The 247,867-nt window shown below is 36.9% G+C and overlaps 5 protein-coding genes and 1 long non-coding RNA gene across 32 annotated transcripts in view; 4 read left to right on the top strand and 2 right to left on the bottom strand.

Annotated features, from left to right (window-relative positions):
• The first annotated feature begins 5,726 nt into the window (after positions 1 to 5,726).
• On the top strand, positions 5,727 to 68,357 carry HEATR5A (HEAT repeat containing 5A). 10 transcript variants are annotated; one of them, XM_082761841.1, is made up of 38 exons: positions 5,727 to 5,778; positions 14,656 to 14,721; positions 15,927 to 16,180; positions 17,191 to 17,402; positions 20,982 to 21,090; positions 21,634 to 21,783; positions 22,068 to 22,239; positions 24,102 to 24,262; positions 26,782 to 27,037; positions 28,133 to 28,288; positions 29,155 to 29,405; positions 32,242 to 32,353; positions 33,269 to 33,421; positions 34,701 to 34,800; positions 35,577 to 35,686; positions 39,670 to 39,833; positions 39,932 to 40,107; positions 41,559 to 41,664; positions 42,608 to 42,798; positions 43,257 to 43,416; positions 44,462 to 44,651; positions 45,219 to 45,388; positions 48,336 to 48,362; positions 50,280 to 50,418; positions 51,508 to 51,687; positions 52,433 to 52,672; positions 53,379 to 53,560; positions 55,209 to 55,277; positions 55,702 to 55,881; positions 57,127 to 57,361; positions 57,797 to 58,045; positions 58,837 to 58,964; positions 60,718 to 60,865; positions 61,555 to 61,827; positions 63,409 to 63,633; positions 64,540 to 64,691; positions 66,225 to 66,438; positions 66,718 to 68,357. In XM_082761841.1, the coding sequence occupies exons 3-38, from the start codon at positions 16,055 to 16,057 to the stop codon at positions 67,017 to 67,019; spliced, it is 6,168 nt and encodes a 2,055-aa protein (XP_082617967.1). In that variant the 5' UTR covers positions 5,727 to 5,778; positions 14,656 to 14,721; positions 15,927 to 16,054; the 3' UTR covers positions 67,020 to 68,357. The 10 variants fall into 10 exon arrangements, with proteins under 10 accessions (XP_082617967.1, XP_082617965.1, XP_082617966.1 ...); XM_082761839.1 differs by having other exon boundaries at positions 64,537 to 64,691; XM_082761840.1 differs by having other exon boundaries at positions 51,505 to 51,687.
• Positions 68,358 to 86,720: 18,363 nt separating this feature from the next.
• HECTD1 (HECT domain E3 ubiquitin protein ligase 1) lies at positions 86,721 to 151,976 on the top strand. Of its 12 annotated transcripts, none has more exons than XM_082761323.1 (43): positions 86,721 to 86,840; positions 89,397 to 89,688; positions 107,808 to 108,042; positions 108,943 to 109,170; positions 111,449 to 111,730; positions 111,977 to 112,265; positions 112,601 to 112,677; positions 112,765 to 112,863; positions 113,200 to 113,314; positions 113,902 to 114,076; positions 115,449 to 115,587; positions 115,803 to 115,973; positions 116,924 to 117,146; positions 117,235 to 117,279; positions 120,248 to 120,511; positions 120,641 to 120,717; positions 121,951 to 122,085; positions 122,314 to 122,475; positions 122,823 to 122,917; positions 123,095 to 123,200; positions 123,773 to 123,907; positions 123,987 to 124,126; positions 124,577 to 124,900; positions 125,368 to 125,534; positions 125,724 to 125,900; positions 128,608 to 129,444; positions 132,577 to 132,798; positions 134,488 to 134,621; positions 136,779 to 136,935; positions 137,777 to 137,999; positions 140,657 to 140,711; positions 140,947 to 141,129; positions 141,519 to 141,729; positions 141,809 to 141,894; positions 144,090 to 144,217; positions 145,138 to 145,339; positions 145,479 to 145,616; positions 145,885 to 146,492; positions 147,594 to 147,672; positions 147,757 to 147,850; positions 148,165 to 148,315; positions 149,566 to 149,710; positions 150,066 to 151,974. In XM_082761323.1, the coding sequence occupies exons 2-43, from the start codon at positions 89,549 to 89,551 to the stop codon at positions 150,201 to 150,203; spliced, it is 7,791 nt and encodes a 2,596-aa protein (XP_082617449.1). In that variant the 5' UTR covers positions 86,721 to 86,840; positions 89,397 to 89,548; the 3' UTR covers positions 150,204 to 151,974. The 12 variants fall into 12 exon arrangements, with proteins under 12 accessions (XP_082617449.1, XP_082617456.1, XP_082617445.1 ...); XM_082761330.1 differs by lacking the exon at positions 86,721 to 86,840 and adding an exon at positions 87,218 to 87,371 and having other exon boundaries at positions 128,749 to 129,444; XM_082761319.1 differs by lacking the exon at positions 86,721 to 86,840 and adding an exon at positions 87,218 to 87,371.
• A 743-nt stretch (positions 151,977 to 152,719) lies between these two features.
• On the bottom strand, positions 152,720 to 175,649 carry AP4S1 (adaptor related protein complex 4 subunit sigma 1). 4 transcript variants are annotated; one of them, XM_082761580.1, is made up of 7 exons: positions 175,326 to 175,648; positions 169,179 to 169,331; positions 166,635 to 166,832; positions 165,099 to 165,185; positions 163,972 to 164,040; positions 160,611 to 160,622; positions 152,720 to 153,609 (listed from the first exon to the last, which is right to left on the bottom strand). In XM_082761580.1, exons 3-7 carry the CDS (start codon positions 166,770 to 166,772, stop codon positions 153,481 to 153,483), a joined length of 435 nt encoding a protein of 144 aa, XP_082617706.1. In that variant the 5' UTR covers positions 166,773 to 166,832; positions 169,179 to 169,331; positions 175,326 to 175,648; the 3' UTR covers positions 152,720 to 153,480. The 4 variants fall into 4 exon arrangements, with proteins under 4 accessions (XP_082617706.1, XP_082617707.1, XP_082617708.1 ...); XM_082761581.1 differs by lacking the exon at positions 175,326 to 175,648 and adding an exon at positions 174,454 to 174,483; XM_082761582.1 differs by lacking the exon at positions 169,179 to 169,331 and having other exon boundaries at positions 175,326 to 175,649.
• On the top strand, positions 156,785 to 171,364 carry LOC309878716. 2 transcript variants are annotated; one of them, XR_014317612.1, is made up of 4 exons: positions 156,785 to 156,954; positions 157,138 to 157,244; positions 158,009 to 158,148; positions 171,311 to 171,364. It is a non-coding gene; the product is annotated as an uncharacterized lncRNA (long non-coding RNA). The 2 variants fall into 2 exon arrangements; XR_014317613.1 differs by lacking the exon at positions 171,311 to 171,364 and adding an exon at positions 168,382 to 168,432.
• STRN3 (striatin 3) lies at positions 174,581 to 234,563 on the top strand. Of its 3 annotated transcripts, XM_082761577.1 has the most exons (18): positions 174,581 to 175,177; positions 194,549 to 194,652; positions 199,653 to 199,726; positions 201,030 to 201,111; positions 201,409 to 201,588; positions 202,020 to 202,152; positions 203,201 to 203,342; positions 208,806 to 208,916; positions 215,571 to 215,711; positions 220,971 to 221,104; positions 227,135 to 227,310; positions 227,443 to 227,490; positions 228,637 to 228,758; positions 230,175 to 230,342; positions 230,621 to 230,761; positions 232,179 to 232,286; positions 232,615 to 232,701; positions 232,839 to 234,563. In XM_082761577.1, exons 1-18 carry the CDS (start codon positions 174,812 to 174,814, stop codon positions 233,006 to 233,008), a joined length of 2,487 nt encoding a protein of 828 aa, XP_082617703.1. In that variant the 5' UTR covers positions 174,581 to 174,811; the 3' UTR covers positions 233,009 to 234,563. The 3 variants fall into 3 exon arrangements, with proteins under 3 accessions (XP_082617703.1, XP_082617704.1, XP_082617705.1); XM_082761578.1 differs by lacking the exon at positions 208,806 to 208,916; XM_082761579.1 differs by lacking the exons at positions 208,806 to 208,916; positions 215,571 to 215,711 and having other exon boundaries at positions 174,582 to 175,177.
• Positions 234,564 to 241,393: 6,830 nt separating this feature from the next.
• Positions 241,394 to 247,867, bottom strand: part of COCH (cochlin) — a 19,530-nt gene continuing 13,056 nt past the window's right edge. The window contains exons 6-11 of the mRNA XM_082762463.1: positions 247,620 to 247,664; positions 247,384 to 247,531; positions 246,735 to 246,838; positions 245,758 to 245,984; positions 243,818 to 244,334; positions 241,394 to 243,094 (exon numbers count right to left, since the gene is read on the bottom strand). Coding sequence (XP_082618589.1) covers positions 242,919 to 243,094; positions 243,818 to 244,334; positions 245,758 to 245,984; positions 246,735 to 246,838; positions 247,384 to 247,531; positions 247,620 to 247,664 — 1,217 coding nt within the window. The 3' untranslated portion in view covers positions 241,394 to 242,918. The remainder of the gene's footprint in view (positions 243,095 to 243,817; positions 244,335 to 245,757; positions 245,985 to 246,734; positions 246,839 to 247,383; positions 247,532 to 247,619; positions 247,665 to 247,867) is intronic.

Below are 247,867 nucleotides of genomic sequence, written 5' to 3'. Positions count from 1 at the left end.
GTAGAGTAATAAAGGCCTGTTAGGATAGCAGCGACCTTGAGAAGTGAAAACATCATTTGCAGTGTGGGGATGTACATGCATGGATGCTAAGATGGATGTGGCAAAGACTGGCACCAGAGATGCTAAGGCTATAAACAACTTGCCAAATGGCAATTAAAAAAATGCAGACCTGGAGCTGGACAAAACTAATTTAGGGGTACAGACAAGATCAGAACACGTATCTAACATAAATAAATGCACTATATGTAGTTGCAAGCCAGTGAAGAAAAAGGAAGGTGTAAAACTGTGACAGGTACCCCCTGCTCTAGACACCTGGTAATAGGATTTGCATAACCAACGCCATTTCATAAGGCAAATAGCCATTATATGTAAGCAGACTGGTCACCTAATACCCCTGCTTCCTCCCCTTCTATTTTGGCATTGTGATAAGAGCAGTTGCCCACCAGTGTTGTCACCAGGATGTGATGACACCCGTTACAGAACAGAGAAGCATTACAGCACATGAGATGCTGCCTATAAAACCAAGAAGCTGCAAGTCTCAAGCGGGACTTGGACTGGAACTGCTGTGGGACTGCAAAACCTGTGATCCCCTGGTGGTCAGGGATGTCTCCAGCATCATCTGCTTCTTCTGAGAACTGAGTAAATGACTCGTGTTATTTTAGCTGAATTCTGAGTCTAGATTATGACTACTGCATCGCGAGTTTATTAAGAATTTAACCCAATCTGCAGAGGGTCCATGTGATTAAAAAGTCAGGGTGGCTAAAAATTCTAGATAAGAAAGTTAAACTAATTACTAGAAATTCTTTGTAACAATAAGCTATGCTAATCGATAACAAATGTAAGTAACAATAAGCTATGCTGATTGCTACTTTTGTAATTATAAATTATAATTATAACCTCAACCCTGTGGCCAGGCTTCACTCTACTAAGGATCCCTAAAAGAACCTGACTGACCCATAATGTTGGATGGCAAAAACCTAATTTGAAAGCTTATAAAAACAAACCCAGGTTAATCCAAAAGAGGAAAAAGGAGAGAAAGAAGAAACCATAAACACCAAGTTCTCAGTCCTGTGGCACAACGCTCTGGATGCTCATGGTTCACTGCACACTCATCTCCTCCTGGAAGCCATCAGTCTTGAGAACCACACGAGTGGTGAAAGCATATGTGTAACACCAGGTAGATCCTAGGTAGCACGTGTATAACAATTTTAAGTGCATTGTTATTACTGAGACTATGTGACTGTATTGTGCATTTTCTTCTTAAACCAGAGCTGTCCACTGGTTCAATTATTGCCAGTGTGTGGCTTTGGGCAAAGCAATTTTCTGCTCCACTTTTTCCATCTATAAGACAGAGTGAAAACAAGGAAAAAATGTTTAAAAACACTGCTTTTTGCCTCTTACACTAAATGCAAAAAATCACCTCAGTTCCTGTTGTTGCACTGGAATGCAGCATGCACTCACATCTCTTCATTTTTGTTGGAGCTACACAAATTGGCCTTAGCCTCTGCCTTATAAATGTGTCCTGAGCTAACATCCACAGGAGTACCTCAGTGAACTGTGTGGTATCACTACAAACAACTCTATACTGTTTCTAAAATAGAAACGACCTACCGAGCATGGAAATGCAAAAAAATGGTTTTCCTATCACACTGATCTAACTTATATATATGTATATGTTGTTCATATATATATGAAACATATATGTTTCTGTATGTCTTGTTATTGTGAATTTAAGATTGCTTTCTATTCACTTTAATTGTATTTATTTGTGTAAGTGCTGCAGTATGTGCCCTATTACGTCAATATGTATTAAAATGCGAGTGCAGAACTCAGGCTGTTTAGATGTACTCCATTAGAAGAGAGGTTGCAACATGGTTTCTAGATTAACAGTGAAAGCAAAAGGTCTTTGGGAGGTCTTAATAATCAGTTGGCAAACCGTGTTTGGATCTTATTAATGTGCAACTAATTCTTGTCAGAACACTTTATCCAGCATTCTTCAGTATTTAAAATTTACATAAATAAATAAATATATTATTCATTTTTACCAATGAAGACTGATCTTTTATTCATGTGTTGAACTATTTGAGATTTATGTGCCATGGTTTTGATAGGACACATCTCCCTTCCTTATTTCACACTTCCATTTTGGTAGCAGTATCTTATATTTTCTAGGCCTGCATATTACTTTTATTTACATTCTAGGATTAAGAATAACACCAGGATTGTGTAATTGCTTGACAGGAATTCAGACCTTGTATTTTGTGATAGTACAAACAGTGACTATGCTGGGAACAAAAAGAAGTCTGGAAGTATTTAAGCATTAAATAAAACCATATATTATTTTAAATATTCAATCTTTAAAAATACAAGGATTCATAAGTAAGGCTTTGTGAAAAAAAAATCCAATACAGTTTGACTATGTACCTTCAGAAGACCTCTACTTTAGGGAAGTAAGTGTTTCAATATGGGGATTTAAAGCACTTAAGTAGTTACTGTCTCAACTAAGAGAGCAATAACAGACAATTGTGGATACTAATGGCTACAGCAGTTCTAGAACTGTGCATGTTACAATGCTCAGAGGCACATTAGTATTTTTATTCAGATTAAAGCCAAATGTTAATTGCCTGTTGCAGATGGTGTAACTGTTTGCAGGATCAAACCTTAATAGTCTGCTTCTGTACTTAAATAGGTACATTGTATAATTTCTTATTTCAAAAATAAAGTAAAAATATATGTATTATCTTATAATTACATTCTTTCTTGCAGACTTTAAAATGTAATGTAACTTGGTTTTGTTTGCTATGTAATTACATGGCAATGTTTCATCTGCTTTAAATTAGGCTCCTGGTCCAGTGATTGTTACTCACGCTTGCACAGTCCCACTGAATTCGAAGGAATACATTCTTTTCTTCGCTGTAGTCACCCAGGATTATAAAGCTATAAGAAATAAAATATTTTGCTTAGAGGCATGTGTGACTGCATAGATTTTCTACTATGACTGAAATTTGTCTGGCAGAACTGATTCATGCTCTAAATCTTTCAACCCACTTTACCAAAATAGATTAACTAATGAGAAAACTAATCAGTTTTGTGCATTGCAATTATTTGCCAGTTGCTTATTTTATTAACTAATTTGCTATTGAAGCTCAGTCAGGACTAACGGAGAAAGGGAGAATTGAATTAATACATGGTGAATACATTTAATTATCCTATTTTTGCCTGTTTTAGAACAGAATATTACAAACGCATAACAATATATTATTTATTTATTTATTTTAATTTCAGGTTGAAAAGGGTAAAGATAAAAACAACATGCATTACTGCTGATGGAGATGCTAATTTGAATCAGTGCATGGTTAACACTGTTGTTGACCAATTTAGGGAGGAAAAATCATATTAAATAATCAAGGTTAGCTACAAAACCAATACATGGAGATTGTTATCCTCATAAAGTACTGCTGGCACAAAGCAATCTTAAAGCTGCTGTATCCAGAGCTGATCTGGAAGGAGAACCCTGCATCACTGTTCCTCATTATTCCAACTGATTTGTGTCAGTTTGGCATTATAACAGCATTCCTTAGAGCTGATATCACACATATTGGGGTCTGGAAGAGATGATTCTTGGGAAGAACTGAGCAACATTATTTCTCACTGAGTGATGCCTTTTCTTGTCCTATGCTTATGTAACATTTAGCATTATGAGATGCTAGTCTTGAGCGAGTCTCTGCTTGTCACCGCAACAGAATAAATAATAGCAGAAATAGTAACAGCAATAATCTTCTAAAAATTATTCTAGATGGGTTCTTTTTTGTTTATGATCTACACATAATCAGCCCTTCACAAGCACTCCCAGATCCTTCTGTTACCTCAGGAACATCAGAGAGTACCTTTTGTTTTTCTGGAGTTTTCTGAATATGTCATACCACCAACGGTCTTTGAATAGAAATTGTTTACTTGACCTTTCTCACAAGTGAAATGGCAGATCGCTTTATGTTGAGCAGCAGCAACTCATCTTCTCATCAAAATGAGGTTAACTGAGCAAATAACTCTTTTCTGGGGGTATATATTATTTCCAATACTAGAGGTGAACACCTTTACACCAGCAGGAGTTTGTAGAGTTGATATCTGTGAAATATACTATGGAAATAGTTTCCTACTTGAGGTATGAGACATTCGCATACTCTTCATTACCACATACATTGGCAGAAATTTATTGCAAAAGGTCGCTGCATCAGTGCTCCTGTTTCTTCACCACAGGCAATTCGGCAAAAATGAAACCAGTGTCCAAATACGGAAATGCAGGCTGGTGGCTGCAGCAGAATATAACCAGGAAGTTCTGTGAGAACACGTTTTGAAATACTCCTTAGTGGTACAATGTGCATGATTGGACGCACATGTTCATATAGGATTACACTGTATGGAAACTCTACTCCCTGAATCTATTTGAAGATGAACTTTTGAGCTTACGTAAGGGCTAGACACAATTTTGACTCCTACACTCATGTATCCCAGGCATTATGCCCTCCCCACAGTGGTTTGCACCACTTCAAAGAAGATAGCCCCAGAGAACCTAGTTTGTTGAAAGGAATCTTAGCTTTCCCTTCCTCAGTTTAACTAATGCTGTAGTGGGAGAATAATATGATAAAAGATCATCGCTAAGATTTGTTATCCAGCTGAAAAGTCTTTCATTACAGAAGGCATTATTTTCTTCATCAGCTTTGTAACAGCAGCTGAAGTTGTGGAATTAAAACCAGAAAATCTTATTACCACCAAACTAACTTGTTGGCAGCAGAAACTAGACCTCAGGTCTGTCTGCTGGTTTGCTCTACAAGGTCGCTAGTGGAATGCAATATATATATATATATATGTATATATATATAATGTATATATAGAAATAAATATCTTGACACTGCTGGGCATCAACTACAAAAAAAACATAATAAAATTATTATTTAACTAAAAATGGTTGAGATATGCCTTCCTTTTAGTATGACAGACTTCCAACTTCGAAGACAGAGTTCAGAAAAGAACATTCCCTAAACAGAAAAGTTCAGGTCACCAGTGAACTCACTTATGAAAATTTTCAAGGGTGAAGGTAATTCCCTATGATATAGCAACGTTCTTCAGTTGGCATAGCTGCTCAGAAGAGCACAACAGGGGAGAAACCCACAAGTCTGTCTCACCTCCTCATTAAGATGCAGAATGACTTGGTGACGGGATCTGCTCTTGATCTGGGTTCAAATGTATATTGGTGAAACCCGAGTGTAATTGTGACTTTCGCATGTGTTAGGCCTGATAAATGATCAAATCTATAAACTGCATGTCATTACTGTGCTGGTGTAGTGCGAAGGGGCCCCAGCCCTCGCCATGAAGCCAGCATCAGCAGCGCGACAGATGCTGACCAGAACCAGCTGTAAATCTCAATAGGACCAACAGATCCCCACAGCTCTATGAGGCAGCTATCCTCAATCAATAAACACGGCAATAAAATCGCCATTGCCTGTTCAGGGGTGAGGACGGTGCTATCTTTATCCCCTCCACATCGCCTCGGTCGGGGTCCGACCGCTTTACCTGAGGGACCCGGGCTCCTCCCGCCCTCTCGGCCGGGCCCCGGAGCTCGATGGCTCCGGCCCCGATTGCGCCGCCCTGCGAGGCGGCGGCGACGGCGCCTCCCTCCCGCCGGCCCCGGCCGCCCCCCTCCGCCCTCCCTCGGCGGGCGGAGCCGAGCCGAGCCCCGCGGGCAGCCCGCGGGAGGCAGGCGGCGGGCCCTGCGCCCAGGTACCGGCAGCGGGGCCGCGGGGCGAGCCTTCACCGCCGGGGGCTGCGGGAGGGAGAAGCGGGGCGGTGGCGGGGCGGGCCTGGCACAAACGCCGAGGGGGCGGCGGGGGCTGGGGCTGGCCGAGGCCTGCCGGTGGGAAGCTCCCCTGCAGCCTGCCGCCGGTGGGAGGCCGCCCCCGGCTGCGAGGGAGGAAGAGGAGGAGGAGGAGGAGGAAGGCTGTCAGCCTCTGGGGTCTGGGCTGGGGGGGCCGCCGCGTCGCTGCAGCTCCGGCCGGGGTTGTGAGGAGGGGCCGAGGAGGTGAGGCTGCGGGTGCGCGGGGCGGCCCTGAGGGGCTGGGCGCTGCCCCGCGGAGAGCTGCAGGGCTCGAGGGGCTGCCTCGCTCTGCTAAAAATGAGTTTAATCGAGAGCGGGTTGGGAGTAGGGCAGCGGGGTTGGAAGCTGGGCGGAATGCGGTTGCTGGCGTTTTGGGGTCTTTGGCTGTCCAGGTGGGACAACCAGCGTGTCTGCACAGCATAGCCGGCAGATAAACGCGTGTGGAGAAGTGAAACCTGTACAGGTGCACGAGTGTGGCAGTGAGGAACGAGGGAAAGAGAAACCGGCACCTTACCTTTATTTAAAGCATTGGTAAGGCTTACTGACAGAGCTGCGTGGGGAATGAGAGAGGAGGGGGCAAAAAGATGAGTTCAGCTCGGTGCTTCTAGACACGAGCTTTGATGTTTTTAGGAGTTCTAAGTCACTGTTTGTAATGTGTATTTATATAATTATATATAAGTTTGGGTTAATATTTATGAGGTTCAATGCTTGTAGCTGTCACTGTAAATTCCATCGAGCTTTTATTTTAATCTTACGTGCCAGCGATATTGTTTCCATCCTCAGTAGTAGTCGGGCTGCCTCGTGTGTGTTGGTGTCGTGCTGCATGGTGTGATTTGGGGGGGCAGAGAGTATTCTGAACTCAGGTGTGAAATAACAGTTGAGACGCGGATGACAGTATTTCTGCTTGTGTACTGAAGGAAGCTTTTTGCTTTTTTTCTTCTTTCCTTTTCCTGATGGTTTGACACAATGAAGGGAGGGGGGGAGGAGGGCAGTTTAATGTTACAATGAGTCTAGTGAGAAACTGAAAACTGTCCTTGATTCTTGAACACACGGTTGGTGATATTGCCAGTATAATACCGGAGTTATTGATTGGCTTTGTATCCCAGACTGTAAAAAACTTCATTGGTCAATGCAGGATATCATCTCTTATAAAATGAGGAACTTCCTGATGAAGCAGCAGGTTAGAAACACCTTCATACAATGATACTTTTCAGGCATGTTTGTGCTATTTAGTTCTTACCATTGCAGTTCTGGCTGTTCTTAAGGAAGCAGGACTTTAAAAAGGACATGAACTGTGTCAACGCTGCAAACTGAAAAAGCACAAAATCTCTATGCAGTTACACTTTTTTCTGAGCTGATTTGGGAGTTTTCCTTGAGGAGCGGTCATTTAAAGTATCTGGGGAATGAGCTATCGCAGTGCTGCCTGTCCGTGACTTGTGCCCTGATGGCAGCCCCTGCTCTGTCCAACACGGCTCCTGCAGAGCCTGCACCTGTGAGGGCTTCTGCTGCTCAATTTGTATGTCAGTGTATCTCCGTGCAGTGAAGGGCTAGTCATGGCACTAAATAACCTAGTACTGTGATGGCCATAATGATCTTCAGAAAAAATAATTATACTTTTCCAGGGTTTCAGGACATGTTTAGCAAAAATTTCCCGTGGTTTAATTTAGTGCCAAGCTAGACTGGATTCAGCATTAACCTGAGTGGAAAACTGGTAGCTAAAATCAACCTTTACCTACTGTAAGTCAATATAAAGGCTTAACAAAGAATTTAATATTACAAAACTTCCCTCAATGTGAGAGAAAAACATGTCAGTATATTCAGGTTGATGTATTTTAGCTGTATTCGATAAACAACATCATCTACAACATTGTCAAGAATAAAGCCATGTTCAGACGTACTGAAGTTATTTATAGGATTTGCGTCACTGTTTATGCTTTTCTGGTTTTTATGCACTTGTCTTGCTGTCGCACCGGTTTTCTAACCTGTCACTAAAGAAAACCAACACATTGTATGCGTTGTTATACTGACTGAAGTTAGTTACTGCTTTTTGGAGGTTAAGCAGTTTTGGGTGAAAATAAATCTTTTGAACTCACTCTGTCAGAGTCAACTTTGCCAGATATGATACAGGGTTTTATTTCAAACTATTAGAAGCATTTATTAATTATTTAGATGCAGTTTGCAAGGTTGCATGAAAAGTAAGTAATGTTAATGTCCTTGTAGTGGAGCAAGTTTAGCTTTTGACTTAAACTTTCAGCAATGAACCCAACTGGTGTGGGTGTAGGTGTGGGTGCTGGGGAAAGAGTGGGTCACAGAGCCTGCAGAGCTCAGGAAATGGCAGGTTTCCATTTCTCAATAAGTGAACGGAGCTCTCCTATCTTGTTTCCTGGACTGGTTCTTGTCAGGTGGAGATAGAGATTGAAGTGATTATAATAAACATGGAAGCAAATGCTAAGTACATTTTAACATGGTGAATGAGTGTTTGCCTTGTCTTCAAAATGTCTTGAATACTTTGCATTGCTAAAAGGGTGATTGTATTTCCAGGCACATTTTCCAGGGTATTTTTTTTTTCCACTCATTGTATCAAGCTTTGTCCTCAAAACTTCACAGAAATTATTCAGCATTCCCAGAAGACATTGTCTTGTCCTTTCTTTCACACTTCAGCAAATGCATATTGTGTTGTGATTCTTATCGATGTCACTGGTATGTATGAGGGTTGTGGGTGGTCACATTCCTTGTGTGAATATTTTTTGAAACAGCAAGCCCAAAACAAGGATTCTGATAAATTTCAGTTATTTTTTTACTGCATGTAAGCTTTACTGCTTATTGAGGTAGTGGGTGAGGCCTCTGAAATTTGGAAATCAAGAGCATTTGATAAGAATTTTGCTAGAGAGCCACTAGTTTGGATCTGTGCCTATGGGAGTAAACAAGTACTTTGTGTGAGCATCTTCGTTCACAAAACATCAAAACACAGCCTTTTTCTTTTGCAACATGGTTGAAAGTAGTTAAGAATCACCAAAGGTGCCGTTTGGGCTGTGTAGTATTTGTTCTTTAGCACAGTATCAAATGTGCTGTGAAAACAGGAAAATCTGCATGGAATGTGCAATGTAGGAAGATGTACTTGAATTATGACTTTAAGTACCTATGTAAATGCTGCCAAATATTCACTGATAGGATAGATACATAGTTTTCCTGGGGCAAATCGCTTCTTCCAGAAGTTACCCGGTGAGCCTGAAAGAGAGACATCTTGTTTCAGCATCTCTGATGTCGGCATCATGTTTCTAAGCTGAATAATTGCTTACAACATGACTGGCGGTTGTTCCAGTCTGAAATTTTCAGCAGTAATTAGAGGAAAAAACGGATGGTTGTGTAATGATCTGCTATATCTTTTTGCTGTTTGCCCAACTCATTGGTAAGATTCTTCATTGTTTTATTATTATTATTATTGCTATTTTGGATAATCATGTGATGCAAGGACATACATATTTTTATTTTAGAAGGAAGAAAACTTGATTTGTGAGTGGAATTGAATCCCTTCATAACACTGAGTGTGCGTTATGAGTACTCAGCTGTGAGATTTAATTTCTGGCACGCATCTTTCATGTGGTAGTGCACTTAAAATCTGATGATAATATTTACAGTTCTGCTTGATTTAAAAATCCTAAAATCTTGGGCCTCCTTTGTGGCCTAGTATTCTTTTTCTGTGTGCTCTGGGGTGTGCTTTTGAAATGTCTTTTAGCCTTTTCTTGTGAACTGCTGTTGAACGTCTCTGTTAGTCATAACTTCTGTATGCTTGGCTTCACAGTTCCTACTGCTGACCAATATAACAGGGCATTCTAAAATATCCTTGCAGAATACCTTTGCAAAATATCTTTGTCTGACATTGCAAAATATTTTGCAACGAGTGCAAGAATCCTGCTTTCTCATGGCAGGATATTAATTTTGAATGAAAAGCTATCAAGTCTGATGCCATCCACACTGATGAGACTGATGACTGCTTAATTCAAGCATGTGTGTGTGCTACAAACTAGGCTCTTGTTTCATAACCACTTTGTAGTTCTCCTGTTACAGGTATAATCGGTTGGGAGTACCAGTGCTTTTGGGGCTGAAATGCCCTCAGCTTGTTTCTGTGTTTTCTTTGAAGTTATATGAAAGCAAGCAGTGAGAGGGTGCCTGAAATTCTTAACTTTTCTTCTGTTGAGTGAGAGGACAAGAATGATTAGCCCTGCTGAACATAAAATGTGTATGGAGAGGTGAATGTGTGCTGGGGCACAGCAGGCACCTGCCATCTCTTCACGGTGGAGTGAAAACTGTAGGGCTTGTGGGCCTGGAGAAAGGCACAAAATGATGCTGAGGATGATGCTACGCAAAGGAGATTGGGTACTAACAGATCTATCTTGATACTTTAGCTTTTCTTTCTGAAGATTTGTGAGGCAGCTTCTGGGTGTTTGTCAGTAATAGTCTGTAAGTCAGTAAGTAAACTACGACAGCTCTCTCTTTCAAGTAATCATAAATATCTTTATGTAGCAGTTGGATATTCCCACTTGGGTAGTATTTTCAGCATTTAAAGCCTAACATGATATGGGCTGGGATTTTAGTTTCTGGCCCCGAAAGGATTGGGTTTATTCTTATCAAGCTATTACAATTCTATCACTGTTGGTTGTTTTGGTTAGACGATTTCTGTGTGGTGTGACTCCTAGCTAAGTTAGAGCTGAAAATAACTGCATCGCTCGTTCCCTGGGCAATCAGACCACCTTTGGAGTTACTGTGAGGTTGGTCCTGCACTCTTTGCCTTCATCACACCTCAGTGCCTGCTTATTGGCATAAAAAGTCCACTGTAACTACTGGACTTTCTCTTTGGGCCATTTTTCATTCATTAATAGCTGAATTTGGCTGGTGCATCAAGGTGGGTTTTGGCCCAGGCAGCAAAAAGAAACATCCTCTGAGGTTCGCTTGTCGGAAATAAACCTGGGGGAGTTGGGTAGAAGTTGTGTTTGTTTTGAAGACAGCCTAAACAGCTGTGTGCAAGTACTCCCGATAAGCTTAAGCATCGATTGTCTTGTCATACGGTCAGCTCGGCTGCACGGGTAACGATCATCCCATTAAACTTTTAAAACAGTGCTGCAGGAGTAAAATTGATCTGAACTGTTAATGACCATAACTAAATGTGTCAGGCTGGAAGACTCTGTTAAATACATTGGTTTGCTTGTTAGACAGATGATAATACAGTTCCCCTTCGAAGGGGGGCAAAAAACCCCAAACCATGAAGTCAGTTCAAATACCACTTGCATCGCAGTGAGGACAACTTGAAGCTCATGAGTGTGCTTCATCTGTTTTTCCAGTAGTGTGATGAATATGACACTGATAGCATAGTTGGCGCAGTGGCAGCTGGTTCTGAAAATACTGGTAATTATTACTGGTTATTTTTTACTCTTGCTCATACCATTACTCACTTGTTACTATTAGTCATTGCTGATGATAAGTAGCGGTGCGCATTTCTTAGTAGGATTGCGTCCTTCTTCTCTGCAAGATGAGTGTTAGAGACAAAAGTGAATGCATGGGTTCATGATCTTGGTTTTGTATTGGATGTAGTGCAGAATTATTATAATACCTGTGAAACAGAAAAATTTAAATTAGTAAGATGAGTTACACAGTACTTAGTTTTCTTCACTACATAATATGGGACACTAGGTCCCTATCCAAGTATTGTGCACGGATAGGTCAGGTTAGTCTGATTTCTGGTAGAGGAGAACTTGTTCTTGGCGAAGAGAGACAAGCATCTTTAACAATTTTAGGACAAATGTAAGAAATTTTAAGAAAAATTTGAACATACATGCTCAATCTGTGTGGTAGGTTCCATTACTGTTGCTGGTCTTCCTTGAAATGATGGTTTATAATTAAAAATTTATTTTTTGGGGGGAGAGGTTGGTTAGGAGTCTGTTTTATTCCAGACTCTTTTTTGTTTGTTTGTTTGTTTTTACACAGAAACAAAATATACTATGGGTTGGAAGGAAGGGGAAAAGTTCATTACGTTGTCATTACTGTTCATAATTTTTCATTTGCAGTTCATTCGTCTTAGACTTGCATGTGGAAGGAGTACTGTTGTCTGTGGACTGCTTCCCTCAGCCTTTAAAACATGAGGTCAGCTATCTCAGAACAAGCTTGATACACATAATAAATCAAGTTTGAATTTCAGATCGGTGTCTTTGTTATAACTTTGTAATGGGTGGTGACCTGTTGGCTCTCATATTTTAAAGCCAGTTGCTAAAGGGAGCTGTTCAGATGGGTCTTACACTTGTTTGGTCATCTTTTTTTTTTTCCTCCTTTTTTGAGGACTGAAAGTCCCTTTTTTCTCTTTGATGTAGTTCATTAGGATCTTTTGAAACTCGGTTGCTTTACCCTTTAATGCTTGATTTGCCCTATATTCCTTTAAATTTACAGGAAACATTCCATGTAGAGCATCTTCAAAGCTCTTGCAAGCTGTCTTCTGTCAGTCTTAAACAAAATCCTGCTTGCCAAATTGCTAGTTAGCAAATGAAAAAAAATAAATCAGTACTGAGTAGGAGCAACTTCTGCTTTGTCCAGTTCATCTTTGTGACAGTTTTGTAGCATAGTTAATGCATGAAATAAAATGAACCTAGTTCATGGCGGGGGAAATTGGGATGTTTATTTGATTTGCTCTTGTAGCACTGGTGGGAAAGTGAATCTTACTACTTTTTTTTTTTTTTAATCTAAATAAAAAAAGTATTGCATATCATACCAGCTGGGAAATGGAGATCCATGTTTTTGTTTTATCATCCATTTAGGTCTCTTTTAATTTTTGTTGATGGCATGGCATTTTATTCAATGAAACTTCACATTTATTTTTTCCAGATTTCTGTTTCAGATTGAGAAAGATCAAAATCATAACGTCAGGGGGAAAGAAGAATGCCAAGGGACTATCAAATAACTCAGCATTTTAAAACAGGTTTCGTGTGACTGTGGCTGCATCTTCACATTCATAAATTGTATTTGCCTCAGTTCACTGGTGTGTGAGGATGTTCAAGGAAGGAGCGCCAGCCCTGGCTGGTGCAGCACTCAGTCGTTCCTCGTTGTGGCCTGGCCCACCCCACGGCTTCACCTTTCTTCTAGTCAGAGCAGAGTTGCACCCGTGTTGGGTGTACGCATTGAGGTGTGAGGTTTCCTTCTGCACTTAGGTATCGCCTAGTAACATCTTGTGTGCATAACAAGGTTATATTTAGTGTGAATTAATCCCAGCTTTTCTCCACATTCTGTGCTTATTTTCTGTTTTGCATAGTCCCGTAAGAACCATGCTTTCTGCACTGTCCTCCAGTGTGATTGCAAAACCGCTGTTTTGTGGGAGAAATGTGATTGCCTACCTTCTCACCTGTGTTCTCAGAAGGCTGTATGGCTGTTTCCTTTTGGTGGTGGTGTTGCTATTCCTTTTGAGGCTGGTGTGCAGGCTTACCATTCTCTAATGGGTGTTTCAGTAGGTTTAAGATGGGCTTTTTTGAAGGGAGTGGGGAGTACACAGTTTTGTGCCTAGCTTTGTGGAAGCCAAGTTTGCTTGTTGGCCACAATGGGAGAAGTCAGGTCTGTGATCATCTGCTGCACTGGCAGAGCTCAGCTTCTGCAAAACCAAGTCTTGCATAATGAACAATCAGCCTCTGTAATTCAGAAGTGATAACAGTCTTTCCTTTGAGAAATGAGAGCATTTCTAGCTATGTTAGCAGGCATTCATTACAAGGATCGGCAACTACACTACAACATTTTTCCATAATTTAGATTATGCAAATCCTAACAAAAAAAAAAATAAAATTCAGAGTAAGTTCAGCAGAACAATACAAACTTCTATCTTTGACTGCTATTAACAGAATACTTCCTGTAAGTTGACAGCATGAGTTGTGAGCGGGAGAGTTGACAGAATATAGGCTTGTCCCAGGTGAAAGGTGCCTTAAGAGGTCTTTCTGTAACAAGACCCTAGTCCTTTGGTCTGCTGCCTGCCCTCCTGATGTTACAGCCTGGTGTGGTCTGGCCTTGCCACACTGGATGGGTGGTTAGGACAGCTCTGAGCAGTGCTGCAAACCTGCAGCTACTTTCCTTTGTGGGCTTGTTTAGCTGTTAACTTCGCTGTGCAATATCTAACGAGGGTAAACTGTTGTACGGAGAAAGAAGTAAACACTGATAATGTTAGCGATCATTGAATTTGTGCTTTAGCCATACAGCACCAGCTGTTCCCTAACTACCACTGAAGATGGAAATAATGAATGGGAAATCTTTGGCCTTTATAAATACTAGAAATAAAGACTTATAGGAATGAAGTTTAAGTCACATGTGAATTTCCAAGTAATTTGAAATTGTTTTCAATTTTCAAGACTGATTGATAAGTAATTACTTTTAAAATAGCATGCAACCTCTGTTTTGTGTCCTGCCAGACTAAATTCAAGTTAGATAAGGTTTAAAAAGAAATGTTATCTTTGAGCATGACACCACAAATATTTTCTACTATGAACTTACTTTTTTGTGTGTTTTCAAATTAGTTAGCAAAACAGAAATAGGTGGTTTCAGTAGTGAACTTAATCAAATTCTATGGTGATATAGTAGGTCTGCCAACTTCAGATGTAAAATATGATGAGTTAATATTTGTGGAGCTCCATTTCGGTGTCTTTTGGTGAGCCATTAAATAAAAATTGTCAGTATGCAAGTCTTGGAATTGTTGTTTCCTGTAGAACAGACGCTTATATCTCATGTGCTTTTCAAAGCTGATCTTTTGTTTCCTTTTCTAGGAAGGAGTTCTTGACATCCTTTAACGGAGAACCTTTTTTTTACAATGAGAAGGAATTATCTGCTAGGTAAGTCAAGGGCCAGTGTCTGACAACGATCCATGATCTTTTCAGCTGGGGGAAGAAAGCTGAATTGTAGTTTTCATTTCTGCACGCATGTTGAAACAGTTATTGGTGTAGTAGTTTGATTTAGAGGTGTACTAGGTAGTGGATGAGGAAAGAGGATGCTGTGTGACCTGCACTTGTGATTCCTGTGCTGAGCAGTCAGGAAACTCTGCTCAAATGTTCAGTGAATACATAATCCTACAGATTATGTACATTTATCTGTACTTGTTTTATAGCATGTTGCCTGTTATTTCAGGCAAATTAAAAATCGAAGTTCATTGCAGGAAAATAGATGTGCTAGTTTCCTTTGTGAGTGAATTTTGTATACAAATGTGTAGAAGGTAGTAAAGATAACCTTCTGCAGTGTCTGTGATGTAAACCTGGGTACTGAATTATTTAGCGCTGCTTTGTATTGCCCACTGACTGTTTGATAGATCATTTTACACTATAATATTGTTAATGTATAGGGAAAAATGTGTGTTCAGCAGTCTCAGTGACCTCTGGAAAGGATAATTTGTTTGGGATTTTACAATATGGTTAACATTTTAACAGAATCTCCTTGGCTATTTTTGTTTACAAAGCCTACAGAATACTGTATTTTGTAGTTTGAGGCTACGTGGCATTTAGATGGGGGAGAGGAGAAAGGTATCATTAAAGTATTTTTCATCTTGATTTGCTTCTAGCTGTTACTACCCGCAATGCAGGAATTACTAAAATAGTCTGAGATAAGTAAAAAATCTAGCAACTTCAATGGGATTTGTTCTTGAAATATCAATTTTTCACTTTCTTAAAAAGAAAAGGGGGGGAGTACTACAGTGGTTTTTTTTCTTTATACCTTGCTTGGCATTGCGAATAGATAAAGTCTTTGAATATGATGCTAACATTGGTATTTGTGGACATAATTAACATGTTCTTAGGTGTGGGTTGCTCCCACTGCTGCACTTATTTGAGATAATAAAATTCTTTGTGTTTGGGGCCAGCTGATCATTATTTTCAAGTATATGCTTGAGCATATGCTAGAAAACCTCACTTAATCCAAAGCACAGTGAATTAAAAATAGTAGTTCAGTAAGAACCCCTCTGATGTGTTATTTGAAATATTAATTTTTCCTTTCAAAAATAGTTTTTGATTATATAATTGCTGATATCTAAAAACATTTTCCTGTTTAGGTGTTCAAACTTCTGACATCAGCTATTAATGGAGAAGAAAACCTGAGTGATTAAGCCAGTTCTGGTAGTTTATTGTTGTGTTTTTATTCTGTGATTTTTGAGGAGAGATTTGAGGAAAATTTCAAGGAATGGAGTTAGCTCACAGCTTACTACTCAATGAAGAAGAGTATAACCAGCTTGGTGAATATCAAAAATCGGAGTTCATTTTTGAATGGTTACGGTTTTTGGAAAAACTTTTACCAGTGACTAGCAGAGTAAGTATAATGACACTTGAGAAGAAGAGCGTGTTATAGAGCTATTTTTCTCTGCTTGTTCCTTATTTTCTTTCAAAAAACAAACAGAAGTATTCCATTTCCTTTGCTTGATATCTTTTACTTACACATAATGAAAGTACATTCAGTGATAGCAGCAGCTTCCTCAAGCCTTCAAGTGAGAGATTTGTGCAACAAAACAAATTTGGGAAATAAGTGTTCTTTTTAAAATAAAAACCAACCATACAAAAAACTTGGGTTATTAATGCAAGGTTTTGCAACACTGTGATGAGTAAGAACAGTCATACTTCCATCTACAGTGGCACAATTATTTGATATCTCTCTAGCAAGCAGGAATTTAACATCTTTCCCTTTGTTTTTCTTTTCCTAATCAAATCATATGAGGTCAAGCCAGCTCTTCAATTGTTTGTTTCATTGTGTTGTGTATATTAAGTAGGGTATGTGAGTAGGTAAGAGTAAAACAATATAGATAATGTTATTTAAGAGCTAGATATTTTAACACAAATAATTTAAATAGAATACATTGTCAGCCTCCATCTATTTTTAAGGGGAATTTGGAAAAAAAAGTTGAGCTAAGACTAAAGTACTTGATTATTTTAAGAAATAATGCTCAACTTCTTGAAACTCTGGTAAAGTTCTTTATTACTTTAATTACCTTGAATTACCTTGTGTTGTTTTCCTTTAAAAGAAAACATAAAAGAAGCAAAAAATGGCAATTTAATTTTAGCAAAATTTAGCAATGATTCCAATTGCCATAGGGAAAATGCCCTTGAAATGCTACTAGAAAATTGTGTTCCGACAAATATTCTTATTTTTGAGATAGCTTTTCTAAGAAAAGCTATGTAGAAAGGTGCAAAGAAATGTTAATTTTTAACCAAGAATGTCATAGTATTAGAATAGTAATAATCGAAAAGTAAAGAGAATTTGCATTAATTAATCTCTTAACCTTTACATTTAACTTAAAGTTAACTGGTTGCTGATTTTATTTCCAGGCTGATATTAGGGAAAACCAGAAGAAGCTGGTTGAACAATTGACTTCTTTATTAAACAATGCACCAGGACCTCCTACTAGGCGACTAGTTGCCAAAAATTTAGCTGTACTTTATAGCACTGGAGACACTTTCTCTGTTTACCAAACAATTGAAAAATGCAATGAACTCATTCGGAGTAAAGATGATTCACCAAGTTATCTGCCTACAAAACTGTAAGTATTTTTCTTTTAACCCCAAACAATAACAACGGAGACAGATGTACATGATGAGAGAGGAGTGTTAGGGGAGTGTGTGCTCCCTCATTTCTTCCAGTTGGTCGCTACAGGCATTTTACTGTATGACACACAGAATTTGGGAGGCTCCCTGATTAAAAATCATTATTGTGGGTGTACCCAGGTAAATTTTTTTTCCTCTAGAAGTCTCTGAACTTAAGGCTGAGTACTACAAAGAGGAACTGACTTCATCTGAAACGTGAAAGCAAATTAAAATTACTAAGCATTGTAATAATTGGTCATTTAATATACACTGTCTTCAGGACAAAGTTGTGAATGGTTAAGTATTTGTGTAGCGTTTTATTTATCCCTGTATGTGTCTTCACTGGAAAGTTCTGGTTAAGTGCAACTGCGTGTTATGAATAAACTCAGGTCAGTACTTTATAACATAAATCACCTGTGAGTTCATAAACTCATAAGAGTTTAATGAAAAATGGATTTTTCATCCTTATTTAAAAGTTTATTTTCATGATTTGCATAAATACAGTGTAAAAATCAATCACATCAAAACTCATTCAAATCACATTACTTTTGAAGCATTGAACAAAATGGTAATTTGGTGGCTGATAGGACTCAGCATAGACTGAATATGTTAGAGCAAAATTTGACCTACCGAGATGTTCAGTATTTACTGCATCCACTGGAAGGAAACACCTTGAGTGATTTGAAAGCTAAGCTGAATTAATTGATTTAGGAATGTAGACATGCTAAATCTGTATACATGTGCTGTTATTTAAAACTATAAATGACCACAGCATGCTTTAAGGTAATAAGGTAAAGTAAGGATGGTTTATGGTTTTGTTGAGTGAGGAGACAGACAGCTTGCAATACATGTTGCTATATGGAGGAAACCATGCTTTACAGCAAGTCAGATAAACGCTGCTTTTTACAAAAGAGATGAAGAAAGCTTTTAATACATAGCTTATTTTAACATTAATAAAAGAAAAGAATTTACCTGACATGATAAATCTGAGTTCACTGCCACAGGATAGATAACGAAAGAAAAGATGTGGTAGTATTAAATGTTGTATATGTGCAGCAGGAACGAAAAGGATAGAAGACAGTTGGTGATCTCCATCCAGACAATTGAAAATCAGGCCAGAGAGAATAGCAGCAATGGATAACAGAGTGTGAGTGGGCAGGTGTTCTAAAAACAAGAAGAAGGCTGAGAAGAGCAATAAAGCAGATGAATACAACTCCAGGTACAAAATACAGTTATTGAGCAAATTTCTTAATCAAAGTTAAACTGGATGTAGTTAGCTATTTACAAACATTTCAGGTGTTTCTAAATGTATAAAGTTAAGCCAACAGAACAGAGGCAACATGAACTGCTCTTGCAGGATGTGAAAGCAAACCTTAAGGTACAGAAATATTATGATTAGCCTTCATGTGTGAAATACTATGTATCTTTGATTGTAGTCAAGTAAATTTAAGTTAAAGGTGGCAGCAAGGCAGAAATGACAAAGACAGAAACAAGGGAGAACCAGAGACAGAACGTAGAAAAGTAGCTAGGAGAGAAAGAGAGAAGAGGCAGTGTTCAGAATCCTGATGGACATGATTGGTGAGGAGAGTGAATGTGGAGAAAACAGCACTGGTAAAACATGACTTACTTTAAAATGGGCATGAAAAAGATTTCTTATAGTAGTAGCAGTGAGACAAAAAGCTACAGAAAAATAATTGAAACTGCAGAACTCTATTGAATAAAAGCTTTCATCTTGTGCTGTAAGTAAAGGGACTACTTGGAGTTCAGTGAGGGAAGACTTTTATTTTTTATTTTATTTTATTTTATTATTTTTTAATCTTGATTAAAGTTGTGTCTTTGCTTGCCATCTGTCCTTGTCATTTAGCATACATTCCCATGTTGTCTGGTAGCAGTCTTTGTTAGTGTATGTTGATTCACCTGGAGATTCCTTTAAGTAGATTTTCTAGTGATTTTCTTTTCCTCTCATAATTTATCATTTTTCTTCTTTAATATGGGTGGAAGATAGAAGTATTTTAGGCAGGCATGTTTAAAAGAATGTGGTGCTCATGTAAAGCAGAGTGTGATGTCAGTTCTGCATCAGGTCAGACAAATAGGTCATTTAATGTGACTACAGCTTACTATTTTACTTTAAATTACAAAGTTTTAAAAATATCCACTAGGGTTTCTTTAAATTGTCAGTATTTTAAAAGCATTTGGTTGGTTAGAAAACTTTCATAGTTGCTAGAAACATTTGTGGAAAAAAAAAAAATCAGACAACTAGAGTTACGATTCTACGAGGCAGTCAGAAGAGCTTTCTAAATTCCATGCTTCCAGCTTTCATAGCAAGTTAAATATTGATGTACAGAAATAGGTTGATTCTCATCTTTAGTTGACTAGATGATACTTGTCAACAAACATTGCCAAGTTGTTGCCAAACATTACTATTTAACGCAGATGGATCCTACCATCAGTAAATGGTGGTACTACCAACCACATGAGAGTGTTTCCAGGTCATTCCATGATGTAGTCAGGTAGTCCTGGGGATATTTCTTTTTATCTGTGTTTATTAAATATTCTATTTTTCTTACTGTGTTTTGTTGTTTTAAGGAGTTACAGTTAATATTCAATTCATTTTCCTAATTAAGAATGTGTTCAGTATGGGATTTTAAAACTGCTTATGTAACACTCGAATTCAATTGGGGCATCAGGAGAATACAGTTTTCCTGAAGGTGATCCTCTGCACTGTCACTGCATATTTAGGAAGTCTGACCAAAGAGCAGAAAGCTGAGTAAAGATACCATTTATTTTTTCCTTGTATTCATCGTAAAATTGTTTAGTTATAAATACATCAATACAAAACCAAACTGTGTGCCTTAATCATTTAAAGGAAAGCATTCTTTAATTAAGCAACTCTTTCTATTTCCTTTTTTTCCTCAAAATTTAGCACTTTTTGCTTCTGCTAAAGGAAACTCCAATAAGCACACAGAGCACGCAGACTCCAGTTGTCAAGTATTTCACCTGGAAACTAAGCTCAGCACCCGTATATAGTGAAAAGAACATGGGCTTAGACTTCTGTTTCCTCATTATGTGTTGTTATACACATATGCCAGAATTTTAAGTATTAGACCGTTTGCAGTCTACTCCTGACCATCATGTTGTAAATAAACCAATCCATGTCTACTTCTGTCAGTATCTGTTGTAGCGCAGTGACATAGACTGCAGGATGCAGGGCATTCTTTGTTAGAAATTCACTTGTAAGGCTTAAAGGCGTATATGAAAAATGTATGTCAATTGTAAAATTTATTGGAGGTTTGTATTACCATAATTTGTTATTCAAGTTATCTTCTTAGCCCCTGTATGTTCAGTTCTCCTGGAGTGTGAATGTGCGCCCCACTCAGACCACTTCTTTTTTTTTCCTTTTGATAATCTGCTTACACTTTTGGAACATTGTATTTAGTTATTTTGTTATTTGCCCATTGATTACGTTAGTCTTCTTAATCCCGTTCATCTGTTGTTGCATCCATTTTCACGCATTTTTGGATTTGCTTTTGTTTTAGTGCTGCGGTGGTATGCTTGGGCTATTTATACAAAAAATTGGGAAGAATTTTGGGAAACAGTTTTACTGACACCGTTGGGAATGTGCTTAAAGCAATGAAGAATGCAGAGGTATTGGAATGGCATGTTTAAAAATGAATGGAAAAATAATGGGATGTTTGCTGTTGGTAGATGGACCAATGAGTATGAGAAATTGCATGATACCAATGTATGAAATGGAAAGAAATGTGGAAAGTTATAGTATAAAAATGAAAGTCTAAATTCTGAAGAGTTACTAACGGATTATGACCATAAAATGATAGTGTGTAGTTATTCTCATTCTGTTTTCATGAAAGAACTTGATAATCTAGAAAATTTAGTTGCCTTTACTAATGAGAATGTTTTTGCTCCAGCTTGTACTTCATATTTCAAGTATTAAACTGCCTGTATTTTTCCACAGAATGTAGAACTTTTATGTTCACTTGGTTATAGTGCTATAGAACAAGTTTGCTCTTTAACTCATCTCAGCCTGAACAGATCTCTAACAGTAAGAAATAAATAAATAAATACAAAGGACTCAGACCATTGTTTACCTATATCAGTGATGACCATTTTTTAATTTCCAAGAAGCACAGGATTACAGAAATCTAACATTTCTTCTTTTTAATTTTTCAGTCTCAAGGTCGTTATGAAATAATGCTTAGTTTACAAAATATATTGAAGGGTTTAGGAGCTGCTGCCATCCCCTGTCATAGAGATATTTACAAAGCTGCCCGATCATGTTTGACAGATCGATCTATGGCAGTCCGCTGTGCTGCTGCAAAGGTAAAGTGTGCTAATAACTCCCTATTTAGTATGCTCCCTAAATAAAATTATGTTTTAGTGGATGACAAACAGAGCAGTAAATGCTTCGTTTGTATGTCTATATTTCTTTGACATTGTCTTGGCAGAAAAAAAAAATCAAGTATTTGTTAATGTGAAGTACCGTGCTTATTTTAGGGAGAACTCTTGTCTTGCAAGCTAAAATCTGTACTGAGTGCTTTTCCACATCAAAATGTTGACATTAAGCATTTTTATTTCCTTTTTTTTTTTTTTTTTTTTTTGTCTAGTGTCTTCTTGAACTTCAGAATGAAGCAGTATTTATGTGGAGTACAGATCTGGATAGTGTTGTGACCTTGTGTTTTAAATCCTTTGAAGGTTCCAATTATGATGTACGGTTAGCAGTTTCAAAACTTTTAGGCACAATTTTGGCTAGAGCTTTAACATCTAAGCAGACACCAGGTGAAGTATGTACTTTGTTTGCTGATTCCTCATCTGTAAACAAAATAAAATAAATAAAAAATTGATCAGAAACTCTGAAGTTCTGAAACCTAAAGTGAAATCACAATGTAAACTTCATCTGGCTCTTCATATTTGTACTTTGGTCTTTTTTTTTTTTGTAATGTTTCTTCTCATGTAGTGTTATGCTTTTATAGTTTTTTTACTTTTTATATATATATGTACACACACTCAATAGCAGTTCATGAAGTGGACAACAAGGAAAAATATTTGGTAAAACTAGTTTCCTCTGTTACAAGATTATTATTGTATGTGGAGAATTCAGTAACCTCAGGAATTTAAAGGAAAGATTAATTTTAGCACTGTAAAAGCCACTAAGATGTGAGGGAGTATCTGCCTGTCAAACAAAGGAGTTGAGGATATCTTTTCAAGCTGTTTTTCCAAAATCGTCAATGCTATATCTGGATTGTATAGTACTACAAACATGATCTGAAGCAGAAATGACCATGCAGTTCTGTTAATAGAGCTTGTAACAGTTTTGGCTGACAGACTGAAACATCCTGGCACAAAGTGAAAAGATCTCAAATATTTGTCATTCAAACTGGAAGTTTTTAGTCCAGTCTTAGGAGCCCAAAACTAAATACAGAACTGTAATCTAAGTGAAACATAACGTGATGCAGAGTTCATGTGAGTGTGATTCTGCTTTTAAAGGCATCAATACAGTAAGCACCAAATGACAAAATTTTGTCATTAAGTCCTATTTGGGGCTTAAAGGCTGTGTACAACCATTAGAGACTCTAAAGTCTTGATTTCTAAAGGTGTTTTTCTAAAAATCTTTTGGGAGAGAATTATGATGTTACAGAGAACAATTATCTCTTGTATTTTACCATTAGAAATAGAAAAAAATCTCTGACCTCTATATAGACTTTTTTTCTTTACTCTCTGTAAGCGATGTAGTTACATAACAGTAATGTAGCACTTCAGTAATACAAGAAGCTCGCCCAACTGTTTAATTGGTTATTTTTAGTATGGAAGCACTAGGTTAAAACAAGTTAGAGCTAAGTGAGGCTGAAGCTGGGTTGGAGCTCAAGTGAGCTGGGAGAGAAGAGGAGGGAGCAAGACATGAGGAAGTGCTTAGTTATGAAATTTCTGGTTTTGTATCTGATAACCTATTGGTGCTGGTTTTTGTTGTTGTTTTTGAGATATTAGCTTAAGTCCTCTCATTCTTTTTCTCATCCAAATACTTGAAAAACAATGAAAAATGTAGTGAAAAATTTAGGTCACTTAGTTTGTATACTGTGAGGTAATTGTGTGAAGTTGGCATGCGCAAGTCTCAGGATAGGTTTTATATAAACTTTCAGGAAATAACATAATAGGAAATAAATACTTTTCTAGAACATTGTAAAAGTACTTCATTAATCTCATTATTTTGGAGAGTTTGTTTTATACTAAGGTGAGAAGGTTTTTGTTTCTAAAAGAACCAGTTGCTATATCCATATCTGGCTAAGCACAGCAGAAAGGTAATCTGCCCTGTCTGAGGTCTGGAATTGAGTCATCTTCAGTAGTAAGGTATCCAAAAGTTCGAGCTTTCATGGAGCTTAGGGTGGTAGGCATTGGCTGTGCAGACAGGGGAGGCTTAGATCTAATGGTAGATACTGAGGGAGGTACATCTGTGTGTGTGTGTGTGTATATATAAATATATAATTATTATATATGCATGTATTGTGTTTCAATAATATTTGACTTTGGTTGTGGAAACTGGTGCTTTTATTTTTTCCTAAAATGATTGGAGCTGAAGTTTTCCTTCTGAAATATATGTAAACTTTACAGAACTGTTCCTCTAAACATTTACATCTCTCTTTTAGCATCCACCAAGCATAACTTCCGCAGGATCTCTTTGGAAGAAGTGATGGAGCTTTTAGGAACTGGATTTCTGCGTGGAAGTAGTGGCTTCCTACGAGCCAGTGGTGATATGTTGAAAGGGACCAGCTCAGTCAGCAGAGATGTTAGAGTTGGAGTCACTCAGGTTTGTATTACATTATTTATAATGTGATGAGATTGCCAAATGTTCCTCTAACAACTGTTTTACTTTCATATATTTCTTATGTCATCTGGTTTGTTTCTGTGACAAAATGTATATAATTTACAATTAGGATTTACATCTTCAGTTAGGTCTGAAAGAAAAAGAAATCTGGTGTTGCTTATTGTTTATCTAATGGTTTGAAAATTTCAAAATGAAGTATGTAACACTAATTAAATCTTAAAGAGATAAAAATTCCAATTAAGTGATATAAATAAGTATTTTAAATATTTATTTATTTTTTTTTAGATTTAAACTGTTAAACCTTATGCCTAAAAATTAGAGGAGGAAGTTAAGAGAATTCCAAGTTATTTCAACTTGGAATGATTTCCTTCTCTATGCAAACATTCTTAGTCCCCTTCTGAAAGAATGTGTTTGCTTTGAATAATAAGTGCTTGAAAAGTAGGGGAAGCAGAATGTAGTGACAAAAAGCAAGTATCTGCTGATTGGTTTGTTGTGTTCCGGGGATAGAATCTTATTAACTGAGAAAGGCTGAAGTTTTTACCAGTGCGTGCTGGTAAAAACAATGTAATTTTTTTTTTTTTTTTCAGATAAAATGTGCTTGGCCTCTTGCAGTAAATGTATGCTTAATGTGTGTTTAAACAGCATATATATGTGAAAACCTAGATATTCAAATGTTAAACCTGTGAATCAAGACTAAAGGTCATGCTGAACATAAACGTATCGAACAGTAGTGATTGTTTTAATGCTACAGTCCCCACAGGCATATGATATGTGTGCCCTTTGCCAGTAAGGGGATTTTTAATTGCCTTTTTACTTCTGCAGTGCAAAAATCATTTGTAAATTAGCTTGAATTAGTGATATAAGTTGCCAGACTTAGCATTGAGGCAGCTAGAAGGTGCTTGCAAATTGTCTTCTACGTGCAGCTCATACTGGGTGGGAACATTAACTTCTGGCAGAATGACAGAAATGCTGGGGAAAAAAATAATATATTGTCAGCTATTTGCCTAGAAAATGCATGCCAGACTCCTAGGGTATTCTACGTACACAGTGGTTTATTAGTTTTCCAGGAATAGGTGTTTGATTTCAGTGTTTTGACTACTTGCAGTGGTGGTTTTTTTTGAAAAAGATTATCTTCTTTTTTCATGCACTTCTGTTAGTACAATAGTATTGGTGCTACACTGTAACTTTACCATCACAGTTTGATCAGCGTGATGTTTCTATCAGAAAAATTTGAAATTGTGTGTATACCAATGCCTGTAAGTAGAAAATGCTTGCATTTATAAAATGTATTAATTGTTATGTGAATTACAGCTTGTTATAAATTAAAAAAAAATAAGAAAAATACTGAAGATGACTTTTTACATATGTAAGAAGACTTTGTATTGTTCAAATATGCAGGCAGGTTCAAGATGTAGTTCAAGATGTAGCCATGGCAGAATGACTCTTCACAAGTCTATTGTGTTAAATTCTTCAGTTTTCAAATCTGTAAAACAGGGGTAATGTACTGGTGCATTATTAAGCCTAAGTAGTATTTGTCAAGAGCTATTAGATGCTAGATGCGAACAGGATCATCTAGTACAGTTTCTCCATCTATAGTGCTTCACTTTATTTTACATGAATCATGTAGTTGTTAGTGTTAGGCATGAGACAAAGTATGTATGAGGTAAACACAGAAGTTTGTTGATGGGGTAGTATTTGTGAACTGTGTTATAAGGACTTCTGTATGTTCATTTGCATATTCTCATTTTATGTTACTTGCTTTTCTTGGTGGTAGCACATTAATTCATTAAAAAATTCCAACACATGCCCATGGCAGAGAATTGTAAAGGAGTGTATTATGTGGCAAAAGAAATGGTCTTGTGGTGATTAGATTTGTGAAGTGACTCTGCATTCTTTCCCTTTGTTGTGACATCCATACTCTTTTTATGGTACCTTCATTGCAAGGCAAACAATTAAAATTCATTGAGATGAAGAGCAGTACTTGGGGGCTGCGAATAGTCCCTAATTCCAAGTCTGTAATAACAAAATTCTCTCAGGGTTATGGGTTATAGTATTGTAACATAGTAGTTCTTAAAATGCATTCATACATTAAATTTGTGTTCCACGTGCAGAATGTTAAATAGCTGGAAGCTGTTGTTCAGTGAGACCAAACACAATGTTTTACATAACAAGTGCCTGTGCAGAGTAAACTGCCATTTCTCACACCCTGGAATTAAATAAAATGGGCAAGCACTGTGAATTAACTTACAGTCAAACTAAGCTGCAATATTGCTAGCACAGTTTTGAGAGTAATTTAAATTATATAAACAGATAAAAAATGTGCAGCTACATGCAGGTGAGAACGTGCATGATTTATGGACATGTATAAGTCATCTCAGTTCAGTGACGTTATACTTCTGGCAATGTGCAGAGATAAAAATGATGATGTATGTGGGATAGCTGACAGAAGTTTTCCAGATGACAATGCTCTGAAATATGGCTTCTTTTCAAATCTTTTCCAGGCATATGTGGTATTTGCCTCTGCATTAGGAGGACAATGGCTTGAAAGGAACTTCTCTGCCTTCCTTTCCCATATTTTAGATCTTGTTTCTCAGTCTCACCCTAAGGCTATTCAGAGTCAGATGGATGCTATCGGCTGTCGCCGCTGCGTTTCGTTTATCCTTCGAGCTACAGTAGGAGGCCTTCTTGGGGAAAAAGCTCAAATTGCAGCTGCCAAGGAGATTTGTCAGGCCATCTGGAAACTGAAGAAAGTTGTGGGTATGGGTCTAACAAGATTATCCATTTGGGCTCCTGTTTTTTTTTTTTTTTTTTTTTTTAATTTAAATGATTGTCCAATTTCCTAATCCAGACGGCAGAAACAAACTATATAGTGCTGGCTTATTACCACACTAATGTAGAGGGCTTTTGATGGGGTACTTTTTTATTGGTTCGTGTGTGTTTGTGCATGCGTGTAAATGAAAGCGTAAACATTAAAAAAAAATACTTTTTCCCTGGCAAAATCACTTGACTCAATTACAAACGTAATAATATAATAAAAAACGTATTGTAAAATAAGTGAAACTAGCAGTTACAATATATCTAGCAAGATTCTGCTTTCCTGTTCAGTAAAGGTGGCACTACTGATGGTTTGTTATGACAAAATAAGCATTTCTCCTGGAGAAAACAGATTTTTTGCACGTTAAGGTCTTGTACAAGGCTTCCAAACTGCTGATCTCCCACCATCATCCACCTTGGGGTGGGGAGAGAAAAAGAATGCTATACAGTTGCATATTGTATCCTAGATAAATATCTAAATGTTAAGTGTCTAAACTGACATCATTTATATCTCAGATGAACATATAAAAATAATAAACACCAGAAAACAATTTTTTAAATTTAATTTTTCTCTATTTTTCCCTTTATTATTCTCTCTCTCTCCCCTCCGTTGTACGTCTTTACATGTTCACTCGTGCTCTTTCTGTCTTTTCTTCCTGTTACTTTTTCATACTATATAGTAAAATCTATCAGGTTATATCCATTCCTTTTCAAACCATGACCTTTTCAAGTTATCTTCAGGAAGGCTGAGAATAGTGTGCTGTTGCAAATCATGTTCAAATCAGCAATTTTTTTTGTTTCCATTTTGTCTACCCCGCTGCCCTCACAGATGTGTTACACTACCCATTTGAGTAATAGAAATGTATTGGTCTCAGTGAAAGTAAACCTGTATAAAACCAGGTTGGTCAGTGATAAAAATGCTAATGATAGAAGCTCAATTAGTAATACAGACAAATTACCATATCAAATTCCGTTATCCTATCTCTTTGTTTCATTTGTGGTAGCAATTTCATGGGGTTCTTCATGTATTGTTATCAGATGCTGCAATAAGTGACAGTAACTTGGAGACACGAATTACGAACGCAGATGTAACAGCAAGTCAGCACGTACTTGTGTGCGCACTTCAGGAACTTGGAAGTCTCATCCATGGTTTAGGAACTACAGCAGCACCGTTACTACAAGATTCCAGTACAGGTATATGCCCTGAATTATTCATGTACCAGAGTACAAAATATATTCCCTTGTTCGCTGATCTTCTCTGATTGCTTATGGCTAGACTGTTAATTCTTAACAATCTGTTGGGATCCTTCTTGTGGCATTGGCTATATCAACCTTTCTTCTGGCATGCAGACTCCTTAATGGGACCTCCTTAATTCTGTCCTTTTCTGCTTTCTTCTACTAAGCGAAAAAGAAAGGGCAAGTTGACTTACTGCATGCCATATGAAATCTTCAGGCATTACCTTAAGAGAATTATATCATCTTCTGCCTGTACTAGTACACTAAATAAAATTAAAAAAAAAAAGAAAAAAGAAAAAAGAAAAAAAAAAAAGATCAGTATCAAAATAAACTTCATTAAGGGTTGTATTTACACTGCACTATTTAGATCAAGCTGAGTGTCTTCATCTACCTTAATTGTTTTATTTTAGCTGCACTGAGAGTGTTTTTTTGTTTTATTTTGTTTGTTTTATTTTCTGGGTAGGTTCGTGTGGACATCTGTTTTCACTGCTTGGATATCTGATTGCTTGAGAATACTTACAGACATTTTATATTCATGTTGATGAACAATGACATCATATTTTAGGTTTTGGTGTTTTTCTTCATCCTATTTTCATTTGGGGTAACTTGTCATCAAATTTAAATGCTACAATACTTAAAAAAAAAAAAAAAAAAAAAAAAAGTAGTTCATAATAAAAATTGATAGTACTTTTAAAAGAAAAGTACAGAAATTAGATGCTAGCTTGTTCACCAGTTTCCTGTATGTGTTTTTTGCTGGTTAACATCATCTTAGGCACCACCTGCTTGCCAACTTCTTAAAGGTGTTTATGCATTGTATTTTTCAGGAGTTCTGGAAGCAGTAATTTCTGTCATCCTTCATCCCAGCATTTCAGTTAGACTAACAGCAGCATGGTGTTTACGCTGTATTGCAGTAGCATTGCCCTCCTATGTGTCCCTACTCTTGGATCGTTGCATTGAACGTCTGAGTGCATTGAAGTCTTCCCCGGAAGCAGTAACTGGCTACAGTTTTGCTGTTGCTGCTTTGTTGGGTGCAGTAAAACACTGTCCTTTAGGAATTCCACATGGAAAAGGGAAGGTATGGTCTGAATACTTTACTTCTAGACAGTTATTTGATGTCTTTTGTCGCAGTATTTGCATGTATTCTTTATCACATGACCATAAAAAACGAGATAATGTTGTGACATCTTCTTTCCTCGAGAAGGGGATTTCAAATAAACAAGTGCTTTTCTCAAATGTGTCAGGATTTAGAATTTTTTGGGAAACATCATTAGTGACTTTATTAACCATTCAGACTCATTTTTTTTTTCTAATGGGGAAGTTTTTTATGTACCACTACCTGTTTTGGGATAGAGTTTGTGAGGACTTAAATTTAACATCCTAAAGAAAGGTTTACTTAGCGAAACCATTTTCGAGTAGAGTTAAGTTTTTCAGAATTTCAAACTATACTATTCCCAGCAACATTACAGCTTCTGTAATGCTGGGCCAGTTTGGCTTAAATTAGAAAGCTGACATTTTGTCGCTTTCCCACAAGCTTCACAGCAGTGTTAATGGTGAGAAAATGCTAGACTGGTGAACTGCTGAAATATGTCAAGCTTTGCCAAATGAAGAGATTTTTCTTTTCATAAAAATGATAAATAAAGAAGTATAGATAAAAATCTACTGCACGCTGTGATGTTAGAAATAAATGTCCTGAGAAGAAATCCACTCAACCACAGATTGTGCCAAAGCAGTAGGATATACTGTGCTTTGAAGTTTTCTGGGTATCTTGGTAGAGAAATGCCGGTTGGAAGAAGCTGTTACCATCTCAATGAGCACTTCATCTATAGGGTTATTCCAAGTTGGAAAAAACATAGTGCAAAACGAATAGCAGTACATTCTCTGCAAAATGTAGAAACTTACCTTCTCCCTTACGTCCATTGGCTGTGAAAAGGATTTTTTCAGAAGAGGCGCGCCTTGTCAAAAGGATTGTGGGTTTTGATGTTATCACATCACTGTAAAATGAAAGGAGTGCTTTAGGATATTAGCAAAAATCACCCTTACCAGTGATTCAGGGCCACCTTTTCACTGTTACTGAGCACTAGCAGTTCGACTTCACTCCTCAACAGACATTACTAGGTTCAGTTCTCATTCAATTTACCAAATGCTGATGGAATAATTCATGTTGTTAAGGGGAAAAAAAGTTCTTAGCTTTTAAAAACTGTTTCTGATGATTGTCTCTAAGACCACGGGGAGAGAACAAAATGACTGTTGTTTGGCTAGTTGTATAGAAAAGGGCCATTCAAATACTATACACCTAAACAGAGCTAAAATATCTATTTGACTGAGAAACTTAATTCTTTACAAAGATTTCTTTTAGAGTAATAGAATAGGATGAAATAGGGCCAGGAGGAGGTATGGGAGGGCAAAGAAAAGTGTGGGAGAAACACTGTATTCTGTACTAAGCTGGCAGGGGGGAGAACAGAAGAGTTGACAAAAGCCCTTTTCCATTCTTTCCTAGGAACACTGCCAGTTTCCCAACTAACTCCTCTTCTGAGGAACTGAAAGAGACCAGTGTTAAACAGAGCAGTTCTGAAAAGGAAATATCAAGTGTAGACAGTATTGACCTGGACAGAAGCTGTTTTATATTAATACTTTTTCCTTTGAGAGTGTGGTTAGAGTTGCAGGTGGAACCTATTCAAAGCAAGACAATAAGTAGTGGTTTTATATGTAACATTCCATACTAGTGTGTGTACTTCAAAAAATCTTTTGAAAATAAAACATTTCTACTAGTACATGGATAGAAAAATTGTCAGAAATGATTCAGTGAAATCCTTTCTAGGATGTTTATCAGGTACTTAGAATATACCAAGTAGTTTTTAAATTTTAGAATCAAATACTTTAAACCTTAATCAGAAATCTATCGAAATGAATTTATTCATTTGCAAACAACTGATAGTATTATGGAATTCTGAAAATACTTTACAGTCTATTAATGTTTAATGAAGTTTTCTAAGGTCACAAACTTGAAATTTTCTTGAAGCTAACTCTCGTGCAAACTTTCATGGTTTTGGAAGTGTGCAAAGAAATTATGTAAGGATGTTGTCTTCACTAAGGCTTGTCATGATATTGTTGATAATGGCACTTACTTGTAATGGTAATTTGCAAGCAATTTGTTGTTGCAATCAATTGTAATATGATACGAAAAAAAATACTTTTGAACAGTTAAGAAATCTGTATGTGAAACACAATGTCAAGCCAGCGATTTGGAGAATGCTCTTAAAAGTTTTATTCATCTGTGGCCATTGTCCAATTTGCACCCTCTATGTTCTTCCCTGTAAATTCTAGGTAGTTTGTGCTTTGGTAGCAAGTGAAGATCGTCACTTCGCATGTAGCACATCAGTAGACACATGCAATTATTGTGGAGAAGATCAGACAGGATTGAATTATGCCTTAGCATACACTTTGAACTTGCTTATTTAATCATACTATTTGTTGATTTCTCAACTGTCAATGAGAATTGTAGGATTTATGCTAAAAAAAGGATAAAAAGATCTTTTACTCCTCTTGAGACTTCTGAGCTGTAATTGATAGGTCTTATGGTATCCTTTTTCTATATAATGGTATAAATAGAGTATCAGAACTCACAGTAATATGTACAGTAAGGATTAAAGAGAATTATCAGCTCTCCTTTTACTATTGGTAAAAGGAGAAGAAGCTAAGTAACTTAGCTGGTACCCCACAGCAACTATTGAAGCCATACTAGACTAGTACTGAAGTCTGTCATTGCGCATTTATAAGCCTCAGTTTTTTGCCATAGCCTGAGAGAAAGATGACATTGTATTTGGGGACAATGAAATAGCAAATACAGTTAAATAAGCATTTCAATTAGTTACTAAGATGCTGATGCTCTGTTTTTCTCTTTAATTTTGAAGGTAATCATGACTGTAGCAGAAGAGTTGTTGTGTTCTGCTTCTCAGAACAGTCGCATTTCAGTGCAGCGAACACAGGCTGGATGGCTGTTGATAGCTGCCCTCATGACGTTAGGTAAATGGCTTAGTACGTTTTACTTAAGCTAAATTAACCTGTTCAGTGTTCTGTCTCTGAGTTTATTTCTTCCAATGTTTAATTTCGCTTACCACTGCAAAATAATTCTAAAGTAACAATGTAAATATGTAGGAAAATTTTCTAAAATAAAAATGCCATTACTTTAAAATTCACTATTAGATCATTGGAAATCATGTCTAAAAAATATTGACTGGTTGGGACCGCTATTAATTAAATATGGGAAGTAAAATTTCCATGTCAGTCTAACCAAATGTCCTTGTGGTTACGAAAATTTACAGTGATTATTTATTGATTTAAGTATTTATTTCAAGATTTGTCCCAGCACAAAATGAATAAGAAGAGCATATTTCCCTCTTGTCAGATACTTGAAATACTAATGAACTTTCTGATATGTATTACTGGTCGGATTATTGACTCTAATATTAAACTACTAATGAAGAATGTGTGTTGACAGCTTTGTTCATATATTAAACTTTTTATGTTTTCAGCTATTAATTCAGCCCAGTGGCTCTCAGTTTTCTCTTGTACTACAAGTACATTACTACAGTACATTAAACTATAACTATAAATGTTTGCTTTTCTGCATGTTGCTATTGCATTGTATCTCTTCTGTGCTGGTGATCTCCAGGGTCTGTGCTTAGTAAGGCAGAGGCTGTAGCTGACTTGGTGGCTTACTAGTAAATGTATCAGTGGATATGTAGTCATGTATGAAAATGGAATACCAAGGGAACATTTGACCGAAGATATGTGAGTAGGCTAGGAAAGTAGCATAAAGATCTTTTTGCGGCTGTGATTTGGTGAACATACAAAAGGGGAATATGAGACTTTATGGGTCTTCACATAATAAGACTTTATGGGTCTTCACATTGGTATGAAAGCTGTCAATACCTACAGGTCCTGCAGTTGTCCAGCACCATCTGCCACGAATGCTATTACTGTGGAAGTGCGTCTTTCCATCATCCCCCAAAGACCTAGAAACAGAGAAGACACGAGGAGATTCTTTTACATGGCAAGTAACACTGGAAGGCCGTGCTGGTGCTCTCTGTGGTAAGTGGGATGTGCTGCCTTTATAGTTGGGCTGGTAGTTTGGTTTTCCATCTGAAAGAACAAAGATACTTCATATTGATTTTTTTCACTGGGTGGTAGAGATTGTATTCATTCTCCAACATTACAAGCTTGTGGGTGTGTATATATACATTTACCTATGTGATTTACCTATGTGAATCTATATACATGTGTTTCATTATTGCAAAATAAAAAATAAATAAATTAATTAAAACAATATGTTATGGAAGAGGATTTTTCCACTTGTTCTTAAAATTGGTTATTTCCAAGCAGTAGGTGGTATCAGGAAGGATTCTCTTGTTGAAGCTGCTTAACATGCATATCACAGTAGCATCTGAGGACACAAACCAGGATATTTTCTGTTGCTTGTATAGTCTACTGTGTTCAGTAAATAACAGTTCTGTTACCTAACATTTGAGTTACTGTAAGCAAAATAGGCTTGGTGAATCAGTCAAACAAATTTGTGAGAGCATTTCATTGTGAAATGTTGGGAATTCCTGTTTTCAAAAGACCACTTCACTGCTCTTCAGATACTTAAAGTGTTGCAGTCATGTACTCTGAAGTATTAAAGAGACCTTTGCATAGGAGAGATGTGAGCTGCAGAGATCACCATTCTCTCACTATTAAAATATGTCAGAAAGCGTGGAATTCAACAGTAATTTCATTTTAGAAGTAACCTGAAAAAATAACCTTTAAATATTTGTTTATTTTGGAAGTATGCCTTTTATGCTGTATATTTTCAAGAATATTTTAAGCTTTTATGCAGTATATTGTCTTGAATATTAATTCAAGTTTAATTTTCTGTAAACAGTGAAAAATAATTAAGTTTACATATAAGTTGCTTCTTAAACTCCAGTAATAAAGCTAAACTTAGAGCAAAAACTAACAATATAAGCAGTAGATAGTCTGATCATCATCCTTTTCCCATTTTTTTTTTCTTTCTGTTTTATTATAATTGTCATGGAGTTATCATGAAGTTGAGTTGTATTCAATAACTCAATTCATAGCAGAAAAATGCTTGCATTCATGTATGCAACTATACATCGAAGTACAAATATTCAAGCTGAGACACCAAAACAATGCATCTGTGAATGTAATTTTTTCACTTATGATTTTATCAGTTTCTTAAATTATTCGTCAAAACGCTTTTTTTTTTTTTCTCATTCTTTCTTCCATTTTTAAATTTTAAGTGAGGTAATTATGTGATTTTTTTTCTATATATCTCACTTTAATTAAGTTGAATTCCAATTCCTTTTTTTAGCTATCAAAAGCTTTGTTTCCCACTGTGCTGGTCTTCTTACGGATGAAGTCGTTCAGAGACTTCTTCCTCCTCTCCCAAGTGCTGTTGATTTATTGACACAGTAAGTGTATCAAACTGTTAAATGAGATTCTGATTCTGAAAAGCTACAGAGCAATTCACTTGTAATTGATTTAGTGCACGTTAAGAACTTTCTTTTCAAAAGAACAGAAGGTAGAGTATAGGATTTAGCTGTATAGCTGAAGGCTTTAGCTGGCATAATAACATCTTAAGTATTGAAGTATTACATAAAGAAACTAAGGGAAGAAATTATTGTATGCTTTTGTTAATTTAATGCCTTTATTCTGCTCTTTTTTTTATTGAACATAAACATTTGTGTGTATCTGTGGTCATTCTTAATAAAAAAAAAAAAAAAAGCTAAGTTCAAGAAAACCCGGGGACAAAATTTTAATAAATTGACAAAAAAGCTGTAAAGGGTTTTGTAATTTTTGAACTTTTGCAGACTAAGTAGTATTTTGAACTACTTCAGACTAAGTAGTGATTTAATGAGTTTGGGCTCTAAATTCTAACTCACAGAACATATATGCACAAAAAAAAAGTTAATGGTAATAAATATAGGTAAAACCAAAGGCAATAGAAAACCTAATTTATTTCTCGAGTATTAAATAAAAGGAATGACTGGGAATGGACCACCAAGAGGTTCTGCCAGAGGATATGAAATAAATAGTTTGCCTTCTGCTATTGCTAGTGCAAATCAAAACTGTACCTACAAGATATATAGATTTTAGAAGTATTCAGTAGAGTCTAATACAAATGAAACCAGTAATGCATAATCCTTAAACTCTTTAAAATGTCTTAATATGCTTTTTGTATTTTAAGGCTTTCTTCAATATGTAAGTCATACGGAAATTCCTTAAAAACATCATCAACAGTTTACAGACATAAACTTTATGAATTACTGGCAGTATTGCCTCCAAAAACATATGAAGGTAAGTACTTTTCTTACAAAAAAATCTGTTTAAAAATGTCATGGTCTTATTTTTAAATTTTTAGTCAACATATTTTCAGCTAGCAAAATTTAGTCTCAACTTTTCTAACAAATTTAGTCCATCTGTTTGTATTTGATGAAATTGTAGTGAAGTCACAGTGATTTTCAAAAGCTGGTGTTCACTTTCTTCCTTTTTTCCATCTTCTACTAGAAATACAGACTTGTGTGATACTTTTAGTTGAAACTTGAAGATAGACAGCCTTGCTATTTTTAATGGGTAAGGCTGGCAGGGACCAGTAGAGGTTATCTGATCCAACCCCCCTGCTCAAGCAGGGACACCCAGAGCAGCTTGCACAGGACCATGTGCAGATGGCTTTTGAAGATCTCTAAAGATGGAGAGAGTAATTGCCTCAAGAAGACTTATGTATAACAGATACATTAATCTTATCCTTATTGCTTATTTTAAAAATGTATTTAAAGAAATATGTAAACAGAATCTGGGAACAGACTCACTGTTCTTTAGCAGAATATAACTTGCCATATTTAAAATCTAATCTAATACCATAACTACTACCAGATCAACTAAAACGTTATTTTTGTAGTTTTTCAATTGTCATGTGAGTAGCTTGCCACACAATACTTTATAGACTGAAATAAATACAACCCAGCCCATATGGGGCCAGGCCATATTTATTATGGGCCCATATGGGCCGGCAAGCCATTGAGTTAGTTGTATCCTCTGTGTCATGGAGGAAATGCTTACTCAAATAATCTGCTCCATCTAGTGGTAACTGCTAAAGGAATCCTCGTAAGGATAAATCACTGATTTCTCTGTCTTAGTCATTGTCGTGTCTCAGGTCTGAATATAACACTCGCTATACATCACATGTAATACTAATGGGTGAATTGAAGCTTAAAAGCTTGAAATATCACCTCCATCCCTCAAAGCAAGTTCTTTCTTTTCTTCTTTCATTACAGGGGACAAAATTTTATAGAATGCAGGTGTTTGAGGTTGGGCAGGTTTGACAGTTTCTTGGTTTGCTTGGGACTTTTGCATAGTCTAACTATTGAAAAGTAGTATTTTATGGTCTGATGCATAACATCTGAGTCTTGGGAGAAAGCAGCGTCCTAGTTGAGGGTGTTGCAATCTAGAACCAATAAGAAAAAGAAAGTTTAAAAGATTGGTTATAAGTAAGTTGGCACGCTGCTGAAAGCTTTGTAAATAGCATCTAGAATCAAAACGCTAGTTTGACACATACAGTGTCTGAGTTGTTCACCCATTTGTAATACAGCTGTGTGGGACTGAGGAAAGAATGGAAAAAGATAGATTGCAAGAGCTTATTTTCAAGCTATATTTTATTTTAATTATGTAAGGAAAAGATTATAAGAAATACCTCTTTTCCATAGTATTTCTAGTATGACAGTTTCATGGAGAAACAGCAAATTAAAAAAATATATATTTTAAAAAATATGATTGGGAAAACAATATGATTATGGAACTCTGGATGCTTTCTTCTATGTCTAATGTTAGTTATTATCACAAGGACAAATAGTAGTGTTGCACAACCTGGCATGTTTTGCATGGCTCAGAGTGATGCACTGAACAAGAAGCATTCACCTGTTTTATTTCTTTAATTTTCACGTTCTTAGATCCAGGCAGTTAGCCAGAGGCTAGAAACCTGAAAGTGTTTCTTTTTGTTGAGGAGGGCCGCATATAACTTGAGTTTTAAGTCCAGTTATTTGCGAACAGTGTGGATCTAAAAACAAATAAACAAAAATGTGGAACAAAATGAAATATCCAACCAAAGAAATGTTTGGAAACAGTTTGTAATCATAGATCTAAGCCTATTTCTGAACTCAAACCTTCAGATTTCTGAGGTCTGTTATACTAGGGCTGGTTTAGGTTTTTCTTGGTTCTTTCCTGCTCTTTCCTCATCAATGATGTTTTTCTGTTGATGCTTCCAGTCACCAGTAAGATCAAACAGTGGAGTTTTGAAGGCTTACTGTGAGTGTGCAAGAGTAGAACCTGATTATTTACATTATTTTAACAATTGACAGACATGAGAATATATTAGGGTAATTTGAACAGCAATGAAAAACACTTAATGTTTTAGTTGCTTTCTTTGGTCATGTGCAAAGGGTTAAAACATTGCAATGTAGAAGATAGAAAATACGCATTTGTCAGGATGGAAAAAGGTGTTCTTGTTTCGAAGGTGATGATTCTCATTCTAGATCACTTTCATGTGTTGTTAGTTTTGGATGATAATGTGCTTATGTTTTTAAGGCTAAAACATTGGTTTCTTGTGAATTAATATTCAGTTTTTAATTATTATGTTCAATATGAGTTTCACACAGGTAGTTTGAAATTTGTTTATTAGTTTTGCTTCTGTTTTCTGTGATCTGAAATTAATGCCTTTTTATCATATGGCTCATAAGGGTTCTTTACATTCTTCAGCTTTTCGTGCTTGTTATGTTCTCCTGTCTAAACCATAAAATGGAATGCAAGCATTCATTTCTCTTCCTTAATAGGATGAGATGAATGGTTACAATGCTAGAACAGCATTCTGGCTCAAAATTTGGATCCATTTTATGCTGGGATAGTATTATTTGGCACAATGAGAATGGTTAAGTGGCTGGAACTAAAATAGATGTTTACTTCGTTAGAATAACTCTGTTAAAAAATGCGGAGTATCACCATTAAATTTGATTTGGAAAACTGTTTTCTTAGAAAAGAGATTTTTCACTTTTGCTTTACTCTATTGTGATACATAACTCATGAAAGAGCAGTTTCTGGTTGTTCTTAATTTGGTGGGGTTTTTTGTTGTTGTTTTTTAAGGCTGATTTTCTGTCCCTTTGACACACAGTTATCTGCGTCTTGGAATATATTTGACAGTGCTATCATTTAAAAATTGAGATTTGAGTTGAGCATTTTGGAAAAAAATGACATACTTGCTTTTTAGTCAGAGGCTAATCAGAAGCAGGATAGAGAGAAGTGGTGGCAACTGTGGTGTTGTGCTTTTTGGAGCTTCTGTGTGTTGACAAAGTATAAGCAACTTTAGTGCTACAGAGTAATGGTGTGAACATCTAACAAGAAAACTGAATGCCAAGGGCTGGATGTGTGGACTTAAGCCTCTTATAGTGATGACATTTACTAAATTGCTACACCTTGATTTTGCAATCTTAAAAGTCATATGTAACACTTGTATGAAGAGTATGTATACACTTTTAAGATCAATTCTGCAGTGGTTTTCAGTACTATTTATCAAATACGTGAGGCCTTTCTCAGCAGATATGGTTTAGCAGCAGAAAAGGTTCTTTCAGTGTGGGGATGGTTTAAAAAAATCTGAAGTAGTCTGACTCTGAATGCCTGATGTTGTTTTTTTTAAAGTATAATAATGTACAGTCTTGGCTGAATTTTTAGACACAAAAATATATGAAAGTTTTAATTACTAGTCTAAACTATCGTAATGTAATGCAGAGTAAATTCCACACGGTTTGCTTTGTAGGAGTGCAAACTCCTGGAATAGTGGAGTACAGTCTGTAGCTTTTGGTTAGTTACCAACCTTATGCATGTTTTAAATGGCTTCTGCTTGCCAAGTCCAAGTATTCCTGCCTGGTTATGTAACACATTCCACAGCACTAATTTTCAGCATATTTGTGGTAGAAATATGTCTGTCTTTCTAAGTGCCTTTTAGCCTCTATTTTAACTGTAAATGTACCTAACTAGTGGCATTATGCCTTCTGTAAAGATAAAGGTTTCTGTTTTTCATCTTCTAGATCACTGTATGTAGGGTTTGTTTACCTTAAGTAGTGCTCTGTTGTTTTCTCTGTAGCGAGAAGAGTGTTCTCCAGTTAACTACTTGGGAACTTCAGAAAAATGTGAGATGGATATTGCTATTTCAGTATAAATATGTTCTTGCTCATAAAGTTGCACATGGCAAGTAATTAACTGAATTTTTTGAATATTTTTTCTTTCATTTGAAGGAAGCTTCTGTGCTGTCCTGAAAGAGTTGGTTGCAGACTTAACTATACCAGATAGCCAGATCGATGCCTCCACATTCTTGCTTCCATCCCTTTGTCATGAAGATGATCTCCTTTTACTTGGTCCCTTACTGCAAGAGACTGACCACCGATTTATTGAAGAGCAGGTATTTCTTGTCCTAATATACAGGTGGCACTGTGTTTTCATTCAGTTCGAATTATTTAGGTCAGTGCTGGTTATGACTTGGTTACTTGTATCTTGCAGCTCGTTTTAGGTAACAGCGTAGCTGGAGGCAGCCTGGAGTATGACCCTTACTCAATATATGAGAAAGTTGTAAAGCGTGATTCAATACCTAAACCACTACCTCCTGTATTGTCTGTTGTCAGTGCAGCAACTCGTCTTTTTGGAGTTATTTTTTCCCATATAGCAGAAACTCACAGGTAAAGTAGTAATTTCAACTGTTGAGGAATTGGGGAGATGCTAAAAGATGGTCAGTGTGCTTGAGATTGAATACCAAAGAAGTATCTGAAAAAATTAGTAAATTTTCAATGAGTGAATTTTGTCAACTATTTGACTAACATTAATCAGACTAGAAAATGGTTAGACTTTCTGTTTAAAGTTGCTTACAATACAAAGGCACATCCAGTAAGAGTTTACTGTCGTCATAATAAATTCTGTTGACCGAGAAAAATACTGCTTTTGTTTTCAAAGCCCGAACAATAAAAAAAAAAAAAAATTACACAATTATTATAGTACAATACCCAATTACTGAACATTTTGAAACAAAATAGGGGAAAAGGTAATAAGTCACAGCAAAAATTAACCCTTTCACTGCCTCATTCTGCATAAAAAACAAATGGAGAGAAACAAGTTTGTGTCTTCATACAGTTCTGTAAAGGTACAAGAAGGCTGAAAGGAATGAGATAATTCTCTTGGGTTTTGTGTGTCTGTATATGTCTTCCCACTGCCCACATGGCATTTTGATTGCCACATAAGCATACCAATTGCAGAGGCATGAAATTCATCAACATTTTTGCATGCTGGTACTTATTCATCATGCTGTTGGTAATTTTCTTGAATGTAGCATCACAGCAAATAAATTATTTTTTAATTAAACATACCTTGGTGTTTTTAAAGCCAGTTGTAGTTAATCCTCAAATCACAATCCCTGTACATGAAGATGGTTTTGTAATTTCCTGTAAAGGATGAGTGTTCAGCATGCGAGTTCTGAGTCTTGATATCTTCACTGCTTAGATTGGCTACTCTGTCACTGTATGGAGTTTTGTTTAGTGTAATCCCAAGGCAGTTGTTTTTATACATGCATACCTGCCAGGAAAATTGCCCCATGCTTAATATTATGTGCTTCATATTATGTTTTTCTTATTTCCATCTTCATTCTCTCATGCGTAACTACTTTCCCCCTCCCCTCAGTTTGTCTGGGCTTTTTACCCTCTCCTGTCATCAGGTTGCTGGTTGTTCTTCACCCATTTCTCAATACCTGTATTATTTGCTGCATATAACTAGACTTTTTTTTTTTTTTTTTTTGACTCATCCTTTCTCAATTATAAGGCAAAATATACCAATCCCATATACAGTACCTTTTAATAGTATGTGTTGTGTTACTTAAATATCAGCAATTATATGCAAATATATAAGCTATAAGGGAACAAAAGTAAAAAGCTCATGATCTTAGAGTATGATCATGTGATAGGGAATATTTAAAAAAAAAAAAAGTAATAGGATGCCAGTTGAAGGAAAAGTCTTGAGACTTAAAATATTTGTTCTAACTCTTTCTCTATACAATATAGGCTTTGATATGTGTTATAAAGTAAAAAGACAGATTGATTTTCCTTCACTTCTTACTGTGAGTTTTTTTCTCATTTTGTTTAAGGCTCCAGGTGTTAGAACAGTTGTTGAATTCCATAAAACAAACAAAAGGATCACGGCAACAAACAGTACAATTAAACGTTGTGTCAGCCTTTTCTACTTCCTTGAAGGTAAATCTTTGTTTCTCTCCATTGTTTCTTTCACTTTCCCAACCCAAAATGTTGCCTTGGTTCAAATGGGTCTTTGTAGAAGTTATTTTGACTAATCATATAGGTAAAAATTACCCCCTACTGTTTTCTGTGGCAATATTTGTAGTGTCATATTCCTGAAGTACTGAATAGTCACAGTTATTTTTTTCCGTTTTTGACATTAAAGGGTGATAAAACAAACTTTTTTAGTACACTATAGCATATTACAATCCATACTAGTGTAATTCCAGTAGGAAATAGATGGAAAAATTCTGTTAGCATCATTTCTGTTTTTATCACTGTTTTTCATATTTCATACTGTAGGGATAAAGACAAGTAAAGAGGAGTAAACATCATCTCATTGCTATCAGCTGTTTTTTGCTTTTCCCTGTTGCTTTATATGTGTTTTCCTCTATTCATGTGCAGTTGTCATTATTTCCTTAGATTTTCTTCAAAATAAGACAAAATGTTTTCATAATAGGCAAGACCTCTCATTATATAGTGTTAGTATTTCTGGCACATTTAGTATGCAATTCAACTGGTTTAGTTTTTGCTCATATTCTTTTTTTTTATTATTATTTTGGACTGGGATTTTTTGATTCCCTTTGTCATTATTCTGTTGTCACTATTTTTCTTCTTGATGTTTCTTGAATTTTTTGCTGGGGTGTTGGTTTATTGTGTTCTTCTACAGTTTATCTGTTATTTTTAAAAATCAGAATGTTGATAGTATGGTATGATGCTTGCTTATGTGGAGTTAGACTTCTAACTCTCAAACAACAAATAAAAATTAAGGAACTCCTCAGATGAGAGGGGAATAAAATCCAACTCCTTCTGCAGATTTTGAATTTTTTTTCATGACTGACAGAAAAACACATTTGATTACTGTACTGCGTTGAAGTTTAATATATTTACTGTCTATTTTTAGCACTTGGCCAACTGCAAGGGAAGTTTAGGTCCAGAAGAAGTTAAAAGGTCTGCTCTTACATTGGTAATGGGTGCCTTGGAAAGCAATAATCCCCTTCTAAGGTGTGCTGCTGCAGAGTGTTGGGCCAGGTTGGCACAGGTGGTTTCTGATAGTGCCTTCGCTGCAGGATTAGCACAAGTTAGTTTTGACAAGTAAGTTCAAAATAAATACAGTAAATTACTCGTTAAGTTTTTAAAAACACTTGAAATATATCCGGTCCCAGTATTATGATAATTAAAAGAATACGCACAAAATCTGTATGTCTTCTTAAATTTGATGTTACTTGAGAAATTAACAGGAAAAAGCATTGCCTTGTTTCTACATACAGCTCTTAAATAGTTTTACTATTTAAGATGATGGTCTAAGTAAGCACGTAGACTGTCAAATGAATTAGATGGGCTGCTGTTCTAATGACATTCTTTAAGTATATCTAGAAATATTTTTGCTACTTCCAGGTGATAGATGGTAAACTTAAAATTTCTGCAATATAACAATGTCTAATAAAAGACTGGGCTGATTATGTTTTACACTTTCCATTTGTAGATGTGCATATTGCATAACATCAGTCTTAGAGATCAAACTAACAGCTTTCTTTTCTTATAATTACTAGGCTAAAATCTGCTAGAGATGTGATATCAAGAACAGGCCATTCTTTGGCTCTGGGATGTCTGTATAGGTACTTAGGAGGAATAGGTTCTACTCAGCACCTGAATGCATGCGTTGGAATCCTTTATACCTTATCTCAGGATAGTACTTCTCCTGATGTACAGGTACACTTATCTAAAAACGTTCTGTTACAAATTAATTTATTTATATTTTAAAGTGTAAGTTTTTTTCATGTAAGAATAACACTTCACAATCTGTTAGATATAACTCGCAGGTGATGGCTGGAGCAGCAATGAAAACTGTTAGCCCATGCTCAAAATCTACCTTCCAAGAAAGAGCTATGATGAGATACAAGAGGTTCTTTTTGAATGATCAGTGAGGATCATAAGGCTAAAATATGCTGGCTTCAAAAACAGGATGAAGTGTTTTAGGAATTGATTAATTTCATCTTTACTTCTATCTTGACCTTGAGATGGTACCTGTTTTTTCTGTTCTTGTCAGTTTTGGTCTCTGCTATGATGTATGCTTCATAGCATTTTTCCATAAAGGATTACATAGTAAATGATGGATTTGTAGCTTGAATATTATAGAACTTGGTCAAGATAGTTCCTTGAATAAAGCAAGATGTTTAGAAGATTATTCCTGTCTAAAACTATCTAATAAAATAGCTTTAAGAAACATTGATTGTATTGCATGTGATCATCTAAATCCCAGTTAAAGAATTATTTTAAGCCTTATCTACATTATCTTTACTTAGAGAAGCACTGTATGCTGGCATGAAACAGATGTGGCTATTGGTGCAAAATAATCAAGATAAAAACAAACCATGTTTTAGTCACTCTTGTAATATTTTTGGTAGTTCTGTTGTTCTTGCACATGGGACTATAAGACATTTTGCAAACAATGTGTGTGAGGAATAATAACATTAATTTAACCTGCCATTAATTTATTTTTTAGAAATGAAGAATGATATTTTTTAAAACAATTCTTTAATTGCAGAACAAAGTTCCTCATGAAATATTCAAAGTGGCTTACTAAGCACCTGGTTCTCAAAAGTGCTTTCTAAAACACTTCCGTTTCTCCCTTGGGAGCCTAGAAGGACAACTTCATTATCACACAAATTGAATTTCTTTGCACTATCAATTTTTAAAAGATGTTAAGTTTATTCTGTCCTATAGGCATAACATGGTTGCTTCTTTTATTTTACAGGCATGGGCACTACACTCTTTGTCATTGATAGTAGATTTAGCTGGCCCCTTGTATCATGTGCACGTGGAACCTACCTTATCTCTCATTCTGATGTTGTTGTTGACTGTGCCTCCTACCTACACTGAGGTTCACCAAAGCCTTGGTCGCTGTTTAAATGCACTGATTACCACACTGGGCCCTGAGTTGCAAGGTATGGATTATACAATATTGCCAGTCTTTCTTGGTTTAAGCATCAAAATTATGAAACACTGTTTCAATGTGCAATTAAAATTTAATAAGCAAATAAGCATCTGTGAAGTTTTTTCATTGTTGTAATTCAGCAGCATTTCATGGACCATGAGTTTATGCCATCAAGTTGACATGGCTGCTGGTTTTCCAAAAACAGTGTTTCTTTTTGACATCTTTTCTTTAGTTTGAAATGGTTCTCCAAGCCTTGCATTGGGCTGATAATTCTTACATGTAGCATGAAAACATAAGGTATTACATCATAAAAACTTTGGTGCCAGTCTGTCTTAGCTGTGATGCAGGCACATAAAATTCGGCTACCTAAAATGATACATCGAATTTTACTTACCTGAACACTGAAATTTCCACAGAGCAATAAGATTCATTGTTATCAGAGTATAACAGATACACACAGTATTCTTCAAGAGGATGAGAGTTATGGGTAGCTTGGGGAAAAGATGGGTTATCTTTTGAAAGAAAAGTTGGTGTTTTCAAAGAACAAACAAGCTACCGTATTTTCTTCTGAATATAGGCAGCAGTGCGACAGTTTCAGCCTTAAGAACTTCCTGTCTCCTGGGCTGTGCAGTGATGCAAGATAATCCTGACTGCCTTGTTCAGGCTCAAGCCATCTCTTGTCTTCAGCAGCTTCACATGTTTGCTCCACGTCATGTCAACTTGTCTAGCCTTGTAAGCTGCCTATGTGTGAGTATATGTTTACTAGTCTATATCAATACAATACTAGTTGTATTTTAAAATATCATGTTCAGAGATGCTTAAAAAATTCAGATGGTTCTTTAACCAGTGTAAGTGATCATTATGTGGTGGTAGGGTGTTCTTTTAGGCAAGTATTCTCTGTTTCTGGTTATTTTCTCTGTTTCTGCTTCCCCTTTATAAGAGAGCACACTGTAAAAAAAATCTTGTCCTTATGAACTGCTTGAAAGTGTGTTCTGCTGCTCTTAATCAGGCCAGTTGTCTGTTAGAATGTACTATCCATTACAATCTTTTGCTGGATTTTACCAGCTATTTTAACTGGCCAAAATTTTTCATCAGTTGTATTTCAGTCTTAGGTAAAGGAATAAAAATGGAAAAAAAAAAAAAAAGGAGGGGGGGGGAGGGGGAAGGGAGAAGAAACAAAAACCAGTGTGTATACTAACTGTTGAGGATGGGTTTTGTTTGTTGTTGTTTGTTTTTTTTTTTCCATGACGGTGAAAAATTGTAGATTTCTATGTTTTGTAATGTCTTCAGTAGTAATGATTTAGAGTACTAACATCTTGGTAGCCAGTATAAAATTTTCTGACACTTACGTAAGTAATAGTCTGAAATGAGGTCTTAAGAAAAAAACATTTTTCAACCCTGTTTGACAAAGAGGTGGGTTCTTTTGCTTGCTGCTTTTTGTTTGTTTTTCCAGTGTACCTCTGTCTTTGAGTAGCTCCCAGATACTTAGTTCTATCAAGAAAATAACAAGAATTTTCTGGTAGTTACTAGCCTTTGTGTCTTTTTAGGGGTTAGGGTTTTGTTGTTTGTTTTTAAGTAAAACTCTGTCTAGTCTCCCCATAAATCAGAGTAGAACAAAATAAAGACAAAGTGTGTGTGTGTGTTTATTTTAAGTCTGTGTTGTCTATCTTAACACAGCTCTTATTTACATCTTCCCCTGGGTAATGCTTGTATATCAATTCTGACCATATATTGGCTTTGTATCAAGTTTAGATACCTTCCATTTATCTTCATTCCATTTGTCTACAAAGATGCCTGTGGGAGCCAGGAAAAAATTGAAGGACAAACTCTTTCAGATTCATATTGTCATAGGCATATATATACTAGTTGCAGAGCTGGAAGTAATCTGAAGTGCTCTTTCTTCTAGCATGCATCAGCTACAATTTTCTGTTCTCTGGGCAAAGCACTATTTTTCTTACACTGATAGAGTTGAAACAAGTCAAGTGAGTCACTCTTGCACAGAGGATGTGTTTAGGATTTGGGATCATTTGAAAGTCCATGGAGTTTACAGTCTGCTTTCATGTGCAGTATGATACATGTATGTCTAACTAATACCAAGTAGCTATGAATAAATAGGTTGTTACGATGAAATCTTTGTCTGTATGATGTTATAAAATTTCTATTATTTCTAGGAATTATCTCAAGTATTTCACAAAGTACCTTATAAACTTTAAAGTAATAATTACTAAATTAAGATGTGTACTTGATGGCTTTGGTGTATGTGGTTGTGCATCTGTACACACATTGTCTTCACCCTCAGAAATTCTAATGAGCTTCACAGAAGTGGAATCCACCAAAGTCAGGGGCCTTACAACTTTACTCATGGTAAAGAAGTTCTTAAAGAATTAAGGCTGGTGTTGCTGGTATTCAGGACATGTCAATATGTCACTCGTGAGTGTCATAAACGGGGATGATTTGAATGTGTGCTTTGCAGTTCAGTGAGAAGATAGTTGCACAAGCAGACGTACATGTATTTATAAAATTCACCATGCATCCACATAGTTTCCAACGTCTACCTCACCATCTCAGCAGGGAAGCAGAGGAAGCCATTGGTTGGCCCTAAGATCTGCCCTTGACTGTACTTGGCATGCAGGATGACTTTCAGCAAGTCATTGTCCATCAGTTTAACTTTTTATATGTGGTAACCAAAGTGTGACACTCCTCCTTTGCAAGGCATTTTGAAGTCTTAAGCAGAAGTAAAGTATAAAAGTTGAGCATCAGATACTGTGGATGTTCATCACTGCACTCGTTATTTAAGGCAGAAAAACAGAGAGGCAAAGAATCTGTTGTCAGATAAGCGATCTTTGAACTTTCCTTTCTACCCTGCTCCTCCAAGGTTTGCAGAAAATTTGTCTTCAAACTTATTAAGTTCTGAATTAGACATTCTCTTTGTATTTATTTATTTATTTATAAATGTAGCATTAGTCACGTTAACACAATTGCAGCTGCAAAGTACCTCCTCCATCCACTAGAGGATAACATGGGCTCAGGTCCCCACAGAATTTAGACCATTATGCTAGAACTAACAAAACATGACTTGGGCAACAGGTTCATGAGTTCGGTTCTTTATTCATTTATTTCATTAGTTAGTTATTTTACTGTGTACACATGCATGTCTTCATCTAGCTTTCCTTCTCCAGCTTCTTGAAGGCTTCTTGTTTGTCAGCTGGATCTTTTGCACTGGTTTTGGCATCTAACAGGTGCATATCTTGTCAGTTAAATTTTTGGCTCCGGCAGAATATAAATCATATCTTTGAATCATGTCTAACATTAGCTCTAAGGTTAACTTCTGTAAGTACAGCCTTCTAGGGAGTTTGTCTGTGGAAGCATATGATGCAGTGAACACTCCAGTTTTCAGCTGCAAGACATTGAAGACACTTTGCAACAAAATGAGCATACAATGTCAACAAATATTCTATGATGCTGTCTTGGTACTATTTAAGTACTAATTTTAAGGGCAGCTGGCTTGTGATTTAACTTTGTTCATAAAATATAAGATAAACTAAAATATATTTTCTGGTACGTTTGAGATAACATTCTGAACTTTAATATATACTGAATTTTCATGTAGTGGTCTCCTTGTATGGTTGGTATCACTGTGATTATTTATATTTTTGGTTTTGTCTTGACTGGTTTGTCATTTGTTTTTGTGCAGGAAATCTTGTTGGATAATTCTGTGTTGGTAGGTCCCTGTGCCTTGTTAATCCTGAACTTTAGCAGTTTGCAGTGTTGTTTTTATTTCATGTTTTGTCTCTTCCTCTTAACCATTTTAATGTAATTTCTTTTAGCATGTCAAGTGACATTTGATTGCCATCCTAACCAGACCCTTCCTAACCTGCAGAAGGCGCACACATTTCATTTATGTGCTTAGTTAGGTATCATTTTAACCTTACCATGTCCAGTACAGAAAGGGAAATATTTGTTCATTTGTTTGTCTGTGGTGCTTGCATTTTTGTGTCTCTTGTTTAGTTTTGTCCCCAACTGAGAACACGGGAAAATGAGAGAGATGAGAAATGTGCATCTTGCCTCGTCCCGTAGCTTGAATCAGATCCTTTCTTTTTTTTCCCCTATTAAAAATGAGCATGCAGTTTATGCACGTCCAACTTGCAACAGAATGTGTAGCTTGCTTGCATAAATGTTGCATTAAAAGCCTCATTTTTTGTTTGTGAAGTTTCAATTGAAGTATGTTGCAGAAATACTAAGTCAGGTTGCTTTTCTTTTAGAAGAATAATGTAGAGAGTATATCCATGTGTGCATTGAATATATGATTCCACATATCATAGATTCATGTGCATGTACAAAAATTCAGAAGATGCTGCTTAGTTTTACTAACATAACAAAGCTGAGAATTTTTATCACTTATTCTTTGTGTTCTTAAGTTGTTATTTTTAACTACATTAATTAACTGATAAAAGATTAGTTATTTTGATAAACATACATTCACCTCTTGCCGACAAATAAGGAGCATGACCTTACCGCGAGGTTTCCCTGCAGCAGACACTAGCTCTGTCTATTTTAGTTAAAGGATCAGCTCCTTTGTGCACCAAAGGGTACACAATTGCTTACTTGCAACGGATAACTGTTTTGATGATAACGTAACCTTAAATTAGAATTTCCATAAATATTGGTGTAGCTGTCCTGCCTGACCATGCATGTGGTTCATTTTTCTTTGGGATCCCCTTCAGAATGTTCTTAAAACTGAAGTCAAGCAAATTAAAAATCAAAATGCTCTGACAAAGAAACTGGAGGCAATTGGTTTGGTGGGGGTTTCTTTGTTTGTTTGCTTTTGTTTTGTGGTGTTGTGTTTTTTTCCCCTTTTCGAGGGGTTTTGCTTGTTCCTGTGGTAGTGAATCTATCATATGTTTTTCAGTATTTAAAAAAAAAAAAAAATACACTGTCTTGGTGATGCTAAAATATGATGACACCATAAAGTTTTTGCTGGAAACTGCTCGGCAGAGCTGATTTTTCTTAGTGTGATACGTTTACCAGTAACTCTCTCCCTTCCTCTCACCTTCTCCAAAACAGTACGATGTAATCTGACAGTATAATAATTTTTTGGAAAGAAATTGTAGCAGTGTTGCTTGACCTTTCTTATAAACTTCCTTTTATGCATGGAATTGATTTACTAAAGCCTGGTTGACTGTCTCACCCTTTTGATTACATTGGTATCTCCCTGTTTACATGTAACAACGATGATTTGAGTATGTTTCTCTTGCACTGAGTTTTCAAGTCCATTACATATACTCTGTAGGCAAAGAATAGCCTTATGCATTGAGACCACAATTCAGCTGTCATTGAAGTTAATGGGGCCTTTCTACTGACACTGGTGAGAATTGGATCTGGCCCAAAACCAGTCTCGTAAATTACTTTTAGTGAGAAAATATTAAAAGCATGGATATGCTAAAACTGATTATAGGAGTTGCAAAACTTTTTTATTTGTAGTTAAAAATAAAGAAAAAAAAAGCTGAGAAAAATTACCATTAATTTCATGCTTACTGACTTCACAGATTTTCATAACTGCAATTATGGAATAATTCAGAAATTAGCAACCTTATAAAGGCTTGTTAGCCATCTTACTGTTTCTTTTCGCACGTTTCAGGTGAATCTCTGTAGCTCATACTTGTTACTGAGACGTGCAGTAGTAGCTTGCCTACGTCAGCTTGTACAAAGAGAAGCTGCTGAAGTATCAGAATATGCTGTTGCACTAGTTAAAGAGAGCAGAGAAGATTTCACTCCAGGTAAGCATTGAAGTTCTGAGATCAAAGAATGAATTCTAAACACACTCCACTATGAGTATGAAAACGTTGCTATGTTCTTGTTGAAGTCTTTAACCTTCCAAAATTTTCTACTTCAGTTTTCTATATAGTATAAAATTTTGGAAGCATCAAACCTTTCTTAGTGGTAAAATACTAATATTTTACAAAGATATTATTGCTTTTCATATACTCTAGATAGTAAAGGTCACTAAACTAAAAAAATGCAGATGCACTTCTAGAGAAACCCAAGTCTATAGCTTCATAGTCCTGCATCTTACATGTATTTTCATACTTACTTCTACTTTCCCATATAAATCTCCTCTTAAATTAAGTCAGTCATTGAAGGAAGGTAAGTAAAATATGCTGAAGAAAGTTCCTGTTGACCTCTTCAGAGAATTAGCTAAGTAATGATTAGCTAGGATCCCTAGAATTTTCATGTCCTGAGTGTATGGAGCCCTCTTTCCTTCTAAAAGGTCTGAAAATGATCGCTAGCTCATCCTTATATACCCTTCTGTACAGGTATGGTGGTAATAAATTATGTCACTTTGGATTTTAATTCAAACTCATCTGAAATTTTTCAGAAGATGGATTATAGCCATTCTGTAAAAATGCTGATTTTTGAAAAAAATTCTGTGTTTGTCTTTTTGAGTTGTGCTGGTGAATTATTTCAACTTCTGTTTTCAATTTAAAAGATTATTTTAGAGTTACCTTATGTTTCAGTGTGAGGAATCAGATAGCCAAAGACAAATTTTTTTTCAGAGCTCAGATGCTATGGTGATAGTAGTGTTGTGAAATTCCGAGTGGGATTATTTTATTTCCCTGCAGTAACTCTTTTCCTATCGGTAGTATTATCTGTAAAAGTTCCAAGTGTATTTTTTGTTGTTGTTGGTTTTTTTTAACCCAGATATCTTAAACATGGCATTAAAGCAATATGTATTATTATTTCAAAAGTATTTGAGTACTAGATACTTGTTGTCTACATGCTACTCAGTGTGCAACCTTCAGTGGTGTTTCTGTGGCAATTAGTTTTATGATATATAGCATTCATCTCACAGACTTTGTTCTTAGTAGATATTAACATCAGAGAAATAGGCCTGGAGGGGGCATTGCTGGGCTTGCTGGACAAAGAATTGGATCAAAGATTGTGCCAAGATATCAAAGAAACTCTGAGTCATATGCTTACTTCAATGGCAGTTGAAAAGCTCTCTTTTTGGCTGAAGCTTTGTAAAGATGTTCTTGCTGCCTCTGCTGGTAAGTACTATGAGACTCTAGTAGAGAACACAATGAAAATAAGGTCCGTAACATTACATTCTGTTACTGAAGAATTGTTACTGCTTCTTGAATGTTTGATGTTCATGAAGTGTACCTCATCTTCCATACTGAAACAGTGAACCCTTTAACTTACTTTTTTCACAACAAATAAGACTTTTTCTGATTGCGCTTTGGCTACTGAAGAGGTTTCTGTAAGCATATAGTACATATTGGCTGTTCATATTCTGGCTGTTTTACTACCTTAATGTTAAGTTACTGGCATACCAGGAAGGGAAGTACGGAGTACATTTGAGCTTGTGGATCCAGTGTAAATACCTACAAGAAAAATATTCGGACTATCTTTTCTATGGATGATAGGAATGATGCAGACCTATTATATCATTAATGAATCTCCTAGGCTAATAGAATTTATTACTAGGTTGAGTATTGCAAAAGGATTTCTCTTTCCCCTTCTCTCTCTCTTACAGTCTCATCTTATGATGCAAAAAGAAAACTGGTTTGATTTTGGATTTTTGGATTTGGAAAGGCAGTGACTTGTGATGTGTCACTGCAAACAGTTTTGTTGCACTTTGTTTCTAGATCTAGCATTGACTTTAATACACTGAGGTTGAATGGGAGTCACAGCAAGTTGAAGGATAGAGATGAACTTTTGAAGAGATTTTCTTATAAGTCCTCCAAAAAAAAAAAAAGTACGTTTCACTTTGTTTCCCCTGTGTCCTAACAGATTTCAATACAGTAGCTTCAATAGATACCACTCAAGAAGAAGAAACTGCTAAAGTGGATGATGCATCTATATTAACGTCTGAAAGTGATGAGAGGTTTCATCCCTTCAGTAATCCACGATGGTCTACCAGAGTTTTTGCTGCAGAGTGTGTTTGTAAAATTATAAACCAGTGTGAAAATGCAGGCAGTGCACACTTTGACATAACCTTGGCTCAGGAAAGAAAACAACGTGATTCAAGAGGTACGTCTTAAGCACTGAAAGAATTTTACAGAAAGCTAACACTAAAATAAGTGTTAGCTTTTTGCATCTTAATGAAATCTATCATAAATATGTTGTTTGTAATCACTGAAACATCTAATTACTCTGATTTGAAGCCTATATTGATTAAGGTGTAGAGCAACTTTAATTAGTCAAAATATTGGCATATCACTGCAACATCTACACATATTTTCCTGCTTGTAGGATGGTGATGTGTATGGAACCATTGTTTCTGCCTTAGAATTGGCAATCAGAAGTGATAGCTGGCACCAGCCTACAACAACACAGTTAGGTTATCTGGGAGTATTACCAAAAGAAATATCCACATTTTTTTTTCTTTAATTTGCCAGTTTCTTTCCTTAATTTTACTAATAAAAATGCAGTGTCAGTTTTCAGTACCTGCCTGTGTTTATTTAGAGGTTTGTTTTGCTTCTTTTTTTAGAAAATGGGCATCATACATGAAGATATTTATGCTTTATTCTAAGTACATTTTTACATTCAAATGGAAAGTTGGCTAGATCAGCTAGCATAAGATGTCCAAGTAAGATTGTTGTATATGTTAACTGCCTTGAGTGAATCCTTGATGTGTTGTAGAATGTGAAATACGCATTTTGAAAATGTTGGGAGCAATGTTATAAAATATGTCTATATCTAAATTCAATAAAACTATTTTTTTTTCTGTTCTTAGATGACTTTTTGGTACTGCATTTAGCTGACTTGATCCGTATGGCTTTTATGGCTGCCACAGATCACAGTGATCAGCTTCGTCTTTCTGGGCTTCAAACGTTGCTAATTGTTGTTCGGAAGTTTGCAGCTGTTCCAGAACCAGAGTTTCCAGGTCATGTCATTCTGGAACAATATCAAGCCAATGTAAGCACCACTGTTAATAAGTTAGAAAAGTGTAGAGTTAAAGGAATTTGCTTTTGGTGGTAGGTAGTGCTGTAGCCGGGTTTCAGTTTGTTAACAAAACTATTACTCATATATTTTTATCTTAATTTATCTAGAAGGCATCTTTTCAGTCAGTGTATGATGTTTTAGGGCTAACATTTTTTAAGTTTCAGCTTTTTCCTTCTACCCTATTCGATAACAATAAACAGAAAACAACCTAACAATATTCTTCTGTTGGCACTCTGTGGAAAGGAGGATTGCCTAGAGTTAGTCAGGAGCTACCATTGGGAAAAATAATTTCTTTGCAATCCAAAATCATCAAGCAAGTTACAAGTAGATCTAATAATTGTCCTTTTAAGCTTCATTACCCTTAAAGTGTTTCTGCTGATACTATGCTTAGAGCTTCTAATCAACTGTTTCACAGAAGTTGAAGAGATGTGAAGCCATTAAAATTTATTTTGTCAAATGTTTTCCATAATAATAACCAGAAATAGAGAAGTAGAGAAGAATGCGTTTTTCCAGATTTAAGTTGCGGTTTCCTGAAGTCTTGTCTGTGAGTTCATTAAACGAAGTCTAAGTTTTAGGGGGTCTTAACAAATGGTCGTTATCTGTCACTAAAACCAACTACTTTTCACTTATTTTCATGAACTTAAGATGGACAGTCATAATTCCTGTACCTTTATTGTGCTGAGATGCATCATCAGTGAAGTGTATTTATCTTCAGCAGACCTGTTGTAAAAATTGCTTTTGATCGGTCATTTGGCATATAACAAAATCACATGGTGATACTTGGATCTTCAGCGTCAATTCAAAACAGAACCCTTTCAGTATGTCCTTAAAATGATGTAAACCATCATCACTGTAATCTTTCTGTAGGGGCTTCATTCACCTGATCCAAAAAGATCCTAAAAATGACAGGTAGATATTTCATTACTGTAGAGGCTGACAGTCTCAGTGAGGATGGTGCCATTGCACTGGATATGATATATATCCTCTACTACATGTTGCAGTTTCACCCCAAATTGTATCTGGCTAAGTTTGAATTTAAAGATATCACCTAAATCAACAAGTGAAATTTTCGTTAGCCTTTAGGGAAAAATAGCTTTCAACAATGACAGTAGGTGAAATCTCTGTAGCCTTCTAAGTATGTATTGGTGTATTCCTTTTTAGGTAAATGGGGTTTGTGTTCTCCCCTTCTTTCACTTACCAAAGTTGCCCAACTTCAGCTGTTTGTTTCCTTAGAATTGTATTCTTTCTGAGTAACAAAATGTCACTTATTAGGTATTCTTGTAAGTCTTCCACAGTTTGGAACATAGCTTTTCCTTTTGAAAGCTACTCATCACATCCAGAGGTTGGGAAGGTAGAAGTTTCTATTTCAATTTTAGACTGCAAAGAACAGAAACCTCTTTGAAGACCTGTTTCAAAGAGAACCATGTCTTCTGTGTAAGCAAAACAAACAAAAAAGTATGGCTGCTGTGGTCTCCCTCTGCTTGAACCCCACCACAGAATTCTGAAAAATGAAAAGGAAACTACGCTTTATAAGGGAAAACTACAACAAAGCCTAGTTATAGAAAGTAATTATTTACTTAATTGCTAACTGTGTACTCTATGTTGTATAACTCTTCTTTAGGTTGGAGCAGCCCTTAGGCCTGCCTTTGCTCCTGAAACTCCTCCGGATGTCACAGCAAAAGCATGTCAGGCAAGTGTCGAATGTCAGAAGTCCTTGATAATAGACCCTGTGAATATCTTTTTTTGCTTGGTACATCACACAAGAAAAAGGAAATAATACATCATCTAGTCTCAAATTCTCAATGCACACAAAATAATGTCACCTGTGTTACCCCTGTGTAACATGACATAAAATCCCACAGATTTTATGCACTTGAAAATCTTTTGAGAAACTTTGTAGCAGTTGAAACTTTGGTTGTTTATGACATCCTTCTTAATGTTTTTGGCTTTTGTTACTTATGTATACTGAACTGTAATACCATTTAACATTGATTATTATCTGAGAGTAATTATGTCTTAATAGAAATTAAATCTCTTTTACATCATTTTACAGATGGAAAAATAGAGTATGTAGTGGTGTTTGGCTCTTGTCTCTAACTGTTTTACAACTCTAGGTATGCAGTGCCTGGATAGCAAGTGGTGTAGTAAGTGATCCTAATGACCTTCGACGAGTTCACCAGTTGCTTGTATCCTCTTTGGTCAAAGTGCAAGCTGGGAAAGAAGCACAAGGTCAACAATATAATGAAAGTACCTCAACGATGGAGATACTGGCTGTGCTTAAGGCTTGGGCAGAGGTTAGTGTAACAGCTCCATGACAATAGTCTTGATTTCTGGTAGATGAATTGGAACCTTTCACAGAGTGGTTTCAGAAATTTCTTACATGTTTCATTAAACAGAAGTTTTTCATTCTTTACTATGATTTGTTACCTCTAAATAGTACATGAACACCAGCCCTACCCACATTGAAAATACATGTGATCAATGATATGCTTGGTAAACTTGGACAATAGCACTGATTGTTAAATTGCTGCAGTATATTATTCATATTTCATAGAGTCAGAATTCTTACTTTCTGATGTTTCACTATTCAGTTTAAATGAGCAAGGTATAAATGGTTATGCGGATGGCCCACTGAACATAGCCATTTTAAACAGCTATCGTTTTTCTCATTGCTTATTGGCATTTAATTTCGTACAGGTAGTTCTTTCAACAGTGTAAGTTCAGTACTGCCTTGGCTAACTGCCTTTAATTCAGCTCACATGATTGCATGTTTTAATATGTGTATATGCAAAATTAGATATTTAGAAAACGTGAGCAATGTAGCTAACCTATAGAAGACGTCTTAGAAAGCACTGACAATGAACTTGGTGCTGTGAATAGATAACCAGCCAAATACGATCACATCATGCAGTAATTCTGTATGGTATTTCTGTATATAAGCAGGCAGGTGTGTTGAAGAAAGCAGACGAGATGACATTTACATGACCATTTGTAGAAACACGTACCAACTTCTGGTGTCTATACTGGAGAAATAATACTGGCAAAATAGGAAAGCCATCAGAGAAAAGCCAACAAGTAGGAATAAAGAAAATGAAAATAAGCCTACACTGAGAGACTTAAGTAGATCAACCTATTCAATCTATTCAGGAAAAGATAAGGCGTGCCATGATCAATTTAAAATGATTATGCGGATAAAAGTTTTTTAATGGCATACATCAATAATCCTTTCACTGGTCAGAAACAGACGAAATTCAGATGAAATGTGAAGTACAGATTTTAGAACTGAAATTTGTAGATTGTTCCAGTCACTAGAAGTCTCCAAAGTAAACTGTTAATAATTTCTGCTAGATCTTGGATATGAAAAACTACTACAAAATAAAGTGGGGATAAATTTTTGTAATCAAGTCATCCAAGTCTACTGGACTTGAAGCAGGAAAAGATTGTAGTAAACCTTATGCTTGCTCAATAGGCTGTGGTGATTACAGTAGTTTTTTTTCCAAGTGTTAATATTTGTAAATGTCTTTTCAAATATATAACAGGTTTACATAGTTGCAGTTGAAAAGCAAAAAAATGCAAGTGATGCACAAAATCACTCTTTAAAAAATACAAAGTCTGTGGAAGAAAGCTACAGAGATACGTCATCTTCAGCCAGTGGGCTTCTGGACTTAGTACAGGCAGATCTTGGAACTCTAAGCAAACTCTGGCTTGCTGCACTTCAGGATTTTGCTCTCTTAATTTTGCCTTCAGAATATGCATCACAACTACCTGCTGAAGGTAAGAAGGCAAATAAATTGTATTTTTATAGCTCACTTGTAAGTACATGTCATTTATGTCCTAGGTGACTTGTGTTAGATTTCAGTGAGATGAAATTCTATAGAGAATATGCATACTTGTGTACCTATCTAAACATAGATTGCTTTTTAGAAGGTTCAGTGATGTGAAAAGCAGTTTGTTCAGTATTGTTAGTTGGATATTTTTATGGTTGAAAGAAGGAAAATGTAATTGTATTGGATTCTATCAAAATAAATCAAAATGAATTGTCGTCGTTAACCTAAATTTTAATATTCCACACTAAAAAAAATAATAATAAATCATATAAAATATGGTAAATATCATTTCAATAAGAAGAATGCCAGTTTCCTATGAAAGAGGAATTATTATAGATGAAAATAAATGATATCCTTGAAACTGTAACTTCTCTTTTTGTAGGTGGTGCATTTTATACAGCGGAGACAATTGAAAACGCCAGACCTCATTACTACAACTCCTGGGCACTAATACTTTATGCTACAGCATTGTGGCTTACTACCACAGGTTTCATTGTTGTTGATCCAGATGAAGGAGTTACTAATCTCTCTAGACCTGTCACCCCAACTACAATGTGTCAAGATTCTTCTACCAGGCCATCAGTGAAATCTCCTGAGGATGTGAATACTGACAGATTTCATCTTATTTTGGGTTAGTGCGTGTTCCGTCTTGATTCTGTAACACCGAAAGTATTTTTTTAATAGATAAAACTTGAAACATAAACATTTTCTGTATCACAGCTGTTCTTATACATACATTGATCAGTTTCCCAAGTCATCACGTGTTTTGGAATTACAGCTGTACAACTGGGTTGAGAATATGGATCACAGTTTGTGTGTATTTCATCTCCATTTTCACAATATGTCCTCTGAAAAGTCCTGAAACCTCAGAAAAAAAGTTACTTGATTTTATCTGGTCTAGGAGTTGCAAGCTTAGGCCTAGTGTAATCTACTTGTAGGTGATGATCCAGTTATGGTAGCTGTAATCTTTAGCATTTCTGTAAAATAAGAAGAAAAACTATCAGCCTTGGAGTTTGTGAACTATTATTAATCTGTCTGTTATTTTCCTCTGTTACATAAATCAATTTAATTAAGCAAATACTCTTCTGTGTATTCGTTATGACTCATAGAATTGTCTGCCTGTTCATCAGACCTCAGTGTTTTACTTGGAAATTGCTCTAATTTATTTATTGTTATTTGTTACAGGACAGTTATAATCACATCTTAAATTGCCTAGGACTTCAAGAACTTTTATTGTTTTTGGGGAAGTAGAGTTCTTTCACTAAAACATAAACAATAGGAGATCAATTCACTTAATAAAAAATACAAATATCTGTCTGCTCAGCAAACTATTAGATTACTTTTTATTTGACAAAATCACTTTTTAAAAAGCACTTATTACATTTCTTAAGAATATTTATATATTACTTCTTATCTGTACAGGAATTAGTGTGGAATTTCTCTGCTCTCCTCGATCGGATGCAGCAATGGAGAACATTATTGCCTGCTTACATGCCCTACAGGCACTCTTTGATGTCCCATGGCCAAGGTCTAAAATAGGAGGTGATCAGGTAACGTCTTAATGATCAGAGCCCCAAGCTAATTTCCAGGAAAAAAAAAAATCAGGGATTCAGTAAAAAGCTTCTTATCATGTAGACAACTCTATTCCGTAGGGACTTGATGGATTTGTAAACTAGTCATGACTGTATTTCTTAAGACTGAAGGAAAAAAGCTGCTGGATCAATAGTGGTATGAGATGTTAGATACGGAGACTGAAGTTTTATTTCTGAAGATTGCAAAAGTAACATCTTAGTAGATTATTTCTGCATATCATCTGTAAGACAAAACACCATGTATAAGGGCCTAAGTGTAAATTAGAGTCAAAGATTACATCCAGATTGTAAGACTGACAGACAGACCAGGAGCAGGTGCCATCCCAAAAATTAAGGAAGTTTTCACAAGGAGTTAAGCAGCAAGAGTTCTTTTTCTCATTTTGAGCTTGACATTTTTACAGAAAAGCCAGATATAATGCATAATTTTAGTTAAAACAGTATCTCTGCTCTGTATTGTATATCCAAGAATCTTCAACACAAAAGCAGTAAGTAAATTATAGGCTTTATCAAGGTCCTTCTTTGTAGAGGGAGGGAGGAGAGAAAAAGCAGAACATTGAGCCTGTAGAAGCTGGGGAGGGGCAGAAAACTTGAGCAGATTTTATCAGGAAGGAATAATCAGCTAAGTAGGATGAGAGCCAGGTAAAGACAGAATTCCAGAAAATTAAGAAGATAATTTCAAGGAACATCACTGATTGTGGTGGAAAGACTAGCAATTCAGAGAGCAATGACATTGTGTCTCTAGAAACAATGTGGTGAAAACAAGGTCACGAGGGATTTCAGCAAGAATGGTTTCCTTGGCATACAAGGAAGACGGGTTAGGGAGAGAGTCTGGGCTAGAACTGGTGTTCCAAATAGTGCCTGTAAAGAACAGAGGATAGCAAATGTCATCTTGTTAACGCTCCTGATCTTGGTTTATGGGAAAGGATGGGAATCATACAGAAAAACCTCTATTACAGGATTTCTCAACAACGGGGAGGAAGAGAAAAACATGTTCTAGATATTCTTTACTTTTTCCTTTAGAAGAGATACCCCATTTTTGTTGTTTGGATTCTCTATTTAGTTTTTCCTTCATTTCCTGCTCTCAGAATGAATACTCGCAGGACAACACATTATCTTACTCTGTCAAGGAACAGTGCAATTAATGCTGTTTTGAATATTGAAGTTGATAAAAGGAAACTGGACAAAATAAGTGGTATTGGAAAAAAAAAATCTTTAAATTAAGCTTATACTATCCTGTGTACCACACAGTTGTCTAACACAGCTAAAGTGATAATGCCTGTGAACATGCCTAACTTCTGTTGACTATTGTTGCTTTCTCCAGAGGAATGTGCATACTGTAGCAGGGATAGCAAAAGGCCCAATTCACTGTAGTATTCCTATATTCAAGAGTTAAAAAGCAAGAAGATTACTTTTTTTTTTTTTTTTTTTTTTTTTTTTTCAATAGTTTTAAGTGCTTTATCTCTAAATTATTGTGATTACTGGTTTTGGGGGGAGAATTGAGCAGGGTCCCTCCTGCTGGGAGCTAGGAGGTAGGTCTTTTAATATAAATCCAAGTCCTGTGATTGTATCAATAGTACTGCTGTGTTCCTTAGTGAGATTACTAAGAGTAATACTGTTGGCTTTAACCAGTATTAACCATTTGTTTGGGAGACACTATTTCTAAGATTTCTGCATCAAAATGTGAGTATATTGCACATTTTTCTTACCGTAGGAGCTGGGTGTAGAGCTGCTCAATGTTTTGCATCGCCTAATACTGACCAGAGAATCACCTGATATTCAGCTTGCTGCCCTTGAAGTTGTTCGGCTGATTCTTTTTGCAGCTCAGGAACATGTGAAGGAAAAGCGGAGAAGTGCAGAAGGTACAGTAATGCACAAGATGCTGAATACATATTGACAGAGTTAAGGCAGTTCTTTTTGCAAGATGGAATTCTTGAAGGTGATGCATCCAACATGCGTCTTTTAATTAAAGCTTTTCAGTTAATGACTAATCCTGGTTCACATAAGTCAGTTCAGGTGCCTGACTTAAGAAATTGGGGTGGTATGATAGACAGTAGGTGACTTTGGAGGTGACTAGAGAGCATGAAGTGAGGAGGAAAACTGCAGTTTGGATACCCTTGTGTGGTGACAGGGAGGGAGAAATCTTACTGGAAAGGTGGGATCAATTGCAGTAGAACAACAGAGAAACTTGGCACACACAGCTGTTAAAAGCCAGACAGCACTAGCTTCTTTGATTGTAACTCCCTAAAGTTCTTTTCCTAATAGGGGAAAAAAAAAAAAAAAGAGAAAAACAACAAAATGACATTGTATTGGCATGGTACCTCTGCATGTTTGAAGTCTAAATACTGCGCATGCTTTTGCCTTTTCACAATCAGTGCACAGATTGCTTTTTCAGAGGGATGGATGTTTGCCAGTAGAAGCTGGAATACATATGCACATACATGTAGGTGTTGAGATGGTCATTTGGTGATGAAACAGTCTTAAGAGGTAAACTTCTTGGAAACAAGGTACAGTCTGCAGATTTCTGCTATATTTCTTCTTTTTGTTGTAGTTGATGATGGTGCTGCAGAAAAGGAAACGTTACCAGAATTTGGAGAAGGCAAAGATACAGGAGGACTGGTGCCTGGGAAATCATTAGTCTTCGCAACACTAGAGCTATGTGTTTGTATTCTTGTCAGACAGCTTCCCCAGCTCAACCCTAAATTAACTTGTAGCCCTGCAGTTCAATCAGGAAAACATCTGTTATTGTCAGAAGATGGAAGTAGACTGGTATCAGCAGCATTAGTTATTCTCTCTGATGTTCCTGCCATCTGCTCTCCTGAAGGTATGCTATTTCATCACAAGGAAAAATTAAATGAAAGAGTATTGGGTTCTTCTGAGCACCCTTGTTACTACCTAATTTTCTCAGCTGGATAAATCTGGCAGCACGCTCTGTGATTTGCCTGTGACAATTTCCTGTCCTCTTTTTTTTTTTTTTTGACAGTCAGATAACAAAAGTTACTGAAGCAACTGAAAGAGCAGTTTTTCTTTTCCTCCCACATGTAGCAGTGCAATTAATAGGTTCATTTTGTGAGAGAAGTATACAATAGCTACATGCTTCTATCCTACTTCAATCTTCTATTCCAGAACTTATAATGCAAACATAAATTAATTTTAAAAGGGAAATGTGTCGTGTTAGCTTTCACTTAAAGCCATCATTTAAACATTAGCAACCTGCTGTTAAGGATTTATGACAGATTCCTCAGATGAGCTGACTTTCACCCCATGATTCATCTTGGATGCACACCACACTTTAAGAGGTGAAGATTGTTTCCCCAACAATACCATGCTCATGTGTATGATATTTCAGTGCTGTTTCAGCCACCCTGATAAGACATTTCTGCCCTACTCCTCTTTTCATACCTTACGTATTTATTACTCCTTTGCAAATTTTTGCTTTTACTACTTCTGGAAACTCCTTTTCTTACCTTTGTGCTCTTTGACAGGTTTCTTCTTTGGGAATATTGTACAACTGTTAACTATTGCATAATAGTTCTTGCTATTTGTTTTAGGGTGATGATATGATTTCTTTCTGTAGCCCGTTATTAGTCAGTTCAAAGCAAAAAGAAACTGACATAGCATCATTTACTTCTGAGGGCAGCTATATTTTAAGAAAAATAGTTGTGAATTTTCTTTGGGCTCTGTAGTACTTTTTGTCTTTAACCATTTAAGTTACTCCACAAGCAAACAGCTTGCAGGATTGGAGCAGATGGGATGTTTACACCAAGAAACTTAGCATTTAAGTCAGGTGACTAAAAAACTTAAGCTTGATTATACAGTCAGTTGGATAAGATTGGAAAAGGAAGCATGTCCAAAGGTCAATTCATATAATTAAAGGTTTTAAAAATTATTTTTAAGTTATTTTAACAGGTCCTTATTCCAGAATGTCAACTGCCAGATTGTCAGTGAGAGGTGATTGTTCAGTAGGCTGTGGGACACCTTACTTCTCTTCTTAAAGAGGAGGAGAGGTCTCCTCTCTTCCAAAATTATTGTTAGACTTTGCTATTTTAATTCTAGGAATTCCTGTTACCTGTTTTTAACCTGAGAACCTCTTTCTATTCATCTTGGTAGATTCTTGATTTTCAGTGACTTCTTAGAGCAATGAGATCCTTGACTAATTACACATCATTTGAGAGAAATTTTACCTCCTACCAGTTTTGGAATTACCACTTGTTAATCACAGAATGGTTAACGATAGCAGGGATCTCTGGAGATCATCTGGTCCAAATCCCCTGCCAAGCAGGTTCAGGTAGTGACCTAGTTGACCCTAGATAGATAAGAGAATCCAAGAAAAGTTCTTCATATTTTTAAATACCAAAGGTCCCTTTTTTTAACTTCTGTAAAATTAATTTGCCTTGTTCTACAGGAAGTGTTTCAGTTCTGCCTACTATATTGTACCTAATTATTGGAGTGCTTAAAGAAACTGCAGTGAAACCGCAAGATGGCCAGTTACCTTTGACAGTTACTGCATCTCTGCAAGCTCTTAAAGGACTTTTGTCTTCTCCAATGGCTCGAGCAGAGAAGAGTCGGACTGCATGGACTGATCTTCTGCGCAGCGCTTTGGTCACAGTGCTTGACTGTTGGGATCAAGGTGAGCACGCTTTAGTTTGTGTTTTTTATAAAGTAAAAAAAATTTTGGAAGGTTGGTTGGTTCTGTTAGACTAAATTTCTGCATGTCTTAAATAAATAAACACTAAGAACTTGGTAACCAACTAATTCAACAACAACTAAGTACTGCTGAGACTATAGTGCAATGCTGTGTCTACAGTTCATATGAGAAGTCAAAATCTGTAAAGGATAAGCATGGGATTGCAGCCTTACTCCTGTATTACGTAATGCCACAATGGTACACAGCGTGGTGAAATGAACAGGAGCTGTAACTTCAGTGTAAATGAGCATAAAAACAGTTCTGCACATAATTTCTTTATGAAGAGCTAGTGTCTGTATTGACAGCAAAGGGAATAAAATAATAGTTCAAGAAAAATAACTTCTTAATGTTAGTGTTCTGTGTACTGTTTCTTCAGCTTCCCAATTTTGTATGACTTTTGTCATTCCTTCCATTTAATCTCAACGCTGTAGTTTGTTACTGGAACTTTCATCTGTTTTTTTTATTTATTTGTGGAAACAATGGTCTCAATCATGCCAGAAGGATGTAAGTTCTTAATGCAGATTTTATATAATTGCCAAAAAAAAGATTGTTGTACCCTAACATATCATACCAGCTTTGCAAAGATAATTATTGCACCTTATACAAAGAAAAAAATGAAATAAAGTATGCTGGTATACCTAAATATGCATATGACCACTCCTGAATTCCCATTTTGGCCTTGGCTTTTATTACAGTAAAAGCCCTTATCAGTGCATCAGTTTGTCATGCATATGTAAAAAGACTCCTAGAGACACGTAGACATTTCTCTTCCATCTCTTTGTAACATTTGAATTCACAGAATTACTATATAATGCAAATCTAACAGTGTGTTTGCTTTATTGATAGTAGATGGTCTTCAACAACAACGTGACGAAGTTAGCCTGCTTACTGCTATTACAGTATTTATTTTGTCCAGCAGTCCAGAAGTTACTACCATAGAGTGCCTTCAAAAGCGTTGTATTGAGAAGTTCAAAATAACACTTGACTCAAAAGATCCTTTTGTAAGTACTGGTGAATTTGTGAGAATATCAATAGCATATTAAATATGTTTTTGTTTATTTTCTCTTCAGTTACTTCTTGTGTCGACTCCAATTAAATCTGCTCTGCAGGATATCTGTTGTATTTTAAAATAGTTTGAACGAGTTAGCGAAAACTTGTCCAGCAGTGCATTTTATCACTTATTTATTCTGAATACAGTTCTGCATTCCTATGCATTCCTATGATTTTCATTTTTTGTTTCAGACTCAGAGCTTTACACACTGATAAGTACATGATACAATTGCATAGTTCTTTAGGCACCTGTTTCATTTTATTAGTCATTTTGTTGTAAATGCGTAGATACTACCCCTTTTGGTCAGGAAATACTGCAGCTGTAGGTCTTTAGAAGCTGGAGGAGTATGTTGAGGAAGTATCACTACATAATTTATACCGTATCATAAGCATCATCTCTAGGTCACTGCTGGAGGCAGGGTATTGAACTAGATTAATGCTTTGTTCTGACCTCGTTATAAATGTTTGTATACACATACTTTAGAATGTAGCGCTACAGTTCATTTGTTACTTTTCTTCATCTAAAAGAGCATAGCAAGAAAATAAAATCACAAATTTTATTTATTATTAGTGCAAATACAAATGGCTTTTCTAAAGGCTGGGGACACACTCACTCTGAAAGTCCAGCTCTGAAAATGCATTAAATTTTATGTTCTACTAATATGAGAATTCACTGTTAACTGTTCTCTTGCTCCTTCTCTGGACATCCTCATGTAGTAACTACAGATTAAACTAAGTTACCTTTAACTGGACAGCTAACTCAGCTGTTAGAAAACTACTTTTTTTATATATTGACACTTTTTTAGTATTGTCAACATGGTTTTCCCCAATAGTAAACTTGGGAATCACAGAATTGTAGGGGTTGGAAGGGACCTTGAGATCTTCGGGTCCAACCTCCCTGCCAAAGCAGGAAAAGTTGAATATGACAAATCATATTCAGGAATGCTGAATGGGACTTCAGGAAAATAATGGTAGTATGCATTTGCAAGTTGTAAGTGTTTTAGGTATCTGAGACTTTCAGAAGTTCTGTAGGCACTTCACAGTTTCAGTCCTACTGACCTCCAGTGACACACACAGTAAGCTATTTGCACCTTTTGACACCTGCTAAGTTTGTACCTACAGTTTCACAGAAGTAATACTTACATTTGAAGCATGTATTCTTGGTCAGCAAAATACAGATTATTTTCAAAACAATAGTAACACACTGTCTTAACACATAAATGATATTTTTTCCTTTACCCAAAAATCTAGGAAGATGTAGGACTCTGGAAATAGGAAGCATGATCTAGTTTCTGTTAATAATTTGGTTAGAAGTTATAATGCTCCTATCAATTATTATGCATTAGCGTCCTGCAACTTGATGAATTTTTGAGCTGTGAGGCAGATTTTTCACCCTCCCTGAAATTTTATCTGACAAGCTTTGAGTTTTAAAACAGTCTGACTTGTATAACACTTTGTAACTGCAACTTTGATTTTCCCTTCAGGTACAGTGTAAATGCTACCAGCTGCTGCACTCCATCTTTCAGCATCCAAACAAAACCGTGTCATATCCTTATATTCATTCTTTAGCACCATCCATTGTGAGGAAATTGCAGGAAACAGAAAAAGCAAAACCTGAAAATGCTGCTGAACTTCAAGTTATTCAGGAGGGAATCAAGGTGTTAACAGCTCTTATAGCTACTGCTGAGGAAGAACACCGTAAGTTACTTCCATTACTAGTATCCAAAGCATTGCACAGGCTTAAAGTTGCCACAGGTAATAAATTAAAACAAAATGATGACTGTAGAACTGGTCCTGAACAATAATTGCCACCAAAATTGTTACAATGGTGGTTTGTTTTTCTGTATGGTTTAAATAACGCTTGCTGTTTTATGAGTTGTGTTAGATGTTGACTTGAATCATGAGAAATTCTTTTAACTAAAATGTTAAGCTGTTTATAAAAAGTGTATGTGTAAGTACTGTTTTCTGTGTTTATAGGTGCTCATTTGGTGGCCTGCCTTCTTCCCATTCTTATTTCATTTCTTTTGGATGAAAATGCCCTGGGTTCTGCTACAAATGCAACAAAAAATCTACATGAGTTTGCCTTGCAAAATCTGATGCAGATCGGTCCACAGTACTCTTCAGTTTTTAAAAAATTAATGTCGTCTTCTCCAACTATGAAAGCGAGGCTTGAATCTGCTGTAAAAGGCAATCAAGAAAGCATCAAAGTGAAGACTGCTAAACATGCAAAAAATCCTGGGAAAAGTTCAAGCATTCAGCTAAAGACCAATTTTCTTTAAAGTCTAATATTTGCACTTTGATATTAACAGCAAAAAATATCCCCTTTAATTTCTTTCAGAGGAGGTCTGTGAGTTGATCACATCATTTGGTTTGCATTGAAAAATTATAGCAAGTTTTTAAGAGAGAACAAATCTCTAGATAACTTCCTGTTAAACAGACTTCTTAAACATCTCCAAGCGCTATGAATAGATCAATCAGAGGTCATTTAATTTGTATTTTTTGATTATTTTGGACTAAAATATCAGAAATGCACATGCCTATATTAAAAAAGTATAGTAAACTTCACCATAGGTATATTTAGGAGCAGCCCACACTTAGCCATAAAGTAAAATTAACTTTGTTTTAAGTCAATGTTTGTCGAAAATAAGTCACCCTAATTGTTTTTTGGATTTAGCTGGGATATAAATTTACTTGCAGGTGGTAATCCATCTTAATTACTAATTTAACATACTGCATTAAGTAAACAGATTAAATATCCTTGTAGGCCTTACAATAAATTATTGTTGATCTCAAAAAACTCAACTCAGTAAAGGTAATACTGAAAGCTTTAATCCTAATAACTTGTTGAGCTGGCCAAGATTTAACAAATGCTGTTAAATACAGCTTTACAGTGCTTCTTCACTGAGGGCTCAATAGTGCTTTACATAGTGGGACTGTTACGCATATGTATGTAAGTATTTGCAGGCTTGGTGCCTTGCTGCTTGACATAGTCTCACTTTTCAGGATGTATACTTGTGTTAATTTTGTATTATGCTAGCCAGGCAACTGAAGCTTACATATCTTGTCCATAATAGGACAGCAAATTTAATACACTGTGCCTCAATTCAGACATCTGTTCTATCTGGATGTCTGTCTCCTGATCTTTAGATGATCAGTTACACACATGCAACTCACCTAAGTCTATATATCTCTGCACTGAGGGATGGGCGTATCTGAAGTCAGCTTGTCTTGTGTCAAATAAAGTACAACAAACTCACAATAAGGAATATTTAATTAACATTTTTATTAAGGAACATATTTTAATATAGAAAAATAACTATTAAAATTGCAATGGCTATAAAGTATTTTCTATATATAGTATTGACTTTTCTTAATACCAGTATTGTCTAAACCAAACACTCAAACTGAGGATAGTGTTTCCTTCTAGATTCTAATTACTTTAAGAAAAAAAAAGAGAGAACTGAGAAACACACTGTGACTCAGGAAAAGCGTGATGTACTGTATTTTATTAAAAGTTTTGTATATAAATATAATTGTAAATTGTACATAATTAACCATTTGACCAAAGTTCTAACAATTCATTTTTCTAATTTACATAAATAAAGCTAATTTTCTTCACTTAAGATTTGTCTTACTTATTTCACCCAGTAGCAGAGGAACTCAAAGGACTTCAGTAACAGAAAGAAATGTTTATATGCTGCTGCGAGGAAACTAGTGAGAAATGTCCGAGCCAGATGCACCAAGGTCTATGACTTGACATGGCAGGTCGTCTTCTATTCTGCATAGTACAACGGTAAATAAGTAGGATCAGGGAGATACACTTTATATATATGTACATACCAGTTTTGTGTCAAATGCTGAGATGTATGAACTATGAGAAGATGGTTTAGATACCTTCCGTCTTTCCCTGGAGAGCCAGACATTTTGTTCCACTCCTTCACTGCAGTCAAATCTGCAGTTATTGCTGGATGTGCCACAAGGGAGTAATGTTAAATTTGGCAGTTACTGATCTTGATTTCTTCAGTCAGTTCTTGATCTTCCTATTTTTCCTTTCAAAGCTGACTGAGTACATTTGTTTGTTTGATTCTTCTGTTCCTAGGCCACTTCTGGAAAATCATAGGTTCTGATTAAACTTGAAGACTTGAAACTTTTAAATGACTCTAGTGTCCTGTTTACTAACAAAGTGGCCAAATGCATTGCTGGGAAAATTAGCTGCTACAAGAGGAATATGTGGTTATTTTTTTTATTTGAGTAATATGTAAAAACAGCAGTCATCTCTTTCTTTTTTACTATTTTTTTTATATTGTTAATGTAATCTGATGAAATCTTATTTGCTTTTAAGAAATAAAGTCAAGTTGCAAGAGCACCAAGCAAAGCTGTTAGAAGGCCATTGATGAAAGTTCAGAAGAGCTTAGTCCTGAATTTTTTAAGGTACCTCATGACAGTAGCTGATATCGAACTTAGACTGAAAAGCACCATAACTATGTGCTTTGATGTTTCTTGGTCAAGTCTTGTGGCCATGTGTGGAAAAGTTCCAGGTTCAACATATCTGTGTTCGAAATGCAGAAAAAATAAAACAAGATTGAGTGGAGAGAACCGTTGCTAATTCCTAACATCTTCTGTAAATTAGGATATATGCATGAGCTTCATCCATCCAGATAATTTATCCACATAGACAGTAAAAATACATCTGCCCTGAGTTGTGCTTTATTATGTGCGTTTAAAACAAGTTGCATGTTCACATGAATAAATCTACTCATTTAAGATTCTATAAATGGATCATAGAAGAATCTTGTTTCAATTACCCAAAATACAAAATATTTTTATATTAGATATCTTTGATGCGGTCTTGTCTATTTACAAGGAACTTGAATTTTTTTTTTTCCTGAAAAAATAAGCAAGAATAGTTTTGGCTTGTAATTCTACTTTTTACTCTTCTTTTTTAGGCATTGCTTGGCATTCAAGCTCATACGTTTAGCCATAAATAAAGAGCCAAGCATATGTTTAGCCATAAAACAAAATCTAACTTGTACCAGTACAGCTTTGTGTGCCCCATGCCTCCTTGCTGATTGTTTTCCTTGCCATAGTTCTGTAAGCACCAGTAAACTTCCAGTAAATTTTCTGTGCAATGAAGCATGTGGCCAGCATGCATGTTTACTTTGTATGTTTTTACTCATTGTTTTAAACATTGTTTAAAACATTGTTCAAATGTTTTTGTGAAACAAAAGTTCCTGCTTATGTCCAATGTTAAGAATATATATAAATAGGGGTACATCATAGAATACAATATATGTGCTATGCAGTAATTACTTGCAGACAACTTCCTGTTCACTGCAACAAAACAGAATTAGCCAAAAGCATCCACAAGTTTGGCCCAGTTGGGATGTGGTTGTTTTCAGTTTGATACATGTCTGTGATGTTGCAGCTGAATAGGCAACACTTCTAATGGCCTTGTTTAGATGAGAACTGCCCGGACTCTGATCTGGTATGTTCCCCAGGGCAGCAGTCACCTTCAGGCTGAGAGGAGCATCAGTGAAGTGATACATGCATCACCATAAAATTGGATTACCAAATGCACAGGAAGCATAATCATTTCTTGTTAATAAAAGTCAGTTAATGAGCAGAATTTCCAAATGAAATTATTTTTCCAGAACTGGTACAACAGTAACAATGCAAGTTGGTCCACTCGGTGTGGAGTGACTTAGGGTAGTTTGCCAATTTATCAGTAGTAATACTACTTAGCAGGGATCAGGAGATCTATGGCATTTCAATTTAAAGTTGAGTGAAGTGAAGTTGAAAACATAGCAGTGGCAGGCATTACATGTGATGACACTGTCCTCTCAAGCTTCATCCCTAAGCTCACTGATAGGTATAAACCTTTTTTTTCAGCTTCCTGAAATGTAGCTATTTTATCAGTATATGGTAAGTCAGAAACTTTCTCCTAAAACTACATATTTTCCTAACCAATAGCGATTGAAATCAGTCAATGCCTTTTCGATTTACTAATGAACTTCCTATATTTTCTTTCATTGGAAAATTTGGCCAATAATACTCCAAGCAAGGCAAGTGAGGAAGGGAAAAAATCCTTAGAACATCAACACTGTTTGTTCAGTTTTTAAATAAAACAACATACAGCAAGGTAGACAAATTTCCTATTTCTCTGCACTGTGGTGTCAAAGGACCAAGGAAGAGTCACACCCTTACGTCCTGAAAGCAGTGCTGCTTGGCTACTGCACAAATGCCCTGATGCTGTAGGGATTGCTAGAAACTGCTTTTTGCACAGGTAACCCATGTGCCTTATCTGACGTTTTGCCTGATAAAGTTGCTCTTAAAATTAGGCCATAAGGAAATTGTTCTTGGGTTGTAACCGCTCATGCTTAAAAACAGCCAGTAAAATCAAGCTAAACTGTATTTTAACTGAGACTTGTACACACCTCTGCAGCAGCTCAGGATGGTGCTGAGAGAAGACGGCATTTCACACAGCACTCCAATTAGCTCAAGTATGTAACACCCAGTTCATTTGCATGTATACTGCTCAAGCTGCTTAATGACAGTGGCGTATAGCCACACATAAAAAGCATGTCTGACCAGCTTTTACACGCTTGATCTGTCCCTTAAATGTTTTAGACATTTAACACTGAAAGCGAATTATATAGAATTGAAGTAAAAAGATGCATTATGTTGTCTATGCAAGGAGACCCTAAAAATGCCAGTGCTGTGCTACTGGTCACTCCAAAATGTTTTGTGGTGGTTCTTTTGGTTTTTGATGTACAGTTGTAATTTTTTTTTTTTTCCCTGAGACATTCTCTGGAGAATAAATGGTTTATTGCATGTAACAATGAAAGGGGAAGTGAAATCTAAATATAGCAAAAGGAGGCCTAAAGATTTTTTCTGAGGAACAGTCCAAAACAAAAGCAGACTTCCAACCCCCTCACCTTAAGTAATCTGTGGTAGATTAACTCAAATTCACTTGTGCTGTAGCTGAACGTGAACTTTGCTCAATGGTCTTATTCCCACTGCTATAGTCCTAGTGATCTGAAGTACTGAATCAGTGTATCTGAAGTACACTGAATCAGTGTAGAGAGCACGATGTGGCATCCGATCTCCTTCCTCTGTGCCTGCACTCTAGCTGCTTAGCGAGTGGCAGCACTCACATGAAAAAACAACTTGAGATGATGACTACCAGACAGCAGAGCATGCTCTCCATATGCATATTATTATATGTGCTGATTTGTCCACTTATAACAGAAAAGCCCATTGTTTATATACTTAAAGAAGTTTGCAGATGAGAAGAGTGTATTTCTGAAACTTGGTAAAAAGTTAAATTTAGTAATGGAAAAGATTACAAAAAAATCCTATTTTAAGCTGGCACATTTAATGAATTGTCTAGCCTAAAACTGGATTTTTTCAAACCAATGTTAATATTCAAGTATTAAAATTCATGTAAATTATCTCACTGCCAATGAAATGCAATGTACTTGCTGAGATGCCCAGTTGCTACATTTGGGAAATATTTCTTATGTTATAGCTTTCTCTTGATAATATTTTGATTATGATATTTTTATACATATTTTTACTCAGTTCTCAGTATTCTGAATTTTTTTTTAAAAAAAAAAAAAAGGTTTTGTATGAGACATGTTTTCTGTGGCAGTACAGGCCTCAGAGATTCTGGAAACAATTTTGTCTAATACCTAAAAATAGAAATATTGTATAGTTTAAAAATACTTCCTATCATTATGAAGGCAAATGCTCTTAGTCTTCTCTCATGTAAGGTTTGTTGTAAACACCAAGGAAAAAATATTGTAACAGCTGTACTCATGTTTTACAGGAAACAAAGACACAAGGATAATGAGCTGAAGCTTTTGCCACCAAATTTACATGAAATGCAGTTAGAGAAATAAAAAATAAAAAAAAAATCCTGTAGGAGAAGTCAGGCTTTCTTTTATGATACTTCATCATCAAGTATATTTATCAAGTGAGCAAGGATGGCACTGGAAGATGAAGAGAAGTAATAGCAAAAATGCAAGTAAATGTTTTTTTTTTTTCACATTGAATCTGAGACAAAATATGATCTAGTTACAGCTTGCTACTTCCTTGCAGCAGCAAACAAATGTGCTTATCTACTTTGTTTACCACTGCAGCCATGATTTTAAAATGGCCATCTTGCTCAAGCTGTATCTATTTTGGTTCTGTTACTGTGAACAGCTCTGCCTGATGTATAACTGGCTAAACAATGCTATTGTTTAACATTTATGTTTTCCTTGAATGCAACTAGAGGAACATGGAAAAAAACTCACTCCGTTGGCTTAGTTTAAGCCTGCGTTGGTCTGCAGAAAAGCCAGATGTGACTTGTCAAGTGGTGAAGTGTTTAATTGTCGGGGAGTCAAATGACATGATCATGGTTGGAGGGAGGGTACACTGGCTGTTCATTCCATATTCCTCCTAGTTCCACTCCGAGGCCAACAAATCTGGGAACACTTCATTTTTGTAAAACAAGAACTTTCAAGCTGATTGGAAAGAAACTCAAGAATGTGTAATTTTTGGTTTGAGCCGCAAGTAATCTTTAGTTTTAGGCTCCCTCTAAAACATACAGTAGGTATAGATACATACAGACCCTCAGGGCTTCAAAGATTTGCAGTCCTGATTTTCCCACGTAAATCTGGAGCCATGGCATAAAGGCCATGCATGCACCCTGTAGGTGCAAAGAAGAAAGATAATCAGTAAGCTTGGTATGAACTACCAAAGTCATCCTCTGCATCTGAAGGCAACTGAACCTGGGCAAGCTGAGTGAATACCCTTTTACCCAGGTGGGTAATTGCCTACCTTTCTGGTAGGTTTCTTTATGAACCTACTCACAAAGCTCTCTTTGCCATAATGCAGGTATGGCTCTGTCTCTCCTTTCTGCCCCTCAGAGCAGTAGTTTAAACCTGTTGCTGCATGCACACTTATCCACTCAGGGTCCTGCTCAGTTTTGTGCATTTCCAACAACATGCCAAACCACGAACTGAAATGATTTAGGATAAACAGTAATTTGTAACAACTCCTGAAGCTTTGCTACCCAAAACAGAAGTGGAAATGATGTTGGATTTGCTGACTATAGAGCAGAGCGACTTTTGAAGCAGGCAGGGAAGACTAATCTGAGAGCAGAAAACTGAAAAGGAAACAGGAACTTGTTTGTCAAGAGTGAAATGAACGGTATGGCTACAACACTTCTGTGTATAACAGACCACCTTTGTGTACTTATGTGAGAATTTTTTCCATTCTATAAGTTGGCCAGAAAGTCTTTGATCCATAAGTGAGAGGAGACACACCAGCTCTTAAAGTGCCTGCTGCTGCCTTTGGGAAGGGGTTTCCTAGGCTGTAGGATGGCTTGGCTGAGTGAACTTCACAGCCAATGGTCAGGTTTCAAAACCGTATTGTTCACTGGCTTGTTCCAGACATTAACTTGAAGAATGGTTTCTGGTGCCATGTTTTTCTCCTTCAGGAGATAATGAGTATGTCAACTGTAAGGGACTGTGTATCAGCTGTAGGGGATTCTCTCTGACTCTAGGTTTGTAAAGCTGTACCTAAACTACAAATAATGCCCCCAAACAAGTGAATCTTGTTTACCTTTTCTGTATCTAATGTACTTATAATAAGTGCAAGAACTGAGCAAACAAGTAAGCATTTCAGAAAGTTTTTTGTTCATGCTAGTATCCCAGAACCACATAAAATTCAGATCTTCTTTGGCGATGTTCCTTACCTTCAGTTAGCCAACACCCAGCTGTGGTTTGCAGAGCGACTTCTGCTCAGTACAAGTGCTGGAGTGCAACATGCTCCGGACAAGTGAGGCAAGAGAGATTTCTGTGAAGACGAAGCAGGCCATTGGGAAAAGCAGCAGGGAAGGAGCAACTACAAAGGCTGCAGAGGAAGCAACAATGTTGTTGAGGGACTATTTTTCAAATCAAATGAATGCTAAAGGATAGGACAGAGGAAGAAAGCGGGAATCAGAACAAAAGATAACAATACATGCTACTATGGCATGTATAGTGAGAGAAAGAAGAAATTGTAGTTGAATCAGTTGCCTAGTAGATTCATTCCTTCAAAATGGCTTATGCAAGATAAACTGTCACGTCACCCAATTGCCAATGCAGCAGTATGTCAGAAACTCTCCTGCCAATTCTTAGAAAAAGACACTTACTTAAATTCTCAGCAATGACTGTCACACGGGCATTCACTTGCATTCTGACAATCAGTCCCACGTATCCTAGTTTCACCCACTATGCCAGAACAGGAGAGCATTCTTAGGGCTAGGCTAGGGGATTCTTTATGGCAAGAGCTAGTTTACCCGCCAGGTTTGTTTAAGTTGCCACAAAGATATTTGTGCTCTCACACTAATATGATTGTATGACTTCACCTGTTCTTTTTTTTTTTTTTTTTTTTCTGGTGACTCACATTACTGATGAGAGCGCTCACCAGAGTGTGTGATGTGATGAACCAGACTAAATCCCAGAATCTCAATGCTTACTAGTCTCGGCTCTTTCATAGCTTAATAGTTGACTGGAATCCTATAAATATTTTACATGTGAACCTACTCAGATTTGTAACATTCCCATAATTTTCTGATTTATTAGCTCTGTTTATTCTGTTTTGTAGTGTCCATTATTAATAATCAGGAAACAAAGAGACTTCCAACCAGCCACGAAAATCAAAACAGAATACTTCATAATGTGCAGCACAGGATGATGTAAGTCAGTTACTTTATTGTAAGAAGTAATGTAAAGTTACTTGCATGTAATACCAGGGATCTATACTTGTTAACCAAATATGCAAAGCAGACTCAAATCAATCATATTCTCTCTGGTCTCAAAGCAAACCATGACAACCACCAGAGCAATGACAGAAACTTCACTGGAAAGCAGTGCCTGTTCCACAAAAAAAAAAATATATATATATGTATATATATAAATATATAATAGTATGCGAAGTATGAAGACAAGTTTGAAAAGCATGTAACTAATCAACTGCAACAGCAGACGCTAACTCTAGTTTTCATTGTCTTCTGTTTTGAGTATTGGTTACAACATCCATGCACACACACTTGATGTTTTCATTAAAAGATTTTGAAATTACTTATGGAGGAGTTGCATGTTGCAAAATTTTTGCCACTCTTCTTAAATGAGGACTTTAGCCTAAGAAATTCTTTGAAAAATTAAGGCCTTTTCAGATGGTTTTAAAAGACTAGAAAGAATTCAAAGAGTGTTGTGAAGTGCTTGTCATTGTTCAGTGGCAAATAAGCTTTTCTAGGGCAGGTAGATGAGAACTGAGTGCACTTACTAGTTCCTGCTTACTGTAATCCCTGGGGAACTGCCAGCTGTCTAATTGCTGGCAGCAGCTCAGTTCCTTCAGGGCAGGGAAGAGAGGGTAAATACCTTTAGTCTTTAATTATAGCTTCTTCTTACTCCCCTGTTCTGAAGAAATTTAAGCTGCTGATAACACAGTCTGCACAAACTAGGGCCTAAGAGGGGAAGTGATTTTCAAAAGCACAAATAAATGTGCATGTTCCCCTTTTTTGGGAGAGAGAGGAAATAGAAACAAATCACAGAGGTATAAGAAAACACATTTTGTGAAGACTGAGCATTGCTGTGCTCTTGCATGCTTCCCCTCCATCTGAAAGGGTCTAAATTATTGGGAAAGTGACAGCTGTATCACTTCTTATAGAAATATATCAAGGCCATAGGGACTGTTGTAATGCAAAGAAAATAGTTGTTGCACAAGTTATCTGGTTAAGAAGTGCTCCAGTTGCTTAGTAGCAAATGCTCTCTAGAAATCAAAGCCTCTGGATTCATTGATAGTCACACCAACATCAGCAAATTGACCCTGATAACAAAACCTTTCCAAAGTAGAATGGCTGAGCTTTTACATTTGTTTTCTTATTTATAAATCCAAGATTATTCTGTTAGCTGAGCTAAGATTCAGTGATGTTGACTCCCACTGACCAGACCACTAGAATGGTAAATAAGTATTCTGAGAACAAAAACATAATTTCCAAAAAACTAATAGCAATTTGATAAGATTACTTGTAAAACAGGGAAATAATAGAAGCAGTAAAACAAGGAACAATACTGCAAAATTAGCCAGGTACAAAAACCTATTACATGTACAGCCCACAAAATCAGCAATGAAAGGAGAACGTGAAAAGAAAGCAGAGGACATACCTACTGTACAGAAGGGCACTCTGATGCTTTGTGACTTTATCTGGCTTTCTCTCTAAGTAAAGTCACAGCTGGATCTGTTCTCACCAGTCACTCAGTGAGTGATGGCAGCTATTTCAGGTGGGTGTCTCTTTTGTAAAAGGAAACGCTGGTAAAATAAATTGTATTAAGGTGCTACACATGACACTCAATTGCCACATTTCTGATATAATATATACTATATAATATATAATATATCACTAATATAATATATCACTATATACTGATACGTGAAGTGCTCACGCACACTAAGTGCACACTAAGAGCATTTTTTCCTGGGTTGCTTCAGGTCTAAAATCACTCTACTCCATTTCATGTTCCAAATAGAATCAAAAAGACTGATGTGCAGAAGATGAGATACTTTCGTGAAATGGAAGTTATAATAACTCATATTTTAAACATTTTCTCAGGTATTTGTTGTACCAGATTAGTCACTGATATTGCTTGGTTTCCAAGCTGAAAGGGGCTGATCTGAACTTTGCCATGAGGCAGAGCATTAGATTATCCTACAAAGAGCATTTTGATCTAGTGGTCTTGAAAGCTGAAAATGACAGCCTGAGGAACACTTCAGCATGATTTAAATGAAATTCAAACATTTTGGTAGCTAAACCTTAAATTAAAATATGGGAATTTTCTGGAACTTCAAGTTACTTTGCATGTAAACACTAGTTTGGAATGAAAAAGGGAGGAAGGGAGGAAAGAAGATTGGACAGACTGCAAAGGCAAATGTTGAACGTACAGCAGATTGGATTTAGACATGCAGAGTTCCTGAAAGAAATAGCAGAGGGTGATAATTTCCAGAAATGTTATATCATCGGTATTGAAGTGGTTTAGATTTTTGGAGACGCATTTGCAACAACCTATCAGGTAAATACAGCCTGCACTGCTACTCCCAGGCCTGAAGGTACTGTATGGAATAACTGAGTGATTATCCTGCCCCTAGACGAGAGGGAGCAGAAGCCCGTGGGTTTGGTGGCAGATGAAACTTGTACTTAAGTGTGCCTTTGAGACAGAGGAAGTACTTTGATGGTCCTGCCTTCTTCCTATCAGTTCTGCCCGATCTTAACGAAAGAAGTTTATGTGTAGGATGTGTCTGTCATTTGAAGGATGATGAGGGAAAGGTTTGTTTCAAGGATGGAAAATCCAAGGAATTATTTTCTCCATATAGTTTATCACTTTGGAGAACTCCTTAAGGCATTGCAGATGTGTTTACTTAAAAAAATCTTTTAAACTTCTGTGGAAACTCTACTCCAAAAAGAGAGTTGGATTTCTTGGTGTGGGGTATTTGCAAAGCTCTTTCAAGGGTGTGGTGCAGTAGGTGTTGCTACAATCCCAGAAATGCTCCACATCTGAGGTAGATGGGCCTGGGAGAAAATATGTTTTATCAGTCAGGATTGCTCTTAAGAGCGACTGTGCCAAATAGGTCTACCAACAGAGATTGCCTGAAAGGAAACCCAGTAACACCACTGTGGAACAATACTAAAAGTATCGTTTTGATTTACATAATTTCTACCAATACAATTTGTCCAAATATTTAATCCCATTTGCCAGTATTACCTATAACTGTCTTTAAGGCCATCAGATAAAGAAAATCCTCAATGCCCACTTGTTCAACACAAAGCTACATATTTCACAGTCAGTAGTCCACAATATATCAGTGTTGGGTCCAAAGTTTTTATAGTCTGCCATTTTATGTGTTGTTTTTTTTTTTTTTAATTTATTTATTTATAAATAACAACTTGTATAGACAGAACTGCTTTTACTATTAATTAATAGGTTTGCTTTCAGTTCCCATTTGTGATTTGACCATACTATAATAGAGTAACACGGCAGGCATCACTGAGCTAAGAGGAAGTGTCAGCACATAGGAGCGCTGCGTTGGCTTCTGCTCGTGGAAGAAAGCTGTTAAATCTGCTATAGAAGGGGGTGGGGAATTAACCAACTCCAAATTAGCAGAGTCAGCACCACCTTATATAGAATTCAGGCATTTCAGGAGTTAACAACCACATACTAACCTAGTATGTCCAATATTTTGAAGATAAACATGCAATGTACTTCACTGTACAGTCCTAATGAACTACTTTGAGACATCCTGCATGTAGGATGTGTTGTAACAGTGCCAGCATTTTCCAATCCTCTGGTTTTGGAATGTCCCCAAAAGTGGTCAAGTGTCATTTGCAGATTGTAGTTGATAAATGTACAAACTGTTTTCCATATTTTGTTGCATAACTGAAGCAGGCATTCAAGGTGTTTATAACTGCTGTGTTAGAGCAAATAATCGCATGATAGGTATGGAGTACTACTGGAAGAAGATAGTAAAGAGTCAGACATCCTGCTTAAAGGATAGAGAACGTTGGGTATCACTTTACAGTTATGGATGTTTTGATGCTTGAAAATTCTAAACGTTTGAGGAGGGTTCAGTTCCAGGATCCTGTTTCTTACTGTCATTGTTAATTGAGATGAAGACGAAAAGAAGATGGGGCTACAATGTTGAAGTCTGTCATTATCTTTATTATTTAAAACAGGATATCCTGTTGCTACAGCATAGTTCTTGCTGAAGTATACATGAATTGCCTGACTCTGAATACAGAAGTCTCATCTTCCTCGCCTATCACCATGAGAAGAAAACTCTGACTTTCAAATGTGCTTATGGGCTAACTTCTGCCCACAGTTACATGTACAAACACCTACAGAATTATTCTTGAATTTCACATATCAGTGGGATACTACACTGTGATGGAAGGTGCAATTTACCTCTAAATATCTGTCTTAAGGCTGCTTTCTGAGTCTACCTGCTTGAGATAACCTGCAAGTATATTTGTATATCACTTCCATGTCCAGTAATCAGGTCTTTTTTCAGAACATTGCTTATTGCTTTCCCATAGAATTACTAATAATATTAAACGTTGAGCAACCTTACTAAGCAGAGGCACCAGCCCTGCCTGTGAGACTGGATTGGAATCTGGCTTTGATTTTTTATCTATGTTTCCCAATAGGGAAAGAAGCTCTGACTTGGTGTAAAGCTGGAAAGGCTAGCTCCTTCCTAGCTGTGCTCCCCTTCTTCCCAGTGCAGGGACCAAATCTTTCCCTCTGGGTATATCCTCATTGTCTTGGTGAATCATGCCTGGGCTGGGAGATGCAGGCTGGCTTACATCCATCCATGCTCTGTATGGAATGCAGATGCAGATTAGCTTCTTGTTTCCTCTTGGCTTCCTTTGCACAAGGTGAAGAGTTAGTTCAATGTAGTCGGGAGACCACTAACATGTAGAAGTCGGGGTTTGGGACTTCAGAATTAAACTACTGAATGGCTTATCAGTGTGGACAATAATGCCCCATGATCCCTTTTGTATCCTTTCACTAAATTTTCTATCTGGGGTGGAAACTTCTTTTGTCTCACATGTGCAGGAAGGCTTAAATCTTAGTTGAGGCCTATTGATCATTATGATATTAAACATTTCCACCAGTGACACTGATTCTCCACTAGCAAATACCCAGGAATCAGTAGCATAAGACTGAGCAGCTCCAGGCTATTCCTTCTGCCATCAGGGTCAGAACCGGGACTAGGACATAGACCAGTCATTGTAGTCAAGCAGCTGTAATTACATACATGAAAAACTAGTGCAAAAATGAGGTAGACAAATGCTTCTAACAACAGTAACCGCTGACATCATAAACGAGACACAGTATGAAGACACCTTGTAAGCAGGTAACATTTCTCTGTCAGAATAACTCTGCTTCATGCTCCCTAAAACTAGATTGCAAGGGGCAATCTAAATGTTTTTCTTCTTGAAATACAAGCAGAAATTCTACAAAATTACTTTCAACTCTTTGTACTCTTTAAATTTGTAATTTGCTGTTCCTCAAATGATCGATGAAAAGCCATATTCTTGATTAAAGAGCTATCATATAACACAACCTTTGGTGAACAAATCTTTTGTTGGAGATAGGCTAGAACCAAAATGTTGAGTTTAAGTGCTCCAGAGAGTTTCATCTTAAAACATCAAGCCAGATAAGAATCTTTTTAAAAACTTGATATTTCTGGAAACTAGGTTCAGCTAAACTTTTTTAATAGGTGCTAGTCTTTGAGCCAAATTGTGGGCTGGGTCAAACTGGGAAGGTCTTACTGACTTCAGTAGAACAGCATTTCTTTACAAAATAATTTGGCCTGCTGCTTTTAAGGCTGGCACTCTGTGTAGAAGCTGGGTAGAGTACATTCTTGCTTTGATGCAGGCTCAGACACACAATACACAGTCATTTTAATAAGTTACCTGTGTCCACTGAGATCAGTGTTTACAGAGAAATTTATATGAACAACAAGATCCCAATGAGCTAATGTTTTACAGATTAAAAATATAATTAATTACATAGAAACAACAGTAAAAGCATGCACAAAATGCTTGCCTAATGAAACAATGCTGGTGTCTGACCATAAATAGCTAAGAATTAGTGAAAAAAGGACACTGACAGAAAAAGCTTAGTCACAGAAACTTGGGGCAGACATCGGATCAGAACCACTTTATATTTAGCTTCCTTTTTGGGGTATTGGTGCTGAGTACACAAGAACTGAAATGCAAAATTCTGTGCAGTAGCTGGAATAACTTTGTGTCCTGCTCACTGAAATCCCATCTTTCTGGTGTGAGTCAATTGGTTGCCAAAAGGTAGGGTACAAAAAGAAAAATGGGTATGAATCATTTACCGTGTGCGACTCACTCACTCATCATGTGGGTCTTTGAATTCCTAAGGAGGTAAAACATGGGTGATGAAACTTGTAAGCGGTAGATCAGTAACCATGCATTATATGTCTTAACAAGTAAGTATACTTTCCATCTTCATTATGCTTAAGTTGTGCTAGATAAGTAAGTGAAAGCTCTTAGGAGAATAATTTGATATCAACACTAATTTTCTCTTATGACTGCTTATGTATGAATTTTCCTACAGACCTGCAGCTCCGCCACAAATCTCTCTAGTATCACATCAAAAATGTTCTCTTTAATTGGCTGAGATGTAAAAGCTTTCTCATTCAAAATATGCTCCTTCTTTTTTTTTTTCTTTTTTTTTTTTCTCTATACAGGAACATACTATGTCTTGAGAAGGGTTGTGTTTTTTAATCCTTTTCCTTATATTCTAGTTCGCCATTCCACATAATAGAATGAATTTCAGGTCTCTGAGTTTGTTTGTTGTTGTTGTTTGTTTCTTTCTCTCTTTTTAAAAATCTTTGCATTAAGGAAGTTCAGAAAAAATGAGAGACCAGCAAAGGAAGTCCAAAGTAAAGAAAATAGGAGAGAGACCCCCAGCATCATTTGCTGCATTCACTCACAGCTGGCAAAGAAGAAAACCTGGCCCTGTCAAAGTTCATAAAACCATAGAACAGTTTGGGTTGCAAGGGACCCTTAAGGACCACCCAGTTCCCACCCCCCTTGTTTAATCTTTCTAACACAATTCTGAATAAGGTCATTTCATCACTTCTGACAAGAATTCAAGTTGCATGAATGGCAGCTTTCCTATAAACCAAACAGTCCAAAGTTTAATTGAACTTGTAGAGTACACAGATTATCTTTCCAAAAGAATACACCATTACCAACCTACAGAACTTTCTCATTTTTCCCTAGGGCCCACCAATAGGGCAAGCAAGTTTTAGTATTTCATTAGTAAGCAGTAATTTTTTTTTTTCATTCTGTCTCAAGTGCCATAGGCCAGTGCTAACATTGAACATTGACATGTTCCAACATAATATTGAGTTAATTTTTCCCAGTCTGAATGAAGAATGTAGCACTTACCAGTTAGCAACTAATCCAGTAATTCAGGTTTTAGAAGTTTCAGATTTTTTTTTTCCTTTTTGCGTGCTAAGACATTTTACAGTGGTGGTGAATAGGGCATCATTTCATTACAAGAACAGTAAAAGGCATTAATAAGCTTTTAAGTCAGTAAAAATTACACTTTCCAATACAACTGTAAGTAACCACGGGCTATTAATCCACAGATATGAAACATTTGTTTGATGATTAAAATACCTTATTCTTATTGTACATCGCCTCATCAGCAAAGAACATTGAAATTGATTTATAATACTTCATTTGTACTTTGGGAGCCACATCAAATTCTTGGTTGGGATTACTTGTATGTTTTACTCACACAGCAGGGGAGTAAAACTAGGAGAAACAAAACTCAACTCTCAGTTTTCTGGTTCCGAATCACAGAATCATGAGTCATAGAAATGATATAATCACAGAATGTGATAATCAGAGAATCAGAGAATGTTATAACCTGGTGTGTGCCACTAGGAACCTTGAGAAATACTCTGATCTGAGGTGCTGAGCTTCCCTTGCACTTGTCTTGGATTTAGACTAATGGCCATTGCGTATGTTACTGGTGGACTGGGTACAGTTACCGCCTATGATAGATAACCAATGTCTAATTTCTGCCTCACTTTCCCTTTGGCAATCAGAGGTATGAGGGACATGAGTGAGGCAGGCTGTGATAAGGGGTTCCTTCCAATTGTATGTCCACATAAGTAATATAGCTGAGGGTAAACTGAGGCAAAAGGTGATATAAAAAAGTGATATAAAGATTATCCACTTCTTACTCCCTAGATTTGAACACCAAAAAAGTGAATCTATAGAAAAAAAAACAGACAAAGCAACAAAAAATCCATATAGGTGAGTTAATTTAGGAAACAGCACTATAATTTATATGTTTTTGAACTACTATTTCATAAAGAAAGAAAAGGTAATACTGGAATATCTGCAACTTTTTGAAAGCCACGTTCTTCTGTACGTACACATATTTGTTCCCTTGGTTCTGAGGATAAGAAACCTTCCAGGAAGTCGAAGCTTTACTGAGGAAGAGTCTAACAAAACGAGCAATGACTCAGCTGGGTGCCTCCATAAACACCCGCATGTCACTCATACATTTATCACGTCAACATTAGTAATATGCTCACCACATCAACATGTGTAATTGCAACACTTGAACGACCAACCAGGCAACCTCTCACATGGTGCTCGTTGCAGCAGATTGCATAAGACTGCACAAAGTAAACACACCGCGCTCTACAGCTGGCAGATAATTGTTCTGTGATTGCCATGCTTTCAGAAGTTGGCACTGAGGTTTGGAAAGTCAAGATGCTGACACTGTGTTTGTGCTCGCTGGACTTGTGCAACAGTGAAGTGGCTGAGAACATGGCAATATAGTAAGATTAAAACAAAAAGCCATCGCCAATTCCATTTTACTCATGGGGGGGAGGGAGGCAAATAATCTTGGGAACAATCTTTTTCACAACATGATTAAGAAGTGAAGTTTAAATAACAAAATTATGTAAAACTAAACCTTGCTTGACACAACAAAGAAGTTTCTGTCCTTTGTAACATCTGAACTCGGTGCTTTGAAATGTGTAGTCAACATTTATTAACTTTTTCTTTAAAAGTATAACATTTGTCAAGAACATAAAGTGTGTATGGAAATCACATTTTATTTCTGGAGGAGTAGGACCTTTCAGTGTTTCCTACTACATCATTGTGTGGGTGGCTGAGGAAAAAAAAAACTTAAAGCAGAAGGATAAATAATCTGTGAATAACCTAACTGTTTTGTTTGGCAGGGCACAAAGCTGGCCTTTAGCATAAACTACTCAATTAAATTTGTGGAGGTGTTCAGGGTCTGTTTATGTCACACTCTGATCTATTTACTCCAGAAGAGCGATATTTTTGGAACCATCAGCTTGGCATATGCACACAGTTGGGCAGTAAGGCTAACAGAACCAGAAATAACACTAGGTCCTAGCTTCCATATCAATTAAAAATATGTAAAGGAACCCAAGATATCTTGTTTTGTTTAAATTGTAGGTGTACTTCAGTTTGATTTTGGCAAGAATTTTGTATTTTCTATAACAAAAGACCAATCAGTTCTAACTCTAACTGAAGTTTACAATCCTTACTATCACACCATTACGTCAACTTTATTTCTTACTTTACTTTTCCTTCTGCCATCAGCTAAATCTATGTAGACAACACCAGCCAAAAAAGTAGTAATAAATGTTATTTTTCTTCAAGCTTTAAGTATGTGGAGGAAAAAAAAAAAAAATCTCTCCTGAGAATGTTGGAGCAAATCCTAGCCAAACATGACTTCTTTTCACATGGAATCAAAACCTTTTGAGAACAGCCACTATGTCTTCTTGCAGAGTATCTGTCAAAGCGTGAGCTGAGCTCTGTCACATTTCTCAGAAGCTTTCTGCATCTGAAACTCTCCAGTTCCCAATCCTCACTACCCTTCCATGACATACTTCTCTGTGGTTCATGTGTTCATAATATAATATTATGACAGTAATTGTACTGACAGTCTTTTTGATGAATTTTTAATTTTCAGGTAAGTTCACAGCAAAAATGCTGGTCATTAGCCACCGTCTTGCTCTACAAAGGTCAATATATGTTGACCCTCTGTGACCTAGTTACCATTTCACGAAAGTATCCTCAGTCATTTATATGTGGTCTGCTCAAGTGTAGTCATAATAAGGAATTTTCTTTTGTAGTATTATTTAAGACTTAATATAGTAACATGCCTAAGCAACTCAGTGTTCCATAAATGTTAAGACCTTTCTGACTCCAGCATTACTATCTTGTGGGTGGTTGGATTTTTTATTTGTATTTATTTTTTTTATAAATGAGGAAACAGACATGCAGTGATTAAGGGATTTGGCCAAGGTCGTACATGTGTGTGTCAGCTGGTATTAGAATTTAGGTCATTTTTTAACTGATGAGTAATACATATATTGTACATGTGTGGTGAACTGTAGTTGGTTTTGCAAGTTTCACACAATTTTCAGTGCAAGAGTGAAGCATGTGTTTACTGTTAAAGTTTTCAGTGTTTACAATTAAAAAGTAATGCTTGATTGTGGTCTTCAGTAGAAATTTACAACTTTGCTTTAATTGAAACCTATCTTCTTTACAATAAAAAGCAAATTATCATGTGACAGGAGTAGTAAGGTCACACAAAAGATGCGGTTCTCATAAGTTTGGCCTAATTCTGCTGCTGTTTCTGTACCAGTGAAAGTGAAAGAAGATCAAGCTTCTAAATTTAAAGACTGCAGACTCAGTCTTCCCAGTGCCTCACGTCCTTAACTTTAAGCATTTAAGTCCTGTTCACCTCTGAAGGACAAACATATATAAAGGATATAGTTGTAAATCTCAGCAGGACTGGTGCAAGTGCCAGTTAAGAGAGGCATAATGCAGTAAGACACAAAGGCTAAGCTGTCTTAGAAATCAGAGACGGAGACAAAGGAACTATTGTTTCTTGTACTGAGAAAAAATGATAGCATGGAAGATAAAACTTTCTAAAGGTGTTATTACAACACCAAACAATAAAAATGTCTGTGTTTGGCAAGTTTTAAACAAGCATGACTGCTATTGCCTTTTTGTTCAATGTGTAGTTTTAGTCTAATTACAGGAAATGTCTATGATGTAGGTAGGAGTGACATTCGAATGTACAATAATCTTATTTACTGTACTTATATTAATAGGCTTAAATTCCTCAGGAAAAACATGTGAGCCTACAGTGAAGGAAATTATTTTATAGATCCTTCACAGTTTCACTCCTTCATTTCAGGTACATGGCAGTTTGCTTCGTTTCCTGAAAATATGCAAAATAGCCGTGTACCTCTTCGCAGCACGTGTCGCGGGGGATCTTCCACCTCAAGAAGAGCCACAACCCAACAGCGTAGCTGAAATTCACTACAAGACAAGGGCAAGTCGCAACTTGTGCTCTGAAGGACCATTACTGCCACGTTTAACCCCACTCCTCGTTGCCACTTGTAATGGAGGCGCTGGATGTGGACCCGAGTGTTTTGGAGAGCCGGCCCTGCGCGGCAGCAGCCTAACAGTAAGTTTTTATGGAGTTAACGAAATTAACGAAAAAAAAAACGGCACGGATGAAAATGTTCTGCAACTGGGAAACAGAAAAGAGGTGGTGGGGGGAACCAAACAATCCCTGTGCGGCAGGGAAAGGCCAGGCGGGCCTGCTGGCCTTGGCCGAGCGCGGGCACGCCGCTGGCAGCCCCGCGGGGCCCCGGCTCCCGCTCCTGGCGGCGGGGGGCGGCCGTGCCCGGGAGCAGCCCGGCGGGGGGCGGCCCAGCCAGGAGGCCTCGGCGGGGCCGGGCCCGCTCCCGCAGCGCCCCCAGCGGCGCGGCCGGCCCCGGCCCCGGCCCCGGCTCCGGCTCCGGCTCCAGCTCCAGCTCCTCCCCCGGGGCCGCGGCGCGGCCGCCTTCGCCCTCCTCCCCCGCTGCCGAGCCGGGCGGAGCGCCATGGATGCCGCTGCCTGCCGCCTGCGCCGGGGCTCGGGCTGCCGCCGCCTCGCCTGTCCCCCCGCCTCCCCGCGGCGCTGAGGAGGGCGAAGGGGCTCCGGGAGGCCGAGGTGAGCGGCGGGGCCGGGAGGTGGGGGGGGCGTCGGGCCGGGTCACCCCGCCAGGCCCGCGGCTCGACGGCAACTCGAGCCCGGCGGCGGGGCCGGGAGGGAGCGGGGCGGGAGGCCCCGGGCCGGGGGGGGGGCGGCGGGGCCCGGAGTGAGCCCGGCTGCGAGGGGCGGCGGGAGGGCTGCGGGCCGCGCCGGGCAGGCCGCGGGAAGCCCCCCCTCGTCCGGCCCCGGCCCCGGCCCGCCTGGCCCAGCGCAGGCCCCGCCGCGGCCTGGCCCCGCTTCTGGGGCGGGCACCCGGGGCCTCTCTCCCGGCCCGGCCCGGCTCCCTGTCGGCTGCTCGTTCCCCTCCGCCCCGGGCGCCTCAGGGGCGGCGGGGGGAACAGCAGGTGCCCCTGCCGAACTTGGCCCGCTTCCCGCCGCCTCGGTGGGTAGTGTTCCCCCTGTCTCCTGCCCCCTTTCTTCGCTGCTCTCCCCCCCCCGCCTTGGAGTTAATCGTTTAATCGCGTCAGGGAGACGTGCGGCAGCCACCGCGCGGGCTGCTCCTGCGGCCTGAAGTGAGGCTGGGCCGGGAGCGTGGCCTGCCAGCAGCCCGCGGGGCCGGGGGCATTGTTCCAGGCACGGAGAGCGCCCCTCGGAACGCCAGCTTGCGAGCTGCCGGGACCGCGGCGGTAACAAAGTGAAGGTGGTGGCAGGCAGGCAGGCGGCGGGGGATCTGTAATGTCTTCTGCTGGCGAATTGTACCAAGTCCTGTTTGTCATACTTTTATTTTCTCGTGTCTTGGGGTTTTAACGTATGACGAAACAGCGCTGCTAACTCAGGGAGCATTTTCCATGTCATACCAATTTCTGATTCACTTTTGTAAATCCTCATGTGCCCTTGATGGAGTTATTTTTTAACTATTAACTCATTAGCAGCAAGTAAACAAGGCGGCAGACTTTGTCCGGACCGAGATCCTTCCCCCTTGTTCTCCCCTTCCTCCCAAATTTGTGAGGATCCTATCCAGCATTTTGTATTTAGCCAGTGACTTTGGTAAACTAATTCTCTCTCTCTCTTTTTTTTTTTTTTTTTATAAGCTGTGTTAGTTTTGTTTTGCTTTTTCCTCATGTGTTTAATTTGGATAGGTTGATTTGTAACCTTTGTTCTAATTTTTATACGAAAGTGGCCATGTTTGCTGTGTTCTTAGGCATGGGAGGCAAACATGACTGTTTGTTAGTGAAACACGAAGTGAAAAGTAACCACGTAGATCAAAAATGTCTGCTAGCATTTTTAAGGGACATTTTTGGTCTTTAGCTTGCATGTACAACTGTGGCACTGGGCCAACAAATAATGTTGTTTCCCTTATATGTACATGAATTATTTTAATTATTCACTGCATTTTTAAAAAAGTTACAAATTACAACATATTTTTCTTTAAAAGTTTGGAAAATAGAAGTGATCCTGAAATTGGCCTTTTTTCTTCTTTGACTTAAAAAGTTTCTTCTCCTTGTGTTGTAATGCAATTTAAAAGGATTAAAGGATTCATAAAAGTTTCGCAAAGATTCTTTGTCTTTAGTTGTGCATCTAATTTTTTTTTTGTATTGTGGATTTTTATTTTAAATGAGACTTTTGACATCCTTCTATGTTTACTTGAATGAACAGATAGTTCATCTTTCAGAAAGTTGAGCACATTTTATTATGACGTGATATTAAGAGGAAGGGGATAGGCGTGTCAACACCACTTGTCTTTATATTAGCTATGAGAACATACAGAAGGGTTAGGCACAATTTTTCTACTTACATTTTAAATTTTGAGTTATCCTATAAATAAAGTAGGATTTAAGTCTTGCTTAATTGTCAACTGGAACTTGAAATTTATTTCTAATAAAGTAGAACAAACTTATTGTTGATTACTCATGTATAAAGCTTGAAAAAAATAATTGCTGGTCAAATACATAGAATTTTTCTTAATGGCAGCCTGGAAATATGCTATACATTTTAGAGGGGAGCAAATCTAAGACTGAAGATTTTTTATTTTATTTTTTCCAGGTGAAAACTGCGAAGGCCTGAGGCTGGCTGAAGAGAGACATTAATTGTACTCGAGTTTGTCTGGCTTGAACAATTAAAGGATATTTTTGGTACTTTTAAATTTAAGCAGAGGCGGCTTTTTTCCTTTTTTTTTTTAAACAAAACAAAACACCATGGCAGATGTGGACCCAGACACGTTGCTGGAATGGCTGCAGATGGGGCAGGGAGATGAAAGGGATATGCAGCTAATAGCGCTGGAACAGCTCTGCATGCTACTTCTGATGTCAGACAACGTGGATCGCTGTTTTGAGACGTAAGTTATTTTGTCTTTCTGTATGGAATGTTATTTTCCTCTCTGGGTAGGTGTATATAAAACTAAGCATTCTTAACATTCAATATTCATAAAAATTTGATGTTCTTAACATGAGAAGCTTTCAGGTTCGAAAACGTTTTTGAGGACCAAATTTGAGTATGTATCACTGAAATGTGCTGATGTGGTGTGAAGTGCTGCTTTCTAGTTAAAAATGTAGTGTCATGAGAGGGATTTGCTGTGCCTCTTCTGATGCATGATTTGGCCGTTGAATTTAAAGACATGTATTCAGAATTGCGATCCGGAAGGTGTTCTTTTTTTTTTCTTTCTGGTAGAGAAAAAGCTTTTTTTTTTTTTAATGTTAAGACAATAACGATTGCTTATACAAATTTAAGCATCCATACTCTGGCAACACTTTACCTCAAGATATGGTAGTTTCCTGAGCTCTGCAAATCTGAAAATGTCACAGATATCTTTCACTCTTCATGAAAGTAGTTTGCCCATTCTTTGAAGAACATTGCTCTTTGTGCCACCCTCTTTTTCAGCTCACTTGCACACCTCCTATCCGTCCTTGCTCTCAGTTGCATTTCTCACAGCAGAAAATGCTGATGTAACCACTTCTGTTACTTAATGGTGTTGCTGTGCGTTTGTTACACTACTTCCTGTGAGGCCCAAGAGTAGTAGGGAAGGGAGGTAGTAACACTGTAAACAGTCAAGGTTTTAAAACTTAGCAGCAGCTAAGGGAATGTTTGTTTGTTTGTTGGTTTTTTAATGCTTTCCATTCTCTTCCTTTATCTGAGCCTCAATCTAATAACTCTTAAACTGTGATTATTTTTTTCCTCCTCCCCATTTCATATTTGGATCCTCTTGCATCTCTCTTCCATCTTTTCTCCATTAGTCTCACTTTCCTTTCTTTTGCATCTTGTGATACGGCTAGTGCCTTTTTGATCTATCCTGCTTCATAGGAGTGTGGGTTTAGGAGCACTTAGGAAGGTAACTGTTGGAGAGCTTAGCCCTGAAGAAGACAACACTTCACAGGCTTCTCTCCTAAAAGTCATTTATTGTTCGTGACTGCCTTTATTTCAAGAAGTGTAAAATTAATACATCTCTAAAGCTAGGATTTCTAACAGTTGCTTAACAGCGATCAAAGTTTTGTACACTGCTTTAGAATATGAAATTGGTTGACCTTGGCCTTGAAGAGTTTACGAGTAAAATTTTGGAATTGAAAGAGACAAAAGGCTTCTAGCGTTTGACTTCTCTATCTGTCCCTTGTAGCACTGATACTGATAAAGCACTCTGTTTCCAGCCTTGGGAAAGCTAATTTAGTGACAAATTAATTTGCCTCTATAAAAAAGTCTGGTAGTTAAGAATGATTTTCTTCTGATCTTTTGAAGTGAACTTTCTACTTGTGTATGTTCCATGGTGAACAGAAGTAGAAGTTTGGGAATAAGCATTTGTAAGGATATCTTTTGTGTATTTGGAAATCAAGAACAAAATGTCAACTTTTAAAATATAAAACAGTTGTGGGGTTTGTGCATTTTATTTGGAACAGACTTTAATCTCAAAATAAATGAATTCAATAGTCCAAGTGCTTTTTTTCAAAGGATATATAATGAATGCTCCATTATTGCAGTGTTGTGGTTTAAAATTAGTTTTGATGTCTGAAAGAAGAAACATTTAAAATGCCATTTGGCATTTTTAGTTTTGAATCTTAGTATAATTTAATTTTACTGGCCCTCTAAGTTGTTGATCTTTTTTGCTGATATAAGTTTCCCTCGAACAAAAAAAGGAAGAGAATAAAATGTAAATTGGGAAAAAGTTAGTAAGGTTTCATGCCTGTTAGTGTCATTTTCATAGTAAAGTTCAAACTGCTACTTTTAATCGGCACTGTTAAGACCCTGGATATATGGTTCCATGGTATTTGGTGAGCTAACACGGTAGCTCATCGCTTCCAAAGGAAGAGCTACAGCTTTCCATTTACCATCACTCACCATTTTAATTCCTCTCAGCAACATACTTGCTTCATGCCAGTGTCAGGGCTTACTAGATGCCTCTAACTTGCTAAAAGAGCAAGCTACGCTTTAAATGTACCGAAGAAGGTGGGTAGTTCTCTGCTGTTACATTGCATTAAAGCGGAGTGTAGAGGTGACTGATAAGCACTGGAGATGGAAATGGAAATAAGGGAGAAGTGGAGCAAGCTATCCACTTTTCAGTGGAGAACTTTCCAGTGGATTGTGTCACAGCCTACATTTCAAGGTGAATTTATTTTGAAGCTCGTTGTAAGAAATAAAAACTCTTTTCAAGACATCATCTCGATCTTTTCCAAATGAGTTCAAGAACCCAACATTGTCATGTGTTGAGAGAGTGTAACTAAAATAAGCCCATATAAGATTTTAAAGTTGCTTTTCAGTAATGTTTTTTAAAGGAGTTATGGCTTGTCTAAATAGGAGACTTAGCATTTGACAGCAGTGGTGCCAAACACATTTTTTCAGGAACTAATTTTGAAAATGCTTTCACTGGATGTAAGATTTATAACGCAGACGTATTTTTCTGGTGATAAGAAAAGCAGTCTTTAAAAAGGCGTTACAATGTTTTTTGTTCTGTGAAGCAGAGAGAGCATTCCCAGAGTTTTGTATGCCATGCAGATGTTTTTTTAAGATCTTTGAACTGTTTAGTGCTATTAATGATTTTGATTAAGAAAACTTTAAGAAAACCTCTAATCTGTGGAATTCAGCAACTCAGAGATGGAAGGTGGAATTTTGAAATAGTTAATTTGTTGGAGAATAAAAAGTCATGTTTCTTCAGGGATCAATGGGAGTGACTTACTAATTATTAGTCATCTTTTACATATGAAATGCTTTGCTCTTATGACATTAGCAAAGAAAAAGCTCATAATTTTACTCAGGTACATCTGGTGATTAAAAGCTGCATATGGTGAGGACTGGCAAAGCTATGAAACAGACACATGAAAAATATTGCCATGAATGTTACGCCTTTTCATTGGAAGCACAGCACTGTTTCTAGATGATTTCACCAGTGTCTTTTATGTAGCATTATACACAGTCTTGCTTACCAAGGAACAATCACAAACTTACATAAATAAAATATAAAGAAGAGAAAAGATGGATTTGCAATCTAATACTGCGTTATTGCAGTGAAGTAATGGGGTTTCTTTGCAATTGTCATTGTCAATGAAGCATTGTCAATGAAATGGGATATTCTAAAACTTGATTTCTCTGTACAAAAGTAATGGATATTGAATGTCTTTTCTGACCAAGTTAGAAAAAAGGAATTAGCCCTGGATGCGTGATGCTGTGGTTTGTTCAGTGTTCGAGCACTATCACAACAGATTGGAGGGTGTGCAGCCAGTAACAGATAATGGTGCCAAATAATTGACGTTTCTTTACTTTTCCCCACATTTACAAATTACATCTGATTAACTTATTTTTAGTGTTACTCATGTATTAGCATTAAAAAAATTGGTGGCATATTCATCTTCTGGTGATAATGAGTCACAGCCACTGTTAGTCACTTAGCATGAAGAATGGCTAACATTTTAACAGCAGCACCAGCCAGTAGTGTGAACTGCAGAAACTTCATGAGTGAATGGAAACGGCTCTGCTAAGCAATTGAGAAACTCACCATGGTTATAAGTGTTAGTCCCAAACTGTAGTTAAACCATATGCTATTAAGTCAACTTTAACAGGAGTTTTAAATATTCATTTTTTATAAGAATTACTGAAAGGGCGTTTTAATGTTTGAATTGTTAAAGGTAATTTCCAAGACCTGTAGAGACTGTTAGCTGCAGTCTCACACTGTTAATAGAGGCCTTCTCCACGTGTGTGAACTTGTCTTTTTCTCTCTCTGTTTTTTTCACTTTATTTGGGCAAAATAAAATGGGATCTCTTCAGATCTGGGCTTTGTGCTGCTACTATCTTTGTATGCAAGAGTAAAAGTATTCATCAAGAAAGATGTTATTTAATTTTTTTCTATAATTTTGATGAAAGCTTGTAAAACAAGGCAGTGATATAACAAACAGTGAAACCTGAGTAAAACCTTTTCTACACTGAACAGATGAAATTTCTGTTTTGGCACTGCCCGAAGACATCTCCGTATATTTAGCATTAACAGATGGGGGCATCAATGAAGTATCAAGAGTTGTCAGCCTATTTTACAAACATAAACAAAAATTACACAAAGGATTAAAATTGAGGGTTCTAACGTATAAAGTAGAAATCCTTTCTGTTTAGTTTTTAAGGTGAAATATATTTATTTTAACTTAGCTTACATTAAACTCTGTTCTTCACTGAGGTATATATTCACTAGAGAAAAGGTGTCTCTCAGCCATGTCATGCTAACACGTCTTAAGTGTAAGACGAAGTTCTAGTGAACCAGATTATTTTGATATGCGCTAGTGAGACTGTAGTAAAATACTGTGGAAAAGTTCATCTTTACCTCAGCCTCATCGCCTAAAACTACAGGCTTCTTCATTATGATTTCACTTTAGCTTGCTTGAAACATAACCCCCCAAAAAGAAACAAAACAAATTTGGTTGGTATTTCATAGTGGGGAGAGAATTCCAAAATGGGAGAAGAGCTGAGTATTCTTTGTGCTAGTTTTGTTTAGTAAGCAGATGTATAGCTCCAGTAAATCAGAACTGCATGCAGACAGAAAAGCAATGTCCTTGTAGAGACAGGAATAGGAATCTGAAGTGCTGGTTTTCAGGCCTATTTTAATGTTTGTGTTGGCTTTACAAGCATTTTTGCAATTCAGAAAGCGGTGACGTGCCCTTTAACAGATTTAGCAGTCATGATAAAAGTAACAGGCTGAGAGGGCAGCTCATACCAATCAGCCGTATTAAGGTGGATTGAAAAATCACTCATGATGTGTGTCCGCTACAGGTTTGCCTGGTTTTGTTTGTTTTCAGTCAGCCCATTCTCATGTGTGTGTTTTGTTTTTCTTCCTCTCCTGGAGTGCAACCATCAGTGCATGGAGACAAGCATTGCTGTCAACTATAGAGTGCCAGTGTCCATTGCTTAAACCTTGTGAAGTTTATGTTAGTGAATTACTAGTTTGGGCTGATGCGGCTGTATCTCGCAATAAATGTAATTTTGTGAGCTTCACAATGGCAAGAATTGTGTGGTTCCTGGTAACTTTTTGCCTTCCTCAGAGGATGTGGCAGCAGCGAAATGCTGGTGCTGGAGTTATTCGCTCTGCGGGTGGATGTGAATGTGGTGGAATCTCTAGCACCCCGCAGATTGCCCTTCTGAGATGGAAAGCACAGGCACAGCAGGGGATGTGCAGTATTTTGCAGGGAGTTAGTGTGTTACAGCTTAATGTTTAGAATTATTTCTGACTTCTAAGTCTGTCTGGGTTTTGCTGTTGGTTGGTTTGGGTTTTTCTCTTCTGTTTTTGCAATGGTAAAGGGTTTTAACGCCCAAACCTCTTTCTGTTTTCTTTTTGTAAAATGGGAATTATGGCCTCATAGTCACAGGTATTATGGAGATTAATTGGCCTTGTCTAGTCATTTTGAGAATCTTAATGGTTACAGATGCAAGAAGAGAAGATTAGGTCATCCAAATAGACATCCTCTGTCATGTCACAGGCCCCTGTATTTTACCTGGTTGTTCCTGAATCGAGCGTTTCGTTTGACAGAGGCATACCACGTACTTAACACTCTTCGAAAGGCATCCTACCTCATTTTAAATGCATCGGGTCAAAGAGCTTACCCCCCTGTTTCACTGTCTCATCTACTGGCCACTTGCCTTTGTTGCTGAACTTTGCTTGTCCTTTTCTATGTGAATTGGCCGGGCTTCTGCGATCTGTGAGGGGTTGCTGGTGCTTCTCTTCCTCTGGGGTTACCAGTCGGAACCATTGCTACAGGGAATGTACTAGCACACACGGGTCTAGTCAGCTCTTGATCTTACTCCCCCTCTCCAGCTCTTCAATTTTCAAAACTTTTTAGAAATATTTTCTGGTCTTGGCTTCATCTGTGCTGTCTATGTTAGTACCTGTTTCTTACCATTAGCAGTTATCCAGCATTTAGTTAGATGTTTCCAAAAAGTTGTGGAAGCCTGGTCTTGGTTACTTACCTTCAGAACTGCTTTCAGGATATGGTTGCTCACTTTTTAGGTATGGCTTGATGTGTTACCCACATTAAGGTCAGAAATGTGGCATTTGAATGTGATGTAAAGACATTTTGTTGAAGTGAGCCTGTGCCCCTGAGTAGTCCTGACAATTCTGTATAACTCATCACAGTGTCTTTGCTGTTATTTATTAGTCTGCCAGTTTTTCTGTTTTTCCCCCTTAAAGTATCATTACTGTCATATTTGAGTGTATCATCTTCATCATAAGGACATGAAACTGTTGGAAGGACATGAAACTGTTGGAGAGTGTCCAGAGGAGGGCTACGAAGATGGTGAAAGGCCTTGAGGGGAAGACGTACGAGGAACGGCTGAGGTCACTGGGCCTGTTCAGCCTGGAGAAGAGGAGGCTGAGGGGGGACCTCATCACAGTCTACAACTTCCTCGCAAGGGGTTGTCAAGAGGCAGGAGACCTTTTCTCCATTAACACTAGTGACAGGACCCGCGGGAACGGGGTTAAGCTGAGGCAGGGGAAATTTAGGCTGGATGTCAGGAGGGGGTTCTTCACAGAGAGGGTGGTTGCACACTGGAACAGGCTGCCCAGGGAAGTGGTCACTGCACCGAGCCTGTCTGAATTTAAGAAGAGATTGGACTGTGAACTTAGGCACATGGTCTGAACTTTTGGGTAGACCTGTGCGGTGTCAAGAGTTGGACTTGATGATCCTTAAGGGTCCCTTCCAACTCAGGATATTCTATGATTCTATGATCTTTTTGTTCTGCTTTTTTGTGTGAGAGGTAAAATTAAAGTGATCTGTTCTTGCAGCCACTGCACAGGAGATGGGTGCAGAATTTTAAAAAATTCAATAACTTACTGTCTTAAAGGTTTCCATGTCCTAATAGATTGGATGAGACCACTTTGAAATAGATGACATCCTTTCTTGGATGACTGTACTAGTAAATTATTTTCAATATTGGCCTCTTCTGAAGAGGGTACTTACGAGGCATGGCCTACATGGGTTTTCAGAAGGTTGATAATGGGGAAATGGAAGATTTCTTGTGTAAGACTGGCTGTATGCAAATATCATCTGGATCCGATACTCAAGGACTAAAATCTGCCTGTGAGTTGGTAACTTTCACAAGGCTACTTGGAGAGCGCTTAATGGGAAAGGTTTCTAATGGATACAACGCAAAATCACCCCGGTTAGCTCTGACTAGCTATTTCAGTTCTCTGTGGCACTGTGAAGTTCATTACTTTTTCTTTTGATTTCAATTAAAATAGTTTATATTAATGGCGTTACTTCAGGCTTAGTGTGCTTTGCTTTTGAGTTTTGTGTGAATACAGCATCTGTTTAAAAACTGTAGGAAAACGAGGAACTTTGTGCTTTTTTTTTTTTTTTTTTTGTGATAGATGCACACTTCAAAATTATTTGAGTGCAGTTTTAGTTTAAGGCAGTTCTCCTTTTGAGTACCTGGAAATCCATCAGAAGCCAGCAGGGAGATGTCCATATTTAGGCACATTCAGAAAATCATACTTTATGCTTTAATTGCTCATTTCATTTTGAAATATTTACAAATGAAATGTGTACTTGAGCTGTTATCTGTTTGCGCAGTTGAGATTGCTCCCAGTGAAAACCACGTAGAAGTATCTGTAAATTCTTGAATTTATTCAGCCAGGGTGGACCACGTTTCAGCAAAATATTTACAGAACGGATTACTACCCTGAGGCATGGCATGTCTTTCACGAGATACTGAAAAATGCAAAATATAACCCAACACATTCTAGAGCAAAGCTATTCCTTGAGAATTTACCTTGTGGAAGCTGTCTTCTTGTAGCTTTTTTTTCACCTTACCCAGTTGATATTGATTGAATGTGTAGTAGAGTATTTAAATGCGTTCCCCCTAACAGCAAGCTCTCAAAACAGGGTACAGCTGTCTGTCATACCACTGCTGAAGTACGCACAGAGGTGTACTTGTTTAACTACGGTGGTGGTGGTGGCTGTCTTTTTTTGTAATGGTACACTGCAAGGTACTCGCTACTTTGTGTTGTGAGAGAGCATCTTCTGCTGCCTGTGCAACTCATAAAAGCTAGTCCTTACCATGAAGGTAAGATCTGACTGACAGCATGTTGTCTCTTCGAAAGCTGGCATCACCTCGGCCTCGCTGATTTGTGTGTTTGCTTATTAAATAAAATTGTTCCACTTGGCTTTACTGAAGAAAGTCAGAAGGTTGGAAATGCAATGTCCAGTTGATGCTTTCTCATAATTTTCTACATAATATTTCTACATGATATTTCTTTTTTTTTTTTTTTTTTTTGTCTTCCTGTTCTTGTGTTCACACCCCTTCTATATGGGAGAACCAGGAGGCCAAAACGATACATTGAGTTTGTGGGAATACCTGCGTGTTTGCCAACACCTGCACAAAATTAGCAAAAAGCATGCCAGAATACAGGAGGCTTGAGAGATGCTGCAGCTGAGCTGTTCTTTATTTAGCCATAAAAGGAAGTTTGAAAGTGTTTCTAAATGTCAGATTTGAATCCTAAATTAATTTAATTTATATTAATATGGAGTTTCTGCAGGAATAGATACTGGATGGAGCTGTTAACTCTAGCTTTACTGGCCTGATTGCAGTTAAGAGTAGAGAAAAAGTATTTTATAATTATAAATTCTAATCATAGCTTGGTGTTTCTAAAGTCTGAAATGTGAAAGTTTTCTGGGATTTATTGCTTCTGTGACAGCGCTATAAGAAAACAATGCCAAGTATGTATCAGAAATGGGCCCAGAGGACTACGTGCGGGCAGTGAAGGTGTGCAGGCAGTTCTCTTACGGGTGATCTTGATTACTCTTCTGTGGGTTTTGGTTGATACGTGGAAACAAAACGAAGTTTCAGTAAAAGAAACAGTGGGGGAAAGCCAGAGATCTGAGATTTCCGCCCATAGGAAGAGCCGCAGAAAGGAAAAGAGTCATTAAACAAAAATAGGTCAGAATTACCACTGCTTGAAGAACAAACCAACGTGCAAGATGTATGTTCTTTGCAACTGAAGTTGTGCGACACGTTGTCAAACAAGTGGTATATTTAACTGGTGTGTTTTTTAAAAGGAAGTTACTAATGAGGTTTGCATGCAGTGTTTTCATTTATCAAACACTTAAATACAGCAAAGGATTATTAAAACTGTGTAGCCATATACAATACCTTATTTTTGCACTTGTAGCGGGTCTGAGCAGATGGTATGCAGGGAGCACTGGCAGGCAGCTGAGGTTGGTTTTGTGCCACAAGTCACAAGGCTGGGCCCTGGCGCCCGCAGCCAAAGGTTCTGCCACATGACAGGGAGTGCTGGGAGGAGCGGAGTTAACCATTTGGGGCATGAAGTGCCTTGGTTTCTTCCTTATTTTTTTCTTTTTTTGGTAGCTTGAAGACTACTGCTGGGTTTAAACAATGTTGTTGCTGTTTTAGGCAAGGCTTTTGAGTACATATAAAACACGAAAAGTAATTACAGAGATGAGTTTACGGTGCCTATTTTTACTTCCGTGGTATCTTTGTACACAGGCATGCTGCAAAATCAGCTGAGTCACTTCGTTCGCGTTGAAGGGCTTAGCGCCGGCAGGAGCCTACTGCTCTGGTGGTGTGAGAAGTCTGCATCCCTGGAGGTGCTCCTGTTCCTGAAAGAGGACGTGGAGATTCAGACATATGTGTGTCGACATACGGGGTTATGCTGCAGCATAATAATTACATAGCTAAATTTCCCTAGCCTTGTGAAGTTTAGAAAATGTTTTAGATCAACTGCATTTGCTGTAGAGGAAGAATGTGTATTGAAGAATTTGTATATTTTGGTCTTCAAGCTCATTTTGGTACTGAAAGTGAAATTTCTTTATATATACTAAATTACATAGAATCAGCACTTCAAGATATGGTTTAGATCTCTTCATGATATACAGGGAACAGAGAATGCTCTAATACTGTAATCTTAATGGAATAGGATATAAAGGGAAAATATTGATACTGAATAGTACTTTTAACTTATTTTTTATTAATTTATCTCTTATTAAAGAGTCTTCCTGTAAAGTTCTTTGAAACCTGGTGGGTGGGAGACTTGTAAGTTAGTAGCAGAAGCTCTTATCCTGGGAGCAGAGGAATAAAGTTGGGTGGACAACCAGAAAGGAGACTGGGGGTACCTGGTAAGAGCTGTAGTAGTGGTCACAGAGCATAACTCATTACGTAATGACTGGTCCTCGTTTCTAATCACTCCTAAAGAAACTTCCCTCTTTGAAGGAAGCGTCCAGTGTGGCACTCCTGGAAATGAAAACCTAGGGTTCTAAAGATTCTTCCTCAGTTTTCATATTTGTTTAGAAGAAGTGCATAGATAATCTGAACTTTAAAGCTACCTATTGGCTCAAATTAGGCATTATTTTCTAGTTTGAAAGAATAAAAACTATTACAAAATAGATTTTTTTCTATATTGAAACCAACTCACTGCTATGGTTTCGTTTGTTCCATTGCAAATAGCCCATTGTGAACAGAGTGGTTTTTTTTCAACTTCGAGTATTCAGTAACAATTTATTTTTATTTCTTCTCATATATATATATATATATTTATTTATTTATTTGTTTGTTTATTTATTTATTTATTTTCCTGAGATACCTTTTGCTAGTTATTATACAGCTTAGATAGAAGCAACATGGTGAAACCAGTTGTGATACTGGGATGCCTTAAGATTAGAAATGATGAGCTTGTTTTGTTTGTTTTTTTCTCCTCACTAGGAATTTAGGCCTACAGTGATGAAAGGAGTTTTTGTGTTCTTTTCTCTTAGATACCGAAAGTATTGTAGATGGAAGGGTAGTGTAAGTTGGATGCTGGGTGCTGTCCTGTCCCATCAGTTCATCTAGTGCAGCAGTTAAGCCCTCAGCCTCTCTTCTGTTGAGCATTTGAGCAGCCCTGTTACTTTTCCTGTGCTTTTTGAAGGTGAATCCAGCCTGTGGCCACTGTGGCACAGACACCCCTGGATGCGTTGCTCCACTACCTCTCAAAGGACACTTGAGTTCTGAGCATCGTCTTGGTTGGAACAGCACTAGGGGCTGAGTTGTTGATGGCTCATAATCTTTGGAGCAGCTATTTGGTACGGTGTTACATCCCTTTCATCTGCAGCAGCCTGCCTAAGGAGGCCACCAGGGGTTTGTCCTGGACTTTAGGCCTGATGTACATCATGGCTTGTCTGACTCACTGTTTGGTTCCTACTGGTGTTAAGTGTATTTATGTACCTGGTGCTTCATTTTAATTATTTAAAACAAACAAAAAATGGCTGTTTGTTAGAAAATCCTGTCAGGAGCTGGTTGCTAGAAATGTTGCCAGGTGTGCAGTGGATTTCTCCTCCCTGTGCTGCTTCCACTTACACTTCAGTAGCAAGGTGTCTTTACTCAAGACTGGATCAAGTGAAAACTGAAGGACTCAGAGGCCGACAGACCATCTGCTAGGAAGGACAGGACTTCCCCTTCCTTCCAGGAGTCCAGTGGCAGTGCACAGAACCTCCCAGTGGCGCAGCATGGAGGTGCACACTTGTGTGCCCCTGGTATGGACGGGCCAGTGTTGCAGGTCTCCCATCGAGTGCTGGTGCTCCCTTTTCCGCCTTCCAGTCCTTCCTCTGGCACCATCACGCAGACACATTCTCATCCCTTAGACACGCAGGGCAGATACTCGTAGCTGCAACCAGGAGGAACGCTTGAGGTAGCTTAGTGCAGATTTGGGGATTAGTGGGTGAGGACTGTAATGCTGAGCTGCGTACTTCTGTTTGTAACACGGTTCTCCACACCAAACCTACAATGAGCAAACTTCTTTAAAATGTGACAGCTGTGTAATTTTAAGATGTAATTGTTCTACCCACCTGTTGGAGAAGTCACACAGCACTGGGGATGTGTCGGTACGCCCTTCTGTGCTGTTAGGGACCAAAACCACCTAGGTGCTGGGTGCGTGTCACAACCAGTACTTCCAGCTCCTTGGCCAGCAGTAGCTGGAGCGGCTGCGAAGGCCCAGTGGACTTCAGCAGGCAAAAAGAGTCTGAAATAAGCTGCATGGGGTGTGCCTGGGTAAGTAGCTATTCTTATCTAGTGGGGCACTTGCATGTGGCTTTCCCCAGGAAACAACCACAGCAGCGTTAATTCTACAGAACATTGAAGTTTGCTTGGTGTCCCCTCCAGGAGGACGTTTCACAGGTGTGTTAATCCCTTTTTAAATCTCTGCAGCAGTCAGCCTGGTTTGTCTAGTTGAGTAATAAATTTACTCGCCTTTTATAGAGCAGTTGCTCTTGATGCTACCTGATCTTCCAAGCCTGAGCGAAATACTTTGGCAGCAGGTGTATCTTTGTTTCAGAACCAAGCTCAAAGCTGGCTGAGCTCTTTTGCAACCGTCCATAAGAGGAGTAGCACCTGGCTGTGGGTTGTGGGTCTTGGTGGGAGTGTTAGTGCTCGCTGTAGAGCCAAGCAGGGCGGTTTCCTGTCTGCTCGTTCTGCGTGCTTGTACAGAATTATGATTTAGGTAGCAACTGTGGGCTGAATGACAGCAGCACAACTCACTCTTTTGGTATCTTTTGGAGAAACTGGAATAAAGACAAGCCTCCTTGGAGCCTCTCTATTGGAATAGCAGAAATGCTGCTGGTGACAATAAACTGGTGGTAATGCTTTAAGAAGATGTAAGGAAATGAAATAAGGAAATCCAATGCCAAGATATGATATGCTGATCAGTGAATCACAGCTCTCAAAACTGCTGAGATATCTGTCTGTATCTGTCCTATTGTACAGCTAGGTTTTAGTTTTACAAGGCTGGAGTCTGTTGTTTGCACTGTGCTTAGTACAATAACATCCTGATCTGGGACAAGAAGGCTCGGATGCTGTAACACAGCAAATATTATGGCTTGTGTGTCACAGGCAACAGATTATGAGAAGACTGGGCAGTGAGGAGAGAAGTTCAGAGCTTCTGAACTTGAATGGGTGAGGCTCAGTTGATCTGAAGTGTCTGAAGATCACAAGACTGTAGGGGGAAGAAAGCAGCATTCAAAACATGCAGAGTATGAGTGCATGTGTACACATTCCTTCCAGCTTGCTTATGTGATGGTGGTAACAAAAGGCAGTCAATTAATTACATCTGTGCACAGCAAGCTCCTCCTACTTGCTTGTCTGGCTTAGTTCAACACGGAAACTTCCTTTCTTATTCATCGTGTTCTGCACAGTCAGAATATTGTTTAAATCCTAGGAAATAGTTCACATACTAATGGACCTTTTGTCTTGTCTCAAACTCTTAAGACCCTAGAGTGAAAGGCTATTTGACAAGGCTTGGACAAGGCTTCTTGAAGACATATCTCAAAACTGAACACCTAACCTGATGATTATGTTTTGACAGAATTATAAAAAGCTTGTAGCAGATCAGAGGAGCTGTTGTAAGCAAGTAGTGAAGAACCTTGCACACTCTGCTTGATAATAAATGTATTTAGTTCCATTTATTCCATTCCATCCATTGGTACATTGTAGACTGCTTTGTATTTGGTATCTGAGAATATGGTTGATGACTTGAATTTATTTTCAAAGTCATTGTTATTGTTGCCATCATGTTTTGGGCTTGAAAAAATATGCTTGATCTCTTGCCAGCTATGACCTCCTTTAAAAAAAAAAAAAAACAGTAGCTGTATAAAACAGATTCCTAGGGCTGTGTTTATGTAACGGCAATAAAACTACTCACAACAGCTTCACTGGCAGAGGCTCGGGACTGATAAAGCCTGATTCTGTTATGCCTTCCTCTGAAATAGTTCGGACTGCCACGTGCATTTTATTGCCTGGTGTGACTTCAGGAATAGCTTCATTTGTCTTACTGTGCTGTGTAGAGCTTAACCAAAATTGTTTAAGTTGAGAGAGAGAGAAGGGGAAAGATAATGGTAACTACGTTTTCTGTGCCAAAGGAGGGAGAAAAAATGTGGATTTGTTGTGTTGCAGACTGAGACAAAACTTCTGGCTTCATTTTTGCCATGTTCCAGATAATGTCTGAGTACAATGAAGTTTGTACTTTGTTTACTTTGAAGATTGTGTGAGCTGTAACAAGGACAGAGCTTTCTTTTCTCTTTATTTTCATCCTTTGTATGACTGACTGCGTTGACATGAACCATCCTGGATTTAGCTTTCTGAGAACAGATGTTTGTGTTGCACACAGATTGTGATTTGGTACCTTAGTTTGCAGTTTTGTCCAGAGAGTTCGGTTAGAATGCTGGGCTCTGCACTGTTAGGCACCCGATGTTTAAAACTACTTAATGAGGTCTGCATTGGAATGAATTAGTTTAAAAAAAAGGGGGGGGGGGAGGAAATCATTTAAAGGTAATATGCATTACAAATGATTGTTTTGCACTACGTTGACATGTACTGGAATAGATAGTGTGTAAAATTTCATGCAACAAAGCCAGCATGTTTCGTTCTGTTTTAGTTTCAAGTTTGATTTTGTGTGAATTGCTTCTTGATGTGCTGCAGGAAAAGGGAGGGAAAAGAAGATGATTTCCTAGTGTCGTGGTTTAACCCGACCGGCAGCTAAACACCACGCAGCCGTTCGCTCACCCTCCCCCCTCCCTCTCTGGGACGGGGGAGAGAAATGGAAAGTGAAGCCCGTGAGTTGAGATAAAGACAGTTTAATAAGACAGGAAAAAAAAATAACAAAATAATAATAACAATAATAATAATGATGATACAATGGTGATAATACGAAAGTAATAATAGTATGTACAAACAAGTGATGCACAATGCAATTGCTCACCACCCGCTGACCGATGCCCAGCCTAACCCCGAGCAGTCCGGCCCCCTCCCCCCGGCTAGCCACCCCTATATATTGTTTAGCATGACGTCAGATGGTATGGAATACCCCTTTGGCTAGTTTGGGTCACCTGTCCTGGGTCTGTCCCCTCCCAGCTCTTACTGCACCCCCCAGCCTGCCCGTTGGCAGGACAGAGCAAAGGCTGAGATGTCCTTGGCTTGGTATAAGCACTGCTCTGCAACAATTAAAGCATCGGGGTGTTATCAGCACTCTTCTCATTCTAAGCCAAAACACAGCATTCCACCAGCTACTAGGAAGAAAATTAATTCTGTGCTAACTGAAACCAGGACACTTAGCAGTTAAATGAAAACTTCAGCATTGCTTTTATTTTTGCTTCTTTTTTATTTTCATCTTTCATTGTTGTCTTTTTCTAAAATGTTTCTGCTGCCTCTTCTACGTGATGTAGCCTAGTTCGCAACTTCCACTTGCTAGCAGTATCCAACAAACAAAACTAAAAAATGATATGGACCTGGTAAAAGGAAGGCCAGGTACACAGAGCTCAGAGCTTGAAGTCGCTTGGAGGTCTTCTCTGTGAAAGCTCTTGTTAAAATTAGATCAGTTGCTGTTTTTAGAAGGGATATCTATCTATCTATCTATCCCTTTTATATATATATATAAGAACTTTATGTTCTTAGCATTATTGCTGCTCTTACAGGAATTCAACATGTATAAGTGTAGTCAACAAATTTTAAGTCTGAGCAGCTTTTTCTTTTATGAACCAAGTAATTTCTACAGGCTAAGTATTGAACAAAGCTACAGTTTTTTCCTGAAAGCTCCTGATACAACTTGGTTGCCTTATTGGAGGACTGGAAATGTCAGAAAACAAATGCACTAACAGCAAGATGAGGTTGTTAGTTATTTGCCTCCCAATCTAAAAAACATGGTTCCTGACTAATTTGGCTAGCTGTTCTGGCAAAAAGTCATTAAAAAAACCCAACAAAATAAAACAAAAACAAACAAACAAAAAAGCATATGTTTTTGCCAGTGAGCTGTGCTCTTACAAGAAAAACATTGCTGATACAATCACAATGCACTGCCCTTTCAGTAGAATCATAGATCATAGAACTGGCAAAGTTCTATGTACTGGCAAAGAATTGGATATAAATGGTAGGCACTGAGTAACTTGGTCAGTGTTGTGCAATATGTGCCGGTTCTCAAGAACAGCTGCTTTAGAGACAGGACTGGAGTTCTTCCAGACTTTTAGATTTTCATTTTAAAATAAAAACTAAGTTGCATTTGTGCTGTCTTTTTATAAACTGTTGTATCATAAATACATAAAATGCTTAAAGATTTTTTATTTGTTACTTTTAATTCTTTGTGAAAAACCAGAGGCGCTTTTTCTGCTGCTATCTTTGGAAATCCAAGAACAATGGTTTACTGCTACTTGCTATCATTATAGTGGACTGTGGAGCTCCTTATCTTCAACTTGTCATGTTTTTTGTTTGTTTTGTAAGATTTGTTTGTTGGTAGATATTTTCTCACACCATACTGTTTGAAGAATACTGCTTATAGCAATGTTTTAGCGATAAGTTGCTGCGTAAAATGTAAAGGGTAAGAGACCCAGTAGAAAAGATGAGAACAGGTAGCACTGTCTTGATTCAAATTTTACATTCTGACATGATGCTTCTTATCTGACTGTATGGCAGGTACCTAATAAATTTCAGATATTTTTTTTTTAAGTGTCTAATGTCTTGAAAATGCATTTACAAGGCTAACTTTTCTACAGTGTGGAGTTGAGTAGCAAGTAATCTTAGAACAACTGGGATTATATGCTGTACAGACTAATAAAAGTAGATTTACCTTTATCAAAGCTTCGCTTATTCATATCAGGAAGGATCATTGGGCACTGCATTTATTTGTCAGGCAGGATTATTTGATTACTTTATATAGCATGGCCAGATTTTCAAGGGAAGTCTTAGCATGTTGCTCTCCCAGGATTTTGTGCCCTTGTGTGTGAATCACCGCACATACCGGGCAGAATATGGGGTGACCTCTGGGTTGGTCTACTGAATGATTAATCAGTGAGTACGTCACCTGTCCTCCAGACCAAAAAGCATACTACTGTTTTTGTTCTCTCTCTTTGGTTTTATAAAAGTTTGGGCCTCCTTTTCCAGACCAAGATCTTAATTTAAGGAAAAGTTGCAATATTTGCCTCAAGATTTATTTTCGGTCTTTTTCTACATCTAGGAATGAACGAGGTACTGAGTTATTTTAAATGCTGTCATGGCATGTATCTCCTTCACTTAATTCCTCACCTCTACCTTGGAAGTCTTCTACCACTGTAGTGAACAATCATTACATAAGGTTTTTCATTGCTAAATGGTTGTGTGCTGTTTCAAAATAAATTGTCTTAAAGTATACCTCTTCTGTCTTAAAGTATATCACAGAACTTTTGGTCCTGATCAGTCTTAACCACAGCTGTGATAAGCATTACGGTGACTATCCACTATGGTTTGCATCCTATTGTGTCAAAGGGATGGAAGGAGGACTGTTGCAGCTTGCTTAGGTTGTTATGGAGCTACAGGGATGATCTTGGCCATCCTTTCTGTATATGGAAATGAGGCTAACAGTAAGGAAAGGAGGAGAGCCAGAGGCTAACAAGGCATGGATATGAAGAGAAAATGTAGTACAGCAAGCTAAATTGACGATGTTCTCCATGAGGTTGGGGAAAAGAGAGAAAATGAAATAGGATAAGAAGGGAAGTGAGCATGTTTAAAACAGTGGGAAGAAGGGCCCCTCGGAGTTAAATTACGTAGCAAAACCAAGATCTTTAGTCTCTGTTATTGAACATAATATTTCATGGATAAGTAGCTATCTATCGTTACGAACATTGAAGCTCTGTTTAGAAGAAAATACATTCTGATGGGTGAAGTGAGAAGGAAGCCCTAAAATGACTTTTCAAGAGGATATTTTTTTCCCAACGTGATTGCAAAATTTCAAGAATATTTTTATTCTGTTTGGTTTCTCCCCTAATACAGCATCTTGGGGTTGGACCCGATGATCTCTTGGGGTCCCTTCCAACCCCTACAATTCTGTGATTCTGTGACCTTTTTAGATTACTTATTTGAATTTTGCGGTGCGTATGAGATGCCTGCTTTCTAATTAAATGCTCCAGACCAACTATAAATCTGTTAATGTGAATGAGTATGAAATATTTTAACGTAGAGGAACTTGTACAGTGTGGTAATGATTTTTGTTTTTTGCAGATGCCCTCCTCGAACTTTTTTACCAGCGCTGTGCAAAATTTTTCTTGATGAAAGTGCTCCCGACAATGTATTAGAAGTAACAGCTCGTGCCATAACGTATTATCTGGACGTATCAGCAGAATGCACCCGTAGGATTGTGGGAGTTGATGGAGCTATCAAGGCACTTTGTAATCGTTTAGTAGTTGTTGAACTTAACAACAGAACCAGCAGAGATTTGGCTGAGCAGTGCGTTAAGGTATGTGTTCTGCAGAATCTTCTCTTTTATAAGAAGGAGCTGGAAAACTTGCAATTCCAGAAGAACTTACTCATATTCTAATCCTATATATTATAAAAATGTGAAGCAAAACCATGCCCAGTATGTTAAAATTTATGTGTCTACTATGTTTTCAATCTTTACGTTCAGTCTCGTGCTTTTCAAAGCTGAAATTCCTTTAAAAATACAACTAGCTAGATATTGCTCTCTATATAGAAACTAAAAGTACTAGAAGAAAGTTTTCCTGTTTGTCTCCATGACTAGAATTCTGAGGGCTAATTTCATGCTAAAAAGGGAACGAGGCATCAATCCAGATACAGATAATTTACCTTATTTAAGAAATTATTTGCTGGTCATAGCTCCAATGCAGCCTTTTGAAGTATTCAGAAGAATTTCCAAGACCCTCAAAATCTTTTACGTATAGTATAACTCGTGCCTGTGTGGTAGCACGTAGTTTTATTCCCTGATTACTATTGCCTCAGAATTTACACCTAAGTTTCCTATTTATACTGTTCTTTCAAGTACCTCACTGGAGTAATAGGATTCATGGAAGTTTCAAAGCTCTCAGTTATTTTTGATCTGAAGACTTCATTCTCCCAGGAAAAGGCGCTAGTTATTATCTAGCTGTTTGCCATGACTGACTGTTAAAACCATGCTATTGAGGGATTTTCTTGTATTTCCTCCTGTATTTAAGAAGAAAACTGTTAGTCTACCAGAGATTTCATCCCCTTAGGGGTGTTGAGGAAGAGAGGTGTTTTGTGGTGGTTTTTTTTTGTTGTTGTTGTTACTGTTTTGTTATTTAACTAGTTCTGTAGATGGATATAAACAAATAACTTAATTTTTATGTGTACTTTGTTATAATTAAATTTCATTTCATTTTAGGTGTTAGAATTAATCTGTACCCGTGAGTCAGGAGCTGTGTTTGAAGCTGGGGGGTTGAATTGTGTTCTGACATTCATCCGTGACAGCGGACACCTTGTTCATAAAGATACTTTGCATTCTGCTATGGCTGTAGTCTCCAGGCTCTGTGGCAAAATGGAGCCTCAGGATTCTTCATTGGAGATCTGTGTGGAATCGCTGTCTAGTTTATTAAAACATGAAGACCATCAGGTAATAAAATAGTTGGCTCAAACTATGAATTTAACATCCATAACATTTAATAAATGAATGGCTAGGTAGTTTTGTACAGTCTCCACAACTATGTTCACAAAACAGTTGTTATATTTGAATATTGTGGTAGTCTTTTTGTACAGTTGTGATGACAAGAGAATAAAAATGCTGCTTAGTGTTTGACTGCAAGTGCTGTTGTGTGAATGTGATCTTATTCAGCCTCTGAAAAGTTCATTGAAAAATGTCCTGCAAATTTTTCAGTGTTTTTTGAAATACTTCCAGAATTAATTATTGTTTTATGTCTGCACCTCAGTCACTACTAAATTGAGCATAAGTAAAAGACAAAACTCAACTTTTTTTGTTGCCTAAGAGAAACAATAAAAACAGTCATAGTTGATGCTAAAATATTACACTGACAGACAGTACTACTGTAACACCACTTCTTTACTGCAGTTTTATAAACCAAAGGTTATGTATACCTTTTAAAGTCTAGGAACTTAAAGTAATTAACTTCCTATTAGCAGAATCCCTTTGTGCTTGTCGTACTAATGCTTTGCAAATAGCTATTTAGCCAAATCCTTGCTGCATCCTCTCCAGGCTTCTTGTCAATGCCATTCTCTGTCCAAATTTTTCCCCCACCTCTGTCCCCATTCCTGACTCCATGCCACCCATACTCCTTAGTTTGGTTTATTAAGCGTGTCATATTTGCCAGTGAGCTATGTTTTTGATGTGTTTTCAGATCTTTTTGAAAGAACCACTTGGCAGGGGGCTATCACACCAGCCATCTGAGAACAAGTCACCTTGGTTTTTATCCATTATATTACTTCATTAATGCACTTATCATCTGAGGCAAGCTAACCCTGAAATTTAGACCATAAGTCTGTAGTCTCTATCTGTTTCCCAATTTAAGATGCTTTAACAAAGCTATTACTGGGACTGTTGGAGATCTGAACAGGAATTCGAACTTTCAATAAGGTAGTCTTTCAGCAGTTAGGCTTCAAGAGAAGTTTGCTTAAGGTTGGAGTAACCCAGATCATAGTAAATGAATCTGTAGCTGTATCCTTGAGAAACGTATGTTGTGTGTGAAGGATGCCTCAGGATTTTTGACAAATGTTGATGGTTATTTTGGATTTGACCAGTATTTCTTTTTTTTTTTTTTTTTCTTGTTTTACACTCCTGGATTTGGTCCCTTTCTGAGGGTAGCCAGCTAGTAATATCACTTGAGGGAAGAGTTCAAAACAGATGAACGTGGCCCTGAGAACAGCTTATCTGCATTTGTTGTGTTTTGTTTTGTTTTGTTTTTTTAACATTTCTACTTAGCTCATGGTTTGTGAGAAGAAAAGTAAATACCTTCCACAGTACTATTTAGCTTTGTTAACCTATGTAGTGTGCTAAATAAGCTGAAACATTCTTATGTATTTCTGACAGAGCAGTTCTGGTAACAATTAGTAAAGTATCTATGGTTTACATAAAGACTGATAGAACTGCTCATACCTCATCTTGTCAAAGAATGGGAGCAAAATGTCAGAGGACACAAATAGTCACCACTGTAAGTTAAAGAAAAAATCTCTTTTACAAGAGTACTGATAAATCAGAATGTTTGGCATGCAGGGACTGTGCCAGAAGTTTACCATGTAGTGCTTTTATTCAAGAGAATCTTTTTTTTTTTTTTTTCCAAGTCCTTGCAAACAAAGGTTTATGCCTTTTAACTTAACAAAGTCTGTCTGAGTAGCTAATAATACTCAAATCTTGGTATGTGTATTGATAAGTAACAGTTTTCAGGTATGTGACAGCTGACAATCATTTTGAAAATTGGCTGCACTGGAAGTAGATGACATTCTAGGGATAAGAACCGTAGTAATTCAGACCTTGGTAAGAAATAGGTATTTGTAGTTTTCATTACATCTTTTCTTGGGGTTAGTCTGGTTTGCTACCTCATGTTTAGGAAGGTAGATTGCCAGCTCACCTTGATGTACATGTGCAACCCTCCTGATACTATGAGGAGACACTTCTAGTGTAACGCGTGGTATGGATGAGAGAAACGTTAAAAACAGCAATACAGTCCTTCACTGAGTTTTTCAGAATGCTGTTGGGTTCTGACTTTGAGCTGTTAGGTTTTTTTTTGTTTGTTTGTTTAAGCTGTCTCTGTTCATTTACTTTGAAGGAAACCTGGAGAAATGAGTTCCTTCTGTGTCTTGTAGTTTTGTGAATATCCTGTTAGCATCTTCTCACCTTAAGTAACAGATGTTTCATCTTTTCACTTGCACTTCTTCTGTAGGTTTCAGATGGAGCTCTGAGATGTTTTGCTTCATTAGCTGACAGATTCACACGTCGTGGAGTTGACCCAGCCCCCTTAGCTAAGCATGGGTTAACTGAGGAGTTGTTATCTCGCATGGCAGCTGCTGGTGGGACAGTATCAGGACCATCTTCAGCTTGCAAACCTGGCCGGAGTAGCACTGGAGCACCATCTACAGCTGCAGACTCTAAATTAAGTAATCAGGTGTCAACTATTGTAAGCCTGTTGTCAACCCTGTGTAGAGGCTCTCCAGTAGTAACACATGTAAGAAATCATTTTATGCTACAGTTTTTTATTCTTTTTAATTTTTTTTTCTTCATGTATTTTAATATATACAAGATTTTGTTGTTATTTTATATATAGATATATAGATCTATTGATTATGAAAAAATATATATACATATAGGTTATTTATTTATTAAGAGGGGAAAAAAAGGAAACATTTCATATGGAAATGAAACCCAGTTCTGATAGTGTTTTCTAAAGCCCTGTATATTTTTTATTGTTCAGACTTTTAATTATTTCCAGGATCTCCTAAGATCTGAACTTCCAGATTCTATAGAAAGTGCGTTGCAGGGTGATGAGAGATGTGTACTGGATACCATGCGGTTAGTAGATCTTCTTTTGGTGCTACTATTCGAAGGGAGAAAAGCCCTGCCAAAATCCAGTGCTGGATCTACAGGCAGAATACCAGGATTGCGAAGGCTGGATAGTTCTGGGGAACGTTCGCATCGGCAGCTGATAGACTGCATTCGCAGTAAGGACACTGATGCACTAATAGATGCTATTGACACAGGAGGTAAGGGAGAATTCTCTGAAAAAGAAAAAGCTAAATAAGGTATCTATGGTGTCATAACTTAAATTTTATTTTTTTAAATTAAATTATTTTTTTTAATTTTTTAAGGTGCTACCTTAAAATTCTTTCTATACAAGTTACCTGGTTGAACAGTGTTTGTTAGTAATAACTTTTTTTTTGGATTGTAGTTAAAGGTATAAATGCTTTTATTGAAGGTGGTTAATTCCTTTTTTTTTTTTTTTTTTTTTTTTTTAAGACCTGCAATTTGCTTAACACTGCTGAAGCTTAATGTTTAATTCTGGGAACTTTAATTATTTTTATTTAATTGTATCTTTCAGCTTTTGAAGTAAATTTTATGGATGATGTAGGACAAACTCTTTTAAACTGGGCCTCAGCTTTTGGAACTCAGGAAATGGTAAATTAATTTTACACAATTTTATGAGTTTAGGATGTTTATATAAAGACATATGGAAAAACTAGTTTCCTTTTTCTTGTTTAACAGGTAGAATTTCTCTGTGAAAGAGGTGCTGATGTTAACAGAGGACAGAGGTCATCCTCATTACATTATGCAGCATGTTTTGGAAGACCTCAGGTAGCAAAGGTATGATTTAAATTGACATTGTAACATACTAAATTAATAGCCTTACATACTGAATTTCTGCCTTGTTCTGGCAGAAAAGTCTTTGTGCTCTGTCCAATATTTACATGTTCTTTACAGTGGTTATTGCAATACAAAATATTGGCTATGATAGGTCAGTAATGTGAATTAAAGTTTACTATTAACTTCACAGATATAAAAAGCATATTGTGTTCCAACTTTCTACACGTAATGTTTTACCTTTGCATGCTAGTGTAGGAAGGACATAGGGAAAAACATGTACTTCTTTGGAAGAAGGAATCCTAATGTTGTTTAATTTTTGAAAATATTTGTTCTCAGACTCTCTTGCGACATGGTGCAAACCCTGATTTGAGAGATGAAGATGGGAAAACTCCTTTAGACAAAGCTCGTGAAAGGGGTCACAGTGAAGTAGTAGCTATTCTTCAGTCTCCAGGTGAGAGCAGTTTTTAATTCTGAGAAATGCAAATATAAAGCAATTCAATTATTAGAATTTTACTCTATTAAGAATCATGAAAAAAATACAGTATTTTATGACCAGCCTTCCTTAGCCTTCAGATTACATATAAAAACTTTAATATTTTACATGTTCTTAAGGGCTGGGGGATTACAGAAGAAACTGCTGAGTGGACATGAGCAGTGCCAGTGGTCCTGGTCTTCAGCTGTGGAATGGGGCTAGACTGGGATTTTGCTGTGGGTTCGGAGGATGTCAGCCTTGGTAGCTTCTCTGGCATCCTTCCTTTCTACATGGAAGCTGCTCTTTACCTGTTCGTGAGGCTCTTGTAGCACTGGAGCCACAGGTAGCTAGCTGTCTGTTCATATTCAATTTTTGTTAAGGAATTTGAGCTTTTCTATGAGTGGTCTTTGGTGGTACTTTGTTTAAAAAAGTTGTTCAGTAACCAAGTTGTGCACATGTAGATTTCACATCTTAGGAATGTGTATTTATGTTCAGTTGCCTAGATGTTAGTAAGGAAACCTTCTTTCTTTTGTTTGAATGGTGTTTCTTTTTTGTTTGTTTTCTAGGGGACTGGATGTGTCCTGTTAACAAAGGAGATGAGAAGAAGAAGAAAGATGCAAACAAGGATGAGGAGGAATGTAATGAACCCAAAGGAGATCCAGAAATGGCACCCATATACTTGAAAAGATTATTGCCTGTGTTTGCACAAACATTTCAACAAACTATGTTGCCTTCAATAAGGTAATAGGCGTGACTGTCAATTTCCCTGCATATTTTTCAGTTCGTAATGTTCTGATAAAAAAAACTAATGTCGATTTTTTTCCAGTAAAAAAAAAAAAGTGTAAAGCATTTAAAAGTAATGCAAGTGACTTGTAAACATATATCAGTTTGAGTAGAAGTGGTGGTTTGAAAAATGTTGAGTCTTATTTTTGCTTAATATTTTAAGTAGTTTTTGTTGCTGTTTTTTTTTTTTTGTTATCACCTTTCTGGGGAAAGAGTGTCTTGGAAGAAATATGGTTAGCTGAAGTGGGAGAGAGAAGCATGCTCTTGACTGCTGAAGCATGATGGAAAAATACTATGTTCTTGTAGCACTTGGCACTGTGGATCATGTGTATTTGGTCACAGCTGTTCGTAGCTGCTATCATGGAGAGGAAAGCTAATGAAATAGTATCAAGATATATTAATGGGAAAATGAGAGAGACTGGGAAAAGCTATTTCAGAAGGTTTTGGAAGACTTCTTGTCAGCTTAAATGTTTATCAACTGAAGAAGATGCCCCTTATTGAGAGAATTAGAAATGTGATCTAATTTGTTACTTAAAAGGAATACTGTGGGTGGCATAAGATTTCTGATAAACTGTCTGACCAGAACCTCTCAGCCTTTTACATTATACAAACATAACATTTGCTTAATCTCTTGTATTCTCAGTGTATGGGTGTAGTACTTTTGGGCAGCTTAAACTTGGCCATTTTAACTAAAAGAAAAAAGAAATGCTGTTAACCGTTTCTGTAAGACTAACTTCTGTTGAAGATGTGAAAAGTAGTAGCTGTCAGTATTTTAGAGTTTTCTTTTTTAATCTGGTAAATCATGTATTTAAAATTCACTCAAAAATAAATTCTGTTTTCATCATACACAAGTAGCCAGATTCCATACTAATTTTACTTTTTAATATAGAAAATTGTATGGTTTTATAGACTTTAAAAAAGACTTTTTTTAGACTTCAAAACTCAAGAGATCTAACCAAAATGCTGGAAGTATGCGACAGATGTAAGGCTGAGATGGTACCTGGGAGGCAGATGAAGTGTGCAGAAGTGAATTGCCATCACTAAGTATGGATAAAGAGAGAATGTGGAATTGGTTTGACTGGGGAAGGGTGAAGGAGACAAAAATACAATAGACTGTCATGTAGAATCTAACAAATCTGTAGGTGGATTCTTGGAATTAATCTGAGATTTACTATCTGGCAACCAGAACTGGAATTCATTTCAAAAAATTATTTCTGTAAGCGTGCATAAATGTAGTGCAAAAGCTATTTTTATCTTGAACTTCTTTGTTGCTTTGATTACCGTTTGCTTACTACTTGGTAAGAACCTTTTCTTGTGGTCTGTTTTAAAGGAAAGCAAGTCTTGCTCTCATTAGAAAAATGATACATTTTTGTTCTGAGGCGTTACTGAAGGAGGTTTGTGACTCTGATGCTGGCCACAATCTGCCCACAATACTGGTTGAAATAACAGCTACAGTTCTTGATCAAGAGGTAGGAAGAAATAACTTTTTCATTTTATTTATTTATTTTTTTGGTCCTAGTGAAACCACTGTAAAAATGGGATTATACTTATTGACTCCACATGCTTATTAATAGCTAACCTTAAAGTGTTGTTTATGGCATCCATCTATAACCGGCTATGATGTTCAGATATTTTTAAGTAGAGATCTCACTCACTGTTTCCTTTCTATCCCAATTTATGACAGGACGATGATGATGGCCATTTGCTAGCCTTGCAGATCATAAGGGATTTGGTGGATAAAGGTGGTGATCTTTTTCTAGACCAACTGGCTAGACTTGGTGTAATTAGTAAAGTGTCAACTTTGGCGGGGCCTTCATCTGATGATGAGAATGAAGAGGAATCTAAACCTGAGAAAGTAAGTGCAGAATTGCTAACTTTATTTGTTCTTGTAAAACCAGCACTTGTAATATAATTGTTTATATTATGAAAATGTACAGGGGAAGGTAGCTAGATAGGTTATTAATTTAATGCTTATTGTATGCACTTGTTTAATTGTTTTTATTGTTGTCATTATTGTTTTGTAACTTATTATCCCATTAGCACCTTATCTGTTGAGTTTTCGTATTTGTATTTACTTGGTGTCAAAACCTCTTGACTGCTGTCTTTGTCTTGTAGTTTGAACATGAGTACTAAACGAAATTAATCCTTTCTGAATGCAGTGCATCTCTTTCAATGTGCATGTATCAAGTAATTGCAGGTGGTTTTAAGCCTTGTTATGGATTGTAATGAAAACATAAAAACAAAAATAATTTTCTATGTGATGAAAAGCTTAAGGGCGCATTGAAGTTATTTGCTTATTTCCAACAGTAAGTTATGGACAGCTCAGATAATTTTCTTATCCATTTAATTAAGATTTGTAGTTATGCCCTAAGTTTTTGGTTTGCTTTGTGTTTTTTTTTTTAGTGTTTGATTAGGTATTTAAGAGCTGTCTGGACATGGTTTTGGACAACTGGTCCTAGGTGGCAAGGGAGTTGAACAAGATGACTTTTAGAGGGCTCTTCCAGCCTTAACCATTTTGTTCTCACAATATGAGTTTTGAAGAGAGGTGGGATATATATCTCTGTCAGTAGGCTGTTGTTATGGAGTAAATTTACTTGAAAAGAAATCTTTTCAAAGTATCTTATTCTGTTAATGAAAACTTTTAAAGATGGATTTTACAGACAGAAAAGCTTAGTTCCTATACCTTTTTGGCTTGAGTAATTTATTTTCTGCTTCAATTCTTTTCAAGATTTGTGTGTTCTGTTTTGGTTTTACGTGTTGTTTTTGTGTGTGTGTGTTTTGTGATTAAATATAATTTTATTACAGGAGGATGAACCACAGGAGGATGCTAAAGAACTTCAACAGGGTAAACCATATCACTGGAGAGACTGGTCAATCATTAGGGGCAGGGACTGCCTGTATATCTGGAGTGATGCTGCAGCCCTGGAGCTATCTAATGGTAGTAATGGATGGTTCAGATTTATCTTGGATGGGAAACTGGCCACAATGTATTCCAGCGGAAGCCCCGAAGGAGGATCCGATAGTTCAGGTAGTATTTCTTCTCAGTTAAAATCCAAGTTAATTTTTGAGACTACTGTTTGTTTATATAATTTGATTGGAGCTATTTTGTTTTGCAGGAATTGGCTTACTAAATAGTAAAGGATGTAAACAGGTGGAAGGTGGTCAGTTAATTGTGATGCTTTTCATCAGATAGCATGTGACTATAACTTGACTTGGGTGAATTGTGTTAAGTAAACATCTTGCCAGTGAAAGTGTATTAACTTTGTTTTGTTTTGAATCTTCTCCATGCATACCTAATTTTTTCACCCCTGTCATTAAAAGCACTTTGTAGTGGCCGTCCCAAGAAAAGCAGGTTGAAATGGCGATTTGTTGTTTGCTTCTAGCTAGCAGAATGAAGTTGCATGTGTTTGAAGACAAAGTAATGGAAAGTTTCTCATCAAGACTGGGAAACAGATTACAGTGTCTTAATTGTTTGTTGGAGGGAGGATAAGGGAACGGACCTCATGCACTGGCAGCGTACAGTTTTTGTGTTTGTTTTTTAAATTTCTGTGCAGAATACACAACTTGTTCTGGGTGCAGAAACAACCCTCCTTTATCGTTTTACCTTTTTTGCAACAGTTCATACATTTATGAACCAGCAGGCATAAAACGCTTTGCAATATTTTTGTTTTCAACAAGCCATTGAGTGAAATAACAGAACATATTATGATTCAGGATAGAAATGAAGTGCTAATGACATTATTTGTGAATTTTGAAGCATGAAGACGAATTGTGTTATGGTGTGTTTTTGGACTGTAACACAATTGGAAGCCACTTTGAAATTTTTATTTCTTTTTTTCCCCAAAAGTGTATTCTTGCATTCTTTAAGCAAGCCAAACAGTTTCTGTGTTGATATACTTGTTTATCATACAATGTAATTTTAAGGAAATCCATGTGGTTAGTTTCTTAAATCATCATGGCCCTTGAAAGCCAATTCTGCTTGCTTCCTCCCATATGATGGGATGGGTTCTTCCTGTTTTTGTAGAAGATGCGTTGAATGGGACTACTCAGATGAATTTGGTGTGAAGATTAGTCAGATTATCGATTTAAGTTAATGTTTTTCTTCCTATGTATTTTTTGTATATATGACCAAATAGATACCTTGCCAAAAAACTTGGGATCTACCATGGATATTATGGAAGGGAGGGTGCTAAACTGGATTAAATCAGGCTTTTAAATTTTTTTTGTCAAACAGACATCTACTAAGAATGCTGACATTGCAATGTAGTTTGCCTGAAGTTTAACCATTAGCTAGCTCTTAAGCATGTGCAGCAGCCTCTCTTTCACTTGAGATATGAAACTAGTATTTGTTAATATTTAACTAAAAATACTACACAGATAGATTCAGAATAGTATCTTTGTTTTTAAGTCCTGAACTATACTATATGTTCTGCTGTCTTAAATCATTGCTGATTAATCTCATGGTATACTTTTTAGTAACTTCATGACTGGCAAGAATATAGAGGGTTGACTAATGGAATTTGTTGGTGTGTATTGCATGATGAAGGCTGGAGGGGATGTGGGGACATATATATACCCTGAACATTGAAGGTCTGTCCTCACCCATCTCCTCATTAGCTTAATACTTGTTTGTTTGAAATCTTAGGGATAAAAAAATTCAATGCAAAAATTGAAATTCAATGGTAATTCTTTACATGAGTTTCAAAATTCTATCTAAGGGAGCCTGAAATTGTTTCCAACCATGTTAAATTGTTGCACTTTCGGTGCAATGTGTTGCATAATAAATAGGTAAAAAATGTAATTATGGAAATTTGGAAGTGATTCATTAACAGAATTTTCATTTCTCATACAAATTTTCAAGATTGTTTTTACAAACCTCCCTGGCTTCTGTGATTTTTTTAAACAATAAAGAATGTTATGCCTCAGCAGAGCATATTTATTTTGCATATGGAAAATGTTGTTTATTTTTTTTAAAGTATTGTATAGTAGTTAAGCTGACAGACTTAAAAAAAACCTAGAATGTAAGACATTGCAGCAAAAAGAAAACAGCAATTTTGCATGTGCACAGACTACAAATGTTATATTAATAAAATTGGTATCAATTTTTATCCTTAAAGTTGAGACAAAATTAAAAAATCAATAACCTATAAAGATTTTTCTAAAATACAAACTCATTAAATATTCTGGAGTAATCTTAAATAGTAGCTTGAATGTAGCATGTAGTCTTGTAATCACTACAGTATTTAAAAAATAATTTAATTGAAATTGAGTTGTTTAGAATAGTTTAAAGGTAGATTACCTACATATCCAAAATGTAGGATGTGAGCCTGTTTATCATCAATTAAGTGATATCTCCATATAAATATTTTGTGGTGCCATTAGATTTATTTCATGTTTCTCTCAGATATATCTGTCTTGAAAATTTTTGTAATTACTAAAAAAGGAATACAAGCATCTATATTATAGCCTGATTTAGCATAATGTAACTGGTAAGTTACATAAATGTGGCTTTCTAACTTTCTCTGAGGTGAATGCAAAAGTTCTGCAAAAAAGACGAATGAAAGTTTTAATATAACTTAAAATATTATTTTCTGTTGCCTTAGTGACAGTTAATCTGAACAAATTCCTTTTACCACATACTGATCATGATACTCTAAAGTTCTGTGATTTTTTTTCCCCATTTTGTAATATGGCTTAATCATCTTTTCCTCACCTGCTGTAAACTACGAATTTGATTGCTGTTTTCCTGTTGGAGAATTCATTTAATTTACTATTTCTAAAACACAAGTAGTTCATGCTGGCAATAATGAGAACTTGTTTTTACAAATGTGAAGTTTTGTCATTGATTTCTTTGATCTATTATAACTGTGAAAATGAATTAACACATCTGTCAGTAGCATCATTTAGGAAGAGTTCCGTAGTCCATATTGATGAGATTGTGGAATATATCACTGTTGAAGTACATAGACTGGGAAGAAGTTCAGGGTACTTAAAAACCCTTAATTTCAAACTTAATTTTGCATTGAATGTACTCAGTTGTTTTGCTCATGCAAAAAAATATAATTGCTTGAGATATGTGATGGTGGAATCAATTGTTAGAAAAAAATATGTATGTTTGTTTTTAAATAGAAAGTAGGAGTGAATTCCTTGAGAAGTTGCAAAGAGCGAGAAGCCAAGTAAAACCATCTACCACAAGTCAGCCAATTTTGTCAGCACCAGGGCCAACTAAACTTACTGTGGGAAACTGGTCACTCACCTGTCTGAAAGAAGGAGAAATTGCTATCCATAATTCTGATGGTCAGCAAGCTACAATACTGAAAGAAGATCTCCCAGGCTTTGTGTTTGAGTCTAACAGAGGAACAAAGCATTCATTTACAGCTGAAACCTCTTTGGGTAAGTATGTAGGTATGTGTAATGAACAGGTAGGAGCAAGTGTAGATAAGGTAGGTTTTGGTTGGTTGGTTTTCATACTTGTGGGAAATTCTGACTTCTCTAAAAAAAAAAATAAAAAATACATTGCAGGGTCAGAATTTGTGACTGGCTGGACTGGTAAGAGAGGAAGAAAGCTAAAATCTAAACTGGAGAAGACAAAGCAGAAGGTTGGTGAGCATGTGTGAATTTTATACTTAGAGTTTAATATAGCTTGTTTTATTTTTCAACTTGCATATGTTATATGTGATATAATTTCCTTTTAGAGGATTAAGATCTTCTCTAATTTCAGCTGCACGCAATTTAACGCCAAGTTTAAAGGGGAAAACCTGACTTAAAGCACTTCTAAGGCGGATGGTTTTGTCCTGAAGTCTTAGACTCCATGCTCTTTTAAATGAAAACAGATTTTCTTTTAAAAACAGAAGAAAATCCAATCCTTTTTACTGGCATATGTTTGTGTAATCCAGTAGATACCTGGTTGTTTTTTTTGTGTGTGTGTTTTGTTGTTTTTTTTAATGCAAAGAAAGAAAAGGCATAATGATCAACATACCTGTCTTTGGTGAACCCTGTCCTAAGTTACCGGCATACATGATTCATAATTCATTCATTACCTGTTCTAGTTATCATTTTGAATTGATGGAAGCTTTGTAGTTGGTTTGAATGTTTCTAATGCTTTGGTAATCGTTGTTAGAAATGTCATGAGTAGGTCACTAATAACCCATGTAAATAACATCTGTGTTTTAGTCGTACATTATGAATATTAAACTTGCTGCCCTAGGAATAAATAAAATATCTTGGTTGTTGCTATTGTAACAGTAACATTCAGGTCTCGTGAATTTTAGCATCTGAAAAGAATGCATTTTTATTCTTCTGTCTTTCATGTACAGACCTTACCTTGCTTTGGTCCACGTGCAACAGCATAATAAAAAAGTTTTTAGAATAAGGTCACTTAAAGACGACTTAATGGGATTTGGTTTAGGGAATGTAAATCGCTTTCATAAACCATATTTTTAAAAAATGATTACTCTTACCTCTAAAATATTACCAGAACACTTATACAGTGCTGAAGATTTGTAGACTGAGAACTCTCTTTTCTGCTACCTTTGCACTATAACTTAATGTATGATGATCAGCTTAGTTTCTGTAAATTTGTGTAAGACTGTTTATTTCCTTTTATTTTCCTCTCTGCTTTTAACCTTTCATCTTTGCTTCTTATTTAGCCTTTGCGCATCTTATGATGTACGTTGTATGATAGATTTCTGTTCTTACCTATTTTTGTCTACCCTGGACTTTTAAAAACACAAGCAAAAAAGAAAACCAAGTGTCTAGAGTCTTAAATAGTAGCAATAGTGATCTCATATTACAGTAACATATGACTTGTGATTATGAAAATCCTTTTGTAGGTACGCACTATGGCAAGAGATTTATACGATGATCATTTTAAAGCTGTTGAAAGCATGCCTCGAGGAGTAGTTGTAACACTGAGGAACATAGCAACACAGTTAGAGTCTGCATGGGAACTTCATACAAACAGACAGGTATGTGTACCTACTGTAATTTTTAGCATATGATGTTAGTGGAAATCATGTAGCAATATTCAGACTGTGCTACGTCATGTAAAATAGTCACAATATATCTATCTGAACTGTGAGGTTTTTTTATGCATACAGTTCCTAGTTACATGCTTCACTGGGACACTTTTTTCACATGTTCATTTGAAAGATACTATTAGTTTGTTTCATCATAATTGTCTTTTTGTCTTTCAGTGTATTGAAGGAGAAAACACTTGGAGAGATTTAATGAAGACTGCTTTGGAAAATTTAATTGTGCTTTTGAAGGATGAGAATACTATTTCTCCGTATGAAATGTGCAGTAGTGGCTTAGTTCAATCATTGCTTACAGTTTTAAATAATGTGAGTTTACAGAATGTAAGTCTCCTAAAGAAAAACTTTTGAAAGAAAATGTAGGCATAAGTCTTAATTAAAAATAAATAAATCTATTACAGATATGGCTTTTTTCTGTCTTGAAAACTAGACAGACTTGCAACACTAAGTGATCTGACCCATTGAATATATACTATCACAATAAATTATTTTAATTCAAATATGATATTAAAAGTCTAGTCAGTTATAACGGCTGATATAATGTAGCTTTTGATATAAAGACTTTAAATAGCAAATTCAGTGAGCCCAAACAGATATTTTTGCCAATGTAAAGAATGAATATGCTGTGCTGTATCAGAAGTAATATATATATATTTTTTTTTTCTTCTTAGAACATCGATTTAGATGTGAAACAAGACTGTAGTCAACTAGTAGAGAGAATAAATGTTTTCAAAACAGCATTCAGTGAAAATGAAGATGATGAGAGGTAGGTTAAAAAACACCTATGTTTGTGATGTGGTAATGTATGTTTTAAAAAAAAAAGACAAAGGAACATGCTTAACATGTTAGGCTTTTTACTATAGCTGGGTAGTATTCTCTGAGATACTGTAGATTTTGTTTATTCCTCCTTGTGTGGTAACATAGTGACTGTTCACTTTCACAGTCGTCCAGCAGTTGCATTAATTCGGAAATTGATAGCAGTGTTAGAATCTATTGAACGTCTACCTCTCCACTTGTATGATACACCAGGATCTACATATAATCTTCAGGTACAGTGATAACAGTATATAATACTCTGTGATAAAAAAAACAAATGTTTTGTATGAATTTCAGGAAAAGTTACGTGTGTTAAATCTGTATGAAATGCATTCTTGTAAATTGGATAGAATTAGCTAAAGAACAAACTTCTTGGCATTTATTTCTTCTAATACCTAACCTGAATGTTTGTGTTTTTTATTTTGATGTTAAATATCAGAAGATGGTTGCAGGAAGTTGCAAAAACACTGCTGCCATTGGATATTGAGCCCCTATGTTATTATTATAGGTCTTAGTAAAAAAAAAAAAAAAAAAAAAAAAAAAAGCTATAAAAACATGAAATATGGAAGTATTCACTTGAATGTGTAACTGGTTTATGTTGATTGTCACCGAAGAATTGTTGAGTTAGCTGAAAAAACGGAGCAATAAGGGAACAGTTTAAAAGCCTTAAATTAGAATAGAGTGCTTGTTTAAATTGCACACAAAAATTGATGAGGAGCTGAAACTGTTTTAGTGAAGCATTGCTTTTCTTAATCTACAAAATGTAAACAGAAAAGCCTATATTAACATTTAGGTACTCTTTCAGATACTGACAAGACGGTTGAGGTTTCGTTTGGAACGTGCTTCAGGGGAGACATCATTAATAGATCGAACTGGCAGAATGCTAAAGATGGAGCCGTTGGCAACTGTTGAATCTCTGGAACAGTATCTTCTGAAAATGGTGAGCAACATACCATGTGCGGTTCACGAGGAAAGGTTGCATTCTGTATCACTAATTTTTTTTCTTCATTCATGTGTAGGTAGCAAAGCAATGGTACGACTTTGATAGGGCTTCATTTGTTTTTGTACGAAAACTACGTGAAGGCCAAACATTTGTATTCAGGCATCAACACGATTTTGATGAAAATGGAATCATTTACTGGATTGGGACAAATGCCAAGTGAGTTTTTTTCAAAGCTAAATATTTTGAATTAAAATTTAGTAAACTATATGCAGAGGGGAAAAAAATGAGAATTGATAATCAATTCTGTTGTTTTTTTTTTTAAGAATGGGAGTTTGCTTTTACTGGTTATCAATAGAATTATATTTTTTTTGCTCTGCTTAACTAATACAAAAATACGTTTCTCTGAAGTTGGATTGAGAATTTGTTTGTATTCTTGCTGAAGAAATGAAGGGGTGGGAAGGGTTGGGTCTTTTGTTAACTGCTGTAGTGAAGTAACATTTTTGGAATGTCTCTAAAGTTATCTAATTATCTCAGATGATATTAATTGCTTCAGTTTGTAATAAACTCAGCTGTAATCAATAACTTGCAGTAAATTGTCAAATGTTACTGATACCTGTTTATTAATGTAAGCAATAATTGAACAGTACATTTCTCTTTTTAATATAGAACTGCATATGAGTGGGTAAATCCAGCAGCCTATGGGTTAGTAGTGGTTACATCCTCAGAAGGAAGAAATCTGCCTTATGGCCGTTTAGAAGACATCCTAAGCCGTGACAGTTCAGCTCTCAATTGTCATACTAATGATGATAAGAATGCTTGGTTTGCCATAGATCTTGGCCTTTGGGTTATACCATCAGCTTACACATTACGCCATGCTCGAGGTTATGGACGATCTGCTCTCAGAAATTGGGTTTTCCAGGTATCTAAGGATGGACAGAACTGGACTACTTTGTATACTCATGTTGATGACTGTAGTCTCAACGAACCAGGGTATGTCAGTGTATTTTACCAGCTTTTATAAAATTGAGCTAAGTTGAATATATACTTGGCTGTAGACTAAATTAACGTATGCCATAGCTATAATAAATAATTATGTAAAAAGGGGGTAGGTGGCACAGATGATTAAGGGTGGACTGGAAAATAAGTGATTCATAAGTTCTCTTCTTGGTTCACATAATAATATTTGTGATTTTCTATCATCTTAAATTTGCATTTTATTTTTATTTTTTTTGGAGAAAATAGTAACACCAGCACTCATCCAGAATTTGTCTGTAATGTTGCTAGGTTTTGTATTTCTCATGTTCTTGGCAGTTTTCTGATTTTAACCATAAATGATTGCTGTCATGGTTTGTTTTTGGTACTAAAGTGTTCTGGTTTTGTGTGTTTTGTTTGTGTGTTTTTTTTTTTTTTCTCTCTCCTCTTCTCCCCAACAATACCTCTTTGAAACAAATTTGAAGGTCTACAGCAACATGGCCTTTAGATCCTCCAAAGGATGAGAAACAAGGTTGGAGACATGTTCGAATAAAACAGATGGGAAAGAATGCCAGTGGGCAAACACACTACCTCTCCCTGTCTGGATTTGAACTTTATGGCACTGTGAATGGAGTATGTGAAGATCAGTTGGGTAAGAAAAAGAACGTGTATGTCCTGCTTGTTCTCTTAAAATCCTAACAAACGTGACCTATAAAAATGAGTGTGGAAAAAACACGTTGACTTTTGCCTTGGAGCATGCTTAAAAACAAGCTCAGATTTATTCCCTAATCAATATTGCTGCATTTTTCAGTCTTCCAATTTCAATTTACGTTTCTTGTAGGAAAAGCTGCTAAAGAAGCTGAAGCCAATCTGCGAAGACAGCGACGTCTGGTCCGTTCTCAGGTTTTGAAATACATGGTTCCAGGAGCTCGTGTAATCAGAGGAATTGATTGGAAATGGAGAGACCAGGATGGAAGCCCACAGGGTGAAGGCACTGTTACAGGAGAATTGCATAATGGTGAGCACAAATTGCTTGAATTTGAAAAACTCTATAGTATGAGTATTTTATGTTTTATTTCAATCTAAATGTGAAATTGGTCATATTACACTATTCCTTCTGTAGTTTCTTGAAGAAGCTGATAGAAATTTCAGTACCCTGGAGAGAAGGAACTCAAAATCTGTAATCATTGTGGTCCATTTGTGAAATTCCATTTCAATGCATGGAAAAAAAATCTTGTTGTAAATAAAACATTTTCCGAGCTTTGCTTAATTAAAATACCAAATTGTTATTTTGACATTCATTATGAAGAATTAAAAATATTCCAGGTTGGTTGATGCAAACTGATTAATTAAGCTTTGGGCCTGCAACATCTATAATTACATTCTTCATTTCTTCTAGCTTAGCATTTGCAATATTTTTCTTGACTTTTGTTGTGTCCTGTACCTTTCCTACCTCGCTAGCTTCATTGGGATCAAGTTGCTATTTTAAAAACAGTGAAAAGTAATATGACTTAGGGAGCAAAATCAAAACCAGCAGCAGCCACGGAATTCAGTGCTCAGGAGGCTGAGGTATTAAAGAGGCTCCAGAAGAGCTGATAATCTTATTAGCTGAACATGCTTTCTCAGTTCCCTCTGCTGCCCACCCCTATTTAGGTGTACATAAGACTGGCTTTGTTTCTGAAGCATCTTCAGTCACTCCTAGCCAGATTATTAGTTCTTGGCTCTTAAAAAGGGAGAAGTGTCCAAAGTATGATGATCTAAAATGTTTTGCAACTTTTCATCTTTTTTAAGCCATTCAGAATAGCTTGTAGGGAATTGTCCCATCATCTCCATGTATTGTTCTTACCAGATGCAAGAGTATCCATAGATACACTCTCACTTTTAAGATGTTAAGTATTATTGGTGAGTAGTCTATTAAATCAGTGTTTTTGTTCCTATATTCCAGTAAATCTTTCCTATTAAGTAAAGGTGAAATTGAGGTTCATGTGTCAAGTGATGACTACAAAGTGTGATAAGTGATCAGTAGACGCTTACTCCTGCCACAGTTGTCTTGAAAATAGAAAATGGCATCCCATTGGCTTTTCTGTGGCTATTCAAAGCTCAAACACATCTTGTGTTGTTTCGGGGCCACAACAATGCAGCATCAAGACTCCAAGTACATAATGTATATTTACAAAATTGTGCAAGCTTTGAACTGTTTGTAATTAATATTGTAGTTGAAAAAACTACACAAAACAAGAACAGTAATTTAATTCTGCTTTTTCAAAACACCCTGTCCAGATACTCAAAGGGTAAAAATCATACTGTTTCTGTATGGAGTTTACCTCTTTTTTTTTTTGTGTCCATTCAGAAAGTCAAATAAAATGTAGAAAGGTAAAAAATTCAGACTTGCATCACTTTTCAGAGATTTAGTGGCACGAAGCTATTCAGATAAAACTCATGAAGATGAAGTAAAATCATACCATAATAATATGATATAAGCCCGCTCATGTGGGGATGAGATGTCTACTGAAAACTTTATGAGTTTTAAAATGCTCTTCCTCCAGAGTGATACTTCTAAACAGAAAATTGCCTGTGATCTTCTGTTTCAGTCTAAAGTGATGACTTTTGGATAGTTATAAGGTAAAAGTGCACCTGACAGTGCTAAAAACATATCTATTTTACTTCAAATGAGCTCCATTCTGTTTTGTTAAAGAAAAACGTGTATGTGCCTCTGGACCTGACATCTTGTTTTGAATTGTTGTCAGAGGTTTCAGGAGCTGACTGAGCTTTAGGGATTTTGTTTTTAAAGAAAGTGTGTATCGATTGAAATAGTGACACAAAATTTGGTACAGTTAACATGCAATAAGAAAAACTAGAAAGAAGCTTTTAAGATGACTCTGTGGTATATCAGACTAGTAAAATATCAGACAAGCATTAAATTTTTTTGTCCCCGTTTCTGTCCTAGTTTGCTAAATTTTGCATGTTATCCTCATCATTGCAGGTTTACTACATTTAACTTACAAAATATTGGAACATAATTTAATAAAGAAATTAAAGATGAGTAGCATCTTTTTTTTCAGTGCTGCTCTGATCCTAGTATAACACTTCAAATTTCCATGCAACATATTCTTCTTTTGACCCTGAAATCTTACATGAAGTAGTCCTTACTTGTAAGAATTTTCCTGCGAATAAGTAACATTTGAGTCTGTGTAAATTATTGAAACAAAAAGCTGGCTATGAGTACACTCATTCTTGCACTATATAGGACAAAAATAATCCCAAACTGAAATTCATAAAATGCGTTCTGTAGTGTAGTTATGCCCGTTTACAAGCATTGAACAGATTAAAACATAAAATGTCCGTAGAGGAATTGTAGTTTCTTGTCAGGTATTAATGAAGTTACGATGATATGTTGTAATATACATTTCGGATGTTTAGAGAATCATCATAACTTTTGGAGAGATCCTAGTAGGTCAGGTTCGTTCTGAAGCAAACTTGGCTTTTGGCTGGGTTTGGGGACTCTGAAGGTAGAAGCTGACTGTACTTGCTGCCATAATTTTAACAGCACTTCTACATTACCAAATTGTTTAAACACTCCTTAATTTGCATTAGGAGTTACTTAGTGATTTTATTAATTCGGACACGCAGCCCTTATGAGAAGCTGATCCCACATTGTGGAGCTACTGTCTGACACGCTCCTGTCTGCTTTCTGCTGGATCTCACAAACTCCTGTCCCTTTCCAGGCTGGATTGATGTCACCTGGGATGCTGGTGGCTCTAACTCTTACCGTATGGGCGCAGAAGGAAAGTTTGACCTCAAGCTTGCACCAGGGTACGACCCTGATTCAGCGGCATCACCCAAACCTGTTTCATCCACTGTTTCAGGCACAACGCAGTCATGGAGCAGCTTGGTGAAAAACAACTGTCCAGACAAGACGACTGCTGCTGCAGGCTCCTCAAGTAGAAAAGGAAGCAGCAGTTCTGTGTGTAGCGTGGCCAGTAGCAGCGACATCAGCTTGGGTTCGACCAAAATGGAGCGGAGATCAGAAAGTGTAATGGAGCAGAATATAGTTTCAGGCACTGACGTCCATGAACCAATTGTTGTTCTGTCTTCCGCTGATAACGTGCCTCAGGCTGAAGTAGGGTCATCTTCCAGTGCAAGCACCAGTACCTTAACAGCGGACATGGGAAATGAAAATGCAGAAAGGAAGTTAGGTCCTGATAATTCAATACGTACTCCTGGGGAGTCCAGTGCTATATCCATGGGAATTGTTAGTGTCAGCTCTCCTGATGTTAGTTCCGTTTCCGAACTGACTAATAAAGAAGCAGCTTCCCAACGACCTCTAAGCTCTTCAGCGAGTAACAGACTTTCAGTCAGTTCCTTGTTGGCTGCCGGGGCACCGATGAGCTCCAGCGCAAGTGTTCCTAACTTATCATCTCGAGAAACTTCAAGTCTGGAGTCTTTTGTACGAAGAGTGGCAACCATAGCACGTACCAATGCCACCAACAACATGAATTTAAGCCGAAGTAGCAGTGATAACAATACTAACACTTTGGGAAGAAATGTCATGAGTACTGCAAGTAAGTAAAAGCTGTATTTATTTTTAGTTGAAACTTTTGTTATTTCTTTGGTTTTCTTTAGACTTAAAGAAGTTTGGCTTTTGCTGGCCTAACAGAGCAATGCTCTTAGAGCAGCCTTGCTTTTATGGGCACTTACAGAACTGGTGAACAGCTCACAGAGTTCATGGAAACTATGAAGCGTTACGTGCCCCTTTGATGTCAGATTACACTGTGGTACCCATCAAATGGAAATGATGTAGATTTGATGTTTATTATGTGTTTAGGAAGAAAGAGAGTATAGTTTAATTTGAGAGGATTGAAGACTAGCAGCGGCAGCTAAGGTGGGATACTCTTGCTCTCTGATCTGTTCTGTGCAGAATTCGCACACTTTCTGTCTGCCTGCTTCTGATATGTTCTTGTTTTGCTTGGGAAATGCATATTGTTCATACTGCAAATTCTCTGTCTGAGCTTTAGGAGGTAAGAGCAGAGTAGAAAGAAAAAGTAAACTGCAGTATGGTGACATTTTAACATTTCCCTGTATTCTAGCAGGCTGAGTAACCCAGTTCTGTGTATGTTTTCCAATGACGTTGTCATTAAGCTTTAGGTTTAGCAAGTCATTTAGGCATGCTAATTTTATGGAAGTTTGTAGCTAACATTGTTTTAAGTGGGATTATGTACATGCTTCAACCTTTGTGTATTCTTGGATTATATGTGGGATCAAGGTGTTAGCAGGTAAGCTATAAACCTGCTTGTTGTGAGTTTGCTCTTCCAAATTTTCACAACACTCCCATCTGAGATGTTGCTCAACCACCTTTGTGTTAGGCGTGTAGTTCAGTGCTTGGAGCTCAGTACTTCATGACAAGTTAGAAAAAGTAAAATTGTAAAATTACCCTAATATACCAGAAGGAAACAGTCAGTTTTTCTGTTAAGCTTTTATATTTTTCTAAGACTTCTGTGCTTTTTACTTGAAGGTGTGTTGTTTGCTTTTTGCAGTTTTTAAAATGATCCTAGTGGGCATTTTCTTTTTTTTTTTTTTCTTTTTTTTTGATGGGGGTATATTTTTATTAATGTAAATAAAATACCAAACAGAAGATTTCCAGTAATTGATCCCTTTAGACAGATACTCAGTGCCTCTAGTTCTGAAGTAGCTTTGTGTTGGGGAGAGGGAGAGTCTTTGAAGAATATGGGATACTTTACCAACGTATTTGCCATATTTCAAGCATGTTTGAAATCATACAGCATTAAAATAGGAAATAAATTAAAAATTTGTATTTGTTGTGTTTAAATTTATCCCGTATGTGGGAATTCTAATTTTACACAAAAAGAAACTGTGAGGATTTGTGTCCCAAAAAGAGATTAGATTCTAAATTTGAGCGATCTCACCAAAATTAGAGCAGTACATTGTAAAAACCTTCGGTTAAAACAACAACAAAAAATAAGCGAAAAGCAAACAAACAAAAAACAACCTGTCTGAAATCATGAGTAGTAATTTAAGTCTCTTTGGACTTGCTCTAGTGGTTGCATTGAAAACATCAGTATTTGGCAGGATTTATATGGTGTCTAAGGTAGCCAGCTTCTGTTTGTTCTTGAGATCTGAGCAAATGAAATACTTACACCTGATGGCTTTTCCTGTGTCTCTTTAGTATAAGAGCAAAGAGTTTACTGTTATTAAAGTGGGTGGAAGATATGTATATTGAGTAAGTGATTACTAAATTCTTAAACAACAAAGAAAGTCCCTTTGGATTGGAAATATTCCACACTTTCTTTGTTTATAGAGATGGGCATATGGCATACTAACTAATTAAATTTCACTCTCTTCTCCCCTGCACAGAAAAAAAAACCAAAACAAAAAAACAAGTATTATACCTGACTAGAACTCTTTCGTGGATTTGAGTCTGCATTTTTGTATTTCTATTTATATATTTAAGTTCCTAGCGGGGGTGGGGGAAAAATATCAAAATGACAACAACACTATCTGACACACAAATGCAAAACCAGAACAGTGGCATCTCTTTTTTCTCAAAAAGTTACCAAATGCACTCAGGGGAACGGTTCTGTTTTGTGCTGTGTCCTCCTGCAAGGGTAGTAATTCTTGCAGACATCAATAGTATGACATTCAGACTTCTATTTTATTTTTATATTATTTTTAAAAAAACAATACATCAGGTTATATAAGCTGTAATAATGAAAATGTTTACTTTTAAAACTGTAAAACTCTCATTTGATAAATTTTAGAAAAAGTAGATTGAAAAATATGATTACATTTAAGTATAGATGACCCCTCAAATTTTCATATGCAAATATGTGATTAACAGTCTGTGTTTGAAGATAAGTTTGTGACAAAATGTTTGTAACATTGGGGTGTAAATATGTAATTAATCGTATATAGGCTTAATTTGTACAGTTTCAGATAGGTACAGGACCTGAAATTCTTTCCATTGAGTTTACAGGGAATTCAGTTTTGTTTCAGTTGTTGACGAGAATGCATTTTCTGTGTTCTATTTGAATGTTCAGTAAGGTAACCTCGCAGTTGTCACTAGCTTATTCTGAAAATTACTTCGTATAAGTCATCCAATTTAGGTTCTTAAATTTTGGTTTTCACAGTACTGCCAGTACATCATGAATATGTACATTACTAGTTATGTGAAAGATAGCAAGTAGGAGTTGCTTTAAGAACTTTAAGGAAAATGCAGACAAGGTTTCAAAATTGTCTTATGTTCTGTTTTTAATTTGTTTATATATGGTTATGTTGTTTTCCTTGTTTAATTTTAATTATATTTATGTTAGAGGTTAAACTAAATTTTAAGCTTAAAGACAGCCACAGTATTGAAGTAACAGATATCAGAAATACTTTTCAGATATTGAAATGAAGTAATTTCAAATTTACAGTGGGGGGTTGGGGATTTATTTAATGCTTTTATTTGTTTTAAATGTACACAAGGGAATATGCTCAGGTGTGGGCGTCTGCATTGTAGTGTGCAATTTCGCACTGGGAATCCCTTCCCCTTTAGTTTGTAAATCTTTATTGTAAAATAACCCTTCAGATAATTTTTCAACACGAAATATATTTTTCAACACAGGACTCGTGCATGTAAATTGTGCTCTTCAAGTCATCAAATCATTTATTTTATCTTACCATATCTTTATCTATAGCTTCTCCTCTTATGGGTGCCCAAAGTTTTCCTAATCTGACTACAACTGGTACCACATCAACAGTGACCATGTCTACATCCAGTGTTACTAGCAGCAGCAATGTAGCTACAGCAACTACAGTTTTATCTGTTGGTCAGTCGCTTAGTAATACTCTAACTACTAGCCTAACATCAACATCTAGTGAGAGCGATACAGGTCAGGAGGCAGAATATTCTTTATATGGTAAGTTTCATTTTAAATGAACATAAGCAGACTTCCCGTTAATGATTTTTCATTTTTTCCTTTTTGTTGTTGTTGTTTGTTTTTTTTTCATGTAGTAGTTCATTTACTGATAAGTATTTGAAAATTGAACTATTTATATGTTCCTAGTTCTGTGAAGTAGTACTCAAGTAAAATAATGTTAACAAAGTAATTTTTCCTTATGTTTTTATGTCCTTGTAGTTCAGCAATTTCTATCCCACATGATGATTATTTATGGCATAGTTTATTTGGGCGCTTGATCTTTTCCTTAATCAAATCATTTTATTTTTAATGTAGTTTACATACGAGCCTCTAAAAGTAGAGTTTTCTCACTGAGCATACTACATGCTCAGTCTGAGGTACCTTGTAGTACTCTTTGATTGAAAATCACCAACCATTAGATACACTATACACTTAAAATTGTATGTGAGTTTCCAGGTATCTCAAGACCATAGTAGCTGCAACAAGTTGCAAAGAACACAAAGTAAATTGACATGAAGAAGAGAATTTTGGGAACAAAATGCAAAGTTATGTGGGCACTATATGCTAGATACAGACATAAAGATGGAAGTTATTTGGGAGTTACGAATGCTGTGAAAGATTGTAGTTAACTAGGCTGAGTGATAATATCTAGGAATTAAGTTGATGAAATGAAGTCAAGAAAAAACAGGACTAGATATAGGAAAATATTTCCTAATGTGAGGCAAACTGGATTGAGAGATAGTCTTGAAAGAAGAAATACTTAATTGTTTTTTTTTTTTTTAAAAATGATTGGATGTGCTATAATTTGTTGTTTATAAAGTCTTTCAAAATTGTTATCTGGGCATTGGAATTGAGCCACTTGTACATATCTTAATCAGCCAACTCCATGTGCCATGTCCATTTATTTTTTTTTTAAGTGCCACTTGATATTTTGATTGGGTGACAAGTCTTAAAATATAAACAACTGAACAAATAGTTTTGTGAGTTACTCTAGAGTTTCTATTGGGGTCTTGACAACAATTCAAAGGGTGCTTAAACAGTTTCTGTGTGTATAGAAAAATGTAAAATTTCAAAAATTCATTTCTATCATAGTCCATCTTGGATTAATGTGAACTTCTCTGTTTTTTTTTTTTTTTTGTTTTTGTTTTTTGGGGGGTGAGGGGTGGGGATTAAGTCTTAGTACTATGTGGGTGAAATTGAACTTCATAACTGGCTTCACCTTTTTGTTACAGAAATTCATTTGCAACTAAATCTTTACAGATGTTGCTCTTACATACATATTTTAAATGTCCCTTATGTTGCAATTTGAAGTCTAAGCTGCACACTTGTAGCAAAAATTTGATCACTAACCTTCTTTTAAAACAGTTAAATATAGAATCAGACAATATTAATTTGTGTACCAGTTTTTGCGTTCTTTCAAAACTTAACATAAATGTAATCATAACATGTTTGACAAATGAAGAACTGATCACTTGCTGATCAATCTTAATTACGCAATATTATGTGCTACTTTCATTAGATATACTATATCAGTACTATTTTTAGTTCTCTTTCTTGTTTGTGAGAGTGGTTTTCTCACTATTCTCAGTGCTTCTGTTTTTTAATTTTCAAAAATTGGCTTTAAAAGAGATCCATGTCTTTTTTTTCCATATGTAAATATATAAATGTGTGTGTATATATGTATTATAGATTTTCTTGATAGCTGCCGAGCTAGTACTCTGTTGGCAGAGTTGGATGATGATGAGGATCTACCTGAACCAGATGAAGAAGACGATGAAAATGAAGATGATAACCAAGAAGATCAAGAATATGAGGAAGTTATGGTACAGTATAGCTATTTAACTTAATTATCTGTGCTAACGGATGCATTAAAACTCTTTTTTTTTTTTTTTTTTTTGGCACTACGGATTCTGAACTAGATGACCTTTAAGGTCCCTTCCAACCCAGACCATTTTATGATTCTAATTAAAACAGAAATGCATTTTAGATTTAGGACTACTGGTTTGGAGAAGTGCTTCAGGAGGCACTTCTTTACTGTAGAGGTGACGGATCACTGGAATAGGTTGTGCAGAGAGGTGTAAAGTCTCTCTCCCTCCTTCAAGTTTTTCGAAAGCGTGTAGATGAACATGGACCTGGGAAACTTGCTTTAGGTGTCCCTGCTTGAGCAGGAGGTAGGACCCCGTGACCTCTAGAGGTGTCTTCCAGCCTTAGCCAATCTGTGACTGTAATTCTGAGTATCTGTCAATTAAGACTTCAAACAATATGCCAAAGTTAAAATCCTGTTACACTTCTCTGGAACTGCAAGAAGAACGCATCTTTTAGAAGATTATCATTCATTTTGTCTTTTCCCAATTCTAACATATATTTTGAGTATTAACAAAGCTATTTTCTTATCTGTTCAAATTGGTGCTACAAAATTGCAAGGTTTCACCAGATAAGGCTCTGCCCAGTTAGCTCTCCTTTCTTGTCCAAATGTGACTAATTGTGCCACTTTCAACATTTCTACCAGAGAAAAAGGTTTTTGAACATCAGCATGCCCTGAGACTTTATAGGCCAGAACTAACATCTTAAAAGCAACCTGGAAAAAACTTGACAGACAAAAATGATGGCTCCCCATGTCACCAGCTGATGAATTGGTGTGACTTTGTGGGCAGGCTGCTAAGTTTTTTAGTGATGCAGTGCTGGGATGTGTTTAACTGTAGGCCGGTAATAAATTATGTATGCCAGTAGAATATCTGGAAGGGAAAGACAGAGAAAAACAGCGAGTTAGTCCCATGGGTCTTGCATATGCTATCGTGAATTCTGGCTCTTCACTTGGTTCTTCTGTGGTACGATGAATACGTGCCATAATGAATGGTTGGACTTCTACCACCACTGAAGTGATCCAAATGTATGTTGCAAGGCCTAAGAGGAAAAATAGAAGACTGCACAAATGTCAGTTTAATATTTATTACATAAGTGTAAACATTAATTTATGGAATTGTAGAGACTATCTCTTGCTGTTATATGCTCAGATTTTAGGCATGTTAACCAAAACATTAAACATTTGAACCTACTGTGAATATGCTTTCAATAGAAACTCAAGTGCACCACTAAGTATTTCACTTTCTGCACAAAGATACAAAGTTAGAAATACACAGAATTATTTATTTATACTATTTTGCTGCAATGTAATTAATAACCACAGTTTGCAGGTTGCTGATCACTTTTCAGAAACGGTTAAATGAACCTCCTGTTGTTTTTCATGGGAAGAAGTAGATTACACAACAAGAATCAGATCTGCAAAAGCACATTTTCCTTTCTTGGGTTCCAGTACTGTTCCCTCTCATACACTATGCAATTCTACCTCAGTAAGGAGCTGAACAGATTCAAGGCCTGTTTTGGAAAAGTCATAAGCAATTAATACTTGCAAAGGCTTGTTAATTACTTCCCAAAATAATAATTCCAGTACTTTGGTATTTAATTTCATCTCTGGATTAAATAAATGTATGTACGTTATATATCAATATAGGTATATACTTTTTAAAAAAAAGTTAATTGGTTTCAGAAACGTTACTGCATTTATTTTAACTCCACTGATTTGTTTGAATCTTTGATATTCCAAATTTTGTAGAATGCACCAAGTATCTACACCAAGTCTGCTCGTCTGTACTACTATGCATTTCCCTATGCCATTTTGGTGCTTCAAGGAAATTTTCCTTCTTTCCAGAAGTTGTAAAGATGCCTATTCTAATTTTAGCCCGCTAATGCTGGTTTCTCTTCATTGGCAGTTTTGCTTAATTCTTTTGATTCCTGCTTGACCAACTAAATGGAACTAACACTTGTTAAGTACCAGCTTTGATATCTTTTGTGTCAGCTTTTGTTTGTTACTGCTGTATCTGCTGTATTCCACGATGCACATGTAAATTTTGGATGAAATGATTCTTTGTTAAAGAACCTAAAATAAAAATACATCCCTCTCCCCCGCTTTTTTTATTAAGGAAGAAGAGGAGTATGAAACCAAAGGAGGACGTAGAAGAACATGGGATGATGATTATGTATTGAAACGACAGTTTTCTGCTTTGGTTCCTGCTTTTGACCCAAGACCTGGTCGTACTAATGTTCAACAAACAACTGATCTAGAAATCCCTCCACCAGGTATGCTGCCAAGACATATTTATGACATCTGATCCAGAGACTTACTGTTAAGGTCCTGTTAGGCTTCAGGGATCCTATCACTGTTAACCAATACAACATGCTTTTGTGTTTGTGTGACTTTTCTTTGTTTCAATGAGAGTTTCATTTGCCTTTGCATGTCCAAGCACTATTGAGGGAGAAGTAAACTAAGTGCTGTATAAAACATCCGTACTCATGAATTTAACTCAGATTGGCGATTAGATCTCTTGCTATGTCTGGTTCTACCTACAGGGAATAATTTGTGCGTTGAGCTGCCCAGAATAGCTTTGATCAGAAAGGATTTGTTGAAGCAATCCAAAAATATGGTGAGGGAAAAAGTAATAGAGTAACTGAGCAGTCTGTATGACCAGCAGCATAGCACATGATCTTGTTCCTTAGCTGATTCTTGTTCAACTCTGTAGGTGCAATCAGTATTCACAAAGAAAGGAATACATAGTTTAGGTTTATGTAGAAGTGAACCATTGTTGATTTTGGTGACCAGACAGGTGTAAATGTAATAGGAAGCACATGGATTTGCTTTGCGTAAGCAAAGAAGAATCCATGTGCTGTATAATATTAAAGAGGATGTAACCAAGACGTAAGGATCAACATGGATTCCAAAAACTGCTGTTAGCTTTTCTCACGTAGAGAAGTGTTATAATTATAGTACTTAGTTATAGCTTGTAGTTTTAACTCAGCATAGTCTCACTGGTAGGTGTGCAGGAAATCTCTACACTTTCTTATTGAACCACTTCATTAATGTTTAAGCCAACTTGCCATGCTTTATGTGTTTTGTATTAACATCTCAATTTTTCATGCGCAGGTACACCTCATTCAGAACTGTTGGAAGAGGTTGAGTGCATGCCTTCACCACGTTTAGCACTTACGTTGAAAGTTTCAGGTCTTGGAACAACTCGAGAAGTAGAACTGCCCCTAACAAACTTCCGATCTACCATCTTTTACTATGTACAGAAATTGTTACAGCTTTCCTGTAATGGCAATGTGAAATCTGACAAACTTAGACGTATTTGGGAGCCAACATACACGTAAGCTCACAAGTTTGTTATTCTTTAAAGAGAACACTGTGTGACTGATTAGGAAACAGGTATAAAACCATTTTAACCTGTTTTCCTCCTTTGCAGAAAACAATGCTAGAATTATTTTTTCTTGTATTTTTGTTAGAATGTTTGTATTGGTTTTAAAGCTAGTGCTTTGACTACTTCAAAACATAAAAAGTCATAACCTCTAAAGTTCAACTGTGATTTGTTCATAATATTTAAAAAGTCAAGCAGTTGACCAAGACAGCAGAACATAGCCTGTTCAGGGATCTGCTTGGAAGAATCCCACGGGCATAAAGTCCTAGAGAGAAAAGAAGGGTCCCAGGAGAACTGGCTAATTTCTTCTGTACTCAAGACCAGTCTGTCCCAGTGTGTGGCAGTTCAAGCAGAGGCAGTAAGAGACCATGCATGGATGAAGGAACTCCCAACAGAATTCACAACATAAAAAGGAAGCATTCAAATGATGTTAGAAGGGTCAAGTGACTCAGGAGAAATATAGAGACATAGGGCATGTTTGTATGGGGTAAGGAAAGCCAAAGTTGATCTGAAGTTGAATCTGGCAAGGGGCATAAAGGGCAACAGGTTAGGAAGTATTTAAAGAAGCAGGGCATACAAGTCCATGTGAACTGATGGGCATTCACCCACAAGTGCTGAAGGAGCAGGCTGCTTTTGAAAGGTCCTTGATTGTATTTTTGAAAAATTGTGAGAGATTTCTTAGGGCCAGAAGAAAGCAAATGTCACAACTATTCCCTGGACAGGCAAGGAGCTGAGGAACTACAGACTGGTTACCCTTTCCTTCATCTCTGGAAAGGTGATGGAGCAAACAGTGCTGGAAACCATTTTCAAAGAATGAAGGACAAAAAGGTTTTAAGGCTTTATGAAATGGAAATCATGCTTAACCAACCTGATAGCTTTCTACAATGAGATGGCTAGCTCAGTGTATGAGGGGAGGGCAGAGAATGTCATTTTCTTTGGCTTTAGTGAGGATTTTTGACAGTTTCTCCCATAACATCCTCATGAACAAATTGATTGGACTAGACAGTGAGGTGGTCAGAGAACTGCCTGAACTGCCAGGGTTGCAATCATCAGCATGAAGTCCAGCTAGAGATGGGTCATTAATGGTGTACCCCAGAGGTCACTACTCGGTTCAGTTCATTAATGAACTGTATGATGGGACAGAGTAAACCCTCAGCCAGCTCATAGGTGACGAACTGGGAGGAGTCACTGATACACCTGCCGGTTGTGCTGCGACTCCAATGGACCTCTGGGGAGACAGGAACCTCAGGAAGTTTCACAGAGGGAAAAGTCCAGCAGCTGGGGAAGAATAACTGCATGCATTGGCACAGGCTGGAAGGGAGCTTGACAGAGGGTCTTGGTAGACATCAAATGGAACGTGAGCTAACTATGCACTGTTGCAGCAAAGAAGGTCAGCAGCATCCTAGGCTTCATTAGGAAGAGCACTGCCAACAGTTTGAAGAAAATGATCTTTCCCCTCTACTCAGCACTGGTGAGAGGCATTTGAAATGCTGTGGCCAGTACTGGATGCCCTAGTACAAGAGACTTGGGACCAGGAGTAAGTTTAGCAAAGAGCAGGTAGGATGATTTAAGGGCCTGTAGCATTTGTCATGGGAAGAGTCTGAGAGATCTTGGACTGCCTGGGGGAAGAAAGGCTTGTGGGATCTTGTCAGTATGTGTGGATACCTGATGAGAGGAACTGAGAAAGATTTAGCAAGAGTTCTCTTTGTTGTGACAAGTGAAAGAAGAAGACATCAGCACAAATTGAAGTACAGAAAATTCCACATAATCAGAGAAATAATTCTAATTGCGAGGGAGATTGAACACTGAAACAAATTGTCCAGAGAGGTTGTAGAGTCATGCTCCCTGGAGATACTCAACACCAACCTAAGCAAGCTGCTCCAGGTGATGTTGCTTTGAGCAGGGGTATTGGACTAAGTCTCTTCCTAGCTTCAACTGCTCTCTCTACCCTCACTTGGCCTTACTTGCTTTACAGTAATAGACAGAAATTACAAGGCGATATTGTTGTGTGTGTGGAATCCATTTACTATACCAACATAATTTCTGTCATATCAGAAAATGACCATGTACAAAAACCAAGAACTTCAGTATTGTGGTTGCAGTTTTTTAACTTTGTACTTCAGATTTTTTCAGTGCTTCTGTGTTACAGCTAGCTAGTTGCCTTGTGTCCAAAAGTGTTCTGTAACGAAACTATCTTTTAGTCAAAAAGCACTAGAAATAGTTGTAAATGCGTGTATCTCCCAAGTTCATAAACAGCAAATGACTGTAGAAATGGCAGCTTTCAAAGAGTTGGTGCATGTGTAATACAGATTCTAAAGCAGGGTTGGGAAATCTGCACAATAAAGACGGTTTGATTACTCAAACCTCACTTAAAGAAACTGTTATCTTGAAAAGCATTTAATTCATACAGAGCATGAAAATTATATACACATTTAAGAGCTTTGCTGGATCAGGGTATACCAGATGTTCTTTAAAGTGAATATCAGCTGTTACTGCTTTTTTACACTGTTACCTCAATGTCATTGATGTCTAACATCTCAATGTGTCACTTCAGAATTTAGAGAACATGCTGTGAGTATGAAATATTAACTTCTTGTTTTAATATGTAGGATCATGTACAGAGAAATGAAGGATTCTGATAAAGAGAAAGAAAATGGAAAAATGGTAAGACTTGCTTTTATGCCTTTGTGTATGTTGTTATGGCTGTTTAAACAAAAGCAAAACAAGAATTATCGCAGTTTTTGAAAAGCTACATTAAAAAAACTAACAGTTTTCAATTAGCTAAAGGATATGAGTGAGTGTATTTGTTAATGCATGTTTCCTTACAGTATGTAATGCATGTGTAATCTTTAAGACTTTACAATCAGGAAAAACCAACATTTGTTGGTTCCTGTTGTAGGGTTGCTGGTCAGTAGAGCATGTGGAGCAGTACCTTGGCACTGATGAATTACCAAAGAATGACTTGATAACCTACCTGCAGAAGAATGCAGACTCAGCTTTCCTGCGCCACTGGAAATTAACCGGCACTAATAAAAGTATTAGGAAAAACAGAAATTGTTCCCAGCTCATAGCTGCATACAAGGTATATGTCTGCATCCAAGTTTTTTTGTTTGTTTGTTTTTGTTTTGTTTTGTTTTTAAATATTATTATGTTTGGCTGTATGCTTTTATTTTTGCAGCTTTAAAGGTGCTTGTAAAGGGGTGGGAGGGAGAGGGTATAATGTAGATAGCAAACTTGAAAGTTCACAATATCAAGTTTAGTTTTTACTGTTTTTTTGTTTGTTTGTTTTTTAAATGTTAAATATAGTTGTGTTAGTGCATTTGAATCATGATTTGAGCTATCTACAACTGAACTAAATATTCAGGTTAAACACAGCAACCGTTCTGATTTTTTTAAATCATTGACTTGGAGCACATAGTCATAATGACTGTGACATGCAGTTTTCATTTATTTATTTTTTTTTTCCCACAGGATTTTTGTGAACATGGATCAAAATCTGGATTAAGCCAGGGAGCCATTTCTACTCTTCAAAATTCTGATATCCTTAGTTTGGCAAAGGAGCAACCTCAGGCAAAAGCTGGCAGTGGGCAGAACTCCTGTGGAGTAGAAGATGTTCTGCAGTTACTTCGCATTTTGTATATAGTTGCCAGTGACCCTTACACAGCACGAACTGCTCAAGAAGGTATGTGCATTAAATAGCAGGGTTTCTTAAATGTTCTAATGAACACAAAGTAAGGGAAAACTTTTTCTTTGCATTTCAGAAGGAGATGAGCATCCTCAGTTTAACTTTCCACCAGATGAATTCACAAGCAAAAAAATTACTACAAAGATTCTGCAGCAGATTGAGGTATCATATTATGCATAGTCTGTATAGATAATATTGTTTTTAAGACTCTTCCTTACTTTGACTGTTTGGAATTATTAGCTTTTTTGCCATTTTGACTTCTGAATTGTTTCATGCAGTATATATTTCCTTATATTTTGAATGAATAAATGCTCTAAGAATGGACTAGTCTGAATAAAGACATACTGAGGAATGGTGTAGTTATGGAGAATAATTTTTTTTATCCTAATTGAGACAGTTGTTTTTAAGTGACAGCAGTTATGTTCCCCAACATAGGCCTTGATATATGTGAAGTTTGTATGATTTAGTTTGTCTAACTAACTGTAAAATCCTCTGCAGGTTAAGGAAAGTTCTTACCAGTTTACTGTAAACGTTTTTATTTGCATTAGGCACTACCTAGACTATCTTGGTTGACATATAGTCAACTTAATCTGACTCAAACTTCAATGTTCATTCTAATGAGCTGGTGGATACAGAATAATGAGGGGACTTAATGAGACACTACCAAGTATTTGCTTTGGTCTATATGACTTACATATGGACTCCATAGGTGTCAAACTTCCTGAAACTCACCATCACAATTGCAAATTTTCCTGGTTTAATTAACAGCAGCTCTTTGTCCACTAGCAAAAACCTGAAGTTTTCAAATTGAAAATCCCAAATGGAACAGGAGTATTATTATGATATGCGATAACTGAGTAAATGTCATCATGAAGTTATTGCTACAATCCTGTAACCTCCAGTCCCTGAGTAGAGGGTGGGGGGAGGATTCCAAGGGAGTTGTTTGGTGTCGTGTCTTCCATGCACATGCACCCTCGGGTAAGGTTTGGGGATATGGAGTTATGCAAATGAAATTTACTGAAAACAGTGGCAGTTACTGTTTTGTTTGTTTTTCTCGTTTTGTTCTAAGCTATAAATGCATTTTTCTGTGTGCTTTACAAAATATACCTCTATACTGTTAAATTTACCCTCTATACTGTTAAAATGTTCTTGTATTGCAATAAAATAGAACAGATTTGGGACCTATTTGAAAGATGAGGTTTACCACAAAACAGGTTTGACTTTGGAATTTAACTACAAAATATTGCATAGTTTAGCTTCTTGCTGTTAGATACTCTTTAAATGCTATTCTTTTTAAAATGACAGATTTAAGATGTCAGCCCTTTAAGTAAACTAGTCTGCTTCCTTTATGTAGTCTGAAACTTGTCAAGAAACCAGAATAGTTTGTTACTATTTATTACGCTTTTTGGGAATGAGCAGATTTCTTTGGAACTGTGGTCAGATAGGCTCCACTTACAGAACCATATTTTTCCTTTTACTTCTGCACCAAACATTGCTGTATGTAGTGTATTTATGTGTCTGCTTGCTGATGTGACAAATGCAACTAACTGTATCAGAGATCACAAGGATTCCAATGTGTACAGATTCAGAGCTTTAAAAAAGACATTTAGAAAACTTGGTATCAGTCAGATGCACTAAAAAAAAGATTAAAGAGGTAGTTCTTCACTAGGTAGGGTTTTTCTTCAGGTAGTAGGTTTTTTAATAGGTTTTCTTTAATAAAGATTTAAAGATAAATATCCTCAACTTGCTCAGTTCTTCTTTGTGTACTTTTTGAGGTTCTTTTGTTACAGTTAAGTTCCCCTAATTGTTCATTTAAAAAAAAAAGTTCAGTTTTTCATGTTCTTTTGAAGACTGTTTAGACACACAAATATCATTGTAGTAGTAATTTCTGCAGTATTTTTTGTTACACTTGTATTTTAGAAAGGACTATGGTAATATTTCCCTATAGCTTATCTTTATTACCACTGAATTTCTTTTGGTGTTTTCCAGTGTTGAAGAGGTATTTAATCACTTTTGGGCAAAATTCAGAAGTAATTCTCTCCAGATAATGGTAGACCCATAGTGTTAGTGTGTATCCTAGAGATTTAGTACAGTTCTTAACGTATGTGCCAAAGCATACTGTGTCCGCTCGCAAGTACTAGAAACTTGAACTTCTTGTTCAGAGTGTTTGAAAGAAAAAAAAAAAAGTGATGATTGCTGAGAAGGAAGAAACTTGCTAGAAACCTGCTCAAATACAGGTGGAAACCTGGCATGGGCATCTTGGGTGTCTATTTACTTAGTTACAAACTTGTTAGGGCAATCTGAGTGTAATATTAAAAACAATTTTTATTTTTTTTCTTTCTTCTTTTAAAATACAGGAACCCTTGGCACTAGCAAGTGGAGCTTTGCCAGACTGGTGTGAGCAGCTAACAAGCAAGTGTCCTTTCTTAATTCCATTTGAAACCAGACAGTTGTACTTCACATGCACAGCATTTGGAGCATCAAGGTAAACAAACAAAAACAAAAACAGGAAAAAACACCTGTCAGACTGCTTTTTTTTTTTTTAAATACCTTTTTGAATTAGTAATTCACAGGAGGATGTTACTGGAACAAGATTCCAAATATGAAGCATTGTAGGTAGGTAGGCAGGAAAAAAGGGAAGATGCTGGGAAACTTCAGAACTTTCAGATGCTTGAAACATTTCTTGTTCATTGTGTTAGAAGTTCATGATGAGTAGCAGCCTGTCTTCTGTTTGATGTTCTCCAGGCGTTTTCCTTTGAAGAAGTTTGATTTATTATTATTTTTTTTTAAGCTTCTTAACTGAACACTTGATTGTGTGACTCTAGCTAGGTGGCTGTATTGGGCAATAGATAATTCAACTGGGTTGCAGTCTATTACATAACGTACTAAGAAACAAAAATAAAAAAGCTTTCCTAATAGCTGTGAATTGTTTTCTGAAAACATACACCAAAGCACGTATCTTCTATTTTTTTTATTTAGTACAGTGGTTTGATGATTATTCCTTCATTTATTTTTACTTAGCTTAGTCAGACAAAACAGCCAACAGATGGTAGATTATTGCTGCATAGATGACAATACGTATGAGAATTTTGAACTTTGATTTCATGTAAGTACTGTTACTAGAGGCAGCTGCTCTTGCTTGATTGATGCGGGTCTTTTGGAGAGGGACAAAGCACCCTCATAATCCCTATAACAGTAGTAACATGGTGGATTTTTTTAAGTTGACTTTTTTATACTTTTTTTATACTGTTACCAGTTTTTATAACTTAGTCGTTCACGTATAAAATAACACTATTCTTCGCCTTTGGTTCTATGTTTCTTTAAGTATGCAAGTAAATTTTGCTGTAACATTGGTAGACATCCAAGTTTTAAACATCTGTTTTGTGTTGTGTTTTATTTTTCTAGAGCGATTGTCTGGCTACAGAACAGACGTGAAGCCACCGTTGAAAGGACAAGGACAACAAGCACAGTGCGACGTGATGATCCAGGAGAATTCAGAGTTGGACGCCTGAAGCACGAAAGAGTGAAAGTTCCGCGAGGTGATTCCCTGATGGAATGGGCAGAAAATGTCATGCAGATTCATGCAGACAGAAAATCTGTTCTAGAGGTAAAGCATATCTGCCTAGCAGAGTGAGGTTAGGTAGCTATTTCTAATTCCAGTATATGGAATATCCTGTTGCATAACCAACACTGATCTTTTCATTAGAATTTTCTTTTATTATTAACGTTCCTTATGTTTTTAATAGGTTGAATTTTTAGGTGAGGAAGGAACAGGCCTGGGTCCTACCTTGGAATTTTATGCATTGGTAGCAGCAGAATTTCAGCGGACAGATTTGGGAGCTTGGCTTTGTGATGATGATTTTCCAGATGATGAGTCTCGGCAGGTATATATATGTTTGCATTTTTAACTGTTAGTGTACAAAACTTCTGTAAAAGAAAAATGAGCTAGATGGGCAGGAAGGGAAGAACACATGGTCAGTGAGCAGCTGCTCTCCATGGTCAAGAATGACCACAATGTTCCACAGCTGTCTTTCTCACCTGTTTTCTTTTTAATATAGAAGTATAGTATAATAAATTAAACAGCACAATTGTAAAATTAAATTCACCCTTAACAATGTTATCTTTTTTTTTTTCTCCCATCTCTTAAATCAGGTTGATATTGGTGGTGGATTAAAACCCCCTGGCTACTATGTACAGCGATCGTGTGGACTCTTCACAGCACCATTCCCACAAGACAGTGATGAACTTGAAAGAATAACAAAACTCTTTCATTTCCTTGGAATTTTCTTGGCTAAATGCATTCAGGACAACAGACTTGTGGATTTACCCATTTCTAAGCCTTTTTTTAAACTCATGTGTATGGGAGACATTAAAAGTAACATGAGTAAGTTGATATATGAATCACGGGGTGACAGAGACTTGCACTGTACTGAAAGTCAGTCAGAGGCTTCCACGGAAGAAGGGCATGATTCCTTGTCAGTGGGCAGTCTGGAAGAAGACTCCAAATCGGAATTTATTCTTGATCCACCAAAACCTAAACCTCCTGCGTGGTTTAATGGAATTTTAACATGGGAAGACTTTGAATTAATAAATCCACATAGAGCTAGGTTTCTAAAAGAAATTAAGGACCTTGCAATTAAAAGGCGTCAAATTTTAAGCAACAAAAGTCTGTCAGAAGATGAAAAAAATACAAAGCTACAGGAATTAATGCTGAAGAACCCATCAGGTTCTGGACCCCCACTTAGTATAGAGGATTTAGGGTAAGAATTCTTGAATTTATAAATATGCAAACAGTGTTGTATTACATGCAAATGTTACCAACGTTACCATGTTTAATTAAAAATGAAGATTTATTTGTTTTAAATAATATTGTTGGGGAAAGGTGCAATCATTAGAGGTGCAGCAAAATCCAGCTTGCTCTGAGTAGGTATATTCTTATTCTGTACTTTGAGAGTTTTTCCTTCTCATTCATTGTTCTTTTTTATTATTTCAACTTAAATGTGGCTGCACTGTGATGTCATTATGACTGTAGAAACACCCAAATATCCGTGAAGATCTTTACAAATATGTGAATCAGTAGGTTTGTTATTGCAACTGTTGACATTTATTAAGTCTTCTGAGGAGTTTTAAAGAGGACAGATTGAGAAATTTGGGCAATTCTTCTGAAGTTTGGGATTGTGTTAATAGACACACAGTGCAGTGTTTGGAGACTATGTTAAGCAGAAGATTTCCTAAAGGTCAGTAAATGTTAAAGAAACAAAAAAATACTGGTGTGAACGTGGGTAGGGATGTTATCTTTTGTAGTTCTGAATTATTTCTTTTGAAACGCTGGTTCTTCTACCATTAATATTACTCATTAAAATGATCTTGTGCCACAGGGATTGCATAGTTAAGGTTCAGTAATTGCTTATGGCCTTGCTGACTTCTGGGTGACACGAGAAAGAATGCAAGTAGCACTGTTGAAGGGCCCAAATGTCTAATATGTTAAGTGGCCCTGTAACTGTTACTGTCGGGAATTCATATAAAGAGTTATTTGAGACTACTTGAGCAGTTTAATTGAGTTCACAGTTTTGAAGCTGATTAACAATGCCAAACTGTAAGATGTTTTTGGTAGTATTCAAAACCAAATAAGCCGTGGGTGAATACACACATGCATAGCGTAGACATGAACCACTGTTTGCATAGTGCGTCACTGACTGTAGTTTGCTACCATGGTGTGACTATTCAGATATGTACTAAATGATCCACAAACAGTGTTTGGAAGTAGAGGGGAAGGGAAGGTTGTAGTTCATAAATCTGGTGTATTTGTAAAAGCAGTAGCAAACTTGCTTCCAGTTAGTAACTGTCTTCCTGTTTTGAAGTTTAAATTTTCAGTTTTGCCCTTCGTCCAAAGTATATGGGTTTACAGCTGTGGATCTGAAACCAGGTGGTGAAGATGAGGTAAGGAAAGAACCTACCTTCAGAAATCTCAGCAGTAATTCTAATGCAGAATGAAGTCTTATGGTACTTGTGTTGTTTTTGCAGACTGTCACAATGGATAATGCAGAGGAGTACGTAGATCTCATGTTTGACTTCTGTATGCATACTGGTATACAGAAACAGATGGAGGCATTCCGAGGTAATTTTCATTATGGCAGAATATATGTGTGTATTTAGGTGGAATCAGTGGTGTTCTGGGTATCCTGGTTTAAAGTAGTAGCTTAGAATGGCTTTGAAACACAAACTTTTAAATTAAGGATGTAGCAGGTAAGAGATGCACTTCATAGCATTGCATTACTTATGCCATTGTTAACCTTGAAAAGATTCTTTGTTCATTGATTAAGAAATTGTTGGTTGATTCTGATTTGATTGAAGTACAATTGAAATGCTTATGTTATTTTTATAAACATTCTTTTGACTTGCATGTATAACTGTGTCTTGTATAAATTAAAGATGGCTTCAATAGAGTCTTCCCAATGGAGAAGCTGAGTTCCTTCAGCCACGAAGAAGTTCAGATGATTCTTTGTGGAAATCAGTCGCCTTCTTGGGCAGCAGAGGATATCATCAATTATACGGAACCTAAGCTGGGATATACACGAGACAGGTAATTGCAGTCTAAGTGATTTAAAAATAGTAGCTAAAAGACGCATGATATGCAAAAATGTCCAGAATGTTTCTTAGATGGAAAAAGCCAAATTGCTCTTCAGCCAGTATTAACCCCAACTAATTGCCATACCTATATGAAATAGTTATATACATTGCAACAGACAGAAGGTACTTAGGGTCTTTGTGATGAGAGGAATTTAAAAAAAAAAAAAAATTAAAAAAAAAAAAAAAGAAGTATTAAAATGTCAAAACCTAGTCAAAGTAGAAGGGCAGCTAACTCATACAAGCTACTAAGAAGTAGCGCTTCAGGGTTTTGACTTCAAGCTACTAAGAAGTAGCGCTTCAGGGTTTTGACTTCTGTCTGTGGTGGTAGTTACAACTTCAATTGGGTATTCTTGGTATTTGTCTTTTTTCTTATTTTTCTCTTCAAGTGTAGTTAAAACAAAAAATGTACTGTGGGCAAAAAATATACTTGGGATTGCCTATTGGGAAGTGGTCTTGGTAGTTTGTTAGTTCAGGTGTTTTTTTATTATTTTTTTATTTTTCTCCTGCTTCTTGTCATGTTTGGTAGCTAGCTGTGAAGTACAAATTACTTTTGGAACTGTGTTAGTGTAAGTATGATGCGAAGGATTCTAGTCAGTCCAAGATGCTGTGCAGAGGGATTCTTCTACTTACCCTGCCCTGCATACAAAGATGCAGCTGAGATGTGGTTCCTGATACCTGAGGGCATGTTGTGGCAAGCAGTGCTTTCTTCATACGTACCCCATCCTCCTGCTTGTTCCTTGGGCTGGTATAGATGAAAGCAGTGGTATCTGGAGGATTCTGTGAAGTTCTGTTCTAGTCTGTTACATTTTTTGTATTTTTCTGCGTGATGGTCTTCAGCAGGATAGAAATGAAATTATACATAAATGGAAGTGGTGCATGAAAGGTCTTAAGATTAGTCAGTCTTCTTAGGATAGGTCTGAGTTCTGTCTACTTCTCTAACGCTTCTTAGAGAAAATACCCAAATAACACTTGAGGATAAGTATGAAGAAAATTTACCTACCTGCATTTTTCTGTGTAATGTTCAGCAAGGAGATTAAAGAAGTATTTTTACATGCTTTGTGGTGGTTCTGTTCTTATCTTACTACTACTGAACAGGCACTGGAGGCTTACAGTGACTACGTAGATTTTACTAAAGGTGCTTTACAAAAAAAGCAACTTACCATGGAATTGCCATCTTAACTGATTTTTTTAATTTATTTTAAGCCCCGGATTCCTTCGGTTTGTGAGAGTTCTGTGTGGTATGTCTTCAGATGAAAGAAAGGCTTTCCTCCAGTTCACCACTGGCTGCTCAACACTCCCGCCAGGAGGACTGGCAAACCTACATCCCCGGCTCACTGTTGTACGCAAGGTATGGGTTCTGCAGGTTACCTCTTAAACCAACCATTCTGGCTTTTGAATGTAGTCCTCGCTACATTAAGAAAAAATACTATTTTTCTTTCCTTTTCTAATTCGTACCACTGTGCTGAGTTTTCAGTACTAGCTTCTGTTTCAGGTCTGTTCTGTGACATCATAATTGATTACAAAGGTTTTCATATACATAAAAAAGATAAATTTATAAGTTGGTCTGTAGGTTTCCTGATGCCACTGTTTTGTGGCTCGTTGGTGTTACATACATGTCATAAATTTAAAGGACCTTAAGCTTTTAACTTCTAAAGGAAGTATTGTGAAGAAGTGCAGTATCAATTGTTGTTCCTTTATCTCAGGTTGATGCTACAGATGCAAGTTATCCATCTGTGAATACGTGTGTCCATTACCTGAAGTTGCCTGAGTATTCTTCTGAGGAGATCATGAGGGAGCGTCTGCTGGCTGCTACCATGGAGAAAGGCTTCCATCTCAACTGAGTTGCTGACTGCAATACGGGACACAAGGAAGTGTTTTTTGATACTAGTGAAGCCTCTTGTGTTTGTGTGCAAAAAATATGATCTCCACGCTGTGCTCTGACGAGACTTGCCTTTTTTCACCTGTGAGGCTTTAGGAACATGTGGAATAAGTTTGTTAGCTGCTAATGACAAAACAAATCCTTGTAACTACACAGCCAGCAAGAAATTGGCACAGAACACTGTGTGATGCTTCAAGGGCTTGCACAACTGGAAATTAAGGTGGTTCTGTTTGACTGTTCCAAAGAACAGATCATCAGATTTTCAGTGTTCACTGATACAAATTTCTAACAGTGTATTTGTGTAAAGTTTGTCATTTAATACCTTGTACACTACAGTTGCCGTCACTGATCCCTGTTTTGCTGGCTTTAAGCTAACTGGTCAGAAACTTGCTTCCTTAAAACTTAGAGTTAATGGGCATCTCCAGCTTTTTCTTTTTTAATGGTGCCTGCACTATTGGAGTATTTTAGTGGGTTTTTGCATATAATCATGCACAACCTTTTTTTTTTTCTTTCAAGTGGGAATATATTTTGATTTCTCAAATGCCCTGCTATAAAGATCAAATCCTTAAGTGTGTTTGTGCAGCTCAACAATAAAGCTATTACAAAAAACACTGGTTCCTAGTGCAAGGCACACTTAAAGCAAGTTTTACTTTTGGTTGTATTTTCTTTGTATATTATAAACATTTATTTAACTTGTTGCAGTTTGAAGTTTAAAAACAACAAAACACCCCATGTGTAAGCTCAACAGTAATCATTAAAATGTTTGCAACATATAAAGTTGTCGCCTCTGAATAATTCATTAATATTTCTTATGTTATTGAGACTATGTATGTTTTCTGAACAGTCTCTCTCACTTTTTTCAAGATTTAAAAGAATTACATGGCAATAATTGCTCTCTCTAACTTGCCTCTGTACTCAACTCCTTCAAAATTATTTAGAGCAACTTCTTAAGAAGTAGTCTGGCAATGGTAACCTTGCATGTGGCAGATTTTGGTGCTTGTGCTTTTCAGAGGGTCCACGTGGCCTGAGGTTTTCATTCTTTATTACATTGGAGTGAAAACTGGGTCACACGTTGCAGCTGATTCAGCCTTACTTGAGATGCATTGCCTGTCTTAGGCTTGTCATGTGGTGGGATATTTATTGGTGGAAAACGGCTCATGGTAAGACAAAGCAAGTAAGCTTTTGATGTATATGTGTCTTTAAAGATATTTAAGTAGTTGTTTTCAAAAAAAAAAAAAAAAAAAAAGGCAAAAATAGTATTTTAGTTGAATCTGTGTGGCAAGCTTTGTTCTGTGCCAGTTCTCTTTGGTAATAGCTTTTGCTTGGACCACGGCTGGGGAGAGCCTTGCCAAAATAGTCTGCCTCAAATACAAATCGGGGAGATGCCAGATTTCTTTTCATAGCCTGATATTTATAGGACTTTACAGGCATCTTCGTTGAAATTTCCACAATGCATAATTGAAGGGGAGTCTCCATTCCCCGCACTCCTGTGACTGTTGTGCTTCAGCCCAATGGTTGCATAAATGTAGTGCCTGCTCCAGATCTGGCGTGAACTTGTGCTACATGTGGCGTTATTTAAAGCTACCTCATCCAGAAAAGCTGGTTACCAGTATAGGCACCCCAGGTGGTCTGGAGGCAGTGCTCTGACTCCAGCCTGACCTGGGGTCAGCAACAGTGGGAGAGGGAAGTGGCCTGAGGAGTGGGTGTTGGAATTAGGATTTCATGAACCTGATGAACCCAGCACCCTTTCTCTTCCAATTAGAGAGTTCTTTAGGGATACCCTGTGGGTTTTCTGCTTTCATTGTGAAATATTTTCATTGTTGATTAAAGGAAATAATCTTGTAATGTGTTTGTGTATGTATTTAACTGTTCAGCATTGTCCTGTATTGGGAAGGAAAACAAGTTATTTGCATCGTCAACCTGCTGAGATACAGGTCCAATGGGTTCTGCATTGTGATCAGTTAGTACTTTGTTATTTGTGATCAGAGATCAGCATATTTAACGTCCTTGATTGTAAGTCTGAGGTTGTGTGGTAATTCACAAGAAATGCCTACACTTGATGGTGTCTTCAGGCCAAAAGTTGGGATGCTGCTCACTTTTCAGGACACCAAGGTTTGCTTGCGGGCAGGAAGAGAAGTGGGAGATTGGAAGCTGTAGACTATTCTACCACACCACACTTCACCCGGTACTTGTTACGCTCTGGTTTCTAGGTGCAGTTTAGGAGTGACTGTTAGCGTGCTTTCAACCATAATGCCCACACATCACATGCTCTTTCGATGTCAAGTTATGCTGAGCATTGGAGTTTATGAAGGAGGAGCCAGATACCTTCATTCTAGAAAGGTAAATGAAAGTCATTTCAGATTGCTAACTCTCCAGTGACTTAAGGAATGTAACACACGGAGATGAAACAGCGTTTTTTATGCCTTGTGAATAAAAGTTCCTGTAGCTATGTCCTCCTACTACAGAAGGAAGGCTGGATTTGGTACTTACGCAGTCCTGAGAAGCATGCGCATTTCTGGTTGTCTGTCTTTTGTGATGCACAGACAAAGAAAAAAAATACACTGGTGTGCCAAAATGAAATAGATTTTCTGTAATTTATGAAGCAAGTATGTATAAAATTGAATCAAACTCGGATTTAAATTATTTTATTAATATAATTTAAGTATAACTTCTAGTTACAACTTACATGGTATGCAGGAATCTTAAAAACGTCTCTACTTCTGTTATTTACATTTTTTTTGTATCCAGAAGAAGAGCCTCTCCATGGAAGAGGAGACCAGGTTTTTGATGAATGTTGAACCTAATCATAGAAGTTACAGAACTTTAATTTACAATATGTTTGTATGAAAAAAAAAAAAAAATACAATGTTGCTGCTTAAAGGAGGCATTGAAACTGTTTGAAATTATATTTCCATATCTTCTGTCTTCTAGGTCAGCTAGAAGGATAGATGATTCAAAGGGATACCTAGACAGTCACATGTAAGTTTCCATTTAAAACAAAATGCTGAGAAACATTTTTCTGTTCTTAAAGGGCTTCTGCTGCATCTGAAAATGAAGGCTCTGCTTTACAGTAGCTGTCTTCCCATTAGGTTTGTAGGGCACAGGAGAAGCAGGAAATATCTTCCAAGTAATTTGAACATTGCATGAGTTGCTCTTACAAAATCAGAAAATGATGTGTTGGTATGATCTTGATGATTTCACCATCTTTCTTTAAATGCTTTAGTCAGTCTGGCATCTTCCTAGCTCTCTGCCACTTTGTCGAGCACAAACAAAGGGGCAAGGATTCTGTTTCGATTTGTTTCCACGATGCAGCCATTTAGCACCATTTCGTCCAAAATGATGTGCACTCTATCCAAATTGAACATGATCTAGAAATGTTACGAGTTAAGCTTATTTCAAACAACATTAAGATAAACTTAGAGAAAAATCTTAGGCATCTTAGTCTTTCTCTTTGATTAAGCCTTAAACAAAGTAGGTATTAATTTATTCTAGTTACGTGCTGTTTGTTTTCCTAGAACTAAGGAGTCAGTACAACTGGCACCTTTTCATGGCCACAGAGATGTCAGAAGTTTGTACTAGAGAAGTCAAAGCACCAAGTGTTACATCTTGGAAGATGACCACAGAGAAGTAAAAGAAAGGTAAACCTGAACTTAGATATGTAGGTGCTTAGTTTTACTGTGTGCCTGAGTACCATCTATTCCTTGAATATGAAATGTTTTCCAAAGGAAAAAGGCCTTGAATGTAAAGATACTGGTATTCTGCATTTTTTCTAACCAAAGTCATTTTCAGTCAAATTCTTAAAAATTGGATTCTCAAGTATAATCTATTTTAGCCTAGGTTGCTGATGCTATTTACTTGATCTGCTTGAGAATAACTTCATAAGAGGACCTTGCTGACATTAAAAGTCGATGCACTACTCTAGTAATAAGTCACAGGAGTAAAAGCAAATAAATGATTCCTAGTTAAATAGACACTCTGAAAGATGGTTACAATCTAACATTCACCTCAAGGAAGATAATCTGAATCATTTTTTAAACTTGGGCATTCAGAGGGCTGCTCTGTCTCATGAGTTCTAGGAGATTTAACTGCAGTGTTTTAAGGCATTACTGCTCCAAACTGCACGAACAGTGGAAGGTCACCTGTATGTGACAGCAGCTCAGGAGCCTGATATTTGTATGTATTTGTTTTGGCTAGGTGGTAAACACCAGTCATAACCAGTATTGCAACCATGAAACCTCACGAAAGTCAGCAGCCTAAGATCCACATTCAAGAAAAGGATTTTAGTTATGTAGCATTGAACATGCCAGTGTCTGTGTTATTAGCTTCTCTTTGAGAAGGGAAGGCACCTCATTCAGGTTGAGGAGCTCCTTCCTCTGCAACGAATGGTGAGAGCTAGACCCGTCAGTAACTCACCGCTTACAGACAACTGATGCTGAAGCCAGTACTTAAGAGTGCAGAGAGGGATTTTGCTGTAGGTGTTTCTCTCAGATACGGAAGCCCAAGTCATTACTTCAGATGAAATGACTGGCTGTCTTTCAAAACAACACGGTAAAGATGCTGCTCGTCTTTGGTTAAGAACCCTAGAGGCTGCAGGCTGTCCTCCCTCAGCCTGGGGAATTCCAAACCCACGTTCCTCAGTAGCCAAGCTTAGCTGAGATCATAGCAATTGCATCTGCTGCTTTCTACGTAAGGCAGTTCTATAAAATCTTGTGTACAATGCTGTCATCTCAGTGCTGACATCTCATCATCTCAGTGATGAGAGAAGCTTAAGCTTTTGTCCCTGTCTTGGTGACAGTTCCTGTTGCATACAATAAAGCATGGTCTCATCAGCCCTGTTTGTGACCACTGTTCTAAAAGATGGGAAGACTTGAACTTGTTTTGGCTGAATTGTAGGGTGGATTTGTAGATGCAAGTTGGTGAGACTGCAGCTAGCAGGCTGTTAGGTTCCTCTGGGCTGAACTCAGTGCTACTGCATGCTTGGGCAGCACAGTAAGCAACTGTAGAGCTGCTCTAAAGAGTGCATTCTGCTTGACCACAAGCACTGTGTCTAGGTTATGTGTAATAGCAGAATTCAGCCCCCAAAATAACTACACCACTTAGTAATTGTAATAATAACCACTTAATAATAACTATACCTCTTAAGTGAGGAGGAGAAACTATTGCAGTCGATGCTCATGGTTCATAAGATAGTTTCCAATTTGCTAAACTGAAGCACCTAATTTAATTTTAGGTTGTATTTTACATACCAGACCTCCTTCTGAATTTGATCATAGGCCTATGCTGCTTCTAAATATCAGGCTTAAGTCTTTCAATTCTGAGGAACAGTACTGTCCTCAAAGCTTTAACACTCTCAGTTTCTGTGGTTCCAGAGACAAAAGCAGTTGTTTTACGTTGGCTGATTAAGGACTTAAGAACATTTTCCTCCTCTATTCTACTTTTCAATAGAAAAACAGGTCTTTACACAAATACTTTATTCTGAGAAGTTATGGTTTCCTTATTACAGTAATGTGAACTTCTAGGATGAGAGTTCTTCTATTCATTTTTAGATCAACCGTGACCCTGCTCTACACAGTGCCAGAGGATCTGCTCACGAAGTTAGATAACATTCCGTTCAAGTTTCAACAAGCAGTCAAACTGACTCCTGCTGGCTTTTTGCTTTTGCAGTCTACCAACCCAAGTGATTCACGGTACTGCAATTCCAACAGAGGAGCGAGAGTGCTTATGCCCTCCCCTCAGCCAAACATCCTGGCTTCCTTTTTCATTTCTGTTCCCACCTCACTTTACCATGCAGTTCTTGGCAAACCGTCAGACTTGCACAGTCAGCAATCTTGGCTTATTTCCCTTCCCGTAAGTCTTGTGACTCTTCTCTACTCTTACATCTTGTTGTACAAACACTGTTTTGCCATTCAAGTCTGCCTGCCCTGCCCAGCCAGGGATGTCTATCTCTGAGTCTCAGCAACACTCATCCTCCCCACCTGTCACTGGTTTGGCAAGTGACCCTAATATTCAGGGTTTAAAGTCCTGAAGTCATAAATCCACACCCAGCTGAAAAACAGCAGAACAAGCCAGTTTGAGCAACTGGCAACAGGAAGAGCTTTATACGGTGTGTACATATACACCACCCTGAGCTTCCATTTAAGGTCTTGTTTCCTGTAAGAATCCTGGCTGCCCACACTTGCACTAGATTTGTGTAGAGGCCAACAGACAATTTAACCAAGTATGAAGAAGAAAATATTTATTAACCTGTGCATCTGTAGTTTAAAGTGTATTAAGACCCTAATGGTACTTTCTAGTCTCATGAAGCGTCTTTATGTTTTATGGCACTTAAATACTAAAAGGAGGTAGATGTGACACAGTCCTGTGTCTCCTTCCCTGAAACAACACATAGGTGGATAGTGAAGTGGGAGAGAAGGCAATGAGGAGGGAATGAAAGGAAAGAGGCACATTCAAGCGTTACACGTGATAAATAACTGCTTCATATAGAGACACTTTAAGGTATCTTAGGATATTCCAGGCAAGTAATTCAGGGTGTGTACACGTTTAAGAAATGATGAAGTACAGCCAACACCTTGTGATCAAGTAACACACCCAGGAGCACAAACACAATCTTTGTAGATTACAGCATGAGTACTTATGTGGCAGGTGGTTTGCTACTGAATATACAACGTTACAGAACTTTGATTTCCATCCTGGTCATTCATTTCCAACTAAAGGTTGGTTGAAGGGTGTTTTGTTTTTTAAAATAGGATCAAGAAATACTGCATATTCTGATTTATTCTGATAATCTGAAATATATCCTTATAAATTCTCTTATTATAAATTCATCATTCAGTTTTCTTACTACTACTTAATTCGCATGAAGTATTTCCTGTATCAAAGCATTTTATCTATCCTAGAAGCAGCAGCTCGTTGAAATGGAATGTAAAGGTTTTTTGGATCAAGACAACATTCTTGAAATACTTGGTTCTAGAGAACCCTGCCTTCCTCCTCCCACAAGGAGAATGTAAGTAACTGTTTCTTCCATATGTTAACATCTTCAAGTACGGTTTGCTTCACCAGTTCAAGGAACCGAAAAGTCAACTTTCTGTAATTTTAAAAACTCCCAGGCTTACCAGCACATTGTTCCCTACAAAGCTTCTGTGATACCGCTTTCATTTTTATAGTCTGTCATCATCACACCAAGAAAGTAGCTCCTGCACTACCCAAGCTGCAGTTTTAGAGCCACATAGAATTCCACCCACTTATTTCACACACAAAAGTGAGGCTTGCCTAGCAATATTAACACACTGGGAAGCCAGCACCACTAGGACAATTACATTACGTGTTTACTTGACTGTCCTTACAACATTATTCTTTAAAACAAAACAGAACAAAAAAACCCACACCCTTGCATTCATGCACATGTGCAAGCACACAGATGCAAACCAAAAAAATGCCCTAAAACATAAAAACACTAGTGATGTTATATGCTTCTATCTTAGGTACCCTCAAGTATGTGACTGATTTAATCCCAGAATTAAAACAGACATCATACAATGACACATAATTCACACAAAAGCTCCTGTAAAAACACAGCTACTCTAGAGGTAGTCACTGAACCGGCTAGTAGCTAACCACTGTTTGTTTCTGTATGCATGAGATAACTTTTCAGTTGTTCATGCATTGTTTAGCATCACACAGGCATATATCGTATGTACGTACAATTATTAGGTATGAGTCCTGCTGGGCAGGATTCAAATTGAATCTGTTCCCTGTCTTGTGTCCTAGGTCCCCCTCCTGAAGGCTGGCCCCAGGCTTGGGCCCTTACACAAATTAAGATCCAGGTGCCTTGGGTGAACTGGTGAGTTTGGACCTAAACGAAGCTGGAGCCCCATGTTAACAGGAGCTGCAGTGCCATGAATACTGGGGTAATGTACTAAGCTTAGGAAAGTTTTAAGAATCCACATAAATGTTGCTTAGTGAAGAACATTTCAGCTGTACGACAGTGACAGCCTTTAACTGGGATTTGCTCTGTGCATGGGTGATTATGCTCATGTTTTTGGATTTCATTTAGCTTCCTATTATTGTTCATGGTAGTAAACACTTTTTTTTATATAGAATAGCTAATGTTACTTTTCAAAGAAACTTCACATGGATATGTACACAAAAATAAAAACACAGAGATGGTAAATAATGACCATTTCCAGCCAGACACACAGTATACAAGGATTTTGTAAATACTACTTCATGTTTGCCGTTACAGACATTTAGACTGTACTTCCTCCATCAGCAAATTGTATTAAATGTAAGAGTTAGCTAAGGCTAGTTGGCAAGGGAAATGGTTTAACCCCATGTTAACCCCATGGTTTAACCCCATATTATCTTACGTGCTCTGAAAGGTGTATAGATGGATTGTTGTTTACACTGCATTAACATCTGTGTAAGATGTGTATAGTTCAGATCTTATATTGTTCTTCTGGGCCCATTTATCTGCTATTCAAGCTATTGTCAGAAATAAGTTCTGAAGAGCCCACTTCATCACTATACCTCTGCTTTACACTTAAACGTTGAGGATATCTCACTTCACTTGAACTATTTTATATATCTTCTCAATTTATGATTTTTTTTTTTTTCCCTGAGAGAAAAATTTTGTATATATATAGATGTAAGTAAAATATTTTATTTTAGAACAGTTCCTGAAATGTATAACATATAAAAATGCACTTTTGAATGAAAAAAAAAACAACTGTACATCATGCATATGTCGTACATACTGAGGAGACACATACGAGGCATCAGCTTTTCCAGTATTTGCACAGCTAAGATTTGAGGACTTTCTCTCAGGCTGGTATTTAATAGAAAGATAAATAGTAACGTACCCTTTTATTTTCCAAATACTTATTATTCATTACCTCATGCAGATGAGAGCCATGCAGAAGCTGTCTGTGTTATAGGAGTCATTCAGACACAGTACTGCACCAGTTGCAAGTGTTAGTGTTAGCATATAGTGCCACAGGTTCTCTAAACAGTGCAAACCAGCATTGTATGCAGAAGCTTGCTGAACATGCAACAGCTTTTCTCAGCTATTAATTGAGCTACTGGTGATAACTGTAGGTATATAACTACAGAAAATGTATCTTAGAATGAAAACAATGACCAGAGGCAGGCAGAATTCAGAATCATCAGTACTCAAAATAATCCATGATTAAAAAGAGTCAGGTATATGCATACTCCAAGTATACCCTATGGAGACATACAGAACTATTTTTGTTTAATTGCTGAGTATGATGGGTTAGTCTCTAATTCTGCAAAGTTCTCACAAAGTAAACATTAATTCTGATCCTTAACTATAACTGAATACAAACAAATGTAGTGATATGATCAGAGACCTAAAGAGTTCCTTCATGCTGAATTTTCATTATTGCGCTTTTCTAACCCAGGTGAATCCAGGAGAGTTATATTAGTACCACAATGTTTTGTGAATTTCAGGAAGGAATTGCAGTATATATACAGATATAGATTTAAGTTCAGTAAGTAAGAGAGAGTTCCAGCACGTAGCTAATCATTCAAATACTTGGTAAAGTAAAAATAAATTATTTCCTTTTGTTTTCTTCTATAAAGAAGTGACAACAATTACAAGAAAAATTACGGCATTTTTCTGTTCTTCATATATTACTAATTCTTAAATTCATTCCAGAATGACAGTATTTTACTATTTAGTGTATGTTTGTATTTGGTTTTAGTTCAGCATTGATTATATTTTAAGCAAATACCCTGCAAATCATACACGAGCAAATGGATCCATAAGGAAAACAAATTTAGATATCTATAGTATCTGTGGCAAGGCGTGGTACCCTAACTTTTTCCCTCTAAGGTCCTTCTCTCTTTACATTGATATAGATAGTAAAACTCACCTAGACTTCGATAAAGAAAGATCATAGTACAAATCTAATCTTACAATGATGCTACTGTTCTGTTATTTGGCTGAAGGCACAGCTGTAACATTCACTTATTATTTGTAGCTCGTGTCAGTATCTATTTAAGTAAACTTAAAATAAAACCCAGAAGTAATCTGTAGTTCAGCCTGAAAGTTCCCCCATGAATACATATTTTCATGTCTAGGTGTTGTTACTTAGTTCTCTTGAAGCAAGCTCTCCATGACTTTCTTTAACTGGTATGATGCTTACCTTGATGATTGAAAATTTAACTAGGAGAATCATGAATGTCACTCATGCTTTCATACAGATACCAAAATGTTGTTATTTTATATGCAAAATTTGTGAAACCTGTGCATTGTCTTGACTGTTTTAGCCAGCACTCTGAGGAAAGTATGAGGTAAAACAGTCACGAAAAAGAGAGATAAATGTCTTTCTGACACTAAAAAGGATACATCTAATTCACTCTGAAAGAAAAAAACAAAACACAACCATTAGTTACAGTTTGATCTTTCATCTCAGTCATTAAACATTACATAATGCTACTAGATGATGAAGTCTTCAAAATAGAATGAAATGTCTAGGATGACTCACATTTCGGTTCCGGACCGAACAGAAACTGCTTTTGATATGTTACCTACCCCTGTTACAAAAGCTAGCGTTCTGAAATTTGCACTTGGAAAAAACAAGGTCACCTCTATCAATGATTGGAATATATGCACTGCTATCTCAATGACTGCGTAGAGAAACAGCACCTCTAATCATGGTATCTCCAGCCCTATATTCTCTCTTCCTCAAAGACAAGGTGTTAACTTCAAGTTTACAATTCATATGAGGAGCAGCTGAGGGGGTTGGGGTTGTTTAGCTTGGAGAAGAGAAGGCTCAGGGGAGATCTTATTGTACCTGACAATTACCTTAAAGGAGATTGTAGCAAGGTGGGGATCAGGCTTTTCTCCTGAGTACCAAGTGATAAGACAAGGGGAAATGGCCTCAAGTTGTGCCAGGGGAGGTTTAGGTCGGATGTTAGGAGAAATTTCTTTACTGAAAGGATTGCGCGGCCTAGGCTGCCCAGGGCAGTGGTTGGGTCACCATCCCTGGGGGTCTTTGAGAAACATGTAGGTTTAGAACCCAGCAGCATGGTTTAGTGGCGGACTTCAGTACTAGGTGAAAGGTTGGACTAGATGCACATCTTTTCCAGCCGGAATGAATTCTATGATTCTGTTCCATAAAACAGTTAAAACCAAATAAGTTGCACATCGTTTCAACAGAAAAATGTAGACAATGTATATGCATGGCTGTGGTAGCTGTGGCAGGATCTACTGGGGGAGAGAAGCTTACCCCTACCACTTCTAACTACTGCTCCAGCTCCAATAACACCATTCTTCCTGCAGTCTTGGCCTCAAGTTATAACATCATTTTATTCATTTAACTGACGTGTCTGGCTGAGAAGCCTGTGTGGTCTCTCTGCAGCCAGAAAAGATGGGTATCTTCCCCAGTTGACTCAGCACACTTGAGACATGACTCACTTTCTAGAGATACTTGTTTGTCTCCACTCCCTGTAATGGGAGCACAGGATGACCGAACATCTAACTTGGGTGGCTGTTAAATGGCTAAATTTAGAAACAATTAATCACAGCCTCAGATCCTGCACAGTTAGGGTAGAACTTCTCCAGTCTCTGCTGAAAGGAAGATGTCTGTTCCCACAGAACGTTTTTATCTGCAACTGAGGGATTTTATTGTACTTGCTGACATGGATTCCATTCACAGTCTAGCCCTGGAATTTTAGGCAGAGTTCCCACTGACAGAAGTACGACTACTTATATGGTCTAAGGTGACAAGTCTTCACCAAGTGACCTTGCCATCCTTCAGCTGGGAATTTTTATGCCTCACAAAAACTATATTTTAAGAGTCTGATCAGTTTGAACTTCCTTCATATTAAAAAAGAGTGGAAAACATTGGAGGATCTAGTCTAAATAGTAAGTGGAGTTCTTCCTAGGTAGCTGTTACAAAAGTGAAGGGGACTCAGAACAGTATCTCACTTGCAACTTTGAAAGCTTCCCCCTAATTCTATTAGGAAATTCAAGCTCTGTAAGCTCCATTAGATAAAAATAGAGTATGTGAGAATGTTTAAAGCTCACAAACCTAAAAATAATAGATGACAAAATGTCATTCTAGAGCAGGACAGATGTTCTTTCCTTTCCCAGAGTTTTGTTTCCATTGTCATCATCATAATTTGGGATTCTTCTAAAATTCTGCAAATCCTAAACATCAATCCATAATAGTACAAACATATACTTTTTTGTCCTGTGGTTTCTGTCAGAAACTCCAGCTAGAATTATAACCCTCTCCAATGTTCTGCCATTTACTGTTACAGCCTATTAAAAATAGAACCATGGAATGGCATGAGATTTCAACTACCCCACTTTTTACTTCCCCTAGTTTTAAAACTTATATGCTAGGAGAAATACCAAAATCTTTTAGGATGAATTCAGCAAATTTCTAACAATATCAGTGGTTGCGTGATATATGTGGTCAAGAAATGATATACACATATAAGAACTAAATCTATTTTTGCTCTGCCTAAGTAAAGAAAATAAAATTTGGGAAGTGGTTGGCAACTATTACCTCAGTTAGTTAAATAAGATTTAAATTCTACTGTGTGTTCCTGTGCTGCAGGGATCAGACTCCACTCCTGGTTATTACTGCTCAGGTTGAGACTGCAGTCGTAACAATTTTAAGAAATACATTCTGAACTTCATACAGTAAGAAAGTGATTTACTCAGTATCATGAGTTTTAAAAGGCTGGTACAGCAGTAGTTGAAATAATATCCTAAAGCATTTGTCAGGCATCTAAACAGTGAGGAGTTTAGAAGACTCTCATAAGCACGTCCTTGAATTCACACAGGAAGTTCTGCCATGTCTGCTGTGGTGCTAGGGAACCAACATTATAAACACTGCATACTGCTTGCTTGCATCTGTATTTACCAACGTAATACCTTCAAACTGATGGACAATAGAGGAAACTATCCAGTCCTCTTTTGTGAGATGGGTATCTAACACACCTCAGTATAGCCAAACTAAAATTGTGCCCAAGTACTATTTGAGATGAATTTGTTTATAACCAGATTATTTCAAATCCTGCATTAAATTGCACATGTTCTACCCAGCATTATAATGCTGCATTTTCCAGTTTTGTAAAAACTAACAAAACCTCTTCTACCAAAAGGGAAAGTGTCATTTTAACTGGAGCTACCTCCGTCTTCAAATCCTCAGCAAAGTGACTGTCTTTATAATAGCTGTTACATCAGATAACCACTGTTGCACAACAACAATATGGGGAGCACAAGTACAGGCTGGTTGTTGAGGTTTTGTTTGCTCTGTCCCTCTAATCTTGTTCAGTGAGAGTGTTGTCAGCTCCCTGTTTAATGCTTATACTTACTTTATGATGAATTAAGTATTTTGGGAACATTATACTAAGAACATTAAAAAAAACGAGAAGAAAAAACTCATATTTCTTTAAAACATAGAATGCCAGTGGCTATTTTGAGAGTAGATGACCTAGAGAAACCCCTGAGTATAAGCATATAAAAACATGCTTTTCTACCAAAACTATTTCTGGTATTCCTTGTCTGATGATTTATAACCCATGCATGCTTTTACTACTCTGAAAAATCAACTTTTTTTTTTTATAGTGATAATATGCTAAAGTCTTCAAAAATCTACATTAATATAAACCAACTTTGATTTATTACCTATAATTCACTAGAACTTTAAAAGAGAAGAAATATTTTGTAACAGATTCAATGTCTCACTCACCACTCTGCTGAAGTATTTGTCCAAAACCTCCACAAAATTATGAATTAGTTCATATACTGCCATTTCATTCTGAAATTAAATTAAAAACGAATGAATGTTAAATGAACAGATAGAAACAATGGTAGTATTCTTAGTGTTATATCAGCTTGTGATTTATGAAAACCAACTAGAATATGACAGGAAGTACTACAATAAAGTGCACAGACTGTCTGTTGTAGCAAGAGGAGGCGTGGTTAAGTCTCGCTGAGCAACCAAGAGCAGGCAAGTGCTCAGGCTCCTAAGCTTCGGGCCAGGCCAGGGCAGCCACCTGAGTAAGCACTGCAGAACCAAATGGATTTGTCTTGCTTGGGCTGCTGCCATCCCCCACATCACCTAGACAAATACAGGCAGCTGCACTATGCCTAGCCATGCTGAAGTCACACCTGCCCACTGCAGTACAGAGACACTGTGCTGCAGCAGTATTGATGGATTTTTTTTTGTGGTACAGTGAAGCCAAAAGAATGTGCCCTGAATTGCTTGCAGTTATAACCCTTGAAGACACCACTGTAGTCAGCAGCTACCTTCCACACCACCCCATTAAGGTCTCCAGGAGAAAGTTTTAAATTAATATAAATTACTCAATGTAATTTATTACACATGAGGGCTGACTGAACCTTAAAGGCATATTAAGTAACAGTACTTATCCACTTTCAGTCAGATACCTTTTTTTTCACTTTTGTTTAAAAAGTAAAATAAATTGGCATCTGACATGTGGATTTTTTTCTTTGGTCAAGGAGGATAAAAAACAGCGTGCAGTTAGGAATTCACTACACAGAAGACCACTGATCTGGCTGTAATGCTGACATTTACTGAGAAACCTCACCCTAAAAATTTATGTTTAATCAAACGTAAGTTTAGAAAGCAGAATCAGTATAAAGCTCATACAGAATGTCTCATGATAATATTTCAGGCTATTGCTAGAGATTGAAGTCAAACAGAGGTGTTTTCCTTGTATACTTTTTTTCTTTTTGCAATGACTACTTGAAATTCTCTAATAGACATTGCAAAATTCCATACTGGAAAACGATTCGATTTCTTGCCTGTGATTAATACAAGCCTATATCTCAAGAGTGAATATAATTTCTTACCTCTGTCTCATTGATTCCAACGACAACGAAGAGGGCTGCATACTGCCGGTATACCAGCTTAAAGTCCTTATACTCAATGAAAGAGCACTAGGCAAAACCAAAATTAGTCAAACATAGTAGTTGCCATTTAATCGTGACATTACTAAGCTTTCACTTACATAAGACCCACAAAAAACAATGGATTTCGCAAGGTCGATCAAGTAATTTTGACTTGAAAGAAGGTATGGTAACTTTTACACGAAACCTTTCATCTACTGACAGAAAACACGGTGCCACTTTTTATGTAGGTCAACTGAAATGGTTTGTTCAGGGTTAGAATTGAAGGACAGTCGATATTTTTCCTATGTTTTCAATTAGAAGCACTTCCAAAAGAGACAAACTGAAGGTCACTTTCATATTTAACAATGATCAATATTCTTATTATAAATATTAGGAGTATCAGAAGTCCAGACACTGGAGAAAGACGCATGTAGTTCACCATAGGACAGGGAGCCAGTAGATGGTGCTATTATACACCGCTTTACACGTCACCTTTTTTAAGTAATGTTTTGCTCAGTTCTTGAAATGGCAGCATACTGTTAATTCTTTTGGTGAAGTTTCTGTTCAGAGATGCTCTTGCACAAGTTAATTTCTTTAGCCACTGCCAATTCCATGAACTGGAGTAAATTATAGGGACTAGGATTTTTTCTGAGGCTTTCTAGAACTAAATAGGGTAGGGCCACTGTTCCAACACACATGTAACTAATGAAAAAGAAGGTGACTTCAGAACACAAACCGAAATACCTCATTGATATTTCAAGTCACACATTCCTCCTCAAAATCAAGTCAATGTGCTTGAAATTTTTTCCTAAGTTTGGTACTTTTCTTGAAGAACCAGTGGCTCTCTTTTGTGAGGCATAAGATCTCAACTGTCATCTAACAAACTTCCACCATGTGAGTTTTCTGACTTTCATGAACAAGTTGTGAACTTTTTTTTTTAATAAAAATGCCTAAGAAGCATTTCAGGCCTATGAAGGCTGAAAAAAATGTGTTTAAAACAAAACAAAACAAAAACAAAAACAAAAAACACTTCTGTTTTAGATAGTTAGTTTAGGTATCACAACTTAAAATCCTCTCTGGCAAGTTTTTTTTTGTTTGTTTTTGTTTTTTAACGTGGAGCTGTCAATGATACACCTACTATCTTCTCAGCAAAGAAAACTGATGTCTATCTATTGATCACTACTAGCCAAGCAATAACAGGAGAAAATAAATTCTTCCTGGACTTCTGAGCTTCTTCAAACAAACAGGAAGAATCTTCATCACAGTGATAGAGAACAGTCCAAAATCATTGTAAGCCTCAGAAAAAAAAACATCTATTCAATACAGAATAATAGTTAATCTGAAAGAACACATAATCTAGAAACAACTTTTTTCTTCATGGGTGCAAATGAAATAATGACCTGCAATGGAAACTGATTTTTTTCTAGAATTATTTACCTGAAAGATGTGCAACATTAATACAATAAAACATTTAACAAAAAATGTACAAAAACTTACTTGATCCTTTGAACGGGAGAGACAGTTTTTGATTACTTCAGCTTCCAGCATTGTCCGTTTATGAATGTCTACATGCTCATAATACCTAGAGAGCCTCGTTTGGCCTTGTTTGTTCACCATAAGAAAAAACTTTATCATTGCTTTTTTGTTGATCTCAGTGGTAGATCTGAATTGTCAATGCAGCAATTAAAAGTATTTCTGTGAGGGAAAAAAAAAATATATACATAGGAGTTATAAAAGACTTTCCAGAAGTTGGCCAGCCCATATTTGCACATATATAAGTTTATTTCCAAAATAAAGAACACAGGAAATAAAAACAAACCTCTAATCTTCTGCACATACTCCAAGAGTAATACTCCATTTTTTTTTTTCTATACAAATAATCACAAAGTATCAAAGCTTCTCCATTATCAGGCAATTTAATTGCTTTGTAGAATTTTGGGAATTCCAGGAGTACACAATTTCTTCTTCTACTTCTCAACATTTTCTCAATCTACTCAACATTTTCTTGCATGCTAACTGGTTTGGAAACATTATGAGAAATTTGTCCAATAACAAATCATAAAATTAATGCAGCTGAAAAAAGCAAAATTGGACAGTTTGTTGGTGTTGTTTTTTTTTGTTGTTGTTGGTTGGTTGGTTTTGTTAGCTATTATTTAAAAACTTAATTTATACCTTCCTGACATCAGATTGAAGGGAGAGAAGACAAAGGGATGTACATGGCTACTTCTCTAGCACAGAATTAAAGCCTTTAAGCCTCCCAAATATCTGGTTATCAGCATGTATCTTGGTCTGGACCAGGAGCTGCTGCAATCCACTCTTTCCAATCTGCTTTCCCATATTGAAGCTAAAGGTAGCTTCTACATGTAATGAAAACTAAGTGTGGGTCTTAGGAGAAATTTCTAAGGAGAAATCTGTTCACGTTAATTACAGCTTAATCTTAATCTAAATAAGTATTAATCCACATAATGCCACTGAAATAAAAATGTAGAATATAAATCTGCCACATACAGGGTACAATTGAAAAAGGCTGTCAAAAAACAGAATCTGCTTGCTATACCAAAAAAAATAAATATGTATATATATTTTTTTCTCATATTTTGAAAGCATGCAAAAAAAGGTAAACTCCATAATGCATAAATTCTGTGTTGTTGGTTTTTTTTTCTTTAATACCAGAAAACAGTCACTGTAATGTTTTCCATCTGACTCTGTTTGGATCACAGACTTATTGGCCCATACGTTCTTGAAGTTTATACACTGGCAACACAGCAAATACTGCAAAAGCTATTTCTTTATTCCAATTTTGAAAACTTGCTCCTTGCCTGGTGCTTTACCAAGGTAAAATAAAATAAAATAAAATAAAATGCAAATATTTTCTCCTAAGATCCCAGAGTTCCTGCAGGAAAGGGCAAACTTTTAGCAGGAATCCACAGAATAATATAGTGTAGCTCCTTGTTTAAAAAAAAAAAAAAAAAAAAAAAAAAAACAGTATATCTTTACAGTGTAGAAGGGCAGAAGGGAAAAATGCAAAAATCAGCATTGATCTCTGAGTCAGCAGCTTCATAGGTATTTAGCTATCTACTGATTTTTTATAACAAGGCATGCTGCATAGGTGCTGCCTCATATTACTGGCAACCTAAACAAACTGGCTATATTTAGGGGTGATACCATCTAAATCTTACATGATAGTGATACAAGGAATCCCAGTATATCGTGCTACCATTAATTATTGCTTGCTTCTCATTAGTATTGGTCACCTAGTTATTTCCTGAAAGAAAAGCCACCTCTGTTATCATCACTGCTATCTGAAGAAAGCGATCTCATTCTCCGCAGCATGCTGTGGTTTACTTACTACGCAAAGAAATCCAGATTCCTATACTAAACGCATCTTCACTATTAGACCTGGTAAGTGATTAGAAGATATTGTAGGGGCGTTTCTTACCCTTGTGAAACTACCGCATAATTTAAATTGTTTTAAAATTAGACGTGGGAGCGAAGAAATCATAAACCAGATCCACAAAATACAGTCAACAATAAAAGGAAAAATTCCTGCAACAGATATGCAGGTTCAACAGACCTATTTCAGAAAAGCAGCCCGGGAGGAGTTTTACTACTTTAAAGAAACCCTCAGAAAAAAAACAGGACCTTTTGACTGGATTGTTTTCTAACAGACGTGCTGCCATTAGACAAAAATATAGCCTTAATTGGGAGTTAATATCAGTAGTGAATTCTTTAATCCTCTTCTTTCCTTTATTGTCTTCCAAACAGGTAAGACATTTGAAAAGGACGAGTGGGACCGTTTTTTCTCCCTTAAATCTTCACAAGTCCTTCAAATGAAGGAAAATACCAGAGGATGTATCAGTTAGCAGGGAGAGCTCTTCCTTTGCATTATCCTACATATGCAAGAAAGCTTTTATCCCTCTTATTCTGTAAATTCCTCTTTGATCTGCTCTTGTCTGTAGGACACCTCCAGGGAACAGGAGTCCAGAATCAATACAAATGACAATAGAGTCTGTTTGCAGCCCTGACAGTCTGTTTTCTCACCTCCAGCAGACACAGTGAAGTCTTTATGTCAAGAAGAAAGTGCCTTTTTGTTGATTCCCTCAGACGGAAGAGTAAGAATGTTAATAAATGCTGCTGTGGTGTACACAGCTTGTCCGCTGGGCTCTGGGCTCTTGAAGGAGTGGAAGTGGTTCTCTGAGAAAGAACAAATGAGGCAATTAAGACAAAAAAGGCCCAGATGGAAATGTATTAAGGGATCTTCCCTGCGAGACAGCAGCTCAGGCTGACATTTATGATGAAATGAGAAAGTACCTATCTATGTAATCTCTTCTGCATTTCACATATGGCTCTTATTTTTCCCCCCTGTTCCACTTTGTACTGCTGCTTGAAGTTACAGAGGTGCAATGCGATGAGATGTATCAAGTAAGGATAACAATAGATGACTCCTTCCAGATGAGACACAGGACCAAAAGAAAGACTGAATGCTAAAGAATAAAGGGTTATGGTGTGAAAGAGGAGCGATCTAAGAAATGCTGCCCATTGTTTTAATGAAAAACAAGCAAGGTTGGGCACTAGGGGCCAAAAGGCATGTTGTTCCTACCAGCTGCAAAACACGTCTGTCCCAGCTAAACAGACCATGATAAAGACATACGCAGTTTTTCTTTTTTCTTAGTTTTATGTTGCTTCTTTCTGTCTGGTACTGCTGAATTATAAAGGCAGAGCCCTTAGCTTTGGGCAAGCTGTCTCCAGGCTATTTGAATCCCCTGGGCACGAACGGAGCTGCGGAGCACCAGGGTGCAGGTGCTGCACGAGGCCTGTTGCTGGCAAGCACCTCGGCCACGTGGTTCCTTCCCCAGAGGGTAAAAACCTGAGGCTTTACGGTGCTGCAGATACTGAGGTGAGACTAGAGGAAAGAAGGATGCTAAAACCACCTCAGGAACATTAAAAGAGCTGTTGTATTTTGAGTTACCAGTGCACGATATATAACAGACGACTCTGAAGAACTGATACGCATGGATCCTACTGCAGGATTGGCCCCTAATCCTAATTACTCCTTTATTAACCTAATCTTTCTACATGGTTAATCTGGTTAATGCTGGTGTTAGGACTAATGTATCTGTGTATTATTTCAAGTGCCCTGGATTGTTTTACATATTAAAATACTTCAGACTCAAATTATTATTTCTTAAATCCTCACAAATGCTCTCATCCAGAATCGATATAAAAAAAAAAAAAAAACGAATTATGCTCTAACAGTGGTAGAACCATAGCAGTACTCAAAGGTGTCACCCGTAATTTATGACACAGTCATCATTCGCAGTATTACAGTAGATGATTAACAGCTGCAGAGGAGAGGTCCGCTAGTATCGCTAGTTGTTGCTGTATTTTTCCTGTGAGCCTCAAAGACAGCTTCCAAAATTTTACCTGTAAATGTTTCTCACACAAATGACACTACAAGCACATGATTTTGTGCAGAAATACTGGAATAAATTTTCTATATGATTTACATGTAAAAATAAATATATCCATACATTACATAAAGCGTGCAAGTACAGCTGTGGAATCTGGCTTTGAGAGTAACTCCAGTGTTAAAAATATCTTGTTATTTTTATTTTCTTTAAAAATAATTATTTTTAAAATTCACCTGTGTAGAAATAAAAACATGTTCTTGTACAGTTTAGGCAAAAACAGGAAATTACTGTTTTGTTTCTCTCAGTTTATTTCTTCTTTCATCTTATCTTTCAGATACAGAAAACATGTTAAAATGTTTTGCATATGTAAGATGTAAAGAGGTCTGTGAAGTGTAATAAAACAAAAACACACCTGTGCATGTTGATGGGTGAGGAATCTCCCACTCCTTCTAGTTCCAAGTATGTCAGAAACTACTTTCTGTGATCAGTTATGAGTATTCTACTCACAAAGACAGTTCTGTGTCTTCTGGTACAGCTCCTACATGCTTTTCTGTGCGTTCTCATGCAGTTTCCTTCACGTATGCTTGCATATACACACAAATCCAACATGAATTACTATGCTTTTTTTGCATACAGAATCAAATAGTTCAAGAGAATTGGTGACGTGATGCAAGCCTTTCATGTCACTGCCATTATTTTGCTCATTTTAGTAATGAAAAGATGCTGCTATCTGAAGGCTGCCTATTCATTTCTATCAAATAGTCTCATTCCAGGTCACTGGACAATTATCTGCATCACAAATGGGCTTATGAGCAGAAGACTTGAAGGAAGTACCCACATCCTGATGGACTGTCAAGCCCAGCTTTCCGAGTGACAGTCAACCACACATTTCAAATTTTGTCTGGAATAACCTACAGTAAGTGCTTCTCGTGCACCTGATTTACAAAACACCTATGGAACTATGACATATGAAGACTCCCTAGAAACAAAACCCTCAAAGGTTTCACACAGAGAAGACATAAAATGTCTTGAAATTGCAAACTTCAAAACCAAGCACCTCACTGAACGACTGAATAGCTCTCTCCTTCATTTCTTTTAAATGAGGTTTCTTGTGTGTGGATAATTTGGCACACACATAAACTACATACAGTGTAGCTACTATGATTTAGATACGTGTTATGCTGTGTTAGAGCTCACCCTTGTTAAATTATCTCCTGCACATGAATATCTTTGAGAGAACACTGGTATTGTGATTGGCTTCTGTGACTCACAGTGGTAGACTGATGGAATCTTTGAAGAGCTACAACTCAATGGCTTTGGCTCGTTCTGAACCAGCAGATAGGCAGAAGGACTAAGGACTACATGGCTCATGGACAGATGCTTCTGAGTTTTGCTTCCCCATGCAGGCTCACCCTCCTCACCTGTCGGTATAGGTAACTCCAGCCTCATATTTCAGAATAAGCTCAACTCTGCTCGGCTTGCTGCAGAGTGCTGAAACAGAAATCGTGATGGTGGAGGAACTGCTTCCAGGACGTGCCAGCTCTGGAGGCAGCATAACCGCCTGAGACACCTCAACGTAAGCTGTCCCAGCTCACGAGTCACACCCCTAAATGCAATCTTTTCAGATACTGGTTGAGACCTCTGAGAGAGGCAAAGCCTGCAATACCTGTTCTGTGGATAAAAAGGAGGTCTTACACCTCCAGTGTGGCCAGCCCTGCAGATTTCACATGCAGTTATATTAAACATTTTAAACAATTTTAATTACTCCTCCACTACAAGCAACAAGCACTTAATTTATTTTTGTCCAAGATTTCACTAATATTCATGCATACTCTGATACACAGATGATTAAAGAAAAAGAAACACAACCCAAGTTTGAGACTTTGGGCAGCAGTTATTATTCCAAATTAGATTTCTGTCTGTCAAGTTAAAACCACTCTAGTCAATGGCCACAGACTTAAAAGCATTTTAACTATTATGCTGTAACAAAGTTCAGCAACATTTTATGACTTTGAGTTAAAAATGAAAGAGGTTAAGTATAGCAAGCAAGAAATACACAACTTCATCTTTACAGATTTCCTTTGCCAAGAATAAAATAAACATTAGTCAGAACTATAAGCCAGTAATTCACTGTATTGTCCCACTCTATAAACAAGTTGTTTTTGTGGATGCAGAGGTTTTAAGTGCATTTCATCTGTGTGTTAAATGTAGAACAAAATGGGTTAAACTGGAATTAAAGCATCAATGAGGATAATAAAAAAGTCAAATAATAGAGCTACAAGCATGTGACAGCAGGTGAACAAATATTTTGAGGTATATGTTAGCCTACTGAACTTGCTGTCTATGAATTTACTGTAAAAAAGGTATGTAGCAAATGAAGACAGTTCATTTATTTGATACTCTTGTTCTATTTTTGTTCTGACCATAGATAAGACTTTAACAAAAGCCACGTGTAGTATCATTAGTACTTATTGGTAATAGGGATCATTTTTGTATTCTAGATCTTATTATTGTTCAAATTACAATTCACCTGAAGATGAAACAACTTGGTCTATGTGGCTTTAAAGTAAATCACCGTGTTTCACTTCAGGATCAGGAATTTTAAAAAAAGAAGCCTTGCTAATCTAGGGAAGTCAAGGAGGAAGGAAAGAGTAAAAAAGTCTTCCTTTGCTGTTCGGCTGTCAGAATGCTGGCTGAATATAGTAACGGAATTAAATTTCAGTAACTCCCATGTATTCAGCAACAAGGAATGTCTCATAAGACTGTAAGCTAAACAAAAGGCTAAACTGATTGTGAGGTAAGGCATAATTTTTGGTAATGATTTGATACTGCCAGTGAAGAAGGAAAAAAAAAATGCTGAAGAGTTGGATTTACATAGTATGGTAATCTGTATGGAAAAAGGAAAAACGTATGATGAATTTGTTGTAGGAAATGACTTCATGGAGCAGTCCAATAAAAATTGGTAAAACAACTGAAATAGCAACATGCACCTGAGAGGTTAGCAGAGAGAGGAAACACCAGTACTGAGACAAGCAGTATTTATTTTTAAGTAATTAATGCAATTACAGCTCTGTCAAGAATGAGTCCCAGTAAGGACGCTGTCCGTATCCTTATGGCATGAGTACAGCGCATATGCGTTTTCAAAAGCAAAATCAAATCCCTGTCTTGCTCAAAAAGGGGTGGCCTTTCTGTCACTTTGGATAGGACTTGGTGGCAGTTTGGAAATGCTGCGTTTCAGAGCAGAATCTCACAGCCGGGGCAGTTTCCCCTACCCGTACCATGGTGTTGACCAGAGCACGGCTATCACAGGTACAACCGCCCCAGATGAAATAAACCAGATTTCTCGCAAAACCTCCTTCGTGTGGTAATAACTTTTGAATGGTGTTATGCACTCTCTGTCCCCATCAAGGAGGGGAAACATTACACAGAACGCGAGACACCACGAAGATGAGTTCATAAAAAAAAAAAAAAAAGCATGGCTATAATGGCTGTAATGGCTTTAAGGACTAGGCAGCTTCCGGAAACATACCCTAAATTTAAAACCTAAAACTGCCTGCTCCTGAGGCTAACAAAGGGCACCACTGAACTGCTGGGAATGCTAAGACCTGAACCCCGCGGGCTTCAGGTGTTGGAGACAGACGGGGGGGCAGGGGGCACACGGGGGCAGGCGGCCCACGCGGGACGCGCCCGCACAGCCCCAGAGGCGGCTCCCGGAGCTGCAGGACGGGGTCGGGCACGACATGGCCGTTACCCCCGCCCCGCTGCGCTGCACTGCGCCGCTCCCCTCATGGCGGCCGTTAGCCCCGAGCCGCGCGGCCGCCCTCGCGCCAGCGGCGGGAAAGACGCAACGCCCGCTCCCCCTTCCTCCCCCCGCCCCCCCTCATTCCCCAACGCACGGCGCTCACCTCCCTCAGGCGCATGCGCGCTGCGCCGCCTTGCCCGGCCGGGAGGAGGAAGCGTGAAGGGGAGAGGGGGCAGGCAGAGGAGCGGCTTCCCGGCAGGCGCCGCGCCGCTCCCCCTCCCTCCCTCCCTCCCTCCCTCGGCGGGCGGCCGCGGGTGGGTGGGCCGCGGGCTGCAGGCTGTAATGGCGGCCGGCGGCGGCTCGGCGCTGCTCTGACACCCGCGCACGGCCGGGCGCAGCCCCCCGCCTCCCCGCAGCCGTCCCGCCTCCCCCGCCCAGCGCCGCTCGCCCCCTCCGCGGCCCCCCGCCGCAGGGCCCCGCCGCGGGACGAGGAGCGGCAGGAGGAGGGCTCCCCGCAGACAATGGACGAGCACCCCGGAGCCGGGGGAGGAGGAGGAGGAGGAGGAGGAGGCGGCGGGATGGCGGCCACGCCGAGACCGCAGCAGCCGCCGCCGCAGGCGGGTGGGAGCGTGAACCTGCAGCCGGCCGGGGGCTGCGCGGGGGCCGGCGGCGGCGGCGGAGGAGGAGGAGGAGGAGGAGGAGGAGGGGGGCAGCAGCAGCAGCCGCAGGGCCCCGCGGCCCCGGCCGGGCAGGAGGCGGCGGGCCCCGCCGAGCTGTCCCGGCCGCAGCACTACACCATCCCGGGGATCCTGCACTACATCCAGCACGAGTGGGCGCGCTTCGAGATGGAGAGGGCGCACTGGGAGGTGGAGCGGGCCGAGCTGCAGGTACGGACGGGCTCCGTGCGGCGCCGCGCTCCCGGCCGGGGCCGGGGCTGGGGCCGGGGCCGGCCCGGGAGGCTGCGGGCTGCGGGCCGCCATCGGGCGGCGGGAGCGGGGCCCCTCGGCTGCCCTGCGCCGGGCTCGGGCACGGTACCTGCGACGGGGCCGGCGGGGGAAGCGGCGGCGGCGGGGCCCGGCGGAGGCGCAGCCCCTCACGGCCCGAGCGGGGCTCCCTTCCCCGGGGCAGCCATTTTGGTTTGTAGCATGGCGCCCGCCTGGGCTCCCGGCTCCCGAGGCGGCCCCGGCCCGCTGCCGGCCGAGGGCGGCCGCTGCCTGGGCGCCGGCGGCGGGGCGAGGAGCACCCTGACAGCTGCCATCGCCGCCCTGCCCCAGCACGGCGGCTCGGGGGCTCCCCGGGCTGGGGAGCGGGTTAGGGAGAGCCACGGCCTGCGGGGGCCGCAGCCTCCCGGAGCGCTGTGCGGGGCGCGGGGGGCGGCCCGGGAAGGGAAGGGGCTCGGGGACGGGAACTGCTCCTGGAGGAAAGCGCCTCGCCGGGCTGAGGCAGCTCCAGCACACGCTCCCTTTCCTTCCGCCTCCTTTCCGGGGAGATCTCGTACGGGAGAAGCCGCTGCTGAGGAACAGCGAGGAGTTGGTCAGTTTGATGTCCGTGGCGGCACCAACTTTGTGTCGGGAGCTAAAAATTGAGCAACGCGTCAGGTTAGAGAGCAGACATTGTAGTTCCAGCGTAGATCTCGCCATTAGTACCTGGTTTTGGTAACAGAAGAGACACCTCTATTAATTAGGTTCACACGTAAAAATAAAACCATGCACAAACTATTCCGAACTTATGTACAGATTACAAAATCCATGGAATTTGAGGTGTTTGTGTGAGAGTCATCATTTTTTCATATGACAGAAATCTATGCAATAATAGTTAAACTTTATTATTTCCAAATAACCTTTTTCTTGGTGTGCTTTACGTATTGGGTGAATGTTTACTGTCTTGAAGCAGCGTTCCATCAAATTGCATTGTAATTAGAGTTTTTAGTAGCTTGCTAGAACAGCGGCTCATGTTTGTGATTATGTACTTTCAGATTTGAAGAATAGAGAGCAGTATCTGAACCTGGGCAAGTCTTTCAGGACTTCTTGGCTCTATATTAAACATGTAATTCGCACTATTTTTGTTACAGCTATAATTAAAATAGAATAATGGGGAAAAATAATAACAAAAAAAAAGTGAAACATATTTCACTATATACTTCAGTTACTGCCAGTCTTACTATTTCTAGACATAGAGAATGGCTGTTTTTAAAACCAGTGTGGCAGCCATTGACAGGCATTTTCAGTGGAGAGCAATGAACTGTTTCTCATTTCTTCTGTAGCGTATCGGTAGTATTGTACTCTGTTTATAAATAAACAGAGCTTAGTGGTGTTCATTAGCAAACAAAACAGTCTTTAAATATTTGTTTTAATATATAGGCTTGCGACTTTAAAATTAAGTACCTCTTTCAGTGCCCTAAATGTGAAGCTCAGTTCTAAGACTTTGAAAACTGTATCTGACTTAAAAGTGCTGGTATGAACTCATGTGGCCTTTAGACACTATGATGTGTTCCTGCCAAGTCTGCTGCTTGTGTTTGTAATTGCTGTTTGTCATCCATGGCTGTACTGTTTCATTTGCTTATTTCTTCATGTGCTGTCAGAATTCTGACCCTGGCTGTATATGTGTTGATTCACTCTACCTCATGTGTGCATCATGTCACGGGATGCGGCAGGCGTACTTACCACACAGTGTGTATGCACGCGGGTGGGCTTTTAATAACTCAGGAAGCCCAGGATAGAAGTGAGGTTGGGAGGAGGCAGAGAGAGGGCATTACCTGTGGACTTTAAATGTCAACCTGTGTAGTGATGAAACCTGATACAGAAATGTTGGGAGTGTTTTTTGGAAGAGGTGTATTTACCAGGCCTCTGTGTGTGTATACATTGTATATATTTTTAGTCCTACAACTCAGGTTGTGAAGTCCTGCTTTATTTTGTGACTAATGAAGCCTTAATATTTTGGACCTCAGACAACAGTTTTGCCTGTTGAAACTTCAAAGTCCATTCATTTGTGAATACTAAGTACCTGTGTGTGGTTTTTAAGTGATCGAGGCCTCCTGGGTTGAACGGGAAGAAAAATCTGGTAGTATGACAGTAGGTAATTAACACGGAAGCATGAAGCATGAGAATTGGATTTCGTAGGTGCAACTCTCAGCCATGCAAGTAATTTCTTCCTTCTTTCAGCCTTTCAATACTCTATACGTTCATTCTCCGTGCTGGTAATTAAAGGCTCCTTCTTAAGTTACCTCAATAACTTCGCAAGTGATGTTGTATAGAAAGAAAACTAAAAGAAAACTACATGACTTAGCAATATGTTGTGATTTTATTTTCCTGCTCTGAATTTATGATTCTTACTCGTCCACAGAATAGGATAGTTCTTTGTTGTGGATAAAAAAGTAATGGGCATTCTGAGTGATTTCTCCTTCCTTTCCCCTATTTTCCTCCCCATATAGCTCAGGTAATGGTCAGACTTCTCTTCCCCTAGTAAGATCCCTCTGCATTTGGGTGGAGGCATATGAGGGCATGATCTGCAGGAAGAATTTGTTTCCTTGGATCTTATAATGAACTTATTGATTTGTTGTTCTACCTGTGTTTGGGATACGTGTTTATAATTAATTTAAATGCGAAGTTGCTTCAATTGTCTTGGGGTTTGTACCACAGCCATAATCACTGACAAAGGATGTCAGCCCTTCAGACCTGGAGAAGTTGTGTACTAGCATCCTTAAGTCCACGTGCACATCAGTCTCAATCTTAAATGTTAATAACTTTTACGGTGTCTCTTCCAACTGTTCAGGTGCGTGGCCGGTCTGCCTGTGTGCACGAATGGAGCAGTGTAGTTGTGTGCTAAATCTGTGTGTGCAAGTCAGTGTCAAAGACAGAAATACCAAACATCAGGATTGCAGTGCTTAAGCCATAGTAGACTTTTTCCTTCACTTGTAACAGTGGCTGCCAGACTAATTTTGTTAGTTCTTTCTCACTATTGTGTAGAGACGAAATACTCCAGCCACGGGTAGTGTACTGATCTCTTGAAGTAATAGGCTGGGTCTGTTCTGTAATCCCACAGAAGGATGATTCTGAATATAACAATATTGTGTAATTACACCTGTAACTTTGCCCTGTCAGTGTCATGACCTTGATGTTAGTTGCTGTTACACTGGGGTAAATTCAGGTTGTGTTTTCTATAATGTTTATGCAGAGGGGTTATAGAAAACCTCTGTGGTTGGATGTTACTTCCTAAAGGAAACAGTTTTTCTATCAAATCTGTAAGTGGCTCTGTGGTTTCAGTTTAAAAAAAAAAAAAAAAGTGGGAAAATACTTGGAGATGCATTACAGAAACTCATGGGAAGGAAGATCAAGTTGTGTTGAGGAGCTTTGTAGGAAATCTTAATGATCTTGCAACTTTTCAGATATCTAAGAAGACCAGTAGGACTCTACTTTTTTTGTGGGGCATATGGGCTGATCTGGTCAGTCAGAATGAAGGTCTCAATTGTTGATGAAATATGAAATTTCTTCATATCTTCTGAACTGGATAAACAGGATGTTGAGTACTACCTGATACTTCAAAATCACATGGTAATGTGTTGAGAGAAACTTAACAGTAGGTGTTAGTTCCAAATGTTTTAAAATCGGGAAGAATAATTAAGAAACTTGAGTACTCACAACAATGTGTGTACAACTTCAGTATGCTGAGCATGCATCCTTCTAACCTAAATGTGCGTGAAGACTAATATGTTTGGTAATATGTTTTCCATTATATAAAGTGACAGCATTCGTGATAGTTCCTAGTTTATCTAATTTTACAGATGCTTTTTTCCTCAGCTGTTTAGTGAACACATAATAGAACACTTTATTTACCATTTTACATACTTTACATGGGTTGGGAGAAAAAGATTTTCCTTGCACGCCTGCCTTTTTCTTTCTGTATCTCCCCCTCCTCCTCCAAGAAGTGGGGAGCAGCTCATTAAAGGAGTTTTATGATCTTTGAGAACCTGATAAATATTCCATAATTACATTCCAATAGGACATTCCTTTCAATAAAAGCTGTGTTTTTCTGGGCAACTTTCACGCTTGAGTTGACTATCTAAATTAGGCACTTTACCTGTGATTGTAGATGTGCAAACATATGCAAATGTGTAAATATCATGAACTAGATGAGACTGTTCAGTGTGCATGCCACGTTTCAACATTTTTTCAAAACATTTAGGAAGTGTAGTGATAATAAATTGCTGAAATATTTGGTTGCATGTGTCTGGTTTTGCTTTGTTGCAGGTTTGAGCAGTGGCATGGGAATGTAGGGAATACTTTGCTCCTTAAATTGACAGAATAATTCTTCAGATAGCATAGACATCGTCTTGCTTTTGGAAGGCACATTTTTTATGATGATAGATTGGAAGTGGAAGAAGTTATGATGGTTGCAGAATCTTCATTATTTTCTTAACATGAAGAAAGATTCATTGAGTCTTAGCTAACATCTAGGAAGTATGATACAAAATGAAAATTTTTGGAATTAGTGGAATTTTATGCAGGGATACTATAGCTGTTAAAATATTCTTGGGTCAAAAAGTGTTTGGATAAATTCATAGAATAAAAATCCTTGGGGGTGTTTAAGTTCAAAGATAGTACCTCTGGTTCAGGATGCTTTTGAGTTACAAGTTGGAGATTGGGCAGCATTTTCTGATGTTTATTCTTCTGTTTTTATACTAATTCCCATGGAGCTGCCTTTTTGGCCACAGTTAAAAGTGGTATGCTGTGGTTGGTGGGCTGTTGGTCTGACCTGATGTAGCCATGTTTATATTCTTTTGACCTCTAAAGTAGCACTGATAGCTTTGATGTTATTGTTTTATAAAATATACCTGCAGTGCAGTTTCAGTAGCCTTTTGCTTAAATAACAAGCTCTGATTAATAGTGGGGACATTGATTGTGATGGAACGTGGTAGGGTTGCAGGTAGGAAAGGCAGATGCCACAGTAGCGAAACGCTTGGTGCGTTCTAACTGCATACAGCAGCTATCGGTTGCAGTCGAGAGGGTTGCTGTTGGAAAAGATGAATAATTGATAAACCGCTATTTCACTGCGTCTTACAGGTGTACCTCAGTACTTATTCTGAATATAAATTAAACTTTTTTTTTTTTTTTTTTTTTTACAGGATTGTTTTAGTAGTTAAACAGCACTAACTGAAAATACAGTGAAATAAGTTGCAAAAAATTGATGAACATTCTTTCTTGGGAATGCTTGTAAATGCCATGAGCTATGCAAATAATATATGCAGCTAAAATGTCTGACTTCTGTTCATGCAGGCCATGGAGGTATGTGCTGTAGCAGGAGTGCTGAAGTACCTCTATGTGAATAAGTGTTGTTTATATGCACGATCAAGTATGGGAGTGCTTAATATCTTTGCTTTATAATGAAACTTTTTTTTTTTCAGTATAAAATAGCATAGATCAAGTTAAAACAAGAAACTTCTGTCATTAGTCATTCTCTAAGCTAATGATGAAAACAGCTGCATATTGTGTGGCATTTGCCCTTTTTGCGGTTTAAAGCACTGAATTGAGAGTTCTGTGTATTTTGGATAGAGGGAAATTAGATTTATCTGAGGGTTTCCTAACCGTGGCTTTTCAGAAGCTTTTTAGTGAAATGAGTTAGAGGCAGATAGCCTCTGGAAGAACTTCAGGTGCCTGCTTTTACTGAAGGCTCAAAGCCTGTGTGGGTAATGTACACAGGGAAGATGCAGTTTTTAATCGGAAGGCAGCTGCTATATAGCTGAGTTTCCCATAAAAGATACCTAGACAAATTTGATGTAAGGAGGTTCCTCAAACTGTTTTGAGCTAAGTAGGAGTTCGTATTTTCTCCTGCCAATGTAGGTACATTATTAATAATACGTTTTATTAATTATAAATTTTAGATACCATTTGTAGCTTTAAAGGATTAGCGTGTTCCTCATAAAAAGGGTTTTCACTAATTCTTCCAATTGCCTAATTCTTCCAATATTCTTTTTTTTTTTTTTTTTTTTTGAGTTGATTTACATCTTTAACTTTTCTATATAATTTTCATGTGATATCCTACAGGCAAAACACAGCGAAAGAGTGCAGGACACTGAGCTACCTGTGCAGCCATGTAGAGATGGAATAAGAAATGATGTGTGGATGGCTATGGGCTTTATGTACATGAAGACACTGATCAGGATAGCAGTTGTGTAGGGTTTTTCCTGCAACACTCCTCCTGTCCACACTAGGGTTCAAAATTATTTTACCGTGTCATGATTACTCTTTCATAAATAATTATTTGGAATAAAATCACTATCAGAAGCAGAGAACAGAACTGTTGTTTAATTAACAGTTACTTTGGTGACGTTTTTCTTTTTTGACACAGCTTTATTTTAGATAAGGCATGTAACACTTCCTGGGGGAGTGCAGTATTTTATTTCTTAGTTTTTGCCATCGCTCCTATGTGTATTTAATGGCTCTCTGAGAAACCTTACTTTGAGGATTTTTAATGAAGTATCTGGTGTTATAATAATTTCTTCCACACTGAAAATAAGGGTTGAGATAGAGGCGCGTGTTTTCATCCTGTTGTCATTTAAGAAGTTGGGAGAAGGTGGTAACGATCTCCTTCCTAATTGACAAAGAGAATGGCTAGGGAAGTTGGATCCTCCACTGATTTAACAAATCTTCAGGACAAATGTGTGACCTGTAACAGCTTTGTTTGTGTATCTGAGAGTTGGATTTTGGCACTTCAGTTGTTCTTGAATTATCCTAAGGAATGGCTCAGCAGGATATACAGTTTAATGATACCTTCTGCTTCATCTGCGTAACTCCAACAGGTATAAGAGCTAATTAAGAAGTTGGCTGTTCTTCAGGACCACTCCTGAATCTCCAGTGTGAGTTCAAGCAGTCTGTAGGATTTTTTTTATCACTATAGTGTTTTTAATAAAAACAGCTGATTAGCAATAATCTGTTGTTAGGAACAAAAGATGAAAATATTTTTTCTGGGTTGAATTCCATTTCATGTTACTGGGGGATGGAGTGTGTTCTTGGCTTTTTTGAAGGGATTGTACATGCTTACGCATATGTTAGTGTTACATGTGCATGCGTTGGCTGTGTGTTCTGAAATACTTAGTTTCTCTGAATACTGATCGAAATGATCCTGAAATAGAGAATGAGCTTGAGAAATTCCAGATGTCTGAGCAACTTCCTCATTAGCTCCCTTTCTTTTAATGGATCACTTGCAGTAAAGTTTCTCTCACTCCCTTACCTTGGCTTGTCTTCTCCCAGAACATGGTTGATACTTAACTGCTATCAAATTTGAGGTTGATGATCATGTAACAACGTTTTAAAATAAAAAATAAAAATAAAATAATAATAATAATAAAAACAACAGAAACTGGCTTTACAGTAGTGGGCAGTGTAATATGCTGGAGAATGCTTGGTTCTACTATGTAACTCCAAGTTGTGGTTTGTTCCTCTGTGAAATAATTTTTATCTCTAAAGTATTCCCAGAGGAATGCTACCATATCTTATTTTGCTTGCTATTGAGGTTAGCACGAGGTAGCTAGAGTATGTTTGCTTGTATTTCAGATAACACACTATGAAAAAGTAGAGAATAAGTAGTAACGGGAAATGGATTTGACTCATTCAAACACTTGGCACTTGGAGTTGTGAAACTGAAATTGCTTGCTTGCTTCAAGGATACGGGTGTTTGTTGGTATGTGTTTTGGTTTGTTTTGGGGTCCTGGGTGAATGAAGTTGTAGTGACCAAACCCCAGGATGCCAGAACAGAAACCTTGGGTACCCTGGAGAGGAAAAGACAAAGATCCTGATTAGACAAACAGAACTTCTGGAAGTATGCAAGGAGAGCGTGTAAACACGTCTGCAAGTTCTGTAAGACTCATTCTGTTCTGTGGCTTTAGCGAGCTTTGTACAGTGGAATTGGCAGAAGGCAGGACTGCTGGCTGCGGTACCGCGCTGATAAGTGGTGTAAACTAGAGACTGTTGGCACTGCTCTGTGCCATGAGGCTAGATTAACGTTTATGAGGTGCAAAATACCCATTCCTCATCAACTTTGTGAGGCCTCTCCTAAAATGCCTTACGCTATACTTTATATGTACTATATATAAGCATTTCAACTCTTCCTCTCTTTTGTTACCTAACTTCTGTTTCCATTAACTTGATTATCAATTTGGTGATGCCAACATGGCTGCCGACTTAATGATGCTGAGCTCTTCAAGCTCTGTGGTATTGTGTTCCTTTGTGTGCATAGAGAGGGCTTCTCGTGTTCTAGCTCTGACAGCTGAGCGTTTTGTTTCCTTTTTCTGTCTGTTCCTTGGGAACGTATGTTACTGACCTGCGGTTGATGAACACTGGCACGAGTGTTCATCACTAAAACGGGTCCCTTTAGCTTGTTTGAGTTCAATATGCTGCAGGTTATACTTCCCCCTTATGTATTCCTAAATAAAAAATAGATGTTCCTGGCTTTGGAAAAGGAAGTGCACGTTCTTGAGAATATTTGCCGTGCTGGCATTTGTCCTTCCCTTTCCACTCCAGTGACTGTAAGCACCTGCCACGCTACAAAGCGTACAACTTTGTTTTGATCTCTGTGCTCTTGTGCTACAACTACAAGTTATGATAGAGAGCTTAATATTCTTAGGTCTATTAGTAGTAGGTGTCTAATGAGGCTCTAAATATTGCATTTAATTACTAGCAGAGTAATTAAACAATGTAACTTCATTTTAATAATGCACCAGAATAATGATGTTGACAGTAAGGATATTTTTAATCTTATCAAATGTTGTGTTTTGATGTTACCATCAGTGTGTAATTAGTCTTACTGGTTGTGGTGGTATCTGCTGGAAAGAAAGCTTTATAACTGGCTTACGTATATGCCCAGAATGTCCAGCAGTTTAAATGAATTTACAGGAATCTTTTTAGATACAAATGGTCAGAGGTGTGTAACTTTTCTTCTTAAGATGGTGCTTGTAGGGCGCATGCGTTTAGTAGAAATGTAGAAAATGTGGAAAATGCGAGTGATAGGGACAGGATGAAGTTTTGCTTAAATAATCACGTAGCTGCTTTCCTCCAGGACCTCTGAGTTTTTCTAGTAAAAGAAAGTCAGTAAACCCCTGAATAATTTGTGCTTTTAAAAATGGGAGCTGTAAATATAGAAATTGGGAAGTGATTTTTGTCTTGTGATCTGTGCAGAACTGGCAAGGTCAACGCTGCAATATAATGGCCCATTCTTTAGTAGTAATTTTGAAAGGAATGCTAAAAATTTGGCCAAAAAAAATCGAGGGCTAGAAGTAACATCTCGGAATGATCCATTTAGAGTTCAGTCTTGGTGGTTGACCAAATATAAATCTGAAAGCAAGCCTCGCTAAGTGCCTCCCTGGCTTTTAGAATGCTTTTTCAGATACTTTTGAATTTTGAAATAGAAAGCAGTTTGGATTAAGGAGTGTGACACAATAGACTGGCACTCCACCTTAAAAAAAATAAATAAATAAAAATTATCTCACTGAGCAGTGTCTACAGGCTTATGTGTAAAGGTAGCTGCCCTTTTTTCTTGTAGAGCAGCCTTGGGAATAATCAGGAAACAAGCTGAAATTTCTGTGAAGTGAAAAATGAGTACTTTATGTAGTCACAGAAGTAGGATAAATGAATTCATAAAGTAAGCTATGTTTTACTCTGTCATTTGATCTAGTGGTTTTAATTTTGATGGAAAGAACACAAACTTAGGTCGTAGTACTTAAATGAAGACCTGGACCCTTGGAATAAGCTACCAAGAGAACTATGGCATTTCTTTCTGTTTAAAAACAAAAACTTGAGACAAACCTTTGCTTTGGTGCAAAGGTAACTGACTGAAGTATGGTCTATCTAAATGTCAAAATGCTTTGATTGATCTTCTCATCTTTTAAAATTGATAACATTTGCATCAATTTTGGTTTGAGAACGCCCTTTTCTAGGTGCCCCCACTCCAGTTTTCTGGTCAGGGAAGCCCAAAGATTATTTTCCTCCAGGAAGAGAGAATTTATACATGTATTTTTGGTTGACTGCACAGCTTTTCTGTAAAATCTTATATGTGCACAGTATTAAATGGCTGTCTTAAATGAAAAGGAAGCTAGTGCTATATGTACTCTAATGGCTCATTTCTGCTAAGAAATACAGTTGACTTTCTATTAACTAAAGTAGAAACATGATCTCAGTGTGGAGAACCTGTAACAAAGTACAATAGCTTAGAAATTTGGTTGGTTGTTGGAGGATGGTGGAACCTACCTCTTGGTAGCTAACAGCTGGTTCTGAAAAATTAGAAATGTGAAGAAGAAAGTCAAAAACAGAAGAAAATGTACAAGAACCTTTCCAGTAGAGATACTAAGACTGCCATTTGCAAAACACTTCTGACCTTGGATGAAGAAGTTCTCTTACAGGTGCTCTGGTTGCTTTGTGCTTGAGTATGTGTTTTGCCACCAGTTCGTGCTGTAAGCTGGAAAAATCAAAGGGTGTTTGTTAAGTTGTGGACCTGTCATTAGCACCCTTGGATCTGTTTCTCGGTGCCTTATAGAGAAGATGCAGGCATGTTCAGTAGTTTATTTTGAAACTCTCATTATTGTGGTATGGGTATATGGTATGGGGTTGCTTTTAAATCTTGTATATTTATGTATGTGTGTATGCACACCTAATGTACACGCATTTATAAGAATCAGCTTTTATGTCTGGGCAGAAAATTACTTGAAAAACTGGAGTGAGAAAATAGGGATTATTTTAGCATTACTTTGCATAGAACATTTTGTGAATAAACTGACATCTTTGGTGAGGCCAAATGTCTTCAAAATACTTTCTTTACTGGGATATCAAAGCAGAGAGAGCATTTGGGTGTTGACGAAAGCCAACTCTGATTTTTGTGCTATTACAAATATGGTGGCAGAGAACTGCTGGTTGGTTTAGTGAAGATGCTGACTAGAGACTAATATAGGAAGTATTTTGTGTTTAACTTTTGACATTGATGGACTTGATTTTAATCTATCAATATATGTAACTGAGGTTCTTGCACTTCTCTTTAGTCTATTGAAAGTGACTATATGTTGATATGTAGAACTATTTAATATTCTTTATTAACTTTTGTCTGTAGAAGTCGTATGAGCACTAACATCCGTATTTGTTGGGAATGCTGATGTGAAATGAATTAAAGTCCAGAAGCAAGTCAGTTATGAAAATAGATGTGGGGTTTTATTTTACATGACTTGATCTTCAGGCGGTACATACTAGAGGAAGGATGCTTATGTTTTCCAACAGACCTAATTGCAAAAAGAGCTTAGTTTATGTATATGAGTTTGATTTGTTTCTTGAGCTTTCTGTAACTCTTATTAGAAACATGACTGCCTCGGAGTCTTGGGGTTTCTGTTCAAACATGTTTAAGAGCTCATTGTACTTGCTAATAGCATGCAGTTACAAGGGTGATATATGGACCCTTCTTGGAGGAGGAGCTGTGTGAGCAGTAAGAAATACCAGTGCTGCTTACGTTTCTGTTAGCTATTTAGTTGTCTGACTGATGACATCTGATGTTTGAATGGAAAGGTGGTGTTTTCTCAGTGAAACTTTTGATACTGGTGGAGATAGAACAACTTGCAGGTAGAAATGAGGGATTTTTTTGGCTTTTCTGAGTGTGTTGTCTGGTTAGGCAGTTTTGGGCCTGCAGGCGTTCCCGTTGATTGTCAATGGATTAAAGAAATAATAAATTATGGCTGTTGATACCTTTCAGCTAAAAAAAGAATACGGAATCTTGGGTCTGCCTGGATTGCTGATGTTCTTGATGGTTTGCATGTCAAGTACAAAGCAAAGTGCGAATTTGGTAGCACAGGAGTTAAGATGTTCAAGTGCAGTGCCTGCGAAGTTCTCAGGTGTGTGGGGAGAAGGAGAGCTGGTGTGTGGGGACGTGTTCAGACACCTTGGCATGGAGCATTTTAGTAGTTCGGTATGTTATGTTATGTTGATGATAACCAGGTTAACTTTATTTTTTCCTGAAATTGATTTGATCATTGAGTCTTGGTGTGTTGTGTTAGTTTCATGCATGGTGCGGCTGCTACATAGTGTGTTACTTAGTTATCTGTGCTCTCCTCTTCCCCTTATCTCCCAGCGTTTCTGTGCATCTAGATGCACATGCTGCCTGCTTTCCCACTGCATCTTTCTCTGGGCCACCTGTCTTTCAGGTGGAACAGTGTTACATTTTAGTCTTTCAGGAGAATGCTGTGTGTAACAGTTTGTATCTATAATTTTAGAGGTTTTTGACTGTTCTTGGGACTTAATCAACTTTTTTTTTTTTTTTTATGTTATTCTGCTATTCCTAAATATCAAATTGATTAGGAGAGTGGCCATAAAAAGAATCCTTGAACAAGAAAAATGATTGCATGAATCATCTCAAGTAAGGAACAGTGACAGAATGGAGGTACGCTTAAGCTGTGTTTTAAGCTGCCACTTAAAAGTTTGACCACAAAATAGAAAAGGAGGAAACTTGAAGAGGCAAACGATGTCATACATATGGTGGGACAAAATAAAATTTACTACTCCTAAATTTGATCAATTGACCGATACATGAATTGGGTAAACTAGAGAAGAAGCAGTGGTACTAGGTGGGAAAAATACTGAAGATCTGCAAAAATTTTAACAATAGGGTTAGAAATGGAAAGCTAAATTTTCTGGAAGGTGTTCAAAGAAGCTGTTGGAACTTCATGGTAACCTGTCCCGTAGGGGAGAAAATAAAAAAAGGCAAGCTTTTGACTTTAAATGATCTGAGATAACATAGTGGTAGCAAAAACTAGGAAGGATATATTCAGGGAAGGATAGGATTTTGCAATCCTGGTTTCAGCTATACCCATTGCAAGGCAAAAGGGGACTTGCAGATGAGCAGATTCCCTTGTATCTGTCAATTATCATTAACTAAACAGATTCCTCTTTGGGATCAGCTGTATTTGTTCGTTTTGTTTTTTTTTTTAATCTGGCACTCTTGTGGGAAAGTTGCTCAAGGATGTCACTTTTCTGATGGTTAGTATTTGCTTTTGAGAAATGATCGGAAAGTGATCAGATAGGTCTGAGGAAAGTATCAGTTGAAGATCAAGAAATGAACATCAGCTGAAATGAAAAAGGTCTATAAAAAAGGGAACCTTTAGGAAACATCTCCATATCATTACTACTGTAGGTACAGTAGTTACTGACCTCATATGTAACTCATTATTGACAAGGTTCCCCAGAAAATCGTTTTCCAATTCCTTTTTATTCTACAGAAACTTTAAACGTTTCAAATGTCTTTGAAACATGTATGATCCTGCTATAAACACCGGCACCTGCCTTACTGCACAGTTCCTTAGAGTAAGAATCTTACTAGAGTCTTTAATTTGCAAAATCAAGTCTGATTTGAAATGGAATTTATTTAATTTTTATTTAAAGTAGTGAAGGTCTTTCTTTAAAGTCCATTTGTTCTTCAAGATAGTTTAAGGATTAATTAAAATACAAAGATATCATCAGGTCCATATGGGTATACAGAAGCTCTTCTTAATGCATCAGGGTTTACATGTTCTTAATGCAGTGATGTTTCAAACTGTCTTTGTTGAAAATTGAGGGTGGAGGCTGTTCTCTCATGTTCCCTTTGCTTTTTGTGAATGAGAACTAGAACAGCAATAGCTGTACAGGTGTGTCAGCTTTTATATTGCTGCTATTAGTCAAGCCTTCCACCTCACTGGTATATTTTATTTTTCCAAAACCATTCTGCTTTATCTTCAGTGTAATAAACATCTAAGAATGAAGATTAATTTTTTGTGTGTAATTATATGATTCAAACAAAATACTAAAAAAAATAAAAATAATCTTACTATTGTTCTTAGCCTTGTGACATGCCCTAATAGGATAAGCACGCATTGATGTGCGCGCTGGTATGTATATTCAAGCTGCTTCAGTGTATTATGTTTCTTTCAGAAATATTGCAGGCCTTTCCTTCCTTCCTTCTGGAACTCTGAATGGGCTTTAGAAAAATGTGAGCATTGCGTTGCGGGTGGCGTTGCTTTACATGCAGTTGATTTATTTTCAAAACAATCTTTTTCTTCTCTTCTAGAGAGTTAAGTGTTTACAATTGATCTAGAAAGTAAGTATACCTACTTACCAGGTGTGTTCCTGGATTGGTGAATCCACTAGAGTTTGGTTGCCTGAATTATATAGAAAAGCGTTACTATTCCAACAGCACAAGATAAATTCTTCATAAAGTCATGCTTTACCAATTAATGCAGATTACTTGCCTCTTTTTCTCCATGATACATCTTAATAGGTTTGAGTTCTTAGATGGATATTTCAAGTGCTGTACATCAGGATTTATTAATACCGTAAGACTGTGAAACCCTATATATGTATTATTAAATTACCCTTAGGTTGCATATGCAATTTTACCTGCCCAAAACAATATAATAACTTCTCTCCCTTGTTCTCAATGGCTATGAGAAATATGTTTAATCAAGATAAACAGTTGTCCTTAAGTCAGGCTTTTCTGTGTGTTTGGAGCAACAAAAAGGATTTTTAATGAGCGCTGCTATTATGGGCAGTGCTGTGTAAAATGTAGAGCAGTTTTAAAACCATTCACATTTCTTTAAAAATGAAACAAAGCAAGATCTTCACTTTACTCCCAGAAAATATTTCTTCAAATTTTTCAATGGTCAACTTCGATGTGAAATACTGATTTTTGAATAAGTTGAAGTTATGTGGAAGTTCTCTGGCAAACTAAATGTTCTGGTATACTTGGATCAAACAGTGTAAGGGATGTGGAGCATGGGATGTGGATTGTCAGTGAAATGAGTGATTCATTCGTACATAGTTAAGGAAAATTTCAGTATTCCTGTTTGAGATCTTGGAGTTTATTTGTTGAAAGACTGTTGTCTGTTTATTGCTTGAAAAAATGAATACCCTTCCATCTGTAAAATCTAGTACAGGTTTGTCCAAAATGCAGCATTCTGTTAAAATAGAACTAAGTTTACCAAGTCTCTAATATTAGATGCTAGAATTCTAGCTTGTCTCCTTCCATATTTACATGTAGGTCCTGTAGTTATTTAACCTCAGCCAGTGCTTTTCCATGGGATCCATACCATTCAAGTAGTTGCTCCGTATTTCTTTTTAGCCTTGTATTTTGCCTTGCCTAGTATTAGGCTTTATTTCATGCATCCTTGCACAAATACAAAATATCTGCCACTCTGTTTCTAAGTACTCTCTGAATTCACTTTAATAATAAAATGCAGCGAATTCATGTGGTAGTACTCTTATTTACAGCTGAGGGGCCAAAGTGTAGAGGGAACACAGAGCTATCAAGTGTCCCTTATTTTTGTAGAAAAATAGCAGGTATCAGAGAGATGGGAAAATACCATAAATACGAAAATGAGCAGTCTGGTAGAACAGGGAGAGTCTGCCCTGAAGGAAGAGGCTTCTGAGCTTGTTTACAATGAAAGGATTTGAAGCACACTCCTATTGGGGGGAGTGGAGTCTAACACACATAACAATCATACGTAACTAAACGAAACTGGATTTTTTTAAAGCCATGTGAAAGCTATGTTTTTGCATACGGAACTATTGTTTTATACATGTTCTGTAAAATAATGTTTTTTTCCCCCTTGAGAAATGATTTTGCTAATACACTTCTTAAAATCCATTTTGATTGGATTTGTAATTTAGGAGAGACCGTACTCGTCTTCTCTGTTGCCTTGTCTCTCCCCTCTTTGTGGTTTTTGTGACCTGGACATGCAAGTTATGATTTTTGTGGTCAGTTTAGGCTCATCTGAGACCGTACTTTGGTATCCTGTTTGCATCCCTTGTGCTAGCCTAAGTACTCCCATGGCTGTTCAGAGTAGGATCAGGAAACTGATGTAATTCAGAACTGAGTAAAAAATAAATAGAATGATTTCCTCGTTAGGCTTAATGTATGGCAGCAAAAGCGGCAGTGTCAGCACAGTCGAGGGAACAGAAATACAAGCAGGAGGAGGATTGATCCTCTTACTATCGGCCTGAGGGCTTACAAATTGGTTAAAGGCAATGTAAAGAATCCTCTTGTAACTGGCAGGCAGGGAGGGAAGAGGAGTATCAAATTGTCCTGTCCTGTTTTTACTTTCCAATGTTAGTGCCAGTCAATCCTTAATCACCAGAATGGCTATAAATTGTATCAAATTCCTCTCAAAAGAAAGGAATGTCTAAAGATTGAGAAAGCTGTATTATGTAGAGAGCATTTTTTCAGTGTTTGTATGGAACTTAAAATTAGAACAACAACTGAGGGAGATGGGTCTGTTTACTGCATCTTCTTTTTTTTTTTTTTTATTGAACCTGAGATTTACTGCTTCTCAAAGAAATCAGGGTTGGGAAATTGTATGTTAATTCTTGGGGCTCAACGTCATGCAAAATGTCTAGTAATAGCTTTGACAACCCTCATTCCTCAATTGAAGACCTGAGGAAACAAGTTAATTATTACAACACCTACAGCAAACCTGCAGTAAATCCTACCCTTGGTTTCATATTGAAGGTCTCCATGTCTAACAATCTTCCTAAAGCCTAAATTCATTTCCTCTATTTCTAAACATCTAACTATTAACTTCTGCAGAGATAGCTTCAATTAGGTTTAAGCCATGTGACAGTCACAAGGGGGGTGAGTCCCTAGGCCAGCTACATGTGTGTATAAACAATAGGAAGTGGTGCCAAAAGACGTCTGCCAATGCTGACAAAAATGACGAAGATTATGGAGAGCATTCCTTTGCCAGCCTTTCTGCTCAACCTTTCGGACCCTGTGAAGACTGCTACAAATGTTATTGTATATTAAGGATTTTTTCAAGCCTTTTATAAGGCTGGTTTTATCTGATAAGTACAAAGACTCAATTCTTTGTGGCCAAGTATCCAGAAGTGCTTCCAGAAGAAGGAAGTAGTTTGGCTGTGACCATTTTGGAGGCTTATGCCTCTCTCTGTGTGTGGTCGTGGTTAATTTATTTTCATCTCTGTGGTCTGCAAACTGAGGATGAAGTAAAGTCCGACAGTTGCAGCTGGCAGCTAAGCTAAGATCTGTCAAATAGTTCCAACAGGATGCTCAGGATGCTAGGCAAAGACAGATGACTGAGGGAAGGGTTGAAGACCATCACTTACAGAAGACCTGAATTTTGGAAGGAGTTGAATACTACATTAGAGTTAAAGAGCTTAAAAGCATTTGTGGCTGTAGTTAAATGATAATTGAAGTACTTATTCCTGTTTTTTTCATCAAGAGTCTGTGTATGCAGTAATTTCCTAATGTTTGAAGTATGGTGGTGAGCATATATGCAAGTAACATACTAGCCTTATAAAATTGCTTTTATAACCACTTTGTGGACTTCTGTATTTATGTATAAGGGTATTGTTTACTTACAAGCTTTTGTTATCATTGACTAATGGAAATTAGGATAACAGGTTGGGCTTGCGGAATTGTTTGGCCATTTGCTGCCTCAGGTACTAGGGGTTGTAAATGGCCTTCTGAAGAAAATGCTAATTATGTACAATTAACTTTCTGTTGGATTAGTCAGTTTTTGCACTGCTTTTAAAATCTAAATAACATAATTTTGTATAGTTGTTGGGTTTGCTCAGCTCCTTCGTGCCTTTCCAGTGGGAGACTGCTATTTAAAATAGCTGATTCTTGATCTTTCTCCAACTTCTCTCTTAAACCAACTTCTCTCTTAAAATATCTGTGCAGGAGTCATTATAAAGTCTGCATTTATTTTTAATTCTCCATTACCTTGCAGTGTTGTCGGGTGCTTTACTTTTTCTTGCAAAGCAGCAGTATTTAGTCAAGGGTGTTCTCACAACAAAACTTGTAACTCACTCATAACCGCATCGTTCTCACTAGGCTTTCAAATTTTAATTGGTTAACTTATAAGCTAGTGCAAGGTGAAGAAACATATTTTAATTGGGTTTACCATTAAGTAAAAGGCAATAGGGGCTAAAATCAGGACTGCACTGATGTGTGAAACTTTCTACTGTGATATCACAGGAGCAATGCAGGAATGCTGTAATCTCGGTTAGACTGTCACAGTCTCTAACCACTGAGAGCAGTGAAAGGTACAGCCACTCCCTTTAAAAAAATCTCTTAGGTCTTAAATAATAATGAAATTGCGTCATTGATCTTAACCTCTGCAGCACAATGTTGTTGCTTCTTTACTCTTCTTAATTCTATTTTTGTTGTCTCTTTTCTTCCAAGCAAATACACTATTGAATCTCGTTTCAAGTTAGCTACCCAATGATTTTAGTCAGTTGGAAGTCATGACAAGGACAAATGAGTATGTGGTTTCCCATAAGGATAGCCAGTCTAGTAATATCATTCACTCTTTGGTTTTGTATTCAAATTGCAAATTTTCTGGTCTTCCTTAGAGTTTTGAATTCCAAAAAGGCAAAGCATAAGCTCTTTCACTTTATAGTGAGATTATTTTTTTCTCTCAACAAACTACCTTTTATTTTTTTTTTTCAGCTAGTTTAAAGCTCTCTGCTAGACTTTCTGCACTGGTCGAGATAGCTAGTTTATTTTACTGGGTATAATCTTGTCTGCTAGGTTAGCAGACAAGTTGAAGCTTCATTGTTTCTTTGTACTTCAGGAAGTTAATTTGCTTGAAAAAACAAACAAACAAACACCAAGAAATATTCAAATATATTCTGCTCCATATAGAATGACATAGTAAAAACAATTCTGTCATGATATTCTGACTTTCAGCTGTGTTCAGTAGCCACTAGAATTTGAATTTGTAGAAGAGTTGCTTTCTGTAGAACTGATTTGCAAATTCTGTATTTTAATTCTTATATCCATTTGTTATATTTCTTGAAGTGTTTAATATATATTATATATTATCATTAAAAAATAAAAGGCTTAAAAGTATGTTCTATGTCTATTTTAATAGGGCTTTGCATTCAGAAGAAAATGTATAAAATAAAAGATGCTAACAGTGCAGTAACAACAAAAATGTGTACATTTATTAAAATGTTTTCAAATGGTTCTTGTTTGTGCCTTCTTCTGCAGTTACTATACTATGTAATACACTGTATTTCAATGTAAAAAAGCAATACTTGTGCATTAATAATCAACATTGAATCTCTTGGGAAGAAATACTAATGAGATACTAATGAAATAGAAATGACTAACTAAAGTGACTCATTGAAAGTAAAATAAAAATGTTTTTGACCATTCTTCCAAGCCAGACTTGATTGCTTCGTTTTGTTTTGGTAACAAAATGAAATAAAATAAGTTATCCTTTTTCTTTTTTTTTGTATTTTCAGGCTCGGATAGCATTTTTACAAGGGGAAAGAAAGGGTCAAGAAAATCTGAAGAAAGATTTAGTGAGAAGAATAAAAATGTTAGAATATGCATTAAAACAAGAAAGGTAAGTACACACGTTTAAGTTTTTATCTGACCTGGAAGACTTTGCAGACTAGGAGGGGTTCCTTCACTTTATTTAAACTGTAGAATCATCTAATAAGGATAGTTACTTTATGTACACTGTATTTATGGTTGGTTGCCTTTACATTAAGGGTTTTTGATAATTATTGAAAAATACTCTTGAAAGTGAATTGCCTAGTACCGTTCTTGTCTCTCTTTTTTTCCTGATGAAGTTTAGTCGCTGCTATAAGAAATTCCCCACATTTTAAAGTTGTTTGTTCTTGTATCTTAATCCCAGCAAGTTCAAATTGAACCGATTCTCTTTTTCCGAGTTAAAGAACAATTGCATGCTAAGTAAGACCGAACCAAGTAAGAGTAGTTCTTCCTAAAATGCTTACACCTTATTACTATGCCTTTACCTATTCTCCAGTGGTATTGAACTATAAAATATTAAAAATATCTGTCTCTGTGTTCTTTACAACTGTTTTGTATGCGTTGCATGATGAAAGCCATATTTTGTGGCAGAAAAGAATCCTTTGGAATTTAGTACTGATAATATCAATAAATCACTTTGACTTAATATCAAAGTACTGATATATCATGTGGTAAATGCTAGAATTTCTAGTTTCAGTATGTTTTCTGTAGCACTAATGTAATTAAATACTCCATTCAGTCCACCCAGGGTAATGTCCTTCAGAACTACAAACTCTCCTGTTGGCTAACTGCTTAGTTGGCCAAAATTAGTTCTTCATTTTGTACTAAGCAGACAATCTTGTCATGCATGTTCCTATACTTTCAGTAGTGAACTTGATTCTTAAATCTCATTTTATCTTGTTCTTAAGAAGTACCAGAATCCAATGGTGTAAACTTCTTAAGGGTCAGGCAACAAAATTGTCAGCTTTTGTGTATTTGGTTTGTGGAGAATATTCTTGCCAGTATAAACTAAAAAATGTCTAGGTGAGGCCTAGCTGTATTTACTACGAAATTTGAAGTCAGTTGTCTGAGAGTATGCCTTAATATATTCTACATTGTGAATTAGTACTATAAATAACTAACTATAGCATAGAAATAACTGAATAGTTGGGCTCTTTTTAAAAGTTAGTGTTTTGGCAAGGATGGCTACATGCTTTTTAATGAAACATGCAATACAGAGGTGTACTTCAGAAAATGGTGTGGGTTTATATGGCAAGTCATACCACCACATTGTGTGTTTTAGTTCATGGGTGAGGTAATAAGGTGCCAAGGAGCTACTTTATATGGCCCTATTCTCAGGGTAGAACGGAACTCAAGCTTTCCAACCAGTATTAAGACTAAAAGCTATATTGTGAAGTCATACAGGTAATGTGCAAGTGACTCTGGATTCGAGACAGATGAGAAGTGTGCAGTATTGGGTGGGCAGTGCACTCTTCCATTAAAAGAACATTGAACAGTTGAAGGAGAACAGTTTGGTTTTTTGGGCAGTGATAACCTCTTTGAATGGTGCACAGGGAGACTTTCTGCAAATGCCCATTTTAAGGTCATGGGGATTATCTACTTAATAAGATAAATCAAAGGCAGTTAATTACAGCCAGTGTGTGAAAGCATCATACAACAGAACGCGGAATATGAAAATAAATGGTATTGGTGGAATCCCATTGATGTTTTCCCTTGAAATGCAACTAACTTTATAGTTTGACTTGCCATGACATTCCAAAATTCATCTGATGAATGAGAAATTTATAATCATGTGTACAACAGAAGCAGAACAGAAATGTACAGTTCACTTTAGCTCTTGTGGTTGCTGGGTACGAGCCAATGCTGCATACTTTTCAAGAGGAAAATCCTTGCTTAAGTCCCAACCAGAAAGACATGTCATGAAGATTTGCTAAAAACAGGAACTGTAACTCCAGGGTTGATTGGTCAATGTGTGGGAGGCAATGAGGAAGCTGTCTGTAACTTTTTGCTACTCATGCTCAGTAGTTGGAGGAGATCTAATTGCTGAGGTATGATGGATTGACTAAGGAAAGCAAACAAGTACTAACTTGTTACACTGTCATTCTTGAATGATACAGTTAGTCTTTGTTGTTGCACTGAATGAGGAGTTCAAGATGATAGGGGTTATTTTATTTTCTTGCCATTGGTGTTCTGCATGGTGGACCCCAACTAATGACAAGCCCCAAGATTAAAAAATAAATAAATAAAATAAATAAATTGGAAAATTCTGATCTGAAGATCACTGGAGATTGGTATTGCACCTGATTTTCCCTCCAAGCCTTTTTCCTCCTCTTCTAATGCTAACTCCCCAATGCTGTCAGAGAGTTTTAGGCAGTGGAATGTCAGATTATAGGGAGTCTGGAAAAAAATACTCGTTCACATCATGATGAATATCATGGTTTTTCAGACAAAGGGCATGGAACAGGACATCAGTATGTAAAGTTCAATAAAATGCAGTAGTATTCACAAAATAGTTTGATATTTCTGTTTTTTATTTTTAAGTATATAACAGGTGTGGTAATGTTTTAGAGACGTTAAATGGTGCTTGTTATTTCAACTTCCTTGAATATTTAGGGTCAGTTCTTTGTGGCTTTTATTTTTTGGTAACAAAACCATGCCCTAGATGATTGTATGTGTGTGTTTCTAGCTAGTCTATATGTCTTTACAGTGCTCTATGGTTATAGCTAGACTTTATGTGGCTCATATTCTGAGCCACTGTGCTCTAAACTTCAGTAATGTGCTTAAATTGAAAAGACTTCAGGAGATGATAAAAACTACCTATATTTTGACTTGCTGGTGTTTGGATTTGAGTTGGTTTGTTTCCTTGCAATTGAGTGGTAGAATTCAACAGCTAAATAGCAGCAAGCAGTTAAATCCACTTTACAGGCATTCTTCTCTTAATTTCTTCACTCACGGAAACCTAGCCTTAAAAGAATAGCAAGGCAATACTCAAAAGATGCCTCTTGGAGAATTCAATTATTGTGTGGTGTGGGGTGGGGATTAATGTCACTGACTCATGAACAACAATGCAGCTTTTTAGTGATTTTTAAGATACGTAATGATTTAGCCTTGTTTGTATGGAAAATATGGAGGGGACTTTCTTACTATAAAACTGAAGTTGAGTATCAAATCTGTTGTGAAAGACTTAATTGATCTCATTATGTGCAGCAATATTTTGGCTTATTTGTAGTGGGTAGTCATTGGTATATTTTTAGATCAAATACCTCATTATCTTTTGTAACGAACAGAGCAGAATTTTAGCTGTGCTTTGAAACTGAAGCTCCAAAATGGACCAACTCCTCATAAATAGTATTGACAATGGCTCTGAATTTAATAAATTTAGGTTGGATTTTTAATTACAGTGCTTTGTTGACTTCAGGTATGAGTTGGGAGTAGACATTTGTTCTGCTATATTGATCTTCAAAATTTCTTATTTTCATGTACAGTACTTTCTAGGACACACAGATCATAGTCTGTACACATTATCTGAAAAGCCTGGTGGTACATTACCCTATTGCAATGTGGAACAAAGCTTAGTCTCTCAGTTTGGAGAGAGCACCTAGTGTTGACAGCCTTACTAGTGGATGGATGAAATGTGTTCTAACTAATAAATTCAAAGTTGCGTTTGTATTTAATTGGCAGTCAGTCAAATTCAGGTCACTCATGTACTGCCTCTTCAGGAACCATACAATTTTTCAGTTGCAGTGTAATTGCTAGGAAATGCAGGATTTTCTTGCTACCAAGGGTCAATAGTGCCATCTACTGATAGTTTGTTAATGAGACTGCTCCTAATTGCCTGCAGTTCTGTCAGAAACTTACGTAATTTAGAAGGAAGTCTCCTATACTATCCATTATGTCAGGCAGCATTTGAGAAGAACTTGAATTTGGAAAAAAAAAAAAAAAACTAGCAGTTGCTCAGTCATTCAAAAAGAAAATTTGTTGGGAATCCTTGGTTTTGTCTAGCACATTTCAGTGTGTATCTTTTCTCAGGAAGCTTTAGTGTCTTCATATTTGGGAGTAGTCTTTAAAATTGGTGGGAACTGGATGTGGTTCACTTACTTTGAAAACTTGAGTCAAATGCTAAATTTAGAAGTATAAAGATAGCTGTATTTCTCTATACGTGAATAGAAACTTTTTTTTTTTAATGTGGCTGATAACTTTCTACCAGAGTTTTTTCACATCTAGATCTTTTTTCCTGAGATTTTAAGATTTTTTTTTTTAGGGGATTTATGAAGCAAAGAGTTCAGACATATTACTGTGCATGTAATATTCTTGGAGGTAAAGGGACTTGAAGACTTGTGGTAGGCACCCTGCACGTAGAACGTGATTTGGAAGTCTCACGCATTCCTGTGTGGAAAAGCATCACCAAGTGATTTTTAAAAAATAATGTAAAAGCAAAGATCAAAGGGCTGAGAGATCAGGAGATAAGAAGCAGTGAGGCATGCTTGCATAGGTGGATTGAGCAGCATAGGAAGCAAAGCTTTAAGTCGGTGAAGAAGAGAAAAACAGTAAGAGAATCTGTGATAAGGAAGGTTAGCATGGGGGAAAAATACCTGTTGTGCCAAGGCAGGGCAGGAGAAAAATTGAAAAGGAAATTGAAGGTGGCAAATAGGCAGGGATCCCAAATGTGACATTCATTCATCATAGGATGATTGATTAACTGTGACAAGTGATGAAATTATCCCTGATAAATAATTGAAGCTACTGGTTTTCTGAAGGTTCTTGTGGCAGTTAATGTACGGTATTTGTTGTTTAGTTTGTTTGTTGTTAATAAAAACTAAAAATACATATATTGGAGAACATACTAAATACCTATATATTGTCTGGTAATCATGAGTTAACTGTGAAAAGGTTATCTGAAAATTGCAATCTTGAAAGACTAGAATTGTATGTTACTGTAATGATCACAACAGCTTTATTTTGATTAGTGGTGTTATGTTAACATGGTTGTTTTAAAAGGGAATAGTAAAATATTTTGAGTTGATAAAAGTATTGTATGCCAATTTGTTAATTATTTCCATGCTTTTCCAGGGCAAAATATCATAAATTAAAATATGGCACAGAATTGAACCAAGGTGACTTGAAAATGCCAACTTTTGAATCAGGTAACTTTTCTGACAACAGCCTGCTTTAGTATAATTTGTTCTACATAAATTGTTCTAGATTTTTTTTTTTTTATTTATCGCAATTTTCACTCATTTTTTCCCCATTCAAGTACATTATAGAGAAAATACTTGGAAAGGTTTTATGTTGGGTCAATATTTTTATCTCTAAATCAAAATGAAATTTTTCTTTTTTCTTCTTTTCTTTTCTGAAACAGCTCTGAAAATCAAAGAAAGTTTTAAATGGTTGCACAATTCCTTAATCAGCTGCTGCTTCTCTTCTTAGATATCTCTTGTTGAAGGATTTAATGTTTTACACCGGTGTGACATCCATTTAGAAGGAAAGCATAAGTGCAGAATAAATACTAGAAATACTTCTGGTGTTGATGCTGTTATAGGATGATAGTTTTTAAAGTATGAGGAAAAAAAAATACTGTATTGTCCTGGAAAATGTTGAGTCTATGTTTTTCCCTTAAATGAAGGGAGAATGTTCTAAGAGGAAAAATTAGCTTGCCTTTTTGCACCCTGGAGTGCTTGTGATTTTACGACACTGATAAGAAGTTGATCATAACAGTTTTGCTCTTCACAGTATTGCTTATAGAGAATTTTTCATAATTGCACTAACTAATAAGCAGAATTGAATGTGGCTTCTATTGAAATGTAGGTCTTCTGCAAAGTGGCATTGTTGGCCTGTATTTTAGTAGTGTGCTTCAGAAGTGTCACATTAATTCTTAAGCCTTTAATTTGTCCCATGCTTTATAGTCTCTGCCATAGTAGGTGCAGTGGGTTCTAAATTTTTTGTTGATAGGCTCATGGAATTTGTGTTAAACTTGACATGTTTTCTCCAAATGCTAATGTGTAACTTCATTTTTGTCTTTTATTCTTCTACTCTTTTAACTGTATTTTGCTTTAGTGTTTTCCAAGTCACTTTCTAATCCTCTCAGCTTTGTGGAAGAGATGCACTTCTCTCATTAACATTTCTTAGCTTCAGTCAGTTGGGGCCCGACTTTCTTCTGTGTCCATGTTAAATACTTCTTCAGTTCCTTTATTCCAAGTAGAGGATTAGAATTTGTGAACTCATTTAATTCTGTTAAATTATTTGCTTTATTCTTTAACAAATAATTAAGGAGGAAAAAGGTATTTTAATTTAAAAAAAATGCTTTAAAATAGATGCCACCCTATGCAGGTTTAAGATTTGCTTTTAGTTTCACTGGTGTCTCGTAAAAAGCTGAATTAAAAAACAAAACAAAACAAAAACAAACAAACAAACAAAACCCTAACCACTAAATATGACACTATCTTTCAGAAGAAACCAAAGATACGGAGGTTCCTGCAGTACCTCAAAATAGCCAACTGACCTGGAAGCAAGGCAGACAATTACTAAGACAGTAAGTAGTGTTGTTGGAATATTGGTGTATTCAAACTGTTTTCTGAAGTCTTATGAGCTGTGTATATGCTTACTCTTTGATACTGGGTAATTGAGGTGGGCAGATGATTTTGTCATACAGGGTTTATAGGCTTGACCTTTAAGCAATATAGATTGAGCTTTTCCATGTGAGATGGATGGAGAAGAAGTTTATTTTAAAATAAATGCCACTATAATACATTTTACAGAAAGAGTTGATACTGATTTATTTCCTTTTCCCTCAAATGTGCTTTGCTCTTTTTCCTGTTAATGTGTATAGGTATCTGCAGGAAGTAGGTTATACAGATACGATATTGGATGTACGCTCCCAGCGGGTCAGGTCTTTGCTTGGCCTCTCCAATTCAGAAACAAATGGTTCAGTAGAGACAAAGAACTTAGAACAGATTCTCAATGGGGGTGAATCTCCTTCATCAAAACAAAAGGGACAGGAAATCAAAAGGTAAGTGAAGAGGTGAGAAATGCATGAAGTTACAGTTTATTCTACATGGTCATTTTAACGTACTGGTCAGTTCACATTGAATTTCAGACTCTGAAGGCTCTGAAACCTGTGAGTGTAGCCTGACTACAAATGGTTTTGAACTTAAGTAAAATTGATTCTAAGTCTTGTGTAGAAAATATATAGAGTTATACGACATAAATTTATCTTCAATACCACTTTGGAATTTATTATTTTAAGGAAAGATACCGATGAGTGTTGCAGAGTGAACAATTGGATAGTGATATAAACTTATCCATGCAACAATTCATTGTTGTGCTTGTTTTAAAATTCTGAAGCTATTAAGTCAGGTAGCAATTTAATTTAATCTGACTAATGTTCTAAAATCTCTCGAGCAAGTAAATGTCTCCCTGTTCATGTTTTTATTTTTCTAGGAATTCTGGTGATGTTCTGGAAACATTTAACTTCTTAGAAAATGCAGATGATAGCGATGAAGAAGAGGAGAGTGACATGATAGAAGATATTGCAGAAGGAAAAGAAAAGCACCGGATAAATAAGAAACATAAAGTAAAATACTTTTTTAAAATACTGCTTTGTATGCATAAATGTCTTTTTAAAAAGGGAAATCTTTTTCCTTTTTTCCCCCAGACAGTTATAAGTATGTCATGTTTTTTTATTCCTGTGCTAGAAGATTCTCCCTGTCACCAGGGTTTCTTTATGCAAAGAGGTTGATTTAGGACCACTGTACTGACAGTTTTATTATGTTTTGCTCAGCAGAGAATTCCACAGTATGATGGTGCCTTTGGCTGTGTTGAATTTTCATAAAAAGCTAGAAACGTTAGCTCAGCCTGATGCAAGTCTCAATCTCCTAACTTGACTTGTCAGGAAGGGTTTTACACACTTTTAATATTCATTTATACTTCTGGTAAATAGATAAATCAAAATACTGGTTAAATCTTTTTTCTTCTAGGGCAGTAGGTAGTCTGATAAACATATAATCTAGTAAGTAAATCACTAAAGCATTTATGAAGACAGTGCAGTTATACTTTGACTCTTGACAAAGCTTGTTTTTTATTAAAAAGTAATAACTGAAAGATTGTTTACCTTTGTAAATATTGTGTCCTTATGCAAAAGTATATTGCCCAAGTCTTAGAGAAACACAGCCTCACATGGAAATTTTCTTTACCTGCAGAATGAAAGAAAATGTTTCAATGATGCCTTAGCAGGGAGTTATAAAGCTTCTCTAGAAATCTGTTAATATTGCAAGAAAATCAACAACAGTTTCTGGTTGAGACCTTTTAAATCAAAAACAAAGTCATGGATGTACTTGTTTGTTGCTGAACTTTGTGTCAGTGCTCTTTTCCCTTCTAATGATCACTAGGCTGTGCTGTTTTTTTTTTTTTGTTGTTTTGTTTTGTTTTGTTTTTTGTTTTTTTATTGTAAGCAGCTCTACTTCTGATTAGATTTAAGTATCTTTTTCTGCATTTTATGTTGGAAAGTGTTTTCCTATGCAATAAGTCTTCAGTGAGAGTAATCTATATAATTTCTAAGTTAAATATTTGAGTATGAAAAAGGTTCATGGTTCAAACACAAAGTTTTTTTAATCTGTTTTCAGATTGGTAATGAAGGTTTAGCTGCAGACCTTACAGATGACCCTGATACTGAAGAAGCTTTGAAAGAATTTGATTTTTTAGTAACAGCTGAAGATGGTGAGGGAGCTGGAGAAGCCCGAAGTTCAGGAGATGGAACAGAGTGGGGTAAGATGCCAGCAAAAGAATGTACAAAATAAAGGAAAACTTGTTCGTGACATCATATTAGTGTTGCAGTCTATGCTAAGGTGGTGTGGATGTGTGGGTGATTGTGATGGTCAGATACTGGTGATTATATAATAGTATATTGGATGCTGAAATTTTCGTATCTATTTACTATTGCAGTTGCCAGAAATTCAGTTCTAGTTATGTTTAACATTTTGGTTTAATTTTCAGAGAATTTCCCCCCAAATACATATATTTTCTCGTTTGAATAGGGAGGACTAGGGTACTGAATATATATTTTTTTCTATAACTGAGTTAAGTTGGCTTTCAAATCTGGATAGTTTTTGTTTCTTTCTGATAGGGAGCTTTAAAGTTTCTGTTCTCAAGTTAAATGAATTTCTTCGGTGTGCTTGCAAAAATGGAGATGGGTGTATTTAGATTTTTTGACTGAGATCTTTTTTAGATGTTACTGCTAATGTAACTTCCATTAGTAGAATCAAAAACAAACAAAAACCAACCACAACCTTTTATACTGGCCCAACTTTTTATTTACTTACTTTAATTTAGAGTGCATAATAAAATTAAGCAGATTCAGTGTGAAACAAAGCAAAATTAGTTAAGAACTTTCAGAAGAAACTCTTCAGAACTCTTAGAGCCTACACGTTTCAAAAGAAGAAACTGAAAGAGGGAGAAAACTTGGGTTGGAAAAAGAATTAGTAAAGAACAGTCATTCACATTTGTCCTGCAATGGGGAATTGACAGTTTCTGATCTGTCATAAACAATTTTGTCATTTCATGCTCTAAGTCTCTAACTGTACAGCCAAGAAGTGCCACTAGATTCTCCTATTTGACCATTTTATGCTATTGAGACAGTGAATTTGTTGTACTTGTGAAATATAAACACATACAGAAATCAAAATACTGACACATCTAATCTGGATTATGCAGGTACCAAGGATTAGTAAGTGTTCTGTCTTGGAAATTAGTATCAGTGTTAGTCACCTTTAATTTATTTTTTTTTAAGCTCTAATTTCTAGCTAGAAGATGAAGCCAGGTAAACTAACCTTTCGTTTTGGTAATAACTACCTAGATTTAGAAGTGTTGTAGTTGGCTGGTGTTGTTCCCCTTTGAAGGCTATGTTTTTTGAGTAGTTTTTTAGTCATCTTTTTATTTAGCCAAGAGGGCAGATTCCTGAGTAGGCCGTGAAGCAAAGGTTCTGATTGAATTTGCAACTTCCCTTTAAATATTGAATGTTGCAGGAAGTTCTGGTTCTAGAATTAGTCTCACCGCTGTTGTATATAGAAGGAAAGATGACTTGATGCCTTAATTCATGAAAAGAGTTATTGATTTTGTCACAGCATACTGCTGAAATTTAGTATACTAGTTTGTCCATTTCAGTTCCAAGTATCTGCTTTCCAAGCCTGTTATATCTCTGTCGTTTTTAGTCAGATACCCAGAGTGCTGGGGTTCTAATTTAGTAGAAATGCTGACATTGCAAGACAAAAATTTTCCAGCTTGTTTTCAAGGAGTTGAATTGCTGTCCCAAACTTTAAATAAATAAAAGAAACCTATTTAAAAATCAAATTGACCCACAGTGCTTTTCAGAGAGCAGTTGTGAAGTGTCTTTTATTATAGTGTAAGTGAACCCACAGGAAGCAAGGCAGAGCATTTCAGGAGTTCGTGGGCACTTGTGACAGCTTTTTTCTGACTAGTTTAACCACAATAATTCTGTTGCTATCAAACCCCTCAAGTCTGAGGCAGGGAAGGAGGAAATGCACATAAACCTACTTCCATCTTAAAAAGGACATATTCTACATTTTGCCCCATTAAAAAAATCCATAAGTTTTATAGTTTGTACTAACTCACTATTTAAGTGAATCAGAAGACTTGCTTGTAACTGCATGTCAGTGATTTTAATACAGCTGTTATTTCCTTTAACAGCTGCTTAATGATACAGTCTATCAGGTCTTGGGATTCTGTCGCTTCTTTAAAGATCACTGTGCAAATTTGAAACACTTAAAGACTATGTTTTTATTATCTATCAAAACACTTCAAGTGCTGTTGCACTTGAATGCCTTCTAAAAATGATAGGTTGCCTGAACCTATCCCTATTACAGCCTGTCCAATTATTTTGAACTCTATGAAACTGGTATTATTTGAAATCTCAAGGCTAATCCATAGATTTATTTATTCATTTATTAGAACTTCATTGAAATAAATACTTGTCATTCCTTTCTAAACAATTGTACCAACCACCAATTTTAGTATTTCAGTTACGATTCATTCTTCTCTTTCGGAATGTGAATAGTTGCTCACTTCTATTCTCAGCTTTTTTCTTCCTGTTTCACTCTTCCCTGTCAGTGGCATCGCCCTATCATTTCTTACTCTTGTGAGGATTTGGGCTCTCTGATAAAAATGTAAAGAACCAATGTTTTCTTTATGCATTCATTTAATACACGCAAATCAAACTTCTGATGTTTAGACTCTAGACCTATTGCCCAGTCTTGCTTTATTGTTACTTTCAAAGCTTAATTATCCAAGTACTACTTGCAAATAACTCCAAGTATGCTAAAATTTTTCATCACAAATTTGATATTTGTGCTATTAGAGACTTCTGAAAAGCAGCCAGACACCGAGTGTGGAAGTTGTTTTTTTCTTCGTATAATACAGCTTCTTATGAGCACACTCTCTTTTATGAATACCTCATTTAATATACTTGGAGTCTTAAGTTTTTTTCAGGTATTGTGATATAAAATCTTACGAAATGTGACATGTTATTAGGAGCAGTTCATCTTCAAAATACTGAAAGATGAGAAAATTCAAGTGATATTAAAATATTAATGTATACAGCACATTCAAAAATGAATGTATGTTTCCAGATTAAAAATTTAGAAATGCTTTGTGGTGAAACAGTATCAAGAAAAAGCTGCATATGTAAGTTCTGTTCCCTTGAGCAAACACGAATAAAAGAGATGTTAGGTGTTGTTGCATAGTATGTCAGGTATTACAAATGTTATGTATCATGTAGTCTTTTTATCCTACTTGTGATTTTTGTTTACCTTGTTCACTGATTTTTTTTTTTCTCTATGCAACACAGAAATTCTGTTCCCTGGTGGAGCATGACTCGGAGAATTACCGCCTGTGCCCAGAATTCTGGGTGGCAGAGTGACTGGAATTCAGAGTCTCCTGGGTCATTTTTTAAAATAGGATTTCTTTTTCCTCTTCAATTTTTTCTCCATTAAATGGTATTGACTAGTAGTCATCCTGGATCTTCTGCACAGTCCTCGTGTCAATTTAGTATGAATTAAAACCACCACAGGCAATTTGAGGAAGTTCAGTACTAGAGGAGATTTATGGAAGAGTCTAGTTATGTTACTTTGTTCTGAAATATGCAGGCATTACTGAGAGAAATACTTTAATATTTTCCTTAGAATCTTCTTTGAAATTAATTTCAGAGCTTTGCTGATTAATCTGAGGTAGTATTTTAACTAGTTTTCTATTTCTGACCTACATTTCAGTAGCCAATGACATTGTTTTGAAGTATTAATGCCTGCAGACATTAGTTTTTCCTGCTCTCTGAATGAGCCCAGTTCCTTTAAATTTTTTGATTACTCACTTTTTTTTTTCTTGATCTTCAGACATTTTCTAAACTTTCAGTGTGGTGCAGACTAGGGATATTGCTTCAATTTTGTCAGCACCATCACTGAATTATTTGTATTCCTGGTTTAATACATCACACTTTTTAAAACATAGCAGAATGTTGTGCATTTTGTGACAGCATTACATCTTTGTTACATATGTTTTGCTTCTGGTTCAATTTAATTCTCAAATCCTTCTCTGCAGTGTTTCAACCTGCCTAATTGTTTTCCTTCTGTTAATGTTGCTGTAGATTTTTTTTCCCTCTTCCACTGAATTTTCTTTGTTTTTCCCATGTGTTTTTGTTTGTTTTTGTTTGCATGCTTTTCTGATTTCCTTCCTCTTTTTTAGGGACATCCTCTGGCATGTTTCTGTACTTCTTATATTTCCTGAATAAGCAGTATTTTTCTGTCAGTATTTTGACCATGTACTCATAAAGATTGAGGTCTTTCTGTTTGCAGTTTGGTAGTTGTAGCTGTGGTTTGGTATAAGAGGTAATTATTCCATTTCCTTCTCCACAGTTCTTTGTGCACAGTTCTAGAGACTTCCACGTTGTATTCAGCTTGTTGCCTTCTCACCTCTTGCCAGTCCTGTATTCTACCTCTTTGATCAAGGCTATTTCTTTGTCATTGATCTGCCCTATCTGAATGATGGTCTTTTGGTAGATGCATCAGTATCCTAGAATATTTTCCCATTATTTGTCATGTTTTGTCTTGAAACATTTGTACTTTATAAAACCAAGGTCAGTTAGTTTGTTTTGCTTCCTAATGCTTGTTTTTTTCTTTCCTGTATACAGCTTCTCTTGCATACTTCTATGATTCAAATAGCTATAATATCAAAAATTACAGTTTTATGGAGACATTGATATTGTAGGCATAACTGGAAGTTGGGAACTGAGGAACCTAGTTTTATTATTTTGTCTAATATCTTTTGTGAGTGTAAGCTTGGCTAGTGTGTAAGCCAAATTGGGTTGATGCATGGTTGTTCTTTAGATAAAGTCCTTCTGCAAATATTACATCTATCTTAGAAACACCTTTATGCTTTTCCTCATTTAGTGTTTCCAGAAATGTTTGAGATAATTTAGAAAGGTGGAGACTTGACTTTTTGTGGGTAATAAGTAATGTAAATTAATAAATGAATATCAACTATTTTGTCAAATGGAAAAAGACAAATATTCTAAAATAACTGTGGAATGTGGTATTTTCTAGTAATTATAATGCATTTTATATGCAATTTATTTAAATTTATTTTATTTAAATGCAATTTATTCACATTTGTGAATTAATTTTATCCATCTTCATGTGAAGTGCTGTATTTATAGGCTTGTTCCCCTTGTTATATGTAGGATCAAGGTTTCTTGTGCATGTAGAATGAGTGCGAGAGGATGCATGGTGGTCTTCATAAATTGGCACTGACTTACTCAGCTTGCATTTTCATGAGTAATACAGCATGATTACTTTCATTTGCTTATTCAATACTGGCTGAATAATTTCTTAACACTGTCTTTGTAGAGATGCAGTAATTGTTTCTGAGCACCAACTAATTTTTGTGTATTTTGAAGTATGTAACATGAAGTTTCTTATGAAGCTTAATTTGTTTGCTCCTTAGTAACAAATTAACATACAATTTTCAAAAATATAACTGATATTAAGCAGTGCCTTGGAAAACTGAAGCAAGATTTAGTGTTTTGTAAACTTTAAACTGAGACTGCACCTTTAAAGATTTATTACGAACTTTTATTGATGCTCTTATACAGCTATTATAGTAAATCGCCAACAGCTTGCATTGCCAATTGCTGTTTTTTTTCTTTTAATAATATGCTGCATGTAGACAAAGATGACCTGTCCCCAACTGCTGAGGTTTGGGATGTAGACCAGGGACTAATAAGTAAACTGAAGGAACAGTACAAGAAGGAACGAAAGGGGAAGAAAGGGGTAAAGAGTAAGTGCAGATTCTGAATCTTGTAATGCAACGCTTTTTTGCTTATCTATATAGAAGACTTTTTTTTTTTCTTCATGAGTTCTGTTTCGTTTATTTATTTCCATTAAACATTGTTTTCTGTAACGGGGGCAACCAACTTTAACTTTCTAACTGCTCAATGTGAATGTTGAAACCTGTATCTCCAGCCATTTACTAGATGGGACGAATGTCTTGAGAACACAGAAACTTAAGTAGGTAAAAGAGAACTGCTTTGTAATGGGAGAACAGAAATAGTGAACAATTTACATTTTAGGGGCGTTTCTACTCCAGAAAGATTTCTGAAAGAAAATCTAAGCTTTCTCCACTTCTTAAAATGAAATAATGTACTACTATTTTGGGTGTTGTGGTGTTTTTTTTTTTAATCATGAGCTTGAATCAAGCTATAATTGCTGTTTATGGTTTTCTAATTACTTTCACAATCTAAGGCAAGATGAGAATGGAAGAAAAAAAAAAGCCTGTAATTTGATTAAGTTCTCTTGCAGCTTTGTTTATTATATAATCTTTATTTTATGGTGTCCTTCACTGTTCTGTGCAGTTGACACGTTTTAGTTAATGCTTCTTTACTCTTTAAGAGTTTTCAGACTGGCTGTCCTTTTTGAACTATGTTAAACTAGACTTCCAACATTAACTACATATTAAAAATCATTTTTAACTTTTACCATCAGCTCAAAAATGTTATTAGTGGGCAAAACGTTATTAAATTAGCGTAGATAGGCTCCCTTGCTAGCAGGTTTCTTATTTTGGAAGTATATTATTACAGTTTCTAGCTATATTTAGTTAAAAGAAAAAATGAAGCCTGTGTTTGAAGAAAAAAAAAATAAAAATTACATGAATATGTACTAACTAAATCAGGTGGTAATTAAAATATAACACTTCATAAAGAATTCTCTAATTTGTTAAGATTTGAGATTACTTTAAGTTCTAACAAAATTCAGTTGGTGTATGTTGTTTTTCAGCAGTTTTGCATGACTCTCATGCATGCATACAGGTGGGTGCACATAAATATTTTTTTGCTGTAGTATAAAGATAGTTTTATTCAGTCTTTGGTTTGATTTTTAGAATATATGTTAGTAATCTGGATGATAATGCTCATTTAACATGTAAATAAGCATTCAAGTGAACAATCGAGTTCACATGAAATATTTTGTAAGGTTAGAACCCTATTAATATTAAAATGTACCTTTTATTTGAATTTTTATTCATGAACTTATCCTGTTAGACTGTTGGAATGTAAATTCCACATTTTAGACTATGTCATGCAGTGGCTGCATAATAGCAGCAAATGTTTTGATTTATGGGCAGGAAAGTATTTAGGGGATTTTTTTTATGTCTCTTAAAATGTTTGTTTCTTTGGTATCATCTCATAGTGAAAGTTCTCAAAACTATGTTTTGGATTCTATCCTCTTCATACCCACCATACCAGGTAGCGTTTTCTAGCTTCTGCAAGGTGAGCAGTTCTAAAACAGTGACAAGTAGTGTTGCTGTAGGAGTATAAATAGAACAAAAAGCCATGTCCAGGTCTCCCTATTTGTTTTGTAGATATTATTTGGGCTTGTATAAAAAGTTTCTTTCCTGCACTTGTTACTTTCTTGGCTGCTATGCAATTAAGAATTTTCACAATCATTTTATTTTCCCAATTTGTAGCACTCTTACAGCTTCTAGAAGAGGAGCATTATCCTCACCCACTAGAAAAAATGATGTTTTAGTGGTCAAGAGTGCTGATTAAGTTGTTAGACAATCACTTAGATTAAGTAGTAGTTATTCCATTTGAAGTGTTCAATTGCAAAACTGAAAAGGTTAACATGTTTCTTTCATTCTGCTTTCCTGCAGTTGCTAGAAAGAGTAACACACGAAATTTTGCACCATGAATTATGACATGGTTGTCATCGGTTATTATTTGACTTGTATTGTCTTTAGACAATGTGTGTTCCTCTGTCAAAACTTAAGTATTTTCTTCATCTAAAGTCATTTTGAAACTTGGATATGTTTGCATAAGGGAAATAATTAGGAGACAACTATGCGTCACAGTGCTGTGAGGTGATACAAATCACTGTTTAATGTTTTGGTTGTGGTTTAGTTTATTTATTTATTTTTTTATAGTTTATTTTAATTTTATTTTGGGAATCTGTGAGCTTATATTAGTAGTCTTACAGGTTGGTTTGTGGGATTCTTATAGTAATTTCTAATTTAAAATTGACCTTTAAATCACTGAGGTAATAGAACAGAATAACTTCCATACACAATAAAAGCAGGTGTTTAGGGTGGGACATGTTGCCTTGCAGTGTTTTGAGGGCAGACATTCTAATGGATTTTACTGGACCAGCATCTGGTAACTATCCCATAATATACATTTAGACTGCTTAATTCATGACAGGATCTATGTGGCCCTGGCCCAGGTATACGATAACTTTCATTCTATTTGTGGAGGTTGATAAGGGAACAGAAGCTGATTGATCTATTTTGATACTTCTGTAGTTTGCATTCATATGCTTTCTTCTGTCTGGGTGGAACACCATGATTTAGGTCATCTACTGCTGACACACACGTCTTCATAACTTCATTCCTGCTCTTTTTCTTTTTTTGTTTTTGTTATCTGTCAGAGTAGTCAAAGTATTACATGGAATTACTACTTTCGTATGAAAGGAATTAAAAAAAAAAAAAAAAAGCTTTAGTTACATTACCTTTGTAATATAATCAGTAAAATAACAAAATCTAGCTATTGAGGCTGTGGAATTTTTTTAAAGACACACAGTATATTCTAGACTTAACTCCTTATTCATCTATTATAATTAGGTTTGATTTCTTTAAAAGCATTTTCTTACAGTCTTACTTTTTACACTATTATGCTGAATTTAAGGTATTAAACTTTTTTTGCCCAAGTTGGATAAAATACTTTTTTGCAGGCAAATCAGGTGTTAACTCCTTTTTAGATATCATTTCTCAAATATTCCCAACGTGATTGTGGAAATGGTGCATGTCCAATTTGATACAATTAGATAAGACTAGTGTGCTCTTAGCAGTTAGAAAAATAGTTTTCCAATCTTTAATGGTATGTTTAGATCACTTCAAATGGAGGTCCTTTTACTGGTTTTATTTGTTTCTTTGCCTGGTCCTTGACAGTTCTCTCTTCTTGTGCCTCAGCCTAATTGTTCTGTATTGATGGAATGATTTGGATTTAATCATCTTGACTGCATCACAGGTTGATGCAGAAGGATCACTGTTAGCTTCAGACTGTAACATCTTGGAACTAATCTGTTTGACATGTCAGACCACAGCTTTTTTGTGCTGAATATTTGATTGCCTTTTTTGATCTCTGAAGGAGATTCTAGGTGTTCTGCATTTGTTCTTAGCAGGTTTGTTTACTGATTGTTGTCTTTCATCCTGAAGACTAGAACAGCCATTTAGTGCATGGAACATAGGTGCTTATGGGGAGTCAGCACATACTAATCCTTAAAGATCTTTGTAACATCTAGAACACTTCAACAACCGTATGCAGGCACACTTAATAGAAAGCAGAAATCTGTAGTCTTCAGTGGTGGTCTCCCAGTCATGAGCATTGAAGTTTTTTAGCATGAAATACAGAGTAGCAGTTTTGAATGGCAGCTGCTCCTTTCTCTCTTCACTGTGTGATGGATTGAGGGCCGTTCTGAAGTGAATGCCTGAGGACAAGAAGTGACTTAACTTGCTGAAGAACACCTAAGTCAAGGTTGACAATCCCCGAAGTAATGACATACTAAATGACTGGCTGGCTCAAGATAGTGGTTAGCAGAGTGAACAGGACTACTGCTAGTTAGTTCTCTCTGAGCATGCTTTGAGGCTATCTTCTCATGCCCTTATGTTCTGGGTGAGAGCACTTACAAAGGTGCCTTCAGTTTGGATGTGAATAAAATCTCCTAAGTTATTTTTTGGCATTTTTCCCTGAATAGTTTGGGTTTATCAACATAAAGACAAGTGTGTTTTCTTCTGGAGAGCCAAGAGTATATCCACGTAGACAGTTCAGGGCACCAGTTATAACTTTTTATCATGCAACTTAGTGATTGCTCTATAATATCAAGTGTATCAGCTGATGATCACCAAGTTGTAAGCTTGCTGTCCGACAAGCAACTGGAATAGAAAAGACACAAAAGCAAGCTCTGCAGTCTGTACAGTTGAGACCTTTAAGAACGCTGAGAGATTTAAGTATGTCTTTTATAAACATCTCACCTGCTGACTGCAATTAACTTGTACACGTTTGAAATGAGATCTTAACCACGTCAGTTTAGTGGCTATTGGAAAAAAGTGTTGATGCATAGGAGATATTCTTCATACTGGTGAGGAGGGACTTCCTTCACCTCCTTGGTCAGAGCAATCTTTTTAGATCAGTGCTCTTCAGGGCAAATACAGTTCTTCTCAGTCTGCTGATGTCTACAAGAAGTGATTAGATGATATGATAGAATAGATCATCAAACTCTGTAAGCTGAAGTACACAAAAGGACAGTAACACAATCAAGATTTAAAATGCAGTGTAGCTGTGCGCCAGCAAAAAATGGAAGGTCATTTCAGTTGTATCATGAAAGATGTTATTTTCAGGACATCAATGTCTGTGATACGGTAAGACCAATGACTGTGACATATACTTGGTGCCCCCCACCCTCCTGATAGCTGCTTCTTGTGCTTTCATATCTAACTGCAATGAAATCTTTTCTGTTCATGCATTTAGAGGAATGTTGCGTGTTCCTGCTAGTAATTATTTTTGCAAGAAATTTTATTAGCTTTCACCATCTCCTCAAGCAGGTCTCTTTGTATTAATCCTTGCTTTATTCATCTCTTGTTCTTAAGGGAATAATATTGCTTTAATTCTGGATTTATTTGAAATAATTCTACATAAACGTTATAACCAGGAAAGAAAACTTCCAATATTTCATTACCTGAGATGGTAGGTTTCTAGACTCACTAATATATGGGAGCGAAATGAAACTTCCCCATTCAAGAAATATGTTCTGTTGCATAAGGGAAACTTTTGGAAGCCATCTTTGTTCTCAAACAACTTCTGGGTAGCAGCTTTCATAGACTTAATGGAAATACTATATGTTCCATGAAACAAAGTAAGAAAAACAACAAAAGTACAAAAAAGTATGAGTTCTAGTTTGTTTGGCAAAATGAGTGTGTTTTATAACTATTAATATGAATAGTTATGTAGCATCCTTCTTGGCCTATGCATGGAATGTTTTTGCCGTGATTCCACTTGCAGAAGTATTTTTCACTGTGATCCTTCTGTGCATTATCTACAAAGTATTCAGTTATTGATGGATGCTTATTTTTGATGACACAAATTTTAAGCATTTTTGTCCAAGAGATATCTAAACAACTGAAATGATCAAGTACTATTTCAAGGAGTGTTTTAGAGTTTGAGTGTTTCAACATACAGTTCTGCTTTGGATAAGTGATCTTTTGTTGTAGTGGTTACCTTTTGCTACTTTATAAAATGGAGGCTCTGTTTGGTTTATATTTTTTAAGAGGCTCATCAACTCAGAGTGTAATAAATTGCTTCCTAAAGCTTACGTGACCAAAAATTGATATATTAGAAAGTTATTCAAGTATTAATATACCCTTTTAAATGTAGTCAATATTTACACTATAGTGAGCTTAGAAGAAAAATATGCTTGATAGCAGTTTTTTTGAGGGGTCAGTGTAGGTATGCTGTCTTTATTTTTGTTTAAAATGTTTTGCAATATAACTGCCAGCAACACCTGTAAGGACTTCCTTATTAATTAAAATATGGTTGTCTTATAAGGTTGTCTTATATCATTGCAGATTTGTTTTCTTTAAAAAGAGTCTTCAACCATTATGTGAAATTTCAGTGATACACTTCTTTTTAACAAGAAAGCTCTAAGTTGAAAGCAGAAATGAACTTAATTAAAAAGCTTTTTTAATTATAACATACTATTGCTAGCTAGTACCTACATCATGAATTTAATGTACATAATTCATTATATTTTATTTCTTGTAGCATGCTTATATAGTAGATGTGGTATGCATCTGCAGTTTCATATAGTGGTGGAAGCATGCTTAGCCTTGTATTTAATAAACATTTTATATAACTTGAACACCATTCAAAAGCAGGGAAAGTTAATTGTTTGTTGCACCCCCATTATGATTTATCTGTATTTTTTCCCTCATTTGTGAGCTTATTTTTTATTTGCACTGTGTTTCAATGTTAAATTGTTTAGTACAGTTAAAGTTCTGTAATACTATAAGCAAATGTTTAATTCATGTATTTTGTTTAGTAATTATGTTCTTTTGATGTTTGGCTTCTCACGAGGGATGTAAGATTGAGGTTTTTTCTCTCCTACAGGAAATGATAAAATAGATCTGCAGAACACAAAGCGGTTATTCTTTGATTTGGTGAATTCGAACTGTTTGCATGCAGTTTTAGATTAACGCATTGATTCCTCTTGATTTCAAAAAGATCAATCTTATTAATATACAAAGGAGGAAAAAAAAAAGCATTGTGTTTATTTGAATGAGGTCCCATTAGTAGTTGTTCTTGTTTACTTAGTTTAATAGATTTTTAGACTTCTGTCAAGTCAAGCGGTAGCAATCAAATGAATTTTTGCTGCTGACGTTAATTTACAGGAGTCAACAGGACAAAACTTCACGACATGATAGCAGATCTTGGCGATGATGAGATACCCCACATCCCTTCAGGAATCATTAATCAATCTAGGTCACCCTCTTCTAGAATGACTGATCATGAAGGTGCAAGAGCAGAGGAAGGTACAAAAAATTCAGCTACTTATTATATTCCAGGGGATTTCTTCTAGAAAGCACACACTGTAACGTATGTCCCCTCTATAAAGCTTAACGGAGTTGCAGATTGCCACATCATTGTTATTTGCAGTTCTTCCCAAATGGTTTTACGAGACTACAGCTTGAATCCCAGTGGCTTATTGTAACTGACCTTTTTTATAAGTATTTTCAAACAACTTTATGTACAGACGTGTGTTCTGAGCCTATTAAATCCCTGTTTGCAGAACCAATGTTAGCAAAACCTTGTACAAATAGGGTGTTATTGATTGGTTGGGGGAAAAGGTGAGTATTAAAACTTGATACACAGTTTGCATTTTAAAGTGAAATTTAAAAGTGGTTATTTAAGCTTTGAGACTAATTTGTCTCTTTTTCTTCAAGGTTAATGTTTGTTTACTATTTTTAAATTATCTTGTCCTATTTTACGTAGCATCTTTGTATACTTAGGCATTTCTTTACAAAATATTAGTTCCCATGTTGGGATTACCATAAGCAATGGAAGTCAGTGGCAAATGATAACCTAAATAGCCCAAGATCTTGTTATTCAGCTTTTTGCCAGTTTCAGTTTTAAGGTTTTAGTTCTAAAGCAGTAGATTTCATTGTAGTAACTTCAAGATGAGAATAATGTGGTGTAAATTACCTGTCTTCTACTGAAAAAAATAATCAAAATAGTCCACCAAATGGAAATTTCTCTCTTTTAGGATTATCTTTGACTCATAAATCCTGGTGTGGTATCATTTATCCTACAAGTCAAAACAATTTGCATTTTACTGATGCTGTTTATTGGTTCTTCTGTTCTTCCATAATCCCTGCTGTCATCCCACCCGCTCCACCTCAAATTCCTGTCCCCAGACAAGCATAAAAATTGAAAATTTTCAGGGAGATTTTTGGATGTTCTTTCAAACTATTAAGTCTTTCAGCTTTCTTTTTATTGCCTGTTTTGCTTTGTTTACATTTACAGTTTAAACATGCACCAGTATCAAACTCACCTGTAGAATGCAGTTGGTGGAGGAAATAAAAAAAAAAAACAAACAAACAAAAAAAAAAAACACCCTACTACTGGTGAAATTTTACCTTGCTAATACATATGTGCATGTATCTTGCAGTATCATTATAAAGGTGGTATGATAGATAGTGGAGAGATACCAGGCTTCTCGGTACTATGTGCTTTAATGTGATGCTTTGGACTAGGCATTTTAAGTAGTCTTCTGGCTCTGTGAAGGTTGACCCTGCAGTTACAGGTCCCTCAGTCTGTAGGCCATACACATTGTGCAGAGGAACGCATTAAGGGCAAGCTATGTAACTCTCATCTATTTAAGAGCAGTAGCAGAAGTATCTTAATTATTGTATCTGTTACGTGTGGTTTCTGCATACCTTTCAAAGTGGAGTAGTAGAGTGGAAATTTTACTGTTTGGTCTTTCTAGGTCTGTCTTTTTTTTTAACAAGGACTAAGTAGTTCATGATCATAAGGTGCTGGTATTCCTCAGTTTTTTTATTCTGCTATGTTTTAAAAGTTAAGGTTTTTTTCAGACAGCTTTACGCATCAATCATGTGTCTTCTGGGGCACAGTAGCCTAATGAAAATTACCAAGCTGTGATGTCCTTATGGTTTCTTATGGTTCTTATGTTCTTAAGGTTTATGCTACACTCAAAGTGTTCCAGTTCTGTTAATTATTGAGTGGTTGGTAACTGTATTTTCATGTATAGATGGAAGTGTTTAAACTCACTTGTTTCTTCTTTTCCTGGTGAGGGTTAGGGGGCCAGGGAAGAAAGCGTGATTCTATTAGAACTAATTTGCTAGGAAGATCTTCTACTTTTCTAAAAGTTAATTAATTTATTTATTTTTTTTACTCAAGTGCCTGATTAAATATGATGAGAAAATTCTTTTGCTATAATTAAATTTTATATTTTCAGCTGTAAGAAATTTGGGTTTTCATTTTGCCATATTGCAAGATCTTCAGAAAAACAGAATGAACTGCAGCATGTTACTTCATCCAATATGTTGTATAGCAAATTATTATTTTCATGGATTCTTTTTCTTCTTGATCATCCATAGATTGTGGGGTTGTTTTCTGTCAAAAAAAAAAAAAAAAGAGAAAAACAGTAGTAACGGCTTATTGCTTGGTACTTACTGCAACTTTCACTGTAGTAGGTGTTAACTTTCTGGAAAACAAGATCAGATGTCCAGGTCTTGTAGTAGACAACAACATAATGTGTACAGAGATACTTGATTAAAGCAGTTCACTTCTGTACAAATACTACTAGTTGAATTTGACTTAATTATATATGATGTCGGTACCTTCAGGATTAGAAGGAGAAACAAATACTGAATCATTGTGTCTTTTCATGTAGTACAAGTTTCTTTTTATGCAAAACTATCGTTTTTATTTGGTATTTATTGGTTGCAAACTCAGTTAAACATACGTATTATGGTACTAAGAAAAATGTTCTGATTTTTAATAAAAAGCATTTGATACATAATTTAACTTTGTCATTTGCATATATTTATTGATGTATCATTTTTGGTATGCCCAGGCGTGAATCTTTATTTTTAATAGCTATAACTTCACGCATCTTCTATTGTATTACTTCTCTGCTGTATACTTAAAAACAAACAAACAGACAAAAAAAAACACACAGCTTGAAATATTTTTAACCTTTTTTGACTGTCTTAACTCACTTCCACAAATATTTTTTAATATAGTTAAGATTAACTATATATTATAAGTGTTGGCAGATTCAACATTGAAAAAAAAAAACACTTCTGAATTTCGGATACCATTAATTTTGAAGTTTTAAATAAAGGGATGTTCACCTCTAATGCAAAAGAAGTTTGATTTATTCATAGACTCTTATTGTAGTATTATTTTCTATGATAGTGCTTCACTTTTAGTATAAAGCGTCTTTTCATGCAAGTCGATCTGCTAAGCACAGACAGCATTAATCTGACAAAGTATTAGTATGACAGGTTTGGGAATTAGTTTAAATGATGTGGACTTGTTGTGAAGATCAAATAAGACTCACAGCATCACAACAGGGATGGAAATTTTCCTCAGGTGTCAAGTGAGTGTCCTGTTTCCTTTTCCCACTGATCAGCAGCTTTGTTTCTGTTACTGTACAGACTTTGGAGATTTGACTTGTAAATGTGTAGTTGTATTTATGAGGCTGGGACCTTGTCAAGATGGAAGGGAGCCAGTTTTGGAAATTCCAGATAAAGTATTGGGATCCCTTTTTTCCCCTCACACTTCTTTTTTTCTGTCAGAGAAGAACCAGGAATATCTTAGTGTCTTAAGTAATGGAGGACGAATATTATTCATTTGAGGATTTCATAGTTTAAATTAACTCAAGCAATGTTTGTTATGTTATTTTATTTCTTGCTTCATTTAAAAATATTATATCTCCCTGTCAGCTCAGACACTTTTAGTAAAACACCGTTTAAAAATTCTGATCTCATCTAGGAAGTATGGATAAGTGAACAATAAGGACAAAAAAAAGAATCCATAATAAAACACTAGGTGGAACCATGGAAAATAATTTGGAATTTTGTAGGAATATGATTTCTTTTAAAATGTGTGTGGTTTGGAACAGACTGTCAAATGGAGCTTTCTAGTAAAATACTAACAAAAATTAAAAGCTTATAGAGGGGCATGGTAAGCTATTTGGGATGTGAATTTAATGTAATCTGAGTCAAGACCTTTGCGTGGGTTGTGAATCTTTTGAAAAGAGACAATTGTGCACAGTCAGAATACTGTTTGCTCTTTTTATGCAATTGTACACTTTGTGTTGTCTGTGCTAATAAGGTTGTGTTTTTAATAGTGTAGTAGTTTCCAAGTATTAGAGTCTGTTTTACTCTTGAAGTGCTGTTTTTGTCTATACTGAAGTTTATCTACTGATCTGACTGTGCTGGCTCCTGTTTGCACACCTCTGATTGCCCTAGCAATGATATCAGGCACCTGTAATTTAGTCACTTTCCTTCAGTTGCTGTGGTTACCATTCACATAGTGGCAGTGTAGTATAATAAAGATGTATGTTCAAAAAAGGAATATGTTGATTATTAGTCCTCTTGTTTGGAACTTTCTATAATAATAAAAAAAAGTTATGGATGTTTTTCAGCTCGAAGCTTTTTCTGTGAGCTTCAAGGTTTTTCTGAGAGGATTCAAACTGAGGAGTGTCATTATAGTGAGACTATAACTCGGTATTCCAAATCAGTGAAATCTAAAAGTCAGGGAGTATTAATTTTTGAGGGTGTCAAATAAGATTTAGTTTTTAGGTTTTTTTTAGATGTTTGGAAAAAAAAACAACTGAAGTTCATACTTTGCTGAAGTTGGTCTTAAGTGTTTTACCTTTCAAATGTCCCAATTTTTGCGCAACAAGGAATATTGATAACTAAAAGCAGCTTTTAATAATACGCTGAAGTATAACAGTGTTTAAGCCTTTAGTAATGTTCCTCACCAGTAAGTTGGTATTTGTTAGTATTCTAGAAGTTGTAATACAGGATTGTTGAAGATTGTAAAGAATATGGGTGAATGTTTAAAATTTTATTATTCAGATGTGAGTTCAGAAGGAATGGTTATAAATAACTAGTATTTATTCAATTTTAAATGGTAATTAACAGAAATGTTAATAATTAATTTGGGGGAGGCAGAGTTAACGAAGGTAAATACCAGTTGAGGGTATTTTAAACATCTAGCATCCAAAATCCTGTTAAGAAAGATGGAGTTCATGAATAACAAATGTTTCCTTTTTCTTTTTTTATCTGGAAGCTAAAATAAGAGATATTGAAGGAGGCTTTTAACTTCTGAGATACAAGTATTAGTCATGCAAGTAGAGATGTCTGACTAGTATAAAACACAGACTTATTTGCAGATGAGTAGAAAGCAGACAATGTGGTATAGTGAATGAAGTATAATTTGGAGATCTGGGACATAATTTTCATCTTGCAAAGTGATGTCAGTCAAGCCACTTCATTCTTGTGACCTTTTTACATACAGAAATTTGTCTGTGTAAAGTAAGTTGAAATCAAATGTCAGAAATGATTATGAATTGTTTTTATTGTGTGTTTGCACATGTGTACGTGTTGTCATGCTCCTTTTTACTTGGTATGTAGTATGTAGTGCATACAAGTTCAGTTTTAAACTCTGCTTTGCCTGTAAGTTATGAATAATGCAGTTTTTCATCGAAGATTCAATTATTACATTGAGACTTAAAGAAACTGTTTTGTTCTTTGTAGCTGAGCCAATAACATTTCCATCTGGAGGAGGCAAGTCATTTATTATGGGTTCTGATGATGTTTTGTTAAGTGTACTGGGCCTTGGAGACCTTGCAGACTTGACAGTAACAAATGATGCAGACTATAGTTATGATGTAAGTGCAATTTTATTTAAAATTCTTTATACAGTTTAATGTAATCTATAATAGCTGCCCTTTGCCCCCACCCTGAATATTAAGAGATGATGGTAACAGAGCTGTTAGTAGCAAAAACTTCTGTGGGAGGAGGAGGGAGCATCTTGTGAATGTGTTAAGTAATTTGGGAAATCCAAGTTAAGTAAGATGACTTGTTTATTTTCTTCTTATTTAATTTTATTCTTTTTTTTTTTCACTGGGGGGATGTGTTATGACATAAGATGACTTCTTAATATGAATTTGTTCTAAAGAAGTGGCAGTGATGCACTGTAATGGAGTGTTGAAGAGACATGGCATAAAACACAAATATTGATATTTAATGTCTTTGCTCCCCTCTTTGTGTTTATATACAGTTTACAGCATAGAATATACATCGTTAATATATTTCAGATGTAAACTTTTAGGGAATGTTTTTATAATTATCGTAAGAGTTCTGAGATTCTTTTTACCATATTTGTTAAGCTACTACCAGTAGAGTTTTCTCAAATTAATGTTGTTTTAATTGGCTGGTAAATTTGTCTGATTGGGGCAATGTTCAGGTAAGTCTTACATAATGTACTGTAAAGTGTCTTGTGTTTTTTTTGGTTTTGTTAAGGTACCTTACTTTGTTTCTATAACTATGTATACCTTTTCAAGTTAGATAGTGTGTTTGTATTGGAAAACACTACTAGGGTTTTTATTAAAATCTTAGAACCTGCAACGTGAAGAAATAAATTCTTTATAGCTTTTTACAGGGTATGAAAATACTTAAACTACACAGCTTTTACTTAATATAGTTGTCCTTCTGTATTTTTAATAGGTAGAAACAGTAGTACTTCATTACAGCTATTAATACCTACATTTCTCACTTATTGTAGGGTGTTGTATAGTTATATTTCCTCAATCATAAATGAAAACATTAATAATCTATCCTTCTGTTATTGAACTGTATAAAAATGAATGACAGTACTTTTTAAAAATACTTGCAGTATTCCCATATTTTCATATATTGTCTTGTTCCCAGTAAAAATTAATCTTCAGTTTGTCTGTTTCATTTCAATGACATAACACTTCTGAGAAATAAGGTAACTTAAAATCAAAGATCATTTTCAGCTCTTTGCATCTTATTCTTCTCAGGATTTTGCTTTCTACATAACAAAATCTCCAGATGTAAAATGTTGTAGACCAGCATGAGGATCATGTGCAATGTGTAGAAAATACTTTTTTATAAATTTTCAATAAAATCTATGAATAAGTGGATATAGAATACAAGGTGTTTTGATAACTTTTTTGTTGAACATGCTTTAAGGGTGCTTAAATTTGAAATGTCCAGAACTGGTGGTAAAATAGTACCCTAACCTGCAGGTTTTTGACCTGTAGCAAATTCCATTGGAGATTATGAAATTGAGTAGTTTGGGTTTTTTTACATAGTGTTCCATTTAATACTTTGATTAATTTCTAAATTATCCTTCATTGAACACTAACTTGCTTGGGAGACAATATAAAGCAGTTTAGAATTTCAGATGAAACTATTGAACTTCTTAGTTTCTGTTGGTGGTTTTTCTGTTGTGGTGTTCCCGTTTTAGTGATGGGTATGTCAGAGTAGTTGGATTTTCAAAAGTTTTTCATCAAAACCTTTTCATTAGAGGTTCTTGATTTACAGCTTGGTTTGGGAGGTATATGGGGAGATCATCTAATTCATGATTATCTGGCTGATATAGGACACAAAAGATAGGAATAAGTTTTTCCCCTTCAATTTAGGTCATTCACCAAATACGAATGAGAAGTGACTGGCTGTAACTTTAATTCATTTTCTCTGCTTCCTCTACAGTGCTCTTAGGGACTTCCACAAGAGTATCTGAAAAACACATGGTGATTTCTGACTTCCTCCTATGTCAGAAAAGATAAACTCGCAGTATCGAATAACACAGATGGGGAAGTTTTATTAATACTTTTATTTAAGAATAAGGCAATCTTTGTTCTGCTTTGGATCTAAAGAGACTAATGGTACTTCCCATCACAATGTTCTTTTAGGTTAAAAATTCCTTCATAGTTTCACTTGCATTTTGCTAGCAATAGTTCCATACTCCTCAAATAACTCAGGTGTGAACCATTGTAGTGGGAAAAAAACAAAACGCACACAAAAGACAACCTCCCTACCCTCCCAAAAACCACAGCAGGCCTCCACTAGCTTTTGTATAGCACTCCTTGATGAGGGTCATATTTTGAAAAGGAGAGAATATGTGGGCAGGATGGGGATTAAATTTTAAATATCTAGAACTTTAGCTGATTTTTTTTTCCCGTTTGGGAATCTATTAGTACACAAATTGTTCACAAGACTAGTCATTTAAGATGCAGGTACTGTAAGAGTACAGTCATCTGAAGTCATGTGTTTCAATACATAGTTAGTAATATTTACTGTATGCAGCTGTTTGTACCCTGAGGAAGCGATGTTATTAAATCATTATTCCAATTAACTCATATAATTCTGATTCTATAGCTGCACAGGATGGTGGTAGTTTTGGTTGCAAATCCAGAAGTCCTCATTTATCACCCAGATTTGGAAATCTCCTAAGCTGCAACATATTAAAGAAAAAATAACATTAAAAGATTAAAAGACACTGACTACAGTTACAAAGTATTATTTTCTTGTTTTTGTAATTGCTGTAGGTGAGTAGTTCATTGTGATAGTCAGAGAAGGATGCAAGTCTCCTTACTGTTCTGTGAGGGTTCTGTTGACTATGGGGAAGAGCTTCCCTCCCTGTGCCTTTTTTTTCCCCAGTTTTGTTTCCCTGGTGGTTTGTAAAGCAGAATGAGGAGTTTGCCTTGTATTCCCATACAAACAAAGTAAAGGCAAAAACAATTCCTATTAGCTTAGGTTGGACAACTATTATGAAGTAGGCATTTACAATTTGATTTGTTCCTCTAATCTGTTTAGTGTTTTTTTTTGTATGGTAAGGTTGACGTGTGTTGTTGTTATTTTCTATTGTACTCTTAAGTTTCAGGAGATTGTGGTTAAGTTTTGTTGTTGCTGTTGTTCTTAGTGTTTTGTGTCTCCTGGGCTAGACAGAATTCTTGTATGTGTGTTTGTGGGGTGGTTGGGATGATGGGGTTGTTTCTGGCAGACCCTACTATTCCAAGCATTTGCTCTGTTGCTACTTACTGATCCAGGAACTAGGATCAAGCTGACCCCTCTTGGTCCTGTCCAATGAAGTTTAGGAAAAAAGGGAGAAGGAGTGTTTAAAGATGAATGGTGCTCCAGTCTGTCTTCTCTTGATTTTCTTTAACTTCTGACATTTATAGTAGGACATAAGACTTTATGGGGCAGTGTTCCCATGCCTTTCTGTTCAGAGGGGCTTTTGTCTTGCAATACCTTATAACATTGATACAGTATCACATATTATTAGTGTTCTATTTTGCCCAGCCCTACTGTATAGATCACATTTATCCTTTGTAATCAGCAAATATCTTTTCCAAGTTCCTTGATTATGTTTTCATGAGGTATGCTCTTTTTTTTTTTTTTTTTGAAATAGACTACTGCTTTTTTTTTTCTTAGAGATTACAAGGATATCTGTTTTAAAGATGTTAGTTGTTCTCTTGGTTGTAGTAAGGATATCAAGGTTCATTGGAAATGCGGACAACGGGAATTAAACCCAAATCATCTCTTTATGTAACTAGATTTCTCAGAAGGTGTACATGGTATTTTCTAAAACAAGCCTGATATTGAAATCTGTTTTAAAAACATTAAGGCTTTAAAGCCATATTTAATATAGGAAGTTCTGTAAATTTGGTACCTTGCATTTTAGCAGACTCCTTTGCACTTCTGAGAACTAAGTTACCATTGCAATAGCCATTTTAAGAACAGCAACAAAGGACTTGAATTTTCCTTGTGAAATAAGGACAAGTGTACTCAGTCCTGCTTTTATTGAATGGCTCTTCATCACAACTGTAAGAAAAATGAATGTGTTATGAGTGCAGATCTTCAAAGAATTGAGGTCTGTTCTTTAATCTGGGTTATAATATGATAAAGTTAGCCATTACACATTACAAATACTTAAATTTCTGTAAGCCCCAGTTTTCTACAAGTGCATGAGTAAGCCAGGTAGATGAATGTATTTATGTAATGAGGATTAAGAGTACTAAGGAACTCTGTTTCCTAGAAATATTTTTTTTTCACCTTCTCATCCACTTTAGCCTTAGGTGAGTAAATAAGCTGTTTTGACTGAAAGCTATTAAGTTTAATACAGAACTCCAGAATCCCATGCTGTTCCCTGAAATAAAAAAATGATTCTCTGTATGAAGGTTGTATGTAATATGCAGTATAGTTCTAAATAACTTAAATTTCAATTAAAGATATTGTGATATTCAGTATGCAGTGGAGAAGGAAGATTAAGAACAAAATACTTTGTTATGAGCTTTGTTTTGAAATGTATTTGTTACATGGTATTAAAAAAAAAAAACGTGTCCAGGTTGCACATCTAGTAAAACAGATTTGTTTCTTGATCTGAATTTGGCATCATTTGCATTTTTTATATATATATATATATATATATATATATATATATATATATATATATATATATATATATTATATTATATTATATATATTATGTTATGTATGTATATGTATATAAATAAGTATGCCTATATAAATATGTATATAGGAAAAGCAAATGCCTGCATATCTGTAACTCAGAACAGTAATTGTATTGTCTTAGTATTTGTTCTGATTGGATATAATCAGATTTTGTTTGAGTAGTGGGAAATTTAGTCCAGGCTGGAGATTTGGTCCAAGAATAGTTATTAGTATATGTTACATTATGATCTGACACTTATTTTCAGTCCTGCCACGTATAAGGAAGGTACTGAGATTTTATTACATATGAGAGATTTTAATATCATCTTAGTGTTATTGAGAGATTCTGACCTACAATTGAAAACTGCTTTAAAAACATACATGGTGAACAGATAGTGCATAGTGCAGAGCATAGAATTAGTTTCCATTCATTTTTCATTTGCTAATTTTTGTTATCTAACTAAAGTCAGTTCTCTAAGCTCCCTTTATAATTACTTAAGAGGAAGAGAGAAGTTTGTGTGTTTCTCCTTGAATGGAGGTTTAGGATAAGTGCGGTGTAGTTTTTTTGTGTGTTTTCTCTACTCTCTGGTTAATATAAATTATACTTAGAGCTCTAAATTACTTTTTCTTACTGGAAAACCTCTTCCAGTGACTGTAACTTTTCCAAGGTACTGAGGATTAATACTAAGCAGTTATAATTGGTTTAGCCTATTTTTTTAGCCTGGTTTTAGGTGTATTTTAGGCGTATTTTCATGACATATAAACATAAAAGTTGTATGTATTGTTTCACATAGTTAACTAAATTATTGCCTCACAAATATATTTAAAGCCTTCAAATATACTACAGACTTTCAAATAATATTTTTATATAATTTCATGTTTAAAATGATGTCATTTTTTAAGATTTGAATTAACTATTTATCTGTACGTGCCTTACTTAGTACACAGAATTATTCAAGAGTTATGTTGGGTTCTCAGTCAAGCTGTTCATCTGAGGAAGATGACTCACTGGGGGCCTGAAGCTTATTTTTATTTTGTTTAAGTGATAAATGTGCTTTTGACAGTTGTAATCTCTTCCTTGAGTATGGAGAACATTATAAGCAATGAAGCCAGTATCTTTCTTCGGGGAAAAAGAATTAAGGTATCATTGCATGAAAGGATTGCAACCAAATTTTGAAAATCAGAGGTGCTTGTTTGTATATTCAGCATTATACTCTTTTCCACCATGGAACAAAAACCGTTACAGTGGGGGGAAAAAAATGCAGACTACTTTGTGTGCCAGAGATGGACTTGTATATGTATATTAGGTGGATCGGTAGATAAATGCATGTTTAAGGTTGAATATGTATTAACTGAATCAAAAATAGCATATTTTTCTAAAGCACAAGTAGACAAATTTTTAAACTCACATAAAATTACTCCTTTTCATTTTTAAGCTGCCAGCTAATAAAGATGCCTTCCGAAAGACATGGAACCCTAAGTATACGCTACGCAGTCATTTCGATGGAGTGCGGGCATTAGCTTTTCATCCTGTAGAGCCTGTGCTGGTTACAGCCTCTGAGGACCATACTCTAAAACTTTGGAATTTGCAGAAAACAGTTCCTGCCAAAAAGCAAGTATATGGGTTTTCATAAAGCATCAATCATGTTTTAAAAGCCTTTGAAACTGATAAAACTCTTAAAACATCTTCAAAGTTTTTCAGTAGAGATTTCATTTAATGTAATTACTTCTCTTCTTCTTTCAGGAGTGCCTCTTTAGATGTAGAACCCATCTACACATTTAGGGCCCACATGTAAGTGTTTGACAGAATTACTGTTTGATAAATGTTATCTCCTGGATTCGTAATACTTTTCACCTTAAAGGCTACAAATGTATTATATTTTTACATCAGATAGACAAAATTATGCTCTGTAAAACCAGGCTAATACTGAGCCCGTCTCATGACTTGCAGAGTCCATGATAAACCAAAAAGGGCAGGAAGGAGCAAATGTAGTTAGTTGCAAGGGGAAGAAGACATTGTAGAAGACAATGAAATTGCCTGAGCAATGTGTGTGTCTTGGAATGTATTTTTTTTTTAATATGTAAAGAAGTTAGATAAAGTAGACTTCCATAGTCTAACATAGTAGTCCTCGGATACAGGTCTGAGAAATGAAAAGTACACTTGCAAACATTAGGACAAAAAAAAAAAATCAGCTAAACGTGGAGTTCAGCTTTGTTCCTCACTCTTTTGAGTATGTTGGTGGATCTAGTCAATAATCTGTTTACACCACCTTCAAATACGTAATTCTGGTTTCTCATCTGCACTTAAACAACCTGAGCATGGCCTGTCATGAGCCATCTAATCTGGGGGTGTTGTTTTACAAGACAGTTAAACCTTGACGTAGTGATGTGTCCGGAGTTGCTGCTTCCTTTGAGTTACAGGTTGTGCTTTTCTAGTATCACAGCAAACAGATTCCAGAAGTTAAACCAGCAGTAGTCTAATTTTGACCAAAAAGCGCTCCTAGAATTATCTTTATGAACCAGTTTACTGGAACGTAGGTTTCTGTCTGAGAAAGTGAATGGTTTTGATGGCAGGGGGCTGGAACCACCTCTGTCAGCACAAGTAGTTGCTAGATTGGCATGGATGCTCTGTAAAAACTCATGCTTCACAGATGTAGTTTCTGTTGAAATAAGACTGCGTTCCTCGAATTGGTTAAGTTTTTGATAGTTTAGTTCATTTGTTATATATACTTCAATATTTTAATACAGGTTTGTATAATTTGTTCAGACATATATGTTCTAACAACTGTTTCTTTGGAATTAACATTTTTTTTCTGTAACTAGTTAGTCCAATCTACTGTGGGGCTTTTTGTTTGTTTTGTTCTATTCTTAAATAGCAAAATTTTAACCTTTATACTGTTGGCAGTATCAGTAAACTTTTTGTTCTGTCTCCCAATAGTGGACCTGTATTGTCATTGGCAATTAGTTCTAATGGAGAACAGTGTTTCAGTGGTGGTATTGATGCAACCATCCAGTGGTGGAACATGCCTAGCCCTAATGTTGACCCATATGATACCTATGGTAAGTACCTTTTAAAAGGTAAACAACTGATAACCATTGTCTTGAACATTAATTTTCTGCCTAACAATAATCTGTTTTCTAAAGCTTTTGTGAAATGTGAATGCCATTTATTAACTAAATTTTGTTTTTCAGCTTTTTTTTGTGTGTGGTAAATGCTTGTTATTTCACTTGCATTGGTGACATACTTTGTAGAATGGTAGCAGAAAGACTGCCATTTTCTGAGGTCTAAATAATAAAGAAGAAATCAGTTACATCTGTTATTTTTTAAGGAGCATGCTTTACTACTTTGCAGCAAAATTCCAGACTTTGGAATGATTTTTTATTCTGATAGGAAATTCTCAGAAAACTAAGAGTAGTTATAGTTGTTGAAAAAAATATGGTTGTGTTTCTTTATTCCACATCAGAAGTAATCTTGTTTTGACATTCGGGTACCTTGAGGGTTTTAAAGCATTCCCCTGTGTCAGCAGAGTACACTTTTTTTTTTTTTTTTTTAATATTACAGCAAAGTCATCAGTGTTTAAAGAACTCAGGAAGGTGGGAAGTTGATTTTGTTGGGTGCTTTTGCATCTTATACAAAAAAAAAAAGGCTGCAATCGAGCATCCTTAAGATGGTAAATGAAAGAAGTCAGCCCCTCTGAGAGGTTGTGGTAACAGGTGTGCATCATTTTGGAAAAATAGATAGTTTGCAAAAGTTGTGAAAAATGATCTACTGTTTAATATTCTAGCTGCTATTTTAAGAATAAATTTAAGAACAAAATAAAACCTATTTTGATTCTGTTTTTTTATTCCCTTCTCTTGATAAATAATAATGGTCATTCTTACTTTGCTTCTTATAGCCACCCTAGGGAAGGACTGTTTCTTTTTTACTTTAAGTGATTTAATTTCAGTTACGGGTTGTATATATGTAATTTCAACAAATGACTGAAGGAGTTGATAGGCTACAAATCTGATTTGCTGATAGCAAGCTATTTAAATGTTAAAATCTCAGTTTATTAGCTAGCTGCATGAATACGTTCAAAATTTCTCAAACTATTCTGCTGAATAGTGGGGCAATGTTATTAATTGCACTGATTATTGAATGCACTGTAGTGGACCATTTCGTTTGTGAATCTAATCTATTTGCATTCTAGAAAACTACTTGAATAAAACAAGTGCAAAAGCGCCTGTCTTGAATTTAGTTTTTTATATGCATTCCAGTTTGTTCAGAATTCATGCCTGCACTGAATGTTTGGCACTTTAGATTTTCCTCTTACTGATACTTACAGAATAGATATATGATTACAACCAGCAGATCTATTAGATCACAGATTTACAGAATGTTAAGTTAATTAATCTTTTACTATATGGGATATTTGTGGAATTTGATTTACTTTGAGGTACAAGAAATATTTAATTCCTAAACTTTTGTTTTTCCAGAGCCAAACGTTCTAGCTGGCACATTACTTGCTCACACAGATGCAGTCTGGGGTCTCGCTTACAGTGGTGTAAAGAATCACTTACTATCTTGTTCAGCAGATGGCACTATTAGATTATGGAACCCACCAGAAAAAATTCCCTGTATTTGCACTTACAATGGAGAGAAAGGTAAGGTTTTTGTTTTGTTTTTTTTTTTTCAGTGAAATTTTGGTTTTGATAATCTGTCATGAGACAGTTTATGGTATGTCTAGGCTTGTCTCTATTTTTCAACACTAGATAACAGGACTAATGGGAAAAGATCTTTTCATAAGATAATCCTGGTGGTGCAGCACTACTGTAAAGGGAATGTTTTCTTCGTTATTCTATGAGTATAGAACAAACTTAAAAATTCTTCAGAGTTTAAACATTAAGTGTTTCTTTCTAAAGACAATTCTTTCACTTTCTAGAGCATGGAATACCTACGTCAGTTGACTTTATAGGTTGTGATCCTGCACATATGGTGGCATCTTTTAACACTGGCAGCACAGTCATATATGATTTAGAAACATCCCAGTCAGTGGTAATGCTTTCATCGCAAATAGAATCTGGTAAGTAAACCTCTTTTCTATTAAATATCCATCTTGAATGAGGTACCTTTATCCAAGTTTTACTGTATGTCAAATCAAAGCTTATGCACCTTACCTGCATTATGTCATTTGATGTCTTAAGTTGGCTAGATATGTAAAAATGTTTGGAACTAACGCAGTTGAAATGGTTGTTGATTGTGGGTTAGGAGGATTTGAAAGTGGTTAGAGATAGCAAAAGCAGTGTTTTTTGATCTTTAAGTTAGGCTTTCTCTGGATTTAGTTGTCTGAATTGTCTAGTAAAATTGTTTAGTTTCCATCATACAGCTTTGATATGGAAGATCGTAAGGAAGAAGTGAATTAAGCAGAAGATTAGTTCAGTGTAGAGTCTGTACAGGTTGTACTTAAACCCTCTCTCCTGTGGAACATTAAATATTAGAAATTCTGTTGCTGCAAATAACGTGCTACAAAGACATAGCTCGTCATTGAGAATCGTATATAGCTGTTGACAGTCTAAATAGAGGGTCTTTATTCCAGACTTAATTTTCTTCAACCTATGAGAGTGTTTTGTAAAGAAAACCTCCAGTTTTCTGGTCATTCTTGTCTTTGAAGTGAGATCTAAAAGAATATTGCAAGGGGAGTATGTGCTTCTCCTATCCAATTAGTCCAGTTCAGTTACTTAATACTGTAAGTGTAATTACTAACTTATATAAAGACTTCGACAGAGGTTACAGAACTGTGCAGAAGCTATATAGTAGATAGCTTGTGCAAAACTGACACTGAGAGTGAGAAACAACATTAAAACTTGGAGAAATTCTTTTCCTAGCTTGAAGAGAAACTCTTAAATATAATTTAAAAAAAAAAAAAAAAAAGAGTCCTTAAACAGTCCTTAAAGCACTGGCATATCAAAATACAGAAAGTGCTTTCTAAAAAGTATTCTAAATTCTTAAAGAGATTCTGAACTGTTCAGTGTTTCTTTAATCTCAAATATGTAAAGATATCTGACAATCTGGTAGGTTAGGCTGACTTCGGTTATTTGTATTCTTTCTTTTTGTTTTCAAGGTAAATCTTTTTTGATGTGGAGCTATGATAGGTGTCTACTAAAAATACATTATAATTTGTTTGCTTCTGCTTAGTTAGCGTTGCCCTGGTGTGCTTTCCTCAGTTTGTTTGCCATCTCTCTCAAGGATCTTTCATGTGTATGAACCAGTTGTACAGCTTTAACCTTAAAAAACATTGGCTTAGCATATACTTGGCTTAGTCAATCTCTTGTAAAGCAAGAAGCTGTTATTCATTGATATTTATTGATGTTGTTCCAAATGTGTTATTTATATAATATTAGCTAATACAGTGTGCTAAAGTGTAATGCTAAAATACTCTCATTTTAGCTTTTTTTTTCTTTAAGACAGATGGACATGCTTGTGCTTGTTTTTGTTTCCAGGTGTACAATCAAGTAATCATATTAACAAGGTTGTAAGTCATCCCACACTTCCTGTAACTATTACAGCTCATGAAGATAGACACATCAAATTTTATGACAACAAAACGGGTAAGTGTAAAGAGAACCTCTGGGACATTTACTGGACTAAAATTTAAAATTTAGGTTATTGCCCAGTTTTGATCATCTTTGTCATTGCTACCAATGAAGATGTTAGATAAAAGGTGTGCTTATAGTGTGAGTGCCTTTGAGAGATGTGTGTCGCTTACCCATATGCTTATGTAGTCTGTAGTTGAAACTTGATAATTTATAATAGAATTGTAGCATTCAGATATTGGAATATAAATAAGCATGTTATTCCATATTGCATTTAATGGGAATATTATTCTTAAAAGAAGCGGTACTTCACAGGAAATTCACTTGTTTGTTTTGCTTTTAGGTAAAATGATCCATTCTATGGTTGCTCACTTGGATGCTGTCACAAGTCTAGCTGTAGATCCTAATGGAATCTATTTAATGTCTGGAAGTAAGGATCTTTTAATACTCTATGTTCTATGGATTTTTCATTTATGCTCTGGATTTTTTATTTGTGATGCATTTAAGTGTCTGACAAAAATGTAACATTGTCTTTTTTTTCCTTTTTTCTTTTTTTTTCCCAAATAGGCCATGATTGTTCCATTAGATTATGGAATTTGGACAGCAAGACATGTGTGCAAGAAATAACAGCTCATAGGAAAAAGCTGGATGAATCAATTTATGATGTAGCATTTCATCCATCAAAAGCATATATTGCCAGTGCAGGAGCTGATGCCCTTGCCAAAGTATTTGTGTGACACAGCAGAACAAACCTGCATCATAACAGCAGGTCTGTTTGGACAAAAAAGAGGGAATGCATCACTGCCATCAATAAGGTTACCAATAAGACACTACATCTGATCTGCCTGGGTGAAGGCTCTTAAGTGGGGCAGGTATAAGTTGGTGAAAAGTCACCACATCTTGAACAATGTCAGGCTCATTCATTTAACTGTAATTACTGTATTGGGGGGGGTGGGGAGAAGTAAAAAAAAAAAAAAAAAAAAAAAAAAAAGAATAAAAAGAAAACCAGTATTTGTAGCCTTGACTGGATATGAACTGAGCGTATGTCTGTTCTTTAGGTGTCTTTAAGCAAACGTGGAGTCTGATCTTAAAAAAGACTTTTATTTTGGACTCTGTGTGCTGCCTTAGGGTTAGGAATGTGGTGCTCTTGTGGGGGGAAGTGAGCTCCAAGAGTAGCTTTCTTTTCATCTCTTAGTAATCTTCTGTTTATCAGTTGAATGCCACAGATTCCCCTTCTAAACTTTTATTTTGCTTTAAAGAAAAGGAAATTTAACTTAAAATATTTTAGCATTAGTTGCACAAAATGTTTGGATAAAATTCTAGTTTTTATAAGTCTTTTTATATATTTAGCCTGTCACAACAGTGCTCAAGATTGTATTGATAATGTTTTTCTGCATTATAGAACCCTAAAACACAGAGATCTCACTGACCCGCTGCTGTGTAACCACACTCTTCCCTTCTTTTGCCTAATACAGCTCAGCTAAGTCCTTGCATAAGGATGCTAATTCTTCATCATCGCATAACTGTCTTCATAAATAAAGGACTGTAAAATGTGTTTAAATGAAACACAGAGGGGTTAACACCCCCCAATGAACTCTTAAAAAAAAAAAAAAAATTAATCTTGGCATCCTATCACTATGTGATATTTTGTACATCTTACTGTATTTACGAGTTTATTTATCAAGGATTACCCATCTTGCTAATGGCCTATTGTTATTTATTTCACTTTTTGTTGGTCTTTATAGCCTTTTATGTAGTGTGTTAAAGGGCCCTGTATATCTATTATGGCACTCTTTGAACAGTCTAAAATAGATGAGAAAATGGGACATTTCATAATTCTAAAGTTGCAAACAAAGATATTTTTTTTCCTCTGGTTAAGTACCTGGAGTGGAGTTGATTCCAAAAAAACAATCTTGTTTCAGAACTTTTGGAGTGAAAGATATTTTTATTTGCGTTTCAAATAGAATACGAAAGTAGTTGATTCAAGATTCATAAATCTGCTGTGTTTTGACTAGTTATTCCCTGCTTTTATTTTCTTTTCAGACGTGCTTCAGTTTATGGTGTAACTAAAGATTTTGTTTGTGTAATGCATGATTAATACAATAAAGTATTTTTTCTAGTCTTCCACAGAACTTTTCTGATCAGTTTGCGAGTTTTGATGAGTTTTGTAAGGTTTCTGTTTTACAAACTATGAATCAGCAAATTTTTAAGATTGTACCACATAGCAGAAGTACAGCTGTTGAAAAATAATGTATATAAAATGCATATAATAAATATTAAATGGTGTACCTGTATGTTACTGTTGGCTACATTATTTTGTGTTGCACAGTTTGAAAGTGTCATTCTACAAGTTACTAAATTAGGTCTAAATTTTTGCAAAATGATCATTTGTTTATTATGCTTATAAGCTGCTCTGCTTTTCAAAAGTTGTAATAGTTGTCTCGATGTCAACATCTGTTTCAAGCAGCAGCACCCACATATAAGAACATGTTTCCACAGTATTTTTAAAGCTTTTTTACAAGAACAAATTGAAAAATTACTAATGTATTTTTAGAGCCCTTAGTCAAAAGCAGTATGCTTATTTTATATCTCTGTATATGAAGTGATCTTAAGTGATTTAGGAGCCAGGAAAGCACTCTGGTTTTATTTCCAACTGCAGTGGCACCACTGTGTTGAATGTAAAAGCAAAACCCTCGCTGTTTTTTTCAATGCTTACAATTTGTCCCTATGTCAAATGTTATCTATTATCCTTCGTCCACTTCTTTCCAAGTCCTCCAATAAAGATGATGTGCAAAAGGGCAGTTGTCTTTGTAAAAGGCTGAGCAACAGGTCAATGTTTAGCAACTCTGCAATGAGTCACTTCCCTGGAAGTATATCGGCAGAAAGAGAATACCCCAATATGAATCTTAGATTTTCAAGCAAAAATAGTACATTTAGGTATAAATTACATTTAGCTGGAACATGTTCCTATAAGTGGTTCTTACTGTTTTGTTCCATGTAAGTTTCAAGTTCAGAAGTATCTCATGCCATCTCATGTCAAGCAAATTAGATTTAAAAAGGAAAAAAAGGTGCCCATGGTAGCCAGAATACTATAGTTATATTCCAAAATTAATTTTGTTTTAGTAGTAATGTTATATTGTTTAAAATGTGCTACAGTAAATACTAATTGTATAGGAATTGGATAATACTGTCCTTTATCATGAAGATTTGAGGTGAGGCCTTTCAATAACTGCTTGTAGGACACTAAGACTTTACTTTTGAAAGTGACATTCAGCTGATTTGCACTTTTTTTCCCTTACAGTCTAAAGCATTCAACTAATCAACAGACAAGAGAGTATTTGAATTTTATTGGAAGTAATTTCATAATCGCCTTTTCTGAAGCCAAACATTGTTTCTGGCAGCTTTTCCAGACTGCTGCATTTTAATGCTTAAATGAAATGTGATTGTTTAATAAACATTGCCATGCATAACATTTACTTTTTTGAGTTGTATTAAAATTGAAATGGTAAAAACAAATATTTGCTTATTTTCCTTAATTGAAACCTTAATCATCTTAGCTCACTAATGCACAGTGTATCAAATGCTGTAGAGTGTCTTCATTTATTGAATATTGGCAATAATCTCTAATGTAGTCTAGGTTTATTTACTGTGAGGTATAACAGTATAAAACCTTTATTTGTTGGTTTTTGTTGTTTTTTAGAACAGAAGAGCTGTAGTGCTGGTGATGGAAAAACTGATAGTGCTGAAATAAATATTTCCATTTAGGAAAAACACCTCTGCTTCTCTGAAAGGATTCCTTCTCTTTTGCAAGTGAGACCCAAAGGATTCACACACAAAAACTTGTTTGAAAGATATCTGAGCATGTTTAACAATATATTTAACATTTTGGGGTATGGTTGATATAACAGTCTTCCTCTCTTCATCTTGCGGAAAAATATTCTAGGAACTGTTTTAAGCAGTAAGTTTCCTGCAGTCCAGCATCTTGGCTATATAAAGTAAGCATGAAATACATATGAAAAAGTGCAAGGTGCAAGGAGTCCTGGTCAAGAATCTTACCTAACTTAGAAATCTTAAGAAAAGTATTTATTTTACCAGGACATAATTGATAGAAGGGTTTTTCTTTGTTTTGTTTTTTCTTCTAGTGGTCCTCTGCAGGCTTGAGGACACATTGTCACAGACTTCATCTCTCTCCCATCACATGTTAATTATTTGAAAACTGATAGCCATCTGTCCTGGCGTGTTCTTATGTGCTTCTCTAGCACTTCTACTCTCAACTCAGTGGAAAGCTTCTTGGTCTCACAGTGCTGATAACTACTCTTCTGTTCTTCTAGCTACCACTTTAAATAAAAGGTGTCTCAGACAAATGCTTCCCACATGCACAATTGCTGTTTTTGTAGGGAGATTAAATACTTTAGCCTGCCTAAATCCTGCTAGGAAAATGACTTAAAACCTCCCAGTTAAGATGTATAATATGAAAACACAGCTGACTTTTACCTTTTAATTGTCTGCTTTAGTTTAATCGTAATCTTTGTATTTATGTGCTTTTTTAATTAACTTTTAAAACAAAACTAGAACATCCTGCAGTTGTTTTCAAATGTTACAACTGAGGTGAGCATGAATGACCCAGAAGGTCACACCTCCTGTTCCGGCTGATGTAGTGTAGTTTGCCTGAAGCAGTGCCCCCTGCCCCTGTCTGGGAGCAGTGCTCGGGCATTTGATCTGGCATAAAATTCTTGTTTTGTACGTAGTATGCTGCAACAGCCACCTCAGTGCTCATTGGAGTACAGTCTTCAGCTCCTGCTCTTGCCCTACAGTTGTCGGAGAGGGTTGGAGTAGGGTTTACAACTCCCCTTCTCAGACACTTGTGCATGACGAAATAGGCGAGCACGTCACAGCAGCGGCCTGGCAGCCGCGAGCCCCAGGCCGGGCCCAGGACGCGGGGCAGTGCGACCACGTGCCCCAGCCCGGCGGCACTGCGGAGGGAAGCGCAGCCCACGTGTAAGGGCGACACCGGCCGTGCCCGGGGGCCGTCCTCAAGGGGACAGCCGCACCCGTTAGGGCGGAGGCAGCCCGGAGGCGGCTCTAACGACTCCCGAGCGAGGACGGCGACGCGGGGGACCAGTGGCGAGCTGTGAGTAGGCTCGGCGGGAGGGCCGCTGCTCTCTCTGCCCGTGGCCGTCGCGGGGCGGCTGAGGGCGCGGAGGAGAAGGGCTAGTGGCGCTGCTCGGCGCTGGTCCCGGACCCCCTAACGCCGTGTTTGTGCCCCTGGAGGGCAGGTGGGGACGGTAACGTTCGTGTGAATGTACCAAGGACCCCATATTGTGCCTGGGAGCTGAGGGGACGTTGGTGATGGCTGGCCCAGGCGGCCATTTTCCCTCCCTGATGGCGGCTGGCCCAGGCGGCCATTTTCTCTCACGGATGGTGGCTGGCCAAGGGGGCCATATGCCATGGGCAGCTTTCTGATGGCTGGCCTGTTTTCTTCTTGTTTTAAAGCTTTTTTTTTTTTTTTTTTTTTTTTTTTTTTTTTTTTTTTTTCCCTACGTTCATGTAACTGTCTTTCCTCCAGTTTTTATTTTGTACCTCAAAATGGGTGGATTTGCTGGTGTCCAGTGCTTTTTAGTGAAAGCATAGTTGTGTTTTGCTTTTCTCTCTTTCCAAAGAGAACGGTTTTCTGAGGAAAAAGCTTCTCACTTGACTAGGGACATCTTGTATCTATGCTTACATTGAAGTGGGAATAAAAAGCTCTTGCGTCTTGCAGAAGTCATGTCTTGCTTCCCTGAAATCTCAGCAGGGAGCAAACAAAAACCCGTCCCACCCTGTTGGGAAATACGTGTGGTGTGGCAGCAGGGGGCCGTGGCTGCCAGCCCTGGCACAGGCTGTGGGTCAGCTGGGGTGAGCATCGGGCCCCTGCGAGAAGCAGCAGTGGGTTGCTGCGATCGCTGTCGGCAGGAGCTCAAATGTTGGTGCAGGTGTTAAGAGCTCAGTCAGCTCCCCGCAGAAGTCCCAGCACGCTGAGGTCTGTGTCGTCACTCAGCTTCATGTGCCTCGTGCTCTTGTTGGAGTGGTCTGGAGCCAAAGGTTTCTCCTGGATTGTCTTACCTGGAGTTTTTTTGTTTTACTAGGAAATAACATTGTGTCTTATTTGACAGGAAATCCTGTCAAATATTTTTCAATACCACTTCATTACTGGGGTAATTGTTTGTGAAACAGGAGGTGGATTTTATCTCCTTGATTTAGCACTTTAACTATTTTGCCATTGATAAGCAGGTGACTGATTCTGCCAGCCTGAATAAATGTAGTTTTCTAGTAAGATGCTTTGGCTGACAGTAGCTGCACGGAAGAATTTCTAGGCCAGAAGTAGTTTCTGCGATCTCAGTGGTCTACCAAATATCTGATTGTTCCGATGGTTTGTATGCTCTCCATTCTCTCTGAGCTTTTTTTTTTCCTTTTTTTTTTTTTTTTTCCAGTTATTCTTGCTCAAAGAGGCAATTGGTTGTTTTATTTTAATTGTGTTTGTAGTTCTGGTCAGTATTTAGATTTGAGTAAATCAGTTCACCGGGAAGTGAAGACTTTGTTGATGTATTTGTTAGCAAAGTACTGCGCCAGAGAGTTCAGCTTTGTTTCTAGACCTGCTCCCCGTGCCAATTAAAATGCATAGCTCAACATGACAAAGTCCTGTGCTTCATTGCATCTAGAATATTTAATAGCAGAAGGCTATTGGCTCCATTTGATACTTTTCTGAACAAGTAGTATGCTGTTAAGCTACCTAAGAGCAAATATCAGGGAATTCCTGTAATTATTTATAGCAAATATGGTGTTCATTTAAAAAAACAAAACAAACAAACAAACAAAAAAAACAAAACAAAACAAAAAACAACAACAACAAAAAAAAACTATTTCATGGTATAGTTTATTTGATTGGAAACTTACCAATAATTTAAAAGTAGTGACGAATTAGTATTAAAGTATTTCTTTTTTCTCATTTTTACTTTTCTAAACTTTGCTAGTCTTTGCTCAGTCTTTCGACTGGATGTTGTCTTTCTTTTTTTACTTGTATTCTTTGGCAGAGAATTATTTATCATAGTTGTAATCTGATCACATACACCAGGGCAGAAAAATAGTCCTTATCCCTCTGCTTACGTTCTACCATATTCTGATTGCTGTTAAGTCGTACAGGCCGTATCTGACCTCAGTGGAAGCTGGAAAAGTTTTGTTAGCATTTGCTAGTGAAAACAACTGTGCAGAATTCTCATGCCTGCGTCCTAGGAATTGGCCCAGTATGAAGTTCAGCTCCAAGTTCACTGATACCCTGAGGCTGAGGCAGGAGTAGAGCCGACAGTGCCTGGCTTCCAGGAGAGTGCCCTCGGAGGAAGGTTAGGCCTGTTCGGGTGCTGCCTGCTGTTGGCTTGCAGTGAACTGACTGGCAAAAGCCTTACTGTGTCGATGTTCCCTGTCCAGGGATGGCTAGAGCTCAGCTGCCCCTGCTAGTGTTTTTTCTAGTCCTAAAAAAAATAGGAAGGACACTGCAATGGAGACAGAAGAATGTAAATAAATTTTAGAGTAATAAAGGAATAAATACCTTTTAGGTAATGAAGGTGACTTATGATCAAGGATACTTGGCTAACCAAGCTTGATTGTTTGAAAGGAAAAGAAATTTTGATCCTAATGAGATTAAATTTAAATGGGCAGTTTGCTTCAAAGCAGAGATTAAACTTCTGGATTTTATCATAGACTGCAAATTTTCAGGACCTATTCTTCCTCCAGCTGAAGCCAAAGAGAGTAAAAGAATGTGTGCTCCAGTTGATGCACACACATAACTGGAAAATACTCTTAAATTACAAACTCTTCAGTTGAAGTTTCTGTATACTTGGTGTCTATATTTGGCTGACAGTTGATCACAAGCTTTTCAGGCACATTCTGGTTGTTTCTCAAGAAAATCATTTATGTTTCCTGTCCTAGATCCAAACCAAAGTCACTCAGTAAGATTTTCTTTGGATTGCTGTCATTAGGCTGGGGATCTAAGCCTTTAGCTTCCAGACAGTTTGTTAAAGACACAAGTTGATCTTCTTTGACAGTGTGCTCAGGCCTCCTATGGTACTTGCGTGCGACAGAGAAATTTTCTGTGATTTTTGTGGCTTTACTGCTTTCTGGAGCTAACTTACCCGTAAGCCCAATGAAAGGAAGGAAAGTACTGTGAAAACCAGAATCTCTGCATTTAAAGCAGTGACTTTGATGGAGCTCGGTAGCAACATTGAGAGTTGCCCCATTAAAAAGGTGGCCTAAAATCAAGGCATAAAAAGTTGTCAGCACTTCTGTTCTACAGAACAGAGGAGATGAAAATAGAATATTTGTATTGTATGGGGCCATACTTCCTAGAAGAGAAGATGGATGTGGCAACACTAATATGGGAGCTTACTCTTACGGGAGAAAATACTGTTCTGATGAAACTGTTCTACTTTATAAGTGCAAAACCAAACAACAACCCCCCACCTCCCAGTCGCTTCAGAAGTTGTAGAGAAATATAGTTGTTGGCTTTTGATGTAAATGGCTTTTAGCTGGTGCTCTTGTAGCTTTTCTTTCTTGGCATTGATTTTGAAAGTCAAAGTAAATTCCTTCAAAACGATTATTTTCTTTTAAGAATGATAGGATGACCTCACCTTGGGATTTTGCCTTGTTCTTTGCTGTTTCAATATTACAAGTTTTACCAAGGGTAATAAAGGTCAGCTTCCAAGATCTGTTTTTATTGCACTCATCTTGAGGATGCAGTATGAAAGCACTCAGGTCTGGCAGCACGAAGGGCTCCCTGCTGCGTGCCGACCTTCAGTCACAGCCTGGTACCCTTTTTTGGCTACGTACTGCACTTGTCAGACAAGTACCAGCTAGAAAGCATCACACTGCCAAAAGATGTGATACAAAGTGATTCATGTTTAAAGAGATTAATGTTCAAAAATTTGTGTGAGGTGTAAAAAGTGCCATGGTCTAGGTGTAGAAACGGAGATCCAGATTGAAACCTACAGTCTCAGTTCCTTGCAATATATAAATTTCTATAAAATTATTCGAAATGAATCAAACTGTTGCACAAAGTTGATATTGTATATGAATTTATACAGCAATAGCTGAAATACTCTTATCTATAAACACATAACAAAATTAGGGATAACAATTAATAGAAAAATACAAGGCATCCTTGCCATTCATATTCATGTTTAGTGTAATATATAGCCAGTCATAAGTTATTAAAAATACACAACAAAAGCCTGATGAATACAATCCCTTCTGTGCCACTCCACAACTACTAAGAATTTTACAATCAATACCACAAAAAAAGAAGGGGGTAGAAGAAAAAAAAAGAAACCCTAGATTGGTAGGAAAAGTGCTGTTTTGTTTTCTGTTACGGATCTTACTTGCAAAAAACAATTTTCTAAAGAGTGCTTGAGCGACATTATTCTCTCTAGGTATCTGAAAAAACTCTGAATTATTTAATCATTTTAACCCCTTGCATGTAGGCATAAAAACATCAACATGGTATGTAATCAAATTAAAGCCCCTTTTCAAGAAGACTTTTTTCTTAAGATAACCTCAGACATTTTTGATAGTGGCTTTATTAATGTTAGAAATATGTTATTCTGTGAGCTAGTGAATCCCTCGTACGTGTTTGTCTGCTCTCTTCTTCCCTAAGCATGTAACCTGATATAAGCCAGTTGTGTTTCAAGGTTGGAGATGCCTTTGGATTTGAATTTGAATGTTTTCCTTCCCCAGTGTGTGGTCTAACTTAATCTCTTTGCCCACAGTTCCTGTCTGTAAGTGTCTAGCCAGTAACAACTTTGTAAAATAAAGATAGTACAAGGCAGTAGAGAGAGAAAATCCAGGCTATCAGATGTTAGCAATATCACCGTTGACTTAGTGGTGTAGGAAGCAGTAGTATTACTTGGGACCCAGATCCTCAATCAGAAATACTGTGCTGTGAGTACTTTTCAAAACCTGTGCCAGAAGTCAACAACATAGATCCACAGAAAGCTGTGGGTATAAGTTACATGTCTTTTGGTGTAAACTTTACTAAGCAGATGGCACTATCATTCACCACAGCAAAATCTCAACTAGTAAAACAGACTCTTTAGCCACAATCTGTCATACCTCTTCTTAAGCTGCCTGGCAATAACAAATGTCGGACAACTGAAGCACCAAGAGTACTTCACACTATCAAGAGAACTCCTTGAAAAGACACAGTCATAAGCTACAGAAGGCTTCTAGAAGACAGGTAGTACTGTGTATTTAAAGTTATATTATGTTTACCTTGTAAGAAGACATCTAGTAAGTGACAGCAAAAATGTCAGAGCTGTATTGTTTCCTCTGCTGCTTTGTGATAGCCTTAAGTGTGCAGTGTGCAATATGCTTAGCTTTAAACTTGGGCTACTATAAATGTATTGAAAGTAATAATAGCTGTTGGCCAAATTCTGCTTCTCCCTATCAAGTACAATTTGTAATAAGCTCACACAAATCCTTTACTGACTACGAGAAGTAGCCCTTCTTCATCCCTTACACTAGGACAGCATATGTAAGAATAAACCACCTGCACTTTAGAGGGACCATTTCGGCTTCATAAATCTTTAGTGTCAGAAAAGTAATATCCAACAGCAGATTTTTGCTTTATTGTTTAGAGTCCAAAAAATCTTTACAGATTCCTCGAATAATGTCAGGAATCATCTGCTCCAGTCCAGTGAACTCCCTGGTGAAGAAAGTGTGAGAATCTCTTGGTTCAGAAGCCATGTCTTTCAGATCATCCAGAGGTGCCCAGGCAACACCAACAGAGAAGACTGTTATTCCTGCAATGCAACAGTACAGAAAAAATAAGTAAGACCATTTTGTCTATGGCTACAAGAAAAACATCAGCTTCTACAACCATGAATTGATTTAGATCAGAAATTAGTATTTCTGCACCTGCAGGCTGTCAGAGATTAATTCCTGATACTTGGTGGCAAAATCTAATAAAGAGGTGTCTCAGGAAGAATCCTGGTGGAAATAGGGGATATCCTGAGAGTTAGCATCTTGTTTTGTACTGGTATATATGAACCCAGGATTGACATAGTAAATCTTGAAATGCAAAAAAAAAACAGTGTTTAGAACAATTTTGAAAGTAAATGTGGATGCTTTGTGTACTCTTAGAGTTTTGAAGCATCAGAAGCCCAAGAGGCTTTTTGGTAAAACTGCCTATTTCGCTCATAGATGATGATGGAGAACAGAAATAATGCCATTGGATGCCAGCGCTAGTTGGAACTTCACGACATGGCTCTTTGGTTTTAATCTACTGATTTCTGCCTTGTTTAGGAAAGTAGACTGGGTGTACTTTTTTTTTTAAAAAAAAAATTGCCATGAGTGAGCCTACTTATGGCTACATACCTAGCTTCTCCATTAGAATGGAACATCAGTGATGTGAACAGTTCCTCAGTACTCATATTTTGCTTAATTTAAAACAACAGTGATGCTTGATTTGCTTGCTGGAGCTGCATGAATCAACTTCTGCTGCTTTTAATCACAAAATCATTTACCTGCTTTTTGTGCAGCAGCAGCAGGTCCTCTAACATCATCGTAAGACTGACCGTCAGTCAAAATAACAAGGAAATTTTTGTTAGGCCCATCCTTCACTGGCCCAAATACATTTCTGGTTGTGAAAGAAATGGCATCACCAGTAGCAGTGCCACCACTCATGTAGCGAATGCTCCGGATAGCTGAGAGGACCTTTTCTTTTGTGGTGTAGTCTGTGAAGCCGAACTCAGTGCGCTGATCATACGTGAACTGCACAGTGGCAATTTTGGAACCAATATCAGAGATCTCAAAAGCCTTCGCAACGTTGCTGATGAACTCAAGCACAAGGCGGAAGTTGCTGTCTCCAACACTGCTAGAGCCATCTACCAAGAAGGCTATGTTGACAGAGTTGTAGCATGTCTTACTACACAGCATCTGCTCATGTGAGCACAGCTTTTGGACAAGGGGTTTTACATATTTGGTGGTGCCAAACCAGCTGGGCATGTTGTAAGAGAAGAAGCCATTATTTCGACAGACAGCCTGTTTGAAAACAAAAGTCACAAGGTGAATATTGAAACAGCAGTTCTGTGGATACCAATCATACACCTATGGGAATTTCTTCTAAAGGCAGCTTCGAATTGGAGCCTGACGATGTTTTATGGGGGTGTCCTTTTGTTTGTTTTTGAAGAAGTTAAAGACAAACACCTGTAGATGAGGTGAGTGAAAGCTCTAACTTAGTTTATTAAATAATTAAATGAAGTGTGCCTCCTTGCCTACAGAAATTTCAAATAATGTCATGTAGTTAATGAGAACTGCAACAACTGGACATTTTAGTTGTTTTTTGAAAAGGAAGTAAGTCATGGCTACTGAATGTCCAAAGGATTGAAAGTTCTACATTTTTCCCTATCCATTGAAAGTTAGGTGCCTGTTTTTTCCCTTCTAACATTGTAAGCACTTTTTTTTTTTTAAATCCATAATGCATCATAGACACAGATATGCAGCTGAGTACAAAATACAGTCTCAGGTAATTCAAAGTAAAATTTCTTTTTCCCATGGCTTCCATAGTATACATGTAAAATGCAGGTAATTGAGATGGGGATTCGATTTAAAATCAGCTCTCCAAGGTGGTAACTTATCTGGCTAAGATCAAAATGCAGAAAGGGAGGGCAGGCTTCGGTCACATAAGATCATGTCTTTCTGTGCCTGTAAGTACATGAGAGCTGGACCTACCTAGGATCAGAAACAAGCTGTCTTGTGCATGCTGAGGAACAGTGCTTCATTAGGTTCGTGTTCTGAGCTATGAACTTTCTCCTGAAATTAGACACTTAAAGCCTCCCTATGAAAACCTACGTAATGAACTAGCACTTAGAAAGCTCTTGTGAGACTGAGACCTGTGTTTGAATTCCTATGCTAACTCGTATGGAGCAAGATCCAACACTCTTCATCCAAGATTATCTTGCATGTGAAGTTGTTAGGAAGTGTTTTTCAATCTTTTCTGTCCTTGTAGTGAAAGTAACTACCTAGGATTATAGCAAAATAATCCTCCATAGAGCAGATCCTGAAAGATCCTGCCATTTTAGGACAGAAGATACCACACTCGTGTTTAATTGCTTTGATGCACTTACCTATTCCTGGAATCCCCTTCCAGGAATCTTAATGTAATTACAGAGTCCAACAGCTATAATTTGGCCAAGACTCTAAACTGGGAGAAGTGTGATAGCACTTTGGTACCTCGGTGCAGCCCCATTAGCAAGAAAATAAACCAGCAGAAGCATATAACTTAGCAAGAAGAAACTAAAAGGCTTACCCAAAATTTGCGGTCCTGATATTTTGATAGTCTTAATAGTTTTGAGAGAATATATTTTATGAAATTTGTAAAAACTAGTTCTTTAGGACTCTAGCATGAAGTAAATTCTTTAGAATCATACCTATGCATGAAAAAGGAATAATGATATTCTCTTACTTTGTCAATAAAACCAATGTCTTGTACCATTCCTAGCTCCTCTGTTGTAGGTTTTGCTACAGATACAATGAATACGTTGACTCCAAATTCTCTGGCCACTATACCAGCTTCTTCTATATCATCTGAGGGCCAGCCATCTAGAAACACTACAATGATTTTGGGTATTCCTTTGCGTGCTCCATTTTCCAAAGAGAAGAATTTCTGAGCGGTGTGTTTCAAAGCTTTCCCTAGTTTTGAATGGCAAAACAAAACAAAACACAAAGAAACAATACAATTACATTTTCATACCAGTTTCCTATGTGAAATTGTCCTGGATTTTAGTTATGACTACAGAATGAACCCAGTGTAACAGTGAAATAGTGTCCCAGGATATTTCAGCACTCATGAAACTTGAGCAACCCATATCATATTAAAAAACTGATAAAGCTGAGGGGGAAAAAAAAATACACTGAAATGTTTTTCCCCCACAGGTCTTGTTTTAGACTAGGAAGCAGATACATGAGCGTCTGCCAAATGAATTGGAAGGAAGAGGTTGAGAAGCTACTTAAATTTAGCTTGTGAAATTCAACATATCTGGAGAGCTCAGTTTCCATATTTGGCAAACATCCCTTCACAACCGCTTACTCTTTATTCTCAGATAATTCTAAGTCCTAAATTAGCCATATAAGAAGAAATAAATGTTAAACCTTTTAGATATGAATTTGTCTCAAATATCACTTATCAGTGAAAAATTGATTACTCTAAGCACAGGAAATGATATAAAGCATACAATAAGTAACCCTGACTTCTGAAAATGAAACCAAAAATATGGCAATGTTCTAGTGGAAAAACGTTGAACCTAAGATAAATGTGGTATTTAAAACACTTTCTTACCTATCAGAATAATAAGTATTTCACTATACGTGTATACATACATATAAATATGTCTTTACTTATGTAAAGACAGAATTTCTATTTTCAGTGACGTATGAACTCACCTGTATTAGAATTGCCTCCTCTGAAGCCTAATTCCTTTATGGCAAACAAAACCTCTTTTGCAGAAGTGAAGTTTTTCAGATAGAATTCAATTTTTGGATGTTCACTGTGGAAAAACAAAACATTAATAAACCACGTGGTTGACTTTTCATATCATTGTGGCATTAGCAAGCTAAATTAGCATTTGCATCATTTTGTTCTTGCTCAAGTATACTTATCTCTCCATTTTAATTACTAAAATAGAAGTATGCTCCTCACTTAATAGTTCTCACAATCCTTAGCATGAGGAATCATGTACCTGGGTGGATAAATTAAGAACAGGATGATTCTTAAGCTTATTAACCAGCTGAAAATACTAGTTTAAAATATATCCAGAAGTAAATTTTTAACATGTTGGAAGTTAAACTAAATGCATTGGTATAATTGAAAATTACACAAGTATCACAAAGGCACATGATGAAATTGTCATGTCTTCTCCCATGAACATATCAGCATAGCACAGAGAAACCAGTGCTGCAAGCTGGAGTTTGTTTTCTCTTGCTATTCATTTGCCATTATTGAGCAAACACTGTTCTGCAAAATACACAGGGATACATTACTTGGTTTCTCTTATTAATCACTCAGTTATATTTTGTGTACATCTGTTATTACCTGGCTTGTACGACTCCAATGTGAGGCCCTTCTGTTCCAATTCCCAACATCACTGCTACTTTTCCAACAAAGTTTTTCTGCAGATTAAATCTACGTTGGCCAATGTTGTAACTTCCATCAACGAGAAATGCAATATCAGCTTTACAGTCTGCGAGCATCCAAAATAATTAGACTAGCTTAGCACAAAGTAAAGGTTACAATTTTGCTTTTCAGAAGCTAAACCTATAGGTTCCTACCTTTGTTCCCAGCCTTTTTGTCAAGGGGCTTCTTAGGTCTTTTGCCTTCAATGAAGGAAACAGCATGGATCATTTAAGAACAATAAGATGAAATCGAAGGAGCTTAGTCTAAGAATTACATTGCAATCTATCCTCAATAAAAATTGGCATGGGACTGCATCATCCTTCAATCAGTGTAATAATTAAAATTTCACTGCTATTGCTTTGCTCCTTAGAGAATATTCTTTTTCAAATGAAGCTGTTTAACC

The sequence above is a fragment of the Aythya marila genome (genome assembly GCF_965140915.1).
Source record: "Aythya marila genome assembly, chromosome: 5".
In the NCBI taxonomy this organism is placed as follows: Eukaryota; Metazoa; Chordata; class Aves; order Anseriformes; family Anatidae; genus Aythya; species Aythya marila.
The sequence above is the reverse complement of the archived record's forward strand: the minus strand, read 5'-3'. Positions and strand labels throughout refer to the sequence as shown.

What these genes read in the sequence shown, in the direction of transcription:
- HEATR5A (XM_082761837.1), top strand. Translation starts at nt 16,055, where the DNA reads ATGGAGTTAGCTCACAGCTTACTACTCAATGAAGAAGAGTATAACCAG. An exon ending in TCACAGCAAAAGCATGTCAG is followed by an intron (nt 55,278 to 55,701) that starts GCAAGTGTCGAA and finishes TTACAACTCTAG; the next exon opens with GTATGCAGTGCCTGGATAGC. An exon ending in TACTGCTGAGGAAGAACACC is followed by an intron (nt 66,439 to 66,717) that starts GTAAGTTACTTC and finishes CTGTGTTTATAG; the next exon opens with GTGCTCATTTGGTGGCCTGC.
- HECTD1 (XM_082761323.1), top strand. Translation starts at nt 89,549, where the DNA reads ATGGCAGATGTGGACCCAGACACGTTGCTGGAATGGCTGCAGATGGGG. An exon ending in AGGAATCTAAACCTGAGAAA is followed by an intron (nt 115,974 to 116,923) that starts GTAAGTGCAGAA and finishes ATTTTATTACAG; the next exon opens with GAGGATGAACCACAGGAGGA. An exon ending in CAGATGATGAGTCTCGGCAG is followed by an intron (nt 145,617 to 145,884) that starts GTATATATATGT and finishes CTCTTAAATCAG; the next exon opens with GTTGATATTGGTGGTGGATT.
- AP4S1 (XM_082761582.1), bottom strand. Translation starts at nt 166,772, where the DNA reads ATGATAAAGTTTTTTCTTATGGTGAACAAACAAGGCCAAACGAGGCTC. An exon ending in TCTCCCGTTCAAAGGATCAA is followed by an intron (nt 165,186 to 166,634) that starts GTAAGTTTTTGT and finishes GGTTTTGCCTAG; the next exon opens with TGCTCTTTCATTGAGTATAA. An exon ending in TTGGAATCAATGAGACAGAG is followed by an intron (nt 164,041 to 165,098) that starts GTAAGAAATTAT and finishes ATTTAATTTCAG; the next exon opens with AATGAAATGGCAGTATATGA.
- STRN3 (XM_082761577.1), top strand. Translation starts at nt 174,812, where the DNA reads ATGGACGAGCACCCCGGAGCCGGGGGAGGAGGAGGAGGAGGAGGAGGA. An exon ending in AATGCCAACTTTTGAATCAG is followed by an intron (nt 199,727 to 201,029) that starts GTAACTTTTCTG and finishes ACTATCTTTCAG; the next exon opens with AAGAAACCAAAGATACGGAG. An exon ending in TGACCCATATGATACCTATG is followed by an intron (nt 228,759 to 230,174) that starts GTAAGTACCTTT and finishes TTGTTTTTCCAG; the next exon opens with AGCCAAACGTTCTAGCTGGC.